This window comes from Bufo bufo, chromosome 4 (assembly GCF_905171765.1).
Source record: "Bufo bufo chromosome 4, aBufBuf1.1, whole genome shotgun sequence".
NCBI lineage: Eukaryota > Metazoa > Chordata > Amphibia > Anura > Bufonidae > Bufo > Bufo bufo.
Genome location: NC_053392.1, coordinates 495922070 through 496210427, shown reverse-complemented (window position 1 = coordinate 496210427; position 288358 = coordinate 495922070). Strand labels below are relative to the sequence as shown.

General features: G+C 44.5%; 2 protein-coding genes across 4 annotated transcripts; one reads left to right on the top strand and one right to left on the bottom strand.

Moving 5' to 3' along the window:
• Positions 1 to 78087: 78087 nt before the first annotated feature.
• Positions 78088 to 97206, bottom strand: RDH13 (retinol dehydrogenase 13). 2 transcript variants are annotated; one of them, XM_040429589.1, is made up of 7 exons: positions 96944 to 97206; positions 95116 to 95234; positions 92589 to 92744; positions 87295 to 87399; positions 83198 to 83410; positions 79118 to 79219; positions 78088 to 78416 (listed from the first exon to the last, which is right to left on the bottom strand). In XM_040429589.1, the coding sequence occupies exons 1-7, from the start codon at positions 97015 to 97017 to the stop codon at positions 78190 to 78192; spliced, it is 996 nt and encodes a 331-aa protein (XP_040285523.1). In that variant the 5' UTR covers positions 97018 to 97206; the 3' UTR covers positions 78088 to 78189. The 2 variants fall into 2 exon arrangements, with proteins under 2 accessions (XP_040285523.1, XP_040285524.1); XM_040429590.1 differs by lacking the exon at positions 87295 to 87399.
• A 47132-nt stretch (positions 97207 to 144338) lies between these two features.
• On the top strand, positions 144339 to 270018 carry SOS1 (SOS Ras/Rac guanine nucleotide exchange factor 1). 2 transcript variants are annotated; one of them, XM_040429583.1, is made up of 23 exons: positions 144339 to 145027; positions 153409 to 153661; positions 197169 to 197294; positions 201321 to 201452; positions 203222 to 203386; positions 203580 to 203789; positions 205825 to 205968; positions 209132 to 209242; positions 212154 to 212252; positions 213610 to 213737; positions 221940 to 222595; positions 231910 to 231991; positions 237097 to 237219; positions 238875 to 238978; positions 239072 to 239294; positions 241921 to 242040; positions 248243 to 248405; positions 251331 to 251448; positions 260215 to 260387; positions 260557 to 260673; positions 261079 to 261343; positions 261899 to 262017; positions 268868 to 270018. In XM_040429583.1, the coding sequence occupies exons 2-23, from the start codon at positions 153644 to 153646 to the stop codon at positions 269360 to 269362; spliced, it is 3891 nt and encodes a 1296-aa protein (XP_040285517.1). In that variant the 5' UTR covers positions 144339 to 145027; positions 153409 to 153643; the 3' UTR covers positions 269363 to 270018. The 2 variants fall into 2 exon arrangements, with proteins under 2 accessions (XP_040285517.1, XP_040285516.1); XM_040429582.1 differs by lacking the exon at positions 153409 to 153661.
• Positions 270019 to 288358: the final 18340 nt, after the last annotated feature.

Below are 288358 nucleotides of genomic sequence, written 5' to 3'. Positions count from 1 at the left end.
CGTCAGCACCTATGCAGTTTGTATGGGACTCTTTTAAAGCAATCCTGCGTGGAGTTTATATATCCAAAATTAATTGAAAAAAAAAAAAAAAAGATTATGCGGCAAAATAACTAGCCTTAAAAAAAAGGGTCCAGTCCTTACGGGGAGAGATGCTTAATAATACGAATTCTGCCACACAACAGTTTGAAGAAGCTAAACTGGAGTATAAAAAATTTTTATTAGAAAAAGCACAACATAGGGTTTTCTTTACAGGAGCCAAATATTTCATTCAGTCAGGGAAACCTGGAAACCTTTTATCATCTCTGATCCAAAACCAAAAAAACATCAACAGAATAAAAAATATCAGATTGGATAATGGGGTAGTTACTACGCGTCCGGAGGAGATTGAGCGTGAGTTTGTTAAGTTCTATAAAACCTTATATACAAATAACAATAAACAGCAAGATGGAGATATTGAAAATTCCTGGAGAATATTAAGCTCCCTAAATTAATGAAGAAGGAATGCAAAATAATAAATCGGCCTATAGATTTAAAGGAATTATCTGAGGTTGTTAAGACTGTTAAGAAATTCATCTCCAGGGACGGATGGGCTCCCGTTTGAAATCTACCGCCAGTATGCAGATACAATCCTGCCAATGTTATTACAGATGTTAAACAAAACCTATCAGACTGGTGAACTTCCTCTATCTCTATCTGAAGCTGTGATCACATTTATTCTAAAAAAGGGTAAGGATGAAAGAGAGATAGGGACATATCGCCCGATATCTCTCTTAAATACAGACTATAAAATCTGCGCAAATATATTCGCTAATAGATTAAAGGGAGTTATTGACAGGCTAATTCATCCTGACCAGACTGGGTTTATACCCAAGAGACTGGTACAATCTAGCATACGTAGAGCTTTTTTGAATATGCAGGTTGAGGAGGAGGCTCCCGCTCCATCCTGTCATTAGACGCTGAGAAGGCATTTGACAGGGTGGAGTGGGAATATCTTTGGAAAGTAATGCATAGGATGAATCTGGGCCAATACTTTATTAAGTGGGTCCAGAATTATTTATATCCACCATCCCAAAGCTAGAATAAATATTGATGGAGTATGGTCTGAGCAAATAGAGTTGTATAGAGGAACAAGACAGGGATGTCCCCTTTCCCCCATACTGTTCGCTCTATTTATAGAACCGCTGGCAGCTAAAATTAGATCGGATGAAACGATTAAAGGTTTTGGTATTAATGGGACCTCCGATAAGATAAGTATGCATGCAGATAATATTTAAATTTTCATTAAAGTTGTCTCATCTCATGGAACTAATAAATAAGTTTAGTGATATCTCGGGATATAAAATTAACTGGGCTAAATCAGTATTGTTACCGCTTGATCAGGCACCTTTATCGATCCCTACAGAAATCAGGGTATTAAAACCTATGGAATCCTTTGAATATCTGGGGGTAAAGATGAGTGCCAGTATTCTAGACTTTGTGAAATTAAATGTCTCTCCCTTGTTAATTAGATGTAAAAGTAAAATAAGCGTTTGGCAGAAGCTACCAATAGGACAGGCGGACAGAATTGCATTAATAAAATGGTGTTACTTCCCCAGATTTTGTATATTTTGGCAGTTTGTCCAGTTTGGATAGAGGACTGTTTCTTCAACCACCTGGAACGGCTGCTGAATGACTTAATCTGGGGAAGAAAAAGGGTAAGACTAAAACAAAAATATCTTTGGTTAGCGGAAGAGGATGGAGGGCTATCTGTTCCCTTTTTCCAGGGATATTACTTAGTCTCTCAAGTCCAGTGGTTAAAGTCTGCGGGGAATAATATAAAAGAATATCTAGAAAGGGGCTTTAAGGGACCAAAATATAATATATTTAGCATATTGGAGACAAGATTTATTAAAAATAAAGGGAAAAAGTGCTCAATATGTTGAATGGTGGATTTGGCTTGGGAAAGAACCAAAGAATGCTAGGAATCTTGAACACTTCACACTTTTCACCTCTGTGGTGTAATAGTAATTTGAGAGAATTTCAATTAATGGCAGAATACAAGTATTGGGAAAAATTTGTATTATTTATGTTTCACAGTTAGTCAAGAACGGGGAAATAAGAACACTAAAAGAGTTATGTCCGGGAATAAATTTAGACTCAATTAGTCGGTTTCGGTATTACCAATTAAAACATGCTTTTGAAGCCACACAAAATAGGGAATATTTTATCACAACAAGAAAAGAATTTATAGATTTTTGTCATCAACGTATGACAACTAGGGTCACTATTTCTGAATTGTATAGGGTAATAAGGAAGGGGTTGGGAAAAAAAAGTAAAGTTTAACAGTGAGAAAAAATGGGCAAAGGATATAGGATCAAACACATTAGAATGGGGGAATATATATATAAAAATATAAAAAGGGCAACGATTTCTAGTAACTTTAGGATATTTAATTTAATATTATCCATAGAATATATATGACTCCATTACTGCTAAGTAAGATCTACAATGAACGAAAATCAAACTGCTGGAAATGTAGAGAAGAGGCTGCCGATTATATGCATATGATATGGAGCTGTTCGAAGATGCAATCCTTTTGGAGAGAGAGATGAAAAAATAATGTATACCCCTTAGGGGGGATTGTTTATGGTGCTCACCGAGACAACCATCATGGGGTGGCTGATCTATTTGAATAGACAATGAGAGGTCTGAGTATAAGCAATATGGAGCTTAGAGGGAAGTTCCCCAAAATAGACCATTTATATTGGTACTGTTCTTATTTATAGTGATTTATAATATATTGTGATGACTGTTTTTGCAGAGTGTATATTGATGAACTCAGATTTTGTATTGTCAAATTGAATTTTAATTTTGTATTATCAAAGGATTAAAAAAATAAAAAATTTATAAAATAAAATAAAAAATACCTGTGACATTCCCTGTAATTTTATATTAGCCGCTGGTGACATCAGCGACATTATCTGCTGTATTTCTCCTGTGTAACGTTTCCACATCCAAAATACCTGTGACATTCCCTGTAATTTTATATTAGCCACTGGTGACATCAGCGACATTATCTGCGGTATTTCTCCTGTGTAACGTTTCCACATCCAAAATACCTGTGACATTCCCTGAAATTTTATATTAGCCACTGGTGACATCAGCGACATTATCTGCAGTATTTCTCCTTTGTAACATGTGCGCAGCCCAAAAATTACAGTGACATCCAGTGTACTTTTTCCATAGATGTTGTCCGCTGCGGACAGTGACATTACCTGGGGTACATCTCCTGTGTAAGGTCTTCAATTTAGTGGTTCAGCGGTTTCTCAATACCTACCCCAATTTGCCTGAGCTACTGGTGAATGTGCGCCGCTTGTGTGCCCATTTCAAGTCATCGACAGCTTCAGCCGGCCTGTCAACGCTGCAACAGCGCTTGAAATTATCAGCTCACCGGCTGTTGTGCGACGTGAGCACGCGCTGGAACTCGACATTCCACATGTTGGCCAGGCTTTGTGAGCAGCAGAGGGCAGTAGTCGAATACCAGCTGCAACATGGTCGTCGCCTTTCCAGTCAGCTTCGGCTCTTCACAAACGAGGCGTGGGCATGGATGTCTGACCTCTGTGAGGTTTTAAGAAATTTTGAGGAATCAACACAGATGGTAAGCGCCGATAATGCTATTATCAGAGTAACCATCCCACTTCTGTGTCTACTCAGATGCTCGCTGCTCACAATTAAGGCCGACGCTTTGCATGTGGAAGAGGTGAAAATGGGGGAAGACATTACACAGGGTGATAGCCAGACCACCCTTAGTTCATCTTCTCAGCGCAAATTGGATGATGATGAGGAGGAAGAAGAGGAGGAGAAGGAGACGGTTGCCTCCGCTACAGAGGGTAGTACCCATGGAAGTTTAATTCCATCTGTTCAGCGTGGATGGACAGAAGAAGAGGAAGAGGATTAGGAGATTGAGAGTCATCCTCCTGCTGACGACAGCAAAGTTTTGCCTGCTGGGACTCACACATAGCTGAATTTATATTAAGCTGCCTTTCCCGTGAACCATGCTTTTTATGCATTTTGGACAGCACCGATTACAGGTTGTTCACCCTTCTCGACCCCCGCTACAAAGAGAACTTATCATCTATCATTCCTGTGGTGGAGAGGACGAGCAAAATGGTGCAATACCAGAAGGTCCTTGTGGAAAAATTGCTCCAAAAATTTCCAGCTGACGACACTGGCAGCAGAGTACATAGTTCCTTGGGCAACCGAGCAGGGAAGAGGAGTGGAACACACAGCAGTTCCAACAGAGTCAAGGCAACACTCTCCAAGGCCTGGGACAGTTTCATGACACCCCGCCAGCACCCTCACCCTGATGCGCGGCCTAGTGTCACAAGGAGAGAAAAGTTTTGGCAGATGTTGAAGGAGTACGTAGCAGACCGTGTCAGCGTCCTCAATTATCCCTTTGTGCCTTACAACTACTGGGTGTCCAAGCTGGACATGTGGCATGAACTGGCGCTCAACGCCTTGGAGGTGCTTGCCTGCCCTGCCGCCAGTGTTTTGTCAGAGCGGGTATTTACTGCTGCTGGGGGCATAATTACTAATAAGCGCATCCGCCTGTCAACTGAAAATGCAGACAGGTTGACTCTTATAAAAATGAACAAGGTCTGGATTGCCCCTGACTTTTCTACTTCGCCAGAGGAAAGCGGCTAAACATAAAGGCACTTTAAATGTGTTTTTTATAATGTACTCAATACACTGTATTCCCATGCACCCCTTCCACCACAAAAAATGGTTTTTGGTTCAATCTTCCTTTTCTCGTCCTCCTCCTCTTCCATCATATCAACATGCTTATTAGTCTGCCCTCGCTCTTAATGTTGTAGAGAGTCAGCTCACCTGCAGGCCCTCGCATATAATGCTTTAGAGGGTCAGCTCACCAGTAGGCCCTCACCTACAATCTTTTAGAGGGTCAGCTCACCTGCAGGCCCTCGCATATAATGTTTTAGACGGTCAGCTCACCAGAAGGCCCTCACCTACAATCTTTTAGAGGGTCAGCTCACCTGCAGGCCCTCGCATGTAATGTTTTAGAGGGTCAGCTCACCAGCAGGCCCACAACAACAATCTTTTAGAGGATCAGCTCACCTGCAGGCCCTCGCATGTAATGTTTTAGAGGGTCAGCTCACCAGCAGGGCCTCACCTACAATCTTTTAGAGGGTCAGCTCACCTGCAGGCCCTCGCATGTAATGTTTTAGAGGGTCAGCTCACTAGCAGGCCCACACCTACAATCTTTTAGAGGGTCAGCTTACCAGCAGGCCTACACTTACAATCTTTTAGAGGGTCAGCCCACCTGCAGACCCTCGCATATAATGTTTTAGAGGGTCAGCTCACCTGCAGGCCCTCACCTACAATCTTTTAGAGGGTCAGCTCACCTGCAGGCCCTCGCATATAATGTTTTAGAGGGTCATCTCACCAGCAGGCCCTCACCTACAATCTTTTAGAGGGTCAGCTCATCTGCAGGCCCTCGCATATAATGTTTTAAAGGGTCAGCTCACTAGTGTAATTGCCAGCTATGTGAGAAGATCTGGCAGACGTTCTTCTCTACAGTTCTTCTGCAACACCATCCGTGACATTATAAACCGCCATAACCGTCTTAAGCATGGATCCGGTTTCAGCCTTGATTGACCGCATGCAAGGTCTTTCACTGGAGGTAGCAGATCTCCGTAAAACTGTGACTCAGTTTCAAGTGACCGGTTCTGCTTGCGTTCATGGAGTTTGTTCCGAGCCTAAGATCTCGATTCCGGATACGTTCCCCATTCCTCTGGTGATGAGGAGCAGAGGGTAGGGATCATCATCTCGCTGCTCAGGGATAACGCTCAGTCTTGGGCCTTTTCGCTGCTGGTCGGGGCACGGCCCCTCCGATCGGTGGATTAATTTTTTGTAGCCCTGGGACAGATATATGATGACCCGGATCGTATTGCTCTGGCTGAATCTAAACTGCGTCTTTTATGCCAGGGTAAACAGTCCGCAGAGATATATTGTTTAGAATTTCGGAGATGGGCAGCTGATACTGGTTGAAATGATGCTGCACTCCAAAGTCGATTTTGCCATGGTCTTTCGGAAAGATGGATTTGCTTTTCATGAGAGACCAGCATCGTTAGAGTCAGCCATGTCTCTAGCTGTTCGCATTGACAGGCGTCTTAGAGAGAGAGAGGAGACTACTCCCTCCTGTCATATTCAGTCCAAGGACAGTGGGGCTGTCTCATTCAGTGCGCAGGGGTCTCAGTCTCTCTCAATCCCCTCTGAGGAGGAGGCCATGCAGCTGGGTTTGCTTGCCTCTGATAGTAGAGGATTCAGCTCTCAGAGGAGGGTTTGTTTCTGTTGTGGGGGTATAAATCATTTGGCTAATGTTTGCCCCTCTAGGAGATTCATGGAGTTTTCTGAGGGTAATAAAATAAAAACAAAAAGAAAAAAACCCTCTAAAAACTTTCCATTTGCTACTATTGGCAAGGTTGATGCGGAAATTGAAGGTTTGCCATTTACTTGTAGTTCCCGTTTTCTCCTACCTGCCAGGGTGGCGCTAGACAGCAAGAACATTGTTTGTGAGATTTTTGTAGATAGTGGAGCAGCTGTCAATGTAATTGATAATCAATTTGCAATAACGCATGGTTTCCAGGTATGCACTTTGGAAAAGGATATACCTGTTTTTGCTATCGATTCCGCTCCACTTTCTCAAAGATCGTTAAAGGGCATAGTTCACAATATCCGTTTGACTGTGGGTGACGCTCATGTTGAGGATATGTCATGTTTCGTCTTAAGCGGATTACCTACTCCTCTAGTGTTGGGGCTACCCTGGCTCACTAAATATAACCCCACCATTGATTGGCAAGCAAGGCAAATAAATGGTTGGAGTGAGTTTTGCAGAGAGAATTGCCTCACGGCGTCTCTTTCAAAGATTTCTACCAAGACTGTGCCATCTTTTCTCTCTGAATTTTCGGATGTGTTTTCCGAGAGTGGTGTCCAGGAGTTGCCCCCGCATCGGGAGTATGACTGCCCTATTAATCTCATCCCAGGCGCCAAACTGCCAAAATCACGTTTATACAATCTCTCCCAACCTGAAAGAGTCGATATGCGTACTTATATCTCTGAGAGCCTGAGAAAGGGACACATCCGACCCTCAAAGTCACCTGTTGCCGCTGGTTTTTTTTTGTTAAGAAAAAAGATGGTTCTTTAAGACCTTGTCTGGATTTCAGGGAGCTGAACTGTATAACGGTTCGTGACCCATATCCGCTTCCTCTGATCCCGGACCTGTTTAACCAGATTGTTGGGGCTAAGGTTTTTTCTAAGTTGGATTTAAGAGGGGCATACAACCTAGTCAGGGTCAGGGAAGGGGACGAATGGAAGATGACCTTCAATACCCCTGAGGGTCATTTCGAGAATTTGGTTATGCCCTTTGGTTTTATGAATGCTCTGGCCGTCTTCCAACATTTTGTGAACAGCATTTTTCATCATTTAATGGGGAAATTTGTACTGGTGTATCTGGATGACATTTTGATTTTTTCTCCTGATTTCAAGACTCATCGAGACCACCTACGTCAGGTCTTGTTGATTCTGCGGGATAATAAATTGTACGTTAAACTGGAAAAATGTGTGTTTGCGGCTCCGGAGATTAAATTTTTTGGTTTTCTTCTCTCCGCTTCTGGTTTTCGCATGGACCCTGAGAAGGTCCGTGCTGTGCTTGATTGGGAGCTTCCTGACAATCAGAAGGCGCTGATGCGGTTTTTGGGTTTTGCTAATTATTACAGAAAGTTCATTTTGAATTATTCCTCTGTTGTTAAGCCACTCACTGATATGACTAATAAGGGGGTAGATTTTTCTTCGTGGTCGGTAGATGCACTTAAAGCCTTTTCTAGTATCAAAGAGAGTTTTGCTTCTGCTCCCATTTCGGTACAACCTGATGTCTCTCTACCTTTTATTGTTGAGGTGGATGCTTCTGAGGTGGGTGTGGGTGCGGTGTTATCTCAGGGTCCCTCTCCTGCCAAATGGCGACCGTGTCCCTTTTTCTCAAGGAAACTCTCCTCTGTAGAGAGAAATTACGATGTGGGAGATAGGGAGTTGTTGGCCATCAAATTAGCTTTTGAGGAATGGCGCCATTAGTTAGAGGGAGCCAGACACCCTATTACCGTGTTTACAGACCATAAGAATCTGGCCTACTTGGAATCGGCCAAGCGTCTGAACCCGAGACAGGCCAGATGGTCTTTGTTCTTTTCTAGGTTTGATTTTGTTGTTACGTCCCGCCCTGGGGTTAAAAATGTGAAGGCAGATGCCCTGTCACGTTGTTTTCCGGGAGGGGGGAACTTTGAAGACCCGGGTCCCATTTTGGCTGAAGGGATGGTCGTCTCTTTATCCTGATTTGGAGGCAGAGGTTCAGGCAGCCCAGGCATAGGCTCCTGATCTTTGTCCCCCTGGGAGGTTGTTTGTGCCTCTCGCTTTACGACACAAGGTTTTTAAGGAGCACCACGATACTGTCCTTGCTGGGCACCCGGGGAGCAGAGCCACAGTGGATCTCATTGCTCGGAGATTCTGGTGGCCGGCTCTTCGTAAGACGGTGGAGGGTTTTGTGGCAGCCTGCGAGACCTGTGCTCGTGCCAAGGTCCCTCATTCACGTCCATCGGGTTCTCTCCTCCCGTTACCCATTCCTTCCCGTCCTTGGACGCATCTGTCCATGGACTTCATTACGGACCTGCCTCGTTCCTTGGGGAAGACTGTGATTCTGGTAGTAGTGGACCTTTTTAGCAAAATGGCGCATTTCATTCCCTTTCCTGGGTTACCCAATGCTAAGACGCTGGCGCAAGCGTTTGTTGATCACATTGTTAAATTGCATGGCATTCCTTCAGACATCGTTTCTGATAGGGGCATGCAATTTGTTTCCAGATTCTGGAAGGCCTTCTGTTCTCGCTTGGGGGTTCGGTTGTCGCTCTCTTCTGCTTTTCACCCACAGTTGAGTGGTCAGACCGAACGCGTCAATCAGAATCTGGAGACATATCTGCGCTGTTTTGTGGCGGAGAATCAGGAGGATTGGTGTTCTTTTTTGTCCCTTGCTGAGTTTGCTTTAAATAAACGTCGCCAGGAGTCCTCTGATAAGTCACCATTTTATGGTGCATATGGGTTTCATCCGCAGTTTGGGACATTCTCTGGAGAGGGGTCTTCTGGTTTACCTGATGAGGAGAGATTTTCCTTGTCTTTGTCATTTATTTGGCAAAAGATTCAGGGTAATCTGATGAGGATGAGTGAGAGATATAAGCGTATGGCGGATAAGAGACGTGTGCCTGGTCCGGACCTGAATGTGGGGGATCTGGTGTGGTTGTCTACAAAGAATATCAAACTGAAGGTTCCCTCCTGGAAGTTGGGTCCTAGGTTTATTGGGCCTTACAAGATCTTGTCCGTCATCAATCCCGTTGCCTTCCGTCTTGATCTTCCTCAGACTTGGAAGATCCATAATGTTTTTCACAGGTCCCTATTAAAACCTTATGTCCAACCCACTGTACCCTCCTCTTTGCCTCCTCCTCCGATTGTTGTTGATGGTAATCTTGAATTTCAGGTCTCTAGGATTGTGGATTCTCGCATTATCCGCGGTTCTCTCCAGTACCTCGTTCATTGGGAGGGTTATGGTCCTGAGGAGAGGATGGGGGTCCCAGTGGCGGACATTAAGGCCACTCGTCTCATCAGGGCTTTCCATAGGTCTCATCCTGAGAAGGTGGGCTCTGAGTGTCCGGAGTCCACCCGTAGAGGGAGGGGTACTGTCACCGCCAGCTCTGTGAGAAGATCTGGCAGATGTTCTTCTCTACCTGTTGTATGATGTTCTTTGTTTTGGTTTCACTTTCTCATCTCTTTTCTTCTCCCAGCTGTCACTTATTTGCACTGATTGTCTCCCTTTTATATTTCCTCCCATACTGCCTCACTTTGCGGTTTATACTTCTTCCTGGATTGTGTTCACTGCTGGAGCCTGCTTCTCCTGATTCCTCAGATAAGTCTGTTTCCTTTATTTGTGTTTCTTGCTGGCTTGATTGTAGGTGACCCTGACTCCGTCCGTATTAAGTGCAGGGAGCCGGTGGTCGTGTCCCCTCACTATTATAGGGTTTTCAGGTGTCACATAGTATAAGGTACGAGGACATGCAATCGTCTACCACAAAGATCTTTGCATGGGCATACCAGTCAGGGAGAGCTCTAGGGGTTTTATAGGGCTCACGCATATGCTCCTTAGTTTGGGATCAAGCCAGTCGGATGTTTATTTATAAGTTCCAGCTTTCTGCAACACCCTCCGTGACAACTAGCAGGTCCTCACCTACAATCTTTTAGAGGGTCAGCTCACCTGCAGGCCCTCGCATGTAATGTTTTAGAGGGTCAGCTCACCAGCAGACCCACACCTACAATCTTTTAGAGGGTCAGCTCACCAGCAGGCCTACACTTACAATCTTTTAGAGGGTCAGCTCACCTGCAGGTCCTCGCATGTAATGTTTTAGAGGGTCAGCTCACCAGCAGGCCCTCGCCCATAATTTTTTCAGTGGTTAGCTAAGCAGCATGCAGTCGCCCATGATTTTTTCAATGGTCAGCTCAGCAGCAGGCACTCGCCCATAATTTTTTGATCCTTAGATCAGCAGCAGGCACTCTCCCCTAATGTTTTAGAGAGTCAGCTCTGCAGCAGACCCTCACCCCTAATGTTTTAGATTGTCAGCCTAGCAGCAGGCCCTCGCCCGTAATGTTTGAGAGGGTCATCAGCAGGCCCTTGCTCCTAATGTTTTTGAGCGTCACCAGCAGGCCATCTATCATAAATTTTCAAGGGTGTATGATGCCCTCCTTTATGTGTAATAAAGGGTTTGTATAAATAGTGCCGGTTCCTTGCAATTTTTGGAAGCCCTTTCACTTAGTGCATAGGATTTTTGAGTGTCACTACCTGAACAATTGTACCACAGTGTGAATGAGGCCCTCCATTATGTGATATAAAGGCTGTATCGGAGTGCCTCTTCCTTGTAATTTTTGGCAGCACTTGCACTTTATATACAAGTAAATATACAGGAAAGAATGTTTCCTAACAATTTTTCCTATAAAATCGATTTTATCTTCGATTTTCTGTGTATTAGTGTCAGTCTGTAAAAGTGGCGTACAACATCATTCCCAGCAGTGACCTGGGAGTCCAAGATGCATCCAGACATCCTCCCCATGCTGTTCCTGAACCATTTTGGTGGTGTTTCCATCAATTTCTGACCTTTTCATATGAATCAGACACCCTCCCTTCTACAGAGCAGGGGTGCATGGTTTAATGCTCAGGTTCTCCCATCAACTTCCATTGTGCTCAGGTGCTCGTTAGAGCACCCGAGCATCCCGAGGTGTTCGACCCGAGCACCCGCACACCCGAGCACTTTGGTGCTCGATCAGCACTAATGATGTGGGTAATAGAGAATTGCTGGCCATTAAGTTGGCTTTTGAGGAATGGCGTGATTGGTTGGAAGGAGCAATTCATCCTTTTACGGTGATTACTGATCACAAGAATATGGCTTACCTGGAGTCGGCTAAACGACTGAACCCAAGGCAGGCCAGATGGTCATTGTTTTTCAACAGATTTAACTTCATCGTCACCTACCACCCTGGGGTTAAGAACGTCAAGGCGGATGCTTTGTCACGCAGTTTTCCTGGGGGGGTGATTCTAAAGATCCATCCTATTTTGTCTGAAGGGGTAGTCATATCCACCCTATATCCTGATCTTAAGGCAAAGGTGTTTGAGGCCCAGGAGGATGCACCGGACTCTTGTCCTCCGGGGAAATTGTTTGTTCCCTCTGAATTATGTCACAAGGTGTTCGAGGAACATCACAGTACTGTGCTTGCTGGATACCCTGGGAGCAGAACCACTGTCGATCTCATCTCTCGTAGATTTTGGTGGCCGGGGTTGCGTAAGTGTGCTGAGGACTATGTGTTGTACCTGTGCACATGCTAAGGTGACACATACTTGGCCTTTCAGATCCCTTCTTCCGTTACCCATCCCGTCCAGACCTTGGACTCATTTGTCCCTGGATTTTATCACCGATTTACCGAATTCTGCGGGAAAAAACGTGATTCTGGTGGTAGTTGATCGTTTTAGTAAGATGGAGCATTTTATAGCATTATCTTCTCTACCTAATGCCAAAACTCTTGCACAGGTGTTTGTCGAACATTGTGAAACTACATGGCATTCCCTCTGATGTGGTGTCTGATCAGGGGACTCAGTTTGTTTCCAGATTCTGAAAAGCGCTCTGTACTCAACTAGGGGTATAATTGTCCTTTTCTTCGGCTTTTCATCCTCAGTCGAACGGACAGACTGAGCGCACTAATCAGAATCTTGAGACTTACTTGAGATGTTTTGTTTCGGAGAACCAGGAGGAGTTGTCTTCATTCTTGTCGTTAGCTGAGTTTTCCATTAATAACCGTAGAAAACAGTCCACTGATAATTTGCCGTTTTTTGGGGCATATGGGTTCCATCCGCAGTTTGGCACATTTTCTGGTTCTCAAACTTCCGTTATTCCTGAGGAGGAATGATTTTCCCTCTTCTTTGTGTCCTATTTGGCTGAAAATTCAAAATAACCTGAAAAAGATGGGCAACAAGTATAAGCGTGTGGCTGACAGGAGACGTATGAATGGTCCGGACCTGAGAGTGGGTGATTCTGTGTGGCTGTCCACAAGAAACATTAAGCTTAAGGTACCTTCTTGGAAGTTGGGCCCAAGATTTATTGGTCCATTGCGCCTAGACCATGTGACTAGTGTTGATCGAGCACCAAAGTGCTCGGGTGCTCTGGCTGAACACATTGGGATGCTCGGGTGCTCTACTGAGCACCCGAGTATAATGGAAGTCAATGGGAGAACCCGAGCATTAAACCAGGCACCCCCTGCTCTGAAGAGGGCAGGGTGCCTGGTTCATAGGAAAAGGTCAGAAATTGATGGAAACACCACCGAAATGGTGCTGCCAAAAATTACAAGGAAGAGTTACTCCGATACAACCTGTATATCACATAATTGAGGGCCTCATTCACATTGTGGTACAATAGTTCAGGTAGTGGGACTCCTACACTCATAAAGCCTATGCACTAAGTGAAAGGGCTGTCAAAAATTACAAGGAACCGGCACTCCAAAACACCCTTTGTTACATATAAAGGAGGGCATCATACACACCCTTAAAAAATTGATGGCCTGCCGGTGACACTCAAAAACATTTGGAGCAAGGGCCTGCTGATCTGACCATCTACAACATTAGGGGCAAGGGCCTGCTGCCGCATTGTTGACTCTAGATAACCTCTGGGCAATTGCACATCCCCATGAAGGCGACGATCCATTCGGATGTCTGCCCTATCAACTTTTGATGTTCTTTTCTGCGCCTACCATGGTGATCACGGGTAACGGGGAATCAGGGTTTGATGCCGGAGAGGGAGCCTGAGAAACGGCTAACACATCCAAGGGAGGTCAATGGCTGAAATCAGATTGTCTGTTGTTGCCTTGCCCCTTTTTTTTCCTAATTGTGAACCACCCAGAGAGGGTGGGTCAAGTTATTAAAGCACAAGCATCCAAGGAAGGCATCAGATGCGCGGCAATTAACCACTCCCGACTCGGGGAGGTAGTGACGATAAATAATAAGAGGCCCTGTTATTGGAATGAGTACACTTTCCGTTAACAAGGATCTATTGGAGGGCAAGTCGGGTGCCAGCAGCCGACTTGCCCCCGGCCTCCACACGTTCACCCAGTGTGCCGTCATGGTGAGGATTGTATTGACCAGACTCTTGGCTACTGAGAATGGACTTGTAGGTGAGGGACTGCTGCCGCTTTGTTGACTCTAGATAACTTCTAGATGATCGCACATCCCCGTGATGGCGACGATCCATTTGGATGTCTGCACTATCAACTTTGGAGAAATTTTTCAACAAGGACCTTCTGGTATAGCACCGTTTTGCTTGTACTCTCCACCAGAGGAATGAGAGATGAGAAGTTCTCTTTGTAGCAAGGGTCGAGAAGGGTGAACAACCAGTAATCCGTGTTGTCTAATATGCGTATAACGCGCGGGTCATGGGAAAGGCAGCCTAACATGAAGTCAGCCATGTGTGCCAGAGTACCAACAGGCAAGACTTCGCTGTCGTCATCAGAAGGTGAGCTGACCCTGTAAAAGATTGTAGGTGAGGGCCTGCAGGTGAGCTGACCTTCTAAAACATTATATGCGAGGGCCTGCAGATGAGCTGACCCTGTAAAACATTATATGCGAGGGCCTGCAGGTGAGCTGACCCTGTAAAACATTATATGCAAGGGCCTGCAGTTGAGCTGACTCTGTAAAACACTATATGCGAGGGCCTGCAGGTGAGCTGACCCTGTAAAACATTAAATCCGAGGGCCTGTAATTAAGCTGACCCTGTAAAACATTATATGCGAGGTCCTGCAGGTGAGCTGACCCTGTAAAACATTATATGCGAGGGCCTGCAGGTGAGCTGACCCTGTAAAAAATTATATGCAAGGGCCTGCAGGTGAGATGACCTTGTAAAAAATGATATGCGAGGGCCTGCAGGTGAGCTGACCCTGTAAAACATTATATGTGAGGGCCTGCAGGTCCCTTTTTTGTGGTTGAAGGGGTGCATGGGAATACAGTGTATTGAGTACATTAAACAACACATTTAAAGTGCCTTTGTTCATCCGCTTTCTTCTGGTGGAGTCGAGAAGTCTGGGGCAATCCAGGTCTTGTTCATTTTTATAAGAGTCAACCTGTCATCAATTTTAGTTGACAGGCGGATACGCTTATCTGTTATAATGCCACCAGCAGCACTAAATACCAGCTCTGAAAAAACGCTGGCGGCAGGGCAGGCAAGCACCTCCAAGGCGTAGAGCGCCAGTTCGTGCCTTGTGTCCATCTTGGACACCCAGTAGTTGTAAGGCACTGAGGGATCGCTGAGGATGCTGACACATTCTGCTACGTACTCCTTCACCATATTCCAAAACTTTTCCCTCCTTGTGACACTAGGCCGCGCATCAGGGTGAGGGTGCTGGCGGGGTGTCATGAAACTGTCCCAGGCCTTGGAGAGTGTTGCCCTGCCTCTGTTGGAACTGCTGTGTGTTCCCCTTGTCTCCCCTCCTCGGTTGCCCAAGAAAGTATGGACTCTGCTGCCAGTGTTGTCAGCTGGAAATTTGTGGAGCAATTTTTCCACAAGGACCTTCTGGTAGTGCATCGTTTCTCGTCCTCTTCACCTGAGGAATGAGAGATGAGAAGTTCTCTTTGTAGCGTGGGTTGAGAAGGGTGAACAACCATTAATTCGTGTTGTCTAAAATGCATATAACGTGCGGGTCGTGGGAAAGGCAGCCTAACATGAAGTCAGCCATGTGTGCCAGAGTACCAACAGGCAAGACTTTGCTGTCGTTATCAGGAGGATGACTCTCAATCTCCTCTTCCTCCTCTCCTGCCCACCCACGCTAAAAAGATGGAATTCAATTTCCATAGGTACTACCCTCTGTAGCGGAGGCAACGTCTCCAGCTTTTCCTCCTCCTCTTCATCGTCCAATTCGCGCTGAGAAGACGGGCGGAGGGTGGTCTGGCTATCACCCTGTGTAATGTCTTCTTCCCCCATTTCCATCTCTTCCACATGCAAAGCGTCGTCCTTAATTGTGAGCAGCGAGCGTTTGAGTAGACACAGAAGTGGGATGGTTAGGCTGATAATATCGTTATCGCCGCTCACCATGTGTGTTGATTCCTCAAAGTTTCTTAAAACCTCACAGAGGTCAGACATCCATGCCCACTCCTCGCGAGTTCCAGAATGTGCTCACGTCACACAACAGCCGGTGAGCTGGCAATTTAAAGTGCTGCTGCAGCATTGATAGACCGGCTGAAGCTGTCGTTGACTTGCGGAAATGGGCACACACCCGGCGCACCTTCACCAGTAGCTCAGGCAAATTGGGGTAGGTTTTGAGAAACCGCTGAACCACTAAATTTAAGGCGTGGGCTAGGCATGGGATGTGTGTGAGCTTGCGGAGCTCCAAAGCCGCCACCAAGTTACGGCCATTATCACACACAATCATGCCTGGTTGTAGGTTCAGGGGCAAAAGCCACAGCTCAGTCTGGTCTCTTATCCCCTGCAACAGCTCTGCGGCGGTGTGCTGTTTGTCCCCTAAGCATATCAGCTTCCCCACTGCAGTGCTACACTGCTTCCAGCTACCGGCTGATGGCTGACTGTTGCTGCACACGGATAATTCGGAGGTGGAAGTGGAGGAGGAGGAGAAGTGGGGGTTGGAGCCACTAACGTAAGTGCTGCCAGAAACCCCGATGGAATTAGGGCTCGCAATCATCGGTAGCACCTGTGCCATCCCAGGGTACGACTCGCTCTCGGCCTCTACAATGTTCACCCAGTGTGTCATCAGGGAAATGTAGCATCCCTGGCCAAATGCACTTGTCCATGTGTCCGTGGTTAAGTGGACCTTCCCAATAACTGCATTGGTCAGGGCATATGTGACGTTTCGGGACACATGTTGGTATAAGGCGGGCACGGCACACCTTGAAAAATAGTGGCGGCTGGGGACAAAGTACCGCAGGACGGCCGCCGACATCAGGCTGCGGAAGGCCTCAGTGTCCACAAGCCTAAATGGCAACATTTCAAGGGCCAGTAATTTTGAAAGGTGAGCATTTAGTACTATGGCCTGTGGGTGGGTGGCTGGGTATTTGCACTTGCGTTCAAATGCCTGGGGTAATGACATGCGCTGGGACAGGGAAGTGGATGTGGTCACTGATGGTGCTTGCGAAGGTCCAGGTGCAGGACAAGAGGCATCCTCGCCTGTGCCTTCAAGAGGCCATTGGCCAGCACGTACCGTAGGGGAAAGAGGAGGCAGTGGTGTGACCCGCAGACACAGACTGTGGACCCAGGCGTTCGTCCCACTTATTACGGTGCATGGATGCCTGTCACGATAGGTAGGTGAACAGGGAAATAACCAAACACAGGAAAACAAACAGAACAAACTACTAGGCCCAAAAGCTAGGGAGAAAAGGGTCACCTCCTAGCGATCCCTAAAAGTTTCTCTAGACTGCTGTGCCCATATGCATACCCTTATGGTGGATATGCACATGTCCTCGTGCCTAAACCTAAACACCCTGGGCAAACCCTAAGCAGCAGGGAAAAGGGAAGAGGCAACCTGCTTCTTCAAACCAGGAGGAAGCAAGCGTCTCCCTAGAGGCCTAGACAAAACACACAAAGGTAAATAACCGAGAGGACTTATCTTGAGCAGAGCTGGAGCAGACAATCCACCACACATCAAGAGCTCCCAGGAAAGAACTATAACCCCATAACAGAGGCTTTTGCCCACTTTTATCAGAACCTGTATAATCTCCCACAATCTAGTCAAATGAGTTCGTCCCTAGACTTTGCCATGAGTACTTACCTAACCAGGTCAAGATTACCCAAACTACCGAGTGAGGCACTCGAAGGTTTGAGTGGCCCGATTACCACTGATGAGATTGAAGAGGCTCTGAAGTCAATGCAGCCTAGTAAAGCACCAGGCCCAGATGGCCTTCCAGCCTCATATTACAAGAAATACCTCCCCCTTCTCCAGACCTTTCTTACAAACGCCCTAAATAAAATAAGCTCAGGTGAAGCCCTCCCTAGGGATATGTCACATGCGCACATTACAGTGATCCACAAGGAAGGTAAGGACCCAACGGCCTGCGCTAGTTACCGCCCCATATCGTTACTTAATGTTAAGTTAAGTTATTCGCAAAAGTGTTGGCCACACGCTTAACCCCTTTCCTGTCAGACCTTATACATACAGATCAGGTTGGCTTTATCCCTTCAAGGGAGGCGAGAGACAACACCACAAAAGTATTGAACTCGATCCATCACGCCAAGATACAACGCTCTTGCCTATGTCTCCTGTCCACTGATGCCGAAAAGGCATTTGACAGGGTGTGATGGCCCTGGTTATTTGCAGTACTAAACCATGTGGGTGTTGAGGGTCCACTTTTAACATGGATCCATTCTGTATACTCCTCCCCCTCGGCGGCCACAAAGGTTAATGGTGTGCTCTCGCCTCCCTTTGATATCAGGAATGGTACCCGTCAAGGTTGCCCTCTATCTCCCCTAATTTTCATCCTTACGTTAGAACCTCTTCTGAGGACTATTAGGAAAAATCCTGACATCTCTGGTTTGGTGGTGGGAGGTCAGGAATTTAAGATAGCTGCCTATGCAGATGATCTGATGTTTATGATCACCAAACCTCGGATCACCTTCCCCAACCTAATTGCTGAATTTAAAGAGTTTCACAACTTATCTAACCTGAAAATTAATTTACAGAAATCTGAAGCGCTTAACATATCCATTCCGAATTCCCTTGAGGCGGAACTGGCGGGCTTCCTACCTTTCCGATGGTCGACAGGTGCCATTAGATACTTGGGCACGATGATTCCCAAAGATCTAAGGGAGCTATTCTCTAGGAACTACACTCCCCTCTTGAGTCGGATTAGGGAAGACCTTAAGAGATGGTCTAAAGGCCTATATACTTGGTTTGGCAGGTGTGCCATATTTAAAATGAATGTCCTTCCGCGCCTATTATACTTATTCCAAACCCTCCCCATTCACATTCCAGCTAGTTTCTTTAATACTGCACACCGTGACCTATTCAAGTTTATCTGGGCAGGGAGAAGTCCAAGACTCTCTAGATCCTTACTACATGTTCTAAAGGATAGGGGGGGTTTTGGGATTCCTGACTTAAGGAAATATTATGCTGCTTCTATATTTCAGCGGGTAGTAGACTGGTGCCGGCACATTCCATTCAAACAATGGATCTCCATTGAACAACTCTCATCCCGGACCCCGCTAGCCCTTCTACCATGGACTGATAGGAAGGTTCCTTGTGCACTTTCTTCCCATCCTATCATAGGTCCTACTCTAACTCAATTCCGCAAATACCAACACATACCTACGATCTCCCCAACGCCATCCCTAATGTTCCCTATCCTGGGACACCCTGACTTCCCGGCGAGTAGTTTGGGGGGCCCATTTGTGCAATGGAGACTGGGTGGAAGGTGTCGTGCACCTTTCTTTAGAACCTCTGGACGGTGGTTCACACACACAGAACTATTGGGACAGTCTGAACCCTGTATTCTTGGACCATGGAGAACTAGGCAATTACACCATTTCCTTTCCTCTATCCCTTCTTCCCCGGGTTTTGATAGAGCTCTTACTCCTTTTGAAAAAACATGCATAGGCTCAGGAATATACCGTCACTCCCTCTCTGAACTCTACAAGGCGTTGGTAACGCCCGAATTAGATTTCCACCCCTCCTACTCTGACAAGTGGACTCAGGATTTGCAAAGGGATATCTCCTCCGACCAGTGGCTCAAAATATTCCAACTAGCTCACAAATCATCCATTGCCAGTAAATATCAGGAGGCCAGTTATAAATTGCTATCAAGATGGTATTATGTCCCAACCCGTCTCCAGAGAATGTTCCCGACAGCGTCCCCTTTGTGCTGGCGTTGCAATTCTCATCAAGGTTCGCTTCTCCATATTTTCTGGCAATGTGACAAAATCAGGCTTTTTTGGGACTCAATTCATAAGGCCCTAGCATCTATCTTCTCTTTTCCCATACCAAACACACCGGGATTCTTTCTACTATTCCTTTCGGATTTACCGTTGAGCTTATTCCGTCGATCCTGCCTACATCACTTGGTTACTGCAGCTAGGTCTTGCATCCCAGCGAAGTGGAAATCTCCTTCTCCACCATCCACCGAGTTGTGGATTCAGAGAGAGAATGGAGGAACTTACAGTGTCCCTAAAGAGTAATAACAGAGCCTTTGTTGCTACTTGGACCCCTTGGTTTGTCTTTCAAGATTCTTCGGAGTACCAATCTTTGCTGGCCTGACAATGTCATCTTTAGCACCTTCATCCGTTTAATGTATCTCCTTTGCTTACTTGTTCCTTTGTATCCTTTCCTTCCTTTTGTGGTTTTGTCCTGTCTTCCCCCCCCCCCCCCCCATCCTAGCTGTCTTGGTATTATAATTTTTTTATGATGAGGCCGCATTGTGTTTGGCCTGGTTTTGTTTTCTATATACTACATACATGTAATACGTATGCATAGACCTTACTATCTAGATGTTAGTATGTTAGTACATGTGACCGAACGTGTTGTCACTGACCTAGGAAAATCTGTGAGAGGGCTGCGGCAGTACTGTGAGCGCCAGCGCCTTCTCAAACAGCTAATCGGTGGGGTCATCAGATACTGATGACCTATCCACAGGATAGGTCATCAGTATTAATACTGTATTAATCAGTATTAATATCTTGGAAAACCCCTTTAATTTAGTTTAACTGTATCTCACCACTGGTGGGAATTTAATATTAAAGTATGGTTCTTTCACTTTGTTAAGGTCTGAATGATATATACCCACTAGCTGAAGGACCCGTCTTCGCATGGGTAAATTTAATCTATTTCATTTAAAGTTTGTATGTGTCGTTAAAAGATATCGACAGTATCCACTATAACAGTGACATCCACAGCCCCCCACCGCTTAACACTGACCCCCCCCCCACAGTGCCTCGTCTCCTTAAAATGGGACCTCCACAGCAGCCCACCCCCTTAACTTTGACCACCAGCCTGCCCCTTTAACAGTGAGTTCCACAGAACCCCACCCCCTTGACAGTGACCTCCACAGGGGCCCACCCCCCTTAACAATGACCTCTACAGCACCCGCCCCTTAACATTGACCATAGGTTACAGTCTCCTTAACTGACCTCCACCATTCCCGGCCCCCTTATGTCATGAGGGTGTCAAGAGCCACGCCTGACTCCGTTATACCCAGGGTCAGGAAGTCGCAGCGGGTGGCTGCGCGCTCTATGTCTAAAGACAGTACTGTTTATTAATGGTAGCTTTCTGGGTTTGCCTTGCAATCCTTTTTGGCTCACTCAGGGATCCGTAGCTTCTCCTTCTCAGCTGTTTCTTGTCCAGCAATCCCAACCTCCTTATATTCCCATCTCTCACTTCTCTGGTTGCCAGATATAGAGCTTCCTGCCTGGACTTCTATACTGACCCACTGGAGCTGTGTAGCTGTGTTCCCTGGTTGTTGTTCCAGAACGTTACCCTCCGGATCCCTGTTGGGCCTTGGTGGTCTGCTGTTGTCGCCCACCTGGGATTATATGTTTGTCTGTATTGTCTGTCCTCTCCTTGGTGTTTTTCTTTTAGTGTCAGTGGTGCGGACTAGTGATCCCACCACCCCGTTCACTACATAGGGCTCATCTTAGGGAAAGCCAGGGTTTAGGCACGTGATCGGCATACGGGTGAGGAACCCGTCTAGGGACGTCAGGGCAGTCAGGTGCCAGCCGCAAGGTGAGTCAGGGGTCACCACCTTTCCCTCTCCCTTGGACAGGGCCTTCCCATTTCCCTCCCTTTGCGTGACGCCGGTCATTACACCTTAACAGAGACCTCCACAGTGACTGCCCTTTTAACAGTGACTGCCATAGTACCCTGCTCCCTTAACAGTGACATCCACTGTACCCTGCCCCTTTAACAGTGACCTCCACAGAGCTCCATTCCCTTAAAATGTGACTTCCACAACACGCTATCCTCTTAACAGTTACCTCTACAGGACCCTTCCCCTTAAAACTGACCTCCATAGTGGACCATCCCCTTAACTCTGACCACCACAGTTCCCTGCCCCCTTAACAGAGACCTCCACAGTTTCCGCCCCTTTAACAGTGACCTCCACAGCATCCCGCCCCCTTAACAGTGACCTCCACAGTGGTCGCCACTTTATTAGTGACCTCCACAGTACCCCAGAAAGAAAGGTGTTCAGGAGCAGCACAGCAAGCGGCTAGTGTAGAGCGATAATGGAAGTCATGCAGCAGCTGGGCAGGAGATCACAGATCCAAAGCAATCCAAGGTATGTAGAAAAAGTGGAGGGCCACAGCAGCATATCCAAAATCCTTCTTTATTTCAATCGATCACCGCATAACACAGCATAAAAACAGCAGCAACGTTTCGGCTAAGAGTAGCCTTTGTCAAGCATATTTTACAATTAAAACACCAAGTATATATCCAACATATCAATGCCGCCCACAGTGATAACAATCCAATCAACTGTTGTTTCTCTATGTTACACCCACCTAGTTAATATGCACCAAGCTGCTATACAACATTCATTAACTGTTTCAAACAAACATGAGTTGAATTCACATATTCACCTGTGTGGTATAGTGACGTGCAGGCATCCTCATGGTAGCTGGCGTCTCAAGCTAGAAAGTGCGCATGCACGTAAGCGTCATCATAAGGCGACACAAACCGAGCCGCGCCGCAACCACTATTGACGAAAAAAACTCAACGTGGTAGCTGGCGTCCCAATGTTCACACTGCGCATGTCCGTAAACGTCATCAGAGGGCGGCCGGCTAGCGTCACGATGTCGCGCCTATTAGTGACGTGGCAGGCAGCGTGACAGGGGAGGCAACATAGCTGCAAATGAGGAATATCCGCGTTGCTAAGATACAAAGCAACGTGCAAACTGGTTGATACAATGACACATGGTAAAAATACAATGTGTAGCGTACCTCAGTTAAAACGGTCTGCTTGACAGAAATAGACGTAGGGTGAAGCTGGTTGACAGATGTTCCACACTTCAGAATTCTACAAAAACCAGATCCAAGGCTAGGGTTCCCTTTGTCTCCATCTTCGACCGTGACAGTGGCGATATTGCCCATATCCTCAGGAAGGAATGGCATATACTCCAAAGGGGATTGCCAGAGATAGAAGAATTTCAGTCCCCGCCGATGATGGCATACAGGAGGAACCCTAGCCTACGTGATAGGCTGGTTAAAACTGATGTAAGCGATCAGTCTTTGACTGCACAGAGACTGCTTGCTCCGCGCAAAAACGGTACTTACCCATGTTTATCCTGCTGCAATTGTGGCAATGTTCTTAAAGGAGATCACTTCTTCCATCCATATAGTGGTAAAAAATATAAAATCAATGGCTATTACACCTGTAGGTCACGGGACGTGATATATGCTATCCAATGTCCGTGTAGCCTCACTTATGTGGGAGAGACTACCATGGAAGTTAGGGAACGTATTAATAAGCACAAAAGCACTATACGCAAGAAGAACATGGATAAACCCTTCGCTAAACATTTTGTTGAGGCGGGACATTCTGTCAACCAGCTCCGCTTTAGAGTTATTGATAGTGTGGGTTTTTTACGGAGAGGTGGTGACAAGGATGCGATATTGAGAAAAAAGGAACTCAAATGGATCTATACGCTGAGGTCCTTACAGCCGTTTGGACTCAATCTTGAGTACAATGTGGCAGGGATCAGCTAGACTCTTTTCTGTTATATGTATCTCTTCATGTTATGTTTTATGTATTTGAAAACCATTGTAATATATCACAATGCATAGCCCTGCGATTACTGATTGATAACCACCCGATCATCAGTTTCTACTGACACGTCATCAGTCAAGATGATCTTTTTCATTATAATGCTATATGCTGGCTACACATGCTTTATACTTCTGTATTTCTGTATATTAACATATGTATACACCTGTGTGGGTATTGCGTCCATTCATCTACTTGGCGATCTCCGTTTTAACTGAGGTACGCTACACATTGTATTTTTACCATGTGTCATTGTATCTACCAGTTTGCACGTTGCTTTGTATCTTAGCAACGTGGATATTCCTCATTTGCAGCTATGTTGCCTCCCCTGTCACGCTGCCTGCCACGTCACTAATAGGCGCGGCATCGTGACGCTAGCCGGCCGCCCTCTGATGACGTTTACGGACATGCGCAGTGTGAACATTGGGACGCCAGCTACCACGTTGAGTTTTTTTCGTCAATAGTGGTTGCGGCGCGGCTCGGTTTGTGTCGCCTTATGATGACGCTTACGTGCATGCGCACTTTCTAGCTTGAGACGCCAGCTACCATGAGGATGCCTGCACGTCACTATACCACACAGGTGAATATGTGAATTCAACTCATGTTTGTTTGAAACAGTTAATGAATGTTGTATAGCAGCTTGGTGCATATTAACTAGGTGGGTGTAACATAGAGAAACAACAGTTGATTGGATTGTTATCACTGTGGGCGGCATTGATATGTTGGATATATACTTGGTGTTTTAATTGTAAAATATGCTTGACAAAGGCTACTTTTAGCCGAAACGTTGCTGCTGTTTTTATGCTGTGTTATGCGGTGATCGATTGAAATAAAGAAGGATTTTGGATATGCTGCTGTGGCCCTCCACTTTTTCTCCACAGTACCCCGTCTCGTTAACAGTGATTTCCACAACACCCCGCCCCCTTAACAGTGGCCTCTACAGCAATCTTCCCCTTAACACTGACCTCCATAGCGGACCGTCCCCTTAACTGTGACCTCCACAGCAGCCTGCCCCTAGGGTAGCCAGAGGTCCTGTTTTAGGCCAGACAGTCCGACTTTCAGACTCTCTGACCTTCGTCCAGCACAGGGCCTGGACGGAGGCAGGGATGTCCTTTTGAACTGCTCTCTCTCAGACAGCAGCACTGTGCTGTCTGAGTGTGAGCTGCAGGGAGAAAGTCATCGTCCCTCCCACCCCTGCTTCTGACAGAAGTTGATTTTTACTTTCATTTTTTCAATCCCCGTCGGCTGTGGAGTGGGTGGGGCGTGGTCTAATCGGACCGGGGCGTGGCTTAGTGGGACCTGGGGGTGGGTTTTTTTTATTCCGTATTTTGAGGGTGGCCTGAATGGCCACCCTACTGTCACGGCTGAGAGTGGGGGAAACCCTCAGCCGTGCAGTATCATAGATAAGGGTAGCTGCTAGGCCAGGACGACAGGATTAGGGAGCAGGTCACCTCCTAGTGCGTCCCTAACTTTGACCCTGACTCCTAACCGTATGAGCCGACCCTGATGGTAGGAGGGCTCATACTCCGCAACCTAGGGTCCCTACTAGCCCTCAGGAAAGCCCTAGACTAGGAGCAGGGTAAGACGACCTGTTCCTCCTAGGCACGGACGAACAGGAGTCTCACTGGCCAAGCTGCACAGGAAAGGGGAACATATACAGCATATGGCAATGGCAGGTAAGTGAAACTAGTACCACACCTACCTGCCACAGACACACAGCCTGGAACCCATGCACAAGTGCTGCTGTCCACAACAACATAAATGAACACAGCACACACCACACATCACACAGGAACCCAGGACCATAAGCTGCAATAAACATAAAGACACCACAAGACATAGCATAACATCAGAACATCTATGCCTAGACATTACTTATGACCACAAGGGTGGCCCTCACTGGACAGGTGGAATAATACCAGGAGGATGACTCCAGCATACAACATGGCTGGAGTACCCCTCAGCTACTAGCATCCAGCAGGAGCTAAATAACCCAAGTAGCCACACCCACACACAGACACACCCAGTGTTAGCACACTAGGAAGGGAATTAACCCTTCCAATACCAGGCAAGGGATGGAAGCTACTTAAAGGGGAAAAGCACAAACAAGCACACACTCCACCTGTTACCGGCGGCAACAGCATGCGTGGCAGCCATGTCCTGGGGATCAGCCAGAAGGCCGAGACACTGCCACCACATGCACACAACACCACACGTTGCCACGGGCAACCATGTGAAGAAAAGTGTCACTAAACACACCATAGGCCGTGACACTCTCACCCCTCAAAGCCCCCTCACCAAAACAAAAAGGGAAAACTAGTGAGGGACCCAAAACAGGGAAGGGAGACTGGAAAAATGTAGAAGAATCAGCGTCAGTGTATGCGAGTCTCCCCAGGACTGCTGCCAGCCCCTGGAGCAACACACAGGAACCAGGGAGCCGACTGCCAGCCTCTGGAGCAACACACAGGAACCAGAGACCAGCAAAGAAACAGCCTGGAGAGACCGCACTGACACTGCGTCCACTCTCCACTCACGTTCCCACTCCAGTCGCTGCCAACAGCCACTCCAAACCAGCACACAGCCGGAACACCAACGGCATGCTGCCAGCAGACGACCAGAGATAGGAACATAGAGAGGGACAAGGGATCACCAACACGGACACGGAAGGCAAGGTGGCGGGGAATAAGCCACCAACCGCGCCGTTAACGGTGAACCCCCATAACCAGATGGCGATGCATGCTGCACCCTCTTTTGAAAGGTCTAGCCACTCCCACCACTCAAAGCCCCCCCTTCCCAACACAAAAGGGGAAAGTTGGTGGAGTACAACAAACAATGGGAGGGGAGGTGGGGAATGAAAAGTAAGGGGACACCAAACAGACAACGGTGAAGGAATGGCGGGGAAAAGCCACTCACCGTGCCGTTAGCGGTGAAACCCCGAAAACGCTCTCCCTCCAGAGAACGCGCATGCACCGCACAAACAGATGGCAATGCATGCTGCACCCTCTTTCGAAGGTCTAGCCCCCTCCCCCCAACACAAAAGGGGAAAGTTGGTGGAGTACAACAAACAATGGGAGGGGAGGTGGGGAATGAAAAGTAAGGGGACACCAAACAGACAACGGTGAAGGAATGGCGGGGAAAAGCCACTCACCGCGCCGTTAGCGGTGAAACCCCCAAAACGCTCTCCCTCCGGAGAACGCGTATGCACCGCACAAACAGATGGCGATGCATGCTGCACCCTCTTTCGAAGGTCACCCAAGTAAGGAGCCGTTGTGGTCATACTGTCACGGCTGAGAGTGGGGGAAACCCTCAGCCGTGCGGTATCATGGATAAGGGTAGCTGCTAGGCCAGGACGACAGGATTAGGGAGCAGGTCACCTCCTAGTGCGTCCCTAACTCTGACCCTGACTCCTAACCGCATGAGCCGACCCTGATGGTAGGAGGGCTCATACTCCGGAACCTAGGGTCCCTACTAGCAAGCCCTAGACTAGGAGCAGGGTAAGACGACCTGTTCCTCCTAGGCACGGACGAACAGGAGTCTCACTGGCCAAGCTGCACAGGAAAGGGGAACATATACAGCATATGGCAATGGCAGGTAAGTGAAACTAGTACCACACCTACCTGCCACAGACACACAGCCTGGAACCCATGCACAAGTGCTGCTGTCCACAACAACATAAATGAACACAGCACACACCACACATCACACAGGAACCCAGGACCATAAGCTGCAATAAACAAAGACACCACAAGACATAGCATAACATCAGAACATCTATGCCTAGACATTACTTATGACCACAAGGGTGGCCCTCACTGGATAGATGGTATAATACCAGGAAGATGACTCCAGCATACAACATGGCTGGAGTACCCCTCAGCTACTAGCATCCAGCAGGAGCTAAATAGCCCAGGTAGCCACACCCACACACAGACACACCCAGTGTTAGCACACTAGGAAGGGAATTAACCCTTCCAATAGCAGGCAAGGGATGGAAGCTACTTAAAGGGGAAAAGCACAAACAAGCACACACTCCACCTGTTACCGGCGGCAACAGCATGCGTGGCAGCCATGTCCTGGGGATCAGCCAGAAGGCCGAGACACTGCCACCACATGCACACAACACCACACGTTGCCACGGGCAACCATGTGAAGGAAAGTGTCACTAAACACACCTTAGGCCGTGACACGTACCTGCCCCCTGAACTGTGACCTCCACAGCACTCCGCTCCCTTAATAGTGTCATCCACAGCGCCCTGCCCCTTTAAAGCTGACCTGCAGCAGTAAAGAAAAATGGCTAGGTTGTTATGGAAACCTGGTGTAAAACTGTGTGTATGTGGAGACAAAGGACCTGCGAGCTTCTATTGGCTGATAAGGGACATGTGACCGTGTGTATGGCAGTTGGGATATGAAGAGAAAGACCTACAGGCTTCTATTGGCTAATGTAGGTCATGTGATGTGCCATATCTCAGGAACGGTGCGTGCTAGAGAGCTGAGACCCGGTCTAACACCTTCCCGGATACCTGATGTACCTGTGTGCCAAATTTCGTGATTGTAAATGTGACGGTGCGGATTCATTTAGTGGACATACATATACACACACACATACTTACACTCAGTTTTATATATTAGATAGGACGTAATCCCCCCCCCCCCCCAAAAGTGAGGGAAATTGGTAGTGCGTCTTATAGTCCGAATGCTAATGATCACTTCCATTAAGGAAGCTGTCATTAGCATGCAGAAGGCACGGGGAGTGGTGAGGTAAGGGCTGCGCCAGCAGTACTTACCATTCCTTGTCTTCTTCCGGGCCCCGCTCTGCACTATGTTCTAACACTGTACAGCATCAGGATGTAGTGCACGTAGGCACACACTATGACTTGACTCTGTGTGTGATGTGTGGAGTTACAGTGCCATCCAGAGAAAGCAAGGTAAGTTTTTTTTTGTTTGTTTTTTAAGGTCTGATCTGAGGTCTGATGTGGGTCTGATATGAGGCTGATGGGGGTCCAATTTGAAGCTGATGGGTATCCGATCTGAGGCTGAGTCTAATATAAGGCTGGAGGGGGTATGATCTGAGGCTGATGAAGGTCTGATCTGAGGCTGATGGAGGCTGGAGGGGTCTGGTGGGGGTCTAATCTGAGGTCACATATTTTTTTCTTATTTTCCTCCTCTAAATCCTGGGTGCGTTTTATAGTCCAGTGCGTATTATAGTCCAAACAATACGGTACACTGTATGTACTATAGTTACATCATTTGTTGGTAAACATACAGTACATGCTGCGCCTTGCCTTACCACCCCCCATTGTGTGTGCCAATTGTTAGCTCCAGAACTCACGTGGCAATTGTAGCAGTTTCAGTGTGTACACTGCACCCATCTGGCTTCGGCATACCGAATGCATGTATCTTCCCTCTTGCTTTGAGGGAAGCCAACTTCCAGAACATCAGCTTCAAGCCCAGGCATTGCATGCCTAAGGATCTGCAGAGAGAATCATTAGAGAGATAGAGTGAAAGAGTACTACAACCTCCATCCAGCATACACTGCTACTGGAGAAGTACTGCACTGTCATATGCCTTGCAACTGTGCCTTGTTATCGTCAGATGTACTACTACTCCTATTCTGCACTTTAGTAAAGAGAGATTTATTTATACCAACTGGCCTGGTTACTGACTCCACTATTTGCTAGACACTGCACCTGCCTTCCTGCCTTGCAATCCGTCCGACCAACAACTAACATCAAGGGTACCCCAACTACCACAAGGCATGAGCCCCAACACCAGGGTATGCCCTGAAGGAAGAAAGGGTGCCCCTGCAGTCACTGCATGGCCCCAGGGAGCACCAGAGGGAGAGATTGCCACTGTGGCGAGTAATACTACTACCCATAAGACCACAACTACCACCTCGCCTTTCTGGATGGTTGTAGTTTCAGGGACCATAAGGTGACAAAAACCAACTATACTTGTATCATGGTATGCACATGGTTGGAGATTTAGTGACACATCTTTTTTTCTCCCATACAGAATCACTGCAGTCACATTATGCCAGCATTTTACCATGGATTTTTGTTTCTGTGTAGCCCCCACCATAGTCTTTCATCATTCATGTGAAATGGAGAAACCACGCAGGGAGATTTTTCTTACAGTAATCTTCAGGTCTCCAGTTGTCATGGATGTACCGAGACTTACAGACGTTCCCGCGACAGGTGGCAGGAGATCTGTGAGGCTGGCAATACATGGTTTGATCTGACATGTTTTCCTTTTGGATCAAATGATGTCTGTGTTGTTTCTGGTGCTTGCCACACCTTCTTTCCCCAGGTGTGGCTATTGTGGTCAATTAACCTTCTCTATTTATTGTTGTTTCTCCCACTATGCTATGCAGTTTATAGCTTCTGTTAGACTTGTGGTTAGCTTGTGTTTGGTTCTTGACTGGTTCCTGGTGCTACCAAAGCTTCATTGAAGATAAGTGTTTACTTTCCCTTTTGTATTTAGTTTATATATGTGTGTGTGTGTGTGTGTGTGTGTGTGTGTGTGTGTGTGTGTGTGTGTGTGTGTGTTACCTTTCCCTGTTGTTTGTCATTAGGCCTGAGGGAAACTCCTGTTCCCTTTGGAGGAACAGGTAGACTCAGTCCTACATTAGTTCCATGGTCCTATAAGGTGAGATAGGATTCTAGGTATCCGGTGTATACTTGACTACCTTTGGGGCCTGTTCATATTGGTAGTCTCTCAGGACTGGAGTTAGGGTTTTCTCTAGGAGGTGTCCATCTTCCTTCCCTACTTTCCAGGCCTTATTCTGGTATCCTCTTTCCCTCCTATGCTTGGTGTGGTGTTTTCCTCCCACACACAAGCGTGACACCAGTCTGCTGGTAGTGTCCAGCTCCTCTTCTTCCAGGGGTCTCCAGCCTCATTGGAGTTCATCATAGGGAGTGAGACCCTTGGAGGAGGAGGAAGCTGTGTGTGGATTATGTGCATCCAGTGGATTTTGCTGCAATTTCATACCTGTAGTGTGCTGTAGAGGCACAGTGGCAGGGAACTGAAGAGGATGGGAGTGTTGGTGGTGGCAACAAGGGGGGTTGTAGTTCTCACAGTGGCTAATCCCTCTCCCTTTATGGGGAGTAGCCATCCTCTTTCCCTTTGGGTGCAGATTATAAAAGTGCTATAGGAGATTTGTTTGCTTCACTAACCGACGGCTGACCTGAGTGGTTTCGTCATCAGGGAGAAACCTGTAACCTTTCTCTACAGAGAACACAGTATGGTGGTCCTGTGGTGTTCCAGCTTGGGATCTCTGGCCAGGAGATTATCTAACGGATCGAGCACTGTTGAGGAAGGGTTGAGACGCATGCATATATATACATATATGCATGCAAACACGTGCATGCATGTATGATATATAGGCATGCATTAATTGACACTTTATGGGATGATGTGCGCAGATGTGCCCAGCATCTGCGCACATCTGCCCTTAGTGGCCCACAGGGGCTCATGGTGGCCCCTGTGGGAAATATGTGGTCTGTGCCCCCTTATAATCACACTTATAATATACTGTATATCTATGCGCCCCCTTATAGGTATATGTGCCCCCTGATAGGTGTATAGTATATGTCCCCTATATACCCCAATATCAGTGTATACAGTACAGACCAAAAGTTTGGACACACCTTCTCATTCAAAGAGTTTTCTTTATTTTCATGACTATGACAATTGTAGATTCACACTGAAGGCATCAAAACTATGAATTAACACATGTGGAATTATATACATAACAAACAAGTGTGAAACAACTGAAAATATGTCATATTCTAGGTTCTTCAAAGTAGCCACCTTTTGCTTTGATTTCTGCTTTGCACACTCTTGGCCTTCTCTTGATGAGCTTCAAGAGGTAGTCCCCTGAAATGGTTTTCACTTCACAGGTGTGCCCTGTCAGGTTTAATAAGTGGGATTTCTTGCCTTATAAATGGGGTTGGGACCATCAGTGGCGTTGAGGAGAAGTCAGGTGGATACACAGCTGATAGTCCTACTGAATAGACTGTTAGAATTTGTATTATGGCAAGAAAAAAGCAGCTAAGTAAAGAAAAACGAGTGGCCATCATTACTTTAAGAAATGAAGGTCAGTCAGTCAGCCGAAAAATTGGGAAAACTTTGAAAGTAAGGGCTATTTGACCATGAAGGAGAGTGATGGGGTGCTGCGCCAGATGACCTGGCCTCCACAGTCACCGGACCTGAACCCAATCGAGATGGTTTGGGGTGAGCTGGACCGCAGAGTGAATGCAAAAGGGCCAACAAGTGCTAAGCATCTCTGAAAAATCCTTCAAGACTGTTGGAAGACCATTTCAGGGGACTACCTCTTGAAGCTCATCAAGCCAGCCCTGAAGGAGAGCGTAGGAAGCCGAGCCCCCCCCCCCCCCTGGAAGACGAGCTGGCCATACCCCTGGAGGGCTAAGTATCACTATTAATCCTTCTACCACTACCCCACCAACGATTTCCCCCTGATTATCCACACCCCCTACTACCCCTTGCACCCTCACCACCATCCCTCTCCCTGATCCTAACCCCCACTCACTTGCAGGGTATTAACCCTTGCATTGCTGTCACCCCCACTGTACCTTACCCCTATCCACTACCTACCCACAACCTGCCCATACACACCCCCTCTCTGTACCCCTATCACTTGCAGGGTATTTACCCTTGCATTACTGTATCTGTGGCCTGCATCCGCCCCTGCAGCGCCACCGTGAACCCTCGTCGTACCCCATAGGGACAGTAAGTAGTCAGGGGGGTGGGCTGCTAATATTTGTGAGTGTATTGTATAGTCACTTTGTGGGTGGAATTTGGGAACCGTGTAGTGTAGTTTAGTGCTGTATTCATAGTACTGCATTGTTAGCGTATTGCATGCGTAGTGTATTGTTGGTATTAATAAATACTATGTTTTATTTGTAACTATCTGTGTAATGTGTGGTTATTAGCGATAGTTTAGTAAGGCGCATGCAGCTAGCTTAGTGATTAGCGTAAGGCAAAGTATAGTGAAAGTATTGTATTATTAATATAAAGGTATAAATAGGCGGGGTCATCAATAGACGGCTCCTCCTATTTATGAATATTAATTATTGATATTTGCATAAATATTGGTGACTAATATTCCCCCTTTACAAGCACCTTCCTCTCCACTCTAGTCTTCTCTTCTATAGCCGCATCAATCCAGGACTTTTATCAGAGTGGCCAGTCTGCGGCCCCAGCTTCTAGGGGGCAACATGACATGTGGCGACACATTCTGGTCAGGTGCTGGTACAAGGACTTCAGCCATGGCTTCAGCAGTGGCCAGTGATGGTTCTGTGTACTGCGCAGATGAGCAGCATTCTGTTCAAGCCATGTTTAGCTCCTCAAGTTCGTGGAGAAGCTCTGGTGATGGTACCTTCCCCACGGGAGCAACAAACACAGCCAACCTTGCTCCCTTCTTGGTAAGCCATTTCCATTCCCACTATGAGTGGGGCATTCTCTGCAGTATTCCCGTATTTTTTGCAGATCTGCTTTTTGCAGACTGCAAAATACATACAGTCGTGTGCATGAGGCCTAAAGGCTCATGCAAACGACCGTCTTTTCTTTTCGTGTCTGTTCCGTTTTTTTTGCAGCCAGTATGTGGAACCATTCACTTCAATAGGTCCGCAAAAGAAACAGAAATGACTCCGTGTGCATTCCGTTTTTGTATGTCCACATGTTTCTGTATGTCCACATGTATGTCCTATTCTTGTCCGGTTTGTGGACAAGGACAGCCATTGTTACAATGGATCTGCAAAAAAACGTATGCAACACGGACGTCACATGGATGTCATCCTTTTTTTACGGATCCGAGTTTTGCGGACCGCAAATTGCATATGGTCATGTGCATGAGCCTTAAGGCCTCATTCACATTTCCATTTTAATGGACGTGTGCTATGCACATTTTCTATGAACAGCCCATGTACCATTACGCTAGCAACCTGTGTCTGCCGCTGTCGTGCTCTCTGGGGCGGGCTTGGTCATCGCTCAAGCGCTGCTGGAGTTAATTCTTCTCCCTGTCCAGCTGTGAATTAAGGTGCTGATCAGCCTCCTATTTGTTCTTTAGCTGAGCTTTTTGTCCCACCCCCTTGCCTAAGATTTGGGTTTTCTAGTATTTAATAAGGCCGGGTTCACATCACCATTTATTTTTCCGTTCTTCTGATCCGTCAGAAGAAAAGAAAAATAAAGAAAAACAGATCCTGTATTTTAAGCATCCGTTATTTTAGCCACTTCCATCTGAGATCTATTATTTTAGATAGAAAAAAAAAACTGCGTGGAGGACTGCTGCCATAAATCAATGTGTGCAGGCATGGAACGTGCTGGCTGCCACTGCTGAGACCATTGATTGGCCGGCAGTGGTGACATGCATGTAAACGGCTCACCACATTTTCTGTCTAACAGGACTGGAGGCAGAGTGGGGAGCTCAGCACTGCAACCAGAGGACTGGTGAAAGTTTTTAGTTTTTTAGTTTTTTTAATTTGGCACCCTGCCTGTCTATATGAAAAGGGGTTGCCAAACGGGGAACCGCTTTGATCTTGATGTGAAGTGAATGGGAGCACCACTGCGGTGACGAGCACTGTCCACTGCAATGTTGTCAGTGCTGTGTAGTTTTGGCGCAGGTGGCATTTTTACATCATCACCACCATATTCTGAAAATTTGTGGCTGGGGTCATCAGCCTCACCAGATTTACTATCCTTTACGACAGTTTGAGCTTGATTCATGAAAACTGAGAAGCAACCAATCAGATTCCAGCTATTTTTCTAGTGGATATTAGAAAATGAAAGTAGAAATCTGATTGGTCGCTATGGGTGACATTTGCACTAGTTTCAGGCTGCACACCTGTCTGAGCACTGACCATTTGATATTGGACTGGTTACACTGGATAGCAAGTAACCAAGAAATTGGACAGATTTCCTCCAGGTTCTCCCTCTCTACAGGTAAATGAAGTGGCTTTTTATGAAATTAGATGAGAAATTGGATAGCGATTCCCACTGGAGATATGAATGATGAGAGTGATGAGAATGCTCATACACAAATTATAGGCAGAGATACTATGAAGAGAGTATACATCATGCAAAGATTGCGGTGCTTTTAACTCTTCTGATGTAACAGGAGTCGCCGTCCGAATATTAGATGGTCACTAAGAATCTGACAGTGGGAGCCACTGGAACGAGCTGGTAGCGCTTGGGAACCTATGGATGAATGCCAGGCTCAGTGTAATGTCCATTGGCAGTATAAATCGGAAAGATTTCTCAACATATAACTCTGAAAAAAGACTCTGATGTATGCCACTGTACGGGTATACAATGTCATACATTTATTTATACCCAGTATACATTTTTTGCGGTGGCCCAGTCTGCTGCACCCTCCTATACTGTTAAAAAATGGAAGGCCAATGTATATCACCCCAGTGGAGGCCAAGAGGACACTTTCTTAGCGTTCATTGGCTCAACAGAGCCCTATGGATACATTTCACGAATATTCCGGAGGCTTTTCATACTCTAAACTGAGCCTTACATTGCTTTCTAGGAACGCTTTTTGCCCTCCGGAGTTGAGCATGGCACTTGATGTGATTCTTAAATATGCCTTATGGGGTGTCCTAAAAGAAGCCTTAGAAGGATATCTATTGAAGCATCTACGCCAGCTTTCTGAAGTCTTTTTTTTTTTTTTTTTGCACAAATTGTGCGACTTTTGGCTGTGCTTGCCAAAAAGGGAATGGGCAGAAGGATCCCGGTCTAGGCAGCACTATAGATTAAAGGGGTTGTCTCACTTCAGCAAATACCATTTATCATGTAGAGAAAGTTAATACAAGGCACTTACTAATATATTGTGATTGTCCATATTGCTTCCTTTACTTCACATTATACACTGCTCATTTCCATGGTTACGACCACCCTGAAATCCAGCAGCAGTCACCATGCTTTCACACTATAGGAAAAAACACTCGCCTAAGTGCATTCCCACAGTCCCGGCCACCAAAGAGGAAGACACTTTTTCCTATAGTGTGCAAGCACAACCTCCACTGATAGATGGCAGGGTGGTTGTAACCATGGAAACAGGCAGTATATAATGTTATGGAAAAATGAATCCAGCCAGCAAAGGAGGATATATGGACAATCACAATACATTAGATTTAGTAAGCGGCTTGTATTAACTTTCTCTACATGATAAATGCCACTTGCTGAAGTGAGAGAACCCCTTTAAGGCACTCTCTCCCCAAGGAGAGATAGTAACCCCCCTAATCCTGACTTAGGCCTCTCACCCAGTTAAGCCAGTACTCTCTTCTCTGCACTGATCAGGGGCAATCACCCCGAAACAGCTGTCTGCAGATGAGGTGCTGTCTTATTTAATAATTAAGTCATGTCCCAAGGCCTATTTAAAGGGTCAAACATTGACTTATAGGTTAGCTGCCTTATACCTGGTGGTATCAGAGGCAGAGCTTGTTAAGAGCTCATTTGCATCCCTTTCTTCTCAAAATTACAGAGGAGCATGTATGGTCTATAAGTCTCCTCACACCGATTAAGGCGCTCTCTCCCCAAGGAGAGAAAGTACCCCCCAAAAGCTCTATAGATTTAAAGGGGTTTTCCAGCCCTTAATATTGATGACCTATCGTCAGGTACTGTATCATCTGACACCCGGGACCCCCGCTGATAAGCCGTCTCCTCGTCATTACACTACATCTCATCTCCTGTGGAGCAGTGGTATAGTGCATTTTAATTACGAGCACTCGCTCCTTTCACTTGTACAGTGTTGATTTTAGGACATGGTCAGATATCATAGTCAAGTATCAAAATAATGACAGTGTGACACCTGACTCTGACCCCTTAATCTGACACCTGACTCTGACTTGAATGGAGCGAGTACTTACAGGTGAAACTGGAAAAATTTGAATATTGTGCAAAGTTCATTTATTTCAGTAATGCAACTTAAAAGATGAAACTAACATATGAGATCGACTCATTACATGCCAAGCAAGATATTTCAAGTCTTTATTTGTTATAATTTGGATGATTATGGCCTATAGCTTATGAAACCCCAAAGTCACAATTTTGAGGTACCCTTTTCTCAGGGGATATGGATTAATTAGCTGACTAGAGTGTGACACTTTGAGTCTAGAATATTGAACCTTTTCACAAAATTCTAATTTTAAGCTGCATTAATGCAATTCCTTTTAATTTGTATTACTGAAATACCGTAAATGGACTTTTGCACGATATTCTAATTTTTCGAGTTTCACCTGTACAGTGAGGAACAGAAGTATTTGAACACCCTGCGATTTTGCAAGTTCTCCCACTTAGAAATCATGGAGGGGTCTGAAGTTCACATTGTAGGTGCATTCCCACTCTGAGAGATAGAATTATTTTTTTTAATTCAGGAAATCACATTGTATAATTTTTAAAGAATTTATTTGTCTTGCACTGCTGAACATAAGTATTTGAACACCTGAGAAAATCAGTGTTAATATTTGGTACAGAAGTCTTTGTTTGCAATTACAGAGGTCAAATGTTTCCTGTAGTTCTTGACCAGGTTTGCACACACTGCAACAGGGATTTTGGCCCACTCCTCCACACAGATCTCCTCTAGATCTGTCAGGTTTCGGGGCTGTCGCTGAGCAACACAGAGTTTCAGCTCCCTCGAAAGATGTTCTATTTGATTTAGGTCTGGAGACTGGCTAGGCCACTCCACAACCTTGATATGCTTCTTACGGAGCCACTCATTGGTTATCCTGGCTGTGTGTTTCGGGTCGTTGTCATGTTGGAAGACCCAGCCACGACCCATCTTCAATGCTCTGACTGAGGGAAGGAGGTTGCTGCTCAAAATCTCACAATAAATGGCCCCATTTATCCTCTCCTTAATACAGTGCAGTCGTCCTGTCCCCTTCACAGAAAAGCACCCCCAAAGCATGATGTTACCACCCCCATGCTTCACAGTAGGGATGGTGTTCTCGGGATGCAACTCATCCTTCTTTTTCCTCCAAACACGACAAGTGAAGTTTAGACCAAAAAGTTCTACTTTGGTCTCATCTGACCACATGACTTTCTCCCATGCCTCCTCTGGACCATCCAGATGGTCATTGGCAAACTTCAGACGGGCCTGGATATGTGATGACTTGAGCAGGGGAACTTTCCGTGCAATGCATGATTTGAAACCATGACGGCGTAGTGTTCTACCGACAGTGACCTTTGAAACTGTGGTCCCAGCTCTTTTCATGTCATTGAGCTGCTCCTCCCTTGTAGTTCTGGGCTGATTCCTCACCTTTCTTATCATCAGTGATACCTCACGAGGTGAGATCTTGCATGGAGCCCCAGTCCGAGGGAGACTGACAGTCGTCTTTAGCCTCTTCAATTTTTTAACAGTTGATCTATTTTCACCAAGCTGCTTGGCAATTGCCCCGTAGCCCTTTCCAGCCTTGTGGAGGTCCACAATTTTGTCTCTGGTGTCTTTTGACAGCTCTTTGGTCTTGCCCATGGTAGTAGTTGGCGTCTGACTGATTGTGGGGTGGACAGGGGTCTTTAAAGAGCTCAGACAGGTGCTACTAAGTTAGATTAATGAGTGGTGTAGAGGTGGACTTTTCAAATGCACAGTAACAGGCCTTTGAGAGCCAGAATTCTTGCTGTTTCTCAGGTGTTCAAATATTTATGTTCAGCAGTGCAAGACAAATAAATTCTTTAAAAATCATACAATGTGATTTCCTGAAAATATAAATTTTTTATTCTGTCTCTTAGAGTGCGAATGCACCTACAATGTGAATTTCAGACCCCTCCATGATTTCTAAGTGGGAGAACTTGCAAAATCGCAGGGTGTTCAAATACTTCTGTTCCTCAGTGTATATTGCACTGCACTTCAGAGACAGAGTGCAGTGTAATGAAGAGGACATGGTGCTCGCATGGAGTGCCACCCCTTCTTCAAACAGCTGATGGGCAGAGGAGAACCTAAGCTTTTGTTGGACTCGGGACCAACCACTGGACACTTGCATCCTAAATTGTGTATGCAATATAAATTTGTTTTATCATTAATAGAGCTCTGTCTTCACCCACAAGGGTATGTTAGCAGTTTCAATCCACTACATGGCACTGTAATTTATGGGCAGAAAGAAAATGACAGTCTACATTTAAAGTCCAATCAAGGGACTCTCATTGTTACATACTGATACTGAAAGGGGATCCCTCCTTTATCCCAGACAAGAAAAATCCTCACAAGAAAAAAAAAATTCTTTGTGACTCAATATAGCACGGAGTATTTACAGATATGCCATATAGTAAAAAAAAAAACATTTTCCTGTCCTGGCACATGATAAAGAATGGACTGACATAGTTGCAGATGGGGTTAAATGTGCAGCCAGAAGAGCACCCACCATCGCAAACTATGTCAGCCCTAGCCTGTATCAGGAGGAGAAAAAATCGCAACCAGTCTGGCTTAGGACCAAGGGGAGTTTTAGGTGTGGACACCACAGGTGTATTTGCTGTACACACATGTTAATATCCAAGACCTTTGTCTCAGCCTCAAATAATAGAGTTTTCCCAGTGAAAGCATATCTTAATTGTAATACAACCCATGCTGTCTATTTAATTACATGCAAAAAATGTAACATTCAATACGTGGGTTGTACTATCCATGCAATTAAGTCCAGAATACGGAAACACATCTCTGATGTGCCCCACCATGGCAATCGCAATGTATCTGCAGCTAGTCTGCACTTTGCTATTTGCCATGGTGGGGACACATCAGACATGGTGGTACAGGGCATAGAAAAAGTTTTCTTGCCTAAACGGGGAGGAGACTATAGAAGGAAACTACTAAATAGAGAATCTTTCTGGATTTTTTATTTGAATACACGCCAACCAGATGGCCTAAATAAACGCCAAGATCTGATCCTACAGCAATAACTCACACTTTATCTTCTGTGTGCAACAATTTCATGTTTTTTTGAGAATATTTCTAGGATTTTTTTTTCCCTGTTTGCAATATGACTTTTACTACACTCCATTATTTTTCAGTAACATAATGTTGTGTGCATTTGCATAAACATTATGCGTATCCCCTCATATATATTTATTTGCATAGCAATTTCTTACTATGTATATGTATGGTTTAATGTCTTTCTTGTGTTTTTTCTTTTATTTTTCATGAGAAGAGCTATTTGAAGGTGTGGCACCTTTTCTTGGGGGTGGTTACAGGCCTGTGAAACAATTAGTGAAGACAGGTGCACCCTCCCCTTTAAAAGGTCTCATTTTTTATGTCTTACTGTGTCATGAGGAAGAGCTGAAATTTGTCTTTGGTAGCTCGAAACGCGTAGACAAGACTGTTATTTTTGTAACTGATGGAAGAGATTTTACCGCAAGCAAAATAAATGTATTTTCCTTTATCAAAGTGGAGCTGGATTTCTACAACTTTTTTTTCACATTATTACCCGTTGCCTGACTCGGGTTATCCGTGCTCACAGCTGAAGGAGGGGCAGGTGAGAGCTGCTGAACTTTCTCTTTTTTTCATACTGATACTTAATTAATTTTTTATTTCTGCAGGTAATCTACTAGACATGGCATCTAAATATCCTGTAAAGTCAGGCTACAAGTATTCATTCTACAGGACAAAACTTGGGGAACCGGTAATTCTTCCTCCTCTGTATCATCTATGTATCATCTATCTATCATCCATCTACTGGCTCATAATACATAATATTGTAACAATGTGTAGCCAACAACATAAAAAATTATTGTCCAGAATATAATACAGCTATACAGGCACACTACTGGAATTCTAAAGGAGAAATGTATTACACTCACTTGCAATACTAGATTTCTCCTGTCCAACCCTGAGACACCCCTGTGGGTGCAACTGCTTCATAATTTCCAGGGTAGACAAGCAGATGTCTACTGTCCAGAGTTCCAGGGTAGACAAGCAGATGTCTACTGTCCAGAGTTCCAGGGTAGACAAGCAGATGTCTACTGTCCAGAGTTCCAGGGTAGACAAGCAGATTTCTACTGGCCTTAAAATTATAGTCAGTACCAGTACACTTATCTGCCATACATTTTTTTTTCATTCCCTGTTTTGTTTTGTTTTTTACCTCTGTCCACATAACTCCCCTTGGAGCAGACTCGTATTGCGAACATGACAAGCAAACAGAATTACAAACTACACTGCCTGTCCAAAAAAAAATTGCCACCAAAAAAAAAGCCTTTAGCATTGATTACGGCATTTAGATTCGCTGTGGCATTGTTTCGATAAGCTTCTGCAATGTCACAAGATTTATTTCCGTCCAGTGTTGCATTCATTTTTCACCAAGATCTTGCATTGATGATGGTAGAGTCTGACTGCTGCGCAAAGCCTTCTCCAGCACATCCCAAAGATTCTTAATAGGGTTAAGGTCTGGACTCTGTGGTGGCCAATCCATGTGTGAAACTGATGTCTCATGCTCCCTGAACCACTCTTTTACAATTTGAGCCCGATGAATCCTGGCATTGTCATCTTGGAATATGCCCTTGCCATCAAGGAAGAAAAAATACATTGATGGAATAACCTGGCCATTCAGTATTTTCAGGTAGTCAGCTGACCTCATTCTTGGAGCACATACTGTTGCTGAACCTAGACCTTACCAACTGCATCAACCCCAGATCATAGCACTGCCCCCACAGGCTTGTACAGTAGGCACTAAGCATGATGGGAGCATCACTTCATCTGCATCTCTTCTTACCCTGATTCGCCCATCACCCTGGAACAGGGTAAATATGGACTCATCAGACCACATGACCTTCTTCCATAGTCCAATCTTTATGCTCCCTAGCAAATTAAAGCCTTTTTTTCTGGTTTGCCTCACTGATTAGTGGTTTTCTTACGGCTACACAGCTGTTCAGTCCCAATCCCTTGAGTTCCCTTCGCATTGTGCGTGTGGAAATGCTCTTACTTTCACTATTAAACAAAGCCCTGAGTTTTACTGTTTTTCTTCGATTTGATTTCACCAAACGTTAAAGTGATCGCCGATCACGATCATTCAGGATTTTTTTTCCTGCCACATTTCTTCCTCTAATACAATGGGTCCCCACTATCCTTCCAGTTTTTAATAATGCGTTGGACAGTTCTTAACCCAATTTTAGTAGTTTCTGCAATCTCCTTAGATGTTTTCTCTGCTTGATGCATGCCAATGATTTGACCCTTCTCAAACAGACTAACATCTTTTCCATGACCACGAGATATGTCATGGTTATTTAAGAAATGAGAAGCAACTCATTGCACCAGTTGGAGTTAAATAACTTATTGCCAACTGAAAGATAATCGCCCATGCAGTAATTATCCAATAGGAGGCTCATAACTATTTGCTTAGTTAAATCCAGGTGGCGACTTTTTTTTTTTGGACAGGCAGTGTATTTGGACCCAGTCCCCTTAATACCCCCAAGTTGTTGGCTGACCTCTTGTTGGCCTTGGCAGAATTTTGGACACTTGGACTTTGTGCATATTAATTAGCAGAATGAGGTCCAGGTTGATGGAGCTTAGCCATTTATTTCAAATTGCTGCATAGACAAGGGATAAACAAAGATCAACCAAAATAATAGAGTATGACAGTTCCCTTTTTAAAATCACCAATATTTATTATAATTATCCAAAATACATTACATGTCTTAATTATAGTAGCCGAATCAAATAAAAAGCACCATCAAAGAACACTTCAATATACTCTGTAAATCCAACCAATATATATATCAATATTGCACCTTATCCCTGGTAATCCAACTATAAATAGTTGTAATGAGTAGGGGAAACTTTATGCAATCAAAAATAGCAAAATTGTGATAAACAGACACTTGAGTTTGCGTTTTTTGGCAGTAATGTTAATGTAAAGATTTTTTATTTTATTTCAGCTTTACCAACCAGGATATGAGTTTGATCTGACAGATCCAAACTGTTATTTGCTCAATACAGAGTATAAGAATTTACATGATCCACACCTGAAATCCTTCTTCTCTAACAAAACCAGACATAGCCATCTACTGTCACAAGGATATATAACCAAAGACAATAGGGTAAGTTTACTGGTTCAGTCCAATATTATCTATCTATCTATCTATCTATCTATCTATCTATCTATCTCATTATCTATCTATCTATCTCATTATCTATCTATCTATCTATATCATATCTATCCATCTCATATCTATCTATCTCATACAGTATCTCACAAAAGTAAGTACACCCCTCACATTTTTGTAAATATTTTATTATATCTTTTCATCGGACAACACTGAAGATATGACACTTTGATACAATCAGTGTACAGATTGTATAACAGTGTAAATTTGGTGTGCCCTCAAAATAACTTAACACACAGCCATTAATGTCTAAACCACTGGCAATAAAAGTGAGTCCACCCCTAAGTGAAAATGGACAAATTGTGCCCGATTAGCCATTTTCCCTCCCCAGTGTCATGTGACTCATTAGTGTTACAAGGTCTCAGGTGTAAATGGGGAGCAGGTGTGTTAAATTTGGTGTTATTGCTCTCACACTCTCTCATACTGGTCACTGGAAGTTCAACATGGCTCTCTGAGGATCTGAAAAGAAGAATTGTTGCTCTACGTAAAGATGGCCTAGGCCAGTGATGGCGGACCTTTTACAGACCGAGTGCCCAAACTGCAACCCAAAAACCACTTGTTTATCGCAAGGTGTCAATACTACAATTAAACCTAAATACCAATATAGTATACCCTCCATGTACTTTATCATTTAGCTATAATAACCTCACTACATGCAATGCACTTTCTGTGCTGTTCATAGTGCGCTGATGAATGGCAGGAAAAGTCTAAGGCATATTGGTACACCAGGGTGCGGGTGCCCACAGTGAGGGCTCCGAGTGCCACCTCTGGCACCCGTGCCATAGGTTCGCCACCACTGGCCTAGGCTATAAGAAGATTGGCAACACCCTGAAATTAAGCTGCAGGACGATGGCCAAGACCATACAGCGGTTTAACAAGACAGGTTCCACTCAGAACAGGCCTCGCCATGGTCGACTGAAGAAGTTGAGTGCACGTGCTCAGCGTCATATCCAGAGGTTTTCTTTTCAAAAAAGCCGTATGAGTGCTGCCAGCATTGCTGCAGAGGTTAAAGGGGTGGGGAGTCATCTGTCAGTTCTCAGACCATATGCCGCACACTGCATCAATTTGCATGGCTGTCATCCCAGAAGGATGCACAAGAAATCCCGCAAACAGTTTGCTGAAGACAAGCAGACTAAGGACATGGATTACTGTAACCATGTCCTGTGGTCTGATGAGACCAAGATAAACGTACTTGGTTCATATGGTGTCAAGCGTGTGTGGCGGCAACCAGGTAAGAAGTACAAAGACAAGTGTATCTTGCCTGCAGTGAAGCATGGTGGGGGGAGTGTCATGGTTTGGGGCTGCATAAGTGCTGCTGGCTGTGGTAAGCTATAGTTTATTGAGGGAACCATGAATGACAACATGTACTGTGACATACTGAAGCAGAAACTGGGCCGCAGGGCAGTATTCCAACATGATAATGACCCCAAACACACCTCCTAAACAACCACTGCCTTGCTAAAGAAACTGAGGGTAAAGTTGCTGGACTGGCCAAGCATGTCTTCAGACCCAAACCCTATGGAGCATCTATGGGGAATCCTCAATTGGAAGATGGAAGAGCGCAAGGTCTCTAACATCCACCAGCATCGTGATGTCGTCATGGAGGAGTGGAAATGGATTCCATTGGCAAACTGTGAAGCTCTTGTGAACCTAATGCCCAAGAGAGTTCAGGCAGTGCTGGAAAATAATGGTGGCCACACAAAATATTTACATTTTGGGCACAATTTGGCCATTTTCACTTAGAGGTGTACTCACTTTTGTTGCCAGCTGTTTAGACATTAATGGCTGCATGTTGAGTTATTTTTAGGGCACACCAAACTTACACTGTTATATAAGATGTATGCTGACTATTTTACATTGTATCAAAGTGCATTTCTTCAGTGTTTTCCCATGAAAAGATATAATAAAATATTTACAAAAATGCAAGTGGTGTACTCAGTTTTGTGAGATACTCTATCTATCTATCTATCTATCTATCTATCTATCTATATCACATCTGTCTGTCTGTCTATCTATCTATATATATCTTATTGTTCCTCCTTTCTTTTGTGTTGCGGAAATAATGTTAGTATTATTGGGACTGGATGAAGGGTATATGGTCTCCTACGTGTCTCTCAACTTTTTTGGTCTTTTAAAGAGGACCGTCGCTTGACATATCTGATTTAGTAACTACTTGTAATGACCATGTAATAACAATTCTGTAGCATCTTTTCTTAAGATGGTGTGTCACTCCTCTATTTTTCCTATTCGTAGTTTAATAATAAATTGCCTAATGGATTTACCTTACCATTGTTACCATTTACCTTTTCATAGTGGTTTGACTTTGATTGTATAGTGCCACTGTGCTGAGACAACACTCCAAACTGGTAAGACCTAGCTGACAATATATATATAAACTTATACCAAGAACAATAGAGGAATGGCACAACATAGAGGTATATGAAAAAATTCTCCAGAATTGTCATTGTCAGGAGTTTTGAAAGGTCCTCTTTTAAAGGTTCTATTCATCATTCTACAAGGGTAAAGCGGTTCTGTATCTTTATCTTACTGATGATCTATCCTTTGGATAGGTCATCAGCATCTGATTGGTGGGGGTCTGACACCTAGGACCACCGCTGATCAGCTGTTTGAGAAGGCAGTAATGTATTGTGATTGCCTCCATTGCTGGATTCATTTTTCCATTGTATTATACACTGCTTGTTTCCTGGGATTACTGCCACTGATGCAGCGCAGATATGAGGTGGGCCAGGATAAAAGTTGCTGCACATGCGTGCCTATGCGTGCTCCAAATGTCCTAGGCACCAGAGAGGCCAGCGCTTTTTCCTATAAAGTTCCTGAAGTGAGACAACCCCTTTAATACTGAAGACCTCTCCTCAGGATAGGTCTTCAGTATGTTATCATATCAAGCACAGAACTATCCATTGGTAGCAGGTGTGCTTGGTATTGCTGCTCTGCCCCATTCACTTTAATGGGACTTTGCTGCACCTAGGTCAAGTGACAGATGAATGTGATGTCATTGGTCTAGGAAGAGGCCTCTGCTGATACTGATGACCTATTTAGGGGTCATTATTTCAGAAGACTTAAAGGTAGGCAGACAATGTCATAGAGCAGCAGGAAATGCTAGCAGAATGCTTGGGTGTATAGGGAGAGGCATTACCAGTAGAAAGAGGGAGGTGCTCATGCCGCTCTACAGAGCACTAGTGAGACCTCATTTGGAGTATTTTGCTCAGTACTGGAGACCATATCTCCAGAAGGATATTGATACTTTGGAGAGAGTTCAGAGAAGAGCTACTAAACTGGTACATGGATTGCAGGATAAAACTTACCAGGAAAGATTAAAGGACCTTAACATGTATAGCTTGGAAGAAAGACGAGACAGAGGGGATATGATAGAAACTTTTAAATACATAAAGGGAATCAACAAGGTAAAAAAGGAGAGAATATTTAAAAGAAGAAAAACTGCTACAAGAGAACATAGTTTTAAATTCGAGGGGAAAAGGTTTAAAAGTAATATGAGGAAGCATTATATTACTGAGAGAGTAGTGGATGCATGGAATAGCCTTCCTGAAGAAGTGGTAGCTGCAAATACAGTGAAGGAGTTAAGGCATGCATGGGATAGGCATAAGGCCATCCTTCATATAAGATAGGGCCAGGGGCTATCCATAGTATTCAGTATATTGGGCAGACTAGATGGGCCAAATGGTTCTTATCTGCCGACACATTCTATGTTTCTATGTTTATATCCTAAAGATAGGTCATATTAAACACTCTGAAAAGCCTTTTCAAACTGCAGAGATTGCTGTTCCAAAAAAAAGACTTACCTCACAGATCCCTCTCTGTTCTCTGCTTCCTGGTCCAGCAATGATACCACTGCACAGGGGCATGCGATCACTGCAGCCAATCATCGTAGATGTCTGTATGCCTCTGTGTCAGGATGTCATTGCTGGACCAAAAAGCAGATGGCAGCATGGGAGTGGCAAGAAATCCATGAGGTATTGCTTTTTTAAAGTTTTGAACAGCACTCTATATTAGTTTAAAACTTTTTTTTCAGGCAGAACCCCCCATTTAATGGTAACCTGTCACCAAGAAAATGTGAAGTAATGTGCAGGCAGTGATAGAGCAGGAGAAGATGAGCAGATTAATATATAGTTTTATTGGAAAATATGCAGTATAACTTTATTCATTTACATTCCTGCTCATTCTGGGCTTTGAAGTCCAGGAGGTGGTCCTACCAGTGTTTGGCAGCCTTCCCTCTATGTCTGTGTATAGCGATAGCTGTCAATCACTGATGGGACCACCTCCTGAAGTTTTACTGAATATTTTCCCATAAAACTATACATCAATCTGCTCAGCTCCTCCTGCTCTATGACATGGTGCCTTCAGCGCATGTTTATTGTGACAGGTTCCCTTTCAGCCTGGTGGAGTTTATGCAGAGTTTTCAGATTTCTATATAAACAATAGTTTTAAAAAAAAGAAGCAAAAATCAAGAACCAAGAAACATTTACAGTACATTCAACCATTACAGTAATGATTGTATGAAATGGATTCAAACATATTAACCGTGTCATAGAAGTAAAATCATCAGTTGGATTGTAGCAAAATTCGATGCCCGCAAAGACTTGTTGTACTGATTCTAAGTACAGCTAGGCCACTTTCACATGAATGTAGTTTTGTATCTTCCATCAGTATTTATAAGCCCAAAAAAAAAGTATTGGAAGAAAAAGTTAGAATTAGAGAAAAAGTATAATTGAAAGATACGTCTTTGTGTTTTGGACCCTACCCTGGTTTTGACTTATAGATACTGACCAAATACTGAAAGTGACCTACTGGCCAAATGCTCAACCAGCTGACAGGTACATGCGTGATTGTCTTGGCCTTGATATGGTATCTTGTGTGTTTAGGTCAAGTGTTCCTTACCAGAATTTAACCAATACAATAACTATATTCATCATAGGATGATTGCATTGAACAAACAATATGTAAAGGAACAAGTAAGTATAATTTCATTGCAAAATTATATTAAATTTAGGAATTGAAGACATCAGGTGAAGATAGATCCGCTAAGGGATATATTTTTGGGTATTCAAAAGTATCCGCCCAGTGGAAAGCTGACGGAGAGCTAAAATGTTATGTGAACAGCCCCTTATATTACAGATAGTTGTACATCATTGTAATATATGCTTCAATGGACCACTAACTACAATATGGTTATAGTTTCAAATTAACAAAATGTATTTTAGCCAGTAGAAAAAAATAAAAACAAACCTTCGGTAGATGCAGTTTGGGCTTCGTCCATATGTGTGTTGGGGGCACTGTTAGGAGCCTTTATCACTGATACTGTCAAATACAGTGGCGTGTGAACAGTCAAGCAAGTTGAAGATGAAATGATCTCCAAAAGGTATAAAGTTAAAGATGAAACACATGTTTCAACATTTTAAGCAATACCAGAGTATTATTTTGGTTTAGTATAATTTTGTAGTGAAAAAGGGAAAGGAGTACCTTGCCTAAGTACGGGAACCCAAGGAGATTTGTGCACTCAGATAACTTTCAGCAAGGTCTCAGCATAAATAGGCTGTTAGGGTTAAGGCTTGTTCACAATCATCGTTAGGTAAGGCCAGGTGATGCACATTTCAAAGCTTTAAAAATTCTCAGACTCCTCTAACCTTGTCCCAAAAAACAGCAGTCATGGCTTCTTCTAAGCAACTGCCTAAATTGTTAAGGCCTGCAAAGCAGGAGAAGGCTATAAGGTCAGGTCAAGAGAAGGTCTGGAAAACCAAGAAAAATTTTAGAGACAGCTTGTAGGATTGCTAGAAAGGCAAATAAAAACACCTATATGACTGCAAAAGACCTTCAGGAAGATTTAGCAGACTCTGGAGTTGCAGTACATTGTTCTACTGTTCAGCGACACCGGTACAAATATGGCCTTCATGGAAGAGTCAAACGTTTGCAAAAGAACATCTAAACAAGCCTGATGCATTTTGGAAACAAGTCATGTAGAGGGAAGAATAGACTCAATGAAATTCCAGCAAATTCTGGAAGCAAACATAACACCAACTGTAAAAAAGCCGAAGTTGAAAAAAGGATGCCTTCTACAAATGGATAATGTTCCTAAACACACTCGACTACCTTAAAAGGCACAACTGAAGGTTTTACCTTGTCCCCTGAGCTGAACATCATTGCAAATCTGTGGATAGACCACAAAAGAGCAGTGCATGCAAGATGGCCCAGGAATCTCACAGAACTGGAAGACTTTTGCAGGGAAGAATGGATGAAAATCCCTCAAACAAGAATTGATTCTTGGCTAGCTAAAAAAAAGTGTTTACAAGCTGTCATACTTGCCAAAGTGGGTGCTACTAGGCTCTAACCATGCAGGGTGCCTAAAGTTTTGCTTCAGCTCTTTTAGTTTTTTGTTATTTTGAAAATGTAAAGGATAAAAATAACGTTTTTGCTTAAAATACAAAGGTAATGTGTCATCTTTACCTTCAGGTCTTTTGGAGACCATTTCATCTTCAACTTGCTTAACTTATCACAGTAACAGTAATTTTGACCAGGAGTGCCCAACCTTTTGCATGTTACTGTATCTCAGACAAAACAGCATAATGTTGACCTCCCTTAAGGAAAGCCATTTGTTTCTGGCATGCACTTCTTTTATTTTAGTTTTTCTGCTACCTCGGAACCGAGGCTAAGTTCGGTTGCAAGTTTAAAAGTGGGTTTCCACTTTAAAAATCAACACGCGACTTCATGAATAACTAACTTCGGCTCATCGGAGCCTATACATTCTAATACTGTACGGAGGAATCTCCGTACAGTATTATTTCGACGTTTTGAACAAAGCGACTTTGGATTAAGCATCTGAAGCTTGCTTAGCTCAACTCTAATCTGGGCATTAGTACTGTGAAGGGAGCACAGTGTGAGCATAACTACAAACCGGATTCCAAAAAAGTTGGGACACTATACAAATCGTGAATAAAAACTGAATGCAATGATGTGGAGGTGCCAACTTCTAATATTTTATTCAGAATAGAACATAAATCACGGAACAAAAGTTTAAACTGAGAAAATGTACCATTTTAAGGGAAAAATATGTTGAATCAGAATTTCATGGTGTCAACAAATCCCCAAAAAGTTGGGACAAGGCCATTTTCACCACTGTGTGGCATCTCCCCTTCTTCTTACAACACTCAACAGACGTCTGGGGACCGAGGAGACCAGTTTCTCAAGTTTAGAAATAGGAATGCTCTCCCATTCTTGTCTAATACAGGCCTCTAACTGTTGAATCGTCTTGGGCCTTCTTTGTTGCACCTTCCTCTTTATGATGCGCCAAATGTTCTCTATAGGTGAAAGATCTGGACTGCAGACTGGCCATTTCAGTACCCGGATCCTTCTCCTACGCAGCCATGATGTTGTGATTGATGCAGAATGTGGTCTGGCATTATCTTGTTGAAAAATGCAGGGTCTTCCCTGAAAGAGATGACGTCTGGATGGGAGCATATGTTGTTCTAGAACCTGAATCTATTTTTCTGCATTGATGGTGCCTTTCCAGACATGCAAGCTGCCCATGCCACACGCACTCATGCAACCCCATACCATCAGAGATGCAGGCTTCTGAACTGAGCGTTGATAACAACTTTGGTTGTCCTTGTCCTCTTTGGTCCGGATGACATGGCGTCCCAGATTTCCAAAAAGAACTTCGAATCGTGACTCGTCTGACCACAGAACAGTCTTCCATTTTGCCACACTCCATTTTAAATGATCCCTGGCCCAGTGAAAACGCCTGAGCTTGTGGATCTTGCTTAGAAATGGCTTCTTCTTTGCACTGTAGAGGTTCAGCTGGCAACGGCGGATGGCACGGTGGATTGTGTTCACTGACAATGGTTTCTGGAAGTATTCCTGAGCCCATTCTGTGATTTCCTTTACAGTAGCATTCCTGTTTGTGGTGCAGTGTCGTTTAAGGGCCCAGAGATCACGGGCATCCAGTATGGTTTTACGGCCTTGACCCTTACGCACAGAGATTGTTCCAGATTCTCAGAATCTTCGGATGATGTTATGCACAGTTGATGATGATAGATGCAAAGTCTTTGCAATTTTTCGCTGGGTAACACCTTTCTGATATTGCTCCACTATCTTTCTATGCAATATTGTGGGAATTGGTGATCCTCTACCCATCTTGGCTTCTGAGAGACACTGCCACTCTGAGAAGCTCTTTTTATACCCAATCATGTTGCCAATTGACCTAATTAGTGTTAATTGGTCTTCCAGCTCTTCGTTATGCTCAAATTTACTTTTTCCAGGCTCTTATTGCTACTTGTCCCAACTTTTTGGGGATTTGTTGACACCGTGAAAATTGGAATCAACGTATTTTTCCTTTAAAATGATACATTTACTCGGATTAAACGTTTGATCTGTCATCTACGTTCTATTACAAATAAAATATTGACATTTGCCATCTCCACATCATTGCAATCAGTTTTTATTCACAATTTGTTTAGTGTCCCAACTTTTTTGGAATCCGGTTTGTATTATGTACTGGCACAAAGGGGGAATGATTACTATGTGGTGGAATTAAGGGGAGTGGGTCCATATGCACTGCCTGTCCCAAAAAAAATCGCCACCTGGATTTAACTAAGCAAATAGTTATGAGCCTCCTATTGGATAATTACTGCATGGGCGATTAGCAACCATGTCGAAAAAAACATCTCGTGGTTGTGGAAAAGATGTTAGTCTGTTTGAGAAAGGTCAAATCATTGGCATGCATCAAGCAAAGAAAACATCTAAGGAGATTGCAGAAACTACTAAAATTGGGTTAAGAACTGTCCAACTTATTATCAAAAACTGGAAGGACAGTAGGGACCCATCGTATTCGAGGAAGAAATGTGGCAGGAAAAAATCCTAAATGATCATGATCGGCGATCACTTAAACGTTTGGTGAAATCAAATCGAAGAAAAACAACAGTAGAACTCAGGGCTATGTTTAATAGTGAAAGTAAGAGCATTTCCACATGCACAATGCGAAGGATACTCAAGGGATTGGGACTGAACAGCTGTGTAGCCGTAAGAAAACCACTAATCAGTGAGGCAAACCAGAAAAAAAGGCTTCAATTTGCTAGGGAGCATAAAGATTGGGCTCTGGAGCAATGGATGAAGGTCATGTGGTCTGATTAGTCAAGATTTACCCTGTTCCAGAGTGATGGGCGCATCAGGGTAAGAAGAGAGGCAGATGAAGGGATGCACCCATCATGCCTAGTGCCTACTGTACAAGCCTGTGGGGGCGATGCTATGATCTGGGGTTGCTGTTGGTCAGGTCTAGGCTCAGCAACAGTATGTGCTCCAAGAATGAGGTCAGCTGACTACCTGAACATACTGAATGACCAGGTTATTCCATCAATGGATTTTTTCTTCCCAGATGGCACGGGCAATTCCAAGATAACAATGCCAGGATTCATCGGGCTCAAATTGTGAAAGAGTGGTTCAGGGAGCATGAGACATCATTTTCACACATGGATTGGCCACCACAGTGTCCAGACCTTAACCCCATTGAGCATCTTTGGGATGTGCTGGAGAAGGCTTTGCGCAGCAGTCAGACTCTACCATCATCAATGCAAGATCTTGGTGAAAAATGAATGCAACACTGGATGGAAATAAATCTTGTGACATTGCAGAAGCTTATCGAAACAATGCCACAGTGAATGCACGCCGTAATCAAAGCTAAAGGCGGTCCAACATAATATTTTTGGTGGCGATTATATTTTTTGGACTGGCAGTGTAGTTATGCTTTGGGCAGAGGAAAAAAATATATATACATATTGACCCATATTAACAAGATGTTTTTTATTTGCACGTATCTGTGTATAGGTCATCAATTTGTAAAAACTGGCATAGTCCTTTAAGCATAACCCCTGTCTATATGCCCTACAGTGCCCATTGCCTGCTGTCTCATACTGCCCCTTTATGTGCCTATGATTTTATGTAGCGTCACACACAGTCTTTTCGAATAGATTCATATGAAATCTGTGAGAACACTCCATCACATTGAAACCGTATTCTCCCATAGAAGTTTGCCTTTTGATAGAGAACATCGTGCCACGTGGGCAGGGCCGTCTTTAACGTGGGCAAAAGGAGCAGCTGCCCCAGGCCCAGTTGCTTCTGGGGGGGCCAAGGCAGCTCCGTGTCCCGATCCTATACTTTACTATGCGAGCGGCATGGCTCACATAGTGAAGGACTTATTTGCTTGCTCCTCCTCCCGACATCCCCTGCCTTTTGCGTACGCCGCGCCACATCCTCCCACCTCGACTTACAAAGGTAAGCAAGGCTGTGTAACCTCTATGGAAGTCGCTGGAGTGCTGCCATATGTGTACTGGTGCTGTGAGGCAGGGGTGTCGTTACATGACCCTGCAGGGTAGTCCCTGCAGCACAGGTTGCTGCTGACAGGAGCTTGTAGCCACTTCATACAGTGCTGGTGCCTCACATAGAGTCCCACACCCACTGCATTTACCTCAGCACTCTTCTGTTACTCCTTACTGGGGTCCAGTCCTTCTGACCTGTACCATACTTACCTTTTGCACCTTTTTTCATGTGTTACTGGTGTATAAAACTAGTGCACAGAAAGCAGCGCCATTGCTCCCAGCGATTACGACTAATTTTTCTAAGAGTAATTGCTATGGGAAACGGTTTCACCTTTCTGTCAGAACTCCATTTTATGCACAAAGTCTGGTGTCAGTCAGGGTAGCGTGCGCCATATACCCCTATGTACGCCTCATGAGCTGTACTCGTCTGACTAAAATGCTAGCTTGTCCCAGACGTCGTCCATCGCCATCATGTTTTATGTGCATACCTTATATAATGGAGGGATTCTTGCAAATATTCCTCGTTTTCCTTTTTAAGGACTAGGCCTGACCTGCTACGTACATGCGCCCATTTCTGTGTGCCAAAACTTATGGCGCAAATTTGAGGGAGGTTTTTTCTCCCTGGCTGTGACGCTCTGCGCTGCAATTGGACAGCGCTACAGCCAGGGAGACTACTCTACGAGGTGTGTGGATTTTTTTTCTGTGCGTGTGTTGTGGTGGAGGGCATGATTGCATGCTAGGGTGTGGGAAGGGGGGATCCAGGGGGCTCAAGTAAATTCTTGCATAGGGTCCAATCAATATTAAAGACGGCTCTGCACGTGGGTCTGTAATATAGACCTGAAGGGAAGCTGTGATATAACAAATAAGGTATCATAAAGCCCCAAATTCCCAGATCTGCCAGAAAAAGGATGAATGGATTTGAACACACACAATGCACAGCTGAAATACACTTTTTTTTTTTGCCACTTTTATCTTATTCTTTCTACCATATTAATAATAATAATATTAATAATATATTTGCTTTTTTTTTCTTACAGCAACATATTAAAAAGCAAATAGACAGCATTAATAGGAGCAAGTGAGTAACTGTTCACAATGAGCACTAAAGTATGTCGATAGTATCAATTAGTGTTTCATTAAGTCAAATTATTTTTTATGTATCATTTGTGTACTTGAATCATGAGATGAACATTATTTGGCCTAGTCATATGCAGAGATTGCATCAGGTGTACATAGGCTCACTGTAATGATGCATTACTCAAACACATACACAAGGCTGTTAATATTTATGAGAAATGTATAAGGGAAGGGCCACTGTTTTTACTCACATCACGCCCGTGTCAGTGCTGCCCCACGTTGCAATAACCTCACAGTGGGCAAATAAAAAAATAATGTCAGGTAACCAAGAGGCCAGGTTCACAATTTGCTGAACTTTCTCCCAGCAGTACTTCAGTCAGTCTTCGTTCACATCTCCTGGAGATCTGGAAGGCTGTTTAGGCAAAGAGCAGCCTGTCAGATCCTCTACTTCCCTGCCGGATCCTCAGACTGCAATGAGGTCTGGCACCGATCTGTCTGATTTCTGGCATAAATGCATGCAACATTTTTTGTCCGGCCAACAGTCGGCATTTGTGCCGTATCAGGCAGCCGAATCTCCTAAACAGAGATGTGAATGTAGCCTAAGTACCATGTGGCATGTTCCAAGTTGATGCATATTAATTGATAAATCTTATGGGTGTTTGGAAAAAGTGTATACATGGCTGAAAACTGGCATAGCTGCACTGATAAATATGTCCCTTTGGGTTGTGGTATGGACACAGAGTAAGGGCCCATGCACACACCAGCACAGACTCACACATCCTCCGTTTGCACATGCACACACTAGCACAAACTCACACATCCTCCGTTTGCTCATGCACACACCAGCACAGACTCACACATCCTCCGTTTGCACATGCACACACTAGCACAAACTCACACATCCTCCGTTTGCTCATGCACACACTTGCACAGGCTCACACATCCTCCGTTTGCTCATGCACACACCAGCACAGACTCACACATGTTCTGTTTGCTTATGCACACGCTAGCACAGCCTCACACATCCTCCGTTTGCTCATGCACACACTAGCACAGACTCACAAATCCTCTGTTTGCTCATGCGCACACACTAGCACAGACTCACACATCCTCCGTTTGCTCATGCACACACTTGCACAGACTCACACATCCTCCTTTTGCACATGCACACACCAGCAAAGACTCACACATGTTCTGTTTGCTCATGCACACACTATCACAGACTCACAAATCCTCTGTTTGCACATGCACACACTTGCACAGGCTCACACATCCTCAGTTTGCTCATGCACACACTAGCACAGACTCACACATCCTCCTTTTGCACATGCACACACTAGCACAGACTCACACATCCTCCTTTTTCTCATGCACACACTAGCAAAGACTCACACATCCTCCGTTTACTCATGCACACACCAGCACAGACTCACACATCCTCCGTTTACTCATGCACACACTAGCAGAGACTCACACATCCTCCTTTTTCTCATGCACACACTAGCAAAGACTCACACATCCTCCGTTTACTCATGCACACACTAGCACAGACTCACACATCCTCCTTTTGCACATGCACACACCAGCACAGACTCACACATCCTCCTTTTACACATGCACACACCAGCACAGACTCACACATCCTCCTTTTGCTTATGCACACACCAGCACAGACTCACACATCCTCCTTTTGCTCATGCACACACTAGCACAGACTCACACATCCTCCATTTGCTCATGCACACACTAGCACAGACTCACAAATCCTATTTTTGCACATGCACACACTAGCACAGACTCACACATCCTCCGTTTGCTCATGCACATGCTAGCACAGATTCACACATCCTCCGTTTGCTCATGCACACACCAGCACAGACTCACACATGTTCTGTTTGCTTATGCACACGCTAGCACAGACTCACACATCCTCCGTTTGCTCATGCACACACCAGCACAGACTCACACATCCTCCGTTTGTTCATGCACACACTAGCACAGACTCGCACATCCTGTTTGCTCATGCACACACTAGCACAGACTCACACATCCTCTGTTTGCACATGCACACACCAGCACAGACTCACACATCCTCCGTTTACTCATGCACACACTAGCACAGACTCACGCATCCTCCGTTTGCTCATGCACAGACTCACACATCCTCCGTTTGTTCATGCACACACTAGCACAGACTCACACATCCTCTGTTTGTACATGCACACACTATCACAGACTCACACATCCTCTGCTCATGCACACACTAGCACAGACTCTCACATCCTCCTTTTGCACATGCACACACTAGCACAGACTCACACATCCTCCTTTTGCACATGCACACACCAGCACAGACTCACACATCCTCCTTTTGCACATGCACACACCAGCACAGACTCACACATCCTCCTTTTGCACATGCACACACCAGCACAGACTCACACATCCTCCTTTTGCACATGCACACACCAGCACAGACTCACACATCATCTGTTTGCTGCAGGCTCTGCTGAGTACAGTTGTGATCTGCACATAATATGGTGCTTCACAGTGCTGACACAGGCAGAGAACGGAGCTTACACATGGCTCCTGTGCTCTGCTTTCTGATATAGACCATCCTGCAGTGTACAGTAATTAGGACAGATTTCATGCTCAGTAATCTGAAAGCAGCCATTTTAATTTCTCCACTTAGACTAAACAAGCTATTATAAATAATTAAAGTATTTAAGAATTTATTTATAATAACATGTTTTTTCAGTATTTTCAGTTTGTTATTTTTTTTTGTTTCCCGGAGAACCCCTTTAAGTTACACAGTATAATAGAGGACGGTCCCCCACTGAAGACCCTTTTCTATGAGTCATAATAGAGAATAACAAGTATGATTGGTTCTGCCGTACCTAGGCCACCCTTGTATCATAAGGACATCAATTTGTTTAAAGAGGACCTGTCACCAGTTGGGAAAAAGTAAACTGTACTTTACTAAAATTCCCCCGCTCCATGATTCTTATGGTACTTTTTCTTGTTAACTATGTAGTTGTGGACCCCAACCCCATTCCGGAGCTACAACCCCTATTATTTCTCACATTCCTAAATGGATATATGGCATTGGATTTTACAGACTCCAATAAGTGCAGCAACTTCAGCCTCAATGTATATGCTCCTCACCACAAAGAATTTAGCCACTTACCCTCATGGTCTCCCAATGATTCACGGCCTCCACTGTGGTGCCAGTCCGCCCTAGTTTCCCCAGCATTGTATCCCGCTGCTTACAGTATAAGTGAAGCCAGTTGCAGTGAGTAAAGAGCGTCACTGCATCCTGGTGACAGTTCCTCTTTAAAGGGGTTTTCAAAGGACAAAAAATAATGGCAGCTTGCTCACAGTAGGTTAAAAAAATTAAAGAACCCATGCTCACCTCACTGATCCCCCACTGCTTCCCAGGTCTCTGCTGGTTTCTGATTCCTGATCCTGTCTAGACTTACAGGAACTGTCGCTCAGCCAATCACTGGCAGATGCAGGTCACCTCTACCATCAGAGGTTGGCTGGGCAGGCATCTACAGGCATTTTCTGGATGTCGAGATGGGATAAAGAAGAGATCACGGTGGACATCAGGCATTGTCAGAATGGATACAGCAGGGGATTGATGAGAAGAGTATCACTTAATATTTGGATCCACTCTGAGCCTACTGCTAACAATTTTCTCCTGCTGGAAAACCCCATTTAACAGCCATGTAATACCACATATCTGGCGCAGGGAAAATGATGATTACACTTACCGGTAATCGGATTTTCCTGACCCCACGACAGCACCACTGAGAGATGGCTCCGCCTCCAAGGACAGGAAACCTGTAGCATAAAAAAGGTGGAGCCACTCTCCCACCTCAGTGGGTTTACAGAGTATGAGAGGGACTCCCCTTTTGGTTAATACAATATCTAAATCCTTTTTTTTTTTTTTTTTTTTTTGCATATCACCACGTGAAATCTTAACACCAACCACCACCTTAGGGAGGGAATTAGATGGGTGCTGTCGTGGGGTCAGGAAAATCCGATTACCGGTAAGTGTAATCATCATTTTTCCCCTCCCCCACGACAGCACCACTGAGAGAGATTTCATAGAATCTAAGGGTGGGTACCAACTTCTAACACCTTTGTGCCGAAAAGGAGGTCAGATATAGAATCAAGTTGTAATCTATAGTGCCTATAAAAGGTAGATGGAGAAGCCCAGGTGGCAGCTCTACAGATCTGATCAACTGACACACTGGACCTTTCTGCCCAGGAGGTAGATACTGCTCTGGTAGAGTGAGCCTTCAAGGATAGTGGAGGAGAAACCCCAGAACAAGAGTATGCTAGAGAAATCAGCTCTCGAATCCATCTAGCGATGGTACTCTTAGAGGCAGCATTACCTCTCCTAACCCCCGCATGTAGGATCAACAAAGATGAGGACTTTCTCCAGTCCCTGGATCTTTCTAGGTACTGGATCAGGCACCTTCTTACATCTAGGAGATGCCATTTCTCTTCATCCTCATTCTTTGGATCTGGAAAAAAAACTGGGAGAACTATCTCCTGTAACCTGTTGGTCTTAGAAGGGACTTTAGGAACGAATTTTGGGTCTGGCCTTAACACTACCCTATCCTCTCGTATAGTCATAAACGGTGGATTAATGGACAGGGCCTGGATCTCACTAACTCTTCGTGCTGAAGTGAGGGCTATCAGAATCACCAGTTTCAGAGTTAGATTTTTTATGGAGCTATCCTCGATAGGCTCAAATGGATGACAAGTTAAGGCTTTCAGAACTAAATTCAGATCCCAGGGAGGAAACCTAGGCCCCCTCACTGGAACAATCCTATCTACTGCCCTGAAAAATCTGACTATCCAGGGATCCATGGCCAGACTTCTACCACTTAATCCCGAGAGGGCTGAAACTTGAACCTTTAGGGTGCTTTTCGCTAAACCTAAGGCTAATCCCTGTTGTAAAAATTCCAACACCTGTCTAGTGGAAATCCTTTCTGGCCAAACATTAATGTCGAGGCCTGCAAAGGATAAGAATTTTCTCCAAATTCTAGCATAAATCGTGTTGGTCACTTTTTTCCTGCTTTTCAGAATTGTGGAAACGAGAGCCTCTGAAAAACCTTCCCTGATTAAGTGTGCCCTTTCAATCTCCAAGCAGTGAGATGGAGGGACTCTACCTCCGGATGCATTACTGGGCCCTGCCTTAGGAGATTCGGGATCTCGGGGAGAACCCAAGGTTCCACTACTGACATGGACCTGAGGAGGGAGAACCATGCCCTCTTTGGCCAAAAGGGGGCGACCACTATCATGTCCGACCTCTCCTCTCTGATTTTCCTGAGCACTCTGGGAAGGAGCTGAAGAGGGGGAAAGGCATCTGTCGTAATGACTACCGGATCTGGGTAATTCCATGGGATACCCTGATCTAAATTCTTTACCTCCAACCACCAGTTGAGGGAGATAAGAGTCCTCCTGCACAGATTCATCTGGGAGTCCAAGGTAATCTCCTTCCGTCCAGTTACCTGCAAAATATTCTCCTGCAACTGTCTTGAATGGAACTGTGCCCACTGGACCGCTGGTATACAAGCTGTCATCAAGCCTAGTAGAGACATGGCCTTCCGGACCGACATTCCCGGATTTTTCTGAGCTTTCCGGGCCTCGTTCCGAATTTTCTCTATTTTCTCTACTGGAAGAAAGGTCCTCTGTCGCAGGGAATCTAGCCGCAATCCCAAAAAGGTCTGTACTGTGCTGGGTTCTAATCTCGATTTTTTCATATTGATCATCCACCCCAGATGCTCTAGAATCCGAATCACTCTCTGGACAGATTTCTGACACTTCTCTTGTGATTCTGCTATTATTAAAAAATCGTCTAGATACGGCAGGAAAAGAATATCCTCCTTGCGGATAAATGAGGCCACTTCTGCCATTACCTTGGTGAAGGTTCTTGGTGCGCTTGATAGTCCGAAAGGCATAGCCTGGAACTGTAGATGTCTGGTCCTGCCCTTCCTGACTACCGCCACCCTCAGGAATTTCTGGAAGAAAGGATGCACCGGAATATGCAGATATGCATCTTTTAGGTCTAACACTGCCATGAAACACCCTTGGAAGACTAAATGAATTGCCGATTTTATGGTCTCCATTTTGAATTTTTTTATGACTAGGGATTTGTTTAATTGTCTTAAATTTATTATAGTCCGGTTTTCTCACCAAAAACAGAGTCGAGTAAAAACCTCTCCCCCACTCCATTTCTGGTACTGGTATCAACACCTTCTTGACTATTAATTGATCTACCTCTTCTGTCAATCTTTTGGATTCTCTGGTGACCACAAATCTTTGTGGGTAATGTCTCTTGAATTGCAGTCTTAAACCTTCCATCATAATGTTTGTGACCCAACTGCCTGCTACATCTTTCCAGGCAGGAAGGAAGAATCTTAATCTCCCCCCTACCTGTAGTCTGGCGTCATTTTTTGGACATCTTATCCTTCTGGGAGGAGGAGTTCCCGAACATAAAGCCCCTACCTCCTGACCCCCTGGGTCTGGTGAACTGATCCCTGTCTCCTGACTGTCCTCTTCCCTGAAATCTTGATGCATTCCGAAAGGGACGCCTGTAGGGTCTAAACTGTGAAAAAGAGGATTCCTGTGGCATCCTCTTTTTCCTATCCGCTGCTTTCTCTAGGAGAGCATCCAGCTCTGGGCCAAACAGGAATTGACCCTGACAGGGAATACCACATAAGCGCTGCTTAGAAGCCATGTCTCCTCCCCTCCAGTTCTTCAGCCATAAAGCTCTACGGCCTGAATTAGAGATGGAAGCAGACCTGGCCGATAAACGAACCGCCTCAACCGAGGCGTCGGATAAAAAATCCGCCGCCTTCTGTAAGGTGGGTAAAGAAGCTAGAATTTGTTCCCTAGGACACTTGTCCCTTAGCTGTCCTTCTAGTCTTTCAAGCCAGATGGCTAATGACCTAGCTGTGACCGTTGCGGCTATGTTGGGCCTGAAGGAAGCCGTAGATGCCTCCCATGTATTTTTAAGGCAAGAGTCTATTTTTTTATCTAATGGATCCTTCAAAAACCCCATATCTTCAAATGGTAGGGAAGATCTTCTGGACACCTTGGATATTGCCACATCTAATTTGGGCGCTTTGTCCCAGGACGTAGTGGCCTCTTCCTCAAAAGGGTATTTTCTTTTGAAATTTTTACTTATAAACGCCTTTCTGTCAGGTTTTTTCCATTCCTGATCTATTAGGGCTGAAATGCTTTTATGTAAGGGAAAACATCTCTTTTTCTTTTCCCGTAGTCCCTCAAAAACTGTATCGGCCATGGATATGTCCTCTCTGACGTCTTCCAATTCCAAAGTAGCTCTAATGGTCTTCAGGAGTTTTTCTGTATCCGTTACTGGAAACAGAAATTTTTTCTCTTTCTCGTCTTCTGATAAGGATGAATCCTCAGACTCTTCATCCTTATCCTCCTCACTATCATCTACTGACTCCACCTCTGAATCTATTCTTTCCGCTGCTTTTTTAGGTTTTTTTGAGGTTTTAAGGGACTCTTTAACCTCCGATCTAATGAGTGCTCTAATACCCTTCATAAAATTCGGGGACTCTTCTGCCAGTGTTCTGTCAATACATTCCTGGCATAGTTTTTTAGAATAAGATGAGGACAAGGGGCATCTACATAGTGCACATTCCTTATTCTTTCTCTTTGATGCGACCTTTTTAGGTGGTACCTAAGAAATGACAGCAGATACAAAGAACACCATCAGTATTTACATCAACCGTTGCCTCTTACCCCTTCAGAAGATTCTATACCGGCATCTGCTTTTCAGCGTCCACTTCTTCTGACCTCTTGTCCTCCTCCATAATATACCTAGAGGCATAGAGGTTTTTAGGAAAAATATGAAGCAGGGAACAGCACCTCTCCTTGGAGAGTTCCACATGTTCCCTGGGAGCTTTCTTGTGCCAGAAGTCACCAACCTGGTCCGGATGCAGAGTGCTTTCTGAAAGGAAAAATGACTAGCAGCCCAGCGTTAGGAGAAATCTCTGCAGGTTCAATGGTGCCTGCCAACACTGAGAACGCTGCACCGCCTGGTCTCCCCTTTTATTTCCGGTCATCTGACCGGAACTTGTATCTGGAACGCACGTCTCACCTCTGTGACGTCATTCCGCGACTTCCGGTTCCTGCTCCGGTGCGTTCCACTGCTCCTGCGTCGGCAGTCTGCAGCACACACGTGCGCACCCGGAACTATCGCCCTCTGGCGTGTTCCATGCGAGCCGCTCGTGCGGCCCCACGCGGTCTCACTCCTTTGAGGGACCGGTGTCCTCAGCCTCTGGAATGAAGAATCGGCCCCGGACCGACCTCCATCGTCCCTAAACAGACCCGGCACCCGGTCTCAGGCTGGTAAGACCCATGACTCTCTAGGCTTTCCTAGGACTTCCAAGCCATGGGCCTCCTAGAAATAAAAACTACAAGTCTCCTGCTCCAGGGACAGGAAACCTCACTGAGGTGGGAGAGTGGCTCCACCTTTTTTATGCTACAGGTTTCCTGTCCTTGGAGGCGGAGCCATCTCTCAGTGGTGCTGTCGTGGGGGAGGGGAAAAAATATACGACTGGTTTAGTTCATATTCCTCTTGGAACTTTTGATCTGCCTTTTATTTCCTACATAGCAAATATACTGTTGATGTCACGGGGTTCCGAAGGTGCACTCGGTCCCCCATTGCCCGCAGAACTGTTGCTTAGCTTTTGGAATGAGGTTCTGTGTTTGACCTCATTCCCAGGGCGGCTTTACTAGCTGGGTGGCTCCTTGCTCCTAAGTCTGCCTTGAGCGCCGAGCTGATCACTCGGTGCTCGACTGGTTGGTCTGTCGGTCATGTGACGCTGGCCACGTCACATGACCCTCACTACCCACTATAAATACAGGCAGCCTGCTGGCTACAGGTTGCCTGTTAATTTCTAGGTTCCTGGTATTTGTTGGACTGCTGAATACTTACCTGATATTGTTCCTTGACCATCCTTTTGCCTGATCCTCCTGTACTGCGCATCCGTCCTGGTATTGTGACCTCGGCTCCCACCTGACTACTCTCTTAGGACTCCTCTTGTACTTCTCTGCTCTCCTGGTATTTATGACCCCGGCTTCTCCTGACAATTCTCTGCTTGCTCCATTTGTACTTTGCAGCTTTCCTGGTATTGACTCGGTCCGTTCACGTCCTGTTGTTTGTCTGTCTGTCATCCCTGCACTTACTCCAAGTTAGGGATTGCTGTCCAGTTGTCCCCTGTCATTAGGACTCGCGAGGCAAGTAGGCAGGGCCAGGGGTAAGGGTGGAGTGCAGTGGTCACTTCCCTCCCCCCTGTGTGTGTGTGTACGCGACCGTTACAGTTGATTATGGACATAACAAGTGATCATGGTACCCCTAGTAAATTTTGGAGTTGGCAGCAGAGCACTTTGGAGCCAACACATACACACATAAATAAAATACACACAAGTACATACAAACATGCACACCCCACAAATACAGAAACATATGCAATATTAGATGTCATTAACATACAATTGTCACAGTTTATATTGAGGCTGCTAACTCAAACAAATGTATTGGGCTCAAGTAATGTATTGGGCTGGTGTTAGGGCTCATGCTCATGGCTGTTGCCATTTTTGCGGTCTGCGGCTAAGTACGTTCCGAATTTTGTGGAATGGAATGTCATGCCAAACTGTGCTATCTTTGTCCGCAAATGGACAAGGGTAGGATATTTTCTCTCTCTTTTGTGGGGCTGCAGGATGGACATACGGATGCAGACAGCTGTCTGCATCTTTTGCGGCCCCATCTGCAAAAAATGCGGATCGCATGCGGACAATAACCACGGCCGTGTGCATGAGCCCTTAACCAGAAAAGACAGAAACAGAGAAAAATAGCAAACTTGTGTATAGTTAGTCTTTAGCAGGCATGAAAGCTAGCTAGGTGTCATCACCTAGGTGTTCACTATTATAGGGTATCAACTACTGAGCAATTTATGAATTCTCACCATTGATGTGATTCTATATTTAAAATACTTGTATTTATTGAACAGTGCTAAACTTATGGAACTAATACACAAAAGGGAGCAATATAAAACTCAGCTACTGAAAAAAATGGAGAAGGTGAGCCTAACATATATTAAACTAAACAGGAAATTAATGGTGAAATGTAAGTTAAGATAGACTGTAAAAATGACCAAAATCTGAACTTGTTACTGAACATTTGTCCCGTATATTTCTCTCCTTTTTAGCTTCTTTTCATACATACAGTATGTCTTCTCTCTGTTATTCGCCCTGGAAATATATGAATAAAATGACCTCTGGGCTCTTCCAGTAAATCCCTACAGTTTGACACTGCACGAATGGCACTGCATATATGAATGGCACAACACAAAGTTCTAAGAAAATGTGTTATTATTACTGTATGTGCAATATAATTATTCACTAAAATGGACATGTCAGACATGTTGTGCGACTTCAAATATGCAGATTTGTGGGGTTGCCAAGAGTTGTACCCCCACCGATCTGATGTTGTTGGCCTGTCGAGCCCAGTCGATAATTTTAGTTTGGTATACAAAAAAAATTATAATTTGGATACTTACTGTTCCTTCACAACTCCTGTTCCAATGCTTACTGGGTGCCGGCTGGTTGCTACTTCTTGGTTCCATTCAACAAACTGGAAATGCCCACTTTGCCAGTGTCTTACCATCGCCCCACTTCAGCCTCAGCAGAAATTTCTTGCGCGTGGAGAGGAACCAGGAAGAAAAGACTATCAAGAACCCAGTTAGCATGGAATGGGAGTGGCAAGGAACCACCAGAAAGGCAACTCTGGACAGGCAGGGACTTTAACAGGTGAGTATTGGATTTTTTATTTAGCATAATCCCAACAGTCAGAAAATGATAAGCCAACCTGAATACACAGGTGTATCTGTAGTGAACCTCAATGTTCTCCTTCTCCAGTGTCATTTTTATAAGTGTCCAGGAAGCTGAGATACAAGAATTTGTTTGCCTTTCTGTGCACAAAGAAAACACTGCAGTTACTGGGGATTTTCTTTTCCTAATCAACAAATTACAGTAGCTACGAAGGTCCATGAATAAAAATTAGCTTTCACTTTATTGTGCAGAGCTTCAGTTTTTGAAAAATGAAAAAAGACTGGTGCCCATAGTGTGTTCCTTCCATGTCAAAAGCAGATATAGGGGAAGGTAAACTAACTGCAGACTGCACCAAACAACTCTCCATGTCTCAAATTTCTGAACTCCTTTTACCATGACTCAAAAATGGGTATATTGAGGTTAACTCAACATCTACGTGTTTAGATTTTGAGTGGTATAATGTAGTAGGAACAACTTCACAAGTGGAGTTAGGATTTAAAGGGGTTGTACCATTACAAACAATTATCCCTTCTCTACAGGATAGGGGATAACTAGCTGATCACTGGGAATTTGACCACTGCGATCCCGCGATCACCATAATGGGGGTCCCGTTCCCCTGTTCTGATGGAGCAGCACTGCCTCTCCATTCATTCTCTTCGGGAATGGCGGAGATACCTGAGTACAGCAACTAGTCATCAACTAAATATCCCCACTCCTGTGGATAGGGCATAACTTAAAAACTTGGCAAAACCCTTTTTAAAGTGGTTTTCCAATTACAAACACTTAGAGGGTCGTTTATTATCCTGAAATACACTTATATTATTACTTTTCCCCGTTTATGGCAGGTCTAAAAAGTGGGTGTGGCATGGGCGGTGAAATGGGCGGGCCAGCAGACCCGTGTCATTCATAATTTTCTACGCCTGTTTTAGGTGTAGAAAATGGTCTAAATGTAAGCCAGCAAGAAAGGCCCCTCATTTTATGGATGGGTGGTCACATACGCACGATGCCACTTTATTCAACTTTATAAGACTGCCGGAGGGAGCTGACTATTTTGAATACTATTCCAGAAATCCTGCAGAGTTAAATAGAAAGGCAGCTTGCACGTGCGACCACTACTCCATTCAAGCACAGGAGCATAGGGCCCCAGCGGTCAGACCCCTGCCAGTCAGACTATCATCCCCTATCCTGTAGACAGGGGCTAAGTGTTTGTAATCATACAACCCCTTTGGGATATGGGTCTTATGATCTGTAGGTAAAATGTATACACTATCCCATTACATGCAGTCACATTATGACATATTTAAAAAACGGCAGCATATCTGCCTTTTGGGTATAATGGTGTGATTAATCCTTGTGAATGTATTAACAGCATAGATAAAAAGCAATTCATCTTTTCCTAATTCTTATGGATTATTTACTTAACGTTTTCCAGAACTGGCGAAAGAATGACCTGCAACTTCTTTCACAGATGAGGAAGGAGAGGTCACAGAAACTTCAACCAATAAAGGTAAATAAAACCTGACATACTGCCTTCCATCTGTCCCCTACTCATTGTCAGCTTTCCAAATGGATGTCAGTAAGGATGGAATGGAATGTGACTGCAGAATTTCAGTCCTCAGGGTTTATTGCACAGGAACCGCAGACACAAATGGGTAGGATATTTATAATCAAGACTATTTGCAAAGTACCTTATTTTTTATTAGACACATTGGGATAATAGAAAAAAATGGTCACAAAGGTGTATTGAGCCAAGATAAATAACCATTCATACCAACTTTCTATTGCACTATATGCAATGTTAATGCTTTCTTTTTTTCTTTTTTTTTTAGGAAAAGAAAAGGCCGGTTTTAAGAATGTTTAACAGTTCAGAAGATGTAAGCAGCTTGAGTTCATATACTGATTCTAGTACAAGTGTCCACAAAGGAAAAACAGTTTCTATATTGGGTACATCAGAAACCAAAACTACTTCCTCACCTGTGTCCACTCCCAAAGATTTATTATTAAAACGTGATCTTCCTATTCATGACATGCGACCAACAATAGAAATATTTGGTGACCAAGCAGATGTAACCTGTCCCGTTCCATCTACTGATTTTAGCACAAATGTTCATACAGACGAAACAGTTTCAGAGTTAGATACATCGATAAGCCATTCTGTTTCCACTACCATGTCTACTTCTAAAGAGACACTGATAACATTGGAGTTCCCAGTATGTGACCTGCAACTTTTTAAAAACACCTACTCTATGATGTTTCACAATATATTTGGAGCTCAAAGTGACCACTTATCATCTGTTTCTGGAGACCTTGTAGAAATAGTTTTTGATAAGATAACGTCTGCAGCACCTGGGCACCACACTGTATTTACACCCATACAAACCGTGGCAAAAGAAACATGGCATGATATCCGAGGGCAATCACCATGCAGATATTTAATCTCAAGGCTTGAAGTGATGTCAACTGCCAGTGAGATTGTCGACAATGCTTTGAGAAAATGGCATGAAATTGCTGTTCAAAAATTTAGCATCCAGTATGAAGACATATTTGGGGAAAGAACTTCATTCAAGAAACTGTACAAATTTTTTAATTGTGCAAATAACCAGGAAGAAATGTACAAAGCGACACTTCCAATAGCCACAGACTCCATACTGGAAAGTAGTAAAGAAGTTGTCAAGATTGTGCTTGCCCATTTGGAAAAATTTGCCAAATCTAGGTCCCTGATGCCACAACAATCAGACTCTGTAGTAGATTCTTCCTTGAAATATACGTCTTCAAAATCTGATGATAATGCATTAGAATCAAGATCATTGAGTGACATAGTCAGACCACAGGAACAATATCAGCTCTTTCTCAAAAAACAACTAGGGATTTTGGCAACAAGTATTGACCAACCTGAACATAAAGTGCATGTGAGCATTCAAGAACTCATTAAAACAATGCTAAACTTAATAGGTGCAGACATTGATTATGACAGAAGACATGAAATTGGGAAGAAAGTTGCAATTTCAGCTGAGGAAAAATTCCTGCTGTACATGTATCTTGAAAAAAACTACACACCAGATAAAAAGGAGCTACTGAGAAATTACTCCAGAGTTCTGCTGCTGCCTAAATCACATGATTCAAATGTGAGCAGCAAATTATTTGGAGTTCCAGACCCAGAGAACCAATTGTTAAGGGCTGTGATTGAAGAAGTTAATGTACCAGGGATGGTCAGTTGCTTACAAGATGAGGATAAACTTGACAGTGTAAAAGCAGATTGGATAAAATTGGATCGTAATACGCAATGCAGAGGATATTTTGAGAATGTTTCACAGCCACTGGACCACCAGGACAAATTGGACTACAGTTGCTTTCTTCTGAATATGTATGACTGTGACCACCTGAGTCAAAATGAATTTAATCATCCCCTTAAAGTCATAGATAATCTTGTCTGTGAGACCTTAATTAATATACTAACAGACTTAAAATACCCCCTCCCTGAGCATCTGTATGGCTTTTTAGAATGCCTTAACAACAAATATGATGTTTACACTACAATCAAATACCAAAGAGATAGCAATGCAATGCTTTTACCATCTGATATCAGGTCTTTCTCCCATCATCTGGTAGAGTACATCCTAAAAATGTTGCATACAACTTCCTCATATGAGAAATGGAAGGAATCTTTGCTATCCATTTTTTCTCAAGTAAAAGCCATGCGAAATTCAGAGTTTTGCTACTCTCAAGAACACAACATTTGGGAGGAAATAGCTCAAACGGTCTCAGCAAAACTTGAAGGCTTTCTGCTGCTGAAGTTTAAGATGTATCTAACTGTAGGAGAAATAGTTGACAACGATCTAATTCAGTCCATTCCAGGAATGCACACAGAATTAGAGGTTCACACCAAGGGTATTGTAACTAGCCTTTTAGGTAAAATTGAAGAGTCAATTTCTCAGCAACAAACTCATGACCAACTCAACACATTGTATGAATTATTTTCAAGAGATGACTCAAGTATAATGTGTCTATTAATAAGTTCTTTGCTTGAGCATATATGCAATGAACAATTCAATGTTAGCTCAGAAAGACTGGAGCCAAAATCATCAACTTCACATGAATGTTTAGATGCAGCTTGTGCTCTGCACAATGTATATGAGAGGACTTTACCTATATATTCACAAAAGTCCAGGCTTTTAGACATTGCTTCTGCTTCTATAGGGGAAGCACTCAAACACATATTGGAAACAATAGATGTGAAATCTCCCAAGGGTACATCTGACCAGTCAACCTTGCTTGGTTTTGAAACTGATCTTTCCAAATGGTGCCAGGATAGTGTCAATTTCTTGCAAATGGAAATCAAAGTGCTATCCAAGTGTATTGTTGAAGATCTTATAAACATATTGTGTAGTGCAAAGCAACAAATGAAGAAAGATACGTACCAAGCATTAGCTGTTACCAGAATCTGTGAAAATGTTATCAAAACGGTCAGTAACTCAATTTTCACAGATGTTTTGGGAAAATTCAGAGGATTTGTTAGTTTTGCAGTGAAAGTTACTCACCCATCAAGCAAAAATATATCAGAAGAAATCCATTTCCCAGGGATTTTTCGCCAACAGAATCTACTTTACCATTCTGTAGAAGATCCAAGAAGAACACTTAAAAACTTGTGGCCAAAATCCAATCTGTATAAGCATTCAAAACGCCTTTGTCATGAAATGTTTGATGTTATACGGCATCAATTCAAAAAAATATCAAAAAACATTAGACATTCTTTACTGGATGATGAAGACGTTACCTCTGAATCTACCAGCCTGCTTGTCTTTGAGATAGAGCAGATAAGCTTGCACTCTGGTTTTTCACAAAACGAAAGTATCACATTTCCCCGGGACACACGAATAATGCAGAATATAGAGAACAACATAAAAAGACACCTTGTACAGAGAGTGTGTGCGCATTTTAAAGGAAAAGAATCAATTACGCAAAAAATGACACATGAAGTGAAGAAGGTAATGTTGACGCTCTTTAAACAGCTCTTGATTGATTTAGGTGTACCTCTTAAATTAACCCATTCTAGTCTGATGAGTAAGATCCATCAGCAACTACTTTCAGAAATTGTGCTGACATGCAATCAGCATGTAGTAAGTTCTCTTTTTAGTGATTCTGAAGTGAGTGATACTTCTGGTGATATCCTAAAGATACTGTCTGATATTATACATGCATCTAACAGGAGTGAGCTGTGTGACCAAGCTAACAGCATGAACAGAGACAGACTGGACCATACTTGTGGTGTCCAACCCATAAGTCCTGTTTTTACAAAATTAAAGAACGTTGTCATTTCAAAAATTATTACACTCTTCTGCCAATCAATCCAGAAACAAACACAGCGTGGGACAAAACAAGACACACTAGAAGACACAAGACTTGAATGCTATGCTCAAGAGTTAGCTGACACGATAGTTCACCAAGCTGAAGAACACCTACATGAACAGATCAAGGAAGTTTTTCCTACTGACAATTTCTTCCCATTATCTAACACTGAAATTGCTGATCACATAGTCAGTATCCTTCTTCTGTCTTTAAAGTATACATACCATAATAAGGAAGGACAAAACAAGTCACCACCTTCTGGTAAAGAAGAGACCCAAGAAATAGCTGCCAAATGTAATGCAATGGAGATTGCAAAAATGGTGGAAGTAATCATCAGGGATACCATTCTCCATCTGACAACCATTAATCTGTCTAATATAACTCTTGATATCTGTGCAAAGAACTTGGCCAGTTCAATACTGGGACTCATACAAAGAGAGTTAGAACAAGAACGGAGGTTTATACATGGAGGTACAAAATATAATATTGATAAAAATGCTCTAGCAGCTGAGATTGTGAATGTTATTTTACAGAAATTTGATGTAAAGGATGTTTCCTGTGATACCAGTTTAACAAATGCATCATATAACGCAGATAACTACACTCTTACATCAAAATGTGAAAAGAGTTTGACTTTCAATAGTGCTTCACACTGGGAACTCGAATTATCACCTTTGATACAACAAGTAGAATGTGTTCTGCATGAGGTTCAGATAAAAATAGTACTGGAACTGAAGGTGGGCAGATCTCGGCTATCCTTCCGTAACAATCAGACAAACAAATCTTCATCTGAGTATCCTTGTGAGACCTGTTTAGGATTTACTGGATCTGATATGGAATTTGTGGCCAAGGACATAGTTGAAATCATAATGGCAAAGCTTTCCAAACATATCCAAGACATTCAGTACTATCCGAACCTGTCATATGAAGAACAATGTTTCACATTCTTAGAACCAGAAGATATGCTTTGTTCAGAAGAAATTAAAAATAATTCTCATTTTAATAATCCAAGTGACAGAACAACTTCAATAGACGAGTCTTTTATAGAAGAATGTTTATTTAGTCCCCAGTTAGTTGAAGCTGTAAGTGATAAGACCACAGCTTTTGCTTCTACAGTAGCTTTTAAATGCAGGCCTCACCTTCCAGTTAATGAGAAAAATGAAAATGTTAGCACTTACCTGGCACGAGTCAACAATATCTGTTCAGGACTAGAATCCTACTCAAAAGATATAGTTAGGAAAGTACTTGAGAATCTTAAGCCTAGGTTTAAAGGTAAGTTACTGCACGTACAAAATATGACTCAACATGAAGACATTCAAGCAACACATCTCATTGATTCCATTTTGCATGAGTTGTCATTCAAACATTACAGTTCTTCCAGTGAGTCTAAGGAATTGTCATTGTACAATGTATGCATGGAATCTGGGGATGCAGAAGATGTGCACCATCCAAAGGCTTCTACTCTAAGGTTGTCATCATTTTCCTCTGAAAATAGACAGAGATGGTTTAACATCACACGTGTGGAATCCCTAACCAACAGTAACACAGAATCTGATTTTGAGAATGGAGAAGCTGTGGACCATTCGAAGACTTGTACCACAAGGCTGCCACCATCTTCGAGTATATATGAACAGAGAAGGTTAAGCCTAACAGGAGCGGTATTATCAACTAGCAGTAGCATAGAATCAGATTTTGAGAATGGAGATGCAGTGGACCATCCAAGAGCTTCTACTCCAAAGCCACCATCATCTATTATGAATGAAGACATAAGATTCAATGTACCAGAGATGGTATCCCCAAACAGTAGTAACATAGAGTCCGATACTGACAATGGAGAAGCGGTGTTGTTGCCACGAAGTGTGACTAAAAGTCAACCATCATCGCCCAATGGTAATGAGCAGAGAAGTTACAATATCAGGCTTCATTTTCTGTAATGACTATCACAACCTAGTTCACTGAAATGTAAATGTTGCCACACAGTTTATATCTGGATTGTTTTAATGAACAATAAATGTGTATTGTATGTAATATTTGTCAGTGGGTTATGAAAATTATGTATGGCCTTCCTGCGCAGGTGTACTGTTGTGCACTACATGGCGGTGCTGCATTTATTATTCAGACAGCTATATTACTGATTATGGTTTGTCCAAGGGCCAGGTACAACAGGGATCAGAGGCAAAACAGATAATATAGTCTGATGGGTAAGAGTTTTCTAAGACGTTGAAGTAACACTTTGCTCGACCTTTTTAGCTGACTGGAGAAACACTCTAATTCCAGAACCCAACTTTGCCCTCTTTGCCATGTGGTTACAGAAAGATGGTTGCTAAAACACAGGCACTGTGCGGAAACAACGCAGCTTAAAGAGATGCTGTCAGCAGGACTGTTTTAGTAAACACGTGTATTCCCTATTAAAAAACTATTCTGAATCATCTTTTTTAGCCATCTAGATTGTGTTGCTCCTCTGATATTCCTAGAAATGTATAAATAAATTGACAATTGGATTTTGTCAGTTGAGGGTGTGCCAGTCTTTAGTCAGAGCCAGCAGTGTCAAACTGTGTAAGGACACACCACTTTGACAAGAGGAATGGTAACAGAAAAACAGCACCATACAGAGTTTTGAGAATAGAGTATCCAATTTGTTATTTTTTGGGGAATATGAGTATTTACTAAAACAGTCTTGACAGGTCCTCTTCAAAATGGTATATGTCTCATTACAGCTCATTCCACCACATGGCAAAAGAAACTTAAGTAGGGTCTACAGTCACGAGCAGCTAGGATAAGAGACACATTAGAATTAGGGCAATCTGGACAGCTGCTGGTTTGTTCACATGGGTGGGGTACTTTTAGCAATAAAGAGCGCAAATGATCTCTTGTAAGTGCTGAATGCCATACCATGTCTGTCTGAGTGAGGAATGCCAATGATAAAATTTATGCGCTGCTGTTGGCGAATGGGAGATGCTGGTTATGCTTTATTCACACAGTCAGTGTTTGGTCAGTGATTTCGCGCCCAAACCAGCTGCGGCTCTAAACACAAAACAGGTGAAAATCTCTCCTTTCTACTTTATATCTGCAGTGTCTCCAATCCTGGTTTTGGTTCACAATCACTGATGGAAAAGTGTGAATGAGGCTTAAGGCTGAGTCCACACGGGCGTGACGGATTTGTTCAGGATGCGTCCCGGGTGTACTGCGGCAAACCCGCGCGAGTAGGTACCCAATTGCAGTCAGTTTTGACTGCGATTGCGTTCCGTTGTTTAGTTTTTATCGCGCGGGTGCAATGCGTTTTGCACGCGCATGATAAAAAAAACTGACTGTGGTACTTCTTCACTGAAGATCAGGTTTGGGTTCGGTGTTGTGTAGATGTTATTATTTTCCCTTATAACATGGTTATAAGGGAAAATAATAGCATTCTTTAATACAGAATGCTTAGTAGGTGGTCAATTGAGGGTTAAAAAAATAAATAAAAATTAACTCACCTTCTCCTCTTGATCACGTAGCTGCCGGTCTCTTCTTACTTCTTTAATCATGAGCTGCCGGCTAAAGGACCTGTGGTGACGTCAGATCACATGGTCCAGCCCCCCTACCCCGTCGTTGTGCGCCTGAGCGGCGCGGCGCACCTCCGACACACCTCCTCACGCCATGTTATAAGGGAAAAATAATACAGTGAATAGACTGTCATCTTAGCAACCATGCGTGAAAATCGTGTGAACTCAGCCTAAGGGTTACTTAATATTAACTCACATGTAGTTAAAAGGTCACTGAGTTTTTGTAAAACTTTTAATATATCAGAGACATAGCAAAGGTTTCAATTGGTGGGGGTCTGAGCCCCGAAACCCCCACCAATTGCATATCTTGCCTCGCTGCAGGAGAGGAAGAGTGATGGACGCAATAGAAAGCCTATGGGCCTGTCTTGATTCCATCTGCAGCAGTGAGGAGAGAGATCACAATATCCAAGTGCTTCTCTCTCCTCATTTTAATGACTGGTGGGGTCTGAGCACTCAGACTCCCACCGATCAAAACCTTTCATATGTATCTACGATAAATCAAAAGTTTTATGAAAACTCAGTGACCATTTAACATCAGCTATCCAAGCAAAGAGGAAACTAGTCTTTATGTAGGACATCAGTGTCTGATCAGTGGGGTTCCGACACATGGGACTTCCGCCGATCAGCTGTTTGAGAAGGCAGCGACACTCTCAGTAGCACTGCAGCTTTTCACAGCTTTCCCTAGGCCAGTGGCAACAGGTTCATCAGTCACTTGGCCTGGGAGCAGCTGAGTCCCATAGAAGTGAATGGGGCTGAGCGCGATACCAAGCACACTCGCTATATAATATACAACACTGTGCATGGTGAGCACGGTGAAGGCCGCGGCACTCCCAGGAGTGTCGGGCCGTCTCAAACGGCTGATCTGTGGGGGTCCTGCGCCCACCAATCAGATACTGATGATCTATCCAGATAGGTCATCAGTATTAAGATCTCAAAAAAAAACTTTTAACTACTAAAAAATTTTCATATCTCATGGGGCTATTTCAAAGGTTTTGATCATTGGGGGGTCTGAGTGTTGGGATCCTTGCTGATCACTAGAACGAGAAGAGTGACGTGCTCACAAAGCATCTTTTCTCTTTATTGCAAAAGACAGGCTCACTAGAAAGTCTATGGACCCAACTCGATTCAGTCTCCTACAGTGAGAACAGACAGCGTGCTTTGTGAGCACTTCTATTTCTTCAGTATATCAATCAGTGCGGGCCTCAGCAATCAGACCCCCACCAATCAAAAACCTTGATATGTTGTTAAGTTCAGTGGCACTATACAGTTACAGTGTGTAGCTAAAGGTGGCCATACACATTAGATGAATATCGGACAAACACACTGAGTTCAGCAAAACCAGCCAACTGTCTTAGGGTACTTTCACACTAGTGTTTTTCTTTTCCGGCACTGAGTGTCATAGGGGCTCAATACCGGAAAAGAACTGATCAGTTTCATCCCCATGCATTCTGAATGGAGAGAAATCAGTTCAGGATGTCTTCAGTTTAGTCACTGAATGGCGTTTTGGACGGAGGAAATACCGCAGCATTGAAATGTATTAGTGCCGGTGTTCCGTTAGATTTCCCTACCCCGTGAGATTTCCCTACCCTCGTCACTTCCGGCTGCACCGGACATGACGTAAGGAGGTGTGCCGTGCAGGCGCACAACGACAGGGTAGGGAAATTTCACAGCAGAGTTAGCTGGACACCAGCCGACACTGCGCATGCGCTGGTAGCTTCACCAGCGGTTAGGGTAAGGAAAAAGCACTGACCCGTAATTTTTCCCTACCCTAACCGCTGGTGACTCTCCCAGCGCATGCACAGTGTCGGCCGGTGTCCAGCTGAGAACATCCATCCGATCACTGCGCCTGCGCACTTGCCCCTAATTTTTCCCTACCCTAACCACTGGTGAGGCTCCTGGCACATGCGCAGTGTCGGCCGGTGTCTTCCCTACCCTGTCGTTGTGCGCCTGAGCGGCGCGGCACACCTCCGACACACCTCCTCACGTCATGTCCGGAATGCTGTCCGTTTGCAAAGAGATTGCCTGATCCGGCAGGCAGTTCCGGCGACGGAACTGATTGCCGGATCACTCTGACGCAAGTGTGAAAGTAGCCTTATGTGTTTGGGATGTCCTAACTCTACTCTGGGTAAAGAAGGATCAGCATGTTGGATTTCAACATGCTTGATGTTTTGATCTCACAGAATATAAGCCGTTGAGGCACAGGCGTCTCAGTAGACAACTATCTAAAGTGTATGACCACCTTTAGTATCACAGCAAGACAGCTGGAAGAGTCATGTTTTTTTATGCCTACTGTATAAGAGAGGAAATTCTGCTGGGTCAATGACATAAAGCACTTACGGTACCTTCCTGAAGCTGCAGCACATGGCATCACACAATGGCTTCTTCAGCCAAAAGGAAAATAGGAGTCTGGTGGTTTACTACTAATGGCAAGCAAAAAATATTCTACATCTATCTTATTATACACTTGTGCATTTAATAAAAGGTTTGTCCCATCACAATCCATTTTTCTACTTTCATGATCCGCCAGTCAGAAAGGTCACAAATAGGGGCAGACTGGGAACCTAAAGTGGACCTGGAAAAAAGCTTAAAGAGACATTCATACTGTAGGCAGGTCCAAATTGACAAAATTGTAAAAAAATAAATAAATACCAGAGTCCCATTCTAGGTCGCCGTCTCTGATGCAGACCACGGGTTTTTTCCTGTCTGAGGCCTAAAACAATTGTGTCTCTGCTCCATGCCTCGTACCTGTGGCCTGTAAGGGTGAACAACATGGCAGGGAGCTGGCAGGCAGGGTGAACAACATGGCCTGTAAGGGTGAACAACATGGCAGGGAGATGGCCTCCCATGCCCCACTGCAGTATTCAGCTGTAATACCATCCTGAGGACAGCCATACAATCGAAGCCATGACGGCACCTGTGGTTGTCCAATGACAAAGTACACCCTTCACATGTTTTACATCCTTTTTTCTCGTGATGACATCATAAATGAAATAGTGGTAAATGAAAGCCTAATATAATCATGTGGTTTTGTGGTATGGATGGAATAAGACCGATATAGAAATAGATTACAATGTCAGAAAAATGCTCAAGTCGGGCTTACAGGTATAACAGATAAACACTCTTTTTTATTCAGCTCTGTTAAAAGGGTTTTCTGGGAGTTTGATATTGATGACCTGTCCTCAGGAATGGTTATAAATATCTGATTAGTGCGGACTGATCAGCTGATGGAAGAGGCCGCAGTGCTCCAGTGAGTGCCACAACCTCTTCCTAGGCCAGTGACATCATGTTCATTGGTCACGTGGCCAGGGCACAGCTCAGTCCTATTCAAGTAAATCAGGCTGAGCTGCACTACCATGCAGATCTGCTATCCAATGGATGGCACTGAGGTTGGTAAGCTGCGAGGAGGGCGCAGCGCAAATAGGAGCTCTGCCGCCTCCTCAAACAGCTAATTGGCGGGTTCTCAGTGTCGGACACCCACAATCTGATATTGATGACCTATCCTGAGGATAGGCCATTAAAACCTCAGAAAAACTCTTTCAAATAAATTGACCATAGTTGAGACAGTCGGGTTCTTATTTTCAACTAACCATTAAATACAATATATTTACAGTTCTTTATTATACCGAGTGGCCCACAAAAAAGTAGCCCGCCTCCAGTAGTAGTATGACAAGATGAACGAGCAAGTGGATTGTGCTTTTTAATTACCGACAAGTCACAAAAGATGCTGAAAGTGGTCCCTGTTCACCTCTATGCATCTTTGGGCACGTTGGGTTATGTTGGCGGTTACTGCTTGCAGTTCTTCAACAGTGATGCTGCAGGAGAAAAAATGTCCCGCTTTTTCCAGCAAGATGGGGCAACATGCCTCACATTGCTCACTGGCACGGGTTCGTAAACTGTTAATGAAGGAGAAAACGGTGAGCAAGGGGGTTATGGCCACCTTGATCCCAAGACGTACATGCATTTTTTATCTGTAGCGAAATTTAAAACAGAAAGTGTCCGCTAACAAGCCACATCCCCTGGATGAATTCAAGGAAAACATCACAAATCCGCAGCATCACTGCTGAAGATCTGCAAGCAGTATCCGCCAACATAATCCGACCTGCCCAAAGATGCATAGACGTGAACAGGGACCACTTTCAGTATCTTTTGTGGGTAATTAAAAAAAAATATCCACCTGCTCTTTCATCTCGTCATACTATCGTCGGAGGCGCTTGCAGCACACGGTTGCTGGTGGTGAACAAATAAAATGGCTGCACTTAGTATATATGCAGTGACCAGAGGGATCTGCATAGTCACCTGTACAGTGTGGCACCAGGTCATTGGAGCATGACATGTACCATTAGATGCTTTGCCTAACTCTCTACTTAGTGATTATGTCTCTGTATACCATACATACTGGATTGGAATGAGTGGGCCAGAGTTGAGTGATTGGAAACAGAGGTTTATTATTATATGATACAGATAAAAACACACGTAAGACCATTCAGAACCTTCACTGAAGGCAATTCATTTATGTATTAGGGTGTCATTATGCTTTACATTCTTGCAATGCTTCATCAAGATGAACAAGTTTGGCACTTTCTTCCCACAGTTTCTTTGCAGTCTCCTCGTCCAAAGCTTGTTTGGCTGGTTCTTTTTCCTTCAAAGCATTAAAATACTTTCCAGTTGTCCCTTGGAGGTCTTCGGCCACAGCCAGATAGACGCTGGGCTGTGCCGCTTGTCTTGCACTTTTTATCAAGAACCAAAATATGGGAGCTGAAATAAGACACATGATAAGGTCAAGCCAAACGAATGTATCTAAAGTCAAAATTGCTGCAAGGCAAATGTATTTGACTATGTTTAATCTACTTGTGAACTGATAAGAAAGTTCAGTTTCAGACTCTACACTGAAAAACTAGCACCAAACTCCATGGCTACATGTTCTATGCAAAGTAAGGGTACTTTCACACTAGCGTTGTTAGAATCAGGCAGGCAGTTTCGTTGCCAGAACTGCCTGCCGTATCCGGAAAGCCGTATGCAAACGGATATCTTTTTTAGTTTCGGAAACGGATCCGTTTAAACTTATTCATTGAAATACCGGATCAGTCTTCATCCGGAATAACGGATCCAGTATTGAATTTTCTCTAAGCTAGACCGGAAAGCCTGATCCGGCGATGCGGCAATTTCCGGAACACTTGGTACCAGATAAGTCATTAATACATTTCAATGGATCCGGCAAGTGCGGTAGTGTTCTGGAATTTACGGTCAAATACCGTACAAAGGACGGAACGAAGTCATCCTGATACTGACTGGATTGCTTTCCATTCAGAATGCATTGGGACAAAACGGAAGCTTTTTTTTCCCGTACTGAGACCCTTAACCGGATTTCAATACCGGAAAAGAATAACGCTAGTGTGAAAGTACCCTAAGTTGCAGATTTCAGGCGCTGCATTAAACTAAGACTGAATATTCCTCACCTAGTACAGAACTGGAAAAAGTAGATTTGTGCATTCCAGTGTGTCTTCCCAGTTCAGTATCTGCAACTCCAGGATGCAAGGAGTTGACAGTAACTCCTGTTCCTAAAAAGGAAGAATTACTTAATTAGTAAAACAAAAAAATATAGAAAGCGCCAAACAATTAAAATGTAACTGATTATGTTCCATATCTGCAAATAAAGTTAGGGGGAAAAAAAAAAAAGATTGGGGGGGGGGGGGGGGTAAAAAGCTACATCCAATTTTTAATCCATTTCAAAAATTTGTTTAGGGAATCTGCATTACCAGCAATTAGCTAATATACTGTGAAACCGAATCCCTGCCTTTACTAGGGCACATGGCCATGCGATGACTATTTTAGTATAGTACGGAGACGAAATAAGGCTACCATACAGGTACATAAGCCCTCTACTATACCTCTGCATGCCTTTTATTTCACACACAGTGACTTTAATACTGAATTATGTACAAAACCCTAAAAAAGGACCATGTTTATTCAGATTTGAATTACTGCTTTTAGGGGAGAATAAATCCGTAAACATGGAGTCTGATAGAGCCTGTATAGCAGCGCAAAAAGGCTGTATCGCTCCATACTAAAACAGTTGTACATGCCGTTGCAGTAACATATGGGTTCCAGGCACAAAGCTCTGCAGAATTTGGACGGAATAAGTTTTACATGAAACTCTGACTATGCCCTAGCAGTGCATAAGGATGCTAGAATCTAGATCCTCCTATCTCACACAGCAATACAAGAGATTATCATGTATCATATGATATCACATCCACTTACTTCTCCACACACATCACATAAGGGGTTGATATTTTATAGTACAGGACTATTATTTATGCATCCAACCAGACTGGCATTAAAGAGGTAAGCTACTTTCACATCAGCGTTTTGCATTCCGGTTTTGAGATCCGGCAGAGGGGGACAAAACAGAACAAACCAGATCAGGATGCATTGTGTTCCGGTTTGTTCAGTTTTCTGACCGGACACAAAACCGCTGTGGTTTGTGTCCAGTCTGCAAAACTAAACAAACCGGATACGGCATAAAAAAAAAATAATAATCGGTTTAAGTCAATGTTGCCAGATCCGGTTTTCAATCCGGCACCCATTGACTTAAAATGATTTTCATGTCAGTTCCGATTTGCTCAATTTCTATTTAATCCAACCAGATCCAGACTAAACTGATTCACCTGGATATATTAAATGAAATTGAAGCATAAAAAAACGCTGATGTAAAAGTAGCCGTGTTTGATCATGTAAAGATATCCCCTATCCACAGGATAGGGGAAAACTATTAGATTGGTGGGCATCCTACCGCCAGGATCCCTACTGATCACGAGAACGGGGAAAGCATGGAGAGGCTGATCAGGCTTGAGTGCAGCCACTCCATTAATGGATAATACCTCTTGAAGGTGAAATGACAGACATGAGATATTTTTCAGCATATCCAGCCAATTCAAGAAGGTACAGACAATCCAATGTCTATGAAATTCACATGCTGCCCCCTATATTAATCCTCATTTTTTCTTTCTAACAAAGATCCTACAGATTAACATTCCAGCTGGAAATTCTGGGGAACCACCCTGATGCAGATTTTTTATGCTAAATGTGCTAGAATTCTGACAAAATTTGTGGCAAAATTGTGTGCATGCTTTGTGCCACATTTATTATATGCTTCAGACACTTTGTGTCCAGTTCAACAAGAGGAAAAGGGGTTGGTTTAATGGGAAGGAATATGGCTGAAAGAGGACCTGTCAGGGGAAACCGAGTAGACTTTTTCTGAACGTAAAGGGAGTCTGTCAGGTAGTTTTCACTAATCTAACTACCAGTAATGGCCATCAGAACATTGTACAAGCATGCCAAATGTACCTGTATGCCATTTGGCTCTTTACTGAATGTCTAGGAAAAACGTCTCCCGAGTGCCTAGCGGGGTGGGCTTTGCTTTTGAAAGTGCCCAAGCCTGCCGCCCTTCCTTGCTGTGTGCTCCTCCCCTAACCTCCCAAGGCTTCCTCCGCTCTCCACTGTTGTCGCGAAGATGCAGTTCTTCCCGCTGTGTGCTGTCTGCATCGACCCGACTTCAGGGGAGAAGAAAGTCATGGGAGGTTAGGGGAGGAGCAGACAGCAGGGAACGGCGGCAGGCTTGGGCACTTTCAAAAGCAAAACTCACCCCGCTGGGGGCCATTTATCATAGGATTTCCTTTTCCTAGACATTCGATAAAGAGCCAAATGACATAACGGTATATTTAGCACGGTTGTACAATGTTCTGATGGTCATTGCTGGTAATTAATGAAAACTACCTGACAGACTCCCTTTAAGACCACCCCCATGTACAGCTATCAGTGACTGACAGCTATCTCTGTATACACACTTACATAGATAATGCTATCAATCACTGATAACACCTCCCTGTGTACAGCTATTAGTGCCTGACAGGTGTCTCTGTATACAGACTTACACAGAGAATGCTATCAATCACTGATAATACCTCCCCAATGTATAGATATCAGTGACTGACACCTACCTCTGTATACACACTTAGGGCTCATGCCCACGAACGTAAGGGCTCCGTGCTCGTGCTCCGGACCGCAAATTGCAGTCGGCAATGCACGGGCACAGACCGTGCGGCAGCCGCATGCGGATTGAGGACCCATTCACTTGAATGGGGTCCGCGATCCGCATCCAACGGTCCACACCACAAAAAAGGAGTGCATGCGCTACTTTTTTGCGGTGCAGAGGCATGGCCAGAAACACCACGGAAGCACTCCGTAGTGCTTCTGTGGGGGTTCTGATCCGTGCCTTCGTTCCGCAACTCCGTGATTGTGGAATGCACCACGCCGATCCAGTGTATTGCGGACCCGCTGTATGTGGGCCGCAATACGGCCACGGGGGGCACACGGTTGTGTGCATGAGCCATTACACAGAGAATAGTATCAGTAATCATTGATAGTGAAAACTACCTGACAGACTCCCTTTAAGACCACACCCATGAGCAGCTATCAGTGACTGACTGCTATCTCTGTATATACACTTACACAGGGAATGCTATCAATCACTGATAACACCTCCCCTGTGTACAGCCATCAGTGACTGACTAGTATCTCTGTATATACACTTACACAGGGAATGCTATCAAATCACTGATAACACCTCCCCTGTGTACAGCCATCAGTGACTGACTGCTATCTCTGTATATACACTTACAAAGAGAATGCTATCAATCACTGATAACACCTCCCCTGTGTACAGCCATCAGTTACTGACTGCTATCTCTGTATATACACTTACACAGAGAATGCTATCAATCACTGATAACACTTCCCTGTGAACAATGAAGTAAAAAAAAGCTGAGAAAAATTACAACTTTTAAACAAATTTCCCATGAAACTATATATCTGCTGAGCTCCTCCTGCTCTGTAACAACCTGCCTGCAGGTTGTTGACAAATCCAGCAAACTTAATAAGTGGGGTAAAGCTGGAAAAAGTGTCTAACTTGTAGCATGCAGTGTGAGCCACTGTGATAAATCTGATGCATCTTTAGCATGCCTGGTCTAATGGGCTAACATTTCAAGTGCCGCCAGATAGGTGGAGTGATTTTGTCTACTTTGTCAGTGGAGCAGGCGTTTCCGCCAAACTTATGCACCATACCTGGCCATCTGCATTTACTAAGGGGCAGACAGATGTTTTAAGGGAGGAGCTACAGTTTTAGCCAGATTTATCACTGCAACTTAAAGAAAGAAAAAAAAAGTCCCCTGGTGATGTACAAATATGACTAGACTTTAGACTGAAAAATCCATAGTTATTTAGTGAATAAAATTTTTTTAAAAAAAAGTAAATTTGTCCCAAGAACCTGACTTTAAACCAAGAATGCACTCCAAAAGAAGTAATAAGTTACATATTACTGCATTATTCCCTAAATTTTAACTGTCTGAATATTAGACAGAATGCATCAATAAACTAATGGGATACTGCGATCTTCTCCCCTGCCCAGTCTCTATAAACCAGTCACAAAGCCAGATTTCCTGGACGTTCATATTTGTTGCATTTTGTCATATCCTTACCTTGCAGCCTTTTTGCCAGCTCATTTGTGAACAGAACATTGGCCAGTTTGCTCTGACAGTAAGCTGCTTTTGTGTTAAATTTCTTCTTCTCCCAGTTTAAGTCCTCCAAGTCAATGTCTCCTACTATGTGAGCTAAGGAAGACACATTAATAATGCGCGACTGGCCGGATTCCTTCAGTCTATCAAGTAAAAGGTTAGTCAGGAGGAAATGGCCTATAAAGAGTAGAGAAGTGAAGAAGAAAAATGTCATTATTCTCACTGTCTGAAATAAGATTGAGGGTATAATATGACCTGCCTCTATGTTCATTTAGGGGAAAGACAGGATCCCCCCTCTCATGAGCGGTAGGACCCTCAATGATCTAGTAGCTATACCCTATCATGTGAATAGGAGATAAACTTAAATTAATAAAATAATTCTTTAACCCCATCAGGACCCTGCAATTTTTCACCTTAAGGACCTGGCCATTTTTTGCAAATCTGACGGGACGTGTCACTTTATGTAGTGATAACTTTAAAACGCTTTTACTTATCCAAGCCATTCTGAGATTGTTTTCTAGTCACATATTGTACTTCACGACAGTGGTAAATTTGAGTCAAAATATTTCATTATTATTTATAAAAAAAATACCAAATTTACCAAAAAATTTGAAAAATTCGCAATTTTCAAACTTTCAATTTCTCTGTTTTTAAAACAGATAGTGATACCTCCAAAAATAGTTATTACTTTACATTTCCCATAGGTCTACTTCATGTTTGGATTATTTTGTAGGCTTTAGAAGGCTTAGAAGCAAACCTTGTAATTTTGTCAGAAAATTTCCAAAACCCACATTTTAAAAGGACCAGTTCAGGTCTGAAGTCCCTTTGTGAGGCTTACATAACAGAAACCACCCATAAATGGTCCCATTTTAGAAACTACACCCTCAAGGTATTCAAAACTGATTTTACAAACTTTGTTAACCCTTTAAGTGTTCCACAATAATTAAAGGAAAATGTAGATAAAATTTCAGAATTTCACTTTTTTGGCAGATTTTCCATTTAAATCCATTTTTTCCTGTAACAAAGCAAGGGTTAACAGCCAAACAAAACTCAATATTTATTACCCTGATTCTGTAGTTTACAGAAACACCCCATATGTGGTCGTAAACTGCTGTACAGGCACACGGCAGGGAGCAGAAGGAAAGGAACGCCATATGGTTTTTGGAGGGCAGATTTCACTGGGATAAATTTTAATTTGTCATGTCACATTTGAAGACCCCCTGATGCACCCCTAGAGTAGAAACTCCAAAAAAGTGACCCCATTTTGGAAACTACGGGATAAGGTGGCAGTTTTGTTGGTACTATTTTAGGGTACATTCGATTTTTGGTTGCTCTATATTACACTTTTTGTAAGGCAAGAAAAAATTGCTGTTTTTGCACTGTTTTTATTTTTTGTTATTTACAATGTTCATCTGACAAGTTCGATCATGTGGTATTATTATAGAGCGGGTTGTTACAGACAAGACCGTACCAAAAAAATTTTGGTTGTTTGTTTCAGTTTTACATAATAAAGCATTTTTTTTAAAATGTTTTTTTAGTGTCTCCATATTCTGAAAGCTATAGTTTTTTAATTTTTGGGCGACTGTCTTATGTAGGGGGCTCATTTTTTTCAGTAGGAGATGACTGTTTTTATTTTATTCTTTTTACGGTGTTCACCTGAGGGGTTAGATCGTGTGATATTTTTATACAGCAGGTTCTTACGAACGCGTCGATACCTAATATGTATACTTTATTTATTTATTTAAGTTTTACACAATAATATCATTTTTGAAACAAAAAAATAAATCATGTTTTAGTGTCTCCATAGTCTGAGAGCCATAGTTTTTTTTTTTTTTTTTGGGCGATTGTCCTAGGTAGGGGCTTATTTTTTGTGGGATGAGGTGACGGTTAGATTGGTACTATTTTGGGGGGCATACGCCTTTTTGATCGATTGGTGTTGCACTTTTAGTGATGTAAGGTGACAAAAAAAATGTTTTTTTTAGCAGTTTTTATTTTATGATGGTGTTCACCTAAGGGGTTAGTTCATGTGATATTTTTATAGAGTCGGTCGATATGGACGCGGCGATACCTAATATGTCTACTTTTCTTTTTTTCCCTATTTCTTTACTTTGTTTTGGGAAAAGGACGCTTTTTTAATTTTTTACTTGAAACATTTAATTTTTCTTTTGTAAAACTTTATTTATTTTTTTTAACTTCTTTTTTCACTTTATTTTTTTGTCCCACTCTGGGACTTCAACTTTTGAGGGTCTGATCCCCTTTACAATGCATTACAATACTACTTTTGCGGGAACCCGGTGGCCACCACGCACCCAGCAGGATACCGCACGTGCCGCAGTCAGCGCTGACCGTGGCAGTGCAAGGGTTAATGCAGCAGCATCTGTGTTTTCACCAATGCCAGCGCATACAGCAGGGGTCCGGCTATAAATGACTGCCGGACCCCTGCCCAGCTCCTGCCCGATCACCATGCAGTACATGTACGTCACTGGTCCTTAAGTCATGGCCAGATATGACGACGTACATGTACGTCATAGGTCCTTAAGGGGTTAAAGGGGCTGTCTCATCATGGACAATGGAGTCATATCGCTAGGATATGCCCCCATTGTCTTATAGGTGCGGGTCCCACCGCTGGGACCCGCACCTATATCGAGAACGGAGCCCCACAAGTGAAGGAGGGCGCACCATTCATTTTCTATGGGGCCGGCGAAAATAGCCGAGCTCTTGCTTGGCCATTTCCGTCGGCCCCATAGAAAAGAGTCGGAGCGGGGGGCCGCGCATGCGCGGTACGCTCGCATTCACTTCTATGGGGAGCCGGCTTGGTGGTGGCCAGACCGAAGTCCTCCAGCCACCACCTTGCAGGGGTCCGTTCTCTATGTAGGTGGGGGTCCCAGTGTTGGGACCTGCACCTATAAGACAATGGGGGCATATCCTAGCGATATGCCCTCATTGTCTATGATGAGACAACCCCTTTAACTCTCCAGCAATTTTTGAAATGTTTTTTCATCTCTGCATTTCATTTTTCTGCTGACATAGCCATATGAGAACTTGTTTTTTGCGGGACGAGTTGTACTTTTTAATGACACCATTTTGGGCTACACCTACTGTACTGTATAACTTCTAAAAATGTTTTGTGGGCGACGGTGTGAAAGAAACAACAAAAGTCAGCCATTGTTTTAGGGTGTCATTTTTACAGTATTCACTGCATGAAAGAATTTAATTATGGAGGTACCAAATTTATATGGTTTGAGTAATGTTTTAGTACTTTAAAAAATATATATATATATTTCTTAGAAAAAAAGATTGTCTTGTGTCACAATATCCTGACACCCATAACTTTTATTTTTCTGCTGATGCAACAGGGCTTGTTTTTTTTTTTTTTGCAGGCGATCTGCAGTTTTTATTGCTAACATATTGGGATACATGTGACCTTTTTAACATTTTTTACTTCATTTTTGGGGAAAGCGAGGTGACAAAAAACATCAGTTTGGACAATGTGGATTTTTTTTATGGCGTTCACCGTGGGGGTTATATAATGGGATAATTTAATACACTGGGTTATTATTGACGTGGTGAATTACGTTTGGCTTTTCTTATATAGGAAAAGTTGTTTCATTTTTTATATTTTATGTTTTTTTGCATATTTTCAAAAACTTTATTCAAGTGTTTTTTTAAAAAAAAAAATTAAATACCCTTAGGGTACTTCAACCTGTAATCGGATTTCTTTTACTATATGTACATTGTAATACTTCTGTACTACAGTGCATAATGATTCTGACATACAGGATGTAAAATGGCTGGGATATGGCAGGTCTGGGGGCCTGAGGATATATAAAAAAAAAGCAGACAACCCCTTCAAGGCCACTTTCACACGGTCATTATTTGGTCAATATTTTTCATCAATAATGGAAAGATTTGTGCCTCTGCTATGTTTTTGATCCACAATGTGAAAGTGGCCTAAGAACTTACTGATATACATTACCTAGCTGCTCTGTTGGCCAACAGATTGATACATGTTTCAGATCTATAAACTTCTTAGAAAATGATACCTTTGCCATAAAACTTACCCAAATGGTTGACTCCAAACTGCATTTCAAATCCATCTTCTGTCTTCCAGTGAGGACACCTCATTACTGCGGCATTATTTATTAAAACATCTAAGTGTTCCTCCTCTACAAAAAAAAGAGGCAATCATAAAAAAAAATGGGAAAGACCGATTAATTTGATAACGCTTAGGCCTCTTTCAGGCGGGCGTTGCGGGTAAATGTGCGGGTGCGTTGCGGGAACACGCGCGATTTTTCCACGCAAGTGCAAAACATTGTAATGCGTTTTGCACTCGCGTGAGAAAAATCACGCATGTTTGGTACCCAAACCCGAACTTCTTCACAGAAGTTCGGGCTTGGGATCGGTGTTCTGTAGATTGTATTATTTTCCCTTATAACATGGTTATAAAGGAAAATAATAGCATTCTGAATACAGAATGCATAGTAAAATAGCGCTGGAGGGGTTAAAAAAAATTAAATAAAAATTTAACTCACCTTAGTCCACTTGATCGCGCAGCCCGGCTTCTCGTCTGTCTCCTTCTTTGCTGAACAGGACCTGTGGTGACGTCACTCCGGTCATCACATGGTCCATCACCATGGTAAAAGATCATGTGATGACCGGAGTGACGTCACCACAGGTCCTGTTGCTGCACACAGCTAAATGAAGACAGAAGGAGAGGCCGGCTGCGCGATCAAGTGGATTAAGGGGAGTTAAATTATTATTTATTTTTAACCCCTCCAGCGCTATTGTACTATGCATTCTGTATTCAGAATGCTATTATTTTCCCTTATAACCATGTTATAAGGGAAAATAATGATCGGGTCTCCATCCCGATCGTCTCCTAGCAACCGTGCGTGAAAATCGCACCGCATCCGCGGATGCTTGCGATTTTCACGCAACCCCATTCACTTCTATGGGGCCTGCGTTGCGTGAAAAACGCTGACTATAGAGCATGCTGCGATTTTCACACAACGCACCAGTGATGCATGAAAATCATTGCTCATGTGAACAGCCCCATAGAAATGAATGGGTCGGGATTCAGTGCGGGTGCAATGCGTTCAACTCACGCATCGCATCCGCGCGGAATACTCGCCCGTGTGAAAGGGGCCTTATTGGTTTTCCCATCTGATAAAGTGATGGCATATCACTAGGAAATTGCATCATTTCATGATCGTTTGGGACCACAGCAGGAAGCTGCAGCCAGACTCACATTAACGGAGCTGTGTTGCAGGTTTCTACCACAATGGGTGAACTGGGAGCCACTGTGCAGGAAACCACTGTGATGGGGCCACGGCCCTGAATCACCACTGATTCGATTGGTGGTGGTCCAAGAGGTCATAAACCCCTTTGATAATAAAGAGATGGCATATCATAGCGATATGCAATCACTTGAGATATGAGATACTGTAGAAATAACCGGCATTTTTAAAAATTTATTATTGCATTGTACCAATTTTGAGCTAAAAATAATTTTTATTAAAAATATGAAGCCCTTTTTTCAATACATAAGCTGAGATATAGCAGCCTTTGGATTTTTCGTCAGTTGGAGAGCTGAAGGGCTCATTATCTCTGCTCTCTGACATTATAAACACTCATTATAGCTCAGTGCATATGCTATTAAGAAGAATGTGGCTTAAATAAGTGTTTATGACCTCTTAGTAGTTTAGAGATGAGGGTTATTAGGTGACCGGCACAAAGTGAAAGTACCAGTCACAGTTAACCCTTTGTGACAGAATGGCTCAATATTTTTAACCCCCTTCACTACCAGTACAGCGCTGGAGCGATGGGTAAACATGGCGTCCGTCCACTCGTGCAGCAGCCGGCGGGTCTCCACTGTTTCAAACAGCAGAGACCCGTGGCTAATGATGACGGTCAATAATGGCGATTGCGGTTAACAACCCTTTTACTACCAGCACCGTACATGTACGGCGCTGGAGCGATGGGCAAACATGCTTCCAGGGTTGTTACCGGCATCCGCTGTGGCCAGTGAGGATGTCGTTAATTGATTTGAATGCGCTCAGCCTCACAGAAGAGGCTGAGGGCATTCATGCTACAATTCTTATTTTGGCCAACATAAGAAATTAGCAATAGTCAATAATAAATGCATTTAAAAAAATCCATGATTGTTAAAAATAAAAAAATTGATTTTATACTCAAATACAAGCTTCAAAATTATTACAAAAAAGTAAAAAACAAAAAGTTTAAATCACCCCCTTTCTGTATAATAAAAATAAAAAATACTTAAATAACAAAAAAATATAAACATCATGGGTATCACTGCGACCGAAAACGTCCGTACTATTAAAATATAAAAATATTTTTCCACTACGGCAAATGGCCAATTTGCCATTTTTTGATTGCTTCTCTTACCCAGAAAATGTTATAAAAGGTTATCAAAAAGTCACACACACTCCAAAATGGCATCAATAAAAACTACAGATTGACCCGTAAAAAATGAGCCCCCCACATAGCTCAGTAGATATAACTATTAAAAAAAGTTGATTAAGTCAGAATATGGTGATGTAAAAAAAAATATTTTTTTTTCAAAGTTTAAAGTGTAACTGCTGTTTCATTTTTTATACCCTAATGGTATAGTACACCCTGCTGTATAAGTGCTTTTGTGCTCTAAAATGTAATCATTTTCAGTTTTACCTGATAACTCCCAGAAATGTGTGCTACTTTCCTATTCTGCAGCCTCTTCTCACAGCGTTGTCATGTGCAGGCCGTCTCCTCTGTATTAGGGTCCATTCACACGTCCTTAAGTGTTCTGCGGATCCGCAAATTGCGGATCTGCAAAACACAGACACTGGCAATGTGCATTCCGCAATTTGCTCTTGCTCCTCTGCGCTGCTGAGAAGAACATCGGCGGCGGGGCAGAGAACTATCATCTCCTGTGCCCCGCCGCTGTGTATTCAAGGGCAGTGCTGTGGCGGCGCGTCTAGTCGCAAATGGCGACAAGACTAAAAAGTCTTGTCGCCATTTGTAAATTCTAAGTCACATTGGTGACCATTTTGGTCGCCATCTGGAGCCCTGAAATGCTTACCGATTTCATGTAATTAGCTGTATGTGAGGATACACACTGGTCTGGGGTAGTGGGGGAAGTTATCTGCATTCTAATTGGTCCTGTTAGTTCATGTGAGGAGCGCAAGGGCTTATGGGAAGTGAGGGAAATACAGGATGGCCTCAAGGACAGGGCAAAGATCACCACAGGAAGTGCAGCAGAGGCCATCTTAGGATGATGCTGAAAGAGAGGCACAGAGAAATGGGGTTGCTAAGGGCTGAATACAGACATCAGAAAGGAAAAATTACCTGAAAAATAAAGCTTCATGAATATCTTCCCTTCAGCATCACATATGTTAGGAATTAAATTTTTGGTAGTGAAATGGCAGTTACACTTTAAATTTATTTTTACACTATTTAGACATAAAAAACCTATACATATGAGGTATCATTGTAATCGTACTGACCCAGAGAATGAAGGGCATGGGTAAGTTTTTCCGCAAATGGAACGCCGTGGGAACAAAACCCGTAAAACAGTGGAGGAATAGCATATATTTTTTCCAATTCCACCCGATTTGGTTTATTTTTTGCCGCTTCCTACTACACTGTATGCCATAATTAATGGTGGCATTAGAATGTACAACTTGTCCCGCAAGAAATAAGCCCTCACACAGCTATGAGAACGGAAATCTAAAAAAAAAAAAAAGTTACGGCTCAAGGATAGGGAAGAAAAATGAAAACGCTAAAATCTAAAGGATGAAAAACTGGGAAGCTCAGGCTTTCTGGCTTCTTACTGGCATCCTCTGCGGCCAGTGAGTATGCCGATAATTGATTTTAATGCGCTGAAGAGACCCAGGGCATTTAAGCTGCAATTCTTATTTTGGCCAGCAGGTGGCAGGCCAACATAAAAAATTAGCAATTCTAAACAATTAATGGACGTAACAAATCCATGATTGTTCTGAATTTATTTATTTTTATTGGATTTTTTAGGCTTAAATTCGAAGCTTCAAAATTCATAAAAAAAGTTTAAAAAAAAATATACAAAAATATAAAAGTATAAATCACCTCTCTTCCCATAGAATAAAAAAAATACATAAACTAAAAATATAAACATCAGTGGTATCACCGTGACCGTGAACGCCCGTACTATTAAAATATAAAAATATTCTTCCAATATGGCAAATGGCGTAACAGAAAACAGGATCAAAATGGCTATATTTGCCATTTTTTCATCGCTTCTCTTACCCCAAAAAAGTTATAAAATGTGATAAAAAAAGTCACACACACAAAATGGTATCAATAAAAGCTAAAGATTGCCCCGCAAAAAATGAGCCCCCACACAGCTCAGTAGATATAACCATAAAAAAAAGTTATGGGGGTCAGAATATGGTGATGCAAAAAAAATGTTTTTCTCAAAGTTTTAATTTATTTTTACACTATTTAGACATAATAAACCTATACATATTGTTGTAATCGTACTGACCCAAAGAATGAAGGGCACAGGTCAGTTTTGCCGCAAATAGAACGCCGTGGGAACAAAACCCGTAAAATAGTGGAGCAATTGCGTTTTTTTTCCAATTCCACCCCAATTTTCCCCCCGCTTCCCACTACATTGTATGCCATATTAAATGGTGGCTTTAGAAAGTACAACTTGTCCTGCAAAAATTAAGCCCTCATACAGTTATGTGAATGAAAAAATGAAAAAGTTATAGCTCAAGGAAGATAGGGAAGAAAAATGAAAACGCAAAAATGAAAAAACCTCTGGTATCCTAAGGGTTAATAAAGGCCAACTAAAAATGCAATCAAACAAAAATTGCCTCCGAAGGTGTACATAGCCTTGAATGAGAATGGTAAAAATATTAGTTAAAGAGAACCTTTTGCGTTGTACATGCAGTCTTATCTGTTGGCAGCATGCTATAGAGCAGGAGGAGCTGAGCAGATTGATGTAGTTTTGTGGGAAAATATTCAATAAAACCTGTAATTTATTCATTTACACCCATCATCCTGGATTTAGGAGTCCAGTAGGCGGTTCTATCAGCGATTGATAACCTTACATGAATAGAGAGATTACTGTCAATCATTGATAGGACCACCCACTGGACTCCTAAAGCCCAGCATGAGCAGAGGTTTAAATGAATAAATTACAAGTTCTACTAAATCTTTTCCCACAAAACTCAGCTTCTTCTGCTCTTTGCCATGGTGTCCACAGACTGGACAGATTCCCTTCATGTTTAGTTGACATTTAGTAGGGCAGCCAAAATAAAGGGTACTGATTTTTCCCACTCACCAGTCCCAATACGTTACGTTTCTGCCTTACCTTTTAGGATTCGGTTTGCAAATTCTTTGATAGATTTCGTAGATGCCAAGTCCAGCTGTTTGGCAAACACATTGTGATTTAGTGTTTTGCCACGGATTTCCTTTGCCGCATTTTCACACTTTTCCATGTCTCGACATGCCATGATTATTCTTCCACCTACCAATTGATGAAAATGGAAAAATGAACGGTTTACGTAGGTCTTCTGCAAGTAATTCACAGTCACTTCAACCAAACTGCAAGATACTATACATGATTCACCTTCAACCAAGAAGGTTCTCCAAAAACAGATCAGCCACAAGTTTATGTTAAAGAGGACCTTTCACTAGAATAAAAAATCTAAACTAAGCATACAGACATGGAGACCGGCGCCCAGGGATCTCCCTGCACTTACTATTATCCCTGGGCGCCGCTCCGTTCTCCCGGTATGGCTCCGGTATCTTCATATGTTCGGCTCAACTGGGAGGAGCCTGCCGGCGTCTCCTTCTCCCAGGCTGTAGCGCTAGCCAATCGCAGCGCTCAGCTCATAGCATGAGAGGTTTTTTTTCTCCCAGGCTATGAGCTGAGTACTGCGATTGGCCAGCGCTACAGCCTGGGAGAAGGAGACGCCCAGGAGAACAAGAGCAGGCTCCTCCCGGTTGAGCCGAAAATATGAAGATACCGGAGGCTATACCGGGAGAACGGAGCGGCGCCCAGGGATAATAGTAAGCGCAGGGAGATCCCTGGGCGCCGCTCTACATGTCTGTATAGTTAGTTTAGATTTTTTATTCTAGTGAAAGGTCCTCTTTAAGTACAGTAGGATTTAACATACAGGACTGCGGCGATGTACACACGAAACAGGTTTCTTTCTCAAATGTGCCAATAGCCTTTAACTCATTAGTACCGAATCGTTTAGTTGATGTTCATTGTTATTGGCCACATTGCTATTAACAATGGACATTCCATAATCATTTAAGTTCTAATGAGTTAATATTATATCACTGTGGCTGGCATGGCAGTGCAGTTCTCCGTCTTTACCCTTAGGCCTCTTTCACACGGGTGTCACGGATTTGCTCCGGATGCGTCGCGTGTGCATTGTGGGAAACCTGCGCAAGTGCGCACGCGATTTCAGACAGTTTTGACTGCGATTGCATTGCGTGGTTCAATTTTTTCCCCGCGAGTGCAATGCATTCTGCACGTGCGTGATAAAAAACTGAATGTGGTACCCAGACCCGAACCTGGACTTCTTCACTGAAGTTCGGGTTTGGGTTAGGTGTTCTGTATATTTTAATTATTTTCCCTTCTAACATGGTTATAAAGGAAAATAATAGCATTCTTAATACAGAATGCTTAGTAAAAAAATAAATAATAATAATAATAATAATTAACTCCCCTCATCCTCTTGTTCGCCCAGCCGGCATCGTCTTCTTTCTTGATCTTTTAAAAGACCTGCCAAAGGACCTTTGGCGTAATCGCGCTCACCACATGGTGAGCGTGGTGACGTCAGCGCAGGTCCTGCTGAATGAAGATAGAAGATCCTTCAAATAAAGGATCAATTGAAAGACACCCCAACAACCCCTTCAATAATGCAGCCACTGCTGACACCCTGCAAGCAAAGTCTTTGGATAGTCATTTCTTGCACTACATAAAATGGTTAGGAGGGGAGAACCTATATGTTTAAATATTGGTATATGGAGGAGCAGATTCTGTGGTACGATATAATGCATTTCTATACATCTGCTTTAGGCTACTTTCACACTAGCGTTTTAGTTTTCCGGTACTGAGATCCGTCATAGGGGCTCAATACCGCAAAAAAAAAACGCTTCAGTTTTGTCCCCATTCATTGTCAATGGGGAAAAAACTGAACGGAATGCTCCAAAATCCGTTCCGTTTAGTTGCCTTCCCATACCGGAGAGCAAACAGCAACATGTTGTAGTTGGCTTTCCGTCCTGGGATGTGTAGCAAGACGGATCCGGCATGACTCCCAATGCAAGTCAATGGGGACTGATCCGTTTTCTCTGACACAATAGAAAACTGATCCGTCCTCCATTGACTTTCAATAGAGTTCATGACGGATCTGTCTTGGCAATGTTAAAGATAATACAACCGGATCCGTCGATGCAGATGGTTGTATTATCAGTAAAGGAAGCTTTTTTGCTCAACCCTGCCGGATCCAGTAAAACAGTGGTGTGAAAGAAGCCTTATAGGGTTTGTCCAGGATTTTACTATCTATGGCCGATCCTCAGGATAGGCCATCAATATCTTATTTGGCGGGGTTTCGAAACACCCCGCACCTCCACCAATCAGCTGCTGCCAGATTATACAGCTCTGTCCTGGTTACTGCAGCATTGCCCCCATTAGAGTGAATGGGAATAGCACTGCAGTTACAAGCTCCGTCCACTACACAATGGAGGGAGCTTTGTAGGTCCGACACTACCCTGAAATAGTTGATCGGCAGGGGTTTGGGGTGTTGGACCTCTCCGATCCTCAGGATAGGCCATCAATAGTAAAATCCTGGACAACCCTTTTAATGGTTTTAACAAAAACGTACCTCTTTTTGCAAGCTCCAAAGCAGTTTCTTTACCAATTCCTGTATTAGCACCGGTTACTATCACTGTTTTCCCCTCAATTTTCGCTTTGCTTGGACAGTGACCACCACCTACATAGTCCCTGAAGTATGAAACAACATTACATCAAATTAATAGGACAGAATGATTGGACCCCTTCCTGACGTCCCTTAATATTACTTATTTGTCACAATAAATGGTTCGATATTTATGTATGCTGCACCTAGCCCACTGGTTGTCACTAGATTTTGGACTATGCTATGGATGTGAATGTGAATTTTTAATGTGTGAAAACAGAATTAAAGGGGTTCTCCAGGCCACAAGTAGCACTTCACTGCTGGAGCCAGTCGTTGGCTGCAGCGGAGCATGTGACCAAACCCATGCTGCACCGGATGTGAACACTGAGGACTGGAACATGGACGCAGAGGAGGCAATGCATAAGACTGACGCAGCAGGTAAGTATGAATTTCTGTTTAGAAAGGCAGGCTGCAGGCACTAGATAAAAACTGATTATTCCTAGAGGACTTTTTTAATTAACAAAAATGCAAACACAAAAAAAGTGTACAATAAAATACAAAAAAAAAACACCCACGTCAACCCATAACCACCCCAATCACCTGAGACTATACTTATTATACATCAAAAGATAGAAAGAAACTAGGGAAGCCACTTTAACACTTTTACACTTGACCCCTTTCATAAAACTAAGGCTACTTTCACACTAGCGTTTTTGCTGGATCCGGCAGGGTGCAGCAAAAACGCTTCCGTTACTGATAATACAACCATCTGCATCCGTTTTCAACTGATCCGTTTGTATTATCTTTAAAGGGAACCTGTCACCAGGATTTTGTGTATAGAGCTGAGGACATGGGTTGCTAGATGGCCGCTAGCACATCCGCAATACCCAGTCCCCATAGCTCTGTGTGCTTTTATTGTGTAAAAAAAAACGATTTGATACATATGCAAATTAGCCTGAGATGAGTCCTATACATGAGATGATTCAGGGACAGGACTCATCTCAGGCTAATTTGCTTATGTATCAAATAGTTTTTTTTTACCCAATAAAAGCACACAGAGCTTTGGGGACTGGGTATTGCGGATGTGCTAGCGGCCATCTAGCAACCCATGTCCTCAGCTCTATACACAAAATCCCGGTGACAGGTTCCCTTTAACATGGCCAGGGCGGATCCGTCATGAACTCTATTGAAAGTCAATAGGGGATGGATCCGTTTTCTATTGTGCCAGATAAAACGGATCCGTCCCCATTGACTTGCATTGTGGGTCATGAAGGATCAGTCTTGCTCCACATCCCAGGACGGAAAGCAAATTGCAGCATGCTGCGGTTTGCTCTCCAGTATGAGAACGGAAGGCATTTTGGAGCATTCTGTTCTGTTCAGTTACGTTTGGTCCCCATTGATAATGAATGGGGACACAACCGAAGTTTTTTTTTCCAGTATTGAGACCCTATGACGGATCTCAATACCGGAGAATATTAACACTAGTGTGAAAGTAGCCTAAAATAGAAAAAGTGGATTGGTATCTAGAAAATTTTAAGGATTTTTTTCCCCATGGCTTGTGGATGAGATTTGATGTCATCCACTTTGCTGCAGATTTTCCGCGTGCAAATTTCAAACGGACGCTTTTTTTGTCCTAGCCATCACAATATGACCGAGCTTTTTAGGTGCAGCCAAAATAACCTGTGCACCACAAGCTTCCCTCTAGCACATAGTAACTGCAGTCATTCTGAAGGGATCTGTAGCAGCCAATAACAGGTATAACATCATATATTATCACGTAGTACAGGATACTGACTTCAGGAGGACGGACGTCCCGAACACCGTTCCCACCACGGAAGCTCCGAGCACATACTTATTTATGGCCACCATGTCTCGCCGGCTACACCAGAGGTCACTGCACACTGCTGCTGTACAGCTGCACAACGTGACTGCCGCCACTTCCTGCTTATCTACGGCTGCTCGTTTGAGTCAAACCTGTAAAGGGTTTTCATTATCGCCATGTAAAGGCAGGAGTCCGGTATAGTGTCCGTGCAATTGGGCTGTAACCAAACGACGTTCACATCAGCAGCACCAGTGGAGACAGAAATAATGCGTTATTCCGCCTACCACCAGAGGGGGCTAAGGAGTATGCTTACTAGGTTTACTACAGTTACCTCTGCGCCAAGCTCCCCCTGCAGGCGGCCAGGAGGAAGTGTGACTAGAGGGCTAACTTTTACTGGATTTAACCCTTTAGTAACCAGCCTGTTTCTGGGCCTTAAAGGGGTTGTACACTTTTTACTATTGATGACCTAGCCTTAGGATAGGTCAGGTCTAGGGATGAGCAAATCGACTTCGGATGAAACATCCAAAGTCAATTCGCATAAAACTTCGTTATAATACTGTACGGAGCAGGAGCTCCGTGTACAGTATTAGAATGTATTGGCTCAGATGAGCTGAAGTTATTACTTCGCGAAGTCTCGCGAGACTTCAGGTAATAACTTCATAAATTCATTTCTAATGTAAAAAAACATTTCCCTAACTCAGGTCCAGTTCCAAGGTACCACCTGGAACCGAACCCGAGTTCGGAAAATGTTTTTTTTTTACAGTAGAAATCAATTTATGAAGTTATTATGCAAAGTTTCTCGAGACATCGCAAAGTAATAACTTCGGCTCATCTGAGCCAATACATTCTAATACTGTACGGAGCGCTCACTTTTATGGACCGGGTCTCTAGTATTTACTGGAACAGATGGAGTCATCCCATAGGTGTGAATGGGACTCCATACTTGTAATTACACCTGCAGAGCAGAGAAGGCAGTGCTCTTATGAGCGCTGTATTCTCTTTAACCACCTCCGGACCGCCTAACGCAGGATCGCGTTCCGGAGGTGGCAGCCCTGCGCAGAGTCACGCATATATGCGTCATCTCGCGATGGCCGAGATTTCCTGTGAACGCGCGCACACAGGCGCGCGCGCTCACAGGAACGGAAGGTAAGAGAGTTGATCTCCAGCCTGCCAGCGGTGATCGTTCGCTGGCAGGCTGGAGATGTGTTTTTTTTAACCCCTAACAGGTATATTAGACGCTGTTTTGATAACAGCGTCTAATATACCTGCTACCTGGTCCTCTGGTGGTCCCCTTTGTTTGGATCGACCACCAGAGGACACAGGTAGCTCAGTAAAGTAGCACCAAGCACCACTACACTACACTACACCCCCCCCCCCCCCGTCACTTATTAACCCCTTATTAGCCCCTGATCACCCCTGATCACCCCATATAGACTCCCTGATCACCCCCCTGTCATTGATTACCCCCCTGTCATTGATCAACCCCCTGTAAAGCTCCATTCAGATGTCCGCATGATTTTTACGGATCCACTGATAGATGGATCGGATCCGCAAAACGCATCCGGACGTCTGAATGAAGCCTTACAGGGGCGTGATCAATGACTGTGGTGATCACCCCATATAGACTCCCTGATCACCCCCCTGTCATTGATTACCCCCCTGTCATTGATTACCCCCCTGTAAAGCTCCATTCAGATGTCCGCATGATTTTTACGGATGCACTGATAGATGGATCGGATCCGCAAAACGCATCCGGACGTCTGAATGAAGCCTTACAGGGGCATGATCAATGACTGTGGTGATCACCCCATATAGACTCCCTGATCACCCCCCTGTCATTGATTACCCCCCTGTAAAGCTCCATTCAGATGTCCGCATGATTTTTACGGATGCACTGATAGATGGATCGGATCCGCAAAACGCATCCGGACGTCTGAATGAAGCCTTACAGGGGCATGATCAATGACTGTGGTGATCACCCCATATAGACTCCCTGATCACCCCCCTGTCATTGATTACCCCCCTGTAAAGCTCCATTCAGATGTCCGCATGATTTTTACGGATGCACTGATAGATGGATCGGATCCGCAAAACGCATCCGGACGTCTGAATGAAGCCTTACAGGGGCATGATCAATGACTGTGGTGATCACCCCATATAGACTCCCTGATCACCCCCCTGTAAAGCTCCATTCAGATGTCCGCATGATTTTTACGGATGCACTGATAGATGGATCCGATCCGCAAAACGCATCCGGACGTTTGAATGAAGCCTTACAGGGGCATGATCAATGACTGTGGTGATCACCCCATATAGACTCCCTGATCACCCCCCTGTAAAGCTCCATTCAGATGTCCGCATGATTTTTACGGATGCACTGATAGATGGATCCGATCCGCAAAACGCATCCGGACGTCTGAATGAAGCCTTACAGGGGCATGATCAATGACTGTGGTGATCACCCCCCTGTCATTGATTACCCCCCTGTAAAGCTCCATTCAGATGTCCGCATGATTTTTACAAATGCACTGATAGATGGATCGGATCCGCAAAACGTATCCGGACGTCTGAATGAAGCCTTACAGGGGCATGATCAATGACTGTGGTGATCACCCCATATAGACTCCCTGATCACCCCCCTGTAAAGCTCCATTCAGATGTCCGCATGATTTTTACGGATGCACTGATAGATGGATCCGATCCGCAAAACGCATCCGGACGTCTGAATGAAGCCTTACAGGGGCGTGATCAATGACTGTGGTGATCACCCCATATAGACTCCCTGATCACCCCCCTGTAAAGCTCCATTCAGATGTCGCATGATTTTTACGGATGCACTGATAGATGGATCGGATCCGCAAAACGCATCCGGACGTCTGAATGAAGCCTTACAGGGGCGTGATCAATGACTGTGGTTATCACCCCATATAGACTCCCTGATCACCCACCTGTCATTGATTACACCCCTGTCATTGATCAACCCCCTGTAAAGCTCCATTCAGATGTCCGCATGATTTTTACGGATGCACTGATAGATGGATCCGATCCGCAAAACGCATCCGGACGTCTGAATGAAGCCTTACAGGGGCATGATCAATGACTGTGGTGATCACCCCATATAGACTCCCTGATCACCACCCCTGTCATTGATCACCACCCCTGTCATTGATCACTCCCCCTGTCATTGATCACTCCCCCTGTCATTGATCACTCCCCCTGTCATTGATCACCCCCCTGTCATTGATCACCCCCCCCTGTCATTGATCACCCCCCCTGTCATTGATCATCCCCCCTGTCATTGATCATCCCCCCTGTCATTGATCACTCCCCCTGTCATTGATCACCCCCCTGTCATTGATCACCCCTCTGTAAGGCTCCATTCAGACATTTTTTTGGCCCAAGTTAGCGGAATTTATTTTTTTTTTCCTTACAAAGTCTCATATTCCACTAACTTGTGTCAAAAAATAAAATCTCACATGAACTCACCATACCCCTCACGGAAACCAAATGCGTAAAAATTTTTAGACATTTATATTCCAGACTTCTTCTCACGCTTTAGGGCCCCTAGAATGCCAGGGCAGTATAAATACCCCACATGTGACCCCATTTCGGAAAGAAGACACCCCCAGGTATTCCGTGAGGGCCATATTGAGTCCATGAAAGATTGAAATTTTTGTCCCAAGTTAGCGGAACGGGAGACTTTGTGAGAAAAAAATTAAAAATATCAATTTCCGCTAACTTGTGCCAAAAAAAAAAAATTTCTATGAACTCGCCATGCCCCTCATTGAATACCTTGGGGTGTCTTCTTTCCAAAATGGGGTCACATGTGGGGTATTTATACTGCCCTGGCATTCTAGGGGCCCCAAAGCGTGAGAAGAAGTCTGGTATCCAAATGTCTAAAAATGCCCTCCTAAAAGGAATTTGGGCACCTTTGCGCATCTAGGCTGCAAAAACGTGTCACACATCTGGTATCGCCGTACTCAGGAGAAGTTGGGGAATGTGTTTTGGGGTGTCATTTTACATATACCCATGCTGGGTGAGAGAAATATCTTGGTCAAATGCCAACTTTGTATAAAAAAATGGGAAAAGTTGTCTTTTGCCAAGATATTTCTCTCACCCAGCAAGGGTATATGTAAAATGACACCCCAAAACACATTCCCCAACTTCTCCTGAATACGGCGATACCACATGTGTGACACTTTTTTGCAGCCTAGGTGGGCAAAGGGGCCCATATTCCAAAGAGCACCTTTAGGATTTCACAGGTCATTTACCTACTTACCACACATTAGGGCCCCTGGAAAATGCCAGGGCAGTATAACTACCCCACAAGTGACCCCATTTTGGAAAGAAGACACCCCAAGGTATTCCGTGAGGGGCATGGCGAGTTCCTAGAATTTTATATTTTTTGTCACAAGTTAGTGGAAAATGATGATTTTTTTTTTTTTTTTTTCATACAAAGTCTCATATTCCACTAACTTGTGACAAAAAATAAAAACTTCCATGAACTCACTATGCCCATCAGCGAATACCTTGGGGTCTCTTCTTTCCAAAATGGGGTCACTTGTGGGGTAGTTATACTGCCCTGGCATTCTAGGGGCCCAAATGTGTGGTAAGGAGTTTGAAATCAAATTCTGTAAAAAATGACCTGTGAAATCCGAAAGGTGCTCTTTGGAATATGGGCCCCTTTGCCCACCTAGGCTGCAAAAAAGTGTCACACATCTGGTATCTCCGTACTCAGGAGAAGGTGGGGAATGTGTTTTGGGGTGTCATTTTACATATACCCATGCTGGGTGAGAGAAATATCTTGGCAAAAGACAACTTTTCCCATTTTTTTATACAAAGTTGGCATTTGACCAAGATATTTATCTCACCCAGCATGGGTATATGTAAAATGACACCCCAAAACACATTCCCCACCTTCTCCTGAGTACGGCAATACCAGATGTGTGACACTTTTTTGCAGCCTAGGTGGGCAAAGGGGCCCATATTCCAAAGAGCACCTTTCGGATTTCACAGGTCATTTTTTACAGAATTTGATTTCAAACTCCTTACCACACATTTGGGCCCCTAGAATGCCAGGGCAGTATAACTACCCCACAAGTGACCCCATTTTGGAAAGAAGAGACCCCAAGGTATTCGCTGATGGGCATAGTGAGTTCATGGAAGTTTTTATTTTTTGTCACAAGTTAGTGGAATATGAGACTTTGTATGAAAAAAATAAAATAAAAAAAAAATCATCATTTTCCACTAACTTGTGACAAAAAATAAAAAATTCTAGGAACTTGCCATGCCCCTCACGGAATACCTTGGGGTGTCTTCTTTCCAAAATGGGGTCACTTGTGGGGTAGTTATACTGCCCTGGCATTCTAGGGGCCCAAATGTGTGGTAGGGAGTTTGAAATCAAATTCTGTAAAAAATGACCTGTGAAATCCGAAAGGTGCTCTTTGGAATATGGGCCCCTTTGCCCACCTAGGCTGCAAAAAAGTGTCACACATCTGGTATTGCCGTACTCAGGAGAAGGTGGGGAATGTGTTTTGGGGTGTCATTTTACATATACCCATGCTGGGTGAGAGAAATATCTTGGCAAAAGACAACTTTTCCCATTTTTTTATACAAAGTTCGCATTTGACCAAGATATTTATCTCACCCAGCATGGGTATATGTAAAAAGACACCCCAAAACACATTTCCCACCTTCCCCTGAGTACGGAGATACCAGATGTGTGACACTTTTTTGCAGCCTAGGTGGGCAAAGGGGCCCATATTCCAAAGAGCACCTTTCGGATTTCACAGGTCATTTTTTACAGAATTTGATTTCAAACTCCTTACCACACATTTGGGCCCCTAAAATGCCAGGGCAGTATAACTACCCCACAAGTGACCCCATTTTGGAAAGAAGAGACCCCAAGGTATTTCGTGATGGGCATAGTGAGTTCATAGAAGTTTTTATTTTTTGTCACAAGTTAGTGGAATATGAGACTTTGTAAGGAAAAAAAAATAAAAAATCATCATTTTCCGCTAACTTGTGACAAAAAATAAAAAGTTCTATGAACTCACTATGCCCATCAGCGAATACCTTAGGGTGTGTACTTTCCGAAATGGGGTCATTTGTGGGGTGTTTGTACTGTCTGGCCATTGTAGAACCTCAGGAAACATGACAGGTGCTCAGAAAGTCAGAGCTGCTTCAAAAAGCGGAAATTCATATTTTTGTACCATAGTTTGTAAACGCTATAACTTTTACCCAAACCATTTTTTTTTTTACCCAAACATTTTTTTTTTTATCAAAGACATGTAGAACAATAAATTTAGAGCAAAATTTCTATATGGATCTCGTTTTTTTTGCAAAATTTTACAACTGAAAGTGAAAAATGTCATTTTTTTGCAAAAAAATCGTTAAATTTCGATTAATAACAAAAAAAGTAAAAATGTCAGCAGCAATGAAATACCACCAAATGAAAGCTCTATTAGTGAGAAGAAAAGGAGGTAAAATTCATTTGGGTGGTAAGTTGCATGACCGAGCAATAAACAGTGAAAGTAGTGTAGGTCAGAAGTGTAAAAAGTGGCCTGGTCTTTCAGGGTGTTTAAGCACTGGGGGCTGAAGTGGTTAACCACCTCCGGACCGCCGAACGCAGCGACGCGTCCTGGAGGTGGTTGTTTCATTCCGCCTGGACGCGCCGGCGCGTCCTCTCGCGAGACGCGAGATTTCGGTCACAGCCGGCCCGCGCATGCGCATTGCGGGCCAGCAAAAGTTGGAGGAGAATTGCATCAGCAACCTGCCAGCCAATGATCGTCGCTGGCAGGTTGCTGATTTTTAAAAAATCGAATCACAAGCCATATAACAGATCATATTAGTAAATATGATCTGTTATATGGCTTCTCTGCTCCTCTGCTGGTCCTTTTCGTCGGTTGGATCCAGCAGAGGAGCAGACTGAACTGTGAGTACACACCAAACACTGTCCTTAGCCCCAGATCACCTTCCATCACCCCTATCATCCAAATTAACCCCTTGATCGCCCCCTGTCAATCACTTAGTGAAAGACAAAAAGTGATCAGTGTAAACTGTCACTTTTTTTTTTCACTAGTATTGGCTGTTAGGTTTTAGGGATAGTTTAGGCCCCTTGGTTAGGTAGTTAGCGTCAGTTAGCGCCCAGCCCACCGCACCGCAGTCACTTTTATTCGCTGATTAGCGTATCGCTAATCAGCATTTGTACTTTTATAGTATCTGTAAGTGATCAAAACTGATCACGGTCAGATCTATAATTGTATTAGTGTCACCTTAGCTCGCCCTCCACCCAAAACGCAGTGTTTGCCCGATCAGGCCTGATCGGTCGCCCACACGTGCGTTCACCCACGCCCGCCCCACCGCAGTGACAAAAAATTATTATTTTTTTATCACTGCACATTCACTTTACACGCACTGCGGCGATAAAAAAATCAGTTTTGATATTTTTTATCAACCGCAGCTGCCTCCGGTACTTCGCTAGCCTCCCCTTTGTAAGGCCTCTTTCACACTTGCGTTGTCCGGATCCGGCGTGTACTCCACTTGCCGGAATTACACTCCAGATCCGGAAAAACGCAAGTGTACTGAAAGCATTTGAAGACGGAACCGTCTTCCAAATGCTTTCAGTGTTACTATAGCACCCAGGACGCTATTAAAGTTCTGGTTGCCATAGTAGGAGTGGGGAGCGGGGGAGCGGTATACTTACAGTCCGTGCGGCTCCCGGGGCGCTCCAGAATGACGTCAGAGCGCCCCATGCGCATGGATGACGTGATCCATGTGATCACATGATCCATGCGCTTGGGGCGCCCTGACGTCACTCTGGAGCGCCCGGGGAGCCGCACGGACGGTAAGTATACTGCTCCCCCGCTCCCCGCTACACTTTACCATGGCTGCCAGGACTTTAGAGTCCCGGCAGCCATGGTAACCACTCTGAAAAAGCTAAATGTCGGCTCCGGCAATGCGCCGAAACGACGTGCAGTAGTTACCCCGTCGCAGCCACCGCACAGACAGGCCTGTAGAGCCCCTAGAATCCCTGAGGTGCTGGCAAACCCTGATTGGCAGTCACCAACTTCAGCCGCACCATTAGTTCCCCCTTTCACCGCCCAGTCTGGAGTTCGGGTTGAGACAGCTCAGATCGGTTCGGCCCTGGGATTTTTTGAGCTGTTCTTGACTGCGGAGCTCTTGGACTTAGTCGTGGCAGAGACAAACCGGTATGCCACACAATTTATAACCGCAAACCCGGGAAGCTATTATGCCCAGCCTTTCCGGTGGAAACCAGTCCAAGTTTCCGAACTTAAAATTTTTCTGGGCCTTCTCCTCAACATGGGTCTAACTAAAAAGCATGAATTGCGGTCATATTGGTCCACAAACCCAATTCATCACATGCCTATGTTCTCTGCTGCTATGTCCAGGACACGATTTGAGACCATCCTGCGTTTTCTGCATTTTAGCGACAACACCACCTCCCGTCCCAGAGGCCACCCAGCTTTTGACCGGCTCCACAAAATTCGGCCCCTCATAGACCATTTCAACCAGAAATTTGCAGATTTGTATACCCCTGAGCAAAACATCTGCGTAGACGAGTCCCTAATACATTTTACCGGGCGCCTTGGCTTCAAACAATACATCCCAAGCAAGTGTGCCCGGTATGGGGTCAAATTATATAAGCTCTGTAAAAGGGCCACAGGCTATACCCACAAATTTCGGATCTATGAGGGAAAAGATCAGACCCTGGAGCCGGTCGGTTGCCCTGACTACTTGGGGAGCAGTGGGAAGACAGTCTGGGACTTGGTGTCACCCTTATTCGGCAAGGGGTACCATCTTTATGTGGACAATTTTTACACAAGTGTGGCCCTCTTTAGGCATTTGTTTCTAGAACGGATTTGCGCCTGTGGCACCACGCGAACTAGGCGCGTGGGCTTCCCCCAACGGCTCGTTACCACCCGTCTTGCAAGGGGGGAGAGGGCTGCCTTGTGTAATGAAGAATTGCTTGCGGTGAAATGGAGAGACAAGCGTGACGTTTACATGCTCTCCTCCATTCACGCAGACACGACAATCCAAATTGAAAGGGCAACCCGTGTCATTGAAAAGCCCCTCTCAGTCCACGACTATAATGCGCTCATGGGAGGGGTGGACTTCAATGACCAGATGTTGGCTCCCTATTTAGTTTCCCGACGCACCAGACGCTGGTATAAGAAGGTGTCTGTATATTTAATTCAATTGGCTCTGTATAATAGTTTTGTTCTCTACAGTAAGGCTGGGAGAACACGATCCTTCCTCAAATTCCAGGAAGAGATCATCGAGAACCTCCTGTATCCAGAAGGTTCCGTGGCCCCATCCACCAGTGTAGTTAGCCGTCTACACGAGCGACATTTCCCCAGTGTCGTTGCTGGTACCTCAAACCAACCGCCACCCCGAAAAAAATGTCGTGTCTGTAGCAGAAGTGGAATAAGGCGTGACACCCGCTATTTCTGTCCTGACTGTCCTGACCACCCTGCCCTATGCTTAGGAGAGTGTTTCCGGAAGTACCACACACAGGTACACCTAGCATAGGGATTGCATCTCACAGGACAGGCACACAGGGCTATTAGGGCCCTTTTACTCACAGCTGCTGCAAACCTCTCCTTTCACCTGGGATAAAGTGCATAACGTACTTCGCCACATCTTTGGGCGATTTGCGCTTTGCACATTGTCCCATGGGGAAGGAGAGGTTTGTTCTATAAAGGTAAAAAAAACTAAACAAAAAAAAAAATTACCGGTAAGTAAAAAAGTTAACGTTCAGTTAAAAAAGTTAAAAAAGTTAATATGTTCTGTTCTAAAGTTAATAAATTTATTGCGTTGCGGCCTGGTTTTTTCTTTTTCTTTTTTTTTTTTTTACCTTCCAGGTGGACCAACCGATCGACTAGCTGCAGCACTGATATGCATTCTGACAGAAGCATTGCGCTGCTGTCAGATTACACGCAAGTCGGTGTATGCGGCGCTGCAAGACGAGATTTCTCCTCTGCAGTAAAAGATACGTTTGCCGAGGGATATGAGCTGAGGAGGGGGCGGTGTTCATATACTTTGGCAAACACTTTGTATATATAAAAAAATAAAAAATCCCGGCAATGATTTATTCATCCACATCGATTGATGTGAATGGAGAAATCTGGTTTGCCAGGGCATACGAGCTAAGTGGGTATGGATGTTGGGCGGAGCTCCTATGTCCTGGCAGACGCCTTTCCCCTCCTTTTTTTTTTTGGGCAGAGATTTTTTCATCCACATTGATCGATGCGAATGAAGAAATCTGTGCCGTTCATTTTTTTCTTTCAGCCCAGAGGCTGAACGGAAAAAAAAAATCTCATTACCCGTATGCTCAATATAAGGAGAATAGCAGAAACTCCTAATGCTGGGCATACATGTAATGATTGCGGAGACCCTCAAATGCCAGGGCAGTACAAACACCCCACAAATAACACCATTTTGGAAAGAAGACAACCCAAGGTATTCGCTGAGGGGCATATTGAGTCCATGAAAGATTGAAATTTTTGTCCCAAGTTAGCGGAAAGGGAGACTTTGTGAGAAAAAAATCAAAAAAATCAATTTCCGCTAACTTGTGCCAAATTATTTTTTTTTCTATGAACTCGCCATGCCCCTCATTGAATACCTTGGGGTGTCTTCTTTCCAAAATGGGGTCACATGTGGGGTATTTATACTGCCCTGGCATTTTAGGGGCCCCAAAGCGTGAGAAGAAGTCTGGTATCCAAATGTCTAAAAATGCCCTCCTAAAAGGAATTTTGGCCCCTTTGCCCACCTAGGCTGCAAAAAAGTGTCACACATGTGGTATCTCCGTATTCAGGAGAAGTTGGGAAATGTGTTTTGGGGTGTCATTTTACATATACCCATGCTGGGTGAGATAAATATCTTGGTCAAATGCCAACTTTGTATAAAAAAATGGGAAAAGTTGTCTTTTGCCAAGATATTTCTCTCACCCAGCATGGGTATATGTAAAATGACACCCCAAAACACATTCCCCAACTTCTCCTGAATACGGAGATACCACATGTGTGACACTTTTTTGCAGCCTAGGTGGGCAAAGGGGCCCACATTCCAAAGAGCACCTTTCGGATTTCACATGTCATTTACCTACTTACCACACATTTGGGCCCCTAAATTGCCAGGGCAGTATAACTACCCCACAAGTGACCCGATTTTGGAAAGAAGACACCCCAAGGTATTCCGTGAGGGGCATGGCGAGTTCCTAGAATTTTTTATTTTTTGTCACAAGTTAGTGGAAAATGATGATTTTTTTTTTTTATTTTTCTTTCTTACAAAGTCTCATATTCCACTAACTTGTGACAAAAAATAAAAACTTCTATGAACTCACTATGCCCATCAGCGAATACCTTGGGGTGTCTTCTTTCCAAAATGGGGTCACTTGTGGGGTAGTTATACTGCCCTGGCATTCTAGGGGCCCAAATGTGTGGTAAGGAGTTTGAAATCAAATTCTGTAAAAAATGACCAGTGAAATCCAAAAGGTGCTCTTTGGAATATGGGCCCCTTTGCCCACCTAGGCTGCAAAAAAGTGTCACACATATGGTATCTCCGTATTCAGGAGAAGTTGGGGAATGTGTTTTGGGGTGTCATTTTACATATACCCATGCTGGGTGAGAGAAATATCTTGGCAAAAGACAACTTTTCCCATTTTTTTTATACAAAGTTGGCATTTGACCAAGATATTTATCTCACCCAGCATGGGTATATGTAAAATGACACCCCAAAACACATTCCCCAACTTCTCCTGAATACGGAGATACCACATGTGTGACACTTTTTTGCAGCCTAGGTGGGCAAAGGGGCCCACATTCCAACGAGCACCTTTCGGATTTCACTGGCCATTTTTTACAGAATTTGATTTCAAACTCCTTACCACACATTTGGGCCCCTAGAATGCCTGGGCAGTATAACTACCCCACAAGTGACCCCATTTTAAAAAGAAGACACCCCAAGGTATTCCGTGAGGGGCATGGCGAGTTCCTAGAATTTTTTATTTTTTGTCACAAGTTAGTGGAAAATGATGATTTTTTTTTTTTTTTCTTACAAAGTCTCATATTCCACTAACTTGTGACAAAAAATTAAAACTTCCATGAACTCACTATGCCCATCAGCGAATACCTTGGGGTGTCTTCTTTCCAAAATGGGGTCACTTGTGGGGTAGTTATACTGCCCTGGCATTCTAGGGGCCCAAATGTGTGGTAAGGAGTTTGAAATCAAATTCTGTAAAAAATGACCAGTGAAATCCGAAAGGTGCTCTTTGGAATATGGGCCCCTTTGCCCACCTAGGCTGCAAAAAAGTGTCACACATGTGGTATCTCCGTATTCAGGAGAAGTTGGGGAATGTGTTTTGGGGTGTCATTTTACATATACCCATGCTGGGTGAGAGAAATATCTTGGCAAAAGACAACTTTTCCCATTTTTTTTATACAAAGTTGGCATTTGACCAAGATATTTATCTTACCCAGCATGGGTATATGTAAAATGACACCCCAAAACACATTCCCCAACTTCTCCTGAATACGGAGATACCACATGTGTGACACTTTTTTGCAGCCTAGGTGGGCAAAGGGGCCCACATTCCAACGAGCACCTTTCGGATTTCACTGGCCATTTTTTACAGAATTTGATTTCAAACTCCTTACCACACATTTGGGCCCCTAGAATGCCTGGGCAGTATAACTACCCCACAAGTGACCCCATTTTAAAAAGAAGACACCCCAAGGTATTCCGTGAGGGGCATGGCGAGTTCCTAGAATTTTTTATTTTTTGTCACAAGTTAGTGGAAAATGATGATTTTTTTTTTTTTTTCTTACAAAGTCTCATATTCCACTAACTTGTGACAAAAAATTAAAACTTCCATGAACTCACTATGCCCATCAGCGAATACCTTGGGGTGTCTTCTTTCCAAAATGGGGTCACTTGTGGGGTAGTTATACTGCCCTGGCATTCTAGGGGCCCAAATGTGTGGTAAGGAGTTTGAAATCAAATTCTGTAAAAAATGACCGGTGAAATCCGAAAGGTGCTCTTTGGAATATGGGCCCCTTTGCCCACCTAGGCTGCAAAAAAGTGTCACACATGTGGTATCTCCGTATTCAGGAGAATTCATATACCCATGCTGGGTGAGAGAAATATCTTGGCAAAAGACAACTTTTCCCATTTTTTTATACAAAGTTGGCATTTGACCAAGATATTTATCTTACCCAGCATGGGTATATGTAAAACTCCTTACCACACATTTGGGCCCCTAGTGGCCTGGCCTGGTCTTTCAGGGTGTTTAAGCTATAGGGGCTGAGATGGTTAACCACCTCAGCCCCCCTAGCTTAAACCCCCTTAATGACCAGACCACTTTTTACACTTCTGCACTACACTACTTTCACCGTTTATTGCTCGGTCATACAACTTGCCACCCAAATGAATTTTACCTCCTTTTCTTCTCACTAATAGAGCTTTCATTTGGTGGTATTTCATTGCTGCTGACATTTTTACTTTTTTGTTATTAATCGAAATTTACTGAAAGTTTTGCAAAAAAATGACATTTTTCACTTTCAGCTGTAACATTTTTTTAAAAAACGACATCTATATATATTTTTTTCTTTAAATTTATTGTTCTACTTGTCTTTGATTAAAAAAAATGTTTGGGTAAAAGTTATAGCGTTTACAAACTATGGTACAAAAATGTGAATTTCCGCTTTTTGAAGCAGCTCTGACTTTCTGAGCACCTGTCATGTTTCCTGAGGTTCTACAATGGCCAGACAGTAGAAAACCCCCACAAATGACCCCATTTCGGAAAGTACAGTCGTGGCCAAAAGTTTTGAGAATGACAAAAATATTAGTTTTCACAAAGTTTGCTGCTAAACTGCTTTTAGATCTTTGTTTCAGTTGTTTCTGTGATGTAGTGAAATATAATTACACGCACTTCATACGTTTCAAAGGCTTTTATCGACAATTACATGACATTTATGCAAAGAGTCAGTATTTGCAGTGTTGGCCCTTCTTTTTCAGGACCTCTGCAATTCGACTGGGCATGCTCTCAATCAACTTCTGGGCCAATTCCTGACTGATAGCAACCCATTCTTTCATAATCACTTCTTGGAGTTTGTCAGAATTAGTGGGTTTTTGTTTGTCCACCCGCCTCTTGAGGATTGACCACAAGTTCTCAATGGGATTAAGATCTGGGGAGTTTCCAGGCCATGGACCCAAAATGTCAACGTTTTGGTCCCCGAGCCACTTAGTTATCACTTTTGCCTTATGGCACGGTGCTCCATCGTGCTGGAAAATGCATTGTTCTTCACCAAACTGTTGTTGGATTGTTGGAAGAAGTTGCTGTTGGAGGGTGTTTTGGTACCATTCTTTATTCATGGCTGTGTTTTTGGGCAAAATTCTGAGTGAGCCCACTCCCATGGATGAGAAGCAACCCCACACATGAATGGTCTCAGGATGCTTTACTGTTGGCATGACACAGGACTGATGGTAGCGCTCACCTTTTCTTCTCCGGACAAGCCTTTTTCCAGATGCCCCAAACAATCGGAAAGAGGCTTCATCAGAGAATATGACTTTGCCCCAGTCCTCAGCAGTCCATTCACCATACTTTCTGCAGAAGATCAATCTGTCCCTGATGTTTTTTTTTTGGAGAGAAGTGGCTTCTTTGCTGGCCTTCTTGACACCAGGCCATCTTCCAAAAGTCTTCGCCTCACTGTGCGTGCAGATGCGCTCACACCTGCCTGCTGCCATTCCTGAGCAAGCTCTGCACTGGTGGCACTCCGATCCCGCAGCTGAATCCTCTTTAGGAGACGATCCTGGCGCTTGCTGGATGCCCTGAAGCCTTCTTAACAAGAATTGAACCTCTTTCCTTGAAGTTCTTGATGATCCTATAAATTGTTGATTGAGGTGCAATCTTAGTAGCCACAATATCCTTGCCTGTGAAGCCATTTTTATGCAACGCAATGATGGCTGCACGCGTTTCTTTGCAGGTCACCATGGTTAACAATGGAAGAACAATGATTTCAAGCATCACCCTCCTTTTAACATGTCAAGTCTGCCTTTTTAACCCAATCAGCCTGACATAATGATCTCCAGCCTTGTGCTCGTCAACATTCTCACCTGAGTTAACAAGACGATTACTGAAATGATCTCAGCGGGTCCTTTAATGACAACAATGAAATGCAGTGGAAAGTTTTTTGGGGGATTAAGTTAATTTTAATGGTAAAGAAGGACTATGCAATTCATCTGATCACTCTTCATAACATTCTGGAGTATATGCAAATTGCTATTATAAAAACTTAAGCAGCAACTTTTCCAATTTCCAATATTTATGTAATTCTCAAAACTTTTGGCCACGACTGTAGACAACCTAAGGTATTCGCTGATGGGCATAGTGAGTTCATAGAACTTTTTATTTTTTGTCACAAGTTAGCGGAAAATGATGATGATTTTTCTTTTTTTTTTCCTTACAAAGTCTCATATTCCACTAACTTGTGACAAAAAATAAAAACTTCCATGAACTCACTATGCCCATCACGAAATACCTTGGGATGTCTTCTTTCCAAAATGGGGTCACTTGTGGGGTAGTTATACTGCCCTGGCATTTTAGGGGCCCTAATGCGTGAGAAGTAGTTTGAAGTTGAAATGTGTAAAAAATGCCCTGCGAAATCCTAAAGGTGCTCTTTAGAATTTGGGCCCCTTTGCCCACCTAGGCTGCAAAAAAGTGTCACACATGTGGTATCGCCGTACTCAGGAGAAGTTGGGCAATGTGTTTTGGGGTGTCTTTTTACATATACCCATGCTGGGTGAGAGAAATATCTCGGCAAAAGACAACTTTTCCCATTTTTTTTATACAAAGTTGGCATTTGACCGAGATATTTATCTCACCCAGCATGGGTATATGTAAAATGACACCCTAAAACACATTGCCCAACTTCTCCTGAGTACGGCGATACCACATGTGTGACACTTTTTTGCAGCCTAGGTGGGCAAAGAGGCCCACATTCCAAAGAGCACCTTTCGGATTTCACAGGGCATTTTTTACACATTTTGATTTCAAACTATTTCTCTGGCATTAGGGCCCCTAGAATGCCAGGGCAGTATAACTACCCCACAAGTGACCCCATTTTGGAAAGAAGACACCCCAAGGTATTTCGTGATGGGCATAGTGAGTTCATGGAAGTTTTTATTTTTTGTCACAAGTTGGTGGAATATGAGACATTGTAAGAAAAAAAAATCTAAAAAAAAATCATAATTTTCCGCTAACTTGTGACAAAAAATAAAAAATTCTAGGAACTCGCCATGCCCCTCACGGAATACCTTGGGGTGTCTTTTTTCCAAAATGGGGTCACTTGTTGGGTAGTTATACTGCCCTGGCATTTTAGGGGCCCTAATGCGTGAGAAGTAGTTTGAAATCAAAATGTGTAAAAAATGCCCTGTGAAATCCTAAAGGTGCTCTTTGGAATGTGGGCCCCTTTGCCCACCTAGGCTGAAAAAAAGTGTCACACATGTGGTATCGCCATACTCAGGAGAAGTTGGGCAATGTGTTTTGGGGTGTCATTTTACATATACCCATGCTGGGTGAGATAAATATCTCGGTCAAATGCCAACTTTGTATAAAAAAATGGGAAAAGTTGTCTTTGGCCGAGATATTTCTCTCACCCAGGATGGGTATATGTAAAAAGACACCCCAAAACACATTGCCCAACTTCTCCTGAGTACGGCGATACCACATGTGTGACACTTTTTTGCAGCCTAGGTGGGCAAAGGGGCCCACATTCCAAAGAGCACCTTTAGGATTTCACAGTGCATTTTTTACACATTTTTATTTCAAACTACTTCTCACACATTAGGGCCCCTAAAATGCCAGGGCAGTATAACTACCCCACAAGTGACCCCATTTTGGAAAGAAGACACCCCAAGGTATTCCGTGATGGGCATAGTGAGTTCATGGAAGTTTTTATTTTTTGTCACAAGTTAGTGGAATATGAGACTTTGTAAGGAAAAAAATAAATAAATAAAAAATATCATTTTCCGCTAACTTGTGACAAAAAATTAAAAATTCTAGGAACTCGCCATGCCCCTCACGGAATACCTTGGGGTGTCTTCTTTCCAAAATGGGGTCACTTGTGGGGTAGTTATACTGCCCTGGCATTTTAGGGGCCCTAATGCGTGAGAAGTAGTTTGAAATCAAAATGTTTTGAAATCAAATTGTTTTCCTCAAAAATTTTGAAAAGGTCTGCAAGCAATTCCCCAGTGGGAGTTTATTCTCCTCTCAATGTTTTCCTCAACGTAGTTACTGAAAAAATACGGTCGCTACATGTTCAGAATCCCTACCCTAGGAATAAAACAGAGCATGAACAAATAGCACTACAGAGGGATTCAAGCATTGTGATCAAACCCTCGGATAAGGGGGGTAATACAGTAGTCCTTGATGTCAGCATATACACACAGATGTGCACAGGGCCGGTGCAAGGATTTTTGCCGCCCTAGGCAAGATAAAAATTGCCGCCCCCCCCCTTATCAGATGATCTGCCCATATATCATGACATCACATATGTTCCACCCCTTTCTCAGCATTTAAATTAAAAGAACTGCTATGTTTTCCTTAGGCCCCTTTCACACGGGCGAGTATTCCGCGCAGATGCGATGCGTGAGTTGAACGCTTTGCACCCGCACTGAATCCTGACCCATTCATTTCTATGGGGCTGTGCACATGAGCGGTGATTTTCACGCATCACTTGTGCGTTGCGTGAAAATCGCAGCATGTTTTATATTCTGCGTTTTTCACGCAACGCAGACCCCATAGAAGTGAATGGGGCTGCGTGAAAATCGCAAGCATCCGCAAGCAAGTACGGATGCGGTGCGATTTTCACGCACGGTTGCTAGGAGACGATCGGGATGGAGACCCGATCATTATTATTTTCCCTTATAACATGGTTATAAGGGAAAATAATAGCATTCTGAATACAGAATGCATAGTAAAATAGGGCTGGAGGGGTTAAAAAAAAAAAAAAAAAAAATTAAACTCACCTTAATCCACTTGCTCGCGCAGCCGACATCTCTTCTGTCTTCATCTGTGAGCAATAGGACCTTTGATGACGTCACTGCGTTCATCACATGGTCCATCACATGATCCATCACCATGGTGATGAATCATGTGATGAGCGTAGTGACGTCATCAAAGGTCCTATTGCTCACAGCACAGATGAAGACAGAAGAGATGCCGGGCTGCGCGAGCAAGTGGATTAAGATGAGTTTAATTAAAAAAATATATGTTTTTTAACCCTTCCAGTGCTATTTTACTATGCATTCTGTATTCAGAATGCTATTATTTTCCCTTATAACCATGTTATAAGGGAAAATAATACAATCTACAGAACACCTAACCCAAATCCGAACTTCTGTGAAGAAGTTCGGGTTTGGGTACCAAACATGCACGATTTTTCTCACGCGAGTGCGAAACGCATTACAATGTTTTGCACTTGCGCGGAAAAATCGCGCATGTTCCCGCAACGCACCCGCACCTTTTCCCGCAACGCCCGTGTGAAACCAGCCTTAGGGTTAATCAAGCTTCTTGTAGCTGTCTCCCTGACAGCCGCTAGAGGTGCTTCCGCGATTCTCACTGTGAAAATTACAGTGGGAAGACGCGGAACATAGTTTTGAATGCGTTCGCATGCGCATTTGCAGCAGAGAGGAAGATCGGGGAGAAGAGTTCCCAGTGACGGCGCTGGAGAAAGGTAGGTGGCTGAAGGGGTTTTAACCCCTTCAGCCCATTGGGAGGGGGACACGAGGGTGCCCCACTCCTAACAACTATATAGTGCCAGGAAAATGAGTTTGTTTTCCTGGTACTATAGTGCTCATTTAACACCAGTACTGCTCAGTGTCTTTTCTCTGCAGGAACAGGCTATAGACACCAGTACCACTACATTAAACTGTACTGGTTCTGGGACTATTGTGTCCTTTTAGGCTCCATTCACACGTCCGCAATTTCGTTCTGCATTTTGCGGAACGGAATTGCGGACCCATTCATTCCTATGGGGCAGCACGATGTGCTGCCCGGACACGGAATTGCGGATCCGCACTTCCGGGTCCGCACTTCCTGTTCCGCAAAAAAATAGAACATGTCCTATTCTTGTCCGCAATTGTGGACAAGAACAGGCATATTCTATTAGTGCCGGCAATGTGCGGTCCGCAAAATGCGGAACGCACATTGCCGCTTTCTGTGTTTTGCGGCTCCGTGTATCCGCAAAACACGTTGCGGACGTGTGAATGGAGCCTTAATGTGAGGTAAATTAGTTTCCAATGTAGTATTAATAACTAAACAATTAAATAATAAACATATTGCATTGTCTACTTACCACCAGGACAATAAGATGATCTGGTCTCTGGCAGCAGTCTGGCTCTTGGTCTGGCTCTGGGGACTCCCTTGTCACTCTCTCCCCCCCCCCCCTCCCTTGTCACTCTCTTCTCCCCCCCTCCGTCCCTTGTCACTCTCTCCCCCCCTCTCTTGTCACTCTCATTCCCCCCCTCCCTTGTCACTCTCATTTACTCCCCCCCTCCCTTGTCACTCTCATTTACTCCCCCCCTCCCTTGTCACTCTCATTTACTCCCCCCCTTGTCACTCTCATTTACTCCCCCCCTCCCTTGTCACTCTCATTTACTCCCCCCCTCCCTTGTCACTCTCATTTACTCCCCCCCTCCCTTGTCACTCTCATTTACTCCCCCCCTCCCTTGTCACTCTCATTTACTCCCCCCCTCCTTTGTCACTCTCATTTACTCTCCCCTCTCCCTTGTCACTCTCATTTACTCCCCCCTCCCTTGTCGCTCTCATTTACTCCCCCCTGTCACTCTCATCCCCCCTTGTCACTCTCATTCCCCCCCCTCCCTTGTCACTCTAATTTCCCCCCTCCCTTGTTACTCTAATTCCCCCCCCTTGTCACGCTCATCCCCCCTCCCTTGTCACTCTCATTCTTCCCCCCACTCCCTTGTCACCCTCATCATTTCCTCCCCCCTCCCTTCCCTTGTCACTCTCATTCCCCTCCTCCTTTGTCACTCTCTTCTCCCCCCTCCCTTGTCACTCTCATTCTTCCCCCCACTCCCTTGTCACTCTCATCATTTCCACCCCCCCTTGTCACTCTCATTCCCTCCCTGCACTCCCTTGTCACTCTCATCATTTCCTCCCCCCCCTTGTCACTCTCATTCCCCCCTTTGTCACTCTCATCCCCCCCCTTGTCACTGTCATTCCCTCCCCTCCCTTCCTTGTCATTCTCATTCCATTTCCCCCTCACCTCTAGCGTAGCGTGGCCGAGCACTGTTCGGTCCGCGGTACAGGAGCATTTGTTTCCTGTACCCGGCCGGACTGAAAGGAAGTGCACACTAAGTTAGCACTTCCTGTCAGTCCGGCCGGGTACAGAAAGCAAAAGCTCCTGTACCGCGGACCGAACAGAGCTCGGCCACGCTACATTAGAGGGGCTTCCCTCCTGTCAGTCCCTCTCTCTGGGAACTTGCGGCAATGCTTTTTCTTAAAACCGCACGGGGCCGGCGCCCCCTGCTAAATTGCGCCATAGGCGGCTGCCTAGGTTGCCTTACAGGTGGCGCCGGCCCAGGATGTGCAAGAGAATTCTTGATGACAGGACATGCTACACTAAGTTAGATCACAACCCTCTTGATACATATAAGAATGAACTGAATCAAATTCTGAGTAGGGCGAAGGGGCGCAGACTCATAAGTGCTAGAGAGTTTGCATATTTGTTACCCATGTACCCGACACTACCGGCCTTCTACAGTCTACCCAAAATACATAAGGGTATTGACCCCTTAAAGGGAAGGCCGATAGTGTCGGGAATAGGGAGCCTCACAGAGAGAATCAGTGTCTATGTAGACAAGATTCTTAGGCCTTTTGTGTTCAGCCTGCCGTCCTTTGTTAGGGACTCTATGGACGTGTTGAGGAGACTAAATGACATCAGATGTGATAGTGACACCTTCCTCGCCAGCCTAGACGTAAAAGCTCTTTACAGCTCCATCCCACACCAACGAGGATGTGAGGCTGTACAGACATTCTTGCTGGAAAGAGGGTCTCATTTCCGTGAGCATAATGAGCTGATAATAACTTTGGTAAATTTTATTCTGCACCAAAATGTTTTCATGTTCGACCGTTCCCTCTACCGCCAGCTCAGGGGGGTGGCGATGGGCAGCCCCTGTGCCCGACCTTCGCCAACCTCTACCTGGGCTGGTGGGAGAGAGAGATGGTGTTTAGTGACGAGATGGAGGAATGGACCTCATCCATTTTATTATGGATGAGGTTCATTGACGATATATTCATCTTGTGGAGAGGTACAAAAAAAAAAAATTCTGACTTTGTATCTAGGCTGAATGTAAATACTTTGGGCCTATATTTCACATCTGTGATTGATGAAAAACATCTGACTTTCTTGGATCTCTCGATTGAGATCAAGGCCGGGCCGACACAGAGGCTGGGGAGGCTCCAGCCTCAGGGTGCAGGCCAGCTCCCCAGCCTCTGGGCGGCAGGCAGGCCACTGACCAGTGAGCACTTGGCACTGACTTACGTGCTCCCTCCCCGCTCCGCCTCCTGGCTCGGCCGCTCCGCTGCTCTGGTCTCTGCTCAGTCGCTTGCCTGACTGGCTGCGTACAGCGCGCACTTTGACCTGACGCGCTGTACGCAGTCAGGTCACATGTGCGCCCTCTGGAGACCAGGAGCAGCACGGGGTTGGGTGGGTTGGGGTGGATGTCTAAATAATAACAAACATACATATCTAAATGGCGGGGGGGGGGGGGGGGGGGGGGGCGCACTTGGGCAGCTCAGCCTCTGTTGGTGGTGGACCTTGTCCCAGCTCTGATTGAGATTGACCCCTCTGGATATCTGAGAACAAAAGTGTTCCGCAAACCCATGGCCACTTATGCACTCTTGGGCATCTAGTAGGAGGATATCCTATGATTACATATCGTCGTGGGGGGAATATAAAGGATAAGGTGGTCCATAGTGCATTCAATTCCCTGGCTAGCGGCGAATATACCAAATGGCACATATAAATGTGGTAATTGCCTAGCCTGCAAAGTGATCTTGAAGGGTGCATATTTTACTAGCTCGACCACAGGACATAGATTTAACATCAAATCCTTTGTTAATTGCAAGACAGTAAGGGGTGGTGTACCTCGCGACCTGCATTTGTGGATTACAATATGTAGGAAAAACGAAGCGCGAATTTAGGAGACGCATAGGGGAGCATTTACTGAAGATCAGAAGTCATGGTGATACCCCTATTGGGCAACATGTGGCAGCCAATCACCCCATGACAACAGACTGTTTTAAATTTCAGGGGATAGAACATGTGCGACCACCACCTAGGTTGGGAGATGTGGACACACTCCTCCTCACAAAGGAAGCGCAGTGGATTTTCACGCTGAATACAGTGAAACCAAAGGGTCCTAATGATGCTATCTCATTCGCATGCTTTATTGAATGAATAGCGTTGCCCTTCACTATTCAGTGCTTTATACATCCTCTGCCTTCCCGTCTATCCTGTCTGTTTGTCCCCCCTACCTGTGATCTTCTCTACCTGCCAGACATAGAGACAGGAGCCAATTGGTTCTATTACGTTTCTAGTGGGAGAGGTAGTGACTGACATTTTTGTTTAATGTGGGTCACTGTCTATGGCAGGTATGGTTTGACCTTTTCTAATTTATAGACATCATTTTTAATCCAAATCTGGAGATATCTCATGGGCCGCATGTCCCCGTTTACCGTAGTTAGAACCATAGAATTTGTCACCATAATACTTACTCCCCACTGCCAAAGCGAAGGATGACGACAGGAGGAGGTGTGGCCGGCGATAGGGGTCGTGCACATATTGGCTGCCTGTCAGAAGCAAGTGATGACGGCAGGAGGAGGCGTGGCCGGCGGGAGCGGTCGGACGCCTATTAGATGCCTGTCAGAGGCTTGGCAGTGAGAGGGGAGGAGCCATCTCCATTTAACCAGCGCATAACTCGCGCGCGCCACGGCCACTATAGTAACGGGAGGCTGGTTGTTTGCTGCACTCACGCCATCAGAGGCGTGCAGCATCTATAATCAAGTTACATAGTCAGCAATTAGATCAAGTGTACTGGCGTGATTGCTGCGTACCCACCATCAGGGTCGCAGTGTATAGTCTCGGCCGGACACTTAGATCAATGCTCCTGATGAATCACTGACAGAAGTCGGAAGGGAAACGCGTCAAGCATTAGCACTGCAGGATATATTTGATACATGCAGGCTGACTCTCTTTCCGTTACTTGAGCCCTAATAGGGAACATTCCTCCTGCATATTGGTCCTATACAGAAATAGGGTACGCACTGTCTATAGGGACTGCAGCCCTGAGGGACTAGTGCAGATACACTCTTAGGACTGCAGCAGGAGTGTTCCTTTTTTTTCTATACTCCTATACACAATAAGGAGTTCTTGTGGTAGGGTCAATTTAGGAACCAGCATAATTATTGGTCTGAATCAGTTCCAGTTCACCCTATCAGCCTATATTTGTGGAGATTACTTTTTAATAAAATGAAATAAAGTGTTTTTAACGTACTTTATTTAGGCAGTAAACAGAATTTACCTAGTACGTCCATCTACTATCATACAAAAGTTAATCGTCAATTCCAGCTACCCACTGCCGAATGGGCTAAGTATCTGACTCCAGGACTAAGAGGCAAAGCACTAGAGTGTTTGCAGCATTGCCCACGACTATGGATCAAGATTATGAGGCTATTAAAAAGGCCTTAATCCAACGGTTTAACCTCACCCCAGAGGTATACTGAAAACAGTTTAGGAATTTTCAGCGCACAGGTACTGACTGTTGCTCAGACCTTGCTGTTGGACTAAGGAGCCGTTTCAGGCAGTGGACACAGGGATGGGGTGTTACTACTTTGGAAGACCTGGAGGATCTGATGCTTCTGGACCAGTTCCTCCACACCTGTTCTATGGTAGTGAGACAGTTTATTCTGGAACGGGAGCCCAGGACTCTGGATAAAGCTGCCCAGTTTGCGGATGTATATGCTGCCAGTCGAGTGCCAGAGGCACGGAAGCCTGCTGTGCTAGGCTGGAAGGGAAGAAAACCAGATCTCCAGGAGTCACCCCTGCCCAAGTCCCAAGGCCTGCTGTGGATAACCGCAGGTGTTTTGTGTGCAACCAAGTCAGGCATATCAGCACTGCTTGCACAGAAAAGAGAAAAACCACCCCTTTGCCCAAACCATCTATTTCTTCCCCAGCAGTTTTGGTTGTGGTTGGCAAAAAGAGGGCATCTTGTGACAATTTACAAGCGGTCACTGTGGGCAACACAGTCACCATGGAACTGAGGGACACTGTTGCCGAGATGACCCTTGTGCACCCAGAGCTTGTCAACTCCGAGGACCTCATCCTCGGAAGAACTCTAACTGTTGCCGGAGTTGGAGGTCTAACCCCTGCTTTACCCATGGCCCGAGTTTACCTGGATTGGGGGGGGCGGTAAGAGGAATGATGGAAATGGGAGTGACAGATAAGATGTGTTACTAGGAACTGATCTGGGACGTTTAGTCTCCAGGTATATTCCCTCAGACATTGAGGAGGACACCGACGAGCGTGCAGCCCCATGTGAGTTGGCACCAGTCGCATATGGGGATAATGAGACCGTGCCTACCATGAAATGTGATAACTCTGTGTTTACCAATGTGTTAGAATTGCATAATGATACTGTTCGTAGTGATAACCTGAACGTAGTAACTAATGCATTAGGTGAAGTTTGTATAACTAATAATAATGTAGAAGGTGATCTGTGTTCATCAAAAGATAATAGCTTGTGTAGCAGTTTAGTGGCAGGAAATGTCATAGAGATGCATGAAGTTCCTGTCACATCCACATCCACCCTCCTGCACCAAGAGGGGGAGAAGGATGTGTCAATTTCTTCTGTAACCTGCAGTCAGAATGCCCAGGAGGCCAACTCAGGTCTGGGTTCTGGGCCCCCTACTGTCTGGGCTATAGAAGAAACGGAGCGAGCTGGCAGTCCACAGCCAGGGGCTGGGATTAGTCCGAATGTGGTGTTATCCGCCAGCATAGACGCAGACCGTCGCTTGTTTCTGACTGCCCTACACACTGATGACAGTCTGCAGAAGCTGCGGGAGATGGCTGGTCGGACCCCTTAGGGGGAAGACAAAGAAATCATAACCTGGGACCAAGGGAGGCTGTATAGGCAAAGTATTCCCACTGGCCCCCAGCAGCATATCTTTAACCAGTTGCCGCAACTGTAACGCCGAAAGGCGTCATCGCGGCGGCTCCCTCAGGCTACGCTAACGCCGATTGGCGTCATCTCGCGTGAGCCGAGATTTCCTGTGAACGCGCGCACACAGGCGCGCGCGCTCACAGGAACGGAAGGTAAGAGAGTTGAATTCCAGCCTGCCAGCGGCGATCGTTTGCTGGCAGGCTGGAGATGTGATTTTTTTTAACCCCTAACAGGTATATTAGACGCTGTTTTGATAACAGCGTCTAATATACCTGCTACCTGGTCCTCTGGTGTTCCCCTTTGTTTGGATCGACCACCAGAGGACACAGGTAGCTCAGTAAAGTAGCACCAAGCACCACTACACTACACTACACTACACCCCCCCCGTCACTTATTAACCCCTTATTAGCCCCTGATCACCCCATATAGACTCCCTGATCACCCCCCTGTCATTGATTACCCCTCTGTCATTGATAACCCCCTGTAAAGCTCCATTCAGACGTCCGCATGATTTTTACGGATCCACTGATAGATGGATCGGATCCGCAAAACGCATACGGGCGTCTGAATGGAGCCTTACAGGGGCGTGATCAATGACTGTGGTGATCACCCCATATAGACTCCCTGATCACCCCCCTGTCATTGATTACCCCCCTGTCATTGATCACCCCCCTGTAAAGCTCCATTCAGACGTCCGCATGATTTTTACGGATCCACTGATAGATGGATCGGATCCGCAAAACACATACAGGCGTCTCCCTGGAGCCTTCCAGGGGGGGTGATCACCCCATATAGACTCCCTGATCACCCCCCTGTCATTGATCACCCCCCCTGTCATTGATCACCCCCCCTGTCATTGATCACCCCCCCCCTGTCAGGCTGCATTCAGATGTCCGTATGATTTTTACGGATCCACGGATACATGGATCGGATCCGCAAAACACATACGGACATCTGAATGGAGCCTTATAGGGGGGTGATCAATGACAGGGGGGTGATCACCCCATATAGACTCCCTGATCACCCCCCCTGTCATTGATCACCCCCCCTGTCATTGATCACCCCTCTGTAAGGCTCCATTCAGACATTTTTTTGGCCCAAGTTAGCGGAAATTATTATTTTTTTCTTACAAAGTCTCATATTCCACTAACTTGTGTCAAAAAATAAAATCTCACATGAAGTCACCATACCCCTCACGGAATCCAAATGCGTAAAAATTTTTAGACATTTATATTCCAGACTTCTTCTCACGCTTTAGGGCCCCTAGAATGCCAGGGCAGTATAAATACCCCACATGTGACCCCATTTCGGAAAGAAGACACCCCCAGGTATTCCGTGAGGGGCATATTGAGTCCATGAAAGATTGAAATTTTTGTCCCAAGTTAGCGGAAAGGGAGACTGTGAGAAAAAAATAAATAAATAAAAAATCAATTTCCGCTAACTTGTGCAAAAAAAAAAAAATTCTATGAACTCGCCATGCCCCTCATTGAATACCTTGGGGTGTCTTCTTTCCAAAATGGGGTCACATGTGGGGTATTTATACTGCCCTGGCATTTTAGGGGCCCTAAAGCGTGAGAAGAAGTCTGGGATCCAAATGTCTAAAAATGCCCTCATAAAAGGAATGTGGGCCCCTTTGCGCATCTAGGCTGCAAAAAAGTGTCACACATCTGGTATCGCCGTACTCAGGAGAAGTTGGGCAATGTGTTTTGGGGTGTCATTTTACATATACCCATGCTGGGTGAGATAAATATCTTGGTCAAATGCCAACTTTGTATAAAAAAAATGGGAAAAGTTGTCTTTTGCCGAGATATTTCTCTCACCCAGCATGAGTATATGTAAAAAGACACCCCAAAACACATTGCCCAACTTCTCCTGAATACGGCAATACCACATGTGTGACACTTTTTTGCAGCCTAGGTGGGCAAAGGGGCCCACATTCCAAAGAGCACCTTTAGGATTTCACAGGTCATTTACCTCCTTAACACACATTAGGGCCCCTGGAAAATGCCAGGGCAGTATAACTACCCCACAAGTGACCCCATTTTGGAAAGAAGACACCCCAAGGTATTCCGTGAGGGGCATGGCGAGTTCCTAGACTTTTATATTTTTTGTCACAAGTTAGCGGAAAATGATGATTTTTTTTTTTTTTTTTTTTTTTTCCCTTACAAAGTCTCATATTCCACTAACTTGTGACAAAAAATAAAAACTTCCATGAACTCACTATGCCCATCAGCGAATACCTTGGGGTGTCTTCTTTCCAAAATGGGGTCACTTGTGGGGTAGTTATACTGCCCTGGCATTCTAGGGGCCCAAATGTGTGGTAAGGAGTTTGAAATCAAATTCTGTAATAAATGGCCGGTGAAATCCGAAAGGTGCTCTTTGGAATATGGGCCCCTTTGCCCACCTAGGCTGCAAAATAGTGTCACACATGTGGTATCTCCGTATTCAGGAGAAGTTGGGGAATGTGTTTTGGGGTGTCATTTTACATATACCCATGCTGGGTGAGAGAAATATCTTGGCAAAAGACAACTTTTCCCATTTTTTTATACAAAGTTGGCATTTGACCAAGATATTTATCTCACCCAGCATGGGTATATGTAAAAATGTCAGCAGCAATGAAATACCACCAAATGAAAGCTCTATTAGTGAGAAGAAAAGGAGGTAAAATTCATTTGGGTGGTAAGTTGCATGACCGAGCAATAAACCGCTAAAGTTGTGGAGTGCCGATTTGTAAAAAAGGGCCTGGTCTTTAGGGGGGTATAAACCTGTGGTCCTTAAGTGGTTAAAGATAGGCAACTAGTGGTACCTCGGCAGTTCCGGGAGCAACTCCTACGGATTGCCAACGAGATACCACTAGCTGGTCACCTAGGGATAAGTAAAACGAAAAGCCGTTTAACCCCTTAAGGACTCAGCCCTATTTCACCTTAAGGACTTGGCCATTTTTTGCAAATCTGACCAGTGTCACTTTAAGTGCTGATAACTTTAAAACGCTTTGACTTATCCAGGCCATTCTGAGATTGTTTTTTCGTCACATATTGTAATTCATAAAACTGGTAAAATGAAGTAAAAAAAATTCATTTTTATTTATAAAAAAATACCAAATTTACAAAAAAAAATTTAAAAAAATTACAAGTTTCAATTTCTCTATTTCTATAATACATAGTAATACCTCCAAAAATAGTTATTACTTTATATTCCCCATATGTCTACTTCATGTTTGGATCATTTTGGGAATGATATTTTATTTTTTGGGGATGTTACAAGGCTTAGAAGTTTAGAAGCAAATCTTAAAATTTTTCAGAAATTTTCAAAAACCCAATTTTTAGGGACCAGTTCAGGTCTGAAGTCACTTTGCGAGGCTTACATAATAGAAACCACCCTAAAATGACCCCATTATAAGAACTACACCCCTCAAGGTATTCAAAACTGATTTTACAAACGTCGTTAACCCTTTAGGTGTTCCACAAGAATTAATAGAATATAGAGATACAATTTAAAATTTTTTATTTTTTGGCAGATTTTCCATTTTAATAATTTTTTTCCAGTTACAAAGCAAGAGTTAACAGCCAAACCAAACTCAATATTTATGGTCCTGATTCTGTAGTTTACAGAAAACCCCCATATGTGGTCGTAAACTACTGTACGGGCACACGGCAGGGCGCAGAAGGAAAGGAATGCCATACGGTTTTTGGAAGGCAGATTTTGCTGGACTGTTTATTTTGACACCATGTCCCATTTGAAGCCCCCCTGATGCACCTCTAGAGTAGAAACTCCATAAAAGTGACCCCATCTAAGAAACTACACCCCTCAAGGTATTCAAAACTGATTTTTACAAATGTCGTTAACCCTTTAGGTGTTCCACAAGAATTAATGGAAAATAGAGATAAAATTTTAAAAATTCACTTTTTTGGGCAGATTTGCCATTTTAATATTTTTTTTACTTTTACAAAACAAGGGTTAACAGCCAAACAAAACTCAGTATTTATGGCCCTGATTCTGTAATTTACAGAAACACCCCATATGTGATCGTAAACAGCTGTACGGGCACACGGCAGGGCGCAAAAGGAAAGGAATGCCATACGGTTTTTGGAAGGCAGATTTTGCTGGACTTGTTTTTTGGACACCATGTCCCATTTGAAGCCCCCCTGATGCACCCCTAGAGTAGAAACTCCAAAAAAAGTGGCCCCATTTTAGAAACTACGGGATAGGGTGGCAGTATTGTTGGTACTAGTTTAGGGTACATATGATTTTTGGTTGCTTTATATTACACTTTTTGTGAGGCAAGATAACAAGAAATAGCTGTTTTGGCACCGTTTTTATTTTTTGTTATTTACAACATTTATCTGACAGGTTAGATCATGTGATATTTTTCTAGACCAGGTTGTCACGGATGCGGCGATACCTAATATGTATACTTTTTTTTTATTTATGTAAGTTTTACACAAAGATTTCATTTTTGAAGCAAAAAAAATCATGTTTTAGTGTTTCCATAGTCTGAGAGCCATAATTTTTTCAGTTTTTGGGCGATTACCTTGGGTAGGGTATGATTTTTGTGGGATGATATGACGGTTTTATTGGCACTATTTTGGGGTGCGTGTGACTTTTTGATCGCTTGCTATAACACTTTTTGTGATGTAAGGTGACAAAAAATTGTTTATTTAGCACAGTTTTTATTTTAAATTTTTTACGGTGTTCATCTGAAGGGTTAGGTCATGTTATATTTTTATAGAGCCAGTCGATACGGACGTGGCGATACCTAATATGTATACTTTTTTTTCATTTATGTAAGTTTTACACAATAACAGCTTTTTCAAAACAAAAAGAATGATGTTTTAGTGTCTCCATATTATGAGCAATAGTTTTTTTTATTTTTGGGGCGATTGTCTCAGGTAGGGGCTCATTTTTTGCGGGATGAGGTGACGGTTAGATTGGTACTATTTTGGTGGGCAAACGCCTTTTTGATCGCTTGCTGTTGTACATTTTGCAAAGTAAGGTGACAAAAAAATGGTTTATTTAGCACAGTTTTTATTTTTTATTTTTTACGGTGTTCATCTGAGGGGTTAGGTCATGTGATATGTTTATAGAGCCGGTCGAAACGGACGCGGCGGTACCTAATATGTATACTTTTTTTCCCCCCCTATTTTTTACAATTTTTTTTTAACTTTATTTAGGGAAAATGACGTTTTTGTTTATTTTTACATGAAACTTTTAATTTTTGGGGGGGAAAACTTTATTTTTTCAACTTTTTTTTTCACTTTGGGACTTGAACTTTTGGGGGTCTAATCCTTTACAATGCATTCCAATACTTCTGTATTGGAATGCATTGGCTGTATGAGTAATACTGTGTGTATTACTCATACAGCTTCCAGGGGGCTGGATCTCACAGGCTCTTCACCGGAAGGCAGCCGCAATGCCTAAGGAAGGCATCGCGCTGCCTTCCATGCCATCGGGTCCCCCCTACAGCCCCATGGGGACCCGATAGCATCACCGCCGCCGAACCAGGTAAAAGCCGCAAACCGCAGGTCTGAATTGACCGCGGTGATCGGAACTATACATGACGTACCGGTACGTCACGGGTCCTTGAGGACTCGGGAACCATGCCGTATCGGTACGTCATGGGTCCTTAACCTCTTAAGGACACATGTCGTACCGGTACGTCATGATGTCCTGGTACTTAAGGACACATGACGTACCGGTACGTCATGGCACTGCCGCCCGGCCGGCAGTGATCGGAACAAGGTGCCTGCTCAAATCATTGAGCAGGCACCTAGGCTAAATGCGCGGGGGGGTCCCGTGACCCCCCCATTTCGGCGATCGCATCGAACCGCAGGTCAATTCAGACCTGCGGTTTGATGCGCTTTTTGCAGTTTCTGATCCCCCCCCTGCACCCCTGAATAATTTTATGGCGGCGGGAGGTGCAGGGGGAGGATTGCGGGCGGTGCTGGAGGCGGGCGGTGCGGCAGGTGGGATCGCGATCCCCCGCCCGCCTCCCCTTGAATAATCGTCAGCCGTTTAACCCTTTCCATTCCGCGGCTCGTACGGACCGCTGTATGAAAAAGGTCAACAGCTCAGGGAGCTCCCTCCCTCTCCGATCGGGGGGCTGCTGTGCCTTTGCAGCCCCCCGATGGGAGAGGGAGAGAGCTCCCAGACAGCCCCCCGACAGCCCCGTCCTTACCCTTCCCCGTCTGCGCAGTTGTGGTCACAACTGAGCAGACGGGGAAGGTTCCCATGGCAACAGGACGCCTTCTCAGGCATCCTGCTGTCCATGGTGCTGAACAGATCTGTGCTGAAGGCACATACCCTATATAGTGTATTGTACTGTATTATACAGACATCAGACCCACTGGATCTTCAAGAACCAAGTGGGTCTGGGTAAAAAAAAAAAGTGAAAAAAAAGTAAAAATCAAAAAACACATTTATCACTGATTAAAAATGAAAAAAATAAAATTCCCTACACATGTTTGGTATCGCCACATCCGTAACGACCTGATCTATAAAACAGTCATGTTACTTTACACGAACGGTGAACGCCATAAACATAAAAAATAAAAAACTATGATGAAATTGAAATTTTGCCCACCTTACTTCCAAAAAAAAGGTAATAAAAGTGATCAAAAAAGTTGCATGTACGCCAAAATTGTAACAATCAAACCGTCATCTCATCCTGCAAAAATCATACCCTACCTAAGATAATCGCCCCAAAACTGAAAAAACTATGGCTCTTAGACTGTGGAAACACAAAAACATGATTTTTTTTGTTTCAAAAATGAAATCATTGTGTAAAACTTACATAAATTAAAAAAAGTATACATATTAGGTATCGCCGCGTCCGTATTGACCGGCTCTATAAAAATATCACATGATCTAACCCCTCAGGTGACCACCGTCACAAAAAGTGTAATATCAAGCGATAAAAAAGTCCTATGCACCCCAAAATAGTGCCAATCAAACCGTAATCTCATCCCGCAAAAAATTAGACCCTACTTAAGATAATTGCCCAAAAACTGAAAAAACTATGGCTCTTAGACTATGGAGACACTAAAACATTTTTTTTTGTTTACAAAATGAAATCATTGTGTAAAACTTACATAAATAAAAAAAAAAGCATACATATTAGGTATCGCTGCGTCCGTGACAACCTGCTCTATAAAATTACCACATGATCTAACTTGTTAGATGAATGTTGTAAATAACAAAAAAAAATACGGTGCCAAAAAAGCTATTTTTTGTTACCTTGCCTCACAAAAAGTGTAATATAGAGAAACCAAAAATCATATGTACCCTAAACTAGTACCAACAAAACTGCCACCCTATCCCATAGTTTCTAAAATGGGGTCACTTTTTTGGAGTTTCTTCTCTAGGGGTGCATCAGGGGGGCTTCAAATGGGACATTGTGTCCAAAAAACCAGTCCAGCAAAATCTGCCTTCCAAAAACCGTATGGCATTCCTTTCCTTCTGCGCCCTGCCGTGTGCCCGTACAGCTGTTTACGACCACATATGGGGTGTTTCTGTAAACTACAGAATCAGGGCCATAAATAATGAGTTTTGTTTGGCTGTTAACCCTTGCTTTGTAACTGGAAAAAAATATTAAAATGGAAAATCTGCCAAAAAAGTGAAATTTTGAAATTGTATCTCTATTTTCCATTAAATCTTGTGCAACACCTAAAGGGTTAACAAAGTTTGTAAAATCAGTTTTGAATACCTTGAGGGGTGTAGTTTCTTAGATGGGGTCACTTTTATGGAGTTTCTAATCTAGGGTTGCATTAGGGGGGCTTCAAATGGGACAGTGTGTCAAAAAAACTAGTCCAGCAAAATCTGCCTTCCAAAAACCGTATGGCATTCCTTTCCTTCTGCGCCCTGCCGTGTGCCCGTACAGCAGTTTACGACCACATATGGGGTGTTTCTGTAAACTAAAGAATCAGGGCCATAAATAATGAGTTTTGTTTGGCTGTTAACCCTTGCTTTGTAACTGGAAAAAAAATATTAAAATGGAAAATCTACCAAAAAAGTGAAATTTTTAAATTGTATCTCTATTTTCCATTAAATCTTGTGCAACACCTAAAGGGTTAACAAAGTTTGTAAAATCAGTTTTGAATACCTTGAGGGGTGTAGTTTCTTAGATGGGGTCACTTTTATGGAGTTTCTACTCTAGGGGTGCATCAGGGGGGCTTCAAATGGGACATGGTGTCAAAAAACCAGTCCAGCAAAATCTGTCTTCCAAAAACCAAACGGCGCACCTTTCACTCTACGCCCCGCTGTGTGGCCGTACAGTAGTTTACGGCCACATATGGGGTGTTTCTGTAAACGGCAGAGTCAGGGCAATAAAGATACAGTCTTGTTTGGCTGTTAACCCTTGCTTTGTTAGTGGAAAAAATTGGTTAAAATGGAAAATTAGGCAAAAAAATGAAATTCTCAAATTTCATCCCCATTTGCCAATAACTCTTGTGCAACACCTAAAGGGTTAACGAAGTTTGTAAAATCAGTTTTGAATACCTTGAGGGGTGTAGTTTATAGAATGGGGTCATTTTAGGGTGGTTTCTATTATGTAAGCCTTGTAAAGTGACTTCAGACGTGTAGTGGTCCCTAAAAATTGGATTTCTGAAAAATTTCAAGATTTTCTTGTAACATCCCCAAAAAATAAAATATCATTCCCAAAATAATTCAATCATGAAGTGGACATATGGGGAATGTAAAGTTATCACAATTTTTTGGGGTATTACTATGTAATACAGAAGTAGAGAAACTGAAACTTTGAAATTTGCAAATTTTTGGTAAATTAGGTTTTTTTTTTACTTCATTTTTCAAGTGTCATGAAGTACAATATGTGACGAAAAAAAATCTCAGAACGGCCTGGATAAGTCAAAGCGTTTTAAAGTTATGACCACTTAAAGTGACACTGGTCAGATTTGCAAAAAATGGCCTGGTCCTTAAGGTGAAATAAGGCTGTGTCCCTAAGGGGTTAAAACATAATTTTTACTGGCCTGGTTTTGGGAATGATGTGGCAGATTACTGCCGTTCCTGTATTGTGTGCCAAAGGATTGGGAAGGCAGGACCTGTGCATCGTGCCCCCCTCATCCCTTTGCCCATCATTGAGGAGCCTTTCCAGAGGATTGCTGTGGATATTGTGGGGCCCTTGGCCGTACCCAGCAGCTCGGGAAAACGCTTCATCTTGACGGTCGTGGATTATGCCACACGTTACCCAGAGGTCGTCGCATTATCGTCCGTCAGGGCTGACAAGGTGGCAGATGCACTTCTCACCATCTTTTCCCGTGTAGGATTCACCAGAGAGATGCTCATGGATCAGGGGACCCAGTTTATCTCCAATCTTATGCAGAGCCTCTGTAAGAAAATACAGGTACAACACCTGGTAGTCCGTATCACCTGCAGACAAACGGTCTCTGCGAGCGATTTAACGGGACCCTCAAGCAGATGCTCAAAATGCTTGTGGATACCCATAGGTGAGACTGGGCGCGTTATCTACCGCACCTGCTATTTGCCTACAGAGAGGTACCTCAGGCCTCAACGGGTTTCTCACCCTTTGAGCTCCTGTATGGGAGGAGTGTACGGGGGCCCCTAGATCTACTGAAGGAATCATGGGAGGGAGAATTTTTTCACCCGAAGTCTCTGTAATCGACTATGTCCTAAAATTCAGGGAAAGAATGCAGGAACTGACCGGTAGTGTACATGTGAACATGGTTCAGGCACATGCGAATCAAAAGAGGTTGTATGATAGAAATGCCAGGGAGAGGGTGTACGAGGTGGGTCAGAAGGTATGGGTTCTGGTCCCTATGACCCAGAACAAACTCCAGACGGCATGGGAGGACCCGTATCCCATTCATGAACGCTTAAATGACGTGGACTATGTAGTCACGATCGATCATGTTCACAAGAAGCACAAAGTCTTTCATGTGAATATGATCAAGGCGCATCTTGACAGGGATACATCCGTCCTGCCGGTCTTCAGTTTACCAGAGGAGGGGGAAAGTGACACCCTGCCGGATGTAGTGGCTGCAGCACAGGAGGTAGGTTCCTTTGAGGATGCTGTAGTTAGCTCATAAATGTCCGAGTTTCATAAATCCCAGCTGTGGGAGGTACTTAACCCCTTTCTCAACACTTTTACAGGGAGACCTGAGAGGACTCCCCTGGCCACTGGGGATCATCTGCCGATTAGACAAACGGCCTATCGAGTCTCCATAGAGGTGAGAGTGGACATGAAGAGGGAGGTAGAGGAAATGTTAGGGCTGAGCATGGCTTGTGATATTGATTGCTAAATCAATGATCCCATGCCATGTCTTGAAGGGGGAGGTGTAAAGAAATCTAAGGTGAATAGACAGATAGATAGACAGACAGATAGATCTGATATTCTCCTAAACTTACATTATCAATAGCTAATTATATAGCAGTGGCTATTGATCTATTAAGCAAATGCAAATGGTGCCTCTAGATGCTAGCCCGTCTGAAGACTAGGTGAGACACTCCACATTCTCAGAGGAAGCCCCCATTTAGCACAGGCCTGCTAATTCCAAACCATTTGGGCATCCTAATGAAGACCTGGGAGGGGGATACTAAAAATGCACAGCCACCCTATACATATTGGCTGCTAGACCAGTGGGTGATCTAACCCATTCAGTAGATGAATTAAATAATATCAGAAGCCATAACTCTGACCTCATGGCACCCACAGCCTCAGAACCCTAATAATTGTGTTCAGCCTGACATTGGCTTCGGGCAGAGTCTACTGGACAGGAGGCATTTCTCGGTATTCAGGTTCTTGCCCTCTGGAAATCATAACTCAATCATATTTGGTGTCTGTATAACGGGGACGAAGCGACTCAGATTATGGGATCATACCTGTACCCGCAGTCCCTGTCATACAGCGAGGAATTGCCATTATTCATATTGCCACCTCAGTCAGTCTTCTGGGAAGGTGGGGCAGAAACCTGAATAATATCCGACGTCCCAGAAGGCCGGACCGAAAGGAGGGAGGTTCCCTCACAGCCCACCCCTCAGCTGAGGGGGGGATAAAAATGGGTGTTTGGGAACAGGTAATGGTCAGCCATATGTGACTGCCCATATCTTCAGCTGTCCCGACAGCCGGAATATAACTGCTGCATCTCAGTAAACCAATATTCTGTATTTTATCCCTTTTATTTTATCGGTTTTACTGCATTGTTATTGTATGTATATTTGTATCTTTTATCTGACACTTTCTTTTTGTATTGCAATTGCACTATTGTGTATAAAATTTAAACATTAATAAGTCCCTTCCTTGTGGTCTTATAGAACTTGCTCTTTCGGAGGGAATAACGTTACCAGTAGTGTTTCAGAGGATTTTAGGTCCCATATAGATAACTTGTGTTACGGTGTTAAATTTGGGTTGAGAGAGTATCTGAGTATAGGCCCCTATTGCCTTATAGTATATATAGGTGGTGGCAGCTATTATGATAGAAAATATTGGGGTGTTAGAATCTAGGGGAGTAAGTTAGCATAATTCCATAATCTAGAATAGGTGGGTGGGAATTTCTGTGGTAACTTGATGAGCTCACTAGTATAATTCACCCCAGTGACGTGACCTATTGAGTAGGGATCGTCACAGTACTTGTTCTGTTTTAGATTATGTATGTATACTCCTGTTCAATGGCTTAAAAAATTATTATTTGAATCTGCTAAGACCCAGCAGCTCCTGACGTAACAAAGCCATTACATGATTGGCAGGATGGAAGCAGGAAGAGTCATGGCGGCTGCTTGAACTGTATACATTTTGTTAATTGAGCACCGTGTATATACCGTAGAAAAGGGAAGAAAGGAAAAAAAGCGCAGCACATCCATTCGGTGAAATCTGTGTTGTCCTTTATTCACCCAAACAGCATCAGAAAAGGCAGAGACTGAAGGGAGGGGTGGGGGGCGGTTTCCAAAAACTCAGTGTTTAATCAGTGATTTCCATCAGTGATTGTGAGCCAAAACCAGGAATTGAGGAACACAGAAAAAGGGTATCATGGAAATACAGTGCCTTGAAAGAGTATTCATACACCCACAAACCTAAATGTATTATATTGGGATTTTATTTGATAGACCAATACAAAGTAGCAAATATGTGTGAAGTTAAAAGAAAATGATACATGGTTTGCGAAATTTTTAATAAATAAAAATCTAGAAAGTGTGGAGTGCATTTGTATTCAGATGTCGTGCACCTTTCTTTAGAACCTCCAGACGATGGTTCGCATATGCTGAACTGTCGGGACTGTCTGAGCCCTGTGCCCTCGGACCATGGAGATCTAGGCAACTACATCACTTCCTCTCCTCTATCCCCTCATCCCTGGGACTTGATAGATCCCTTACGCCATTTGAAAAAACGTGTATAGGCTCAGGAGTATACCGTCATTCTCTTTCAGAATTGTATAAAGCGTTAGTATTCCCTGAAAAGGACTTCCGCCCTCCTTATACTAGCAAGTGGATTCAGGATTTGCAAGTTTATATCTCCTTCGACCAATGGTCCAAACTGTTTCAATTGGCTCATAAATCCTCCATTGCCAGAAAATATCAAGAGGCCAGCTATAAAATACTATCAAGATGGTATTATGTTCCGACCCGTCTTCAGAAAATGTTTCCGACGACATCCCCATTATGCTGGCGTTGTGAAGCATCTCAAGGCTCGTTGCTTCATATTTTCTGGCAATGTGACAAAATCTAACGTTTCTGGGAATCAATCCACAAGACCTTGGCAACTATGTTTTCTTTATCTGTACCAAACACGCCAGGTTTTTTCTTATTATTTCTTTCGAATTTACCCTCGAGCTTACTCCGTCGGTCATGCTTGCGCCATTTGGTAATTGCGGCTAGGTCCTGCATCCCAGCGAAATGGAAATCTCTGGCTGTATGTTTAGGGTCGTTGTCCTGCTGGAAGGTGAACCTCCGCCCCAGTCTCAAGTCTTTTGCAGTCTCTACTAGGTTTTCTTCCAGGATTGTCCTGTATTTAGCTCCATCTATCTTCCCAACAACTCTGACCAGCTTCCCTGTCCCTGCTGAAGAAAAGAAGAAAAGCATCCCCACAGCATGATGCTGCCCCCACCATGTTTCACAGTGAAGATGGTGTCTTTTCTGGTAGCATTACATTTTTTAACCAGACACAAAAACGCTGCAAGCTGCGGAACAAATGGAACAAAGCAGATTCGTTACTAAAAGCAATGTCAATGTTGCCAGATCCGTTTATTTTTTTTTCCGAACCTAAAAAAAAAAATGGATCCATCACCCATTGACTTAAATTGTTTTTAGTGACTGATCCGGTTTGCTCCATTTTGATATAACACAGCCACCTCCTAACAGAACGGATGCATCCTGATGTGTTAAACAGAACCGTTTTGGTCCGGTTTTGTGATCTCAAAACCAGAAACCAAAGCGCAGATGTGAAAGTAGCCTAATCCATCAGAGGAACAGAAAAATAAAACGGATCTGTTATTTTGAGTATCAGTTAGTGCCACTTCTATCAGAGATTAGTTATTCAGTTATTTTTGAATGGAGAAAATGTCCTGCAAAATGTACTTTTTTCCTATCAAAAATAACTGATCTCTGATGGAGGTGACACAAACTTATCATAACTGATGATCAAAATCACAGATCCGTTTTATTTTTCTGTTCTTCTGACAGATCAGAAGAATGGAAAGCTTTCCGTTTCTCTAATGCATCAGAAGTACTGACATTTTTTTAAAAAAACAGCTTGCACTAAAATAACTGATTGGGGGATATTTAGGAAAACTGGTGTAAGGAATAACTGGCTTACTTTCACACTTGCGTTGTGACGATCTGGCAGGCAGTTCCGGCAACGGAACTGCCTGCCGGATCCAGAAATCCGTATGCAAAAGGATATCATTTGTAGACTGATCCGGATGCATTGAAATACCGGCTCCGTCTCTCCGGTGTCATCTGGAAAAACGCATCCGGTATTTATTATTTTCACATTTTTAAAGGTCTGCGCATGCGCAGACCGGAAGGCCGGATCCGTCAATGCAAGAATTTTAATGCCGGATCCGACAATAATACATTTCAATGGAAATTAATGCCTGCAAGTGTTCCAGAATTTTGGACGGAGAAAATACTGCAGCATGCTGCGGTATTTTCTCCGGCCAAGTACCGTAAGAGGAACTGAACTGATGCATCCTGAACAGATTGCTTTCCATTCAGAATGCATTAGGATTACTGTAGGCCTCATGCACACGACCGTTTTTTTTTTTGCGGTCCGCAAAAAACGGTTCCGTAGTTCCGTGATCCGTGTCCGTTTTTTCTTCCGTGGGTCTTCCTTGATTTTTAGAGGATCCACGGACATGAAGGAAAGTAAAAAAAAAGTCGTTTTGGTGTCCGCCTGGCCGTGCGGAGCCAAACGGATCCGTCCTGACTTACAATGCAAGTCAATGGGGACGGATCCGTTTGATGTTGACACAATACAGGGAGTGCAGAATTATTAGGCAAGTTGTATTTTTGAGGATTAATTTTATTATTGAACAACAACCATGTTCTCAATGAACCCAAAAAACTCATTAATATCAAAGCTGAATATTTTTGGAAGTAGTTTTTAGTTTGTTTTTAGTTTTAGCTATTTTAGGGGGATATCTGTGTGTGCAGGTGACTATTACTGTGCATAATTATTAGGCAACTTAACAAAAAACAAATACACTGCGTGCAGAATTATTAGGCAAATGAGTATTTTGACCACATCATCCTTTTTATGCATTTTGTCTTACTCCAAGCTGTATAGGCTCGAAAGCCTACTACCAATTAAGCATATTAGGTGATGTGCATCTCTGTAATGAGAAGGGGTGTGGTCTAATGACATCAACACCCTATATTAGGTGTGCATAATTATTAGGCCTTTGGCAAAATGGGTCAAAAGAAGGACTTGACAGGCTCAGAAAAGTCAAAAATAGTGAGATATCTTGCAGAGGGATGCAGCACTCTTAAAATTGCAAAGCTTCTGAAGCGTGATCATCGAACAATCAAGCGTTTCATTCAAAATAGTCAACAGGGTCGCAAGAAGCGTGTGGAAAAACCAAGGCGCAAAATAACTGCCCATGAACTGAGAAAAGTCAAGCGTGCAGCTGCCAAGATGCCACTTGCCACCAGTTTGGCCATATTTCAGAGCTGCAACATCACTGGAGTGCCCAAAAGCACAAGGTGTGCAATACTCAGAGACATGGCCAAGGTAAGAAAGGCTGAAAGACGACCACCACTGAACAAGACACACAAGCTGAAACGTCAAGACTGGGCCAAGAAATATCTCAAGACTGATTTTTCTAAGGTTTTATGGACTGATGAAATGAGAGTGAGTCTTGATGGGCCAGATGGATGGGCCCGTGGCTGGATTGGTAAAGGGCAGAGAGCTCCAGTCCGACTCAGACGCCAGCAAGGTGGAGGTGGAGTACTGGTTTGGGCTGGTATCATCAAAGATGAGCTTGTGGGGCCTTTTCGGGTTGAGGATGGAGTCAAGCTCAACTCCCAGTCCTACTGCCAGTTTCTGGAAGACACCTTCTTCAAGCAGTGGTACAGGAAGAAGTCTGCATCCTTCAAGAAAAACATGATTTTCATGCAGGACAATGCTCCATCACACGCGTCCAAGTACTCCACAGCGTGGCTGGCAAGAAAGGGTATAAAAGAAGAAAATCTAATGACATGGCCTCCTTGTTCACCTGATCTGAACCCCATTGAGAACCTGTGGTCCATCATCAAATGTGAGATTTACAAGGAGGGAAAACAGTACACCTCTCTGAACAGTGTCTGGGAGGCTGTGGTTGCTGCTGCACGCAATGTTGATGGTGAACAGATCAAAACACTGACAGAATCCATGGATGGCAGGCTTTTGAGTGTCCTTGCAAAGAAAGGTGGCTATATTGGTCACTGATTTGTTTTTGTTTTGTTTTTGAATGTCAGAAATGTATATTAGTGAATGTTGAGATGTTATATTGGTTTCACTGGTAAAAATAAATAATTGAAATGGGTATATATTTGTTTTTTGTTAAGTTGCCTAATAATTATGCACAGTAATAGTCACCTGCACACACAGATATCCCCCTAAAATAGCTAAAACTAAAAACAAACTAAAAACTACTTCCAAAAATATTCAGCTTTGATATTAATGAGTTTTTTGGGTTCATTGAGAACATGGTTGTTGTTCAATAATAAAATTAATCCTCAAAAATACAACTTGCCTAATAATTCTGCACTCCCTGTATATTTTAACTTGAAGCGTCCCCATCACCATGGGAACGCCTCTATGTTACAATATACCATCGGATTTGAGTTCGATCGTGAAACTCAGATCCGACAGTATATTCTAACACAGAGGCGTTCCCATAGTGATGGGGACGCTTCAAGTTAGAATATACTAAGAACTGTGGACATAACTGCCCCCTGCTATACCAGAAAAAATTTATCAGTTTAAGGCCTCATGCACACGACCGTTGTGTGCATCCGTGTCCGTTGTTCCGTTTTCCGTGATTTTCTGCGGACCCATTGACTTTCAATGGGTCCGTTGAAAACTCGGAAAATGCACTGTTTATCATCCGCGTCCGTGATTGCTGTCCGTCAAAAAAAAAAAGACCTGTCCTATATTTTTGACGGACAACGGTTCGCAGACCCATTCAAGTCAATGGGTCCGTGAAAAAACACGGAGGCACACAAGATTGTCATCCGCGTCCGTGATCCGTAGGCTACTTTCGCACAGACGGAGCCGCAGATCCGTCTGCATAAAAGCTTTTTCAGATCTGAGATTTCACATTGTGAAAACTCAGATCCGACAGTATATTCTAACATAGAGGCGTTCCCATAGTGATGGGGACGCTTCAAGTTAGAATATACTAAGAACTGTGGACATAACTGCCCCCTGCTGCCTGGCAGCACCCGATCTCTTACAGGGGGCTGTGATCCGCACAATTAACCCCTCAGGTGCCGCACCTGAGGGGTTAATTGTGCGTATCATAGCCCCCTGTAAGAGATCAGGTGCTGCCAGGCAGCAGGAGCCAGACCCCCCTCCCTCCCCAGTTTTAATTAGGGGGGGGGGGAGAGGGGAGGCTGCACTGGCCACCAATGAATATAATACTGGGGAGGGAGGGTGGGGGGCCGCACTGGCCACCAATGAATATAATACTGGGGCGGGAGGGAGGGGGGCCGTACTGGCCACCAATGAATATAATACTGGGGAGGGAGGGGGGCCGCACTGGCCACCAATGAATATAATAGTAGGGAGGGGGGCCGCACTGGCCACCAATGAATTTAAAACTGGGGTGGGAGGGGGGTCTGGCCCCTGCTGCCTGGCAGCACCTGATCTCTTACAGGGGGCTATGATACGCACAATTAACCCTTCAGGTGCGGCACCTGAGGGGTTAATTGTGCGGATCACAGCCCCCTGTAAGAGATCGGGTGCTGCAAGGCAGCAGGGGGCAGTTATGTCCACAGTTCTTAGTATATTCTAACTTGAAGCGTCCCCATCACTATGGGAACGCCTCTGTGTTAGAATATACTGTCGAATCTGAGTTTTCACGATGTGAAATCTCAGATCTGAAAAAGCTTTTATGCAGACGGATCTGTGCGAAAGTAGCCTACGGACAGGTCTTATTTTTTGGACGGACAGCAAACACAGATCACGGACGCGGATGATAAACGGTGCATTTTCCGAGTTTTCAACGGACCTATTGAAAGTCAATGGGTCCGCAGAAAATCACGGAAAACGGAACAACGGACACGGATGCACACAACGGTCGTGTGCATGAGGCCTTAAACTGATAATTTTTTTCTGGTATAGAGCCTCTAGGACGGAACTCAATACCGGAAAAGAATAACGCTAGTGTGAATGTACCCTCAGGCTACTTTCACACTCACGTTTTAGTTTTCCGTTATTGAGATCAGTCATAGGGGCTCTATACCGGAAAAAAAAAACGCTTCAGTTTTGTCCCCATTCATTGTCAATGGGGACAAAACTGAACTGAACAGAACAGAATGCTCCAAAATGCATTCCGTTCCGTTTAGTTGCTTTCCCATACTGGAGAGCAAACCGCAACATGTTGTAGTTTGCTTTCCATCCTGGGATGCGGAGCAAGACGGTTCCGGCATGATCCCCAATGCAAGTCAATGGGACTGATCCGTTTTCTCTGCCACAATAGAAAACTGATCCGTCACCCATTGACTTTCTATGGAGTTCATGATGGATTCATCATTGCTATGTTATAGATAATACAACCGGATCCGTTCATGATGGATGCAGATGGTTGTATTATCAGTAACGGAAGCGTTTTTGCTGAACCCTTCTGGATCCAGTAAAAACGCTAGTGTGAAAGTAGCCTTAGTTGCCCATACCAACCAATCAGATTGACTCTTTCATTTTCCAAAGGACTGCTGAAAAATGAAAGGTGCAATCTGATTGGTTGGTATGGGCAACTAAGCAAGATTCCCTTTGCACTAAGTTTGATAAATCTCCCCCCATAGTGTTTTTTTTTTTTTTGCATCAGTTATGACCAGTTTGTGTCACTTCCATCAGAGATCAGTTATTTTTGATGGGAGAAAAAGTCCTGTATGCAGGAAAAATAACTGATCTCTGACGGAATTAACACAAACTGATGCAAACTGATTTGGCTATTCTGGCAGAGGATCTTAAAAACAGATGCATTCTATTTAATACATCCGGATCCGGTTGTATTAAATCAAAACTGAAAAAAACGGATCTGGTATGAAAATCATTGTAAGTCAATTTGCGTTGGATCCGTTTTTTTTCGCTAACAGAAAAAACTGATCTGGTACTATTGACTTACATTGATTTTCATTCTGGATCTAGTTTGTTCCGCTTCGCAAACTGGACACAAAACTGCAGCTTTCGGTGGTTTTGTGTCCGGCACCAAAACGGAACGGAAGCATACTTATGCACCCTGATTAGTTTTGTCCCCATTGACAGTGAATGGAGACAAAACTGAACCATTTCATTCCGGTTTTGAGACAGTAGCCATACCTGGGCAAGTGCCGGGCCTACTGCTCCTGGGGGTTCTGTTACAGCTGATTGTAATGCTGAAGAGTGAGCAATTACAGCGTCTGATCAGTGGGCGTCCGACACTTGGGATCCCCGCCAATCAGCTGTTTGAGAAGGCAGCAGCTCTCACAGTAGCGCCATGGCTGTCTCGCTGCTTCTTGCAGGCCAGTGACCTCACGAATAAGGGCTCTTTCACATGAGCGGATGCCATGCGTGGAATCCGCTGCGTGAAAGAGAGCCAAGCCCTGTTTCGGACAGCAGAGACACGGAGCATTAACATGATTGATAATGCTCTGTGACTCTGTGATCTTTTTACTATAAAATCACAGTGAGATACAGTTGTCACCGTGATTTTGATACAGTTGTCACAGAGAGGAAAAGAGCATTATCAATCATTTTAATGCTCCGTATCTCTGCTGTCTGGAATGGGGCTTGGCTCTCTTCCAAGCAGCAGCTTCCACGCACGGGATCCGCTCGTGTGAAAGAGCCCTAAAGGTCACGTGGCCTGGTCGCAGCTCAGCACCACTGAAGTGAATAGGGCTGAGCGCAATACCTAGCATAGCGGTTATACAATGTACTGCACTGTGCTTTTCAAGCTGCGGAAAACAGCTGATCATAGAGGTGCCAGGTGTCGTACCCCCATTGATCAAAAATCGGTAACCTATCCTGAGGATAGCTCTTCAGTATTAAAGGGGTTATCCAAAGTGTAAGGCTGCATTCACACGGGCGAGATTTCCGCGCAAGTGCAATGCGGTAGGTGAAGGTATTGCACCCGCACTGAATCCCGAACCATTCGTTTCAATGGGGCTGTTCAGATGAGCGGTGATTTTCACGCATCACTTGTGCGTTGCGTGAAAATCGCAGCATGCTCTATATTCTGCGTTTTTCACGCAACGCAGGCCCCATAGAAGTGAATGGGGTTGCGTGAAAATCGCAAGCATCCGCAAGCAAGTCTGGATGCGGTGCGATTTTCACGCACGGTTGCTAGGAGACGATCGGGATGGAGACCCGATCATTATTATTTTCCCTTATAACATGGTTATAAGGGAAAATAATAGCATTCTGAATACAGAATGCATAGTAAAACAGCGCTGGAGGGGTTAAAAAAAAATAAAAAATTACTTAACTCACCTTAGTCCACTTGATCACTCAGACCGGCATCTCCTTCTGTCTCCTTTGCTGAACAGGACCTGTGATGAGCATTAATTACATGAACAGGACCTTTGGTGACGTCACTCTGGTCATCACATGATCTTTTACCATGGTGATGGATCATGTGATGACCGAAGTGACGTCACCAAAGGTCCTGTTCATGTAATGAATGCTCACCACAGGTCCTGTTCAGCAAAGGAGACAGGAGGAGATGCCGGCATCGCGATCAAGTGGACTAAGGTGAGTTAAATTATTTTTTATTTTTTTAACCCCTCCAGCGCTGTTTTACTATGCATTCTGTATTCAGAATGCTATTATTTTCCCTGATAACCATGTTATCAGGGAAAATAATACAATCTACAGAACACCGATCCCAAACCCGAACTTCTGTGAAGAAGTTCGGGTTTGGGTACCAAACATGCGCGATTTTTCTCACGCGAGTGCAAAACGCATTACAATGTTTTGCACTCGTGCGGAAAAGTTGCGGGTGTTCCCGCAACGCACCCTCACATTTTCCCGCAACGCCCGTTTGAACCCAGCCTAAAACATGCCCCACAATGCCCAGGCCCCTCATATAGATTATACTTACCCCGCTCCCCCACACTCGCGTCGATCCTGATCGCCGCACGGCCGCCACTGCATCTCCAATAGCAAGCAGTGACGGGGACGAGCCTCCCTAGCATCACAGGTGATGCTAGGGAGGCTCTTCCCGTTGTAGACTGCTTCCTTTGCTGGCTGGATTCATTTTTCCATCACATTATACACTGCTCGTTTCCATGGTTACGACCACCCTGCAATCCAGCAGAGGTGGTCATGCTTGCAGACTATAGAAAAAAGCACCAGCCTATGTGAGCTCCCACTGTCTCGGCCACCAGAGAGGACGGCACTTTTTCCTGCGGTGTGCAAGCACGACCATAACTGCTGGATTGCAGTATGGTCGTAACCATGGAAACAAGCAGTGTATAATGTGATGGCAAAATGAATCCAGCCAGCAAAGGAAACAATATGGACAGTAACAGTATATTAGTAAGTGGCTTGTGTTAAAGGGGTTTTCCCATCTCAGACAAAGGGTTTTCAAGACATCTACAGTAAGTCCAGTTGCCTTGATTTATTCTTTACAGATAATGGGGGGTATTTCGCTAAGATATGCCCCCATTGTCTGATAGGGTCACCTACGCTGAGAACAGAGGCCTGAAAGGTGTGGAGGGCGCATTGCACATGGCCACCACTTTTCCCGCTCCATTCTCGATGTAGGTGCGGGTCCCAGATATGCCCCCATTGTCTCAGATGAGAATACCCCTTTAACTTTCTCTACATGATGTCACTTGCTGAAGTGACACAACCTCTTTATTGGGGAGACTATGGTAAAACACGTGAAAAAAGTCTTACCTTGAGCATTCAAGAAAACATTAAGGTCTGAAAATACGAACCGTGATGTAAAAGACCATCAATGTGCGTTTTATACCGCTGTTCTGGAGGTACGCTAACATGCACCATTTTTCCTAAAAACACTATAGGAGAGATGGCTTTGTTGTCCCTGGCAACCAATCACAGAGCATCTTTTATTTTTGTATTATGCTCTTGAAAGCTGAGCTGTGATTGGTTTCTTTGGACAACACAGCTAGTTTTTATTTTAGACAGTTTTCATCAATTTTCCTCATGTTTATGTGATGCAGTGGAAATATTGAATTCATACAGATGTCGGGGGCCGATCTCATTGTGGCTAAGTGAGTTTCTAATCACCATCAATATTCTATTTTCAGATACAATATGCTGCATCATTCATATAATCATTGGGAAGGAACTCGAGGAATTCCTCGGCTATACTACAGATACACTTTTGTATCTCTTACGCTATGTAGAGAAATAAAGTTGCGTGAAAAAAAAAAAACGTTTCTCGGGAACCGAGGCGTGGTTAGAAGCGCGCATCACGTGATAGTGGCAGGCAGCCTTTCCGTCCTCCCTGCAGCGCGCAGGCGCGGTGCGAGCCTCTTCCAACGGCCGCTGAGCACAACTATCGGGAGAGAATGCGGAGGGGAAACAAACAACAATAATAACAACAACTGAGTGACACCGCCATTGACTTCCTGCAGGACCTCCGGCACCTGGCGCTGCCGTCTGGCGGGGAAGGCGGCCTGGGCGGCAGACAGAAGGGAGGGGAGCCGGGGTGTCTCACGGCCGGGGGGGCACTGGGGTCTCCCTGTGACGCCCGATCTCACCCCTTGCCCTGTCAGTGCACCGACACGGAGATGAGCTGCGGGTGATCCCGTTGTCAGAGCGCTGCAGGAGGAGAGAGCACAGCCGAGGCCTCCTGTGTCCCCCGACACCCAGTGTCTACACACAGCTGTCATATATGTACAGGCAGCCGCCCCCCTTCTCCCCGCACAGGGGTCCCTGCTCCCTCCATATGCTGCCCCTACTAAGGGGCTGCCATCCTGCCGACGAGCTTCTGCCTTAATACCGCTGCCTCTTCTTAAAGGGATCCTCTGTGTTGGGGACGCGTGACAGTTCTGGTAGAGCCAGCCTGCGTGCTCCGGGGATACAGCACAGTCATGCAGGCGCCCCAGCTCCAGTACGACTTCTTCAGCGAAGAGAATGCCCCCAAGTGGAGGAATCTGCTGGTCTCCTCCCTCAAGAAGGTGAGACACCTCACGTCCTCCGTGTCCCGGCATTGCAAGACCTCTTATCCCTGAGCCAATCAGATCACTGCTTTCATTTTCCTAAAGAAAGCTGGAAAGTGAAAGAAGCCACCTGATTGGTCGCTGTGTATCCTAGTCTACATTGTGTGTGCATTGCTTTTCACGGTTAGGGCTCATGCACACGAGCGTTTTGTGCCCCGTGCCAATTGCGGCCTGCAATGGACGGGCACTGTCTGTGCGCACGCCGTTTGCGTATACAGACCCATTGACTTGAATGGGTCCGCAACGCAAAAAATAGGACGCGTTCTATTTTGTTGCGGTGCGGAGGTGATTTGTAGTGCCTTCAATCTGTGCCTTCGCTCTGTATCTTGAGGATTGTGGACCCATTTAATTCAAAGGGTCCACATCCGTGATATGGGGTGCGCAGCCCTTATATTGCGGACCTGCAGTACACGGTTGTGTGTATGAGCCCTTAAAGTGAAAGGTAAAATTGGTTGTCAGATTGCTTTAAAGGGAAGCTCACTCAATATGAGGGCTCCATCCATGTATAACTTATTGGACCCGTTGGTGTAGTTTAGACAAATGTGTCCAAAGTCCCCAATATTGCTGAGCTGTGGTTCCAGGCTGCGGCTGATTGACAGCTTCCTCCCCATACAGGTATCTTCCCAACACTGGTTCTCAGCTTTCTGCCTATACACAGTAAAGGGAGAAATCTGGAATTAAGGGGAAGCCGCAGCTCGCCAGTGGGGCCGATGGCAGTCTGCAGGAACACGCGCCTGGACAGGTTGACCATACTGCGCTCTGTTTGGTGGCCGTACTGTGTTACTGCAGCTCCTCCCTCAATCAAGTGAACACGAGCTGAGCTGCACTGTGGAGGAGATTATAGAGTGCTTTCGGCTTAGTCCACTGCATAGTTTATGGCACTGACGTCTGCCATAAACATCTGATTGGCGGAGGTGCCTGGTTTTGGACCCCCAGCGATCTGATACTGATCAGCTATCCTGAGGATAGATCAACAATATCTAAGTATCTAAAATCTGCTTTAAATCCTAAGCCGTTCTGGGTTTCCTGCAGCGATGATGTGTCATGCATCCACATGACCACTGCAGCCAATCACTGGTTTCAGCATTGCTGCTAGCATGGCCGACCATGGAGACGAGTGATTGTATGTGGTGTTGTAGCTGCAGGACAGAGCACCAATGGGAGGTTGGGTAAGTCACATTTGTTGTACTTTGTGTTAAACTTTTAGTTTAAAGGGGTTTGCAGAGATTGTCCCAAGGATAGGTAGTCAGTATCAAAATCTCGGACAACTCCTTTAATTAAAAAAAAAAAAAAAATTGTCTAACTTGCCTGATGTGTATGTGTGTATTATATATGTGTATAAGGGCTTGTTCGCACGACCGTGTGAAGCCCGTGCCCATGCTGTGGACCGCAAATTGCGGTCCGCGGTGCACGAGCACCGACCGTGGCCCAGCCGCATGGGGATCGCGGACCCATTCACTTGAATGGGTCCGCAATCCCTATGTTCCGCAAAAAGAGAGCAAGTTCTGTCTTTTTGCGGTGTGGAGGCACGAAACGGAACCCCAGGAACCACTCCGTAGTGTTCCGTTCCGTGATTCCGTTCCGCATCTCCGGATTTGCGGACCCATTGAAGTGAATGGGTCCACATCCGTGATGCGGAATGTACACGGAACGGTGCCCGTGTATTGCGGATCCGCAAATGTGGTCCACAATACGGCAACGGGCATCACACGTTCGTGTCAATGAGCCCTAATTCTGCTGCTGTCACTTCTGTAGCCCCATCCGTGTCTGTGTTCTTCCTGCTCCAGAGATGTTAAAGGGATTGTCTGACGTAAATGAAAACTGAATAGAATGGCAAGAGTGTTTAAATCTTGCCACCATCCCAGCAGTGGGAAGCCCCTGGAAGGAATGATATTCCGTTCCTATTCACCTGTCCACTGCAGCCAGTCACTGGCCTCAGTGTGATGTGGGACGACCCCTTTGAAAGGGTTTTCAAATTTTTTTTTTTTACTGATGACCTATCCTCTTAATCGGTGGTGGGGGTCCGACACCCAGGACCCCCGCTGATCAGCTGTTTTGAGAAGTCATCGGTGCACTGCAGCCTTCTCACAGCTCACCAAGCACAGCGCCGTACATTGTATAGTGGCTGTGCTTGGTATTGCACTTGAATGGGGATGAGCTGCTCCTAGGCCACGTGACCGATTTAACTTGTTGTTACTCGGCCTAGGAAAAGCAGAGAGAAGGCCGCAGTGCTCACAGGACCTGCTCAGCGGGTGTCCAGGGTGTCAGACCCCCACCAATCAGATACTGATAATCTGTCCTGAGGAGAGGTCATTAGTAAAAGAATCTTGGAAAACCCCTTAACTTGACTGTCCTAGAGATGAGCCCAACATGTCGCCACTGCATCTAGTGATTGGCTGCAGCAGTCACATCTGTTGGAGCAGGATGAACATGGCCCTTTGGGACCGAAAAAGTGCCAGCACAGAAGCCACAGGGGAGCTGCAAGGTGGTCTTGTTCTTACACCATCATAAGCTGTTGTCTTTTTGGAGAACCCTTTTAACTGGGTGTCTCATGAATTTCATAGTGAATTGTAATTCTGCAAGCACTTTTGGAAAAATCAATGAGGGAGCTGTGTAAAAGAAAACTGGCTTAGTCGCCCATAGCAACCAATCAGATTCCACCTTTCATTTTCTAAAGGAGCTGTGAAAAATGAAAAGAGGAATCTGATTCGTTGCTATGGGCATCTAAAGATCTTTGGTTTTTGGGACTGTTTTGCAGTGTCATGGGAGCCCTTGTTGTTATTGTAACTATAGGTGTATCATATGTGACCAAGCGTTTTCCTCCTTTTTTTTTCTTCGCCTCGTTCCAAGAGCTATAACGTTTTATTTTTTCCGTCTATATAGCTTTATGAGGGCTTGTTTTTTGCGGGACAAGTTGTAGTTTTTAATGGCGCCATTTTGGGGTACACATAACTTTCTGGGAGTGAGATGGGAAAAACAGCAATACCCCCACTGTGTTTTTAGGTTATAGATTTTACGGCGTTCATTTTTCGGTATAAGTAACATAATATCTTTATTCTCTGGGTCAGTACGATTACAGTGATACCAAATACATATTTTTTTTATTTTTTTTTTACATTTTACTGCTTTTTTGCATTAAAACCCTTTTTTTTCTTTCTTTAAAATAAATAAATAAATGTATTTGCATTGCCGCTTCCCAAGACCCATAACTTTTTTTTTTTTTTTTTTTTTTTTCTATGGAGTTGTGTGAGGGCTTGATTTTTGAGGGACGCCTTGTATTTTTCATTGGTAACATTTTGGAGTAAATGGCGCTTTTTGATCGCTTGTTATTAATTTTTTTATTTATTTTTTAAAGAATTAATAAATTAGCAATTTTTTTTACGGCGTTCACCGTAGGGGATAATTTACGTGATATTGATGTAGTCTGGGTCGTTAATGACACGACAATACCAAACATATGGGGAAGATTTTTTTCATTGAAAATCGTATTTTCAATGGAAAAAAGCGTTTGTTTTTTTTTTGTTTTTTTTTACCACTTAATAGTCCCACAAGGGGACTATAACAGACACAGATTTTTGATTGCTTTTAAAACGCAATGCACTATCCCTATAGTGCATTGCATTTTAATGGCATTGCTATTCTAGCATTAACCAGCAGGAGGCGCCGAGAGGCGCAGCCTGCTGGAAATTACTGTAGGCATTTGCGGGGTGCTGATGGGAGACAGAGGGAGTCCGCTCCCTCTGTCAACACTTTACATGCGGCGGGCACCATTGCTGCGGCATGTAAAGTGTTAAACAGCCCGGATCGGCACTCCTGCCCGTCTGCGCTGTTAGAGCAGGGCCGCGGCTCTCAAGTGTGCTATACAGTGCTACAGAAGAGGACATATCTTGCAGGATTCTTCTTTCCATGGCTTTGTCCCTATGACAAACATTCTGGTTTCTGCACTGAGCTGTCAGCAAAGATCATGTAACAAAAAAAACTAGAAACTCTACTGATGGAAGTCCGGTATCTTCAACTTCAGCCAGGTCTACGGGTGGGATTGAGTGGTTCCTACGATAAACCTTATCTGCCTATGTGCCTTTATAGAGTATGATGTTTGAGAAGAAGATGGAGGAACAGTGAGCCCAGGCATAGTGGGAATGGGGTATGACCTCTGGGCGTAATTTTTTTATATGGATGTCCTATCTTCAGGATAGGCCATCAATACCTGATCAGTGAAGGTCTGACTCCTGGCATCACGAACATCAGCTGTTTGAAGAGGCCCCTCTCCCTAGTCCAGTGATGTTGTGTTCATGGGGGCCACATGGCCTAGGTGAAGCTCAGTCCCATTCAAGTGAATGGAGCTCAGCTGCAATACCAAGCACAGCCACTATTCAATGGACAGCGCTGTGCTTGGTGACCTGCGGGGCGGCCTCAAACAGCTGAGCTCTGGTATCCCTGTGTGCATTGGTTTGCAGTTGTCCTGTGTACGTCAGTTATGCTGACTGTACACTTTGGCTTTATGATTCTAATGTATTCCCCATGTAGTAATTATTCTGGTATCTATTCTTATGACTCTATGATGTGCCATTTCTTTATTATTCCTTCTAGAAGTTATGAATGAGTTACTAACAGTTTGCAAAGTCCGGGGTGTCTCCTTACAGTCTGACACTGGAAGGAGTAATTGGATAGTGTTAGACAGTACAGGGACCCCCCCAACTAGTAACACACAGGTGGATGTTTACTACAGCATTCATAAACTTGTAGAAGGAATAGTAGAGGAATAACACAGCATATGGTTGTAAGAATAGAAGCTCCAGAATTGTTACTAAAACAGACAAGTCAGGAGCGGTGACGGGTCCTCTTTAACCTCTTCCCGACATCCCCTGTAATAGTATGGTGAATGTCGAGTCTTTAAATATGACACCCGCTCTGGAACAGAGCAAGCGCCATAGCTGCCAGGTGCCTGCTGCTTCACACAGCAGACACCCGGGGTTAATAGCAGACATTTAACCCCCTCAGATGTCGTGGTCAAATGTGAGCATGTCACCTGAAAGGTAAAGAACCTGGAAGTGCATGCTTCCTGAGAAGGAACGTCTTTCCCTTTCGGAGATCGGGGAAGGCGTTCCTTAGCAGTAATAGGCCAGACCCTGTACAAGGCTTTAAGGCCTATTGGTATGTTCCTGGTGGCAGCACTGCATTTCAATATATTCATTTCTGTAATTCATAATAGATAGAATTCCACTACCTAATACAAATGGCATCCCAATGATCACATGTGGGGATCCCTTAGGGGCCTAAAAAAAGTAAAACAAAAAAAATGCAAATCCTCCTCCCCTTTCTCCAAAATAAAAAATAAACCTGGGCATCGCTGTATCTGAAAATGCCCATACTATTCTGAAATGAAGAAATACATTTTTTCTAAAGTTTTTATTTTTTCAGTATTAAAACACAAGAAAAACTATATAAATGCAGTATTGTCGTAATTGTACTGATCCAGAGAATGAAGGTTACATGTCAGTTTTACCGCATAGTGAAAGCAGTAAAAACAAAACCCAACTGTCACAGAATTGAGTTTTATTTTTTTTTCCAATGCCACCCCATTTGGAAAAAAAAATTCCAGCTTCCCACTACATTGTATGCAATTTTAAATGGTGGCATTAGAAAGTACAAGTTGTCCCACAAAAAACAAGCCCTCATACGGCTGTGTGAATGAAAGAAATAAAAGTAATGGCTCCAGGAAGGCAGGGAGTAAAGGACGAAAAATTCAAAAACGGAAAGTCATCATATCAGGAAAAGCTTAAATGCAGCCCGATTTATCGGACAGCTCAGAAATAAGTAAAATGAGACCGGATCAGTGTTTCCCAACCAGGGCTCCTGGGAACCTGCTCCATGAGTCCCCATGTCTTGTCACCTTTACAGCAGAGGGGACTCTGATTTCATCCTGCCCTGTCATGCTGCCCTTCAGTGGGTACCCTGTTACATGGCAAGATTAGGACTGTAAGATGACTTCAGTTGCCTATAGTCTGGCTTTGTTGAGGACCATATTTATCAACCCCATGTTGCAGGGTGTAAGAGTTTGGGGTGGAAAAAATGCTCTAAATGGTTATGGGTTTCCTTGTATCGCGACATGATGTGACCAAATCTTAGTTCTTGCTGCCAGGGAGAAAGACGTACATTTTAAATGGATTTTCCGAAATTTTAATACTGATGACCTATCCTCAAAATAGGTCATCAGTATGTAGTTGGTAGCGGTCCGACACCCGGGACCCCCGCCGATCAGCTTATGTACATGTTATATTTTGTCTGTGCTTTGTATTGCGCTCAGCCCCCTTCACTACAATGGGGCTGAGTTGCACCTAGGCTATGTGACTGATGAACGGGTCATCACTGGCTTGGGGAAAGCTGCGAGAAGGCCGTGGCACTACTGTGAGCAGGAGTCCCAGGTGGTGGGATTACAATTTCAGAAAACCCCTTTAAGGCTGTGTTCACCTATCTGTTGGAGGCGCCATCATAGATTTTTGTAAAAAAGCCAAACGTAATAGTGCAGCATGCAGAACTTTTTTGTCCAATCAAGGGCCCAGCTCTGGTGCCTGACTGCAGGGCTTCCACCACATTCATGGCATCACTTGACGTCTATGGCACATCCAATAGTTTTATTGATCTGAGCAGAACACTTACAGCGCAGATGTGAACGTACGAAAGCATCGTCTCACTCACCGATTTATTTTTTTTCCCTATAGTTTCAACACCAAAAAATAATAAAAATAAGCAGTATTACTTCCCTATTAGGTCCAGCACATCCAATCTGTTTCTACCTGCCAGGCTTTTGTTGCCTGGCTTCAGCCAACCACTGGCGTCTGCAATACACCTTTAAAGGGATTTTCCGCAATTTGTTTCTTTTTAATTTCCCCCCTTCCACCCCAGTAGGACTGCGTAGAGAACTATACTTATCTGCTCCCCTCCGCTCAGTTCCAGCTCCATGACTTCCCGGTTGTCTTCACTGCACTTTTGGTCCCCATATGTAAACTTCCTGCATGGATGGGGTAACAGCCAATGACTTACCGCCTGGGGACATGTTAGTGCTGAGTCAAGTCACTGCTAGATTATTTGCTGCTTGGGGACACGTCACTGCTGGAGCAGGTCATTGGCTGCAGCGATGCAGGTGACCTGATCTGTGGAGGAAGTTTACATGCAGTGCAGTGAAGACAGCCTGGGACCCACGGATCGGCCCGGAGCAGGTACGTATAAGCCCCTTCACAGGTCCTGTTGCATCTGTGTGGAATTAAAATAAAAACTCATGGCCAACCCATTTAGCGTTTTGTGTGAGCGCTTTGATTGTGCGTTCTCGCTTCGTTTTCTACCATGAATTATTGGATATAAGACACAGCTGACGAGCCCTGCGGTGGTGAGCTCATGCGATGAGGTAGTCGGCGTTTGTTTGGTACTCTTACCTCAGCAGATTTATGTAGCGTTACACACAGAGGTACCAGGGACGTGTTCTGGACGCAATTCCAAAGTGAAATTGATAGGATCTGCAGCATGGCCTGTGACTACTCATATTTCTGGCTCTGACAAAATTTAGAAAAGTGCTTACAGGTGGATGAGGTTTTCGTCTTGGCAGCGATTTTGCTGAGCAGCATCATTTTAAAATATATTTTTATCCCCAACAAAATGCCTTGTCATATGAATGTCTATTCCTGATATGAGATTTTAAGAATTTTTATTTTTATTCTTTTTATATGAGATGCACCATTGATAGTGCATTGAAACCAAAATAAAAATCTAAGAAAAAAAATGAGTTATGTGAACCGGTCACATAAGATATGCAGTTTAGGCTTCATGCACTAGTCCGGATTTTGGTCCTCAAACAGATCTCCAAAATACGGATACCTTCCGTATACATTCCGTTTTTTCCTCTCCCATCAGTAGAAAGGGCTATCCTCGTCCGGAATATGGACCAGGATAGAACATTTTCTATCATTTATAATTTTCTATAATAACGGCCACACGGATCTGCATCAAGCACGGATGTGTGCATGGCCCCATAGGAATGAGATGGCCAGTTTGCAATTCGCAAAAAATTGCCGATAGTACATGAATGAAAAATACAGTCTACAGGGCAGGAGGAGCTGAGAAGATTGATATATAGGGGGAAGATTCACCATGAAGGGAATTATGGTGTTCGTTTTACAGCAGGCTTCGTTGCCGTAATTTGCACCAAATTTCTGAAATGTGCCGGAATTTTGGCGCATGGAGGTGCACTTTAGTCACACCCTTTTTCCCTGTGAAGGAAATCGGGAGTAAAAAAGGTTAAACTATTGAAAATGAGCCAGTTTTCACTTTTCTATCTTCCCCAGCGTTCAGCACTTCAGGTTCCCTTTAAGGATTTAAAATGTGTTCAAAAATCTGAAACTGGGCTTAAAGGCGTTTTCCAGGACCCTCCAAAATGTTACCAAATGTCCAGAATCTTTTAGAGCCTACTCAGCCCCCAGTTCTCCTAGCGTTGGTGCTGCTGCTCATCTTGTTTTCCAGCACTACAGCGATGATGTCGGCGACTACTCCGTGTGACCGCTGCAGCCAGTCAGCGGCTTCATGCAGTCACATAGTAAGGTATGTTATCGCGGCAGCGATGACAGCCAGTTGTCAGTTTATTTGTATAATTACAGGAGGGATAAAAGAGTAATAGAACAATGCAGAGTCGCGAGGAACAATGCTTGAGGATTATTTGATTGAAAATTCAAATGTTTGCTAATAGTGACATGTCTGCAGACTTGTCAGGAGAACTGATGTGTCCGTTTTGCTTAATAATGTTTCTTCTTATAGCCCAAAGCTGTACCTGCGCGTTGGAGATCACTAGGCTGCTCCCCTTCATGACTTAACTCTAAATCGGATAAACTTAAAGGGTTTGTTTATACCTTAGGACCATTTCTACAGACCCCTCACCTCCCCACCCAGAGTGGCTGGACCTCCACTGGGAATCATACTTGCCTGATCCCCGCTGCTGGGTTCCGGCTCCAACGCTTCCCCTTGAGTGCCTCCATGTCTGCTTCTGATTTGAAGCTGGTCACTTGGCCGTGGCAGCGATCATGTGTCATGCCACTGGGTCACGTGGCGCACGGGTGACTTGTTGCTGCAGTGGCCATGTGACCCCCCATTAAACTGGATGTTGACGCAGGGAGACCTGCAGCCCCGTAGGGGGAGCGATTGAGCTGGAACGGAGAAGCAGGGTTCAGGTAAGAATGACGACCAGGCTTGTGCCGATGTCTCCTGCCAATGGCTAATAACTTAGTAATAAATTGACTGTAGTAAGATGGTAACATCAGGCTTTTTCTTACTGTCATGTAAGGTATCTACTTAGATTGAACTTAAAGGCTGTGTACACCTTCAAAGGCAATTTTTTTTAAAATAATTGCATGTAAGGCTACTTTCACATTAGCGTTTTTTTGCAGATTCCTCATGGATCTGCAAAAATGCTTCCGTTGCCATAATACAACCGCATGCATCCGTCATAAACGGATCTGGTTGTATTATGTCTTCTATAGCCATGACTGATCCGTCTTGAACACATTGAAAGTCAATTGGGGACGGATCCGTTTTCTATTGTCAGAGAAAACGGATCCGTCCCCATTGACTTAGGCCGAATGCACACGGCCGTGTTCCGCGGCCGAGAGCGGTCCGTGGTATGTCGGGCTGGATTCCTGTTCCTGTACACTATGCGAGTGTATTACTGTAGTGCAGCGGTGGCATGAAGTGCACGGCGTCATAGCAACCAATGACGCCGGGCGCTCCTGCCCTGAACAGGAATCCAGCCCGGCATAGCACGGACCGCTCTCGGCCGCGGAACACGGCCTTGTGCATTCGGCCTTACATGGGGACGCAACCAAACTGAACGGAATGCATTCTGGTGCATTCGGTTTCGTTCAGTTTTGTCCCCATTGACAATGAATGGGGACAAAACTGAAGCGTTTTTTTCCACTATTGAGATCCTATGACTGATCTCAATAGCGGAATTGAAAACGCAGATGTGAAAGTAGCCTTAGTCATTTTTGGCTAAAAATAATTTTTTCAATTGGCCTTTATTAAAAATAGTGACAGTGTTCTGTCACAAAGGGTTAACTGTTCTAGCTGTGTGACTGGTACTTTCACTTTGGTCATCTAATAAACCTTATCTGTAAACTACTGAGAGGTCATACACCTTTACTGTATTTAGGCCACATTCTTATCAATAAGATAAGAACTGAGCAATAATGTTAGAGAGCAGAGATAAGGAGGCTGTCTGCTCCTGGTCTGACTGAAAAGACAGAAAATCCAAAGGGTGCTACTAGAGCATCTCAGCTCTATACAGAAAAAAGGACACCACATTTTAATAAATACCAATTTAAAAAATATATATTTTTAGCTCAAAAGGAGTACAATGCAATAATAAAAAATGTTTTGCCCCCAAAGGTGTACATAGCCTTTAAAGCATATTTATTAGAATACAATTTCCTGACATTTTCTAAATTCCTGGAAGTAAATATGCAAAGCACTATGTATTTAATAAGTGGAAAACACTTTTATACACTTACTTATTGTAAAAAATCTGTGAATTTGTATATAATTATAATTGACATTTCTAAACTTTCCTAAATTTATATGAAAGTAAAAATATGAATGATGCAATATTAATAAGGGCTCATGCGCACAACCATTACCTGTTTTGCAGTCTGCAAATTGCAGATCCGCAAAACATGGAGTCCGGCTGTGTGCGTTCTGCATTTTACGGAACATCCGGGACATAATAATACAGTCCTATCTTTGTCCGTAATGTGGAGAAGAATAGGACATGTTCTATGTTTTTGCGGATGCCACGAAACGGACATATGGATGCTGTCAGCACATGGTGTGCTGTCCTCATCTTTTGTGGCCCTGTTGAAGTGAATGGGTCTGCATTGGACCCGCAAAAAAATGCAGATCTTGACAGATATTGGTTTAAAGGGAACCTGTCACCAGGATTTTGTGTATAGAGCTGAGGACATGGGTTGCTAGATGGCCGCTAGCACATCCGTAATACCCAGTCCCCATAGCTCTGTGTGCTTTTATTGTGTAAAAAACCCGATTTGATACATATGCAAATTAACCTGAGATGAGTCCAGCGTAAAGGAGCCCAGCACCGCCCCGCATCCTCAATCTCCCAGACGTCAGAAAGCTAGAGCGCCGTAATCTCGCGATGCGCGAGCTAGCGCATGCGCAGTTCCTACCCTGAGGACACTGCGCATGCGCTAGATCGCGCATCGCGAGATTACGGCTCTCTAGCTTTCTGATGTCGGGGAGCAAGGAGGAGATTCGGAGGATGCTGGGCGGTGCTGGACTCATCTGAGGTTAATTTGCATATGTATCAAATCTTTTTTTACACAATAAGGGCTTGTTTACACGAATGTATTTTGCGTTCCGCATATGGTCCGTATACAGAACCATTTCAATGGGTCCGTAAAAGATGTGGACAGCACTCTGTGTGCTGTCCGCATCCGTTGCTCCGTTCCATGGCCCCGCAAAAATTCCTTTCCTATTCTTGTCCGTTTTGCAGACAAGTATAGGTATTTCTATAATGGGCCTCCTGGTCCATTCCGCACACGGGCGGCATCCGTTTTTTGCGGATCCGCAATTTGCGGACCGCAAACAACGGCACGGTCGTGTGAACAAGCCCTAAAAGCACACAGAGCTATGGGGACTGGGTATTGCGGATGTGCTAGCAGCCATCTAGTAACCCACGTCCTCAGCTCTATACCCAAAATCCAGGTGACAGGTTCCCTTTAAGCTGAAGTCAGTACATTTCTTCCGACTCCAACCAAAACTAGCTTTGACTCCGACACCACAGCCCTTATGATGACCACTGTGGGTCAGGCCATGCTGATGGGTCTGCAGAAATGGTGAACAACCCCTTTTTAAGTTTTTGTCTCAATTTAGATAAGGCCTCTTTCACACTTGCGTTGTTGGGATCCGGCATGCACTTCCGTTGCCGGAGGTGCCCGCCGGATCCGGAAAAACGCAAGTGTACTGAAAGCATTTGAAGACGGAACCGTCTTCCAAATGCTTTCAGTGTTACTATGGCACCCAGGACGCTATTAAAGTCCTGGTTGCCATAGTAGGAGCGGGGAGCGGTATACTTACAGTCCGTGCGGCTCCCCGGGCGCTCCAGAATGACGTCAGAGCGCCCCATGCGCATGGATCACGTCATCCATGCGACACATCATCCATGCGCGTGGGGCGCCCTGACGTCACTCTGGAGCGCCCGGGGAGCCGCACGGACGGTAAGTATACTGCTCCCCCGCTCCCCACTACACTTTACCATGGCTGCCAGGACTTTAGCGTCATGGAAGCCATGGTAACCATTCAGAAAAAGCTAAATGTCGGCTCCGGCAATGCGCCGAAACGACGTTTAGCTTAAGGCCGGATCCGGATCAATGCCTTCCAATGGGCATTAATTCCGGATCCGGCCTTGCGGCAAGTGTTCCGGATTTTTGGCCGGAGCAAAAAGCGCAGCATGCTGCGGTATTTTCTCCGGCCAAAAAACGTTCCTTTCCGGAACTGAAGACATCCTGATGCATCCTGAACGGATTTCTCTCCATTCAAAATGCATTAGGATAATCCTGATCAGGATTCTTCCGGCATAGAGCCCCGACGACGGAACTCTATGCCGGAAGACAAGAACGCAGGTGTGAAAGAGCCCTAAACATAGTGATTAATGGTGGGTGTTCAGGTAAACTCCTGCAGTGCTTGAGATTCTAAGGTTTGTATGTTAGGCTACTTTCACACTCACGTTAGGTGTGGATCCATCATGGTTCTGCACAGACGGATCCGTTCAGATAACACAACCGTCTGCATCCGTTTAAAACGGATCGATTTTTATTATCTTTAACATAGCCAAGACGGATCCGTCTTGAACACCATTGAAAGTCAATGGAGGACGGATCAGTTTTCTATTGTGCCAGATTGCGTCATAGAAAACGGATCCGTCCCCATTGACTTACATTGTGTGTCAGAACGGATCTGTTTGGCTCAGTTTAGTCAGACAAGCAGCGTTTTGGTGTCCTCCTCCAGAGCAGAATGTAGACGGATCTGAGGCATTCTGAGCGGATCCTTTTCCATTCAGAAAACTGATCCGTTTTGGACCGCTTGTGAGAGCCCTGAACGTATCTCAGAAACGGAAAGCCAAAACGCCAGTGAGAAAGTAGATTTGCCTTGCTTTAGAGAAAAAGTAAGTTTGAATTTCGTTGCAGCCATAGAGGACTCCTTTAATCCACCATGGTCAGTCCCACCAGGTAGTTTTATAAGGTTGAGCATGGTGTCAAATGCTCTTTGAAGGGGTTGTCTGACACTGTAAAATTTGCATGAATAACACATGACCACCAAGGCCAGTGAATTGGGTGAACAGTGGACGTGACATACCTCCCGGTCCAAAAGAGACCGGACCCACAGTGCTGGACTGGAGAGGACCTTTAACAACCGATCTCGGCTTCCTTCTTTGTAAAATTTGCAGGGGAGCGGGAGAGGTGAACCTATCTTCTTATGAAATCCAAACCTACTTGCCTTACAATTCCAAGCTTGTGCGTATTTCTCGAAACTTGCTCCATCTAATACATTTATTGCCTGGAGGGCTATGACAGGATAGTTCAGGAGACGCATCGTCTTTCATGTGATTAGGCAAGTGAAAATAAAGCGGTATTAGCAATGGGAACAAGTGCGCCAGTAGCCCATATCTTGTTTCTCAACCGCGAGGCGTCATTCTGTTGACTCATAACATAAAGGACATTTCTTTTCTTCCTTGAGCTGCACATGACCTGACATTTTCCAGAAAGCTTTGTTGTTAGAAAGTCCAGGCAGATCAAGTGAATCTGACTCAGCGACTGCTGTCCAGAAATAGGTTTTTAGAATAGTCCTAGAAATAATGCACCCGACCAGAAGCTTGTTACCAGAATACGGACAGAAAACACGAGGTTGTCTTTATTTATTTTTTTTCCCCCTGAAGATGTCCTAAAGCTACATTGAGCAGATGTCGTGGGGAGATTTATCTTCTCCCTTGTGCCTGAAAAGTGGGTTTAAAAAGTCTCTAAGGGTCCATTCACACGTCCGTAATTTGGGTCCGCATTCGTTCCGCAATTTGCGGACCCATTCACTTTCAATGGGGCTGGAATGGATGCAAATCCACATTTCCTGGATCCGCATCCGTTTTTTCGGGATCCGCATCTGTTTTTTCAGGATCCGTTTTTTCGGGATCCGCAATTTTGTTCCTGGAAAAAATAGAACCTGTCCTATTCTTATCCAGAAAAGGCATTTTCTATTATAGTGTCTGTGATGTGCGGATCCGCAAATTGCGGATCGCACATTGCAGGTGTCCGTGTTTTGCGGATCCGCAAAACACTTACGGACGTGTGAATGGACCCTTACTATGTGTTTGCACCACCACCACTTTTTCTAAAGGGTGCATGCCTACCAGCGGCGACAAATTTATTTTAATTTATGCCAGTTTTCTGTTGCAAATAAGGCCAGAAATCTATGGCAGCTCTGGCGCACAAACTGCCGGAGGATGTGCCTAATTTATGAGGGGTGCAGAAAGGGCCGGTCTTGGTAAATCTTCCCTGAAATGTTTTTCAGCTGAGTAAAAATCCTTCTCTTTTTAAAGCGGTGTATACAGTGTCATTCCACACTGACCTGTATACAGAGATAGACTACCCTTCTTCAGGAGGATGGTAGATGCAGGAGGAGTCAGAAGCCACCAGTTTCCATGTTGGGAATATGTGTGGTGGTGGGTTTCTTCCTTCACCTCTCTTCACATTGATCCGGATAGTAGGGGATTACAATGAGTAGACCTCTGGCTGACATCATTTAGAGGTGTGCCCCACCTCCCCCGGCCACTTCTTTTGTACTTATTTTAAAGGGGATATCTGGTGGAGTTACAGTTTTTATATATGGGCAGAACAAGTTTAAAAAATATTCACAATGTGGAATCTTCACCGAAAATCCAATGGCAACACCATCACGCCTGAATGTAGCCTTTTTAACCACTTACCGTCACGCTAACGCCGAAAGGCGTCATTTCTGCGGCGCTCCCAGGTCACACTAACGCCAATAGGCGTCATCTCGCGTGAGCCGAGATTTCCTGTAAACGCCCGCACACAGGCGCGCGCGCTCACAGGAACGGAAGGTAAGAGAGTTGATCTCCAGCCTGCCAGCGGCGATCGTTCGCTGGCAGGCTGGAGATGTGATTTTTTTTAACCCCTAACAGGTATATTAGACGTTGTTTTGATAACAGCGTCTAATATACCTGCTACCTGGTCCTCTGGTGGTCCCCTTTGTTTGGATCGACCACCAGAGGACACAGGTAGCTCAGTAAAGTAGCACCAAGCACCACTACACTACACTACACCCCCCCCCCCCCCCGTCACTTATTAACCCCTTATTAGCCCCTGATCACCCCTGATCACCCCATATAGACTCCCTGATCACTCCCCTGTCATTGATTACCCCCCTGTCATTGATTACCCCCCTGTAAAGCTCCATTCAGATGTCCGCATGATTTTTACGGATCCACTGATAGATGGATCGGATCCGCAAAACGCATACGGACGTCTGAATGGAGCCTTACAGGGGCGTGATCAATGACTGTGGTGATCACCCCATATAGACTCCCTGATCACCCCCCTGTCATTGATTACCCCCCTGTCATTGATCAACCCCCTGTAAAGCTCCATTCAGATGTCCGCATGATTTTTACGGATCCACTAATAGATGGATCGGATCCGCAAAACGCATACGGACGTCTGAATGGAGCCTTACAGGGGCGTGATCAATGACTGTGGTGATCACCCCATATAGACTCCCTGATCACCCCCCTGTCATTGATTACCCCCCTGTCATTGATCAACCCCCTGTAAAGCTCCATTCAGATGTCCGCATGATTTTTACGGATCCACTGATAGATGAATCGGATCCGCAAAACACATACAGGCGTCTCCCTGGAGCCTTCCAGGGGGGGTGATCACCCCATATAGACTCCCTGATCACCCCCCTGTCATTGATCACCCCCCCCTGTCAGGCTGCATTCAGATGTCCGTATGATTTTTACGGATCCACGGATACATGGATCAGATCCGCAAAACACATACGGACATCTGAATGGAGCCTTACAGGGGCATGATCAATGACTGTGGTGATCACCCCATATAGACTCCCTGATCACCCCCCTGTCATTGATCACCCCCCTGTAAAGCTCCATTCAGACGTCCGCATGATTTTTACGGATCCACTGATAGATGGATCGGATCCGCAAAACACATACAGGCGTCTCCCTGGAGCCTTCCAGGGGGGGTGATCACCCCATATAGACCCCCCTGTCATTGATCACCCCCCTGTCATTGATCACCCCCCCTGTCAGGCTGCATTCAGATGTCTGTATGATTTTTACGGATCCACGGATACATGGATCGGATCCGCAAAACACATACGGACATCTGAATGGAGCCTTATAGGGGGGTGATCAATGACAGGGGGGTGATCACCCCATATAGACTCCCTGATCACCCCCCTGTCATTGATCACCCCCCTGTCATTGATCACCCCTCTGTAAGGCTCCATTCAGACATTTTTTTGGCCCAAGTTAGCGGAATTTATATTTTTTTTTTTTCTTACAAAGTCTCATATTCCACTAACTTGTGTCAAAAAATAAAATCTCACATGAACTCACCATACCCCTCACGGAATCCAAATGCGTAAAATTTTTTAGACATTTATATTCCAGACTTCTTCTCACGCTTTAGGGCCCCTAGAATGCCAGGGCAGTATAAATACCCCACATGTGACCCCATTTCGGAAAGAAGACACCCCCAGGTATTCCGTGAGGGGCATATTGAGTCCATGAAAGATTGAAATTTTTGTCCCAAGTTAGCGGAAAGGGAGACTTTGTGAGAAAAAAATAAAAAATATCAATTTCCGCTAACTTGTGCCAAAAAACAAAATTTCTATGAACTCGCCATGCCCCTCATTGAATACCTTGGGGTGTCTTCTTTCCAAAATGGGGTCACATGTGGGGTATTTATACTGCCCTGGCATTCTAGGGGCCCCAAAGCATGAGAAGAAGTCTGGTATCCAAATGTCTAAAAATGCCCTCCTAAAAGGAATTTGGGCACCTTTGCGCATCTAGGCTGCAAAAAAGTGTCACACATCTGGTATCGCCGTACTCAGGAGAAGTTGGGGAATGTGTTTTGGGGTGTCATTTTACATATACCCATGCTGGGTGAGAGAAATATCTTGGTCAAATGCCAACTTTGTATAAAAAAATGGGAAAAGTTGTCTTTTGCCAAGATTTCTCTCACCCAGCATGGGTATATGTAAAATGACACCCCAAAACACATTCCCCAACTTCTCCTGAGTACGGAGATACCAGATGTGTGACACTTTTTTGCAGCCTAGGTGGGCAAAGGGGCCCATATTCCAAAGAGCACCTTTCGGATTTCACAGGTCATTTACCTACTTACCACACATTAGGGCCCCTGGAAAATGCCAGGGCAGTATAACTACCCCACAAGTGACCCCATTTTGGAAAGAAGACACCCCAAGGTATTCCGTGAGGGGCATGGCGAGTTCCTAGAATCTTTTATTTTTTGTCACAAGTTAGTGGAAAATGATGATTTTTATTTTATTTTATTTTTTTTCATACAAAGTCTCATATTCCACTAACTTGTGACAAAAAATAAAAACTTCCATGAACTCACTATGCCCATCAGCGAATACCTTGGGGTCTCTTCTTTCCAAAATGGGGTCACTTGTGGGGTAGTTATACTGCCCTGGCATTCTAGGGGCCCAAATGTGTGGTAAGGAGTTTGAAATCAAATTCTGTAAAAAATAACCAGTGAAATCCGAAAGGTGCTCTTTGGAATATGGGCCCCTTTGCCCACCTAGGCTGCAAAAAAGTGTCACACATCTGGTATCTCCGTACTCAGGAGAAGTTGGGGAATGTGTTTTGGGGTGTCATTTTACATATACCCATGCTGGGTGAGAGAAATATCTTGGCAAATGACAACTTTTCCCATTTTTTTTATACAAAGTTGGCATTTGACCAAGATATTTATCTCACCCAGCATGGGTATATGTAAAAAGACACCCCAAAACACATTCCTCAACTTCTCCTGAATACAGAGATACCAGATGTGTGACACTTTTTTTTGCAGCCTAGGTGGGCAAAGGGGCCCATATTCCAAAGAGCACCTTTCGGATTTCACTGGTCATTTTTTACAGAATTTGATTTCAAACTCCTTACCACACATTTGGGCCCCTAGAATGCCAGGGCAGTATAACTACCCCACAAGTGACCCCATTTTGGAAAGAAGAGACCCCAAGGTATTTCGTGATGGGCATAGTGAGTTCATAGAACTTTATATTTTTTGTCACAAGTTAGTGGAATATGAGACTTTGTAAGAAAAAAATAAATAAATAAATAAATCATCATTTTCCGCTAACTTGTGACAAAAAATAAAAAGTTCTATGAACTCACTATGCCCATCAGCGAATACCTTAGGGTGTCTACTTTCCGAAATGGGGTCATTTGTGGGGTGTTTGTACTGTCTGGCCATTGTAGAACCTCAGGAAACATGACAGGTGCTCAGAAAGTCCGAGCTGCTTCAAAAAGCGGAAATTCACATTTTTGTACCATAGTTTGTAAACGCTATAACTTTTACCCAAACCATTTTTTTTTTTACCCAAACATTTTTTTTTTTTATCAAAGACATGTAGAACAATAAATTTAGAGCAAAATTTATATATGGATCTCGTTTTTTTTGCAAAATTTTACAACTGAAAGTGAAAAATGTCATTTTTTTGCAAAAAAATCGTTAAATTTCGATTAATAACAAAAAAAGTAAAAATGTCAGCAGCAATGAAATACCACCAAATGAAAGCTCTATTAGTGAGAAGAAAAGGAGGTAAAATTCATTTGGGTGGTAAGTTGCATGACCGAGCAATAAACCGCTAAAGTTGTGGAGTGCCGATTTGTAAAAAAGGGCCTGGTCTTTAGGGGGGTATAAACCTGTGGTCCTTAAGTGGTTAAAGATGGTCCACTCCTGTTAAATTGATGGACTATCTTCAGGGAAGGCCATCAATATCTGACTGGCTGGGGTACGTTGGCCTGCATCTTGCTATAGCTTCGGTATCAAAAGTAGGTACTGAAACTTCACAGCTCCATCCATTGTGTAGTGCTGCCACAATGCTCCCATTGAAGTTGACGTTGAAGCTACTACAGGGTCGCGAGGTTTTGGACTCTCGACAATCAGATATTGGTGGCCCATGAATATTGAAAGTACAGGAAGCCCCATTTAAGGCTCTAATGACACTAGGGTGGTGGCTTCCGTTTATCACAAAACCATTACATCTATGCCGAATCCGTTTTCTATTGGTCGACTGCATAGTATTTAAATGAGTCTAAGGCCTAGTTCACACAAACGTATGGCTTTTATAGTTTTTTGCGGTCCGTTTTTCACGGATCCGTTGTTCCGTTTTTGAGTTCCGTTGTGTTTCCTTTCCATTTTTCCGTTCCGTTTTTCCGTATGCCATGTACAGTATACAGTAATTACATAGAAAAAATTGGGCTGGGCATAACATTTTTAATAGATGGCTCAGAAAAAACAGAACGGATACGGAAGACATACGGGTGCATTTCCGTATGTGTTCCGTTTTTTTTGCGGACCCATTGACTTGAATGGAGCCACGGAACGTGATTTGCGGGCAAATATAGGACATGTTCTATCTTTCAACCGAACGGAAATACGGAATGCATACGGAACACATTCCATTTTTTTTGCTGAACCATTGAAATAAATGGTTCCGTATACGGACCGTATACGGAACACAAAAAAAGGCCCGTACACTCGCCAAAAAAACGTTCATGTGAACTAGGCCTAACAGGGTTTGGATACTTTTTATCAGCAAAGAAAACCAAAAATGCTGCAGGCTGTGCTTTTCTTGCCCTAGAAATAATGGAAAGGCTAAGGAAACCCTGGAGACTTTTAACACAAATGTGAACAGAGTCTTATGCATAGATACAGCACGGTGGCTCAGCACTGTTGCCTTGCAGCACTGGGGTCCTAGGTTCGAATCTGACCATGGACAGCATCTTCTTGGAGTTTGTATGTTCTCCTCGTGTTTGCCTGGGTTTCCTCCGGGTACTTCGGTTTCCTTCCACACTCCGAAAACATACAGAAGGGGGGATTTAAATTGAGCCCCATTGGGGACAGCTTGATGCTGGTGTCTGTAAAGTGCTGCGGTATATAGTAGCGCTATATAAGTGCGTAAAAAAATAAAACCTAAATTACATCAGCATTTAAAGAGGACCTTTCACCTGTATAAACTATGGTAACTGAGTATGCTGACATGTAGAGCGGCGCCCGGGGATCTCACTGCACTTACTATTATCCCCGGGCGCCGCTCCGTTCTCCCGTTATAGGCTCCGGTACCTTTGCTTCTTAAGTTATAGTAGGCGGGTCTTCCCTTGTCCTGTGGGCGTCTCCTTCTCCTAGGCTGCAGCGCTGGCCAATCTCAGCGCACAGCTCACAGCCTGGGAGGTTTTTTTCTCCCAGGCTGTGAGCTGTGCGCTGCGATTGGCCAGAGCTGCAGCCTAGGAGAAGGAGACGCCCACAGGACAAGGGAAGACACCGCCTACTATAACTTAAGAAGCAAAGGTACCGGAGCCTATAACGGGAGAACGGAGCGACGCCCGGGGATAATAGTAAGTGCAGTGAGATCCCCGGGCGCCGCTCTATATGGCAGCATACTTAGTTACCATAGTTTATACAAGTGAAAGGTCCTCTTTAAGTAATTTAGCAAATACATTGAAGGAAACTTACTGAGACGGGTGTTTTATACGCCCAATAAAGTGCACTGGTGGTTCCCCCCACCCTTGTATTGTGTTGTGATCCTGATCTGTCTTCACACTATTGAGAGTTGGTATTGAAAGCCGTCAATAAGGACCTGTTCACATCTCCCATTCGCCATCTGTTTGAAATCTACGCTCCCAATATATTCCCCCAATGTATCCCATGGTATAGACATAAAGTGGGATACGTCCCACTTGGGTTCCCACTGTAGAAAAAAAACGTGTTTAAAGCGGTATGCGTTTCTTTGACTGTATAGTTTGTGGAATACTTATACTAGCCTGACGGAGACCAAAATGACACAGCTTTGTCCTCCATTGGGTGACGAGTGCTATGGTGTTAGCCAAGCTTTTGCCCGCATGCATCACTTGCTTGATGGGTACGGGGTTGTCTCACTTCAGTCAATGGAATTATCATGTAGAGAAAGTTACTACAAGGCACTTACTAATGTATTGTGATTGTCCATATTTCCTTGATTAATTTTTACCATCACCTTTATACACTTCTTGTTTCCATGGTTACGACCACCCTGCAATCCATCACAGGTGGCTGTGCTTGCACACTATAGGAAAAGCACTGGCCTGTGTGAGCTCCCGCGGTCCCAGCCACCAGAGAGGCCAGCACTTTTTTCCTACAGTGTTCAACCAGTGGATTGCCGGGTGGTCGTAACCCCTGGATACGAGCAGTGTATAATGTGATGGATAAATGAATCCATCCAGCAAAGGAAGCAACATGGGCAATCACAATACATTAGTAAGTGCCTTCTATTCACTTTCTCTCATGCTACTTTGTGAAGTGAGACAACCCCTTTAACGTCACCAAACTGCTCAGGTGAGTATTCAGCCGTATAATACAGAGGACGCCTTAACGTTCTGTGGATTTTGTTGCAGAATTTTCCGCGACAGAAAATCAATTCCGTTAATTTGAATTAGGCAAAACCTCATTCAAGTGAATAAAACTGATTTTCAGTCACGGAAAAATCCTCAACAAAATCCATAAAGGCACCGTATTTGGAAAACGCACTGAAATAGATCAGCTCAGAATTTGCGCTGGTTTTCTGTGCAGTATTTCAGATTCCTTTTTTTTTTTTTCAACTTCCCTTTCATTTCCATAGATAGGAGAATCTGTGTGGATTGTGCTCCGAGATGGAGCTTGCTGCTTCTTTTTTCCACAGCGTGGAAAAAAAGCACGTTCTGCCTCCCATTGACATGTTTTGGTGTGGATTCTGCAGGGAAAATGCGTGGAAAACGGCTGCAAAAAACCATCGTGTGAACTGTCCCTTAGGCCCCTTTCACACGAGCGAGTATTCCACGCGGGTGCAACGCGTGATGCAAACGCATTGCGCCTGCACGCAATTTGTTCCCATTCATTTCAATGGGTCTATGTACATGAGCGTTGGTTTTCACGCATCACTTCGCAGCATGTTTTATATAGAAGTGAATGGGGCTGTGTGAAAATCGCATTCGCAAGCAAGTGCAGATGCGATGCGTTTTTCACTGACGGTTGCTAAGAAGTTGTTAGTAAACATTCAGTTTTTTTTATCACGCGCGTGCGAAATTTAATAAATCGCATTGCACCCGCGTGATAAAAACTGAACAGCAGACAAAACTGTATGAACTTGCTTGCGAAATCGCACATTTTTCCCTGAATGCATCCACAACGCATCTGGATCCTAATACGGTCATCTGCAAGGGGCCTTAGGCCTCTTTCACACGGGCGTTGCGGAAAAATGTCCGGGTGCGTTGCGGGAACACCCGCGATTTTTCCGCGCGAGTGCAAAACATTGTAATGCGTTTTGCACTCGCGTGAGAAAAATCGCGCGTGTTTGGTACCCAAACCCGAACTTCTTCATAGAAGTTCGGGCTTGGGATCGGTGTTCTGTAAATAGTAATATTTTCCCTTATAACATGGTTATAAGGGAAAATAATAGCATTCTGAATACAGAATGCTAAGTAAAACAGGGCTGGAGGGGGTTAAAAAAAATAAAAAAATCATTTAACTCACCTTAATCCACTTGCTCGCGATGCGGGCATCTCCGTCTGACTCTTTTACTGTATAGGACCTGTGGAGAGCATTAACTATAGTTTAAGGACCTGGGATGACGTCACTCTGGTCATCACATGGTACGTCACATGATCTTTTACCATGGTGAATCACCATGGTAAAAGATCATGTGACGTACCATGTGATGACCGGAGTGACGTCATCCCAGGTCCTTAAACTATAGTTAATGCTCTCCACAGGTCCTATACAGTAAAAGAGTCAGACGGAGATGCACGCATCGCGAGCAAGTGGATTAAGGTGAGTTAAATGATTTTTTATTTTTTTTAACCCCCTCCAGCCCTGTTTTACTTAGCATTCTGTATTCAGAATGCTATTATTTTCCCTTATAACCATGTTATAAGGGAAAATAATAAGGTTCGGGTCTCCATCCCGATCGTCTCCTAGCAACCGTGCGTGAAAATCGCACCGCATCCGCACTTGCTTGCGGATGCTTGCGATTTTCACGCAACCCCATTCATTTCTATGGGGCCTGCGTTACGTGAAAAACGCACAAAGAGGAGCATGCTGCGATTTTCACGCAACGCAAAAGTGATGCGTAAAAATCACCGCTCGTGTGCACAGCCCCATAGAAATGAATGGGTCAGTATTCAGTGCGGGTGCAATGCGTTCACCTCCCGCATCGCATCCGCGCGGAATACTCGCTCGTGTGAAAGGGGCCTTAGTGTTTCCAACTGTATATATTACAGTACAGGTCCTACCCATGTATGTTATAGATATTCATGTATTTTTTGTATATTTTACATTTGTATCGTTAGAATTCTCATATTAGTGGATAGGCTGCTGTTTATACTGCGGTCTGTGCGATGTCCTCTACAGTTGACACATCCCTCCATTGTCATTTTGCTATACTCTGTATTACAGTTTGTATGCTTGCTTCCATCACTTTACTCCTACAGCATTACTCCTACATGAGTCATATTTAATGTCAAAGTTGCCGCCTGTTTCTACTAGATTGCAAGCTCCTTGACAAGGTCATTCTTATCTACTGTTCCACAGTCAGTTGTCTTTTCTTTGAGAATTGTGTATTTTCCTTGCGCGGAGGAGTAGTTTGACCTTTTTTAAAGGGAACCTGTCACCGGGATTTTGTGTATAGAGCTGAGGACATGGGTTGCTAGATGGCCGCTAGCACATCCGCTTTACCCAGTCCCCATAGCTCTGTGTGCTTTTATTGTGTAAAAAATAATAATATTTGATACATATGCAAATTAACCTGAGATGAGTCCTGTCCCTGACTAATCTCACATACAGGACTCATCTCAGGTTAATTTGCATATGTATCAAATATTTTTTTTTACACAATAAAAGCACACAGAGCTATGGGGACTGGATATTGCGGATGTACTAGCGGCCATCTAGCAGCCCATGTCCTCAGCTCTATACCCAAAATCCTGGTGACAGGTTCCCTTTAAATAAATACTGCAGTAACATGTGATTCTTCATACATCTTCCATAAAGGAAATGCAAGTGTCATGTAACTATAGGATGGGAAGAGTTTTCTGAATTCCTATACTGCATAACCAGCTGTAGATGTCGGGGGTTGTAGTCAGGCTTGTTGTCTGTTTTATAGACCACAATCGCAAAGATAAAAAAATAAAATCCAATTCTAGTATACGTTGTACTCCAATTCTATTGGTGATTCCACCCATGGCTTTAGCCACGTTCAGTGGTTGTACTGTGATTTCCGTGTGTCCTTACATAGTTTCTCCTATAGGTAGTTTGTGAAATGTAGCAGAACATGCTGTCCATTCAAGGGAGTCCTCTAGAGAGGGAGGCCCTCTTTACAGAGGTTGAATAGATGTTTTAATAGGTCATATGGAGAGGACAGTGGGACATCGGAACTGAAAATATTACTGGAGGCCATAAAAAATAACCTTCACTCACCCGCTCAAAGTCCTGCCCATCCATCGCCACGAGAGTGTGTGTCTGCAGTCAGGATATGCTGGACTGTTCTACGTGACTGCCCCAGCTAATCCTTGGCCTTAGTGTACTTTCACACTAGCGGTTTTCTTTTCCGGTATTGAGTTCCGTCCTAGGGGCTCAATACCGAAAAAAAACGGATCAGTTTTATCCTAATGCATTCTGAATGGAGAGTGTTCCGTTCAGGATGCATCAGTTCAGTCCCTCTTACGTTTTTTGGTCATAGAAAATACCGCACCATGCTGCAGTTTTCTCTCCGGCCAAAAATCCCGAACACTTGCTGGAATAGCGGATCTGGGATTAATTTCAATTGAAATGTGTTCCGGCAAAACGGATCCGGTTTTGCGGTCTGCCCATGCGCTGACCTTTAAAAATTAGAAAAAAATAAATACCGGATCCGTTTTTTCCGGATGACAACCGGAAAGACTGATCCGGTATTGCAATGCATTTGTCAGACGGATCAGCATCCAGATCCGTCTCACAAATGCATCCGTTTGCGTCCGGATTGCCAGATCCGGTGTTCTATCAAAAAACCTCACCCCGTGAAAATCCCTTACCCCTCGTGACTTCCGGGGACGCGGCCGCACTGGACTTGACGAAGATCAGCTGGAGGAGGGGGTGTGCGCCTCAGCACAAGCGCACTACCACGGGTAAGGTAAAATTACAGGGAGCGCTACGGGAGGAACGGCCACCAAATGCGCATGCGCTACAACCAACAGCTAGGCTCCGGAAGACGCTGCGGATGCGCGGTGTCCGTGAGTCAGGCTGTGCTGGATGGCTCGATGCGTGGGCATTGAGGGGTAGGGAGTTTGGATGGCGGTTCGCTGTGCGAGCGATTCCTGGCCAATGGAGCGCATGCGCAGCGTAATCCCGCTGTTTGTAGCCGACGGGAGTACATTGCGGCTTGCACACACACACACACACACACACACCCCCATACCGCAGCTTAGGCTCCGTGCACATTGTCTCCCGGAGCCTAGCTGTTGGTGGCCCCTTCTCCCGCAGCGCTCCCTGTAATTTTACCTTACCTGTGGTAGTGCGCTTGCACTGAGGCGCACACCTCCTCGTCCAGCTTCGTCATGTCCGAAGTCACGAGGGGTAAGGGATTTTCACGGGGTAAGGTTTTTTGATAGAACACCGGCAGGCAGTTCCTGCAACTGAACTGCCTGCCGGAATCCTCTGCCTCAAGTGTGAAAGTACCGTTAGCGGTCACCTCGTAGTCAGGCATGTCATGACTGCAGCGTTGGGATCACTATGGTAGTGACATACCCAACTACTTCAGAAGGCCTCTGAGACCACCATGATTGGCTGCAGAGGACACGTGGAGTAGTTGGGCACTTCATTGCTGTAGCGCCAGAAACTAAGTCCACCAGGTACATTCCCAGCATTTGCCAAATTATGGGGGGGGGTCCTGGAACATTTCTTTAAGGGCTTGGGTTAGGGTTGTGTAGGTGTTTCCTTTCCAGGATTTACACCCTAGTTACAGGGCACTGGCAGTGGAAGAGGGACCTCAGTCTATGCCAAATGGTTACGTAGCCTGCGAAGCGACTTGCAGGGAAGGCCGGGCTCGGGCCTGTGCTGTGCGCTCGGCTCCCTGCCTGTTGATAAAGGAAAGCCAAGAAACGAGAGCAGAACAATGATTCAGTGATTACAACCCCAGCAACAGAAGGAAAACATTATACTGTTGCACTGACCGGTGCTCCCAAGGGGGCTTCCAGGTTTTGTGCAAATTATGGAAAACTTCAGGCAGTGTGATCAGAACACTTTATTTCCCTGGCACACATGGCTATCCTTGCACATGTACTAATCCAAGGAAGACCTCCAGCTCCATGCAACTCACCTACCTATACCTGATTTCCACTTCTTGGCCTTCAGAGGACAAGAAGGGGTTTGGAATGGTTGTCAGTTTAACCCTATCAATACATATGATGTACTAAAGGGGTTTTCAGTTCTACGATAAGGCCTCATGCACACGACCGTTGTGTGCACCCGTGGCCGTTGTGCCGTTTTCCGTTTTTTTTCGCGGACCCATTGACTTTCAATGGGTCCGTGGAAAAATCGGAAAATGCACCGTTTTGCAGCCGCATCCGTGATCCGTGTTTCCTGGCCGTGAAAAAAATATGACCTGTCCTATTTTTTTCACGGCCAACGGTTCACGGACCCATTCAAGTCAATGGGTCCGTGAAAGAACACGGATGCACACAAGATTGGCATCCGTGTCCGTGATCCGTGGCCGTAGGTTAGTTTTTATACAGACGGATCCGAAGATCCGTCTGCATAAAGCTTTTTCAAAGCTGAGTTTTCACTTCGTGAAAACTCAGAACCGACAGTATATTCTAACACAGAAGCGTTCCCATGGTGATGGGGACGCTTCTAGTTAGAATACACTACAAACTGTGTACAAGACTGCCCCCTGCTGCCTGGCAGCACCCGATCTCTTACAGGGGGCCGTGATCAGCACAATTAACCCCTTCAGGTGCGGCACCTGAAAGGGTTAATTGTACTATCATATCCCCCTGTAAGAGATCAGGGCTGCCAGGCAGCAGGGGGCAGACCCCCCCCCCTCCCCAGTTTGAATATCATTGGTGGCCAGTGCGGCACCCCCCCCCTCCCTCTATTGTAATAATTCGTTGGTGGCACAGTGTGCGCCCCCCCCCCCTTCCTCCCTCTATTGTAATAAATCGTTGGTGGCACAGTGTGCGCCCCCCATTGCCCCCCCCCCCCCCCCCCTCTATAGCATTAACAACGTTGGTGGCCAGTGTGCAGCCTCCCATCTCCCCCCCCCCCTCCCCCCCATCATCATTGGTGGCAGCGGAGTTCTGATCGGAGTCCCAGTTTAATCGCTGGGGCTCCGATCGGTAACCATGGCAACCAGGACGCTACTACAGTCCTCGTTGCCATGGTTACTTAGCAATAGTACAATAGTAGAAGATTAATACTTACCTGCTGCTGCGATGTTCGTGTCCGGCCGGGAGCTCCACCTACTGGTAAGTGACAGTGACAGGTCTGTGCGGCGCATTGCTAAATGAACCGTCACTTACCAGTAGGAGGAGCTCCCGGCCGGACACGAACATCACAGCTCCCAGGTAAGTATGAATCTTGTACTATTGCTAGTAACCCGCTGCCACCAATGATCGGGGGGGGGGGGGGGGGGGCGCAAGATGGGAGGCCGCACACTGGCCACCAATGTTGTTAATGCTATAGAGGGAGGGGGGCCAATGATTGCCACCAACGATTTATTACAATAGAGGGAGGAAGGGGGCGGGGGGGGGGGGGGCACCCTGTGCCACCAACGAATTATTACAATAGAGGGAGGAAGGGGGGGGGGCGCACACTGTGCCACCAACGATTTATTACAATGGAGGAAGGGGGGGGGGGCCGCACTGGCCACCAATGATATTCAAACTGGGGAGGGGGGGGGGGGGGGGTCTGCCCCCTGCTGCCTGGCAGCCCTGATCTCTTACAGGGGGATATGATAGTACAATTAACCCCTTCAGGTGCGGCACCTGAGGGGTTAATTGTGCTGATCACGGCCCCCTGTAAGAGATCGGATGCTGCTAGGCAGCAGGGGGCAGTCATGTACACAGTTTGTAGTATATTCTAACTAGAAGCGTCCCCATCACCATGGGAACGCCTCTGTGTTAGAATATACTGTCGGAAATGAGGTTTCACGATCTAACTCATATCCGACAGTATATTCTAACATAGAGGCGTTCCCATGGTGATGGGGACGCTTCAAGTTAAAATATACCATCGGATTGGAGAAAACTCCGATCTGATGGTATAAAAGGGACTCCGGACTTTACATTGAAAGTCAATGGGGACGGATCCGTTTGAAATGGCACCATATTGTGTCAACGTCAAACGGATCCGTCCCCATTGACTTGCATTGTAATTCAGGACGGATCCGTTTGGCTCCGCACGGCCAGGCGGACACCAAAATGACTTTTTTTTCATGACCGTGGATCCGCCAAAAATCAAGGAAGACCCACGGACGAAAAAACGGTCACGGATCACGGACCTACGGACCCTGTTTTTGCGGACCGTGAAAAAAAACGTTCGTGTGCATGAGGCCTAAGGCTCCTTCATGTTCACAATGTTAAAGTAATAAAATGCATGATTTAGATTCAGTGCCGGTCACGGAGTCCGTGGCAGCTTCTCGGCATCCACTAGTGACTGCAAGCCACCGTGGTAACAGTTTGTTAGCGTCCAGGAAACCCTGTTAAGCCATGGAAGTGGCAGATTTATCCTAAAGGGTTATACCCATCTCAGATGTTGGAAGCAGAACGCTAGAATCTGCCACCAATGTCAGATAGATGCGAGTCCCACCTCTGGGACCTGCTCCTACCTCCAGAATCGGCCCCCCAAAAGTGAAGGCAAGTGCATTGTGTATACGTCGTGCTCTCCATTCACGTCTATGGGAATTCTGAGTTCTCTCGACTGTTTTCAGAAGTCCCACAGAAGTGGATGGAAGGAGCACGGTTCATGCACGCCCACCTCTCCATTCACAGCTATCGGGCTGCCAGCAATAGTGGAGCCAGTGCTCACCTATTTTGGGAACTCCGGTAGAGGTGAATGGAGGGTGCCAACACATACATGGTGTGCTTTCCTTCATTTTCAGGGGCCCATTCTGGAGATAGGAACGGGTCCCAGAGGTGGGAGCAGTACATATCTGAAATTGGTGTCATGTCCTAACAATATGCCACCAGTGTCTGAGATGAGAATACCACTTTAAAGGGGTTTTCCAGGAATTCACTTACCTTCAGCTTTTAGCGTGTATGCCTTAATACTTACCTGCTCTCCACTGCGTCATACCTGCGCGCTTGCTTCCATTTGGTTGTCTTCCTTTCCGTGGCTTGTTTACTTCTGGGCTGAGTATGGACATGGTCACCTGCACTACTGCAACCAATGGCTGGCTTCAGTGTTGGCGTCACCAAGCGACATTTCACTGCTGGATCACGTGCTGCTTGGGGACACGTTACCTCCGAAGCGCAGTTGACCATTTCCATAGACCTACTGGATTTATTTATTTTTATTCTCGGGTTACGGCAACTTTTAGGTCATGCTGCAAACCCATTCAGTTTAGTGGCTGAGCACTGCAATTTTTGGTCGTGCAATGGGTTTTCGCGGCAAGATGACTATCCTCTTGGCTGGGTGTCCGATCTCAGACAACCTTCAGCGTGTGACTTATGCAATTCTTTTGTGCAGATTTCAACCTTTTTAATTCAGGGGTGATCTGGGTGGCAAAACTGCATTACATTTGCACCAAAAGCCACAAGTAATGCATGCGGTAATTGTGTGCAGGTTCCCTTCTAAAACGTTGCCCTTTCACTTTTCCAGTTTGCATCTTCAGGTTTCCCACACTTTTGGGATGATTCCTGCACTTTGGGGATGCAGTAAGGTTTTTGTAAAAACCCTGATGAGGGAACATGAGCAAAACCGTCAGATTAACCTGTAACGTGACGTGTTTTGAGGATCCACAAAACACTGACACCGGCAATGTGCGTTCCGCATTTTGCGGACCGCACATCGCCGGCACTAATAGAATATGCCTATTCTTGTCCGCAATTGCGGACAAGAATAGGACATGTTCTATTTTTTTTGGGAACGGAATTGCGGACCCGGAAGTGCGGGTCCGCAATTCCGTTCCGCAAAATGCGGAACGGAATTGCAGACGTGTGAATGGGGCCTTATTCAAGAACTTAAGTAAGAGTGGCGAGAGCCGTTTACCCTCATGAAATCTATTAGGATGAAATGCGTTGTAAATGTTAGAGTTTCAGAGACTTTGCGTGAACTCATTACATAGCAGAGCCGCTGCAGCTTACACTACAACCTCAAGCACTTTGCACGGGCAAATCCTTAAGAGATGAGTAATGTAGCCGGCTGCTCTCCACACCTCCAAGCAATTTTGGAATATTTTTGATGCATTCCTTTCATCTTAGCTAAAGTATGCCTGACTTTAACCCATACTCATCTTTAAATAGGGGATTTTTTTTCTCTCTAAAACACATACAGTACTTTTTTTTTTTTTTCTTTTAGTCAACTTTTTGAAATGAGTCTCTGTTGCAGAATGCAAATCTAATAAGCCAAGTTAAAGCAGTTGTCCAGGCTACAGATGTTGATGACATAACTTTTTTTTTGTAAATTTTTGCTTTTGCCCATTTGTGGCTTGAGGTTTCCTGTTGACCTCATTATATTAGAGGGTTTATAAAATCTTGGAAAACAAAATTGTTGGTATCTTACCACCACGTTTTCAGCAAGCAGCTTCCATGTTCCTTATTCTTGGGCATGCACGGCACAGATATTCCGGTTGTTAAGTTGTCCCCCATCCACCGGATAGTGGATAACTATAGGATCAGTGGGTATCCAAACATTTATCACAGTGAGGGGAAAACACTCAGGAATGTAATGCAATTAAGAATGTTTTTATTAAAAACCCACCTCCCTCATGATGAGATACGTATCGGGCACTTGAATCCTCTTTATCAAGCCAGTATGTCTTCTATTTAGGCATCGCGGAGGGGTTATCAGATGGGTGGAGGTCATACCGCTTGGACCCCTACCCTTCACGAGAATGAGTAAGTGCCCTGCACCCCTTGGAGACCCATGAAATGAATGGATCGGCAGTTTGAAGATGCTGACTACAGGAGTTCCACAGACAGCCGAGTAGAGAGCTCAGCTATTTCCCGAACTCCCATAAAGATAACTGGAGCGTCAGTTTGCATGCCTAACACCCCCCAATCTAATATATATTCCTTATCCTGTAGTATAACAACTGGAATACCCCTTTAAATTGAATAAACGTCAATGAGTGCAAGCCTCTAGGACGTAGCTGGCAGTTGCTGAAGGAGTCCCAACAGAAGCAAATGCTAATGAGTGTGTCATTTTACAAATATCAGGTGTCCATAGACCAAAAAAATGAAACTAAAAGAAAGGTATTTAAATACAGTGTAATTCCCTATTTAGATGGACTTTACTACAGTAAGTATTGATAGTGTATCAGTTAGACGTGTCCCAAAGATGCCTAGAAGAAAAGAGCAATAGCATCAAATATCGGAGGTCCTTCATCAGTCTCCTTCATATTGATGGTGGTGAAACCTTGGCCTGTGTAACGCCTTTTACTGAACATGGGATGCTGGTGATTCATTACGTATGGACAGAAATTCGTCACCAGCTAGAAACATCACTTTTTAGGGGGGTCCATGGTGGTTTGTCTGGTGAGTTTTAGGTTGGATTGTCAGGGGTTACTACATCTGAAAGCTGGAATTGTCCGAGCTCGCACGTCCTGTGCCCTAGAAGGTTGGAAAATCTAGATTATTGTATTGCTCCACTGGGGCAGCAACTGATGTGAGTGATGAAATATTATCCAAGTGCTGTGGCTGTCGTCTAAATACTGAGTAATTAGGTTGATTTTTTATTATTTTTTTTTCTATTTTCTGTAGCTGCTGGTGCTGAGTTGATATATCGTCAAGTCCATAAATATTCGGACATTGACACAATTCTAACATTTTTGACTCTATACACCACCACAATGGATTTGAAATGAAACGGACAAGATGTGCTTTAACTGCAGACTGTCAGCTTTAATTTGAGGGTATTTACATCCAAATCAGGTGAACGGTATAGGAATTACAACAGTTTGCATATGTGCCTCCCACTTGTTAAGGGGCCAAAAGTAATGGGACAGAATAATAATCATAAATCAAACTTTCACTTTTTAATACTTGGTTGCAAATCCTTTGCAGTCAATTACAGCCTGAAGTCTGGAACGCATAGACATCACCAGACGCTGGGTTTCATCCCTGGTGATGCTCTGCCGGGCCTCTACTGCAATTGTCTTCCATTCCTGCTTGTTCTTGGGGTATTTTCCCTTCAGTTTTGTCTTCAGCAAGGAAAATGCATGCTCAACCGGATTCAGGTCAGGTGATTGACTTGGCCATTGCATAACATTCCACTTCTTTCCCATAAAAAACTCTTTGGTTGCTCTTGCAGTATGCTTTGGGTCATTGTCCATCTGCACTGTGAATCGCCGTCCAACGAGTTCTGAAGCCTTTGGCTGAATATGAGCAGATAATATTGCCCGAAACACTTCAGAATTCATCCTGCTGCTTTTGTCAGCAGTCACATCATGAAGAGAGCTTCTGAAGTATGTCCAGACCACTCCAAGATGGTGGAGACACGTGAAAAGAGACTGGTGCCCACTGGTTGTAATTAGGAATGAGCGAACTTGTGTTTTCAAGTTCGGCGTACAAGGTTTGGGTTATCTAAGAGTTCCGTTATGGATTCCACTACCACGGACCATAACTTGTGGTCCGTGGTAGCGGAATCCATAACTGAATTCTTAGATAACCCGAACCTTGTACGCCGAACTTGAAAACAGAAGTTTGCTCATCCCTAGTTGTAATATTTTATAATACCTGTTGACCCCACTCTGGAGGCGGTAGGAGATTGTTGACCTCTAGGACAGGACTTCAGCAGCCATAACACTTCCCACAATGAGCTGGCGGGCTTGCTCTTTCTGATGTTGTAAGCGTGCCTGTGGTCTAGTACTTGAATTACTCAACCACACAGTAGGCACAGCCTGAAAGGGCCTGAAGTGATGAAACCGCTGTCATGAGTCTGTATAGGACGATCTGTTTTCATGTCTGTGTGACCTCTTCTTGTTTTATGTGCTTGTTTTTTCACTAGTAATGGTGTTGGTTACACAAAGGCATTTACAATGAGTCTTCAAAATATTCTGGGATAGCTTCTTAAGCCATTACCATTCTCAATAGTTCTCGTCAGCACATTAACGTGAAGGTCATTTCTTGTAGAATGGAAAATTCTTCAAGGTTCAAATATACTTTCTTGAGCGGATTTCTGGCCTTTCAAAATCTCTGCTTGTAGTTGGAGCTTTCCTTATTTATATGGGGTAAAAAGACCGAGCATAACCGTCAGTATTCGCCAATGGGCCCCAGATCACCTGCTTTGTAGATTTGACAGCTGCCTCCATAGCTTCCCCTGCTGGCACATGTATGTAAGTGCACGCAGAACAATCTACGCAGTCTTGTGGTGCAAGCATTCACGTATGTAAAGCAGGGTATTTGTGACCCATCATCTAAAACTGAAGTCTGATATTGTGCTTTTTAGTAAAATTAAAAATAAATTAAATATTACAGGGGTTGTCCGGCCTAAGAGCAAAGGTGCCCCATGGAAATAAAAAAAGAAAAAGTCCCACCACTAACGCACCACTGCCCGTTCTGGCTCGACTGGAAATTGCTTGATCACATGACCGCTGTGGCCAATCCCTACTAGTGAGGTGCCATTCACGCACATGTGACCACAGAGGCCAGCAATTGGGACCACTTCTGATTTTAGGGTTGGATATCAAAAATATTCCCACGATAACGATATTAAGAAATTTATCGCGATAACTATATATATATCGCGATAAATGCCCATTTAGAAGAAAAAAAACACTTGGGGCCACAAGGAGACATTATACTGTATGGGGGCAGCCACAAGGAGACGTTACACTGTATGGGGGCAGCCGCAAGGAAACGTTATACTGTATGGGGGCAGCCACAAGGAGACGTTACACTGTATGGGGGCAGCCACAAGGAGACGTTACACTGTATGGGGGCAGCCACAAGGAGACGTTACACTGTATGGGGGCAGCCACAAGGAGACGTTACACTGTATGGGGGCAGCCACAAGGAGACGTTACACTGTATGGGGGCAGCCACAAGGAGACGTTACACTGTATGGGGGCAGCCACAAGGAGACGTTACACTGTATGGGGGCAGCCACAAGGAGACGTTACACTGTATGGGGGCAGCCACAAGGAGACGTTACACTGTGCGGGGGCAGCCACAAGGAGACGTTACACTGTATGGGGGCAGCCACAAGGAGAAGTTACACTGTATGCGGGGGCAGCCACAAGGAGACGTTACACTGTATGGGGGCAGCCACAAGGAGACGTTACACTGTATGGGGACAGCCAGAAGGAGACGCCATATCGCAGTTTTTTTTAATACCGCGGTATATCGTGATACCGGTATATCGCCCAACTCTACTTCCGATCCGGCTGGGAAGAGGGGCAGCAGTACTTGCACAGCGGGTGTAGTATAACTATTTAATATGCTAGTCTACAACATACCTACTTATTGTACCTACAGCGTATTGATCGCTTTCATATTGTATTATTATAGGCATAGGAGCTCTTGGAGAGCGGGAATGGCTTTTCATATGGTCATTCAGTGAGCAGGGCTTAATAAGAAAAAGGCTCCCCTTCTATTTGTGGCTATGCTTCCAGCAATGCGCTCCCTTAGGCTACATGCACACAACCGTATGTATTTTGCGGTCCGCAAGTTGCGGATCCACCAAAAAAAAACTAATGAAATCCGTATGCCATCCGTTTTTTTTGTTTTTTTTTGTGGATCCATTGTAACAATGCCTAAAACGGACAAGAATAGGAGATGTTTTGTTTTATTTTTTTGTGGGGCTACAGAACGGACATACTGATGAGGACAGCGCTGTGTGCTGTCCGCATTTTTTGTGGATCCATTGAAATGAATGGGTCCGCATCCTATCCGCAAAAAAAACAAAACGGAACAGACACAGAAGCAAACAACGTTCGCGTGCATATAGCCTTAATCAGTTTTTTTTTCTGTGTTTGCATTCAGTGTTGATTTTTCTGTTTGGATTGTATCCGGATTGCATGCGTTTTTCACGAGCGAGTGAAGAAAACCTGAAGACTAAAAATCTACATCTAACAACCTGAAAAAATGCATTGCATCCTGTAGCCCGAGGTGTGTGAAAAACGTTCAATATAGAACATGCTGGTGCGTGAAAAACAACAATCGTGTACACAGTCATTGAAATGAATGGGAAAGGTAAAGTCCAAATGCTGTGTGCTAGGATATGCTATCAATGTCAGATAGGTGCGGAAATGGGGCTTCCGATATGATGGAGAGCACACTGTTTATGCCTGGCCTTTTTTCCATTCGCAGCCTCTGTACCTTAGAAAATAGCTGAGCGCTCTGTTTATTAGCGGCCTTCATTCACTTATATCGGTAACAGACATGGGAATTGGTGCAAGCGCAGTCTGTCCTCAGTGTAAGTGAACAGAGGCCGCTGATGGATTGGACCCTCTATCGGCTGACATTTTGGAAGCACTGCTCCAGGAAGCTGGTGAGCGGACCTGCAAGTAAGCAGCACTGATTGTTTAATGATGCCTGTGCTGTGTCCAGATAGTGGACAAATCCTTTATATCTACCCAATAGATCAGTGGGAGTCCAGCACCCCCACTGATCAGCAGTTTGATGGGGCCTCTTCATGCTGTAACAAGTACAGTGCCGTACATTCTATAGTGGCTGTGCTTGGTATTGCAGCCTGATCCTATTCACTTGAATGAGACATCCTCACAAAGGGTCATGTGACTGATGGATGTCTGCAGCGGTCAGCCCAGTGCCACTGTCCTTCCAACATTAGATCGGAAGGTGTGCTGGAAGTGGCACCTCCACCAATCAGATACTAAGGATAGATCATCAATATTTAAATTCCAAAAAATAAAATGCACAAGGTGGAATCTGCAGCAAATCCGCCAGCACATTTTGCAGCAGCAGTTTGCTTCCAGTGTGGACATACTCTCAGGACCAAATATCACTTAGGGCTCTTTCACACGAGTGGATGCCGTTCGTGGAATCCGCTGCGTGACAGAGAGCCAAGCCCTGTTCTGGACAGCAGAGACACGGAGCATTAAAGGGAGTCTGTCACCATAATATAACATTGTACACCACTTACATGGCTCTCTAGCACACCTATCCATGATTCAAATGGTACCTTTGTAATTTTCTTCTGAGTTTCACCAGCAGGAAAAACGCACTTTAATCCATAAGCAAATGAGGGCTCGCAAGTGCCCAGGGGCGGCGTTCTGTGTGTAGGTGCCCAGGCTGCTCTGCCTTCTTTTTACGTTACTCCTCCCCAGCCTCTTCCTTGGCCCGCCCTGCAAGTCCCTTGCGTCATCCACAGGACAGGCCGATATCCCGCGCGTGCGCAGTGCACCGCCGGCGCGAGCATGCGCACTGTGATGCCCATTGTGGGCACGGCATCGCTACATGTAGTGGGCATGTGCCGGCCTCCTGTATGCTTCTGGTCCACCCTCTAGTCACTGGTTTCATGCCTGTGCTTTCGGAAGAGTATTCAGTCACATGGAACAAGACCCCTAGGGTGGATGCACCAGTAGCAAGAATTTCGAAAAAAAACAGCACTACCCTTTGAGGATCTGGGTTTACTCAAAGACCCAATGGATAAAAAATGCGAGAGTCTGCTTAAAAAAACGTGGGAGTCCTCCACTGCAGTTCTAAGACCCGGAATCTCGTCGACCTACACAGCCAGGACCCTATCCTTGTGGTTAAGTCAATTAGAGGAACACATTGAGTCCAGCACTCCGAGAGAAGACATTCTAGCCTCAATCCCCATGTTGAAACAGGCCGCAAACTTTATGGCGGACGCTTCCGCGGACATAGTGAGATTGTCAGCCAGAACAGCTGCCCTGTCCAATGCTTCTCGCAGAGCAATTTGGTTGAGAACCTGGTCGGGGGATACGGCATCAAAAAACAAGCTATGTGCCTTACCTTGCAAGGGGGATAGAGTGTTCGGCTCAGCACTTGATGATATTTTAGAGAAAGCTTCAGACAGAATAAAAGGCTTTCCCACGGAATCAAAGTTTTTTTTTTTTTTTTTTTATCTTCAGAGACTATCCTTTCGGCCCCAAAGACGTGGTAGACCTGATCAGAAGAAAAAAGAATCAGGAACGTCTTGGCAGTCATCCAGAGGAAAAGGGAAAGGCTTCCTATTTAATCCTGAAAAAGTCTTCCCGGCCCACTACCCAATGACGCCAGAGGAGCAGTAGGGGGAAGGCTCATGCATTTTTACTCAGCTTGGGTAAATATTCAGGCCTCCCCTTGGGTGCTGGGGGTGATAAAAGAAGCCTACAGTCTGGAATTGATTCGCCTCCCCCAGATCGTTACATGGAAAACTCCAGACTAAGGGGAAAAAATCAGGAAGCGATGGACCAACAAATATCGCTCCTGTTAGAGAAGAGAGCCATCATTCCGGTACCAGTAGGGGAACAAAAGAAGGGTTTCTATTCTCCTATATTTCTGGTGAAAAAAACAAACGGTACTTTCAGGGCGATAATAAATTTAAATACCCTAAACAAATACGTTGTTTACAAAAAATTCAAATGGAGACTGTAAGATCTGTGGTCAATCTTCTACAAAAAAATTGCTATATGATAACAGTAGACCTGGCAGATGTCTACTATCACATCCCAATCCAGAAGAGAGACCAGAAGTTTCTGAGGATAGCGGTTTGGTTCCAGGGATCTCTCTGCCACTATCAATTTCAAGTTCTACCATTCGGCCTCAGTTCTGCCCCGAGACTATTCACAAAGGTCATGACTGAAGTAGCAAAATTCCTTCATCTAGCAGGAATTTCCTTTTATACCGTACCTAGACGATTTTTTTTATCAAAGCCCCGTCAGAAAATCTTCTTCTGTGTCACCTTCAGACAATTCTTTTAACCCTAGCCGACCTGGGTTGGATAATAAACCAACAGAAGTCTTGTCTTCTCCCCTCACAGGAAAAAAAATCTTTCTAGGCGTTCTACTGGACTCACGCCTTATGACTTCCTTTCTGCCGGAGCAGAAACAACAGAATTTAATTTCCAGTATCAAGAATTTCCAAAGACAAAGGATAGCCTCCTTCAGAGAAATAATGGTAATCTTGGGACTCATGACGTCAACCATTTCGTGTGTAAAGTGGGCTCATCACCACTCAAGGACGCTTCAAGCCTTCCTTTTGAAAAACTGGGACAAAAATCAGTCCTCTCTAAACAAGTAGATAAAAATCCCATCGTATCTGAAAATGACCCTATCCTGGTGGACAAACCAGTCAAATTTATCCTGGGGGGTGGAGTGGAGACAGACGGACCAGTTAATCATCCCAACCGATGCCAGTCAGCAAGGCTGGGGGGCCCACATGGATGGGAAGATGACACAGGGATTTTGGAAGACACAGCTACAACAAGCTTCATCGAATATGAGGGAACTAAGTGCTGTCTGGGAAGCCATAAAAAAGTTTTCTCCCTACATCTATCTGAAAAATGTAAAAATCCTTCCGCCAATTCTACCACAGTAGCCTACCTAAACAAACAGGGGGGAACAAGAAACCGCTCCCTGTCTTTAGTCACGAGGAAGATCCTAGATTGGGCCGAGAAAAACATATGCTCTCTATCAGCAGCCCACGTAAGAGGGGAAGAAAATCAAGTGGCGGACTTCCTGAGCAGGGATCGACTAAAGCCGGGAGAATGGAGCCTGAATCATCAGATCTTTGCTCAAATTTGTACCAGATGGGGCACTCCAAAGATCGACCTATTTGCCACAAGGAAAAACAGGCAAGTTGCGGGCTTTTTTCCCTATCCTCTCTAGACCGGCCCCTAAGAGTGGACGCCCTGTCATCTCCCTGGCCTCAGGAACTTCTTTATGCGTTCCCGCCTTTTCCTCTAATACCGAGGGTCATTTCCAAGATCCTGGAAGAGAAAGCTCAAATTCCCCTAATCACACCCTTCTGGCCCAGGAGAACATGGTTTCCAACACTGAAAAACCTAGCAGAAGAATACTGGATGCTGCCGCCCGACCAGATCTACTTCTCCAGGGACCAGTAAGGCATCCCAGAGTCAACCAGCTTCGCTTGTCAGTTTGGAAACTGAAAGGCGCATCTTAAGAGAAAAAGGTTTCTCAGAGGCGGTAATCTACACTCTGTTGCAGAGTAGAAAACCGGTCACGTCAAAAATCTGCTTGAGAGCCTGGGGGTCCTTTTTACGTTTTGGGGATGGCAGGTGGGATCCATCCAAGAAACCAGAGGTGACCCTAATCCTGGACTTCCTTCAGGCAGGACTTGATAAAGGTCTATCTGTAAGTACCATACGAGTCCAAGTAGCGTCTTTAAGCGCTTTTCTAAATATCAAGCTTTCAGATTTGAATGTAGTCAAGAGATTCCTTAAAGGGGCAAGTAGAATTCGCCCTAGGCTTAGATCTTCTGTCCCTCCTTGGGGCTTAAATCTGGTCCTATCCAGGCTAATGCATCCACCTTTTGAACCCCTCGGAGAGACTCCTTGAGAACATTAACACTCAAAACAGTATTCTTATTAGCTATCACCACTGCAAGAAGAATGGGAGAAATCCAGGCTTTCTCTATTTTACCTCCCTATCTTACGGTTTTAGAAGATAGAATTATATTAAAGCATGCTCCTGAGTTCCTTCCCAAGGTAGTGTCCAGGTTCCACTGTCAGCAGGAAATCACTCTTCCCTCCTTTTGTTCCCAGGTGACATCAGATAAGGAAAAGTTGTTCCATAACCTAGATGTTAGAAGGTGCGTTCTACAGTACTTGGAAGCAACCAAGAATCTGAGAAAGTCAAACCAGTTGCTAATACAATATCTGGGGCTTCACCAAGGCAAAGCAGCCAGCAAGACCTCCATCTCCAGATGGATAAAGGCCTGCATTACTTTAGCCTATGAGACTGAGGGGATTGCTCCGCCTCCTTCACTGAAAGCTCATTCCACCAGAGCATTGTCAGCATCCTGGGCTGAGGGTGCCTCAGCTTCATTGGAAGATATCTGTCAAGCAGCCACATGGTCCAACCCTTGTACTTTTTTTTAAGCATTACAAGCTGGACGTTTCTACCAATAGAGAATTGTCTTTTGGCCGCAGAGTCTTATCTGCGGTGGTCCCACCCTAGTCATGTCTCCTATGTTATTCCTCCAGGTAGTGTCGTTGTGGAGGCGTGTGGAAAAGACATAAATTACTCTTACTGGTAATTGGATTTTCCTTTTAGCCTCCACAACGGCACGGGATTCCCATCCAAAAAAAATAAAAAACCTCCCAGGCTGTGAGCTGTGCGCTGCGATTGGCCAGCGCTACAGCCTAGGTCCGAGAAGCAGACGCCCACAGGACAAGGGCAGACACCGCCTACTATAACTTAGTGAGTGAAGATACCGGAGGGCATAACGGGAGAACGGAGCGGCGCCCAGGGATAATAGTAAGTGCAGTGAGATCCCTGGGCACCGCTCTCCATGGCAGCATACTTAGTTCACAATGTTTTTCAAGGTGAAAGGTCCTCTTTAAGACCGAAACGAGCTAATAGGTGTGGACATCATAAGTGCATCTGTTGCATGCATATGTCGATCTCCAAGACTTTTGTTTCAGCTTCAAATGAAATCGTACCTTAATTGTAACACAACTTATGCAGTTTATTTAATTACATGCAAAAAATGTAAGCTGCAATATGTGGGGTGTACCATCAATGCCATCAAAGCCAGAATACGCAAACACATTTCTGATGTGCCCCACCATGGCAATCGCAATGTATCTGCAGCCAGTCTGCATTTTGCTGTTTGCCATGGTGGGGACACATCGGATATGGTGGTGCAGGGCATAGAGTTTTTTTTTTGCCCAAACGTGGAGGAGACCACAGAAGAAAATTACTAAATAGAGAGTCCTTCTGGATTTTTGCATTAAATACGCGCCAACCAGATGGTCTGAATAAACGTTTGGACTTAATCCTGCAACAATAATTCACACCTTCAGAGCCCACGTAGCTTCCAGATTGAGGAACACAATCTCTCCTTTTTTATTATATTCTATTATTTTCCTAGCCAGTATATACCTTATGTGTTTCTTGCATAGTTTCCCTTACTATGTATTGTATGGTTTTTCTCTTTTTTTTTTTTTTTTTTTTTCATGAGAAGAGTTGTTCAGAGGCGTGGCACTTTTTTGAGGGCATTTGCAGTCATGTGAACACAATTAGTGAAAACATGTGCAGTTTCCCCTTTAAAAGGTGCCACTTTTAATGTCTTACTGTGTCATGAAGAATGGCTGGAATTGTTTCTGGTGGCCCGAAACGCGTGGACAAGACCTTTTTGTAACCATATTTGAATGAGATTTTACCGCAGGCAAAATAAAGATTCCTTTTATCGCAGTAGAGCTGGATTTTTTTAATCTTTTTTGCATCTATTCTGAGTCCTAGGTTAATAACTGGAGAGGTAAGAGGGAGGGGGCCCTTTATTGGCTGATCTCGCTATTGTTTCCTGTCCCTGAGAAGGCGGGCCAACCTCCAGGTAGTGCCGTTGTGGAGGCTAAAGGAAAATCCAATTACCGGTAAGAGTCTTTCCTGCTTGTGAAACTTACAAAGGTACCATTTGAATCATGGATAGGTGTGCTAGAGAGCCATGTAAGTGGTGTACAATGTCATATTTTGGTGACAGACTCCCTTTAACATGATTGATAATGCTCTTTGCACCTCTGTGACCTTTTTACTACAAAATCACAGTGAGATAAAGTTGTCACTGTGATTTTGTAGTAAAAAGGTCACAGAGAGGCACGGAGCATTATCAATCATGTCAATGCTCCGTGTCTCTGCTGTCCAGAACCGGGCTTGGCTCTCTTTCACACAACGGATTCCACGCACTGCATGCAGTTCTGTGAAAGAGCCCTTAGGGCTCATGCACATGACCTGCCGTGAAGTCCCCAAATTACGCATCTGCCAAACATGGGATACCTGTCGTGTGCGTTCCGCTTTGAACGGAATGGCCGGCCCAGAATAGAACAGTCCAATCTTTGTCCATAATGAGGACAATAATAGGACATGTTTTGTTTTTATTTTTTGCGGAAGGGGCATGCAGGCATATGGACACGGAAACGAACATGGCGTCATTACCATTTTTTTTTTGCAGCCCCATTGAAGTGAATGGGTAAAAAAAAAAAAAAAACGGATCGGACACAGACAAAGAATACGTTTGTGTGCATGAGCCCTTACAGCGGGAAATCCCAGCACCACCTGAACCATCAGTCCACAGCCACCGGCAAATCCAGCCTTGCGTCTGTGTGTGTGTGTGTGTGCAGCTGGAGAAATAACCTCAGGCTCATTATCACCTCCCACACACTAAAGAAGCCAGAACGGCAATTACTTCCCCGCTAAGATGTTGCGCTATGATTGGCAGGGGGGAGGGGCTTCCAGTTTTCTATCCAAACATGCTATTTGCAGAGCAGAAACTGGACCTCTAGGAGTCTGCTGCCTCCTGATCTTCAAATATATGACTCTTCTGTTCGCCACTCCTTTAAGAAAACACGTAACCATCTTGTGGCCCGCGAGTCCTTCTCAGGGTTCACAGAGGCCCTTTTACTGGTGTGGTGCAATCCCTTTTCCCACAATCTGTGCCTGCAGGACACAAGGAGAGCGAAGCTTTACTTTGGAATATTGCAGTTTTCGTATGCAGTAAAACAAATGAAAGATGATCTGAACTTGGCAGTGGAAAGACGACTGGAATTTGATGTGCGCAGGGTTTTTCTGTGGGAAAGCGCTCTCGCTCTGGCTGTTCCCATGACACATTTGCATACAGTCAGAGGGCCCTTTCTTCTGGGGGTTCAGTTGGTAAACCAGGCCTCATAACGGTTCACATTGTTCCTCCTCTCTGTACCTGCTGGAGCAGGATCTAGTTCAGAGTAACCCCTTAATAACCGGATCTGTCCATCATAGGTGGTTGGTTACTGCGTATCTCTCACACTGATGAAGTTGATTTTTGTTGCAGTTTTCTGAATGGATTGCATACTCTATCAACATTAACAGAGACGGTCCGCTTTAGAAAAAGCCCCACAGCCCCTCAATATTTGCGCAGTGGAACACTGCGTAGGGTTTGGTACTTTTCAATCCCATAGGATAACATGAGGAGAGTATTCATGCTGCCTATTTTCTGGCAGATCTTTCTGCCACGTGTGAAGGCACTCATACGCAGCCTTGCTTCTGCTGCAGATGGCAGGATCGCAACAAAAAAAGGCTGAACTTGGTAGTTAACCGTGTCAGTGCCGAGATCACCCCTGTGATCATTATAATGGAGACCGCCAGAGACCTATCGGAGGTCTTGAGAGCTGTCCCATGTCATAACAACTGATATTATGCTGGTACTATGCCCTAATAGGTGCGAAATATTACTGTGCAGAGGCACTATATCCTGTGATACAAAAGTATTTTTTTTAGCAATGTGTCACTCTGTGTGGCTAAAAAAAAAACGTAGAGAATAAAAAAAAAAGTTATGAAAAAATCATAAATACAATTTCTTTCAATTTAATTTTCCTTTAAACATCTGTTTTTTTTTTTTTTGTAATAAGGGTTAAGTCTGCCAGAATGTGATGTGCTTCACCCCTCGATGTAAAAGCGTAATAAACTGCACATGGTAAACTCTACTATGTATACAGTATTTTTTGCCCTATAAGACACACCTATTCCTAAGGGCTCATGCACACGAGCAAATTGCCGTCCGCAAAGCACAGGTGCCGGCCGTTTACGGATGAAATCACATTTAAACACTGACGTAAATTGCACCAAAATCTGGCACAATTTCTGATCTGCGGGGCTCTGATTCCCAGTACCTCCCCACTGATCAGCTGTTTTTCGGTAGCTCTAGCACTGGAAATAGTCACCGATACTAGACATCTCCATTCAACCTGTAGTGGACGGAGCTGCAGCAGTATCATCTGAAATTCTGTGATGCTTTTGTTTTGTTCATCCGTGAGTCTGAGTTTATGGCAAATCATATCTGTCTATCATGGAGATTAAAGAGGACCTTTCACCGATTCTTACCCTATGAACTAACTATACAGATATGTAGAGCGGCGCCCGGGGATCTCCCTGCACTTACTATTATCCCCGGGCGCCGCTCCGTTCTCCTGCTATGCCCTCCGGTATCTCCGCTCACTAAGTTATAGTAGGCGGAGATACCAGTCCCTAAGTTATGGTAGGCGGAGTCTGCCCTAGCGCTGGCCAATCGCAGCGCAGAGCTCACAGCCTGGGAGGTTATTTTCTTCCAGGCTGTGAGCTCTGCAATGCGATTGGCCAGCGCTAGGGCAGACTCCGCCTACCATAACTTAGGGAACGGAGATACCGGAGGGCATAGCAGGAGAACGGAGCGGCGCCCGGGGATAATAGTAAGTGCAGAGAGATCCCCGGGCGCCGCTCCACATGTATGTATACTTAGTTCATAGGGTAAGAATCGGTGAAAGGTCCTCTTTAAAGGAGTATTCCTATCAAATACAATGGGAGCATATCGCTAGGATATACCCCCATTGTCTGATAGGTGCGGGTCCCACCTCTGGGACCCGCACCTACAACGAGGACGGAGCGGGGAGAGCTGTGGCTGGAGGACCCCGGATTTCCAGGGGTCCGCCCTCCACCAAGCGCTGCTCCCCGCTGCTGCCATAGAAGTGAATGGGAGTGCAACTCGCACTCTCGGCCCCTGCTCCCATTCATTTCTATGGGGAAGACTGAAATAGCTGAGCCAGCCCTCGGCTAGTTTCGGCGGCCCCATAGAAATGAATGGAGGGCCCCATTGTAGGTGCGGGTCACAGAGGTGGGACCCGCACCTATTAGAAAATGGGGGCATATCCTAGCGATCTGCCCCCATTGTCTGAAATGGCAAAACCCCTTTAAGGGGAACATTTAGTGTCCAAGAGGCATCTTGTATTAAATTATATATATATATATATATATATATATATATATATATATATATATATATATATATACATTTTTATTTTATACCATCTTTTTGCTTGGTTTCCTGTTTCTTTGAAATGTATCTTGTGGATCAGAATTACTGAGAATTGTGTTGCGATTGCTTGTATTGGGAAACCAAATACTAGAATACGTGTAATTTTATGCTAGATTGGGGAAGTAATTGAAATGTCTGTCCCTTTTTTTAATTTTTTTAATTTGTTTTGATGTCTGTTATAATTGTATCCAAAAAAAAAATATTTTTTTCTACTTTTTAGTGGTCAAGGGTGTGCAACAGTCATATTTCCGCAAAATTATTATTCTCAGCACAATATTTGGAGAGCAGCACCAAATTATTTATATATTTTTTTTTGTTGTTGCATGATATTTTTTCTCCAGTCACATACAAATCTGAGTCAGATTTTCGAGAGAAGTGCACTGCAGAATCTTAGATTGCCATGACAGTTACACCACACTTCAAAGATTCGGCTACATGGCGGTCTTGGTCATGCCCGAGGATCACAGTGTAGCATTGCTAGCACAGAAATAAATGGGTTAGTAGCACGACTGCCATGTTTGCTGTAACTGTAATCCTAGAATAGAAAAAAAATCCAACCCTGCTGGGGGTCATGATCGCAACAAACATGCGAGTTGCACTGCCACTCCATTCATTTCTATGCTAGCATTGCCAAGCTGCATTAGCGACTAAGATCGCCATGTGAGCACAAAAGGAAACATGATATAAATCAATAATGCATGCAAATATACAAAGCCCTGTAATGCACACAAAAAAAAATATATACCCCTTTCTCCACTTATCAGCCTCTTCTCCTTCCCTTGCCTCGTGAACTGAACTGATAATTCACCCTAAATTCACAGCTAAAATAAATCTTGAAAAATGTGATGGGCTATTATCTCACTGAGGGATCAACTTATGTACTGCCTATAGACTGTATAGAAGGGGGAGCAGGAGGAGTGAGTTGCTGCAGGGAGACACAGATGCTGCTGCTGACTTTTCTATCTCGCACAAGTGCTGGATTCACCTATACACTGCTAGGTACTGTTGTATAATGTCCTCCATGCTACTGCTGCTTCTGAAGGGTTGCTACAGAGAAATATGGGGTTAGAGACTCCTGTTCTGTTTGCTGTGTATGGGAGACCTCACAGCAGCTAATCTCCACCCCCTGGCTCAGAGAAAGCTGACAATTAGGTTACGTCCACAGGGGGCATGTTTTTCTGCAGCAAACACTCTACGAATTCCCATCAAAATCCATGAGTTCAGTCTGTGCATTACAAAGGGTAAAATCTCTACATGGAGTTTGCAGCTACTGTAAAATGCTGCAGACTTTATACCCTCAGTTCTGCAGCGGAGAATCCTCTACATGATACTATTAGTGTTGAGGCAACCCTTCGAAGTAGAACCTGCAGAGGGCAAAACTGATGCATGTTTAACGTGTCTGGTTCCCTTTAAAGGGGTGAAAGCTTTATGATTTGCGCAACGGCCACATGGATGCAGATGACATCCGTGCATGGTCTGCATTCTTTGTCGACCTGAGGTGGACCAAAATTGTGGTCATGTGCATGAGACCTAGAGAGAAATCTTGCTTTGGGAGGTTCCCTTTCTTTCTGTGAGGTTTCCAGTAAAACCAAAGGCAAAAAAAAAAAGTGATATATTGTTAAACATTATGCAAGTCGCTGTTCAGTATCCTAGTACGTTTACGGTACATCATGTCTATGTCCTCAGCTCCTGCTGTCTGATGATGTTGGTTATTTATGACCTGCTAATGGTAACGCTCAGCTAGATTGTTATTCTACAGCAAAAAGTAATTGAGGAAAAATGGCTGAAATGTCTGCTGTAGCATACATAATTAATAGTCCCTTTAATGGATCTGGTCACTGACTTGAAAGGTTAGTGTGGGACTTTTAGGGTCACATTGCCTCTTCTAATGCAGTTAATTGTATGAGGATATGTTCAGAGTAAGGGCTCATGCACCAGAACGTATTTTCTTTCCGTAAAGTTTTTTTTTGCGCACCGTAAGCGGTACTATTCATTTCAATGGGTCCGCCCAAAAAAACCGAACTTACTCCTTGTGCATTCTGTTTCCACAAAAAAAATAGAACATGTCCTATTATTGTCCGGTGCCTGAGCCCTAAGGGTCAAGTAAGCATTTGCGTTATCTTAAAGGGGTTGTCCCAAGTTATTATTATTTTTTTAATGTCAAATGGCAAGTATACTTTTAGAATAACAAAAATTAAATTAAAATCTAGTCCTCTTATTGAACCACACCAGTTCCAGCTCAGCCGCCTCATCCTCTCTGCCACCTTTATTGTCTTGATTGCAGTGGTGATGTGTTCATATAGCTTACTGTACCTAAGGAGACTCAATGCATATACAGCTGAGGCCAGTGCTTGGCTGCAGCGGTCACTTGTGGTATACATAGTCTGTGCAGCGTAATGGATTCAGAAGTGAGGAGGATTGAACCCTAAGTAGCTGATGTGGGAGAAATATATCAGTTCAGAAGTGCAAATGGTGTGTGCGCAGGAAGAGAGAAATTAAATGTATTATTGTGCTAGCGGAATGAGCCGGCTTCGCACCGGTATATTTTAACTATTTCATCAACTGTTTGTGTGTGTGGTAAAATATATAGACCGTATCCCCCATAACAGTGACCTCCACAGCACCTCACCCCCTTAAAGGGGTTCTCCAAGAGCAGCCAATGGCAGGCGGGGACTAAGACGAGCCTCTTTAGCGTCACCCGCGATGCTACGGAGGCTTGTTCCCGTCTGCCATTGGATGCTCTCCCCGACATTGGATGTTTTCATCCATGTGCAGGAAGAAGCAGCAGCCCATGTGGGGTGTCCGGCACATGAGGGGACATTTTATACTCTTGGACAACCCCTTTAATATTGAGCTCCACAGCAGACCACACCCTTAACTGTGACCTCCACGGCACCCGCCCCCTTAAAGGGGTTGTCCAGGCTTTTACTATTGATGACCTATCCTCAGGATAGGTCATCAATATCATATTGGCGGAGGTCTAACACCCGGCACCCCCGCCGATAAGCTGTACGAGGAGATGGCGCGTGCAGTGCGCACATGCTGTCTCCCTTCTCTCTTCCTGTCCGCTTCTGCGGTCTGTGGGGAAGATCGTAGATGGCAGCGGTGAACAGGAAGGGAGATGCAATGTGCGCACTGCACACGCCTTCTCCTCATATAGCAGATCGGCGAGTTGTTGGGTGTCAGACCCCCACTGATCTGAGGGTCATCAATAGTAAAAGCCCAGACAACCCCTTAAAGAGACCTCCACATTACTCCTCCCCCATAAGTGACCTCCACAGCACACCATCCTCTTAAGGGCTCATTCTGATGACCATATGAATGGGTCCGCATTCGTTCCACAATTCTGCGGACCCATTCATTTCAATGGGTGGTCCGCCCATTAGTGCCAGTGACGTCACTGGGCTCACTGCTAGGCAGAAGGAACTCCAAAAAAAGCCTTTGACCTGCGCGATTCAGCACAAGGCAAAGGAGCGCATCGGAGCATGAAATGCTCTGTTCAGGGGGCTGTCTGGGTGAAAAAGGGGATATGTCCAGGTTCAGCTCTAAACCCGGACAACCATGAGCAGAGACCGAGTGATGCTGTGTCGAGGCAGGGGGTAGGAAAGGAGCCTAATTAATGGAGAAAGGGGTACTTTTGTGTACTGTGATATAATACTTTACTACCACCACTTGTGCCATTGATTTATGGGAAATATTTCTGATGACAGTTACATTATAAGTGATGGCTCATGTTCTGCATTACTGGGAATCCCTCATTTAATGGCTACTTCTGGAAACATAGTGACATCAGCATCTGGTGGAATCATTGGGCTTATTCAGTGAAGTGCAAGCTGAAGAATCTGACCCTACCCTAATATTTTTACTTTTCCTCATGTTGGCCACAGAATAGATGTCAGCAAAACACAAACCGCTTCCTAAGATAAGACTATTGTAGTAGAAATCTGCTTTCGATGCATGTTCCTCCGAGCTTACTGGGCAAAACCTGTGAGAGGGCAAAATAGCCTTCCTGGAACCGAAGCTGGTCATGTGACCTTCCGTAAGAAGGTGGTGGTAACCAGAAAACCACACCGTGCAGTATAAGCAGCCTGCATGGCTACAGTAGGTCTGCACTTTAAATCCTTTTTTTTTTTTTTTCTTCTTTTTTTCTTTTTTTCATGCACTTACTGTAAGAAAAACGACAGCACAGTACAAGGGATTGGGTTTTTTGAAACCTTGTTTTTTTAATTCAAGGTTTGAACTATACCTCTTGCTTTGGCAATAAATATGATCACCTTTGCTTCCATCTCTTACTTGTTGCTTACACAAATGAGAGAAAGAAGAACGGATGGAATGGTATTTGACTGCAGGGTTATGATTTCCCATTGCTTAGTTTGCTCATCACAATCGCCTACTTGGTCAAATTTAAACCCAGGTCACCTGTGCTCAAGGTAACAGTGCTATCCACTGGGTCACTTTGCTGCCCTTTCAGCATCAGACTACGCAGGGTTGCTTGTAGTCAGTGACCATTGAAACAATTTAAGCCTGCCTAGGAGCTGTAGACATAAAGCAATAGGGGATGTTTAAACTAAGTGAATACAATGAAAGTGTTCTTTAAATGGGTTTTCCAGGTTAGAAAATATGTTTTAAAAAAAAGTGCCATAATGGGTTAAAGGGCTTGTCCAGTTTCTCATATTGATGACATCATCAATATCAAATCAGTGGAGGTTTGACACCCAGCATCCCCCCCCCCCCCCCGATCAGCTGTTTGAAGAGACTGCAGCGCTTGTGTAAGCGCCATGTTCTTTTCACTGTTCACTTGCATTCTGTGGACCTTGCGGTGGTGTGGTGTAACTATAATGAACGGAGCAGCTGTAATTACAATGTCAATGGTGTGCAGGTGAGCAGTGAAAAGAACGCAGTGCTTGCATGAGCACCATGGGGGTCCCTGGAGTCGGACCCCTGCCGATCTGATATTGATGACCTATTCTGAGCATAGGTCATCAATCTGGGAAACCCCTTTTAAAAATAAAAAAAGAAGCATTCCTCACCTCTCTGATCTCCATCGCTAACGTTCCAAAGCTGTTTCTGTCCCCGCTGCTTTCCGCATCCTGGTCCATGCTCAGCAAGAATATAGTCTGTTTTGTGGACTGCTGTTGACCTGTTTAATATCCAGTCCGTGTGCAGGAACCTAGGTCCTTTAAGAACTTTATCAGTGGCAGTAACTAAGAGCTGCTGGAAGCTGGTAAATCACTTTGTACGTGAATCAGCTGATAAGTGACTACATTTTAGAAATACAGCTCCTGATGATTGGCACTGCTTGTCCCCAATGGTATATATAGAGTGATGTGTGTGTGTGTGTGTAGATATATTATATTATATTATATTATATTATATTATTTATATATATATTACACACACACAGTGTGCTCATATGTTGTGACATTTTAAAATCTTCCCCTTTTAATCAAATGTTCTTCCCCCATTTGAAAGTGTATTTATTCATAATCCAGTGGTTTCTACTGGTATGACTGTATCGGTTAATAGAACAAGCCTCTGCTTTTCACTTTTCTCCTGTTTTGACAAGTGATTGGGGCATGATATCAGTTGGTACTTTGTTAAAGAGGGCTTAAAGGAAGTCTGTCACCTCAATTTTGACTATTAAACTAACACCGACTGTCTGTAACACACTTAAAGGGGTTGTCCACAATTCCTTTTATTTTTTTTCTAAATTCCACCTTACCTGCCACTCTGTTCCGGTTCTGTGAGTCCCAGGCGGTCTTCACTTCCTTTCCGGTCCCTGTATGTAAACTTCCTGCACAGACTGGGTCACATGTGCTGCTGCAGCCAATGATTGGCCTCAGCGGTGAAATGTCCCCAAACAGCACATGACTTAGCAATGACGTTTCTCTTGGGAGCATGTTACCACTGAGGCCATCATTGGCTGTAGCAGCGCACGTGACAGTCTCTCATGGCCTCTTATAAAACATACCTTTGCTTCTCTTTTCAGTGTTGGTATTCACAGGAAAAAAGACGGGTGCCCAGATGGTCGTTATTCTTCTTTCAAAGTGCCCAGGTCTGCTGATCCCAGCTCTTCCCCCATGTGCTATAATGTCCTTCTCCTAGCTTTTCAACGGCACTGTTACCCGCATCTAAATCTCGTGCCGGCTCAGACCAGCATACAGTCTGCTCATATTACTGTCTTCTGTGGGCAGTTGGCTAGCGCATGCACAGAATATACCGAGAAGCTGATAGTATGGGAATGCGCAGGTTGTGCTAGATTTGAATGCGAGGGACCGTGATGTCAGAAGGCAAGAGGGACGAAATATAGCGCAATCGGAGGGGGGATGGGATAGGTTGGGGAGGCGGCCTGGGCAGCTTGAAGGAAGGATAACGCTCAACTGGGCACTTGGTTCCGCATTTGTGTATGAAAGTTATGAGTCTACAAACTAAGTTATGCAATTAATTGGCGCTGATGTGTTCCATTTTTCTTATCTTGACATGCTGGGTTATTGGATTACTGTAATTGTAAGAGTTAAGCTGTCATTTGGAAAAGAGCCCAGAATTAAATGCCAATATAAAATGTGCTTTTTATCCTATTTTCTGCAGGTTCAGTTACAGGTCCATCCCAACCTGGCATCAGCTGAAGATGCTCTCCAGTATGTGGAAGAGTTAATTTTGCAGCTGCTTAGCATGCTTTGCCAAGCGCAGCCCCGCAGTGTCCTGGATGTTGAGGTACTCAGAAATAGTTTATATATTGATCTGCCCGTAAAGATGCCACTTAAAAGTACTGCATTTTAGTCTTTTTGCAGTGACTGCGGTGCTCAGCAGCCAAAAATCCATCAGGCTCCTTACTTCTCTGCAGTAAAGATATTTGGAACTTTACCATTTCTGCTTATACAGCAAATATAATTTTTTTTTTGCATATTTTTCCATAGCCATATTTTTATTGCAGGGTGAAGGTGGTCACATGTATTAAGGCATATTTAAAGGGGTTGTGCAGTTTTGGTGGAGATCAGACTCTCGGCACCCCTGCTGATCAGGGGTTGTGGCCTCTTTTAACAGCTGATCAGTGGAGGTGCCAAAATTTGGACCCCCACCAATCTTATATTGATGACCTATCCTGAGGATACGTCATTAATTTAATGAAACCAGAATACCCCTTTAAGGTGCATGTAAGGTGTTGTTTCATCTGAGACATCGGTGGCATATTGCTAGGATATGCCACCGATGTCAGATAGGTGTGGGTCTCTACAACGGGACCGCCCAAAGTGAGCGGGGGTCAGCCTGCATGCACGGCCGCCCTCCATTCATTCCTATGGGATTTCCGAAAATCTCCGGTAGTCTATTAGAAGTGAATGGAGCAGTGGCCACTCCTGCGCAGGGCGTTCTCCATTTATTTCCATGAGACTTCCGAAAATAGCAGAGTTTGCTTGCTGGGCTATTTTTGCAGCTTCTATAGAAATGAATAGAGAGAATGCCACACATGGGCAGTATGCTCTCCTTCACTTTCGAGGGTCTGTTCTGGAGATTGGTGCGGGTCCCAGAGGTGGGACCCTCGCGTATCTGACATTGGTTGGCATGTTCTAACGATATGACACCAGTGTCTGAGATGGGAATACCTCTTTGAAGATGTTTTCCAGGTATTCCCTAAGCTATGGCTCTTAACGTGTATGACTTAATTAAAGACTAAGGGCAGTCCCAGAATAGACTGACATTGGTAGCATATCCTAGCAATATGCCAACAGTGTCTCAGTTCAGAAAACCGCTTTGTGTATTTAAATAGACACTGTAGTTTGAGCAAATCTTGCATGCAACAAAAGTATAAGGGAATATAAGAAACTTTGCAATATATCATATCAGAATTTTTTTTATTTTTCCCCACTTAGTCACTTCTCCCACTGCCTCCTTAGCTGGTTATTCATCCTCATGTCCCTGCTAAAATCCTACTTGAGAGACTAGACACACTGTTTATGGGGGGGGGGGGGGGGCTCCGGTTACATGTTTCTCATATAAGTCGATAGAAAGGAATAAGGAGTGGCTGCTGAAGGCTCCAATAAGTTTTCTATCTCACCCCTGGATCCACAGCTACACTACTCAATACGGCTGCTGCTGAGGATGCGATTGAAGAGAGATAGAGGGGCAGGATCTTCTCTTCTCTGTATGCTCGGTCTATGGGAGACATCATAGCATCTCGCATCCACCCACTAGCTAAGGGAAAACTGGCAATTATGGAACCTGCAGAGGGGAAAACTGGTGAAAAGTGCAGAATACAGAATACAAGTCACATAATTATTCTGTTGCCGTGAGAATGCATTGAAGCAGGGATGCTCAACCTGCGGCCCTCCAGCTGTTGTAAAACTACAACTCCCACAATGCCCTGCTGTAGGCTGTCCGAGCATGCTGGGACTTGGAGTTTTGCAACAGCTGGAGGGCCGCAGGTTGAGCATCCCTGCATTGAAGTATCACACTGTATAATATTGTAATTTGTGTCATATAGAAATCCATAATAACCTTATCGAGTGGCAACAAGAACTGGCTGATGATGAGTCTAGGTCTGTGATCGGGTTGGATGTGACCCAGCCGGGGATAAGAGTCTCTTGCGCTATATAGAATTACATTACTTGCTTCCCAAATTGCAAGAACAATTTGCATTATGTGTTACAATATACCGTTAAGCTTATGCAAACTTCCACAAATTACTAAAGAGAAAAGGACATCATTTCTTGTAAAGTTATTAAAGGAAAACTCCTCTGAAGATCCGTTCTCTGCTTCCCCTATCAATTAGAGATATGAACAGAACTAAAAGTTCCCTTTACCTAAAGGTGCATGTGGCGATATTACACATATTACTGTATTATACTGGTTGCACTATTCTCATATGGTGTCTCAGGCTGTACAGGCCATGAACCCTCTACCATCTTACATGAATGCAGGAGTGCTTTTCTGCTGATGTATGGCCAGTATGTCGCCTCACCAGTAGGGTGCCACCCAGTTGTTGGAGGGCGCAGCTTGGAAGATAGTTGCGACATTAATGATTATAAGCTGCACAGGCCTTTCTATGGTTGCACCAGACTTTTAGCAATGTAATTCACTCCTTATGGTGGCATCTGTGTTCATAGCTTTCAAGATAGTAAGCGGTTTATCCAGATGACACAGTGTCATCTACTGCGCACGTGCTGAACATTGCCAAAAAGCCTCTAGCGCATGTGCAGATAAAGGGAGCAGCATCTTTGGTCTGTGCGCACGTGTTGATTGCATTCAGCATCTGTGCAGAAGACGAGGCATGGGGAAGTGACAAGACCACTGCTAGCTTGCGAACTATGGATGTGGAGACTGCTTCTGTCCAATATTTTCATACCATATCCTCGGGGAAGGAGGGCAGTAAGTGATAGTTTTCTGTGCTAGAACACAAAAGTTTATGGCGTCTTAGAAGTTGCCCAAGAAAGTGGCCAAGATATTATAGCCAGCCGTTAAAAGGGGTTTCCGAGACTTTACAACTGGTGACCTCTGGATAGGTTTTTATTAGTAGCTAATCGTGGGGGTTTACAAGTAGGCACCTAAAAGCCGTGCTCCGGTATTCTGATGTGTATGGAAGTACAGATTCCACTGAGCGCTGTATGGGCAGGAGCTCCATAGCATATTGCTACTCTGCCTGTGCCCGCTCTGCTGGAGCCTGGCATAGCACTTCAATGCCTTGCTTTAGGAGAGAAGCGCTGGAACAGACAGGAGCAGCAATGTACTATGGAGCTCCTGCCCGTGAAGTGGAATCCGTACTCCCATAAACATCAGTAGTAGCGTAATGGGCATCTGAATATCAGGTGTCTGTTTCGCTAGGGAAAAAAAATATATATAAATAAATAATAAAAACACATTAGAAAAATTGTCAGCATATTATTTTGAACATTTAGGTACACTTTTTTTAATGGAGTATCTTAGGATGTCCGTTTTGAGAGTATTCTGCCTCCAACCCCTATAATGTCCCCACTAACGCCTGGTCCCCTTATATAGGTTATACTTACCCCTCTCCCCGACACCCGCGTCGTTCCTGATGGCTGCCACTGCATCTCCCCATCAGGTGGATCAAAACATACAGGGGAGGAAGCTGGGGCAGGCCGCGACGGGGATGAGCCTCCGTATCATCACCCGCAAAAAATGAACTTTTTCCATAAGGCCTCATAATATAATAGAAAAAGAACAGGCGCACGGGCAGCCATCCCACTCCTCTGGTTTCCTCCCTCCCGCAGCGGTCGCTGGAACCATGCCCTAGACCCCACCTATCAGACATCTATAGCCTGTCCTGGTCACTTCTGTTTCTCTATTTGTACACCTTCCATGGCAATACTGAGAATGCAAACAACGTGTTCCGCTGTAATGTGCCGTCTTGAAAGATCTCTCCAGTGTGACGTAAGGGAAGCTCAATAACTAATTATATTTTTGATTTTGACCTTTCCAGGCATGTGGCTAGGAATGCTGCATAGTAGTTATTAATGGCTTAGAAGACTGTGCTGGCATGCGGGGACTACGCCGTTAGTAAATGAGACCTAAAAATACCCATAGCAATTAAATGAATTCCTCAATTCGATAGCCATAGTTTGCACTTTTATTCCCCCCCCCTCCTCCCCCGTATGATGCCCATAAATACTATAAGGCCGTTTTATATATTTCTGCATTTTGCCAAATACAGCATGCAGTAGCCCAATCCTGTTATGTATCGACATCTGAAGTAGCGTCTCTAAAATGTTCTACGTCTTCTTGCAGGAACGTGTGCAGAAAAGCTTTCCTCATCCCATAGATAAGTGGGCGATTGCGGATGCCCAGTCTGCGATTGAAAAGAAGAAACGGCGGAATCCGCTCTCTCTCCCTGTAGATAAAATCCATCCTTTGTTAAAGGTAATGTAGAAGCTGATTGCAAATGAATTTCAAGAAAATATCCTAAGGCTACCTTCATATATGAGGCGAAGATTCAGTTGGGGGCCTCATCCTACAGTGGATAATGTGCCCCAGATGTGAACGTAGTCTTATTACGGTTTCGGTCTCTGCTGCACTTGGCTGTGCATTCTGAATTTAAAGGGGGCTTCGATGAATAATTGGCTAATAACTGAATTCCTCTAGCCTGCATCGCCTACTGAAAGATTTATACGTAACTGCTCCCCACCGCACCAATCTCGCTTGCTAGCTCCTGTTCATTTATCCTCTGGTTCAAGGCCTTTATTTATCACCCGTCCCACTGCAGCCAATGACTGGCTTTCACGGAGACATGACGCTTGGGTCCACACCACTGCTGAAGCCAGTCATGGACTTCAGTGCTGCACGTGATCATGTCTATGCCCTGACCTAAAGAAGCAAGCCGGTGACTGGAGGAATGGGAGCCAGCTAGATTAGGGTGGGTTCACATCACATTTTTATCATATGTTTAAGGTACACAAAAAAAAAAAATGATACGTTAACGGATGCCTCACAGGAGCCATACTGTGTTCAAATGTAAAAAAATAAAATAAATAAATGTACGTTAGTCTATACGTTTCTTTACCTGACTTGGTATACTATGCTTTCCCATCGTGCAGAGTCCAGCAAAAAAAACGTATAGACGAACGTATCAGCAGAGAACAGGCTATATGTTTCTTTCACTAGGTAGGGACTGTGGAGAGCAAATCCATATATTTAGGCCTCTTTCACACTACCGTATGGCTATTTCAGTGTTTTGCGGTCCGTTTTTCACGGACCCGTTGTTCCATTTTTTTTTGTTTCCATTGTGTTTCTGTTTCGGTTCCGTTTTTCCTTATGGCATATACAGTAATTACATAGAACAAATTGGGCTGGGCATAACATTTTCAATGGATGGTTCCGCAAAAAACGGATACGGAAGACATACGGATGCATTTCCGTATACATTCCGTTTTTTTTGCGGACCCATTGACTTTAATGGAGCCACGGAGCGTGATTTGCGGCCAAATATAGGACATGTTCTATCTTTGCACGGAACGGAGATACGGAAACATGGAACCGGAATGCATACGGAGTACATTCCGTATTTTTGCGGACGCATTAAAATGAATGGTTCCGTATACGGAACGCAAAAACGGCCCGCAAAACAGAAAAAATAAAACTGTAGTGTGAAAGAGGCCTTAGAAAGTGACTTAGCTGTAGAATGAGTCTATTTGAAAACTGTAAAATGGTGTGTAAGGGTCCATTCAGACATCCATAAGTGTTTTGCGGTCTGCAAATTGAGGATCCGTAAAACACTGGTACTGGCCGCGTGCGTTGCACATTTTGTGGACCGCCCATGGCCCGCCCTCTGATAGAAATGCAAGTATAAGACGCGGAACGGAACGACGGATGCGGGACAGCACACGGTGTGCTGTCTGCATCTTTTGCGTCCCCGTTGAATTGAATGGGTCTGCATCCGTTCCACAAAATTGCGGAGCCAGGACTACAGATGTGTAAATGGATGCTAAAGGTTCTGGTGGACACCATGTAATTATTGGTGTGGCTGCAGTCAGTTGTGGCCCTCCACTCTGAAGGTGATAGGAATATACTAACAGTCATGGCAGGTTATATGGCTACAGAGCTGTGACACTTTCTGTCAACTACTTATTTTCATTTCTTTTTTATGTTATTTGCTTTACAGTCTAAGTGTTTTTTTCCCTTTTATTCCACAGGAGGTTTTAGGTTATAAAATTGATCATCAAGTATCTGTTTACATAGTTGCAGTATTAGAATACATTTCGGCTGATATATTGAAACTCGCTGGGAATTATGTGCGGAATATCAGGCATTATGAAATTACCAAGCAAGACATAAAGGTTGCAATGTGTGTAGATAAGGTAAGACTGTGCAGTATCTTTATGACCTCTGACCTGGGCCCCTCTGCAATATTAAGACCCTCGGGCAGTTAGTGAGAGGGACTTGCTACAAACAGCTCCCTATAGACCCCAAGAGTTTGGTTGGTGGAGAAGGGGCAGTTCCTTACAAATGCTCTTTCATCCACTCGTTTTCCATATCTATTGTTTTACACAGGTATTGATGGACATGTTCCATCAGGATGAAGAAGACATTAGTGTATTGTCCTTAGCCGACGAAGAGCCATCCACTTTGGGGGAACAAGCATACTATGACCTTGTGAAGTCCTTTATGGCAGAAGTTAGACAATATATAAGGGAACTCAACCTTATTATCAAAGTATTCAGAGAACCTTTTGCCTCCAGCACAAAACTGTTTTCAGCTCATGTAAGTATGTTAACCCCCGTTTTCTATCTATTTCTTTATTGTACCTTTTTATGTTTGACTTGGTTCACTCTTGGAGGCTTCGGGAATCATTTCTAGACAGAATCTGCCTCAAATAAGCGCTCAGTTCACCTCACCTGCAAGTAAATGGGGTTTCCGCAAAACCATTCATATGCATTGGAAAAATTCCCAGTGGATGGTGGTCCATGTGGCCCTCCTGGAGTATAATGGGGATATTCCTTATTCCTGGATTCTGCTTGAAAAAGCTGCACGTTAACCTGAACGCCAATAGTTCTGCTGCAGTTCCTCTAGTAAAAATACACGTTGTAGACCCACCTATGTGTAGGGTTCAGGGGGTTTAATTTGTACTAAAACTGACTGGAAAACCAAAGGATTAACTGGTTTATAGAAAATATTAGCTGCAGCATCAGGATAAAATGGCTTCTTTCATTGTGTAACCGCAGCTCTTGAATATTTTTATTATGTATGTACTGTATTTTGGCTGAAGGATTTATATCCAGCCATAGGGCCTTATAACAAAGCTCAGAATGTATTCTACCACGAAGAGCTCGGCCAAAGTCAGTGGTGGCGAACCTATCGCACGTGTGGCGTAGGGGGCACTCAGAGCCCTCTTTGGGCACGCGCTCTGTGTGGGCCGTGCGTAGGGTTGCCACCTGAGCGCTATTACTAATTAGCGCTTCCATTGTGAAACGCTCATTAGTACAGCCTTTGCCCCCTCCCCTTCTGCTTATGTTAAAAGAAAAATTATATATATAACACTCACGTTATCCATTTGGTCGCGCCGTAGTGAACACTCACTGGATGCGCAGGACAGCGCTGTGACGTTTCATGGCATTGATTGGAAGCTGCAGAACCTGCGAAACGTCATCATGCTGGAGCACAGATCTTGATTTGCGCATCCCGTGAGCAGCAAGTGTTCACCTCGGATGAGGCGGGTTGTATTTTGCTTATTTTACTTTTGCACAAGAATAGTGGGGAAGGGGGCATTAATTTTACCGGGGTCATATTAATCCTGGGGGGCCACTACTTGCTCATTAATACTGGGGACCACCAATGGGGGCCTTATTAATACTAGGAGGGTGCTAATGGGAGCATTCATTTTACTGGGGCCCTGTTTTAAGCCCCCCCCCCCCCTCCACCCCACACACAACTTAATTTGGCTGGTAGTTTTCAGCATTCAGATTAAATTGCCGTGTTGGCACTTTGCAATAAATATGTGGGTTTTGGGTTGCAGTTTGGACACTCGGTCTCTAAAAGGTCCGCCATCACTGTACCAAGTTAAAGAGGTTGTGCAGCGGTGTAATATTGATGACCAATCCAGGTCATCAATATCAGATTGTTGGGGGTCCGACTCCAGGCACCTCCGCCGATCAGCTGTTTGAAGAGGAGGGGCACTGCTTCCTCCTCAAAATTACCTGCCCGTCATACATGTTTGATCAAAAAATAACTTCCCGCTGCGCCCTCGAGTCCCTGTCTGTGGGCCACATAACCATCATATAGGGTGCAATATGGCAGCAGTGACATGTTTCACCCACGTCACTGCTGTCTGAGCTGCCTCTGGATGGAACCTCTTCTGTGCTTGGGCGGAATAGTTCATTCACTGTTCATTGCTTGCACGAGCCAATGAGTTAAATGGGAAGATTCTGGTTGCCTGCACCCCCCACTAGGTCGAACGAACACCAGATGGCTTTATTATTTTAGTATTGAGCTGAAAAAATCTGTATGCACTTAGAGGAAACACAATGCGTTTCAGTGACTGCCTCCTTTCACCACTAGCTTTATAGCAGCTGTATGGTTGTTTTTATTTTTATATAAATTATCCTTCAGGTAATAATATGGCCGTTTCAGACCAATGGGATCATGTTTCAAAAAGTTGAAGTTGAAAAACTTTTCTATGCAGATGTTTGACCTGCAAAATTGAAGCATTTAAATGCTAACGTCGTATGGTAACAGTTGCCATGGTCAGAGAAAAAAAAGCTCGTATTTGTGCATTAACCGCAGTAAATGTTCCTTTCAGGATGTAGAAAATATATTTAGTCGAATCATTGATATCCATGAACTTAGTGTGAAGCTTTTGGGCCTTATTGAAGACACCGTGGAAATGACAGACGAGAGCAGTCCGCACCCATTAGTTGGAAGCTGCTTTGAAGATTTGGCGGAGGTGAGATTTGTTGTATTGTTTCAAGGGGTTTTCCTATTTCAGACATTTCTAGCCTATCCGCAGAATATTCCATAAATGTCTGACAGATGCGGGTCCCAGCCTTGGGATCCATATCTATGCCAGGAATGGGGCTTGGGGGGACCTACAGCTCTGAAACCGGACAACTACTTTAAGGGCTACAGGGGCATTTTTTCTATTGTATTCCACTTTTCTTGGGTTAAGGCCTCATGCACACGGCCGTGTTCCGCTGCCAAGAGCGGTCCGTGGTAACCCGGCCGGGATTCTTTATGACAGCAGGAGCGCACGGCGTCATTGGTTGCTATGACGCCGTGCCCTTCATGCCGCTGTACAGTAATACACTCGTATAGATCATACCAGTGTATCACTGTACAGCGGCGGCGGCATGAAGCGCATGGCGTCATAGCAACCACTGACGCCGTGCGCTCCTGCTGTCAGAAGGAACCCCGGCCGGGTTACCACAGACCGCTCTCAGCCGTGTGCATTAGGTCTAAGAATGATTTTGCTAAATTGGTTTTTATTAAACCTTTTCAACAGTCTTCTACAGTCTTCAGTTTTCACTGCCTCTGTAGGCTGTTCTTTCTGCTTTTTACGGACATTCATCAGAGCTGCTCTGACGTTTTGATCCGTATCTCATATAGCAGTGAATAGGAGCTACGCTGTTTCTCTGGCTCTGCAATTACAGAAACAGCGTAGTTTGCTGTGCGTCTGCGTAGCTCTCATTCACATCTATGGTAGTTTGTAATCTCTTGGGAGCAGGGCTCTCATTCCTCTCGTTTTAACTGTTGATTTTTTATGATATTTATGACATAGAGATTATTATTATTATTGTTATTATAGTACAACCCACATGTCTGTTTCTATAAATCTGCCCACCCCTGGCTGTCATATGAGGGTTATTCTGATCTCAGCCTTTAAAGGGGTTCTGCAGTTTGTTTTAACTGATGATCTATTTTCTGGATAGATCATCGGCATCTGATCGGCGGGGGTTCGACACCCGAGACCCCTGCCGATCAGCTGTTTGAGAAGGCAGCGGCGCTCCAGCAGCGCCGCGGCCTTCTCACTGTTTACCGCTGGCCCAGTGACATCACGACTAGTATCAACTTGCCTGGGCGGGGCCGCTGCCTTCTCAAACAGCTGATCGGCAGGGGTCACGAGTGTCGGACCCCCACCGGTCAGATGCTGATGATCTATCCACAGGATAGATCATCAGTTAAAACAAACTGCAGAACCCCTTTAATTACATATTAAATTCACTTTCTTATTATACCATTAGGGGGCAGCAAATTCTTTCAGTATTTGTCTTAGCCTTGCATTGCCCATGGGCACACACCTATATACACATATAGATTTATGGGATTTGGATGCACACAATTCTCAGTGCTGGAGCTGAGGAGCACAGAACAGGCCTCGTGATTATAGAGTAGCAGCTGCAAACTTTTTTTATGTAAGCATATTTTTCACAGGGACTATGTTAATTCACTTCTAAAAGGGCATCCAATATGCCTGCAGGTTCTGTTGTCACAGCTCTAAAAAAATAAATAAAAAATTTTCTGGTTAGGTGCTAATGGTAAGACCTTGACTGCTGGGACCTCCACTGATTTCCAGAGCGGAGGTTTCTGTCCTGTTTGCATAGAAGGGCCGCATGCATGCTTGATTGCGACCCTGTTCAAAGTCTATGGGAATGATGAAGGTTGATGAGCATCTTGGGCTACTTTCACACTGGCGTTTCTGGGTCCGCTTCTGAGATCCGTTTCAGGGCTCTCACAAGCGGCCCAAAACTGATTAGTTCAGCTCCAATGCATTCTGAATGGATAAGGATCCGTTCAGAATGCATCAATTTGGCTGCGTTTGGTCTCCGTTGCGTCTTTTATGCCTTATTCACAAGTCCGTGATGAAATCCGTGACCAGATGGTCATTGATTCATCCGTGAAGATTTCGGTGTTTGGTTGCTGTGTCCGTTTTTTTTTTCTTTTCTGTTTGTTGTCCATGTTCCACAGACACTGTACAGCTGAAAGTTAATGTTCAGAGCATCTCCTATAAATGGTCCGTGAAACACGGATCCGTCCTTTTTTCTTTTTTTTTTTCTTCACGGACCCGTAGACTATAGTGGACGTGCTGAATCTGTAAACACGGACAAGAATAGAGCATTCTTCCATGCTAAAACCACAGACCCACGGACTGTGCTAAAGCATGAATGTGTGATTACACATTAAAATGAATTGGTAGGTGTTCTGTCCATGGAGAACACGTACAGCACACATCTGCAAATCACTGACATGTGAATAAGGCCTTACTCTGCTATCTCATTCAGTCTAGGGGTACTTTCACACTAGCGTTTTAATTTTCCGGTACTGAGATCCGTCATAGGGGCTCAATACCAGAAAAAAAGCTTCAGTTTTGTCCCCATTCGTTGTCAATGGGGACAAAACTGAACAGAATGCTCCAAAATGCATTCCGTTCCGTTTAGTTGTGTTCCCATACTGGAGAGCAAACCGCAACATGTTGTTTGCTTTCTGTCCTGGGATGCGGAGCAAGACGGATCCGGCATGACCCACAATGCAAGTCAATGGGGACGGATTTGTTTTCTCTGACACAATCAGCCACAATAGAAAACGGATCCGTCCCCCATTGACTTTCAATGGATTTAATGACTGATCCGTCTTGGCTATGTTACAGATAATACAAACGGATCCGTTCATGACGGATGCATGCGGTTGTATTATTGTAACGGATCAGTTTTTGCAGATCCATGACGGATCCGCCCAAAACGCGAGTGTGAAAGTAGTCTAAGCTGTAACCGGATGCATTCATAGCAGATGCAGGTGGTTGTATTATCAGTAACGGAAGCGTTTTTGCTGAACCCTTCTGGATCCAGCAAAACCGCTGGTGTGAAAGTAGCCTAATAGACTTTAAAGGGAGCGGCAGCGCGCATGCTTGATTGATGCTGCTTTCAAACAGGAGACCTTGTTCTGGCAATCGGCAGGGGTCCTAGCGATCGATCCCCAATCAGTCTACCAGTTATCACCTTTCCACTGCATTGGTTGTAATTTATTATTAGAGTACCCCTTTAAGGAGGAACTACTCACAAGAACTGTTTTCTGTCTTTGTACACTGTTCTATAAACTGTTCACATGCTTTACAGGAATTAGCCTTTGATCCATATGAATCCTACGCTCAGGATATTCTACGACCAGGTTTTCATGATCACTTTCTTGGCCAGCTTTCGAAGCCCGGTGCTGCTCTTTATTTACAGGTATGAGTATCTTAATTTTCATTTCATCGGTTTGTACTTTCTAAAATCAATATCTGGCACTGTAGGCCAAGATTAGGAGATGTTTAGATCGCCCTCCTTTCCCCAGAATTAAAATTAAAAATATAAACCTCATGAGTTATGGTTACAACTGCTTGGCCCATTCAAGTGGTCCGTTTGTTTGTTTTTTATTGTATTTCCATGGTTGCCTAAATTCTTCTTCCCCCATTTTTTGAGGTAAATAGAGCTTTTCATATTGTACCAAATTGGAGGCAAAATCGCTTTCTGATATGACTGATCCTGTTGCATGAGGGATCTGATTGACTTATAACGGGATCTATTAAGATTAGTATTTTGATGGCAAGAGTAGAGTATACTATTCTTGTGGTTAAACACTCCGGAATCAGTAAATTATATGTACCTAAAAATTGCTCCACTAAAATAGATGACTTGTCCTGCAAAAATCAAGCCCTCAAACAGCTATATCAATGGAAAATTAAGGGGCAATTTAAAAACAATTTTTTATTTTTATTTTTTTAATGAAATGTGTGATTATTGTGTGAAAGTACAGATGTAGTAGAGTTAACTAGGGTTACACCGGGTATCGATGCCACCCTAGTTGCATACCCAATCGATACTTTTGTACCAGTTCTATTCGATACCGGGATTTGCCTTTTACCGATACTAGGCTGCGCTACTCAGCCGCCTAGAATCACAGAACATGGCACGCGCTGCTCTCAGCGTGCGCCATTTCTCCTCAGCAGAACAAGGGAGAAGGAAGCAGTCTCTCCCTCCCCCTGTGCTGCTGCTGCCACCAATGAGAGGAGAGGAGGGGCTGTGGCCACTGCGCCACCAATGAAGATAATTCAAGTTTAATACAGATACAGGAGGCGGGTGCCGGCAGCAGAATCACATAGCCGGCACCTGGCCTCTATGACAGGGGTGTGTCCCGCCCCTTCCCCCCAGTATTAAAAACATTGGTGGCCCCCCCACCCCAATATTAAAGTCATTAGTGGCTCAGTGCGCCCCCCCCCCAATCTTCCCAGTATTATAATCATTGGTGGCAGTAGCCACAGTGTCCCCTCCCCCCTCTTCATTGGTTGCAGTGGTAGTTCCAATCGGAGCCCCAGCAGTGTAATCGCGGGTCTCTGGTTACCATGGCAGCCAGAACGCTACTGAAGCCCTGGCTACCATTGTAAGCTCTCTGCTGCTGTGTGCACAAAGCACAGGGAGAGTGTAAAGTCCCATTCACCCTAATAGAGCTCTATTACGGTGAATAGGACAAGGGATTAAAAGATCCCAGGTTCTAGCCCCTAAGGGGGGAAATAGTTTATTAAATAAAAAGTTAAAAAAAGTCACAGTCTATCCCAATTGTACATATAAAGTGTTTAAACAATAAATAAATAAACATATTACATATCGCCACATCCGAAAAGTCCAAAGTATTAAAATATAAAAAAAAATCTCCTATGTGGTGAACGCCGTAACAGAAAAAAAATTAAATTAAATTCGCGCGATTCGAATTTTTTTTTGTCACCTTGTCCCCCCACAAAATAGGATAGGACTGTTCGATTATGGTTCGGACACTTCATAAAATGCGGAATGCATGCGGCTTTTTTGGTGTCTTTTTTTTATTATTTTTTTTTATGGTATCGAAATCTAATCCAAATTTTGGTATCGTGACGACCCTAGAGCTAACACTCATGCTTTAAGAGACGTGTTATCCAAACTAAATGCTTTAGGCTACTTTCACACTAGCGTTCGGGGCTCTGCTTATGAGTTCCGTTTGAAGGCTCTCACAAGCGGCCCCGAACGGATCCGTCCAGCCCTAATGCATTCTGAGTGGACGCGGATCCGCTGAGAATGCATCAGTCTGGCACCGTTTGTCCTCCGCTCCGCTCAGCAGGCGGACACCTGAACGCAGCTTGCAGCGTTCGGGTGTCCGCCTGGCCGTGCGGAGGCAAACGGATCCGTCCAGACTTACAATGTAAGTCAATGGGGACGGATCCGTTTGAAGTTGACACAGTATGGCTCAATTTTCAAACGGATCCGTCCCCCATTGACTTTCAATGTAAAGTCAAAACGGATCCGTTTGCATTATCATGAACAAAAAAAAATATATATATTTTTTTTTTTTTTGTTCATGCTAATGCAAACGGATCCGTTCTGAACGGATCTAAGCGTTTGCATTATAGGTGTGGATCCGTCTGTGCAGATACCAGACGGATCCGCACCTAACGCAGGTGTGAAAGTAGCCTAAAGCGAACACCTTCAATTGCTTTTCAATAGCTTTTGTTTAAGATAACGCAATGAGTTAAGAATTTGGAGTTTGTGTTAATCCTGCTACATCTGTAGTAAAACAAGAAAAAAATTAATATTTGCTATCTCTGTATTTCATACTGATCCGTAGGCTAAATGTAATTTGTTGTTTATTGAGTAGGGTGAACAGCACAAAACTTAAAACGCAAAAAAGAAATGCCGGAGTTGCTGGTCTCCTGACCGTATTAGGCCTCATGCACACGACCGTGCCATTTTTTCCGGTCCGCAAACCGGGGATCCACAAAAAAACGATCCGTCAATATAATGCCTATTGTCCGCAAAGCGCGGACAAGAATAGGACGTTATATTTTTTTTGCGGGGCCGTGGAACGGAGCAACGGATGCGGACAGCACACGGAGTGCTGTCCGCATCTTTTGCGGCCCCATTGAAGTTAACGGGTCCGCATCCAAGCCGCCAAAACAGCGGCTCGGATGCGGACCCAAACAACAGTCGTTTGCATGAGGCCTTAAGCTGATGATTAGAATTACTTTATGTTCTATATATGTTTTACCATTAAAATGGCCTTTTATGAGTCTTATTATTGTCATCAGCAATATTGTGGAATCTTATACTCATTCTTGCTATGCACTTCTAGTCTATAGGAGAAGGTTTTAAAGAAGCTGTGCAATACGTTTTGCCTCGGCTACTTCTAGCACCTGTTTACTACTGCCTGCACTACTTTGAATTTATTAAGGTAAGACCGCATTCATGTGTTCATTGCAGTCCGGCTTTTACGTTTGCTATGTTGCCTTACCTTTGATACTGTACATTAGAGAATTGTATAAATGGTGATGAAAATTTATGTTCACCACTGAGCTCCTTTAAATCTGTTAGGCTACTTTCACACTTGCGTTGTTAATTCTGGTATTGAGATCCGGCAGAGGATCTCCGTACCGGAATTAAGCAGATCCGTTTTGATTTTGCACATCTGTTAAAACAAAACGGAAAAAAAAACGGATCCGTCACTAAATACATCCAAGTTGATGGGTGATGGATCTGGTATTTTAGGCTTTTTAAAAAAAAAAATGATCCGGCACTGAAAACAATGTAAGTCAATGGTGAAAACCTAAAAAACCTGATACGTCACCCATTGACTTTCGATGTAATTAGTGACAGATCTGTTTGTTAGTTTTTTTTCCGGCTTGCAGCGGTTTTTTGTCCGGTCACAAAATGCTACTGGAAGGAGAGACATCCTGATGAGTCCTGAACGGATCTCTTTCCATTCAGAATACATGAGGACTAAACTTAAATGTATTTTTTCCGGTATTGAGATCCTCTGCCAGATCTCAATACCGGAAAACAACAACGCAAGTGTGAAAGTAGCCTTAGCGGAGTTAGAAGTGTGTGTCCTGCATATGGAACGGTATAGACACACGGTCGTATAACAGCCTGTCGTTTGAGTTCTGTGTTGCTATTGCAGGTACGAAGAGCATTTTTTACAGTTCCCTAAAATAAAAGTTTCGGTTTGCCATAGATGAATCTACAACTTTACATAACATAAAACAATTTATACTCTTTAAAGAAGTATCTCTATCTGGGCATTTAGGACGTATCCACAGGAGATGCCATAAATATCCAATAGGTGCAGTTAGCGCCCCGTGTCGCGTGCCTCCGGGAATGGAGAACAGGGGCTGTGCATGCCTGGCTCTCCCCATTTACTGCTATGGGAGTTCCAAAATAGCCAAGCACGCCTACTCAGCACAACCTGCTCTCCATTCACGACAGCGCTCGGTGGGATCCCACTCTGAGAGAAGAATGGGTCCTAGTGGTGGACCCTGCACTAATTGTTCAGTGTCCAGATTGGAATGCCATTTTATAGAGAAGCTGTTACATTGGACATGTCGTATGGAGCAGGAGGAGCTGAGCAGATTGATATATAGTTTTGTGGATAAAGACTCAGTACAGACAAGCTTTTAAACCACGTGTTGGGCAGCATTGTCACTCTTAAAGGCTGACTTCTATAGTTGTATTATCATTGTCATTTGAGGACTGTCTTTATGCACTTCGGAACATACCAGACACGTGTTTCTCTTTTGGTCCCTGCTTTTTAGCAATTAGAAGAAAAAAGTGAGGACGAGGAAGATAAAGAATGTTTGAAGCAATCCATAACTGCCTTACTCAACCTTCAGAGCAGTATGGAAAGGATATGTTCGAAGAGCCTGGCCAAAAGACGTCTCAGGTACCCAAAGTATTTCAACATAAGTACATGTGACTGGTACATCTGCCATAGTTAATTTGTCTAAAGGTATTGACCATTGTCATGTAATGATGAAGATCCCCCAAAAACCGTGATTGCCTTTGGTCCTATAAACACCACGCTATGACCCTTCATTTGTTGTATGCAATAGGAAAAGCTCCTGTTGTATGCCTGCAGCGGAAAGTACCATGGCCCCCAGTGTATAGCTATAAAATAAGTCGTCCATAGTACAGCGGCACAAAGACACTCATATGGCCCCTGTCAGATGAATGGCGTTCAGCATGTACACAGTAACCATAGATCCCTAACATCGTGTGAAGGGGGCTTTTAAAAGGAGATTTATCAGATGATTTAGCCCAGGAATGCTCAACCTTCGGCCCTCCCAGCTGTTGCAGAACTGCAATTCCCAACATGCCTTAATAGCTGTAGCCCTACCAAATGACTCTAGATTCTTCGTAGGCTTTTAGCAACATATACATATACGTTTTTTGCAATTACTGCATCTTCATTATGATTGCGAGAATTTTTTTATCCATTATGCAAATTAGGTTGGAAGTGTCACGGGGTAGTCCATTTCTGGCAAGTGCTCTGGTTCTCGCTTGTGAGCCTTGCCTATTACTTCCCCTTGTGCCTTGATTGGCAGCATTTTTGATGCCATCCACTTTTGATGCCACCCACTTTGGTCGGCGCTCGCTCATTGAAATCTTGCATGTGTGTCATTTGAAAAATGACACTTGTGCAAGAAATGGCTTCATGAGGGATCGGTCATGTCAAACTAATTTAATCAGTTTCTATGCGGAGGTAAGTTCTAGACTTGACAGCGGTGAATCAATGGATGTTGTATATCTGGACTTCTCCAAAGCATTTGACACTGTACCACATAAAAGGTTATTATCTATAATGAGAATGCTCGGACTGGGAGAAAACTTCTGTATGTGGGTAAGTAACTGTCTCAGTGATAGAAAACAGAGGGTGAAACTGGCAATAGACCGTGTTGGGCTATTATATCTTTGCGTTCCCAGCAATGCCACCACTGAACATCTGTAGTGAACCAGGTAGATTTAAAAAGCCTGGTTACCAACCAATGTATTATACATCAAGGGTCCATATATTTAGCCCCGGATCTGCCACCCTGCTGTCCGTATACTTGACAGTCCGAGTGGTCACCCGGAGGACCCCTACCACCAATAGAATAGAAGGCAAACTAATCATGCCCAGCCTTGCTCAATGCATTTCTGGTGAACCTGTATCGGGCACCTACTCAGGAGCTTATGGGCAAAGACTGCAGAGTAACTGGTTAGTTGCCTAAATGAAGAAATTGGCGTAGAACGCCGCACATGGTTTGTGCAGCCGGGGACCCGTCTGAGGCGGCCAATCAGATGAGAGGGGCATGTCCGAACAGGACATATCGCCCCAAGTCACGAAGTACCATCTCTAAGTCATTCATTATATGCCTCTGCCCATGATGTCTCTGTCTAGGGGGATCCTTAGGCGGCTTGTTCAGCTAAAAAACTGTGGATAACCAAAATATGTATGATTGGGAATAGTGAAAGCAAAGGTGGAAAGCTAGAAACTAAAACACTACCGCCAGCTTGATCCTGTCAGCTGTATAGAAAAACATTGAACAGTGTGTTGCATCAGTAGCGTTGACATCAATCCAAAAGATGACAAATGAGCGCAGTCCATAAGAAGAGTTGGATGACCCTCAAGCAATTTTTCATAGTGATAAATAAATACATCACCGCATCATGCGGTCTGATGAATGTAATATTGAGAAGGGGTACAGACCTTAATAAATGCATTCACCCTATCAAAGTGACTAAATCCATTAGTCATGACAGTCACCTGGACGTTAGGGGATGTGGAAACAATCGCAGGATGGTCACTCAGATACAAAGATCTCAGATTGCCATCTACTCAAATTCCCCCAGTAAGTGATGCCTCACCCCTGGATACATTTCTAGAGGTGGTTACCCAGAAATTAAGTCACCTTGAAGGACAGGTCCCATGCCATCTGAATTTTGACAAATCGTAAACTAGAAGGACTCCTCACTGGAAAGGGGCGAAGAAATTATTATAAAACAGTCCGATAAGGGAGGGAATATCGTGATCCTTCATAGACAACAATATATAACTATGTGTGATAATATTTTATTTGATCATCAATGTTATGAGATCTTACATGAGAACCCTCTGGACCAGTATCGCAAATGTTTGGTTACCATTGTGAAAGAAGCATACACCACCCTCCTTGTAAATAAAGGTGAGATGATCTTTCTGCTTCCCCCACATCCAGTCATGGCCTGTTTTTACAGACTGCCTAAAGTACACAAAGGCTGTAATCCTCTTTAAAGGGAGACCCATAGTGTCCGGTATTGGGAGTTTGAATCAGAACATTAGTGTCTATGTGGACAGGGTTCTGCGTCCGTTTGTTACCTCTCTCCCATCTTGCGTACGTGACACTATGGATGTCCTTAACCACATAAATGATGTCATTTGTGAGGAGGACGTTCTTGTGGCCAGCCTGGATGTGGAGGCTTTGTACAGTTCTAATCCCACATACAAGGGGATTGGAAACGATTGACTCTACTTGACTTGCCAACCTCTATCTGGTCTGGTGGGAGAAAGAGATTGTTTTTGGGGAGTGGTCATCATGTGTCCAGCTGTGGCTGAGATACTTTGATGACATTCCGATTTTGTGGATGGGGGATGCCCTACAGTTTCATGCCTTTGTGGAGCAGCTCAATATCAATGAGGCTCTTTTTCACCTCCACAATTGATCATGACTCCATTACCTTCCTGGATCTAACTATTACTAGAGGAAGGGATGGGCGCCTCATTACGAGGATTTATAGAAAACCCACAGCAGCTAACAATCTTTTTCAGTGGAAGAGCCACCACCCCTGGGCACTGCGAAAGGGCATACCAAAAGGACAGCATCTTAGAGCGAGACGCAATTGCTCGGATACCTTGGATTTTAAAATGGCGGCGGATAATCTGAGATATAAATTTAGATCAAGAGTTTATCCGGATACTGTCCTAAATGAGGCTTACCATCATGTCCGATGCAGTGACAGAAAGGACCTACTGATCCCCAGGACCAATGATAAGAAAGATTAGGTCATCAGGATTATGATACTGGACATCAAAAAGTGAGAGAAATTCTCACTCTGTAGTGGAGTATTCTAAAAACGGATCCTGACATCAAACTTTCCGGAGGGGACGCAATCTCAAAGACTGACTGGTTCATAGTTTTTTAAGACCTGTACAATCTCGCACATGGCTTTCTACAGACATTAGGGGCAACTTTAGATGCAGTGGCTGCTTCGCATACGGCTCTATGAAGGGTTAGCAAGGTGTTTATCAGCACCGTCGCGTCTCAAAGTTTTGCGATCAGGACCACAGGAGTTATTTATTTGATTACTTGCTCCTGTGGCCTACAATATGTTGTTAAAACCACCTGTGAGTTAAGACGACGTGTAGGCGAGCACTTAGGGGACATCCGCAATTAAAGGGACACCCCCTTAGCCAGACACATCGTGGACTTACATGCAGGAGACTCGGGGGTGATTAGTTTTCAAGGCGTTGAACACATTCGCCAGTCACCCAGAGGGGGTGACATTGATGATAGGCTTTTGAGAAAGGAGCTTGAGTGGATTTTCCACTTATACACAGAAAAACCTAGGGGTCTGAATGAGCGAAGCAGCAACACTTGCTTCATTTAGCTCCTTATCTGATTCATTTATTTCTCTAAATGACCCACTATTGCCGCTCTCATTATTGATAGTGTGTTCAGGTCGATCATTCCTTGTATCAGCCCCTGGGCAATGGTCTTTGTATCTGAGTGACCATCCTACGATTGTTCCCACATCCCCTAACGTCCAGGTGACTGTCATGACTGATGGATTGAGTCACTTTGATAGGGTGAATGCATTTATTAAGGTTTGTACCCCTTCTCAATATTACATTCATTAGACAGCATGATGCGGTGATGTTGTATTTATCACTATGAAAATTAGCTTGATGGTCATCTAACGCTTATTATGGACTGCGCTTATTTGTCATCTTTTGGATTGATGTCAACACTACTGATGCAACACATTGTATCTTCTGAATGCAATGTTTTTCTATGCAGCTGACAGGATCGAGCTGGGCGGTAGTGTTTTAGTGCGTACTTAGAGATGGTACTTCGTGACTTGGGGCAGTATGTCCTGTTCGGACACACCCCTCTCATCTGATTGGCCGCCTCAGACGGGTCCCCTGCTCCTATCCTGGGCACATCCCTATTTAAGTAGGAGAAATCAGTGGATGCGTACGGCCAAACTAGCGCCGAAATGGCTGTACAAACCATGTGCGGCGTTCTCCGACAATTTCTTCATTTAGGCAACTAACCAGTTACTCTGCAGTCTTTGCCCATAAGGTCCTGAGGAGGTGCCCGATACAGGGTTACCAGAAATGCGTCGAGCAGGGCTGGGCATGATTAGTTAGGCTTCTATTTTATTGGTGGTAAGGGTCCTCTAGGTGACCACTCTGACTGTCAAGTATACGGACGGCATGGTGGCAGATCCTGGGCTAAATATATGGACCCTTGATGTATAATACATTGCTTGGTGACCAGGCTTTTTAAATCTACCTGGGTCACTATAGATGTTCAGTGGTGGCATTGCTGGGACTGCAAAGATATAATAGCCCAGCACAGTCTGTTGCCAATTTCACTGCAGATGGTTACCTTATCACTGTGGCCATCTATAAACAGTGCTAATAGGCATCCGCAGGTTGATATAGGGCAGTGATGGCGAACCTTTTACAGACCGAGTGCCCAAACTAGCCCAAAACCCACTTATTTCTCGCAAAGTGCCAACACAGCAATTTACCCTGAATACTACAGTCCAGTCTAGTATATCTTCCATGTACTTTATCACTTAGCTATAATAGCTGCCTGCGCTGTTCATTGTGCGCTGCCTGCGCTGTTCATTGTGCGCTGCCTGCGCTGTTCATAGTGAGCTGCCTGCGCTGTTCATAGTGAGCTGCCTGCGCTATTCATAGTGAGCTGCCTGCGCTGTTCATAGTGAGCTGCCTGCGCTGTTCATAGTGAGCTGCCTGCGCTGTTCATAGTGAGCTGCCTGCGCTGTTCATAGTGAGCTGCCTGCGCTGTTCATAGTGAGCTGCCTGCGCTGTTCATAGTGAGCTGCCTGCGCTGTTCATAGTGAGCTGCCTGCGCTGTTCATAGTGAGCTGCCTGCGCTGTTCATAGTGCGCTGCCTGCGCTGTTCATGGTGTGCCCTGCACTAATGAATGGCAGGAGAAGTCTAAGGCATATTGGTACACCGTAGACATTTTCCAGGGTGCGGGTGCCCACAGAGAGGGCTCTGAGTGCCGCCTCTGGCACTCGTGCCATAGGTTCGCCACCACTAATATAGGGGATAGCTGTACATATACTTACTCCTATTCAATAAATACTTTATTTGCCTAACTCTAGATTTCAAGAGAGGGATCAGCCATATTTTATAAGTATCTTCAATAAAGTGTTAATATTTTTTAACCGTCTTATTATACTTAAGAGATTCCAAGTAAAACAGTCATATAAAATATAGTCAATCCTTTCATTTGCCCGACCCGGATTTCGCCTCTGCTTTAATGTCATGTGTTAATGTTTTTTTTCCAGCTCATGATTTCATTTTTGTGTTCCACATCTTTACAATACAATTTTTTAGTCCTCCCACACCTCGGAGAGAGCACTCTGTTTTATCGGAAGTGGGCAGGCATCTCTTAGGGTTTAGCTACATGTTGATTTTGGGTGTGACCCGTGTCGCGCGCCCAAGTATCACAGTTTGGCAGGGCAACCATAGAAATAAATGGGGTTGCAGCACGCCTTTCATGTTTGCCACCACAACAAAATTGCCCAAAATCCAGCAGTGTTGTTTTTTTTTGCGATCTTGCACTGCAACCCTATTCGTTTCTATGGCTGCACTGCCACACTACGAAGCTTGGGCGCGCAACAGGTGTCTCGCTTCCGAAGTTGCCGTGTGGCGGAACCCTTGTTCTTGTAGCTACTGCCTTTCTAGTGTTTGACAAGTATACAAAAGCCATATTACATTTACTGTATGTTGTGCCCACTCGCTGTAATCGGCATCTTTAGTACTTTCTTTTTTTCTTTACTGTAAAAACATGGAGGCTTTATACACTTTCAGAAAAATCTTGAAAGCAGTTGAAGTGGTTTATTTCTTCTTGCGGCACTTTGTCCGGCCCGGGTCAGTATAAACATTATGTAGAGCATGCAGAGAAGTGGGAGAGGCCGAGTCCTGTCTATTGTTTGTAAAGGAAGTGACATTAAAGGCAGGCGATTCTTATTGTCCTCAAAGATATTATAATAAGCCGACACTGCAACCTGCAGCTCGAGACCTTCTCCTACAGGGAGCCGTGAATGCCCAAGAAGTGGACATTTTCCAGGTTCGGCTATGTAGAAGCTTCTAATTTTACTGCTGTGAATGTATCGGTCTTCTTCATTTATTTATTTATTTATTTATTTATTTTTTATTATTATTTTTTTTAGAATACTCCATCATTTGTAATGTTTGACTATTTTGTGTCATTTATGTTCATTGCTTTGCAGTTAGGGACTTTTCTTCAGTTTTTATATTGGGATGTACTAGCATTTCGTAGATCTATTGAATTTCGTATTCAAGTAAATGGGACAGAGGAGCTGTAATTACACCTGCTCGCCATAATGCTGGCGAGGTGCTAGGAGTCAGACCCCCACCAATATGATATTAATGACCTATCCTAAGGGTCATCAATATCGGAAACTGGCCAACCCCTTTAAGGCTGCATTCAGTCAGTGTTTGATCAGTGATTTTCATCATTAATTATGAGCCAAAGCCAGGAATTGAGCCTACACAGAGAAAGTATAACGGGAAGATCTGCGCTTGTGCTGGTCTTTTTGGCCGACACCTGGTTTTGACCATCGCTGATTAAACACTGGCTGTGTGAAAGTGGAGGAACAGATTCTGCTTTGACCTGAGACACCGTAGATGTTCATGGAGGTCATTTATGAAACTTAACCGCGATAGCAGCCAATTAGACTTGTCATTTTTCCAGTTTAATGGGGTTGTCCGGGAGTAGAAAAATGTCTGTTTTCTTAGAAAAACAGCACCACACGATTCAGTCCAAGCTATTGTCTATGAACATCATTACCATCCCCCCCCCGCCTTCCCTTTTTCTTTCTTTCTTTTATTTTTTTTTACTTAAAGTTTTATCTTCTGCTCTTTCTTCGTTCTATATTTGGTCCATATGTGAGACTGTTGTTAGCAACCAGTCTTTTTCCTTCATATCTATAGGATAGCCACCTAAATTTGCATCTTATTTAGTATTTTTGCTCTGTTTCTTTGTATATTGTCGCATTTTTTTCTGTTTGGTGATGTACTGTGTCTTGTAGAGGACTATGGTTTACTATAATTGTTTGTTACTCTTTACTTTTCTGTATAAACTCAATAAAATGGATTATTTAAATAAAGAAACAGCACCACACCTGTCCACAGGTCTTGTAGGGTACGGCAGCTCAGTTCCACTGAAGTGAAGGGAGCCGAGCTGCAATACCACACTCAACCTGTAAACTGGCGTGGTGCTGTTTTTGAAGGAAAGCAGCCATGTTTTTATGCTCCTGGACAATTCCTTTTAAGAAATGAAAGGTGATCTCTTACTAATGTACAGTTTTTATAAACGAGGCCCAAAATTTTTAAAGGCGTTCTCCAGGAATGATTTAAAATGGCCGCCAGCTACGTGTCCTTGAATGTGAGCAGGACTGGTTGCCTCCCCTTGCACAGCCTCCTAGGAGGGTGAGGGAGTGGATCCTCACTACACATTGCGCTCTGGCACTTGCATAGACTATGTAATGGTGAGTTTTCCTGTCAGGCTGCTCAGCCATATTGGCATATTGTGGGCAGGATCACATCATTACCGTCTATGGTAGAGCAGTTTATTGTGTAGCGAGTCCCTGCTGCTCTGCAAATGGTGGCAACCAGTGCTGCTCACATTGTAGGACAGATTGCCAGCTGACATTTTAAATCCTTCCCGGAGAACCCCTTTAATGCGACTGTAATTGACTGGTCTGAGCAGTCCTATTTTTCTAGGATTGGACTGTGCATGTGATGCTTCCCCAGTAATCCGTTTCCATTTCATTCCACAGCGAGTCTGCATGTCGTTTTTATAATCATCAAATGAAAGGAAAACAGTTAGCCATTAAGAAAATGAACGAAATTCAGAAAAACATCGACGGATGGGAGGGCAAAGACATTGGACAGTGCTGTAATGAATTCATCATGGAGGGCGCCCTAACACGAGTCGGGGCCAAGCACGAGAGACACATATTCCTCTTTGATGGCTTGATGATCTGTTGTAAGTCAAATCACGGACAACCTAGGCTACCGGGTGCAAGCAACGCAGAATATCGGTTAAAGGAGAAGTTCTTTATGCGGAAGGTACAAATCAATGACAAGGATGACACTAATGAGTATAGACATGCCTTTGAGATTATCTTAAAAGATGAGAACAGTGTTATTTTTGCTGCTAAATCAGCAGAAGAGAAGAATAACTGGATGGCCGCCTTAATATCGCTGCAGTACAGAAGTACATTAGAACGGATGTTGGATGGGACTATAATGCAGGAGGAGAAAGAGGAGCAGTTGCGCCTCCCCAGCCCCAAGCTGTACAGGTTTGCAGAGCCGGACTCGGAAGAGAATATTATATTTGAGGAAAACGTACAACCCAAATCTGGTATTCCCATCATCAAGGCTGGGACTGTAGTGAAACTCATCGAAAGACTAACGTATCACATGTATGCAGGTATGGTACCGCTGGACCGTCTCCACAGGCCTGCCACAAAATCACAAATTATATATTTTTTTTCCTGTTATGTCGGTCACCTAGTTTAATCTAAAGCGTGAAGCCAGCCACGACACATTCAGTCCGTATTAGGCCTCCAGCAAACAAGTGCAGGTGAAATCGCATAAGATCCACACTATTTCTGTGCGTTTCTGCACCAAAATTCACAATTTTTAACAGCAGTTTTTGGTGTGGATTTGATGTGGTTTTGCAGCAGATTTCACCCTTCCTTTGAACAGTGTGAAATCCACAGCTAAAACCGCAAACACAACTGACATGCTATAAATTTGGAAATCCGAACGACAGGTCAATTTTTCGCACAAAAAAAAAAAATCTAAGTGTACATGAGATTTGTGTCATCTCATACTGCTGGTACTGTAATACGCTGTGGTTTTTCAGCACACAAATCTGCTCCGAAAATTCATACATATTCCGCAACATGTGCAGGTGGCCTTAAGGCTGGGTTCAGACCTGAGCGTCTTACAGCGCGTTCCTACGCACTGTAAAACGCTCAACAGGCAAGAACCAATGTTTCCCTATGGGAATGGTTCTCACCTGAGCGTTTCACAGCGCGTACGATCGCGCTGTAAAACGCCCGACGCCCCAAGAAGTACAGGAGCTTCTTTGGGGCGTCTTGTCGCGCGTTCCCGTACATAGACTTCCGGGAACGCGCGACAATGGGCGTTCGCTTGTTCCGGAGCAGCGTCTGTAAACGCGCATACAGAGCACTCCATCCCGTACGCTCGGGTCTGAATGCAGCGTAAAGGGCTTCTGTCAGCAGATTTGTACCTATGAAGCTGGCTGACCTGTTACATGTGCGCTTGGCAACTGAAGGCATCTGTGTTGGTCCCGTGTTCATGTGTGCCCGCATTGCTGAGAATAATAAAGTTTTTATATATGCAAATCAGCCTCTAGGAGCAACAGGGGTGTTGCCTTTACACATAGAGGCTCTGCCCTTTCTGCAACTGCTGCACCCTTTCCATTTTAATTGACAGGGGCAGGCAGGAATAATCTCAATTTCACTGCCTGGCTCTGTCTATCAAAGTGCAGAGGGTGCGGCAGTTGCAGAGAGATCAGAGCCTCTAGGTGTAATGACAATGCCTCCGTTGCTCCTAGAGGCTCATTTGCATATATTAAAACTAAATTTTTCTCAGCAATGTGAGCACATATGAACACGGGGCTAAAAGTTGTTGACCTCTGATATAGAGTGTACATTGATATGAGGGAATTCTGTAGTACCCTAATATAATTCTGCTATCAGAATTGTTCTTTATTAGAAGGCACCATCATCTGGTAAAGCAGAGTAGCCTGTTTTCTGCTAAAAGTCCATGGTGTTCATTTGCTCTGATTGATGCTACCTTTAGGGTCCATTTACACATCCGTAGTGTATTGCGGATCCTCAATACACCCGGTCGGGGGCGCACTCCGGAAATGCGGATGCGGAGAGCACATAGTGTGCTCTCCGCATCCATTCCGTCCCCATAGAGAATGAATGGTTCCGCAAAATTGCGGGATGGATGCCGACCCATTTGCGGACGTGTGAATGGAGCCTTACTATTACACTTCTATTAGACTATACTTCCAATTTCCCAATGTTTCTTATAAAGGAAAGGATCTTACAAAGAATCCTTAGTGGTTTATTTGGGATTTTAATATTAGGGACATCCCTATGCCAGGCCTTCAATATCATGGAGATGGGAATCTGACTCCCAGCATCCCCCATGATCTGCTGATTGACGGGGCCATGATGAACCTCAGAACTAGTCATCCCCTTCATTTGGTTACGATGCACCATTTGTAGTGGTTATGTCTGCGGTTATTCATTTGAATGGGACTGAGCTGCAGTACCAGGCACAGCCACTAGGAAATGCATGAAGCTGTTCTTGCACTTGCCAGAGAGCTGCAGGCCCATAAATTGGCTAATTGATGGCTGTGTCAGGAATTCGACCCCCACCAATCTTATATTGATAATCTGTCCCAAGGGTGGACCTTCAACAACAAATTCACTGAAAGCCCATTTAAAAGGAAATTCTAGCTAAAGACATTTGATATCTGCAGGGTATAATATAATGGGGTCTACTACTGTTACAGCAGTCTGTAGGTGCAAAATCTAAAAAAAAAAAAAGCACACATCGCTTAATAAATTTGGCGCTTCTCCTGGCAGTCCATGTACCAGAAATTCAAATCATAGCTGGTGTGGGTTTGAACTAAAATTTATGCCACTTGCCAATCATGCTTCCGCTATGGTGCCTTTTTTTTGGCCACTGCCATTTAATAAATGTGCCTGTGTCTATTTGGCGGAGGTCTTTTCAGTGAAATGTAACTGTCAGAAAAATAGTTTTTACCTGGAATACCCCTTTAACATGAGTACCTTCTGGAAATACATAAAAACTTTATCCTCTCAGTTGTGCCATTTACTATGATAGACTCTACTGATACTTATTTGGTGGTAGAGCTGTATGTAGAAGTGCCAAAGTTTTAGGTAGGTGTGGAAAAATGCTGCAAAGTACAAATCTTTTAGGAAATAGAAGTATTAATAGTTAATTTTTTATCAGTTAACAAAATGCAAAGTGAATGAACAAAGAGAAATCTAAATCAAATTCCTATTGCCTTCAAAACAGCATCAGTTCTTCTAGGTAGACTCTGACCCAGTTTGAAGGAACTCAACAGGGAGGTTGTACCAAACATGTTAGAGAACTGAACTAACCACAGATCTTCTGTGGATGTAGGCTTGCTTAAATCCTTCTGTCTCTTCATGTAATCCCATCCTCAATGTTGAGATCAGGGCTCTTTGAGGCTATATTATTACTTCCAGGACTCCTTGTTCTTCTTTACACTGAAGATAGTTCTTAAAGGGGTTGTCTGTTACTCAGCAAATGGCATTTATCATGTAGAAAAAGTTAATACAAGGCATTTGTGTAGGGCTGCAGTAAACGATTATTTAAGTAATCGAGTATTCTATCGATTATTTTTTACGAATAATCGAGTAATCTAATAAGAAAAACATTCTTAAAATAATGTATTGCTTTATAAAAATGTCCCCCTTTCCCAGTGCCATCAGTTCAGCAGCCCCTCCATGCCATGTTCCCCAGTGCCCCCATGATGGCACTGCCATCAGCACCTCCATCCAAATTGCCATGATATCCCCCTTCCCCAGTGCCTCCTATGCCATCCACCATGTCCCCCAGTGCCATCAGATCAGCAGCCCCTCCATGCCATGTCCCCTAGTGCCCCCATGATGGCACTGCCATCAGCCCCTCCGTCCAGATTGCCATGATATCCCCCTTCCCCAGTGCCGCCATGTCCCCCATTGCTCCCATGATGGCACTGCCATCAGCCCCTCCATGCCATCCAGATTGCCATGATGTCCACCTTCCCCAGTGCCTCCTATGCCATCCACCATGTCCCCCAGTGCCATCAGATCAGCAGCCCCTCCATGCCATGTCCCCTAGTGCCCCCATGATGGCACTGCCATCAGCCCCTCCATCCAGATTGCCATGATGTGCCCCCATGCCATCCACCATGTCCCCCACTCCCCCAGATCAACCTTCCGAGTGCCTAATCACAGGTGCCCCCATTAACCCCTCTTCCCCTCCCCCCCAATACTTTTATACATGGCAAATCATAGGTGCTCCCATTAACCCCTCTAACGCCAATAACTTTATACATGCCAAACCACAGCTGCCCACATTTCCCCATGCCAAATCACAGGTGCCACCAATTTACCAGCCCCCCCCCCCCCCCCCCCCCCGCGCGCGCGCCTCTGCTAACTTTATACTTACCTTTCAGTGCAGAGTGCGCCGACACACGGAGTCCGCAGGAGACGCGTCTTCATCCCAGCATGCACTGGGGACCTGACGTCACACACAGCGTCAGCCAGCGCGCTGACGATGTGTGAACGCCAGGTCCTGCAGCGCGGTGCCGACGGGAGGCCACGGAGCGGTGAGTGAGAAGCTTAATTTCACTCACGCTCCGTGGTCATGTGATTTAAACGAATCCTCGATGCAGAAAAACTGCATCGAGGATTTTTTTGCCTCGATTACATCGATTAAATCGATGAATCGTTTCAGCCCTACATTTGTGATTGTCCATATTGCCTCCTTTGCTGGTTGGTTTCATTTTTCAGTCATATTATACACTGCTCGTTTCTATGTTACGGCCACTGCTGCAATGGTTGCACACTATAGGAAAAAGCACTGGCCTCTTCGGTGGCCAAGACCATGGGAGCGCACATAGGCCACCTCGTGTCTGCACTGCAGCAGTCGCCTTGGTTTCTCAGCTCTGAGGGCACCAGTAGTTCTGACCAAATCCTCAACTTCATTTGCTGAAATGCATGCTCAATATTGCCTGCAGAAATTAATTGTACCGCTCTCCAGTCCTTTGGCGAACAAACTGCCTTCTGTTACAGCCAAATACAGTGCAAAACATCTGCTGCAATTTTCTGCACCCCAGTTCTTATGTTTTTGTGCATAGTTGAGTCACTTGGCCTTGTTTTTCACTTCAAATGTATGGCTTTTTGGCCGCATTTCTTCCATGAAGACAACTTCTGGCCAGATCATTGAAATCGGAAAATCGCTAGAACTGTCAGAAACCAGTGAGACCCAGGTCCACCCAGTTACTGTTCAAAGGGAAGTAAGCATGATGTGTCTCGCATCTGCTGCGCTAAGGGTACTTTCACACTAGCGGCAAGGAACGCTGGCAGGCTGTTCCGGCGGGTGAACAGCCTGTCGAATCCGTGCTGCCGCTAGTACACGCGTGCCCCCGGACTACTGCTCTGGCCCCATTGACTATAATGGGGGCAGGCCGGAGTTCCAGCGGTAGCACGGCAAACATGCCAAGAGAGGGCCGGCTTGCCTCTAGTGTGAAACTAGCCTAAATTTCCTTGGCCATCCACTGCTTCTATAGTCCTCAACATTGCCGGTTTCTTTGTGCTTCATCAAAAGAGCTTGATACAGGCAGATACTTAATTATTATGCAGCACCATCAGGGAGGCGTCTGATTAGATCTGAATTTATTCTGCAGCAGGACAGTGACCCCAAACATACAGCCAGTGTCATTAAGAACTATCTTCAGCGTAAAGAAGACCAAGGAGTCCTGAAAGTGATGATATGGCCTCCACATAGCGCTGATCTCGACATCATCGAGTCTGTCTAGGATTACATGAAGAGACAGAAGGATTTGAGAAAGCCTACATCCATGTTAGATGTTGTTAGGCCTCTTTCACACTTGCGTTGTCCGGATCCGGCGTGTACTCCACTTGCCGGAATTACACTCCGGATCCGGAAAAACGCAAGTGTACTGAAAGCATTTGAAGACGGAACCGTCTTCCAAATGCTTTCAGTGTTACTATGGCACCCAGGACGCTATTAAAGTCCTGGTTGCCATAGTAGGAGCGGGGAGCGGGGGAGCGGTATACTTACAGTCCGTGCGGCTCCCGGGGCGCTCCAGAATGACGTCAGAGCGCCCCATGCGCATGGATGACGTGATCCATGCGATCACGTGATCCATGCGCTTGGGGCGCCCTGACGTCACTCTGGAGCGCCCGGGGAGCCGCACGGACGGTAAGTACACTGCTCCCCCGCTCCCCGCTACACTTACCATGGCTGTCAGGACTTTAGCGTCCCGGCAGCCATGGTAACCACTCTGAAAAAGCTAAATGTCGGCTCCGGCAATGCGCCGAAACGACGTTTAGCTTAAGGCCGGATCCGGATCAATGCCTTCCAATGGGCATTAATTCCGGATCCGGCCTTGCGGCAAGTGTTCCGGATTTTTGGCCGGAGCAAAAAGCGCAGCATGCTGCGGTATTTTCTCCGGCCAACAAACGTTCCGTACCGGAACTGAAGACATCCTGATGCATCCTGAACGGATTACTCTCCATTCAGAATGCATTAGGATAATCCTGATCAGGATTCTTCCGGCATAGAGCCCCGACGACGGAACTCTATGCCGGAAGACAATAACGCAGGGCTCTTTCACACCTGCGTTATTGTCTTCCGGCATAGAGTTCCGTCGTCGGGACTCTATGCCGGAAGAATACTGATCAGGATTATCCTAATGCATTCTGAATGGAGAGTAATCCGTTCAGGATGCATCAGGATGTCTTCAGTTCCGGTACGGAACGTTTTTTGGCCGGAGAAAATACCGCAGCATGCTGCGCTTTTTGCTCCGGCCAAAAATCCTGAAGACTTGCCGCAAGGCCGGATCCGGGATCAATGCCCATTGAAAGGCATTGATCCGGATCCGGCCTTAAGCTAAACGTCGTTTCGGCGCATTGCCGGACCCGACGTTTAGCTTTTTCTGAATAGTTACCATGGCTACCGGGACGCTAAAGTCCTGACAGCCATGGTAAAGTGTAGTGGGGAGCAGGGGAGCAGCATACTTACCGTCCGTGCGGCTCCCCGGGCGCTCCAGAGTGACGTCAGGGCGCCCCAAGCGCATGGATCACGTGATCACATGGATCACGTCATCCATGCGCATGGGGCGCTCTGACGTCATTCTGGAGCGCCCGGGGAGCCGCACGGACTGTAAGTATACCGCTCCCCGCTACTACTATGGCAACCAGGACTTTAATAGCGTCCTGGGTGCCATAGTAACACTGAAAGCATTTGGAAGACGGTTCCGTCTTCAAATGCTTTCAGTACACTTGCGTTGTTACGGATCCGGCAGGCACCTCCGGCAACGGAAGTGCATGCCGGATCCCAACAACGCAAGTGTGAAAGAGGCCTTAGTTCTCTAAGATGTTTGGCATAACCTCCTCTCCGAGTTTCTTCAAAAACTGTGTGCAAGTCTACTTTGAGGAATTGATGCTGTTTTGAAGGCGAAATGGTCCCAACAAATAGTCATTTGCATTCACTTTGCATTTTGTTAATTGATAAAAATAAACTATTAACACTTGTATTTTTGAAAGTATTCTTTGAAGCATTTTTCCACGCCTGCCTAAAACTTTTGCACAGTACTGTATGTAGGCAGTAGGTATATAAAATATACCTATATGTTTCATAATAATGTTATTTGAGTGTTAATTTGTTTCTGGGCTTTTTCTATTGATTTTTAAAAATAACTTCATGACTCAAACCCAGGACAGACATTTGACTTTAGAGAAAAAGTTAATTTTTTCCACTGGACAAGAAGTGACGATAATGGAAAAAGGGGGTTCTTGTCTCCAAGTTGAAACAAAGATCTGCCGTGGTTACTCTATTTTTGGACTCCAAACTGCTCTCGTCTTAATGAGTGCCGTGTGCAGCTCCAGTGTAAGGAAATGACTTGTCTGCTGTCTTGTCCTTCTTAATTAATTGTGTTCCAATGAGTCGCTGTTTGGGTCCTGACTCTCGCCTACCAAGAATTGTTCTCCAAGTCTGAGTAGATCTATTTCTGGTTCTTCTTCTCTTTTTTTCTTGTGTGTGTGTGTTCAAAAATAGCATTTGTGCGTCAGCAAGAAGTCTGTTTCCTTTCTTAAGGAATTCAAGAGAGATTGTTTAGAGCTAATTGCAGGTCACAGTATTGTTTTCTGCTATCTATAAACTGCCTCATTGACAGTACAAGAACACACGATATAAAGAACGCTGGCTCTTTCCACATTAGAGAATATACTAGGCAATGGCTTACATTGCAGTTCCCTAAAAGGATATGATTGGAAATTGGATGACCTCTTTAACCTACTGTGAACGATCCCAGCAGCGATTGTTCATCCTCACGATTGCTGCCTGTAAGGCTACTTTCACACATGCGGTTTGGCATTCCGGTTTTGAGATCTGGCAGATGGTCGCAAAACTGGGTCCGTTCTGTCCGCGTGCATTCTGAATGGAAAGAGATCCACTGCAAGCTGCGGCTTTCTGTCTGGTCATCGAAACGGAACAAACTGGATAGTCGCTAAAAACAATGCAAGTCAATGGTGACGGATCTGTTTTTATAGGATCCTAAAAAACTGGATCCGTCGCCCATTGACTTTCAATGTATTTAGTGACGGATCCAGGTTTGTTCCGTTTTTTTTCGATTTCACACAAACCGCATCCTAACGGGACGGATGCATCCTGATGTGTAATTAAAACGGAAACGTTTTGGTCAGAGTTTGAGATCCTCTGCCAGATCTCAAAACCTGCAACCAAAACGCATATAGAAAAGTAGCCCAAGTGGAGCTGAACGATCGGGCGCGGCGACCGCACAGCTATGGACAGGCCACCGTAGAGCCCAACACCTCAATATCATTGAATGTGTTTGGCAGTAATTTAGGAGATTTTTCTGCCTTTCTTAGGTTGAGGTGTTTAGCAAATGTTTGACAGTAATAGAAGCGAATAGTGGACACATGAAATACATAGAATATATTTAGTTGTTGAGACTGAGGAAATATAGAGGTTATATTGATATGTGTGTTGGGGGGGTTCTACCCCTGGGATCCCTGTGGAGAAGACTAAAGGCTCTGGCCAACATGGTGTCCTCGCCTTCATTGTTTATACAGGCACAGCCGCCGTTCCTGGTACCGCAGTGCAGTCCTGTTAATGGGAGTCTGTCACCACAGTATGCCATTATACACTGCTTACATAGTACTGTAGCATAACTATAGTTAAATCAAATGGTACCTGTCTCCTTTTCGTTTTGATGTTCACCAAAGGAAAAAAGGCAGTTTTATTCATATATAAATGAGGGCTCGCAAGTGCCCCGGCCGCTCATCCTTCTTCTGACATAACCCCTCCCCAGCCTGTTGCTTGGCCCACCCTGTAAGCCTCATGCGTCATCCAATGTACTGGCTGAGATCCCGCCGGAGCATGCGCACTGCATGGAGCGATGCTGCTGCCCACAATGGTCATCACAGTGCGCATGCGCAGACGGAATCTCATACAGTAAACTGGATGAACATCAAAACGAAAGGAGACGGGTACCATTTGATTCATCTATAGTTATGCTACAGTACTATGTAAGCAGTGTATAATGGCATACTGTGGTGACAGACTCCCTTTAAGTAAACCCTTGAAGAAGACTTTCCTCATGCCTTCTGCCTTTGGCCGAACTATGGTTGTTATCGTAGATACTGACTGTTTGTTTTCTATCAGGTTTCTAGAGTTTTTTGTTAGTTTTTTTGGGTTTATTTTTGAGTTTTTTGTAGTGTTATTATGATGTACATATTTAAAAAAGTACTGTATTACATGGCAGTAGACATGCCGTACATAACCTTTGGGATCTACAACCACACGATTAAAAGCAACATGTGATTCAGAATATGAAAGATTTTACTTATGTAAGTTTCGCTACCTCACGTGCTATTGAAATTCTGTTCTCAGATCCCAACTTTGTGCGAACATTTCTCACAACGTATAGATCTTTCTGCAAACCACAGGAGCTTCTGAGCCTTCTTATAGAAAGGTAAAGTTCCTCAAAACAATAGAACGTGACTCCATATTTTGTATTTCCGTCATTCTGCTCTCTTTTTTTCTTATTTAGTATTTATTTGCAAGTGAAGTTTTTTTTTTGTGGTATATTATTATATAGACGCTTGCAGATGGAGTTGAAATAAGCAAATGTCCTTTCTCGCCCATATTTATTGGGGGACACAGAGACCATGGGTATAGCTATGTCCTCTAGGAGGCGTTGACACTAGATAAAGCTGTTAGCTCCTCCCCTGGCAGCTATACCCCCTCCAGCCTGGAGAGAGAGCTTCAGTTTTTTTCTAGTGTCAATAGGAGGCAAGACCTCCCTGCTCTGCAGGGTAGCTCCTGAAGATTTTTTATTTTAGTTTTTTTTATTTTCCTTCTTTTCAGGTGGGAAACAGTGGTCGCCTCGCCTCCCTGTTCTCCCGGGGGAGCACGCCAGCGTTGGTCCGCCACGCTGCCTCCCCCCTCACAAGAAGACAAGGTGGACCAGGGCAGCCTCGCTCCCCTGCATCCTGCCAGCAGAAGGGTCACCCACCCAAGTCCCTCTTCCAGCGTCCTGCCACTACGGTGCCAGCAGCTGAAGGGGTGACCCTGCTGTAGAAGATGAAGGGTGAAGATGGCGGCAGGACAGAAGATGAGGCGAGTACACGGGACTAGGTAAGTATTAACCCTCTTCCCCCTCCCTCGTTCATTATCAAGTAGGGACAGCCTATTCCTCAGGGGCCCGCTCTACAATGAGGGCCAATGATTAGCACTCCCACGGGGCGCGTCCATATGTCTGAACAATCTCTCTTGCCACAGGTTTACCCTGTTCTGGGGGCATAGTTATTTCCCCCCTTACAAGGCAGGGGCACTCTCCATAGGGGGTTAATGGCAGAAGTGGTTATGCTCCACCTGCACAATCCAGTTCTACTATGGGGACCGAGCGCACCGATGTGGTCCGGGGCGCTCGGTCAGACATGCAGAGGGGGAGCGGAGGAGACTCCCGCTCCCCGACACCTACCACATGATGTACGCCTTTCGGGAGCGGACGCCGGCGCGCCGCTCCCGAAGGGGTTTACCGCAGAGCGATCGGCCGTGCACCGCTTCGGTGTTCCGGCCCGCGCTTTTCTCGACCCGGCCAGTGCAGCATTTGGTGCCTCCTGATCGGCTGTGCGCAGGGAGGGGGGGCACTCTCTTGGATAGCCGCGTAGCGGCCTGCTGGGCCGCAGCCTCCACCCACCGGTCCTCAAGACTGCCTTAACCCTTCCTGGCCAGCCACCATTCTTTAGGCCGGCACCTGATTATCTGGGGCTCTACCTCTAGTACACTGTGCATAATGTGGAGGAATTTATCCCCTTCCAGCCTCTTGTCATTTAGGCCGGCTTCCTAGTTTAAAAAAAATAATAATGTGCGTCCATACGGGTCCCCCTCCTCAGCCCTCATCACCGCAGGACCATCTTGTCTGTGTGTTCCCAGACTGGGCCCGTGTCCTATATTGGATAAGGAGGACCTTGCATAGTTCCCAATATGCCCTCCGAGGCCGTTTGGTTGATAATTCTCCACCTTCGCAAATCCCGTGGAGGACAGCAGAAGTATTCCCAATCCATCCTCTGGGTCGTTTGGTTAATAATTCTCCACCTGCGCAATCCAGTCAAGGACCTCTGGAATTCCCAATCCACCCTCCGGGGCTGTTTGGTTGATAATTCTCCACTTGTGCAATACAGTGGAGAACCTCTGGAATTCCCAATCCTCCCTCCTGGGTCGTTTGGTTGATATTTTTTCCACCTGCGCAATCCAGTAGGGGACCGCTGGAACTCCCAATCCACCCTCCGGGGTCGTTTGGTAGATAATTCTCCTCCCGCGCAATTCAGTAAGGACCTCTGGCATTCCCCATCCACCCTCCCGGGTCGTTTGGTTGATAATTTTCCACCTGCGCAATCCAGTGGGGGACCGCTGGAACCTCCCCCTGGGGTTGTTTGGTTGATAATGCGCCGCCTTTGCAATCCGGTGGTGAGGCCTCTAGAAGTTCCCATTCCACCCCCTGGGTAGTTTGGTTGATAAGTCCCCACCTGCGCAGTCCACAACTGCCAGGGGCGAGATTCTGAGGGGTAGCCCTACGCACAAGCGAATATCTCCGCACCACCACCCTACCTCCCCGAGTCACGCTCAGACACACCATCCCTCTCAGGGGAGGGTCCGTTCGAGGGGGGAGAATCACTGATTCGGACCCTGACATGAGTCCAAAGCAATCTCCCTAGATTGCGTCTACCGTGGCCAGCAGTACTTGTCGTATGCATTACCCCCTTCCTTGGCGGAGTAACTGCACTACTTCGGGATACAGTACTTGTCTTATACATTGTCCCCTACCATAGGTGGACTAAGTACAATAACATTGGGTTTAGTACCTGCCGTATGCATTAGCCCCTTCCATTGGTGGCGCGATTACATTATCACTAGTTACATTGCGCGCTGTATGCATTACCCCCTTACTTAGGTGCAATAATTGCACTCCCACAGGGTAAAGGACTCGCCATATGCACTAGTTCTCGCCGTGGGCATTTGCCCCCCCCCCTCCGTACATAGGTGGAGTATTCTCCCTTCCACAGGTTTAAGTACTTGCCGTATGCTTCCACCTTCCTTAGGTAGGGTAATTGCACTCCCATTGAATACGGTTCCGACTGTCGTGCTATCCTTCCATAGGTGGAGTGTTGCACATCACCGTGCTTTCTGTTGCATTACCCCCTTCCACAAGTGATCCACTAGCGGGGGAATAACTAAACATCTTCAGATGCTGCATTTCTGCGGCGCCACGGCTCCAGGTGCCTTCGCTTATTTCACAAAGGGGCGTGGCAACAGTCGGTACTCGCAGGTGCCCGGTACTCTTACTCTAGTGCTATATGGGTTCCACCAGTGGACACGGTGGCTATTCATCTTTGTATCCTTCTTTTCCTTTGGTGCTGGTTTTGCGCATGATTATAACATCCTCTGTCTTCTCAGGGGTTTTTCCTAGCATCTCTTATGTGTCCTAGAGACCCCCATCTCCATGGGCCTCCATTGTTCCAGTCGGTCATGATATTGTCTGCATCAATACGTAGGGCGTACACCATTGCACATATATGGTGAGTACGTTCCAGCGAGTCGAGTGTTTCACTGGCTCTGTATTCTCTATCCACCACTCCTTCTTCTCTGGTAAAGTGGTTATGCTGGTACTCTGGTTTAGCTACTGCAGCGTGTTCTCCTCCACAGGTGCAGTTTTTCGCTAATGCTCGAGTTCGTGGTCGCTGCAATGGGACATCCCCTCAGGTTGGGACCCTACCCTGGCGCTGGCTTAGCAGTTGCTCCTGTTCAGCGCCCTTCCAGGTAGAGTTTTTAAGGTTAGCTCTACTTATCTGGAGCAGTATGGTACGTGGCTTCCACGGATAGTTTCAGCCCCCCCCCCCTCAGTTTTGCGCTGATGGGGCAAGCGCTGGCTACTACTGTGGGAACGGTACATACTTGGTTCTTAATGCACAGCTGGGGTATGGGGCTAGCAATACAGTGTGACTCCCCTTACCTGGCTTCCTCCTCAGGCAGAGTTTTTTTCAGAACAGTCACTTAATTCCTGGCTACTTCTGTATATCGCCAGTCTCAGACGGGGAATGGGCTTAGACCTAGCCTATTCTTCTGTCTTTCCCCCTCTGGCTCATGGTTCATAGCCACCCCGCAAGCCTTGGTAGCTCCTACGATCCTACCTTCCCTCCTCTGCATTGCACGGTGTATTCGTTTTGTGGCTCCCATTTCCAGACACGCTCCGGTCCAGACCGGTAGGCCGTGGCGCCCACCACATCCCTCCTTCTACAGGGAATCCTTCCATGGTCCCGGGCGTGCTAGCGATATCCACACCACAGCTGCCACCTTCTCTCCCGGACAAGAGATCCGGAAGCATGCGGCGTGGACGCCCTGATATCTCCTTGGCGAGAGTCCTCCCACCTTTACGTCTTTTCCCCCTCCTACCCAGGGTTCAACGGAAGATCAAGATGGAGGTCATTCCGACAACTCCTAGTCGCTCCGGATTGGCCGTCACGCGTGGTACGCCGACCTTGTTCTCCTTCTAGGATACGTTCCTTGGTCACTGCCACTCAGAGACGACACAGGGTCCGGTCTTACATCAGCATTAGGGTCTTTTGGTTTCACGGCGTGGCTATTGAAACTGCCATTCTGATGTGGAGAGGGTTTTCGGCGGACGTCTCCGCACTATGATTACGGCTCTGATCATTATTGGCAGCCTCCAGTCCCTTCTGGCGTACGGCACCCCTTTTTGTCCTCCGGAGGGTCCTCGCAATGGATTGGCAGCCTCCAAGATGGCAATTGCACGATGGATCAGTCTGCAAGTTCTGAACCATACCGCACCCGCAGCACGGTTCCGCCCTTAGGTGTCACAGCTCACTCCACCAGTGCGGTGGGTGCTTCTTGGGCTCTGAGGAATCGCGCTCGGCTGCGCAGTTGTGTAAGGCGGCTACTGGTCCTTCTTACACTCATTCACACGATTTTACCAGGTGCATACTTGTGCATCGGCGGACCCTGCCTTTGGCCACATGGTCTTGCAGGCGGCATTTCTTTGATGCCGGCAGGGACGCTTGCTTCCATGGGTCTGTGGTTTTTCCCTCCCTGTGGACTGCTTTTGGACGTCCCACGGTTCCTGTGTCCCGCAATGAATATGGGCGAGAAAAGGAGATTTTTGTATAACTTACTAGTAAAATCTCTTTCTCGCTCTTCATTGGGGGACACAGCACCCACCAAGTATTGTTGTTTGACCACAGTTGTGGCAGTTGCTGGTTAGAACCCTGTTGGGTCTTTTGGCATGGTTGGTGTTTCATGTTTTTTCTTGGTTGGCTTGCTTCTCCTACTGCTTGTACACAAACTGAAGCTCTCTCTCCAGGCTGGAGGGGGTACAGCTGCCAGGGGAGGAGCTAACAGCTTTATCTAGTGTTAACGCCTCCTAGAGGACATAGCTATACCCACGGTTCCTGTGTCCCCAATGAAGAGCGAGAAAGAGATTTTACTGGTAAGTTATACAAAAATCTCCTTTTAAGCCATCATTGTCATTTTGTACAATATTTCTGTGTCCACGACTAGGTTCGAGATTCCAGAGCCTGAACCAAGTGAAGCAGATCGACTTGCCATGGAAAACGGAGACCAACCACTCAGCGCAGAGCTCAAAAGGTTTAGAAAAGAATATGTGCAACCTGTACAGTTGCGGTAAGTTTATGTTGACTCTCATAATGTTGTACTTGGGAAAAATGTAGGAGACAATTTCAGGTATGTGCTAAATTAACAATCTTAGGCCATTGCCCCAAGCCATCCAAGTGAATATTTTTGTAATTACAATATTGTTTCAAAAGTCTACCAGTCTAAACCACTACAAGACCAATATCCTGTAGTGGTTCCATTGTTACGTGGCCAAACATGCAACAATGACCCAGCAGTAAGATGGTGCATTAGTGCTGTTCAGGCACTCTGTTAGTTTCTATGTCAGCAGAGCCTCTGAACACGCTCTGTAGACGACACAGCATACACATGGTCACGGTATGTTTATGGGAATAGTAGTTTTACTACCTCCTTGCGAATTACATGCACCCTGATGAAGGACTGCCTAGGGGATGTCAAAATGGGTCAGGAGGTTACTGTGCATATACAATATGATGACCAGCCATTTTTTTAACCAAAATTCTCACTTGCTCTTTAAAAGGGTTCTCCGAGATTTTTATACTAATGACGGATCCTCTGGATAGGTCATCAGTATCTGATCGGTGGGCGTCCGACACCCATCTATTTGAGAAGGCACTGGCACTCCTGTGAGCATCGGGTCTTCTCACAGTTTCCAAAGCACAGCTCAGTACATTGTATAGCGTTGTGCTTGGTATTGTGCTCAGCCCCATTCACTTCTATGGGGCTGAGCTGCTGCTAGGCCACACTGCTGGCATAGGCAAAGCTGTGAGAAAGCTGCAACGCTAACAAGAACGCCGGTGCCTTCTCAAACGGCTATTCTGAGGATAGGTCATTAGTACAAAAATCTTGGAAAACCCCTTTAAGTGCCCAGCAAGAACCAATGTCCTAGATATTAAAGGGGTTGTCTGGGAATAAATAATTTTTCCCTGATGACCTAGGGGGAAGCTCAAAAAATTTTTATTCCTGGACAACCCCCTTAATATAAAATTAGGCACCTACTGTAAGCTGCTTGACACCTGGGTTGAGTGGCCCTTACGCATTCCATTTTCTTCAGTGTTACAACTTAGGCTACTCTCACACTAGCGTTTAAGTTTTCCGGTATTGAGATCCATCATTGGGGCTCAATACCGTTAAAAAAAAAACGCTTCAGTTTTGTCCCCATTCATTGTCAAAGGGGACAAAACTGAACAGAACAGAATGCTCCAAAATGCATTCTGTTCCGTTTAGTTGCGTTCCCAGACCGTAGAGCAAACCGCAACATGTTGTATTTTGTTATCCCTCCTGGGATGCGGAGCAAGATGGCATTACCCCCAATGCAAGTCTATGGGGACGGATTAGTTTTCTCTGACATAATCTGCTACAATAGAAAATAGATCCGTCTCCCATGGACTTTCAATGGAGTTCATGACGCATCCGTCTTGGCCATGTTAAAGATAATACAAACGGATCCGTTCTGGTTGTATTATCAGTAACGGAAGCGTTTTTGCTGAACCCTGCCGGATCCAGTAAAAAATGCTAATGTGAAAGTAGCCTTAAATCTATATATCTATAAAAAATATAAAATATGTGTATGAAATATTGGGATAGTTCAGACTGATGGAAAGCCGCTTCATTCGTCAGAACTATTCTCGCCCTTCTCGATGAGTGTTAAAATAAAAAATTAAAAAAATTATATATATATATAGGGTCCTGAATGTTTGCCGGCATTGGGTGGAGCATCATTTCTACGACTTTGAGCGAGACGCTGATCTGTTAGTGAGACTTGAAGAATTTATTGGAACGGTCAGAGGTATAATGTTTAAATTGGTTATGAACCCTATACTAAAGTTGATTGGGCAACTTAGACATGATTTTCAGATTTACTTTTTTTTTTAATCTGCAGGAAAAGCCATGAAAAAATGGGTTGAGTCAATCACAAAGATCATTCAACGTAAAAAGCAAGCGCAAGCCAATGGACCTAGCCACAATATAACATTTGAAAGCCTACCACCCTCTATAGAATGGCACATTAGTCGGCCGGGACAGATTGAAACCTTTGACCTCCTTACATTACATCCCATAGAAATAGCTCGCCAGCTGACCTTACTGGAGTCTGATTTATACAGGTATGCTGTAAAGGTTCATAATGTTATTAGACCTAGGTTCACTGTGGGTAACATTTTAAAGAGGATCTGTAACCCCCCGTTTTAGTAAATACTTGCATTCCCCATTTAGTAACGATTCTGGAGCATCAGTTATTCCTCTTAGAAATGTATGCATAAAATGACAACTGGTTGTTACCAGTCCTACTTTCAAAGCGGTTTGTGCATACGCCGTCTGACATTGTCAGCTATGACTGGACAGTGTCAGATTGTATGGAGACACATCCCCAACCAATAACATGGAGTTGTCAATTATTCATACAAATTTAACAGAGGAACAGTTCAACATAGTTTATAAGAATGCACCACAATTGTTATATAATGGAGAATACAATTCTCTACTGCAACAGACATGACAGTAGAGTTGACAGGTTCTCTTTAAAGAAGCACAAAAGTTTTTATTCTCTGACCTGTTAGAAAGGTCAGATCTAATCTATAGTGAAGGTAATCTCACCAGTGACTGTATTTGTGAGTTATAACCTCCTTTCTGATCCTCAGCTGTGTCATGTGATCTCCAACTGACACAGGAAAGGAAGTCAGTTACTTCTTTCTTCTCTCCTATGAGACTGACATTGAGGTTCCCATAGGAATACATGGAGAAACTGACTTCCTGTCCACACATAAGATGCTAAGTTATTTGGAGAGTCTGAGTGTTGGTCACATGACACAGCTGAGGATCATTAGGAGAGGTTATAGCTCACAAATACAGTCACCGGTAAGAAGATTACCGTCACTACGTTTTACATCCTGGACCTGTCTAACAGGTCAGAGAATAAAAATATTTGTGGGAGTGCTTTGTTAAAGGGGTTGTCTGGTTTCATGACATTGATGACGTATACCCAGGATGGCTTGTACCAAGTGTTGATCGAAATAAACTTGCAAAAAGAGAAGACGCTGCTCACAATTGCTTTATTTTCTGACCGTGCATCGCTTCAATAAAGTGGGACGTTGGTGCTTTTCTGGTATACCCAGGATGGGTTATCAGTATCAGTTTAGTAGGAATGCAGGGAGCTGTTTCCGGGACGTTTTGTTAGCGGTGGTGCAGGGTAATCGCAGTGAATGGGATTAACGGCTGTAATGATCCTGAACCGCCATTACAAAGCAGACTGTGCTCAGGCAAATGTTAACGAGGGGGCAGTGAAACAGCTGATTGGTGGTGGGGCCGGCAGTCGGACCTCACCAATCTGGTATTGATATCCTTTCCTGAGAAAAGATCATCAATATAATGAAACCAGACAGCCCGTATAAACTTGCAGCTACAAGGTGCACCAGATTTGTGCACAATCCTGTTCATTATGTTGTCGTCCAGCGACGAGTGCGTTTGTGGGTCTGATTTCACGTCTCTCCCTGAAAACATGTATTGGATCCCTCTTACCCTGCTGAGCTGTGGAGGATTGGCAGCTGATGAAGAGCCGCCACATATGCCACGTAGCATACTGTAGATGTTGCTCTCTGCTAGGACTTGCAATCTGGTGATGGGAATTTGGATCTTACAGATCTTCTGCATGTTCAGTTTCACTAAGTGCTGTCAGTGGATGGAAAACCATCCTGGCAGTGGCGTTTACGTAGCTTAGTGGTACCGTTGCAGAGAAAAATAAACTTTTAAAATTATGGGAATGAACTATTTGAGCTCCAGGAGGCGGGTGTATGTGGTTCGAGCACTACTCCTGTGACGCCCCTGGTGCTCAATAATGACCCCCCCCCCCCCCCGACAGCGCTAGACTGCATCGTGTCCAGAATGGCGCACGTGTACTACATCTTTGGCTTCATCCCAACAAGCAAAGATGCTGTGCACACGCGCCATTCTGGACACCAGTGTGGTCTAGCGCTGTCAATCTAAAGGCCGGGGGGGTTGTTTTGGAGCACCAGGGTCGTCGCTGGAGCAGTACTCGAACCACATAAGCCCGCTTCCTGGTGCTCGAATAGTTCATTTGCATAATTTTAAAGGTTGATTTTTCTCTGCAATGAGAAACCAGCAGATATAAGATGGGTATCCTTTTAATCCGCGTCATCAACCGGTTTACGGTTGATCCAGGTGACAGAGCTGCTTTAAAAACAGTATTGTATCATATAAAAATATTTAGTTTTTAGAATTCTCTCCACCATTAACTTCCCTTTGTGAATGTATCCCATTCTGGCAATTCCATAATTCTTGCTTGTACTCTGAGCACTATGCAGAGGAGTTGTGTAGTTCTGTTCCGTGAATTTCTTAGATGGCTGCAGTAGAGTTGGCTTTTTTTTTATTTTTTAAAAGAAAGGAGTCCACAGAGTTTTTATTATGACTTCAGTTGTCTTTAATCAGAAGCTGCCACATAGGACGGAGGTTTTCCTGAAGTGTCCTTGGTATGGCCTTTCTATAAATACATGAAGTGAAGGCAGTAACTTGCATTATAGTAGAAACTTTTGGCACAAGACACAATCAAGTATTTAAGCTTGCTTTCCGTAGAAGATTAAGGCCCCTTTTAACAACCGTTGCCATAAGTCAACTATACAGTAAGAAGTTTGCATTTTATTTGTAGGAAATCCAAACCTACATTGCTTTCCTACCGGTCTTTGACAATGGATCTTTACATATTTTTCTCTCCTTTAGGGCCGTTCAGTCTTCTGAGCTTGTCGGAAGTGTATGGACGAAAGAAGATAAAGAAATTAACTCCCCCAACCTCTTAAAAATGATTAGGCACACGACCAATCTTACTTTATGGTTTGAGAAGTAAGTATTCTTTATCCTTTATCTGATCTTTCTTCTTTACACTGAGTGGTATTAGAGCATCTACCTCCTAATTGCTATCATTTTTGGGCCAAAAAAATTTGAAGACCTGGTTCGCCTTAATCTGGCCATAAACCTACCGTAATAGCCATTGGTTAAAGGCGTTGTGTGCGAGTTACTCACTAAAATGTTTCTATATAGAGCCATCTGCTGTGTATTGTTTTTCTTATTTCTCTGTCCAACTCGCTGAGGTGGCCGCACATGCTCAGTTCGATTCTTCAGCTGCCTCTTGAGCTGTGATAGGGAGAGAGTTGCAGCAGAAGAGAGGTGCTCCCCTGAGCTTTCAGCAGAAAGTACATGCCCCTGAGCTGCCAGCTTGATAAAAATCTAACAGAGCAATTGGAGCAATATTAAAGTAATTAAAGCCTTTAGATGCCATGATCAAGTGCGATCACTGCATCTAAGGGGTGGAAATCCTCACGCTTCCGGGCTTGATACCGGCATCCTCTGCAGCCAGTGAGGATGCTGGTAATTGATTTTAATACACTCAGCCTGGCTGAAAAGACTCATGGTATTAAAGCTGCAATTCTTATTTTGGCCACCAGGTGGCATGCCCCCAAAACATTGTTTTAGTCTATGTAAGAGCCTCTAGGAGCGACAGCGGCGTTGCCGTTACTCCTAGCGTCTCAACTTTCTCTCTGCAACTGCTGCACTCTGTACTTTGATTGGCAGAGCCAGGCTTGATGACGTTTTCAATGTCTGTCCCTCGCAATCAAAGTACAGAAGCCGTAGCAGAGCCTCTAGGTGTAATGACAACGCCCCTGTTGCTCCTAGAGGCTCATGTGCATATTAAAGCTTCATTTTTTTAAGAAATGCAGGCATATATGAACATGGGACGGATACAGATGCCTTCAGCTGCCAAGCGCTCATGCACCAGGTCAGCAAGTTTCATAGGTACAAAACTGCTGACAGATGCCCTTTAAAACTGCTCTGACATTCAAGCCACTTTGGGATACTTTTTTATTTTTATTTTTTGTAATCCACCCATACACTAGGAGATAACATATGAGAAGCCTGGCGGGACACAAACCTACATCCATTGTGCAAAAGTTTTGGAACATAGGAGATTGGGCAGTCTTTAGCTATACAGTGGCATATGTCAGCAGTATCAGTTGGAAGGGACACCTCAAATACAGTGTGCAGAGGCCGCAATAACGCCTGTACAAGCGTCAGACGCCTGTTCAGGACATTTCACTCCCTGGAAAAAGTCTAAGGCGTACCAATACGCCTTAGACTTTTCCCTGCCATTCATCAGCGCAGTGAGCGCTGTGAACGGCACAGGCAGCGCAGCGATGTTTCTGCTGCCTGAAACAACCAATAACAAGGCTCCTTACAGTAAGGAGCTTTGTTATTGGTCAGTTTGAGCGGGTTGCCGGTGCTTATGACACACCGCTCTCAAGTGATGAAGGAGGCGCACGATCCTCACTGGCGGGGTAAGTGGCCTTGCTGTGAAATTTAGTGGGGGTCCCGGATCTGAGCGCCTTGTTTTTCTCTATAATGATGAGTCTGAAGCGCTCAGCCTTGCGCTGTCTCTCCTCCCTGCTGGGTGCGGTACTGAAGACGGCCTCAATAGAAGGTCTAGGGGACCGTCTTCACTACCGCCCTCAGCAGTGAGGAAAAGTGGCTGAGCGCTTCAGACTCCTGCTTATAGAAGTCAGCGAGGGTCCCACCAACAGGAGACCTCCATAACGGACAGACCTGTCACCCGTAGACCTCTATCTATGTCGCCTGTCAGCTTTCCTAGGAATCCATCAAGGATAATTCATTGCAGCATGTTCCATCAGACGCTGAACTTGAGATATTGTTTGCTATAAGGATTCCTTCTGTAATGCGGCGGCACATGGTGCTACAAGGACTGCATGTGGCCATTTACAGCCTCCAGGACATACAGTCCCTCTGCCAAGCGCATGATGTCTTCGCTGTAAAACTGTGTAATCCAATAACCACAGCTGTGGTGGCAATTTTGTGGCATGAGATCGGGGAACCGGGTCATGGAAGACAAACTCCCCTTTATAGCAAGATCAAGCATAACACAAAATGACAGCCTCTAGATCAGGGATCAGCAACCTCCGAAACTCCAGCTGTTCTAAAACTACAACTCCCGGTATCCTCCTTTCACTTCTTTAGGTGTTACAAGAACAGCTGAGCAAGTGTGCATGCTGGGTGTTGTAGTTTCACAGCAGCAGGAGGTTGTTAAACCCTAGATCAGTGGTACATCATCCAGATCCACAACATGTGACTGTGGCGGAGCGAGGTATGTGCCCGGGTCTTTCGCTTGTGCCCTTGGCACCAGCATGCACCACCATCCATTGTGCCGGTGTCCTGCTCTGCCAGTGCCTCAGGTCTCTTTAGAGTCTACCAACAGCCCCGGCGGCACCGACATACCCACCTGAGAGCTCATCTACAAGGACGTAACTTTGGTGGGCAGCAATGGCCACGTGATGGATGGCAAACCCCAGTGACCAGCAGCACAGAAACAGCAGCAAAAATTCAAGGGATTGTCCCAAGAGCAACACTATTTACCCCAACTATACTTGACCCAGAGAACACTAGAACATGGTAACCAAGGTGGGACCCCCAGCGATCATGTACTTGAAGGGGACATGTCTGTTTTAGTAACGACTTGCATTTCCCATGCAAAACCAATTCTGGGGAATCAATTCTTGTGACTCTATATTGTACTGTACTAAATTGCTAGTAGTCTGCAATAAAGGTCCAGCTGGGTGTTACCAGTTGACAGCACTGATTGAATAATGTCAGGCTGTAAAATCAAGACTAGTTATAAGGGAAGGGAGAGTTAGGCAAGGAGGGGGGGGGGGGGGAAGGGATTTGGGGGGGATTTGATATGTATGATCCTTTGTTTCAAATCTATGTTTTAGCATGTATACACATTTGTACTGATATTGGTTAAACTGTGTCATTATTGGTACGGTTACTGTTATACTCTGATTTCACATGGTGGATAATGCAAGAAAGGAAAAAAAACAACGAATTGTTTGGTGTAATATTCTGTATTTATTGTTTCAATAAAAACGAATTGATTTAAAAAAAGAATAATGTCAGGCTGTGCAGGGACACCCCCATCTGGACCTTCACTGCAAACTGCTAGCAAGTCATTTCTAACTAATAGCAGGAATAACAGAGGAATGGTTATGGTCAACATAAGGTCATAAGAATAGATGCTCCAGGATTGTTATTACATGGCGGGGGGGGGGGGGGGCAAGTAGTTACCAAAACAGACAAATCAGGAGAGGTGAGGGGTCCTCTTTAACGACAGGTAACAAATATCGATCTTAGGACAAACCCTTTAAACCTCATAAAATCACTGCAACAGTGTCCTCAGTGGTACCGACCCCCTCAGAGCAACAGTGACCTCAGTGGTACCGACCCCCTCAGAGCAACAGTGACCTCAGTGGTACCGACCCCCTCAGAGCAACAGTGACCTCAGTGGTACCGACCCCCTCAGAGCAACAGTGACCTCAGTGGTACCGACCCCCTCAGAGCAACAGTGACCTCAGTGGTACCGACCCCCTCAGCGCAACAGTGACCTCAGTGGTAGCGACCCCCTCAGAGCAACAGTGACATCAGTGGTAGCGACCCCCTCAGAGCAACAGTGACCTCAGTGGTACCGACCCCCTCAGCGCAACAGTGACCTCAGTGGTACCGACCCCCTCAGCGCAACAGTGACCTCAGTGGTAGCGACCCCCTCAGAGCAACAGTGACCTCAGTGGTACCGACCCCCTCAGAGCAACAGTGACCTCAGTGGTAGCGACCCCCTCAGAGCAACAGTGACCTCAGTGGTGCCGACCCCCTCAGAGCAACAGTGACCTCAGTGGTGCCGACCCCCTCAGAGCAACAGTGACCTCAGTGGTACCGACCCCTTCAGAGCAACAGTGACTTCAGTGGTGCCGACCCCCTCAGCGCAACAGTGACCTCAGTGGTGCCGACCCCCTCAGAGCAACAGTGACCTCAGTGGTACCGACCCCCTCAGAGCAACAGTGACCTCAGTGGTACCGACCCCCTCAGAGCAACAGTGACCTCAGTGGTACCGACCCCCTCAGAGCAACAGTGACCTCAGTGGTACCGACCCCTCAGAGCAACAGTGACCTCAGCTAAATTTAAAATTGTCTAAATTTGCTATTTATGTATGGAAGACGGTTCTAGATACTAGTAATGGTTTCCCTGCATAAATACCAACCCCCTAATGTTATGTAGGCCTTCGTATTAACTATTTAAATTACTGTAACTTTCGTACTCTTCATCGGCTAAAAATACTCCTCAAAAATAGTAAGAGGAGTATTTTTACTCTTCCAGAAAAAATGTAGCGCTATCTCTGACAGTATGAATAGGCCCTTACCCACGTATCCTCTATTAGTTATGCTTTCCCAATATGGCATTACAAAAGATTTAAGATGGGTAAAGAGCATTACTTGTTTTTTATCCAAAGAAATGGCGAGGAGGGGTTTTCTAATGTACCGTAAATATTATGCGCTTACTTTTCGATTTTCTGGCGAACAATGACATTGCAGAGACCCTTTTGATTGCAACTTCCCTGATTCAACGCTGTCGCTGACTGTTTACTGACTTTTACTGTTTTGGAAAATGAAGTTATTTTGTAAGTAGCGGATCCGTTCTTCACTTTTCATTGTGTATTAGGCTGCGTGCTTCCTTTAAGTGTATGCGCCTCAGCCATTGTTGTGTGAGGTACCTCCATGGAGCATTGCCAGTACTTTGCCGGCATAATGCTCCTGTTTTCATCACCCGTATTCTGAGGTTAAGAGGAACTTTCAAATGACCTACTTGGGGGAAACTGTTAGTATCCTGTTAATACCTGGAAGCTTTCCTGCGGTCCTCATATCCTCTGCTGTTATTGTTGTTGTAGTATTTGTGTATGAACACATTTAGATTGTTTTTCTAATTATAAGACTGTTTTTGACACTTTTTTATGGGTCACTTGTGTGTTTTAAAAGTTATTATCAACAACTTTCTTACAAAATACACTTTGTTAGAGAAGTTGAAGTGAATGGGTCAGTATCAAGCACAGCCACTATACGATGTAAGGCTCTGTGCTTGACGAGCTGAGAGAAGGGCACGGCCTCTTCAAACAGTGGATCAGTGGCAGTGTCCGGTGTTTGGAGGGTACTAGCAGTGTCGGGTGTTGGAACACCACTGATCGGATATTGATGACCTCCCCTGAAAAGGCAAACCTTGGGAGAACATTTACGCTCCATGCTTATGGTGGTTTGAACCCAGGACCCCAGTGTTAAGACGGCAGTGCCATGCAAATCACTGAGCCACCATTCTCCAGGCCAATAGCGTCTTCTCCGTCCAACAATGCCAAGGGCTGTTGTACAAAGCTGGACACCTCTAAGGCTTTGTTCACATCACCGTTCAGCCTTTCCGTTCTCCTGCTCGATTTAAGAGCAGGAGAACGGAAAGAACGGATTCGGCACATAACTGAGCCAAACGGAGCCCTTAGGCAGTGATGGTCAGTTCGCAGTGTTCTCCAGCGAACACATGCGGGCTGCCATCTTTTGTAAGGTAGACTTACCCGTCCGGCGATGCACAGGTAAGCCCTTGCCTGTGCCTGTGCCGGGAGCCGGTCTGAAATCAAATGCAGTCACCAGGAGCAGGCAGTTCCGAGAACAGCCGCCGGGGGCCTTTATCGGGCTGTTCTTGGATCTGCCTGCTTGCGGCACAGGTAAGGGCTTAACGGTTCATCGCCGGACGGGTGAGTCTACCTTACTAAAGATGGCAGCCCGCATGTGTTCGCTGGCAAACACTGCAAACTGATCATCACTGCTCTTAAGACCCCATAGACTATAATGGGGTCCGTTATGTTTCCGCTAAGAAGATGATTTTGAAGCGGAGATACAAGTCCTGCATGCACAACTTTTTTTGTCTCCGCTCCAAAGTCATCTTGTGAGCGGAAACATAACGGACCGCATTATACACTTCTATTCCATGTGGCACATACACAATCTATTGCATTTCTCCACGCTTCCTATACACTGTCCCATGTCCTATTGTGCGCAGATATGACTGGTTACTTTAAAACCCGCTATAAACAGGCTTGATTTTATTGTTTGTTGTTCTTTATAAGCTTCAACCATTTAGGCTTTCTTTTTCCCCTGTTGTCCCACAGATGTATTGTAGAAACCGAAAACCTTGAAGAGCGGGTGGTGGTGGTTAGTCGTATCATTGAAATCCTACAGGTTTTTCAAGAGCTAAACAATTTTAATGGAGTACTTGAAGTTGTAAGTGCCATGAACTCCTCACCAATTTACAGACTTGATAACACCTTTGAGGTGAGTGACCAGAAATTCTCTCATCACTGCTGTTTCTCATATAGCTTATATATTTTAATCCCACATACATACACAGTTAGATACCACTAGCATTATTATTACAAATATAAACCTCTGGGTAGGTATGAAGATTCCCTTTTTTGAGGTTTTTCATGTACAATTTAATCTGCAAGCTATATAATAGTACACAGGCACTTGTTTTTTTCTATTTTGTTCTCCAAATTTTACAAAATTGTTTGTTAAAGGGGTTTTCCAAGATTTTGATACTGATGACCTATCCTCAGGATAGGTCATCAGTGTCTGATTGGTGGGGGTCTGACCCCTGCCGATCAGCTGTCGCTGGAGTTTGTAGTAACGCCACAGCCTTCTCTCAGCTTTTCCTAGGCCAGTGACGTCATATTCATCAGTCACGTGGCCTCACTATGCAAAGGTCTCCCTAACTCACCTCTAGCTCAGTGTTTACACTGTGGTATTTGGTTTCGGTTAGACAGCCTCCTAGCTGTGACCAGTGCAACCCACCAGTCCTCCTGGTAGAAGCAGCGAAATACCTTGTAGGGATATGGTCCAGCAGTCCACTTGAGTCTGACCGTGCAAAACCTCTCTTCTTCAGGCGTCGCTGGGTCCCCCAGACTCAGGCTTCCTCAGCCGTGTGGCCCTCCTGGCTGGGACCACACAGAGCCTCTGCAAGCTTCCTCAGCCTTGTGGCCCCCCCAGCCCTCCCGGCTGGGACCACACAGGTCCCCTGCAGGTCTGTTCCCTGGGACCTTACTTCTCTCACACAATGATGATTGCTTTATCCCGAAGTGATTATCGCACCTGGCCTCACCTCAGGCCAGGTGATCGTGGGGAAAACACAGCAAATCATACCATACATCTAATAGGTTTCCTGCACCTTTCTAGGAGACATATATCTTCCCTCATATATATATGGCCTGTCACTGCCACACAGTCTGCACAATTGCCTTTTAGTCCTGTAAAATGCATCTGTAGGAGATCTGAATAGGACTAAAGAGGACCTCTGGCATTCAGTTAGCTGTTCAGTTATCTAACAAGTGTATAGCAGTTTGAGATGCAGCACATACACTGCTCAAAAAAATAAAGGGAACACAAAAATAACACATCCTAGATCTGAATTAATTAAATATTCTTCTGAAATACTTTCTTCTTTACATAGTTGAATGTGCTGACAACAAAATTACACAAATATTTTAAAATGGAAATCCAATTTTTCAACCCATGGAGGTCTGGATTGGGAGTCACACTCAAAATTAAAGTGGAAAAACACACTACAGGCTGATCCAACTTTGATGTAATGTCCTTAAAACAAGTCAAAATGAGGCTCAGTAGTGTGTGTGGCCTCCACGTGCCTGTATGACCTCCCTACAACGCCTGTGCATGCTCCTGATGAGGTGGCGGATGGTCTCCGTCCTGAGGGATCTCCTCCCAGACCTGGACTAAAGCATCTGCCAACTCCTGGACAGTCTGTGGTGCAACGTGACGTTGGTGGATAGAGCGAGACATGATGTCCCAGATGTGCTCAATTGGATTCAGGTCTGGGGAACAGGCGGGCCAGTCCATAGCATCAATGCCTTCATCTTGCAGGAACTGCTGACACACTCCAGCCACATGAGGTCTAGCATTGTCTTGCATTAGGAGGAACCCAGGGCCAACCGCACCAGCATATGGTCTCACAAGGGGTCTGAGGATCTCATCTCGGTACCTAATGGCAGTCAGGCTACCTCTGGCGAGCACATGGAGGGCTGTGCGGCCCTCCAAAGAAATGCCACCCCACACCATTACTGACCCAATGCCAAACCGGTCATGCTGGAGGATGTTGCAGGCAGCAGAATGTTCTCCACGGCATCTCCAGACTCTGTCACGTCTGTCACATGTGCTCAGTGTGAACCTGCTTTCATCTGTGAAGAGCACAGGGCGCCAGTGGCGAATTTGCCAATCTTGGTGTTCTCTGGCAAATGCCGAACGTACTGCACGGTGTTGGGCTGTAAGCACAACCCCCACCTGTGGACGTCGGGCCCTCATATCACCCTCATGGAGTCTGTTTCTGACCGTTTGAGCAGACACATGCACATTTGTGGCATGCTGGAGGTCATTTTGCAGGGCTCTGGCAGTGCTCCTCCTGTTCCTCCTTGCACAAAGGCGGAGGTAGCGGTCCTGCTGCTGGGTTGTTGCCCTCCTACGGCCTCCTCCACGTCTCCTGATGTACTGGCCTGTCTCCTGGTAGCGCTTCCATGCTCTGGACACTACGCTGACAGACACAGCAAACCTTCTTGCCACAACTCGCATTGATGTGCCATCCTGGATAAGCTGCACTACCTGAGCCACTTGTATGGGTTGTAGACTCCGTCTCATGCTACTGCTAGAGTGAAAGCACCGCCAGCATTCAAAAGTGACCAAAACATCAGCCAGGAAGCATAGGAACTGAGAAGCGGTCTGTGGTCACAACCTGCCGAACCACTCCTTTATTGGGGGTGTCTTGCTAATTGCCTATAATTTCCATCTGTTGTCTATCCCATTTGCACAACAGCATGTGAAATTGATTGTCACTCAGTGTTGCTTCCTATGTGGACAGTTTGATTTCACAGAAGTGTGATTGACTTGGAATTACATTGTGTTGTTTAAGTGTTCCCTTTATTTTTTTGAGCAGTGTATGTATACACAGTAATACTGTCTGCAGCAGCACCTCATGATGTCTGTCATGGTGAGCAATGTTAACTGTAAGAAATTGAGACAATAAATACAGGAGAGACAGTGTAGAAACACATCTAACTTCATTAACAACCTGACAACATCACCTAGAGACAGGCAGCCATTTTACAAATCACCTGTGCTGACGTATAAAAGGATTTGGACCAGTCACATTTCTCTTCAACGTATTTATTTATTTTACTTTATATTGCTGTATAGCAAGTTCCAAGTCGTCAGAAGAAGATTCTAGAAGAAGCTCATGAATTGAGTGAAGACCACCAAAAGAAATATTTGGCTAAACTCAGGTCAATTAATCCACCATGCGTGCCTTTTTGCGGTAAGTACTTCTGTTATGGTAATTATAATAAGTGATCATTTAAAGTTTAACTGTCGTTTTAGTTTATTTTTAATATTTTATAGTAGCCCTGGTGTTAAACATTTTAGTAATCTACTTCATTAGGGAAAGCTGTTTCTTTGCTCTAGAAAACAGATTGTAAAGTGTCTTAGGAAAGCTCTGACAATGTTGCTAAGGAGAATCGGCTAAAATGATCGTGAATGCTTTAAAATGGCAACCAAAACCTGAAAGACGTGGAAGGAAGCGAAAAACTACCATTCAAATGGATAGAAGAATAGCCAAAATGGCAAGGACTCAGCCAACAATCAGCTCCAGGAAGATCAAAAAAGGTCTCAAGTTACCTGAGAGTACTGTTACAATTAGAAGACACCTATGTGAAGCCAAGCTATCTGCAAGAAGCCCCCGCAAAGTCCCACTGTTGAAAAAAAGACATGTGCTGAAAAGGGTTACAATTTGCCAAAGAGCACATTGACTTGCTAAGGAGACATTTTGTGGACTGATGAAAGTAAGATTGTTTTTTTTTTGGGTCTAGTGGCCGGAGACAGTTTGTCAGACGACCCCCAAACACTGAATTCAAGCCACAGTACACTGTGAAGACAGTGAAGCATGGTGGCGCAAGCATCATGATATGGGGATGTTTCTCATACTACAGTGTTGGGCCTATTTATCGCATACCAGGGATAATGGATCAGTTTGAATACATCAGAATACTTGAAGAGGTCATGCTGCCTTATACTGAAGAGGAAGTGCCCTTGACATGGGTGTTCCAACAAGACAACGACCCCAAACACACCAGTGAACCTGCAACATCTTGGTTCCAGACCAACAAGATTGACATTATGGAGTGGTCAACCCAATCCCCGGATCTTAATCCAATAGAAAACTTGTGGGGTGACATAAAAAATGACATCAAAACCAAGAAATAGAGACGGGTGGAATGTAGTCCAATCATCCTGGGCTGGAATACCTGTTCACAGATGCCAGAAGTTGGTTGACTCCATGCAACACAGATGTACAGCAGTTCTCAGAAACAGTGGTTATACAACTAAATATTAGTTAAGTGATTCAAAGGAAAGCAAAATCTTCAAACATTTTTCAGTTTATATAGTGAATGTTTGAGTTTGTAAAGAAGAATACAAACACTGCTATTTTTTTGAACAGTCTAATATTCACTTTTCCTCAATTTTTTTTTTAGAGGAACAACACAAATTTGATATATTTTTCTTCATGTTTTCTATTGTGCCAGAAAAAACTGATCCGTCCCCATTGACTTACAGTTGCAAGAAAAAGTATGTGAACCCTTTCGAATGATATGGATTTCTGCACAAATTGGTCATAAAATGTGATCTGATCTTCATCTAAGTCACAACAATAGACAATCACAGTCTGCTTAAACTAATAACACACAAAGAATTAAACGTTACCATGCTTTTATTGAACACACCATGTAAACATTCACAGTGCAGGTGGAAAAAGTATGTGAGCCCTTGGATTTAATAACTAGTTGAACCTCCTTTGGCAGCAATAACTTCAACCAAACGTTTCCTGTAGTTGCAGATCAGACGTGCACAACGGTCAGGAGTAATTCTTGACCATTCCTCTTTACAGAACTGTTTCAGTTCAGCAATATTCTTGGGATGTCTGGTGTGAATCACTTTCTTGAGGTCATGCCACAGCATCTCAATCGGGTTGAGGTCAGGACTCTGACTGGGCCACTCCAGAAGGCGGATTTTCTTCTGTTTAAGCCATTCTGTTGTTGATTTACTTCTATGCTTTGGGTGGTTGTCCTGTTGCAACACCCATCTTATGTTGAGCTTCAGCTGGTGGACAGATGTCCTTAAGTTCTCCTGCAAAATGTCTTGATAAACTTGGGAATTCATTTTTCCTTCGATGATGGCAATCCGTCCAGGCCCTGACGCAGCAAAGCAGCTCCAAACCATGATGCCCCCACCACCATACTTCACAGTTGGGATGAGGTTTTGATGTTGGTGTGCTGTGTCTCTTTTTCTCCACACATAGTGTTGTGTGTTTCTTCCAAACAACTAAACTTTGGTTTCATCTGTCCACAGAATATTTTGCCAGTACTGCTGTGGAACATCCAGGTGCTCTTGTGCAAACTGTAAACGTGCAGCAATTTTTTTTTTTTTTGTCAGCAGTGGCTTCCTCTCTGGTATCCTCCCATGAAATCCATTCTTGTTTAGTGTTTTACGTATCGTAGATTCGTTAACAGGGATGTTAGCATATGCCTGAGACTTTTGTAAGTCTTTAGCCTGACACTCTAGGATTCTTCTTTTACCTCATTGAGCAGTCTGCGCTGTGCTCTTGCAGTCATCTTTACAGGATGGCCACTCCTAGGGAGAGTAGCAGCAGTGCTGAACTTTCTCCATTTATAGACAATTTGTCTTACCGTGGACTGATGGAACAGCAAGGCTTTTGGAGATACTTTTATAACCCTTTCCAGCTTTATGCAAGTCAACAATTCTTAATCGTAGGTCTTCTGAAAGCTCTTTTGTGCAAGGCATCATTCACATCAGGCAATGCTTCTTGTGAAAAGCAAACCCAGAACTGGTGTGTGTTTTTTATAGGGCAGAGAAGCTGTAACCAACACCTCCAATCTCATCTCATTGATTGGACTCCAGTTGGCTGACACCTCACTCCAATTAGCTCTTGGAGATGTCATTAGTCTAGGGGTTCACATACTTTTTCCACCTGCACTGTGAATGTTTACATGGTGTGTTCAATAAAAGCATGGTAACGTTTAATTCTTTGTGTGTTATTAGTTTAACCCCTTCCCGACCTTTAAAGTACTGTTACGTCATGGGAACCACTGAGTTCCCGCAATTTGACGTAATAGTAAGTCATAGTGGTCGCGTGGGCACCGGAGCGGTGCGCGCGCGATCACTCCAGGGGCCCGGCAGTCCGTGGTAGGCAAGCCCCTGCTGTATCCGCCGTCATCGCTGTAAAAGCCGATGACGGCAGATTAACCCCTTCTATGCCACTGACAGCGACATAGAAGAGGTTTGTGTCAGGTGAACGATCGCATCGAGTCCCCGCGCTGCTGTGGTGGGGACCCGATGCGACACAAGGCAGCCCAATGCCTTGCATGGCATCGGGAACTGCCTTCTACGGGAGCCGAGGAGATCCAGGCTCAGGCTGGGTCTCCTAGGCAACATGTTAGTGTATGACTCAGTGTCATACACTAACAGGCAATGCATTACAATACAGATGTATTGTAATGCATTGCAGAGGGGATCAGACCCCCAAAAGTGAATGTCATATATAAAGTAAAGTAAAAAAAAGTTTTAAAAAAGTGTTTTTTTATAAAATTAATAAAGTAATAAAATTAATAAAGTAAAAAAGAAAAAAAACGCCCCTTTCCCCTTATTTTATAATTAAAAAAACTGAAAAAAAAACAAAACAAAAACACACATATTAGGTATCACCGCGTCCGTAATGACCGGCTCTATAAATATATCACATGATCCACCCTGTTCGATAAACACCATAAAAAAAAAAAAGTGTAAAAAAAATGCCATTTTTGTCATCTTACATCACATAAAGTGCAACACCAAGTGATCAAAAAGGCGTTTGCCCACCAAAATAGTACCAATCTAACAGTCACCTCATCCTGCAAAAAATGAGCCCCTACCTAAGACAATCGCCCAAAAAATAAAATAACTATAGCTCTCAGAACATGGAGACACTAAAACATCTTTTTTTTTTGTTTCAAAACTGCTTTTATTGTGCTAAGTGAAATACGTAAAAAAAAATACATATTGGGTATCGCCACGTCCGTAACAACCAGCTCTATAAAAATATTACATGACCTAACCACTCAGGTGAACACCGTAAAAAAAAAACGGTAAAAAACAAATTATATTTTTGTCACATTACATCACAAAAATTGCAACGGCAAGTGATCAAAAAGGCGTACGCCCCCAAAATAGTACCAATCAGACAGTCACCTCATCCCGCAAAAAATGAGACCCTACCTGAGAGTATCGGTCAAAAAATAAAAAAGCTATGGCTCTCAGACTATGAGAGACTAAAATATCATTATTTCGGTTTCAAAAATGCTATTATTGTGTAAAACTTAAATAAATAAGAAATAGTAGACATATTAGGTATTGCCACGTGCGTAACGATCTGCTCTATAAAAAAAAAGTCACATGACCTAATCCCTCATTTAAACGCTGTAAAAATAAAAACTCTGCCAAAACATCCATTTTTTTTTTTTTGTTACCTTGCCTCACAAATCCTACGATCACATGTGGGGTGTTTCTGTAAACCCCAGAATCAGGGTAATAAATAATGAGTTTTATTTGGCTGTTAACCCTTGCTTTGCTACTGGAAAAAATGGATTAAAATGTAAAATCTGCCAAAAAAGTCAATTTCAGAAATTTCATCTCCATTTTCCATCAATTCTTGTGGAACACCTAAAGGGTTAAAACAGTTTGTAAAATCAGTTTTGTATACCTTGAGGGGTGTAGTTTCTAAAATGGGGTCATTTTTGGGTGGTTTCTATTATGTAAGGCTCACAAAGTGACTTCAGACCTGAACTGGTCCTTTAAAAAGTGGGTTTTGGAAATTTTCCGAAAAATTTCAAGATTTGCTTCCATACTTCTAAGCCTTCTAACGTCCCCAAAAAAATTAAATGTGATTTTCAAAATGATCCAAACATGAAGTAGACATATGGGGAATGTAAAGTAATTACTATTTTTGAAGGTATTACTATCTATTATAATAGTATAATAGTAGAGAAATAGAAATTTGGAAATTTTCAGTTTTCTAAATTTTTGGTAAATTTTTATTTTTTATTTTTTTATGATGAATAAAAATGTTTTATTTTTACCACTGTCATGAAGTACAATATGTGACGAGAAAACAATCTCAGAATGGCCTGTATAAGTAAAAGCGTTTTAAAGTTATCACATAAAGTGACACATGTCAGATTTACAAAAAATGGCCTGGGCAGGAAGGTGAAAACAGGCCCAGGGTTGGAGGGGTTAAGCAGACTGTGATTGTCTATTGTGACTTAGATGAAGATCAGATCACAATTTGTGGAGAAATCCATATCATTCCAAAGGGTTCACATACTTTTTCTTGCAACTGTACATTGTGTGCCAGGACATATCAGTTTGGCTCAGTTTCGTCAAGCGGACAGAAAAACGCAGCGTTTTGCTGTCCTCCTCCAGAGCGGAATGGAGACTGATCGGAGGCAAACTGATGCATTCTGAGCGGATCCTTTTCCATTCAGAATGCATTAGGGCAAAACTGATCCGTTTTGGACCTTTGTGAGAGCCCTGAACGAATCTCACAAACGGAAAGCCAAAACGCCAGTGTGAAAGTAGACTTAGTACTAGTTTAGATTTTTGAACCCACACACGTGCCATCTGCGTGCGCGCGTCCTGCACCTGCTGAGCGCCGGTCAGTACTGTCAATTATTGACTGCATCTGCTCAGGTTTAGTGCTTTTTTTTTTTCCCCCAGAGAATGTACTCCGCTGAATAGGCATACGCCATCCTTGCCTCTGAAACGGAGTCTGCAAGTGAGGGAGAAGAGGATGCCACATTCCTCTATTCCTTCATAATCTCCCCTCCCCCGCGATCCCCTATGGACCACACCGCCTGAGGATTATGAGCCCCAAATTCCAGAGTTTGTGGGGAACTCTGGAATCCAGATTGACTGCACAGGCTTCACAGAAATAGATTTTTAAAATCTTTTTCTCTGACAATTTCATTAATTTGATGACCCAAACAAATTTATACGCCCAGCAGTTTATTGCTCAAAACCCGACATCCTCATAGGCTGGACCCCAGTAAATGCAGCCAACATTAAGACGTTTTGGGGACTCTTGCTGCATATGAGCCTGGTAAAAAAAAAAAAAACGAAATGAGATCATATTGGAGTTAAGATGTCTTGTACCACACTCCAATTTATTATATGGCCATGTCCAGTACAAGATTTGAATCCATTTTGAAATTCCTACATTATAATGATAACGCATAGTCAATTTATATCATGTAAACCCCTAAAATTGGCTTAATTGAATTAGTTCCTTGAAAAAAATGGTTTTGGAAAATCTAAAATTTGCATCTAAGTTTCAAAGCCATCTGACATCCCAAAAAAATAAAATGACATTTAAAAAATATTGCAAACATAAAGTAGACATATGGGGAATGAGAATTGATAACTATTTTATTAGGTTTTACTATCTGTCTTAAATGTATTAAATTTCAAATATAGTGAATTTTTCTGAATTATCAGTAAATTTTAATGTTTTTCCCAAATAAACGAAAAAAATATATATTGACTTAAATTTATCACATAAAGTACAATGTGTCTCAGAATCGGTAAGATAAGTAAAAGCATTCCAAAGTTATTACCACGTAAAGTGACACAGGTCAGATTTGCAAAAATAGGCCTGGGCGGGAAGGTGAAAACAGGCCTAGGGTAGAAGGGGTTAATACATCCTAAAAATATATGCCAAGGCCCTTGCATTAAGATTACTCCCTTTACTGATAGGGAAAGACCAAGTAGGGTTCATGAAAGGCAGGCAAATCACTGATAATACTAGGAGAGCCTTAAATCTCATTGACTATATTGAACTCACTTTAGACGCTGAGAAGGAGTTTCACCGCATATGCTGGCCGTTCGCCTTCTCGGTCCTCAGACAAATGGCCCTGGGTGAGCCCTTTATCGTGGCAATTAAGGCACTATATTAATTTCCAACAGCTAAGGTGTTTGTAAATGGAGCCGTGTCAGATGAATTCCTGATCACCAATGGGACACGCCAGGGCTGTCCCCGCTTATCTTTGTAATTGCTATGGAGCAATTGGCCCAGGCAATTGCGGGGCCACGGAACGGAGCAACGGATGCGGACAGCACACAGAGTGCTGTCCGCATCTTTTGCGGGCCCATTGAAGTGAATGGGTCCGCACCCGACCCGATTTAGATGCTGATGATCTGTCCAGAGGATAGATGTGGAACGTCCTTCTTAAAGGGGTTATTCTACTTACCTGGCTCCCCGCGCCTCTCCTGGTCCCCGCACCACCACTGCTGCTTCTCGTGTGCAGATGATAAAATCCCATGTCGGGGACGGGGGGGAAGGAGCAGCCAATGGCAGATGGGGACGAGCCTCCCTAGCGTCACCCCTGATGCTAGGGAGGCTAGTCACCGCCTGCCATTGGCTGCTCCCCCCGACATCGGATGTTTTCATCCGCACACGGGGAGAAGCGGCGGTGCAGGGACCAGGAGCGGCGCGGGGAGCCAGGTTATTAGAATTAGGGCCCTTGCACACGACCGTATGAGCGGGCCATATGTGCCGGAGCGGCATTGATCATGCGCACGGGAGTACACAGCATCATAGATTACAATGATGCTTTGCACGTCGGGCCGCCCATGGGGCTATTTTCCTGCATTCAGAAAATCATATAAGTGGAGGACGATAGCCCTGCGGGCGGCCCGATGTCCACTGCATCATTGTGATCTATGATGCTGTGTACTCCTGTGTGCATGATGAATGCCGCTCCGGGACATATGGCCCGCTCACGGACCGTATGTCTCGCAGGGCATATGGTCGTGTGCAAGGGCCCTTAGTATGAGGAGCCCGGGCATATGGGGGAAATGTTTTAGTCTCGGATAACCATTTTAAAGGGTTTCTACCACCAGAAATACTGTTATGTAGCTGACTGATATAGCGATGCGCTAATGTCAGCACTACATAACAGTATGTTTTTTACCTTTCTCCCTGCAGCCGTTTTGGTAAAAAAAAGCACTTTTATAATATGCTAATGAACCTCTAGGTGCTATGTGGGCGTAGATTCAGCACCTAGAGGCTCCGTCTACTCACCCTTTATCCTGCCCAGGTCCCTTGTTCTGCCCGCCCCTCTCCTCTTGACTGATGTGACGGTTCGCAGCAGCGTTGACTAAATCCCGTGCCTGCGCCGTTCACTTATGTCTTTGGCGCAGTGAGTTTAAGGCCGCTCTCCTGGTGCCGGATTCCTCACTGCGCCTGCGCTGACTACGTCACAGTGAGGAAGCCGGCATCAGGAGAGCGGCCTTCTGCGGATTCTTTTTGGATGTTCCTGTTTGGTAGTTGTACCCCAACAGGCCTGCACAAGACATGACCTCCCTCTGCAACATCACTAATTTTATTCAGTGTTGTTTCATTCAGTTCAAGTCATATGTTTGGACTTTTTTTCCATGTTTTTATATTCACTATTGGGGTTCACTCCTTTCACCTTATGCTAATTTATATGGCTCGGGTGTGGAGTCTGTTAATGGGCTGCTCGTTCTGTTCCGCAATTTGCGGAAGGCCCTCGGGCGGCACGTTCGTGTGCATGAGCCCTAAGGCAGTTTTCAGATGTCTGATCATGGGGGTCCAACTCACGGCACCCCGCTGATCAGCTGTTTGAAGAGAAGGTGGCGCTCGCACAAGCGCTGTTTCCTCTTCAAGATTACACTGTGCATTGTCTTGCTTGCAGCGGTGGTGCACTGTAATTACAAATGTTCGTCCCATTTAAAGTGAGTGCGCAGACAATGCGCAGTGTAATCTTGAAGAGGAAGTAGTGCTTGCACAAGCGCCGTATCCTCTTCAAACAGCTCATCGGCGGGGGTGCCGGGAGTCTGACCTCCCACCTATCTTGTGGGTAGGTCATGGATATTTCCTGGCTGCACAACCCATTTAGCACAGATCCTCTTACCAACAATGGCTTAATATTGAAATATATTTTTATTTCTACTTCAGGAATTTATTTGACCAATATTTTGAAAACCGAAGAAGGCAATCCTGATTTTTTGAAGCGACATGGGAAAGAACTGGTGAATTTTAGCAAACGGAGGAAAGTGGCTGAGATCACTGGGGAAATCCAACAGTACCAGAATCAGCCGTACTGTTTACAAGTGGAGGCTGACATCCGGGTAAGTATAGATGTGAATAACGACAGACGGCAAACCTCTCATTGGTTGTGTTGTCTATAATACACAGCGCCTAGTTGAGCTATAATATAACACGTGACTTTTCATGATGTCAAAATGTCATCACAATTTTCACATTTTGCAAGCTAATACAAAATGTAATTCATTTTAGAGATTTTTTGAAAATCTTAATCCAATGGGTAACATCTTAGAGAAGGAGTTTGAGGATTATCTATTCAAGAAGTCATTGGAAATTGAGCCAAGAAACGCTAAGACTCTGCCACGATTTGTAAGTAGGCTCTGCCACAATTTGTTACTAATGTTCACATTTCCGACCTGTCATTTGATCCCAGGGAGCTATAAATCGGACCCCACTTTTTATAGATATCATTGAATTGTTTAGGTGAATGCTTACACGAGCCATTTCTGACCGTCCACATAATTTGTTTTTGGAGAGTGGCTGCACACACCCGACCATCTCTGTGGCTGGAAACTTTGGATACCATGTTCCTGGTAACATTGGGGCTGCCAGGAGTGAGAACCCTCTGCCACCATCTCTATAATATTTCATGACTGGGAGGTGTTTCTTGGGGGACAACCTCTTTACGTCTAGAAATTTCCATTGTCTATAGTGAGGGGTATATTCTATATTGACCTATTTGCTGATTTCTATAACTTCTTATTTTTTCCTTAGCAAAAAAAGTACAGTTATCCCCTCAAGTCACCTGGTGTGCGGCCATCAAACCCAAGACCGGGTACCTTGAGGCACCCTACTCCTTTACAGCAGGAACCTAGGAAAATCAGCTACAGTCGTATCCCTGAGAGCGAAACAGAGTGTACAGCGTCTGCCCCGAATTCTCCCAGGACGCCACTGACCCCTCCGCTGCCTTCTGCTGCATCCAGTACGACTGATGTCTGCAGTGTCTTTGACTCAGATACTTCAAGCCCCTTTCATTCACGTAGGTTCCATATTTTTAGATTGGCAAGGTTTTTCAGTGGTTATCAGTTACCATAGTGGTCTATTACACTATACTGATAGGAATTTGGCTACAGATTATTATTTTTTTTGTCCTACAGTTATACACAAGGGTAAAGCCAGCCATACCTGTTTTTTTTTTTGTTTTTTTTTTTTTTGTTTTTTTTTTGTAGCTAGCTTCTGAAACATAGTATAATTTTTTTTATCATACAGTACTTTCTTAACCATGTTCATTAATGAACAGCTGTCAGTGTGATCCTGTAGAAGTAAGGTCATGCAGAGGCACAAAACATTATAAATCAGTATAATGCCGTGCGCTCCTGCAAGACCAGCAGTGTACAGCACAGAGGATCACGCACACACACGGAGCGCGATTCCCGCAATGGACTCGCTCGTGTGAAACTGCTCTTACAGCTACATCAGCATTATTATTTGTTTTATCATTTTCCATTGCTATATAGCAGCACTCTGAGATTAGAGATTGAGTGTTGAAAGCAGCTCTTCTGCCCCTTCTTTTTAACGGTTATGTTATCCTCAGGTTCTGCTTCAGTATCTTCAATTAATTTCCCTAAGAACTGTGATGAAATGCAAGTTCCACCACCTGTGCCCCCTCGCAGAAGACCAGAATCTGCCCCGACAGAGTCGTCCCCATCAAAGGTAAAATAATAAGTATTATTAACCCTTAGGATACCGGATTTTTTCATTTTCATTTTTCTTCCCCATCTTCCTTGAGCCATAACTCTTTTTTATATTTCACATAGCTGTGAGGGCTTATTTTTTGCGGGACAAGTTGTACTTTCTAAGGCCACTATTAATTATGGCATGCAATGTAGTGGGAAGCAGTAAAAATTCGAAATGGGGTGGAATTGGAAAAAAAAAACAATTCCTCCACCGTTTTACGGGTTTTGTTCACAAGCGTTCCATTTGCAACAAACCTGACCCATGCCCTTCATTCTCTGGGTCAGTACGATTACGATAACCCATGTGTATAGGTTGTTTATGTCTCAATAGTGTAAAAATAGATTTAAACTTTGAAAAAATATATATTTTTTTTCATCACCATTAGGGATGAGCGAACTTCATACTTTGAAGTTCGGGTTGGGGTATATGCTGAATTGCACTATGGATTCCGTTACCACAGACCATAGCGCAATTCCATAACGGAATGCCTTTTAGAGGCATTCCGTTATTCATTCCGTCATAATAGAAGTCTGTGGCCTGCATAACTGATCCGTCCGGTTTCCGTTATACAGGAGAGGACTCCAGCATAACGAAAACCGGACGGATCTGTTGTGCTGGCCATAGACTTCTATTATGACGGTATGAATAACGGAATACCTGTAAAGGCATTCCGTTATGCATTCCGTCATAGAATTGCGTTATGGTCCGTGGTAACGTAATCCATAATCCAATTCACCCTTAACCAGCAAACAAAGTGTGAACGAATTTCATAAGCAAAAATTTGCTCATCTCTACACATGTTTATATTTTTTATTATTTCAGGGTTTTTTTCATATTTTTTTTTATTATACGGAAAGAGGGGTGATTTAACCCCTTAAGGACCTTCGCCGTATATGTACGGCAGAAGTCCGGTCCCCAAACATGACGAGCCATAGCAGAGACCCGTGACACATGTATGCGATTAGTGATAAGGCTGATCGCATACATTTTCCCCTTCAGATGCCGTGGTCAAATGTGGCCACGGCATCTGATCAGTCCAGAAGCCGGGGAACCTGTTATATCTGAATTATTATTTCAAGAATATACCAATACAGGCCACTAGAAGGCAGCATTTGTATTAGTATAGTTCATATGAAGTCTTTAATGATGGCTATATAGCCAATGAACACAATGGGCAATCTAATGATTTCCAGTTATTGTCACCCAAGGTGACTTAAAAAAAAAAGCTTTTACAAATATATAAAAATAAAAAAAAAATAAAAAAAAATACTTAACCAATAAAAAATAAAAAAATATCATGGGCATCACCGCGTGCAAAAATGCCCATACAATTAAAATATAACAATATTAATGGCATACGGCAAATGGCGTAAGGCAGTGGACCCCAACCGCCGGGCCGCGGCCCAGGACTGGGCCCTGGAAGATAGTTTGCCGGGCCACAGAGGAAGAGAGAAGCGCTGATGCCAGGCGCATGCGCGCCCGACGCGTACATGTTTATTCAAGTCAGTGGAGAAGGAGGGAGGGACGGAGGCTTGGGAATCCCTCCCTCCCATGACGCGGCCGCCGCAGAGCCCAATACAATGAGCTGGCTCTGAGGCGCCGCACCACTGCCACCAATGAATATGTCTAATATTAAAGTAGGAGGGGGGACGGGGGCAGGGCCGGCCCGCAACTAACTACTATTCTACGAAACAAAAAATTAACTACTATTCTATAATTCTATTTCTTTCTGTGTGGGACAGGACAGTGTGGCGGCGCTTCAGTGCTAATAATAACCCCGCAGGAGTCCCGGGCGGTCCGGTCTGGAGTAATGTAATTAAACTGGAGGGGCCCCCCAGCCGGCGGCCGCTCTGCCTGCGCTGTCTGTCTCTTTAGATTCGAGACTGAGAGCAGTGGCTGGAGAGGCACGCACGGCACAGGCAGGCATGTATCTGGCGTCTATCTGACGTTGCCACAGGCTCCGCCCCCCAGAGCAGAGAACTTGAAGAACTTAGGAGCAAGCGCCATTGGCAGCCAGCCACAGCCCATAGTCTGAGTCTGACTCTGCCAGGGAAGGCCCACAGTCCGCCGCCCACAGAAGACAGGCAGCAGGCAGCCTGCCAAGTTCCACATCCACTTCCCATTTCCAAAGTACAGAACAGACCAGTTACTAGTAGGTTGGTTATTGTTAATTAAACTGGATCGGATCCATCCATTATCACTCACTTAGTCCCAGGCACCATCTCACCCGTCCCAGTGTACTAGCCCGCCCTGCGGCCCTGGTTCTGTTTTGAGTCAGTTGGACTGGAGAAATGTGCATTTTGGGGGGGACACTGGCACTGGGACGGGTGAGATGGTGCCTGGGATGGATCCGATCCAGTTTAATCAACCAACCTACCAGTAACTCCCCCTCCCCTTCCAAATGCACATTTCTCCAGTCCAACTGACTCCAAACAGAACCAGGGCGGGCTAAATAATAAGTGTAATCGTTACATAGTGTTATATATTTTAACATGCACCTTGTGTTTTGTCATGCGCGTGAATCCGTCAACGCCGACCAGCACCCCCCACAATCCCCGCCCACCCCTAGGCCCTGCCCCATAAGCCCCGCCCTAGAACCCACCCACCCCACCCGGTCCCTGGAAAAATTGACTTGCATGAAACTGGTCCTTGGTGCAAAAAAGGTTGGGGACCACTGGCATAAGGGATAAAAAATAAAAACTGCCAATTTACAATTTTTTGTCACTTCAACTACCCAATTTTTTTATAAAAAGTGATCAAAAAGTCTCACACACTTCAAATTGGTATTGCTGAAAAGAACAGATTGTCCCGCAAATAAATGAGCCATCACACAGGCCTGTACACATAACTACAAGAAAGTTATAGGGGTTAGAATATGGTTATAAAATATTATATTATACATTTTATCTTTTTTATTTCCTCAAAGGTTTGAAAAAAAAAAATTTCAGTATTAAAACGCAAGTGTGGTATTGTTGTAACCGTACTGACCTGGAAAATGAAGATAACAGGTCAATTTTACCGCATAGTGTACAGTGTAAAAAAAAAAAAAACTTTTATCAGAATTTTTTTCCCGCTTCCTACTACATGGTATGCTACCTTAAATGGTGCCATTAGAAAGTGCAACTTGTCTCGCAAAAAATAAGCCCTCATAAGGCTATATGAATGGAAAACTAAAAAAGTTAGGACTATGGGAAGGTGGGGAGTGAAAAATGGAAAATCTTAAGGGGTTAAACTTTTATATTTTGTTATATATATGTTTTATATATTTTTTATTTTATTTATTTTTTACTTTTTTGTAATGATTTGGAAGCTCGCATTTGAGCATACAAAATTTTTTAATTTTTGAACAATCATGGATTTTTAAAATGCATTTATTACTGACTATTGCTCTTTTTTTTATGGTGGTCAAAATAAGAATTGCAGCTTGAATGCCCTCAGCCTCTTCAGCAAGGCTAAGTGCATTTAAATCAATTACTGGCATCCTCATTAGCCACAGAGGAATGCTGGTAACAAGGTTTTTTGACCCTTTAGATGCTGTGATCTCATGAACACTGCATCTAAAGGCTTTAATTACTGTGATCGGCATTATTGCCCGTCGTACTAATTTGCCGCGGGTCTCTGCTGTTTGAAACAGCAGAGACCTGCAAGCCATGTTTGCCTATCGCTCCGGCGCTGGTAGCAAAAGGGTTAATACATCTATCGGCACTCTTAGGCCCCTTTCACACGGGCGAGTATTCCGCGCGGATGCGATGCGTGAGTTGAACGCATTGCACCCGCACTGAATCCCGATCCATTCATTTCTATGGGGCTGTTCACATGAGCGGTGATTTTCACGCATCACTTGTGCGTTGCGTGAAAATCACAGCATGCTCTATATTCTGCGTTTTTCCCGCAACGCAGGCCCATAGAAGTGAATGGGGTTGCGTGAAAATCGCAAGCATCCGCAAGCAAGTACGGATGCGGTGCGATTTTCACGCACGGTTGCTAGGAGACGATCAGGATGGAGACCCGATCATTATTATTTTCCCTTATAACATGGTTATAATACAGAATGAATACAGAATGCATAGTAAAATAGCGCTGGAGGGGTTAAAAAATTTTTTTTTTTAACTCACCTTAATCCACTTGATCGCGAAGCCCGGCATCTCCTTCTGTCTTCATCTTAGCTGTGTGCAGCAACAGGACCTGTGGTGACGTCACTCCGGTCATCACATGATCCATCACATGATCCATCACATGATCTTTTACCATGGTGATGGATCATGTGATGACCGGAGTGACGTCACCACAGGTCCTGTTGCTGCACACGGCTAAGATAAAGACAGAAGGAGATGCCGGGCTTCGCGATCAAGTGGATTAAGGCGAGTTAAATTATTATTTTTATTTTTTTAACCCCTCCAGCGCTATTGTACTATGCATTCTGTATTCAGAATGTATTATTTTCCCTTATAACATGGTTATAAGGGAAAATAATAGCAATCTACAGAACACCGATCCCAAGCCTGAACTTCTGTGAAGAAGTTCGGGTTTGGGTACCAAACATGCGCGATTTTTCTCAGGCGAGTGCAAAACGCATTACAATGTTTTGCACTCGCGTGGAAAAATCGCGCATTTTCCCGCAACGCACCCGCCTCTTATCCGGGCCAAAAATATGACGCCCGTGTGAAAGAGGCCTTAAAGGCTTTCATTTTGTTCGCACACATTATGAGAGATATTTATTCTAAGAAATACTTAGCATTTTGGATGGTTAGGACTACAGAATGAGCAAAGTATTTAAAAATTCTATTTGGCTGCTTTGCCGAATTTTACAAAAAAATTTGCTTTGTGACGAATCACTTCATCACGAAGCGCGTTTCTTTGTAAGTAGTGGGTGCAATGACAAGGAACGGTGATTGCTCTGCCCCTCTGTGATTGTACACCTCAGATGCCACGTTCATATGACGTGGCATCTGACAGCAATAATACAGTGTAAAATTGAAAGAAAAATGATACTTATCTCCTCCGTTTGATTGTTAAGAGCCGACCGCTGCCATCTTGATTGATTATCTAGTGCGAAATCACGCACTGGATTTCGTGCAAGATCTTTAATCAAGATGGCAGTGGCTGGCTCTTCGTGCTTACTGCCATTCAGGGAAGATCGCTTTCCTACCACGAAACATGAGGAACTTCACAGAATTATCCCTGAAATTCTGAAGTGGACTTCAATTCACTCAACACTAGTTAGGACATTACATCTTTTGACATCTTTCCTGACATGCCTGAATATTTTTTAGTATCCTCCATAATATAATGATTCCCAGTAATATTTTCCTGTAACTGGGTGTTACCAGTCAGGCGTGCCCCTATGCCCTCTGATACTGTCCAATCAGTGCTGACTAGACATAATCATTTGTTAGAAATGTATGAATAAACCATCAGGAATAACAGAGGAATGGCACAATGCTCCTGATTTATTATTTAATTTGCTTTTTTTATTTTATTTATAGTGATTGCAATTATTTGCATAAGATATCATATTGGGAGAATTGACAGGTCCTTTTCAAAGTTCTGGGTATGGACTGTTAACCTAGTAAGGGCTCTTTCACACTTGCGTTCTTGTCTTCCGGCATAGAGTTCCGTCGTCGGGGCTCTATGCCGGAAGAATCCTGATCAGTTTTATCCTAATGCATTCTGAATGGAGAGAAATCCGTTCAGGATGCATCAGGATGTCTTCAGTTCCGGAACGGAACGTTTTTTGGCCGGAGAAAATACTGCAGCATGCTGCGCTTTTTGCTCCGGCCAAAAATCCGGAACACTTGCCGCAAGGCCGGATCCGGAATTAATGCCCATTGAAAGGCATTGATCCGGATCAGGCCTTAAGCTAAACGTCGTTTTGGCGCATTGCCGGACCCGACATTTAGCTTTTTCTGAATGGTTACCATGGCTGCCGGGATGCTAAAGTCCTGGCAGCCATGGTAAAGTGTAGCGGGGAGCGGGGGAGCAGTGTACTTACCGTCCGTGCGGCTCCCCGGGCGCTCCAGAGTGACGTCAGGGCGCCCCAAGCGCATGGATCATTTGATCGCAGAGTGACGTCATTCTGGAGCGCCCCGGGAGCCGCACGGACTGTAAGTATAACGTTCCCCCGCTCCCCGCTCCTACTATGGCAATCAGGACTTTAATAGCGTCCTGGGTGCCATAGTAACACTGAACGCATTTGGAAGACGGTTCCGTCTTCAAATGCTTTCAGTACACTTGCGTTTTTCCGGCAAGTGGAGTACACGCCGGATCCGGACAACGCAAGTATGAAAGAGGCCTAAGAGGGTAGTAGTTCAGCGCTGCAGTATTTGAACAGTGGAAGAATATCTAAATCCACAATAGTCTTTGTCTAAGAAAGATCTGCAAAAGTGTGGATTAATATGATGTTGTTTATGACACTGCATTTATAGATAGTGTGATGGATCTGTCATAGAAATCATCCTGTTGCCCATGCATCTGTTTCAAGTTGCAGTGCGTAAATCTATGAAGACATCAGAGAGCATTTTCTTTCTGTAGCCTTCAGTTTTTGTATGTGTATGGGCTCGTACATGTTCGGGGGCAGGACTGCAGCCGCCACTAGATAGAGCTTGGGGAGAACAGTTATGCTCTCCCACTGTGTTCAGCTTAGAATTGTATCATTGAAACTGTGTGACTGGATGTATAGAATGCTGTATAAAAAAAATGGAGCTCCATTATAAAGATAATCTGAAACATTTTATATTATAAAATGATTGGCACGATGGCTACACTGTGGATGATATGTTCAAAAGACAGTAAAACCAGATCATAACACCTTTCCTTTCCATTCTAGATCATGTCTAAACACGCAGACAGCCCTCCAGCAATTCCTCCGCGGCAACCTACGTCTAAAGTGTATTCTCCACGGTATCCAATGTCTGAACGCTCTTCAGTTTCTGAAGGACCCGAGAGCCCCCCACTTTTACCACCTCGAGAACCATTGCGCACCCCAGATGTCTTCTCCAGCTCTCCTCTCCACCTTCAGCCTCCTCCTCTAGGACGGAAAAGTGAACACGCTACCACTTTCTTTCCTTATAGCCCGTCGCCATTCACCCCACCTCCACCACAAACTCCATCCCCCCTTGGACCAAGAAGACATCTGCCTTCTCCTCCCTTAATAGTGCAAGATCTAGAACCGCCTCAGATTACTGGGCCTCCTGTGCCACCCCGACAAAGCACTTCTCAGCCTATCCCAAAGCTCCCACCAAAAACTTATAAAAGGGAGCCCCCACATCCCTCTATCCACAGAGATGGGCCCCCGTTGTTGGAAAATGCCAATTCTTTGTAACACAGTGTATTCTAAACACTAAAAACTTATGTCTCTTCAAATGAACCATTGATAAAAGGACTAAACTGTATCGGCTCAGAAGGCCATGCCTTTCGGTTACTTTACACCACGTCTCACTGCTATTCCTGTCGGATGCATATTGCGCCATTACAAGAATAGACTGTTGGTCAGGAAGGAATAAGCCTTTTGCAAACCGTTAAAGAGTGACAGACGCATTGTGGACACTTAATGTCCATGAGATACAAACTAGAATGTTATGCACTTTTTTTTTTTTTATATATATATATATATATACATATATATAAAAATGGATATTTATATCCTACATGAATTCTCTTTTGCTTCGTGCCTCTGCTTTGAACATGTTTTATAAATCACAAGAAGCTTTGTGATGACTCTGTGGTACCCAACTTTCTACAAGTATAGCGCTGTAATGCCCGTTCAGTTTACAAACTGTTCCATGTCTTCTTTTGGTACCTGCCTCATCGAAGAGGTACTTTGTTTTTATTTTAATTTCCTTAAAAAAAAATTTTTTTATAAAGTCAATTATGGAGCCAGTTAAAAAAAGGAAATTTTAGCTGGAAAGAATGTGTAATTATTGCCTTCAAACAGGGGGAACGGTCTTATCATTAAAGCAGTAGCAAAGCTATGTGTGACATCTGCTTGTGTATATTGCTCGAGTTTTCAGCCTTCATTTTTGTACTTCTACATTGGCGCTGTCATGAACAGGAGAGGAATGGGCTCATGCAGGGGCGTAACTACCATAGGGGGCCCTTACTTATGTATTTGTCATTCTTTGTGTAGGTCTATCTTCTAAAACAAATCATCACAGTAGCGTTGTATAGTGAAATACACTGAAGCAATTTCAGGTTAAAACGGTCACAACTTTGTCCAGGAACGCTGCTACTTTAAATACTACTTTATGCAGAACCACTAATGTTGTGTTCACATCACTCTTGGCATATGTATTTACAGAATAGAAAGCCCCTGACATACATGCTAAATGTGTTTAAAGGGCTACTGGAGCCACACAGATGTCTACTATAAAAACACGACAATTTTAAAATCTGCAGCAGCCAACGGCATGGGGTGTGTGCATTCACTCGACCATGCTGTAGCGGCCACTCAAGACAATTTTCAATTGTTGACAGTGGCCAAGGGCTAAAGGCAGCTTCCTTTTCGACTATGCAGCGGCCAAGGGGTTAGGAGAGGTGCCTCCAGGACTCTCTGCTACTTTGGTGGCAATGGGTGAGGCCCCCATGGCTCCATCGGCAACAGTGGGAAGGGGCCATTGGCTTACAGCTAATGGCAACAGGAGGGTTCACCATGGATCTCTGGGCAACTGGCAACAACAGGTGGGTACCCCAGAGCTCCCTCAGAAACTGGCGACGGGAAGATACCTCATGGATCTCTATAGGCAACTGGCAATGGGCTGGTGCTTCATAGCTCTCTGCAACTTGCAACAATGGGCAGACACACTTTTGATCACCAAGAACCTGCAACAGGCGAGTACACTATAGATCATTATGCAATGGGCGGGTCCCCTATGGATATTTAGGCCACATTGGTTAGAGCCCCATGGCTCATGTCAACTGACTACAACAAGCAGGCCCCTTTGGCTTATGGCAACAGGCGGGTGCCCTATAGCCTTTTTCACAACTGGCAGAGAGCCTCAACTGACGGCAACTTGCAACAAGGGGCAGATGCCCTATGGCTCTCAGCAACTGCCAATAATAGGCAGGGGCCTTGGCTCACAGCAACTGGCAGGTGCCCTTTGGATCTCTAGGCAACTGGCAAAAGTGGGCAAGTCTTCTGCCATGACTGATGGCAACATCTCATTAACGGAAGGTAACTGGGATCCCCATCTCTAAGACTTAAGCCTCATTCACACGTCAGTGTTTTCCCATCAGTGATTCTGAGCCAAAACCAGGATTGGAGCCTCCAATTAGAAAACTAAAACAGGATAAAAAAAACTACGTATTGCTACTGGTTTTAACTGGCAAAAAAAAGTTTTGGTGACATTTCTTTTATCATGAACATGTTAAAATGCAGTTTTTTCAACATTTGCTTTAATTAAGGCCTCATGCACACGACCGTTGTGTGCATCCGTGGCCGTTTTACGTTTTTTTTTTCGCGGACCCATTGACTTTCAATGGGTCCGTGGAAAAATCAGAAAATGCACCGTTTTGCAGCCGAGACCGTGATCCGTGTATCCTGTCCGTCAAAAAAATATGACCTGTCCTATTTTTTTGACGGACAACGGTTCACGGACCCATTCAAGTCAATGGGTCCGTGAAAGAACACGGATGCACACAAGATTGGCATCCGTGATCCGTGGCCGTAGGTTACTTTCATACAGACGGATCCGAAGATCCGTCTGCATAAAAGCTTTTTCAGAGCTGAGTTTTCACTTTGTGAAAACTCAGATCCGACAGTATATTCTAACACAGAGGCGTTCCCATGGTGATGGGGACGCTTCAGGTTAGAATATACTAAAAGAACTGTGTACATGACTGCCCCCTGCTGCCTGGCAGGTGCTGCCAGGCAGCAGGGGGCAGCCCCCCCCTGTAGTTAACACATTGGTGGCCAGTGCGGCCGGCCCCCCCCTCCCTCCCCTGTAGTTAACTCTTTGTTGTCCAGTGCGGCCGGCCCCCCTCCCTCCCCTGTAGTTAACTCGTTGGTGGCCAGTGGGCCCTCCCTCCCCCTCCTAATTAAAATCTCCCCCCCTATCATTGGTGGCAGCGGAGAGTGACAGGGTCATTAAGCAATGCGCTGCACAGACCTGTCACTTACCAGTAGGAGGAGCTCCCGGCCGGACACAGACATCGCAGCTCGCAGGTAAGTATAATGCTTCTACAAATTGCTAAGTAACCATGGCAACCGGGACTGCAGTAGCGTCCTGGTTGCCATGGTTACCGATCGGAGCCCCAGCGATTAAACTGGGACTCCGATCGGTACTCTCCGCTGCCACCAATGATAGGGGGGGAGATTTAAATTAGGAGGGAGGGGGGAGGGCCCACTGGCCACCAACGAGTTAACTACAGGGGAGGAAGGGGGGGCCGGCCGCACTGGACAACAAAGAGTTAACTACAGGGGAGGGAGGGGGGCCCACTGGCCACCAATGAGTTAACTACAGGGGAGGGAGGGGGGGCCCACTGGCCACCAATGAGTTAACTACAGGGGAGGGAGGGGGGCCGGCCGCACTGGACAACAAAGAGTAAACTACAGGGGAGGGGGGGGGGGGCCGGCCGCACTGGACAACAAAGAGTTAACTACAGGGGAGGGAGGGGGGCCCACTGGCCACCAAAGAGTTAAAAACAGGGGGGGGGGGGGTCTGCTGCCTGGCAGCACCTGCCAGGCAGCAGGGGGCAGTCATGTACACAGTTCTTTTAGTATATTCTAACCTGAAGCGTCCCCATCACCATGGGAACGCCTCTGTGTTAGAATATACTGTCGGATTTGAGTTTCACGATCTAACTCATATCCGACAGTATATTCTAACATAGAGGCGTTCCCATGGTGATGGGGACGCTTCAAGTTAAAACATACCATCGGATTGGAGAAAACTCCGATCCTATGGTATATTAACTCCTGACTTTACATTTAAAGTCAATGGGGGACGGATCCGTTTGAAATTGCACCATATTGTGTCAACGTCAAACGGATCCGTCCCCATTGACTTGCATTGTAATTCAGGACGGATCCGTTTGGCTCCGCACGGCCAGGCGGACACCAAAACGACTTTTTTTTCATGTCCGTGGATCCTCCAAAAATCAAGGAAGACCCACGGACGAAAAAACGGTCACGGATCACGGAAAAATGGAACCCGTTTTTGCGGACCGCAAAAAAATACGGTCGTGTGCATGAGGCCTAATTATGAGGAAACGGTACGAAACAAATTCAGCCATTGATTTTGCATATTAACCACTTCTTGACCACAACGTATGAACAGCGAAAGTCAGGTCTTTAAAGACGCTGCCCACTCTGGTTTCTGCCGTTTTTAAACATTAAACACCAGGGCTAATGTCTGTGATCAGGGATAATGCTGATCAAAGTTAACCCCTCAGATACCTTTCAATTGTGACCACTAGAGATGAGCGAATTTCAGGTTATGAAATTCGTTCTCGCTTCGTTTACTGGTAAAAGGTGAATTGCGTTATGGTTTCCGTCACCACGGACCATAACGAAATTCTCTACTTCCATCGTAATAGAAGTCTATGGGCTGCAAAACGGATCCGTTTCCGTTATGCAGGAGAGGACTCCCCTGCATAACGGATACGGAATGGATCCGTTTTGCAACCCATGGAATTGCATTATGGTCCGTGGTAATGGAATCCATAACGCAATTCACCTTTTACCACCAAATTGTGAACGAATTTCAAAAATATGAAATTTGCTCATCTCTAGTGACCTCTGTACCTGAGGCGCTTTCCCCAAGAGCACGGCCTGCACTGAGATCGGGGAAGCTGTTCATTGTCTGCAATAGCCTGTTACAGCTGTAGTTCTTATGGAAGCCTGTAAGTTGCAGAGCTCCATGAGAACACAGGAAATAAGCAATACAATTCATTGCAATTTAAAGAGGTAAAAATACAATGCAACAGCACTCTGCAAACCATTTTGGCACCAAAAATTAAAGGTGGAACCTACACTTCCTGAATTTTATGGTAGACGTCATGGTAGATAACAGGTAGAATTTAGCGTTAAGTTCCTGTCTTAAAGAGATCGCCTTGACGTGGGGCAGACGGGCTCAAATAATTTAGTACAAAATGTATTTGCCAAGAATCTCAAATTTACTTAATAAGCATAGCATTAGAATACTTTTTTGTACTTTATTTGGTTTGCAGAGTGCTGTTGCATTGTATTTTTTTCTTTGTGTTTTCAGCTATAGCAACGTGCAACTGCGTATTGGGATGTGCTGACTGACCCCTTTTTTTTCTTTACAATTTTAAAGGGGTTATCCGACATAGAGTTCCGTCTTAGGGGAGTTATACCAGAAAAGAACTGATCAGTTTTATCCCCATGCATTCTAAATGGAGAGCAATCCGTTCAGGATGTCTTCAGTTCAGTATTTTTGACTGATCAGGATATAGATAAAACCGCAGCATGCTACGGTTTTATCTCCGGCCAAAAACTTGCCTGAATGCTGGATGCAGCATTTTTTTTCCATAGGAATGTATTACTGCCGGATCCGGCTTTCAAAACACCGGCATGCCGGATCTGTCCTTCCGGTCTGGGCATGCGCAGACAGATAAAAAGATGAAAAATAAATAAATGCCAGATCCGTTTTTCCAGATGACACTGGAAAGACTGATCCGGCATTTAAATGCATTTGTAAGACTGATCAGGATCCTGATCAGTCTTACAAATGCCATCAGTTGGCATACGTTTTGACGGATCCGGCAGGCAGTTCCGGCGTCGGAACTGCTTGCCGGATCACTCTGCCGCAAGTGTGAAAGTACCCTTACAGAAAGATTTGTTTTGTTCTATATGGTGTCTGATTTTATTTTTATTTTTTACAATAAAGCTAGAACCAGCCCTGTCCCTCACATGGATTCAGAGATCTCCCCATTTATTGCTCTGCTAGATTTATACCAAGCTGGCAGCTCAAGGGAGTGTCTTTTCTGCTGCAGCTAAGAGGGCGTGTCCCTGTCACAGCTCAGGAGGTAGTTGAAAGATGAAACTGAGCATGTGCAGCCATCTAAGTTAGCAGGACAAAGAAATAAGAAAAAAAAAACACGAACAGCAGGTGGCGCAATACAGATACATGGTTATGCAAATTTTTTTATTGCAATTACTAAAGTAGTCAGATCCAGGTGCTGGTTTGAACACTACAGGATATTTTTTGTGGGACCACCCCCTTTAAAGGGATATTCCGGTTGCCAAAAATATAACATGTTTTAGACTAATTCATCATCAATAATTACCTAATATAAGGTCAATTTCACATATTTACAGCTCAGTAGTTATAAAAGTAGTTTTCTTCCTCTGCTATCCACTGTGCTTCCTCATAAATGACCATGGCATCGACCTGTATTTCGGAGCCTTTGTTTGGTCGAGCATGCTCAGTGTGTTGCTATAAATCCTCTAGCTAAATGTCTTGTGATACAAAGGGCGTGTCAGTGTGCTGCTGATTGCTGAGAAAAGGGGGCGTGGCCAGACTGTATATCAGGCAGCCAATCAGTAAACACCAACACTCACAGCAGGATAGCTAGGGATTGTGGGGATTGTAGTTTTAAGAGGGAAGATCAGGCGCCATGATACTCTGTGTGTTGCAGGCTGAGGAGGTGGTGATGGTGAGTACACTAAACTAGTTCAAAAGGGGCTTGGATGTATTTCTGGAGTGTAATAATATTACAGGCTATAGCTACTAGAGAGGGGTCATTATTCCAGGGAGTTATTCTGATTGCCTGATTGGAGTCGGGAAGGAATTTTTTTTCCGCTAAAGTGGGGAAAATTGGCTTCTACCTCACGTGTTTTTTTTTTTTTTTTTGCCTTCCTCTGGATCAACTCAGGATTACGGCTGAACAAGATGGACAGATGATTTTTTTTTTTAAGCCTTATAAACTATGTTACTATGTTACAGCTTGCAGCCTTAATGCAGTTTTTCAAAAATGAAGTTACTTTACCGCAATACGTAAAGTAAAATGTTTTTAAAAATATATGAAAAGTTAAACCTTGCAGAAATTAAGGCTGATTTCATCAACATTCTAACGTCAGTCTAGTAGTGACAATTGTGGTGATACCACGTGGTTTTTCAACATTACCACAAAATAACACGTACAGGTGAATCTGGGCAATTAGCAGCAGTTGATATGAGGATCTTGATGGCAAGTGCATCTACACAATGGCAATTGATAACCTGCATGTTGAGCCCACTGCTGAATTAAACCCTTAAGGCCACTTTCACACATCGCTGTTTTGGTCAGTGACTTCCATCGGTGATTGTGAGCCAAAACCAAGAATGGTTCCTACAGAGGTAGCGTGTAATGGACAGATCTGCATTTTTTTCTGTGTTTTAGATCTGTGTCTGGTTTAGGGTCGCAATCTGTGATGAAAGTCTCTGACCAAACACTGTGAAAAAGGCCTCGGAGTATATTCAGAAGCAGCAATTGTACAGGCAAGTATTTTACCCCACACGAACATTCCAGATGTTGGGTAATATGGTCGTGGCTTCTATTGCCTCATGTCATCTTAGATCTGGACACCATGAACACCAACAAACCCCCTGCAAGAGTGATGTTAAAATGTAAGTTATACCACACAGTATTCACTGTAAATCCCAAAAATAAAAACAAAATATTGCAGAATTGCATTCTCCATTTAAAACAAGTCATGATGAATAAGATGAATAAAAAAGCACTCATCAGGCTACGCCGCCAGAAAACAAATAACCAAGTTATCTTGTAGCAGAACAAAAAAAATAAAAAGCATGTGACTCATGACAGTGAAAACTATCCACGGATTACATTTTTTGCTGCATGTAGACTAACACGCTGACATCTGACACTGAGCACCAACTAGAAGCATGTAGATTAGGCATTATATTAAGTGGTATGGTCTTAAGTGGCTGGTGTTTAATGAAGGCCAAAACAGGTGGAAAGTGTTAGAGGAAGCAGAGCACAGTGAAGAAGAAAGGTTACTTTATTATTCACCACATTCCACCTCTTCAGGTTTTGAAAAACACATTTATTCTCTATGCCATCTCATTACTATTAGGCCGAATGCACACGGCCGTGAACGATCCGTGGTGTCCCGGCCTGGATTCCTGCTGACAGCAGGAGCGCACAGCGTCATTGGTTGCTATGACGCCGTGCGCTTCATGCCGCCGGTGCTGTACAGTGATACACTGGTATAGATCATACGAGTGTATTACTGTAGTGCATCGGCGGCATGAAGCGCACGGCGTCATAGCAACCAATGACGCTGTGCGCTCCTGCTGTCAGCAGGAATCCAGGCCGGGATACCACGGACCGTTCACGGCCGTGTGCATTCGGCCTTACAATGAACATTGGATACAGGTGTCAGTACATGTTCTGGCTCGGAGAACCAGGTGTGGATCCAGTCCTGGACTTAGCTTCTAAACTGCATTAGGCTAGTTTCATATCTGCATTTAAAGGGAATCTGTCACCTATTTTTAGCATATAAAACCGTTAACATAGCAATGTGCAATAAAGTACCTTCATTCCAGCATGTGTCTTCTTTCTTTTATTCAACTTTTCATTTAGATGAAAAAGCAATTTTTCAGATATGCTAATGAACCTTCAAGGGGCCCAGAGGGGCGTTATTCCTCTCCTCTAGTGCCCAGTAACGCCCCCCTGCAGTGCCCAGCCAGCCTTTCTTCCAAGCCCAGCACGCCTCTTAAGAAATAAATTTACTCCCACATCCTTGCCGAACGGCGCCGCCCCCTCCACTACGTCTTCCTTTCTTGGCCTCCGAAATCCCGCGCAGCCGCAGTATCGCTGACTGCCTGCGCCTGTACGTTACTCCTGGGTCCTGAGGGCAACAGCCTCAATAGTTTCACTGGGCATGCGCCGAGCCCAGTGACGTAATCAGAGCGATGTTGCCTCAGGAGCATCGTACAGGCGCAGGCAGTCAGCGATACAGCGGCTGCGCGAGATTTCGGAGGCCAAGAAAGGAGGACGCAAGGATGGTGGGGTGAATAAATTACATGACGTAGTGGAGGGGTGGCGCCGTTCGGTAAGTATGTGGGAGGACATTTATTTCTTAGGAGGCGCCTTGAGGCTTAATTAGCATATCAGAAAAATCGCTTTTTCATCTAAATGAAAAGTTGAATAAAAGAAAGAATACACATGCTGGAATGAAGGTATATGCTCAAAATAGGTGACAGATTCCCTTTAATGGATGAAGCAGGACACTCAGATGGAGAAGAGCCTGCCAGAGTTCTGACCTAGCCAGATACTGCCATTCGTCACTACACCCCATTGACTAATGGGATCCGGCAAGAATATGGCTGGTTTCTGGCATTGGTGCCTGGTTTCGAAAGTGCAAAAAATGGTGCATGCAGTGGCTTTTGTCAGGCAGCAACTCAACTCAAACCAGACGGATTCTGCTATAGTCATTGGGGTCTGGCATTAAAAAGCTGTTCTCGGCCGAACACAGATGTGAAACTAGCATGACAAAATATAAAAAGGGCGCTGCCACACAGGCGGGTTCCTGTATGCAGTTTTGGAAGCCAAAATCAGGAGTGATTAAAAAAAAAAAAAAAAGGAGAAATTGTAGCTGTTCTTCATACTTTTATGATCCACTACTGGTTTTGGCTTCAAATATCACATCAAAAAGTCCAGCATGTTAGGCTGTATTGTAATACTATCTGTCCACAAAATGCACAACACAAGATTACGAAAACCCTCAGCACAGAACTTAGCACATGTGTAAATGTTATGGTCAGGGCCGGCCTTAGCGCTGTGCAAACTGTGCGTGGCTGTGTAGGGGGTGCCACAGCACACGTGCTTTCTGTAGACAGCTATCAGGTGATTGATGAACAGATCCCTCACCATGGCAGCCTGTTTTCTATGAGCTACATATAGTTTATAGCTCCCCTCTCCTGCACTGGATGCCTCTCTATATGAAGCACAGAGCCAGACAAGTCCTCCGTATTGAGTAAATGTAGTCTATATAGTTTGAGCATATGGCTAGGAAAGTCTATATAGTAAGTGCATAGGGTTATAGAGTGTATATAGGGTAAATGTAGTCTATATAGTGTGTAGGAAGGCGCAAGGGGCCGTCATTGATGGAAGGTGTATGTCACCTAGATTCCTGGCCTCGGTGAGGTAAGAGCCGGTAATTTTAAGTGTCAGCGGCAGCTAGTGTAGGTTGACACTGTTGTTAGTGTGGCTGTAAAGCTGATCCGGGTCGGCTCTTACTGGGAGTAGCCAAAGTACTGGGTGTGTGGCTACTCCCCACGTTCCAGGCCTGGTCTTTATTGGCCTATATAAAACCCAGTCAGCAGTCTCAGCTGGGTGTGCATTATCCTCCATCTGACAGTGGAGCACTGTCAGTCTCTGTGTGTTTTTGGAACTGAGAACTTGTGCCGTGCAAAAGGGCTGAGAGACGCCTGCTGGGAAATAGGCCCTAAAGTCTTCTGTGGACTGCGGGTGGAAAAACTGCTGACCAGGTAAATGTTTTTGTTCTGTGGACTTTTTATGGTGTAAACAAAGACTGCAAACCGTTACTTTTTGTTTTTCCCTTTGTGTGAAAAAAACCCTGAACTGTTCAAGTTGAAGACTTTGTGGTTGCCTCTGTACTGCGTCCGCTAGCCTGTCTACCAGAGCAAATCTGTTTGTATTGGGTAAGAAGTGTAGTCTATATAGTGTATGTATAGGGTAATTGTAGTGCATATATAGTGTGTGTATAGGGTAAGTGTAGTCTATATAGTGTGTATAGGTTAAATGTAGTCTATATAGTATGTATATAGGGTAATTGTAGTATATATAATGTGTATATACGGTAAGTGTAGTCTATATAGTGTGTGTATAGGGTAAGTGTAGTCTATATAATGTATGTATAGGGTAAGTGTAGTCTATATAGTGTTTGTATTGGGTAAGAAGTAGAGATGGCCTTGCGGTTTGCCCGGCGGTCGTTTTGCAGCGAACATGCGAACATATGGCGATGTCCGCTGCCGCCATATTCTTTTGCATTGTGCCGAACTTTGACCCATGACACATCCATCAGGTGGGACAGGACAGCCAATTGAGACGTTTCAGCACATGGACACACCCCCACCCTATCACAGAACCCTATCTGGCAGCCATTTTACATTCTGTGTTTTGCCAGTGTAGGGAGAGCTTGCTTTGTGGAGCAGAGACAGGCTGTTAGGGACACCAAACGCTAGCTAATAGGGCCAAAAAAGTCCTTTTAAGGACTGGCATAGGTGTGCTATCGATAGGTGTGATATACTGAGGGTTATGATATAATTTTAATATACTTTCTAACATAGAAAGTATATTATAGTGCATTTGTATTGTGCAGCAGTTGTGTGCGGTTCTGCTGCGATACTGCAGCTATACAGAGGGACAAACGCTATTGGAACAACTAATTGCAATGGGTGTGATATACCTGTTGCCCCAAAAAAAACTGACTGAGGGGTGTGATATACCTATAATATACTTTCTAACGTAGAAAGTATATAGTGCATTTGTATTGTTCAGCAGTTGTGTGCAGTTCTGCTGCGATACAGCAGCTATATAGAGGGACAAGCGCTATTGGAACAACTATTTGCAGTGGGTGTGATATACTTGTTGCCCCCCAAAAAAAAAATTTGAGGGGAGTGATATGCCTGCTTCCACCAAATATTGATTGAGGGCTGCGATATACCTGCTTCCACAAAATACTGATTAAGGGGATTGATATACCTGCTTCCACAAAATACTGATTAAGGGGATTGATATACCTGCTTCCACAAAATATTGATTGAGGCCTACGAGATACCTGCTTCTACAAAATACTGATTAAGGGGATTGATATACCAGCTTCCACAAAATACTGATTGAGGGCTGCGATATACCTGCTTCCACAAAATACTAATTAAGGGGATTGATATATCTGCTTCCACAAAATACTGATTGAGGGCTGCGATTTTCCTTCCTCCACAAAATACTGATTAAGGGGATTGATATACCTGCTTCCACAAAATACTGATTACGGGGTTTGATATACCTGCTTCCACCAAAATTTGTTCTCGCTTCGTTTACTGGTAAAAGGTGAATTGCGTTATGGATTCCGTCACCACGAACCATAACGTAATTCTCTACTTCCATCGTAATAGAAGTCTATGGGCTGCAAAACGGATCCGTTTCCGTTATGCAGGAGAGGACTCCCCTGCATAACGGATACGGAATGGATCTGTTTTGCAACCCATAGACTTATATTATGATGGAATGCCTCTAAAGGCATGTTCTATTTTTTTGCGGAATGGAAATACGGACATATACGGAAAGCACACGGAGTACCTTCCATTTTTTTTTGCGGACCCATTGAAATGATCAGTTCTGCATACGGTCTGCAAAAAAACCAGAACGGACACGAAAAGAAGATACGTTTGTGTGCAAGTGGCCTTAGTCAGATTCAAACCTTGGACCCCAGCGCTGCAAGGCACTAGTGCTAACCACTGAGATGTTGTGCATGCCGATTTCATGTATTGCGCTCAAATATCAATCCAACCATACCTTTTTGATATTTACCCTTGTTTCTCACCCGCAGAAATTGAACTCTTATCAATATGCAAATGAGTCTCAAAGGGCATAATCAATTGCTCAAAGTACCCAAGATAGTCTCCTCCAAGATCCCAAGCCCGCCCTCAGACAAGCAATGGAATCTGTGTATATGGACTCTGTGTAATCTTATATTGACTCTGTGTATTATAATATGGATTCTATTGATTATAATATGGAATCTATGTATTATATTATGGATTCTGTGGAATATAATATGGATTCTTTGTATTATAATATCGGCTCTATGTATTTTAATATGGACTCGTGGCTTATTATATGGACTCGGTGGCTTATAATATGGACTTGGTATTTTATAATATGGATTCTGTGTGTTATAGTAAACATATATAAATCCGTATATAAACATATGGACTTAATTGGAAGGAATTTATCATAGACCAGTGTTGTAGAATCTCCAGGCCTGGTGATGCTACCATACTCTTTATGATGTCATAATGTAGAATGTGGGTAATGGCCGCTCACTCCCTGGCACCTGTGTCTTCTGGCTCACCATGTGCTCACGCAAGCGACGCAGAGTGGAGCTAGGACAAGTGGAGATTGTTTTGCTCAAGCGATGGAAAGTTGAAGAGGTTGTCCAGCGCAAAAGACGACGTATAGAAATGGAAGTGGAGGATATGGAGGTTGGGGAGCGGCAGTACCCCGACGATGTAGAGATGATTGATCTTGAAGAAAAATTCCAATTTGACAAGGATGGAGACTGCATTATGACAGATGTCAGCGCCCCCAAACAATGAACCCCAAAATAAGGTGTTGGGATTTCTTATGATGTCTCTTATTTATTATCATATCCTGGAATGCTTGTACTTATATTTTTTTTCTTTATAAGATCCGGGTGCACAGAACAAGGGATTATTGAGGCATAAGAAGACAAACATCTAAACAGAGTTTCACAGCTGAACGTCCAAACATCACAGCCAAAAATAACAGAAAACAAAATTTTGAAAAAATCTTTCAATAAATATGTGTGTGTTGGTATCTTAATGGTGTTTTATTTTTCTAGCAGTTAAGCAACTGTCCATGGCCTCTTCTTACTAGTGGCTTCCTAAGGGTTGGTCTTGGAGTAGGTTAATTAAACAATTGTTTAGGGCCATTTCTTCCTAGGGGGATCCCTGGTCATAGGAGGGCATAACTACTGTGTGGGAGCACAAAAGGGGCATAACTATTGTGAAGGGGAAACTAAGGGAGAATAACTATTATGTGGGAGCACAAGAGGTACTTAGCAGGATTGGGTGGAGCTAGAAGCATTGCTTAGCCTCCTTGGGATTTTCAATAGTTGGAAGCTATTCTCTTGGACATGGTCAACATCTTCTGCAAGCCATGATCAGGGCCAGCCTTAGAAGTGTGAGACCTGCACTCCTGAAGGGGGTGCAAGATGGGCAGTACTAGTTGAACTGCAGAATGGGGCCCTGTCTGTTTTAAAAGGAAGCACTTTTAAGCTTCATGTATACTTAAACCTGTGTTTACTGACACAACTAGATAACATAGAGAAAGCTATAGAGTATGTTCCAGGGTTGATTCACTGCACATGTAGTTCAGACTACGTCTCCACTTGTCGCTCTTCTGCAGGGCTCCTCCACTGACTGGTCGGCATGTGAGTATAGAGCAGTACTTTGTGAGGACTACAAATTAATAAATCACGTTCTTCATAAGGCCCCTAACTGACCCTGTTCTCCTTTTACATCCTTTTGTTTATTCTAGCTTTACCACAGACCTCTGTTATTCTAGCCACACCAACAGGTCCAGAAGGTTTAACCCTTATCCTCCTTCCCGCCAGTAAAAGCGATTGCAAAAGTTTTATTCCAGGGGGGCAGCGTAAGGGTTAAACCTCCTGGATATGTCGTGTGGCTAGAATAAAAGAAGTCTGTCGTAAGGAGATACCTGCAAAGAAGAGAAGATAAGAGTGTCACTAAATGAAATAACTGTTGAGCACCAATATTATTTTTGCCTCTCATTGTTTGTGTCCTGTGTTGGCCTGCAGTTCCTTAGGGCCCATCAGAATAATTTACTCTCGGAGCCCAATTCCTATATCATTGATAAAGTCTAACTTATTCAAACCTAAAACAAAGACCTGCAGTGCGCAGCGAGCCAGTCCCCAGTGGCTCTTCTAGTTCCAGGGTTAGGATTCAGAGCGCTGGTATGGCTATGAGGGGTGTCACGGTGCTCCTACCTGGATCTGGTGCTCCGAGATCCTGCCGCGTTGTGGCTACACAGAAAGTTTGTAATTGGTAAGAACTGAAATGAGTAAGGTCCAGACTTTGGTGCAAGTTAAGTTGATTTACTCGATACTGGCATAAACAGATAGCAGCTGATACAGAATTGCAGTAGCTCTTTGCTCCAGCAGGTTTTACGGTACACTGGCAGGTGAACTGGGTTCTTTCCTCTATTACCGCTGTGCTGAACTTTCCCTCTTGTCTGGTATCTTGTAAGGGCCTCTTTCATCTTGGCTACATGCCACTGATAACAGGCTCAGTGCCTGGTGGGCTTCTGACCACACTTTGATAGACTTTCGGGTCTCAGTTGCAACTCTTACAACCCCTGTGCTCCCTGTCGGGCTTCTAGGCCAGGACTGCACTGCACTACTTCTCTAACCTCTTTCTAGGACCAAAACTCAGACTCAACTCACTCTCAACAGGCAAGCACCCCTCCCCTTGGAAGATCCTAGTGGACAGTGATGAGCTCAAAAAGCAAATCTAAATGCAATTTTATTTCTCTTGGATTTATGGGGCCCATTATGGCTTCATAGACTGGGCCAAATGAGAGACCACCTCTGGGAACCTCTGACTGACAGAGGACATCTTCATCATGGCCTCCACTGAACATAAAGTTGGAAGGTTTTCTTGGCATATACATTAAGCAGAGGCCAATAACATAATGTGAATACAACCTTAATCCACATTCATATGGTCCGATTTTGTAAGCGGAAACCAGTATAAGAATTTACAGAGGGAGACTATAATGAAAATATTTGCGTCTTCTCCTGTTTTTTGGACCTGCTCCTGGTTTTGGCTTACAAATACTGTCAAAAAATACTGACCATGTTAAAGTGGCCTAACAAACTTGACAAGGAGAATGCCAGGGGCGAAAAATCCTTTGGATGGATCTGGGTGTTGATACTGAGGGATAAATACCGTATTTGTGCCCTATAAGACAATTGTTTAGGGCCATTTATTCCTAGGGGGATCCCTGGGTATAGGAGGGCATAACTACTGTGTGGGAGCACAAAAGGGGCATAACTATTGTGAAGGGGAAACTAAGGGAGAATAACTACTCTGGAGCATGCCAGGGGCGAAAAATCCTTTGGATGGAGCTGGGTGTTGATACTGAGGGATAACTACCGTATTTTTGCCCTATTAGACAATTGTTTAGGGCCCTTATTGTTTGCCCTATAAGACGCACCTGCCCATAAGACGCATCTAGGTTTTAGAGGGTGAAAATGAGAAAAAAATAATTATAACAAAAGGTGTGTTAGAACTTTTAATAAAATAACAGACCAATATTTTAATATTAATAAGGGGGTCACTTTATTGGGGGGGTCACTTTATTAGGGGGGTCACTTTATTGGGGGGGTCACTTTATTAGCAGTGGGGTCCTTTAGGGTTGCCTTAGAGAATCTTTCTGTCAGGGCACAGCTCTGCACTTAGCCAGGAGCAGGCAGTGTGAGGACTGAGAGGCAGAGCAGGAATGTGTGACAGGGAAGTCTGCTCCGCCCCTCGTCTGCCTGCTGCGCTCCTCAACTTTCCTCCGCCTCCCTCCTCGATAACAGCGCTTCGGGCCGGCCGGTCTTTACCACTCAGCACTTGTTGAGGCGGGCCTGTCCCTTCCACAGACAGCCCGCAGAGGCAACCAGCCCCTGCATCACAGCGGCGCCTGGTACCGGCCACTGAATACCCGCAGCGTGTCCGGCTCCTTCGGCAAGCACCAGCAGTGCGCGGACGGCCCTTTGATCATAGCAGCGCGGAAGGTACACTACTGTAATGCCGGACTTGTTATTTTCCCTATGTTCACCCCATAAGACGCACTAACATTTTATAGGGCGAAAAATATGGTACATGTGAAAACTTTCTGGCCATTCACTATGGCACTTTTTAGACTGTGTTACGTTTAAGAGGTTCACAGGGTATTTCATGTAATTAGTGGAAGCTCCTTTACATAGTACTTACTATTCCTTGTTTGGGATCATATTGCCTTTCACATGTTGTATCTAGGGATGAGCGAACCTGGACTGCCACGTTCAGGACCTACCAGCGCCATAGTCTGTGTTCGGGTTTGTTGTTCGTACTTTAAATAAAGCTTGTTGAAGGGCTGCAGCGCAGCCAATCAACAAGCAATTAAGCTGTGGGCACTTGGAGGCCATCACAGTCATGCCTAGTATTGGCATGGCTGTGATTGGCCCGCGCACCATGTGACCATGCATGCATAATTGCTGGTTCACATGGTGCGCCGCTATTCTGATTTGACTAGTGTAGGGACAGGACGCTGCTGCAGGCAGGGATAGTGTTAGGCTTTTATTATTTTTAAAAAGTGTGCTGGTGACCTGTAGGCATTATTGATCGTGCAATACAGCTCCTTTGCACCAGTGAGACAGAAATACAATACTTAATCGTGCTGTTCAGTCTAAGGGTGACCCATTTTTTTTGGTGCAATCCTACTCCTTTGCACCAGTGACAGGGAAATCTAAATAATTGTGTGGGTGCGACATACCTATTTTTTGGGTTGAAAAAACACTGTGCTTACCACCGTCACAGGGAAATATAATAGTTATTCTACCGGTCAATTGGGTCTGTATAACCTGCCTATTTTTGTTGTTTACAACACTTTACTTGCCATCGTCACAGGGATATACACTCACCTAAAGAATTATTAGGAACACCATACTAATACGGTGTTGGACCCCCTTTTGCCTTCAGAACTGCCTTAATTCTACGTGGCATTGATTCAACAAGGTGCTGATAGCATTCTTTAGAAATGTTGGCCCATATTGATAGGATAGCATCTTGCAGTTGATGGAGATTTGAAGGATGCACATCCAGGGCACGAAGCTCCCGTTCCACCACATCCCAAAGATGCTCTATTGGGTTGAGATCTGGTGACTGTGGGGGCCATTTTAGTACAGTGAACTCATTGTCATGTTCAAGAAACCAATTTGAAATGATTCGAGCTTTGTGACATGGTGCATTATCCTGCTGGAAGTAGCCATCAGAGGATAGGTACATGGTGGTTATGAAGGGATGGACATGGTCAGAAACAATGCTCAGGTAGCCCGTGGCATTTAAACGATGCCCAATTGGCACTAAGGGGCCTAAAGTGTGCCCAAAAAACATCCCCCACACCATTACACCACCACCACCAGCCTGCACAGTGGTAACAAGGCATGATGGATACATGTTCTCATTCTGTTTACGCCAAATTCGGACTTTACCATTTGAATGTCTCAACAGAAATTGAGACTCATCAGACCAGGCAACATTTTTCCAGTCTTCAACAGTCCAATTTTGGTGAGCTCGTGCAAATTGTAGCCTCTTTTTCCTATTTGTAGTGGAGATGAGTGGTACCCGGTGGGGTCTTCTGCTGTTGTAGCCCATCCGCCTCAAGGTTGTGCGTGTTGTGGCTTCACAAATGCTTTGCTGCATACCTCGGTTGTAACGAGTGGTTATTTCAGTCAACGTTGCTCTTCTATCAGCTTGAATCAGTCGGCCCATTCTCCTCTGACCTCTAGCATCCACAAGGCATTTTTGCCCACAGGACTGCCGCATACTGGATGTTTTTCCCTTTTCACACCATTCTTTGTAAACCCTAGAAATGGTTGTGCGTGAAAATCCCAGTAACTGAGCAGATTGTGAAATACTCAGACCGGCCCGTCTGGCACCAACAACCATGCCATGCTCAAAATTGCTTAAATCATCTTTCTTTCCCATTCTGACATTCAGTTTGGAGTTCAGGAGATTGTCTTGACCAGGACCACACGCCTAAATGCATTGAAGCAACTGCCATGTGATTGGTTGACTAGATAATTGCATTAATGAGAAATAGAACAGGTGTTCCTAATAATTCTTTAGGTGAGTGTATAATAGTTATTCAGCCGATTAATTGGGTCGGTGTGACCTACCTGCTTTTTGGGTTGAAAAAACACTGTTGTCACGGATGAAGTTGCAGATAGCTGGAACTTATAAATAAACGACCGACTGGCTTGATCCCAAACTAAGGAGCATATAGGTGAGCCCTAGAAAACCCTAAGAGCTCTCCCTGACTGCTATGCACATGCAAGGGTCTCAATGGTAGATGATTGCATGCCCACGTACCTAAGACTGTGTGACACCTGAAAACCCTATAATAGTGAGGGGACACGACCACCGGCTCCCTGCACTTAATACGGACGGAGTCAGGGTCACCTAGAATCAAGCCAGCAAGGAAACACAATAAAGGAAAATACTTATCTTGAGCAAACAGCAGCAGCCTCCAGCAGTGAACACTTCATCCAGGAAGTAGTATAAACCACAAAGTGAGGCAGTATGGGAGGGAATATAAAGGAAGACTATTAGTCTAAATAAGGGACACCTGGCAGAAGGAAAGGAGATGACAAAGTGAAACCAAAACACAGAACGTCATACAAGAGGTAGAGAAGAACGTCTGCCAGACCTTCTCACAGAACTGGCAGTGACAACTGTACTTGTCACCGTCACAGGGATATATAATAGTTATTCAGTCAATTAATTGGGTCGTGTGACTGCAGTACGCAGCCCTG

What these genes read in the sequence shown, in the direction of transcription:
- RDH13 (XM_040429589.1), bottom strand. Translation starts at nt 97,017, where the DNA reads ATGGTGGCCATAAATAAGTATGTGCTCGGAGCTTCCGTGGTGGGAACG. An exon ending in TTTGGAGCTTGCAAAAAGAG is followed by an intron (nt 92,745 to 95,115) that starts GTACGTTTTTGT and finishes ATCAATTGGTAG; the next exon opens with GTGGAAGAATAATCATGGCA. An exon ending in GCTGGCAAAAAGGCTGCAAG is followed by an intron (nt 79,220 to 83,197) that starts GTAAGGATATGA and finishes CTTCCTTTTTAG; the next exon opens with GAACAGGAGTTACTGTCAAC.
- SOS1 (XM_040429582.1), top strand. Translation starts at nt 144,941, where the DNA reads ATGCAGGCGCCCCAGCTCCAGTACGACTTCTTCAGCGAAGAGAATGCC. An exon ending in GTGCAACCTGTACAGTTGCG is followed by an intron (nt 237,220 to 238,874) that starts GTAAGTTTATGT and finishes ATATATATATAG; the next exon opens with GGTCCTGAATGTTTGCCGGC. An exon ending in AAGTGGAGGCTGACATCCGG is followed by an intron (nt 260,388 to 260,556) that starts GTAAGTATAGAT and finishes AATTCATTTTAG; the next exon opens with AGATTTTTTGAAAATCTTAA.